At 47.1% G+C, this 246,069-nt stretch overlaps 8 protein-coding genes and 1 long non-coding RNA gene across 17 annotated transcripts; 7 read left to right on the top strand and 2 right to left on the bottom strand.

The window, feature by feature from the left end:
- Positions 1-3,050: 3,050 nt before the first annotated feature.
- On the top strand, positions 3,051-6,127 carry LOC308609267 (melanoma-associated antigen 8-like; the record flags this gene model as incomplete). Its single annotated transcript, XM_081222966.1, has 4 exons — positions 3,051-3,077; positions 4,723-4,820; positions 4,970-5,040; positions 5,115-6,127. The coding sequence occupies 4 exons, from the start codon at positions 3,051-3,053 to the stop codon at positions 6,125-6,127; spliced, it is 1,209 nt and encodes a 402-aa protein (XP_081079092.1).
- A 2,939-nt stretch (positions 6,128-9,066) lies between these two features.
- Positions 9,067-12,143, top strand: LOC308609266 (melanoma-associated antigen 8-like; the record flags this gene model as incomplete). Its single annotated transcript, XM_081222965.1, has 4 exons — positions 9,067-9,093; positions 10,739-10,836; positions 10,986-11,056; positions 11,131-12,143. 4 exons carry the CDS (start codon positions 9,067-9,069, stop codon positions 12,141-12,143), a joined length of 1,209 nt encoding a protein of 402 aa, XP_081079091.1.
- A 3,189-nt stretch (positions 12,144-15,332) lies between these two features.
- LOC308609265 (melanoma-associated antigen 8-like) lies at positions 15,333-18,162 on the top strand (the record flags this gene model as incomplete). Its single annotated transcript, XM_081222964.1, has 3 exons — positions 15,333-15,442; positions 17,005-17,075; positions 17,150-18,162. 3 exons carry the CDS (start codon positions 15,333-15,335, stop codon positions 18,160-18,162), a joined length of 1,194 nt encoding a protein of 397 aa, XP_081079090.1.
- A 2,939-nt stretch (positions 18,163-21,101) lies between these two features.
- On the top strand, positions 21,102-24,178 carry LOC308609264 (melanoma-associated antigen 8-like; the record flags this gene model as incomplete). The annotated part of the gene is made up of 4 exons (XM_081222963.1): positions 21,102-21,128; positions 22,774-22,871; positions 23,021-23,091; positions 23,166-24,178. 4 exons carry the CDS (start codon positions 21,102-21,104, stop codon positions 24,176-24,178), a joined length of 1,209 nt encoding a protein of 402 aa, XP_081079089.1.
- Positions 24,179-34,057: 9,879 nt separating this feature from the next.
- On the top strand, positions 34,058-69,170 carry TMEM185A (transmembrane protein 185A). 2 transcript variants are annotated; one of them, XM_081221247.1, is made up of 8 exons: positions 34,058-34,223; positions 36,974-37,737; positions 54,730-54,906; positions 57,057-57,264; positions 62,339-62,422; positions 65,564-65,740; positions 66,270-66,393; positions 67,579-69,170. In XM_081221247.1, exons 2-8 carry the CDS (start codon positions 37,643-37,645, stop codon positions 67,821-67,823), a joined length of 1,110 nt encoding a protein of 369 aa, XP_081077373.1. In that variant the 5' UTR covers positions 34,058-34,223; positions 36,974-37,642; the 3' UTR covers positions 67,824-69,170. The 2 variants fall into 2 exon arrangements, with proteins under 2 accessions (XP_081077373.1, XP_081077374.1); XM_081221248.1 differs by lacking the exon at positions 36,974-37,737 and having other exon boundaries at positions 34,171-34,223.
- Positions 69,171-80,312: 11,142 nt separating this feature from the next.
- LOC308609263 (melanoma-associated antigen 8-like) lies at positions 80,313-82,059 on the bottom strand (the record flags this gene model as incomplete). The annotated part of the gene is given in 5 exon segments (XM_081222962.1): positions 80,313-80,527; positions 80,530-81,351; positions 81,460-81,604; positions 81,713-81,743; positions 82,031-82,059. Coding segments are annotated over 5 exon segments (1,242 nt in total).
- Positions 82,060-88,448: 6,389 nt separating this feature from the next.
- LOC308609262 (heat shock transcription factor, X-linked member 3-like) lies at positions 88,449-90,318 on the top strand (the record flags this gene model as incomplete). Its single annotated transcript, XM_081222961.1, is given in 3 exon segments — positions 88,449-89,320; positions 89,700-89,973; positions 89,977-90,318. Coding segments are annotated over 3 exon segments (1,095 nt in total). The 5' UTR covers positions 88,449-88,841.
- Positions 90,319-90,398: 80 nt separating this feature from the next.
- EOLA2 (endothelium and lymphocyte associated ASCH domain 2) lies at positions 90,399-95,648 on the bottom strand. 6 transcript variants are annotated; one of them, XM_081221249.1, is made up of 5 exons: positions 95,509-95,648; positions 94,566-94,637; positions 92,912-93,041; positions 92,026-92,306; positions 90,399-91,215 (listed from the first exon to the last, which is right to left on the bottom strand). In XM_081221249.1, the coding sequence occupies exons 3-5, from the start codon at positions 92,977-92,979 to the stop codon at positions 90,992-90,994; spliced, it is 573 nt and encodes a 190-aa protein (XP_081077375.1). In that variant the 5' UTR covers positions 92,980-93,041; positions 94,566-94,637; positions 95,509-95,648; the 3' UTR covers positions 90,399-90,991. The 6 variants fall into 6 exon arrangements, with proteins under 6 accessions (XP_081077375.1, XP_081077376.1, XP_081077378.1 ...); XM_081221250.1 differs by lacking the exon at positions 95,509-95,648 and adding an exon at positions 95,274-95,450; XM_081221252.1 differs by lacking the exon at positions 92,912-93,041.
- Positions 95,649-96,170: 522 nt separating this feature from the next.
- Positions 96,171-189,774, top strand: LOC308608333. Of its 3 annotated transcripts, XR_014014148.1 has the most exons (9): positions 96,171-97,229; positions 97,684-97,757; positions 98,550-101,490; positions 148,444-148,491; positions 174,505-174,631; positions 177,123-177,311; positions 177,503-177,672; positions 186,487-186,683; positions 188,297-189,774. It is a non-coding gene; the product is annotated as an uncharacterized lncRNA (long non-coding RNA). The 3 variants fall into 3 exon arrangements; XR_014014147.1 differs by lacking the exon at positions 177,123-177,311; XR_014014149.1 differs by lacking the exons at positions 177,123-177,311; positions 186,487-186,683; positions 188,297-189,774 and adding an exon at positions 177,787-177,944.
- Positions 189,775-246,069: the final 56,295 nt, after the last annotated feature.

Raw genomic sequence — 246,069 nt, 5'->3', positions numbered from 1 at the left:
AACCAGCAAGTGTCAGGTCCTGGAGCATCTGCTCTGGGTCAATGCATGGGATCCCAGGTTCTTCCCATCCCTGTCTGCAGAGGGTGAGTGCGATGAGGAACAGGGAGCCTGAGCCAGAGCAGCAGCCAGGCTCCCTCCAGGCCCACGTCCAGCAGCTTCTCTCGTGGGGCAGGAAGGGAGGCTGATCCTTCACTCTGAGTTTGAAGGGGGAGCGGTCAGCCTTCTAAGCAGTGAGGGCCCGGGCCAGACGGGGGAACCCGGTGTGCAGCATCTTTGGGTTCCTGTTGTGTCTGATGACGTGGAATGTCATCTTTGTTTTCTTTAGGAATTTGTCAAATATTGTTCCACTTGAAAGAAGGCTTAATGAGCTTCAGTATCTAACTTTGTGAATGACATTAATCACACATGTATTTGCTCTAATTCGGTTCAACGACAAGAGTTGCAATTGTGGTAAAACAAATTGTAAGATTCCCATTATTATTTTGTGATCCTGAACAAGATAACATGGCATTGGAACAGGAATTTACTTGGAAATGTGAAAGTAATTAGCAGTACAACTGAAGGCCACCCCGTTGTTCCTCGGGACACACCATCATCGGCTCAGCGGTGTGTGCCCTGAGGTGGGGCTGTCCTGTGCCCACCATAGGGCAGGGCCATGCCCTGGGCATGTGGGCCAGAGGGTGAGCGGCGGCCCTGGGGGCGCGGGCATTGCTGGCGCCCATCTTCCTGGCGAGAGGCCACTGCAGGGCCCTGAGGAAGGGAGACTGTGGGGGGATAGAGGGCCGCCGGGTGGGGTGTGACGGAGGCACCTTGCTGGGGACCCTGGGGTGGGGCGGTCGGGACCCGTGGGCTCTGGTGGCCGTTAGAAGTTCCTCTCTGTGTTATCATGCCCTCTGTTCAATGGTTTCAGTCAATGTTCCTCTTAATAAATTTCCCTGAAAGTTTCAGCTGAGTGTGGCCTCTGCTGTAGGCAATGGAGGGAAAGGGCTGCTGCGGGTGAGGGTGGGAGTCCACAGTAGGATTCCTGCTCAGCACCCATGGGACACCTCTCCAGTGAGAGGGTAGGGTAGGCACTTTGCAGACCCAGACACGGTGAGGGTTTTTCTTCCATTTCATAGATCAATTGCACAGTTTTAGCGAAAACTGATAATTGCCTGAAAAGGCAGTAGAGAAGTTAAAATGTAAATGATAAACTTGATTATCTCAGCAGGAAAAAGGGAACATCGGAGCAACAATAGTTGGACTGACAGTGCTACGGACTGAATATTTGTAATCCTCTCCCCCTCATTCACCTGTGAAATTCTAACCCCCAAAGGGATGGGATTTGGAGGTGGGGCGCTGGGAAGTGATTAGCCCATGATGGGGGAGCCCTCATGGATGAGATTAGCTCCCTTATAAAAGAGACCCCAGACAGCTGCCTCATCCTCTTGTGCCATGTGAGAAGGTGGCTAGTTGATACAACTAGACAAGAAATCAGTCCATATAAAGAAGAGCTTTATTACTGTTGCTTTATTACTCAGCTGTACAAAGGAACGAAATGGGTCGTTTGTAGAGACGTGGATGGATCCTAGAGACTGTCATACAGAGTGAAGGAAGTCAGAGAGAGAAAAACAAATATCGTATATTAATGCATATGTGTGGACCCTAGAAAAATGGTACAGATGAACCGGTTTGCAGGGCAGAAACAGAGACACAGATGTAGAGCACAGACATGTGGACACCAAGGTGGGAAAATGGTGGGGGCATGGGGGGTGGTGGTGTGATGAGTTGGGAGATTGGGATTCACAAATGTACACTAATATGTACAAAATGGGTAACTAATAAGAACCTGCTGTATAAAAAATTACATAAAATAAAATTCAAAAATTAAAAAAAACAAAAGAAATCAGAATAGGTTTATGACATTATCAATCACAGTAGAAAACCACCTGTAAAGACAAATTGACATATTTGCCACAATGGACTCTGCATCGCCAAGTTTGCTCCCCCAACTCCACAGCCTTGCAGGGAGGCCTTCCTATTGGTGCAAGGCCAATGGGCGTGTCTTTTGCTTCCTGAGGCGCCAAACCTTGGGACCTCAGGCCCTCAGTGCGCATGGCTACAGCTGCTTCCGTAGCAAAGTGCCTCCTCACCTGCTCTTGTCATCCAACCACTTTCTCTGTAAAGAGACGTCTAGAACTTTCTCCCTCATCTTCCTGGAGCTTCCGGGAGCACCCGGAAACCCACGTGGCGTTCGCACAGAGTGCCTGGGACCGTCGGCTGCAGAGTTCCTGGCTGCACTGCTGAGACGAGCTCTTCAGCCCCTTCTGAGCGGGACTCCGGAGTCATCCACAGAGTCAGAGCAAGTCAGGAGACAGGCGGGGGCTTTGCCGGGGGCTGGACTCCGCAGGTACCAGGGGCCCTGGGAAGGAGTGGAGGTGGGGGGAGGGCTACGGGCTGCTCGGTTGGGAGTGGGGGAATGGCGGCAGAGGGCAGCGGGTTGAAGGGGGGCTGAGGGAAGGGTCCCCCTGTGTTCGGTTCCGAGGGGAGGACCGCTGGCTGGTGGGGTGGCTGGTGGGGTGCGTTTTCGAGTCGGAGCGTAGAGGGTGGGGCTAATGTCTAAGCGTGGGGGGGCCGGAGCGGAGGGCTTCCTGCTGGGCGGGTGTGGCCGGCCTTGGGGCCAGAGGAGAGGAGGACTGGCTGAGGGGGTGGGGAGGTCGGGATGGGCTGGCCCCCGCCCCATGGGCCTACAAGGGAGGGGAGGGCTAAAGGCTGCTGCGTGTGGCGGGAGGAAGGGGGAGGTACTCCTGGCTGAGGCGGGGCTCGATGGTGAGGACTCCCGGGCGCAGGTGCGTTAGGTAGGCGTTAGGGGAGGTCCCGCCGGGGTGGGGCGTGGGTTGGGGGGCGACGACGCTCGTGACAGGAAGGGGGCTCAGGCTCCCGTGTGGGCGGGGGCACGAGGGTTGGGCTCTGCGTCTCGGGTGCGAGAACCGAGAGCCCCTGGCGCTGAGGGTGCTCGTGGGAGGACTCTCCCGTGTGGGGAGGTGAGAGAGGCACTCAGATGTCTGTGCATGAGGGGCCGCCAGCGGAGAGTCAAGGTGAGGAGCCGAGGGAGCGCTGAGGGACCCCCGCGGGATCATCTCAGCCCTGAGAAGCCCTGGGCTTGGTGGCCTGATGTTTTGTCCATAGATTTCCCCCTGGGGGTCTCGGGACAGTGAAAGCCTTGGTGTGAGGGTCCGGCCTCGGGTGAACACAGGGGGCGTCCCCGGACCTGCCAGGGCTCAAGCTGAGGACTCTGAAGGAGGACAGAGGGGACCCCACTGATCCCCGCCCCTGCCATCAGCCCTGGGCAGTCCCGGGCCGGAATGAGCACTTGGCAAGGAGATTTGACTTCCGCCTCCAGGTCTCAGAGACACTGGGGACCTGGTGTAAGGGACGGGGCCTAAAGAGGGTGGAGGGAAGAATCCCAGGACCTGCCGGGAGTCGAGGTGAGGAACCTGAGGGAGGAATGAGCGGACCCTGGACCCCAGAAGAGAGGGGGCCCTGGGGAGGCGATAGGGTGGGATGACCCCATGCAGCACTTCCTGACATCCGGGTCTCAGAGACCCTGGTGAGGGGTTAAAAGGGGCGGGGTCTCAGAGAGGCTGGGGAGGGGGTATAAGGGGCGGGGTCTCAGGCGGGCACAGGAGAGAATCCCAGGTCCTGCGTGGAGTCAAGGTGAGGGCCCTGAGGGAGGACTGAGGGCAGCCTGGACCCCAGAACAGAGCTGGCCCTGGGAGGCCATAGGGTGGGATGAGCACAGCAGCACATCCTGACATCCGGGCCTCAGAGAAGCTGGGGACCTGGGATAAGGGGCGGGGTCTCATGAGGGCAGAGGGTAAAATGTCAGGTCCCTGGTGGACTAAAGTTAGAGCCCTTAGGGGACCCTGAGAGAGGACAAAAAGGACCCACCAGGTCCCCGCCCTGGCAGGTGGCCGTGGGAGGCCCTGGGGCGGGATGAGCACAGTAGGCCTGTCCTGACGTCCTGACGTCCGGGTCTCTGAGAGACTGGCGCCCTGGTAGAAGGAGCAGGGACTCACAGTGGCAGACGGGACAATCCCAGGTCCTGCCCAGAGTCCAGCCTGCATGCGAGGAAGCAAGGATTGAGGACGTTAGACGCCAACACAGGGAGGGATCCTTTGCCCTTCCGCGGGGGCCTTGGAGGCGCCAGAGCACGGTCAGCAGATGAAATGTTTCCTGACTTCTGGCTCAGGGTCCTCGGGAGGTCAGGTGTTTGGTGTGAGGTGTGAGGCTTCAGGTCCGCAGAGGGTGGACTCCCAGGACCCCGAGGGCTGACTGAGCAGGCGCCCAGCCTTGGTACAGGGGCCTCCACAGAAACCTGCCCCTGTGGTCAGTGCTGGGAGGCCAGGCAGGATGCGAGAAGGAGGTGAGGACCCAGGATGTCCCCATCCTAGGACCCTTGGGAGGCCCTGGGCAGGTGCGGCCAAATGTGGGGCCCCCTCACTGCTTTCTGTTCAGACTCGGGGTCTTGTTTTGAGTTTCCCCTCAGGCCCACAAAGGGGAATGTCCAGGCCGTTAAGGGGAATGGTGAGCACTACGAGCCAGCCCCGAGGAGACCACCCATCCCAGAACTCAGAACTGGGGGTATCTCACAGAGTCTGGCCCATCCCTCCTACCAGCACCGAGGGGCCCAGGGCTGTGCCACAGTCTACACAAGAGGTGCGCCCTCCATTCCTCTTATAGGGGCACCAGGAGCCGGGAGGCGAAGGCCCAAGACTGAGGATTGTGTCCTCAGGCCACAGAGCAGAGGAGGCCCAGGCAGTGCCAGGAGTCAAGGGGAGGTGCGTGCCCTGAGTGTGTACCCAGGGGCTCCCCCTCCCAGAACAGAGGGGACCCCACAACACCCGAGTCACCCCACCATCCTGTTCAGCCCCAGAACCTGGGGCCGTGCTGGCTGCACCCTGAGGAGCCCCCTCACTTCCTACTTCAGGTTGGCAGGGGACAGGCCGCCCAGGAGGAGCGCCCCTGTGAGGCCCGAGGGCACCCCTGAAGACGAGACCTGTAAGTGACTTTTGTCAGAGCTGCCCAGGGTGCCTTTCTCCACCGAGGCTGCTCACACCCCCTCTCTCCCCCAGGTCCGTGGTCCCTACCTGTCACCCCTGCCCACACTCTCGTCGGCAGCCCGACCCCAGTCATCATGTGCCTGCTCAGGATGTGTGAGCTCTGCCAACGTGAGATAGACCTTCAGGCCCCAGTCCCGGCCCAGGTCCCGGTAGAGGCGCAGCTGTTGGGGGCTGAGGGCGAGGAGGCTGTATCCCCCTCGTCCTTCTCTTCTTACTCTGACGTGTTCCTGGGCAGCTTGGAGGAGGTGGCTGATTCTGGAGAACCCAGTCCCCCCCTGAGCCCCTCCCGCACTGCCATGGCCACCTCTTCATGGAGCCAATCTGAAGACGACGGCCTCAGCCCCCAAGATGAGGAAGGGCCGAGCACCTGGCATGACCAGGAAGATGTGCTCCAACATGCACTACATCAGAAGGTGGATGAACTGGTGGGGTTCCTGCTGTTCAAGTATCACACCAAGGAGTCAACCACAAAGGCAGAAATGCTGAGCATCCTCAAAGATTACCAGGACCACTTCCCCGTGGTCTTCAGCCAAGCTTGCAAGTGCATGCAGCTGGTGTTTGGCGTGGACGTGAAGGAGGTGGACCTCTGCGAGCGCACCTACGTCCTGGGCCCCATCCTGGGCCTCACCTGTGATGCAGTGCTGAGCAATGGGCCGAGCATGCCCAAGGCCGGCCTCCTAGTGCTGCTCCTGGGCCTGATCCTCCTAGAGGGCGACTGCGCCCCTGAGGAGGCTATCTGGGGAGTGCTTGCCAACAAGGATCTGAGTGCTGGCAGGCGGTACTATATCCATGGTGAGGTCAGGGAGCTCCTCACCAAAGTGTGGGTGCAGGAGGGCTACGTGGTGTACCGGCAGGTGCCCCACAGCGACCCCGCCCGCTACGAGTTCCTCTGGGGTCCCCGGGCCCACGCGGAAACCAGCAAGTGTCAGGTCCTGGAGCATCTGCTCTGGGTCAATGCATGGGATCCCAGGTTCTTCCCATCCCTGTCTGCAGAGGGTGAGTGCGATGAGGAACAGGGAGCCTGAGCCAGAGCAGCAGCCAGGCTCCCTCCAGGCCCACGTCCAGCAGCTTCTCTCGTGGGGCAGGAAGGGAGGCTGATCCTTCACTCTGAGTTTGAAGGGGGAGCGGTCAGCCTTCTAAGCAGTGAGGGCCCGGGCCAGACGGGGGAACCCGGTGTGCAGCATCTTTGGGTTCCTGTTGTGTCTGATGACGTGGAATGTCATCTTTGTTTTCTTTAGGAATTTGTCAAATATTGTTCCACTTGAAAGAAGGCTTAATGAGCTTCAGTATCTAACTTTGTGAATGACATTAATCACACATGTATTTGCTCTAATTCGGTTCAACGACAAGAGTTTTGCAATTGTGTAAAACAAATTGTAAGATTCCCATATTATTTTGTGATCCTGAACAAGATAACATGGCATTGGAACAGGAATTTACTTGGAAATGTGAAAGTAATTAGCAGTACAACTGAAGGCCACCCCGTTGTTCCTCGGGACACACCATCATCGGCTCAGCGGTGTGTGCCCTGAGGTGGGGCTGTCCTGTGCCCACCATAGGGCAGGGCCATGCCCTGGGCATGTGGGCCAGAGGGTGAGCGGCGGCCCTGGGGGCGCGGGCATTGCTGGCGCCCATCTTCCTGGCGAGAGGCCACCTGCAGGGCCCTGAGGAAGGGAGACTGTGGGGGGATAGAGGGCCGCCGGGTGGGGTGTGACGGAGGCACCTTGCTGGGGACCCTGGGGTGGGGCGGTCGGGACCCGTGGGCTCTGGTGGCCGTTAGAAGTTCCTCTCTGTGTTATCATGCCCTCTGTTCAATGGTTTCAGTCAATGTTCCTCTTAATAAATTTCCCTGAAAGTTTCAGCTGAGTGTGGCCTCTGCTGTAGGCAATGGAGGGAAAGGGCTGCTGCGGGTGAGGGTGGGAGTCCACAGTAGGATTCCTGCTCAGCACCCATGGGACACCTCTCCAGTGAGAGGGTAGGGTAGGCACTTTGCAGACCCAGACACGGTGAGGGTTTTTCTTCCATTTCATAGATCAATTGCACAGTTTTAGCGAAAACTGATAATTGCCTGAAAAGGCAGTAGAGAAGTTAAAATGTAAATGATAAACTTGATTATCTCAGCAGGAAAAAGGGAACATCGGAGCAACAATAGTTGGACTGACAGTGCTACGGACTGAATATTTGTAATCCTCTCCCCCTCATTCACCTGTGAAATTCTAACCCCCAAAGGGATGGGATTTGGAGGTGGGGCGCTGGGAAGTGATTAGCCCATGATGGGGGAGCCCTCATGGATGAGATTAGCTCCCTTATAAAAGAGACCCCAGACAGCTGCCTCATCCTCTTGTGCCATGTGAGAAGGTGGCTAGTTGATACAACTAGACAAGAAATCAGTCCATATAAAGAAGAGCTTTATTACTGTTGCTTTATTACTCAGCTGTACAAAGGAACGAAATGGGTCGTTTGTAGAGACGTGGATGGATCCTAGAGACTGTCATACAGAGTGAAGGAAGTCAGAGAGAGAAAAACAAATATCGTATATTAATGCATATGTGTGGAACCTAGAAAAATGGTACAGATGAACCGGTTTGCAGGGCAGAAACAGAGACACAGATGTAGAGCACAGACATGTGGACACCAAGGTGGGAAAATGGTGGGGGCATGGGGGGTGGTGGTGTGATGAGTTGGGAGATTGGGATTCACAAATGTACACTAATATGTACAAAATGGGTAACTAATAAGAACCTGCTGTATAAAAAATTACATAAAATAAAATTCAAAAATTAAAAAAAACAAAAGAAATCAGAATAGGTTTATGACATTATCAATCACAGTAGAAAACCACCTGTAAAGACAAATTGACATATTTGCCACAATGGACTCTGCATCGCCAAGTTTGCTCCCCCAACTCCACAGCCTTGCAGGGAGGCCTTCCTATTGGTGCAAGGCCAATGGGCGTGTCTTTTGCTTCCTGAGGCGCCAAACCTTGGGACCTCAGGCCCTCAGTGCGCATGGCTACAGCTGCTTCCGTAGCAAAGTGCCTCCTCACCTGCTCTTGTCATCCAACCACTTTCTCTGTAAAGAGACGTCTAGAACTTTCTCCCTCATCTTCCTGGAGCTTCCGGGAGCACCCGGAAACCCACGTGGCGTTCGCACAGAGTGCCTGGGACCGTCGGCTGCAGAGTTCCTGGCTGCACTGCTGAGACGAGCTCTTCAGCCCCTTCTGAGCGGGACTCCGGAGTCATCCACAGAGTCAGAGCAAGTCAGGAGACAGGCGGGGGCTTTGCCGGGGGCTGGACTCCGCAGGTACCAGGGGCCCTGGGAAGGAGTGGAGGTGGGGGGAGGGCTACGGGCTGCTCGGTTGGGAGTGGGGGAATGGCGGCAGAGGGCAGCGGGTTGAAGGGGGGCTGAGGGAAGGGTCCCCCTGTGTTCGGTTCCGAGGGGAGGACCGCTGGCTGGTGGGGTGGCTGGTGGGGTGCGTTTTCGAGTCGGAGCGTAGAGGGTGGGGCTAATGTCTAAGCGTGGGGGGGCCGGAGCGGAGGGCTTCCTGCTGGGCGGGTGTGGCCGGCCTTGGGGCCAGAGGAGAGGAGGACTGGCTGAGGGGGTGGGGAGGTCGGGATGGGCTGGCCCCCGCCCCATGGGCCTACAAGGGAGGGGAGGGCTAAAGGCTGCTGCGTGTGGCGGGAGGAAGGGGGAGGTACTCCTGGCTGAGGCGGGGCTCGATGGTGAGGACTCCCGGGCGCAGGTGCGTTAGGTAGGCGTTAGGGGAGGTCCCGCCGGGGTGGGGCGTGGGTTGGGGGGCGACGACGCTCGTGACAGGAAGGGGGCTCAGGCTCCCGTGTGGGCGGGGGCACGAGGGTTGGGCTCTGCGTCTCGGGTGCGAGAACCGAGAGCCCCTGGCGCTGAGGGTGCTCGTGGGAGGACTCTCCCGTGTGGGGAGGTGAGAGAGGCACTCAGATGTCTGTGCATGAGGGGCCGCCAGCGGAGAGTCAAGGTGAGGAGCCGAGGGAGCGCTGAGGGACCCCCGCGGGATCATCTCAGCCCTGAGAAGCCCTGGGCTTGGTGGCCTGATGTTTTGTCCATAGATTTCCCCCTGGGGGTCTCGGGACAGTGAAAGCCTTGGTGTGAGGGTCCGGCCTCGGGTGAACACAGGGGGCGTCCCCGGACCTGCCAGGGCTCAAGCTGAGGACTCTGAAGGAGGACAGAGGGGACCCCACTGATCCCCGCCCCTGCCATCAGCCCTGGGCAGTCCCGGGCCGGAATGAGCACTTGGCAAGGAGATTTGACTTCCGCCTCCAGGTCTCAGAGACACTGGGGACCTGGTGTAAGGGACGGGGCCTAAAGAGGGTGGAGGGAAGAATCCCAGGACCTGCCGGGAGTCGAGGTGAGGAACCTGAGGGAGGAATGAGCGGACCCTGGACCCCAGAAGAGAGGGGGCCCTGGGGAGGCGATAGGGTGGGATGACCCCATGCAGCACTTCCTGACATCCGGGTCTCAGAGACCCTGGTGAGGGGTTAAAAGGGGCGGGGTCTCAGAGAGGCTGGGGAGGGGGTATAAGGGGCGGGGTCTCAGGCGGGCACAGGAGAGAATCCCAGGTCCTGCGTGGAGTCAAGGTGAGGGCCCTGAGGGAGGACTGAGGGCAGCCTGGACCCCAGAACAGAGCTGGCCCTGGGAGGCCATAGGGTGGGATGAGCACAGCAGCACATCCTGACATCCGGGCCTCAGAGAAGCTGGGGACCTGGGATAAGGGGCGGGGTCTCATGAGGGCAGAGGGTAAAATGTCAGGTCCCTGGTGGACTAAAGTTAGAGCCCTTAGGGGACCCTGAGAGAGGACAAAAAGGACCCACCAGGTCCCCGCCCTGGCAGGTGGCCGTGGGAGGCCCTGGGGCGGGATGAGCACAGTAGGCCTGTCCTGACGTCCTGACGTCCGGGTCTCTGAGAGACTGGCGCCCTGGTAGAAGGAGCAGGGACTCACAGTGGCAGACGGGACAATCCCAGGTCCTGCCCAGAGTCCAGCCTGCATGCGAGGAAGCAAGGATTGAGGACGTTAGACGCCAACACAGGGAGGGATCCTTTGCCCTTCCGCGGGGGCCTTGGAGGCGCCAGAGCACGGTCAGCAGATGAAATGTTTCCTGACTTCTGGCTCAGGGTCCTCGGGAGGTCAGGTGTTTGGTGTGAGGTGTGAGGCTTCAGGTCCGCAGAGGGTGGACTCCCAGGACCCCGAGGGCTGACTGAGCAGGCGCCCAGCCTTGGTACAGGGGCCTCCACAGAAACCTGCCCCTGTGGTCAGTGCTGGGAGGCCAGGCAGGATGCGAGAAGGAGGTGAGGACCCAGGATGTCCCCATCCTAGGACCCTTGGGAGGCCCTGGGCAGGTGCGGCCAAATGTGGGGCCCCCTCACTGCTTTCTGTTCAGACTCGGGGTCTTGTTTTGAGTTTCCCCTCAGGCCCACAAAGGGGAATGTCCAGGCCGTTAAGGGGAATGGTGAGCACTACGAGCCAGCCCCGAGGAGACCACCCATCCCAGAACTCAGAACTGGGGGTATCTCACAGAGTCTGGCCCATCCCTCCTACCAGCACCGAGGGGCCCAGGGCTGTGCCACAGTCTACACAAGAGGTGCGCCCTCCATTCCTCTTATAGGGGCACCAGGAGCCGGGAGGCGAAGGCCCAAGACTGAGGATTGTGTCCTCAGGCCACAGAGCAGAGGAGGCCCAGGCAGTGCCAGGAGTCAAGGGGAGGTGCGTGCCCTGAGTGTGTACCCAGGGGCTCCCCCTCCCAGAACAGAGGGGACCCCACAACACCCGAGTCACCCCACCATCCTGTTCAGCCCCAGAACCTGGGGCCGTGCTGGCTGCACCCTGAGGAGCCCCCTCACTTCCTACTTCAGGTTGGCAGGGGACAGGCCGCCCAGGAGGAGCGCCCCTGTGAGGCCCGAGGGCACCCCTGAAGACGAGACCTGTAAGTGACTTTTGTCAGAGCTGCCCAGGGTGCCTTTCTCCACCGAAGCTGCTCACACCCCCTCTCTCCCCCAGGTCCGTGGTCCCTACCTGTCACCCCTGCCCACACTCTCGTCGGCAGCCCGACCCCAGTCATCATGTGCCTGCTCAGGATGTGTGAGCTCTGCCAACGTGAGATAGACCTTCAGGCCCCAGTCCCGGCCCAGGTCCCGGTAGAGGCGCAGCTGTTGGGGGCTGAGGGCGAGGAGGCTGTATCCCCCTCGTCCTTCTCTTCTTACTCTGACGTGTTCCTGGGCAGCTTGGAGGAGGTGGCTGATTCTGGAGAACCCAGTCCCCCCCTGAGCCCCTCCCGCACTGCCATGGCCACCTCTTCATGGAGCCAATCTGAAGACGACGGCCTCAGCCCCCAAGATGAGGAAGGGCCGAGCACCTGGCATGACCAGGAAGATGTGCTCCAACATGCACTACATCAGAAGGTGGATGAACTGGTGGGGTTCCTGCTGTTCAAGTATCACACCAAGGAGTCAACCACAAAGGCAGAAATGCTGAGCATCCTCAAAGATTACCAGGACCACTTCCCCGTGGTCTTCAGCCAAGCTTGCAAGTGCATGCAGCTGGTGTTTGGCGTGGACGTGAAGGAGGTGGACCTCTGCGAGCGCACCTACGTCCTGGGCCCCATCCTGGGCCTCACCTGTGATGCAGTGCTGAGCAATGGGCCGAGCATGCCCAAGGCCGGCCTCCTAGTGCTGCTCCTGGGCCTGATCCTCCTAGAGGGCGACTGCGCCCCTGAGGAGGCTATCTGGGGAGTGCTTGCCAACAAGGATCTGAGTGCTGGCAGGCGGTACTATATCCATGGTGAGGTCAGGGAGCTCCTCACCAAAGTGTGGGTGCAGGAGGGCTACGTGGTGTACCGGCAGGTGCCCCACAGCGACCCCGCCCGCTACGAGTTCCTCTGGGGTCCCCGGGCCCACGCGGAAACCAGCAAGTGTCAGGTCCTGGAGCATCTGCTCTGGGTCAATGCATGGGATCCCAGGTTCTTCCCATCCCTGTCTGCAGAGGGTGAGTGCGATGAGGAACAGGGAGCCTGAGCCAGAGCAGCAGCCAGGCTCCCTCCAGGCCCACGTCCAGCAGCTTCTCTCGTGGGGCAGGAAGGGAGGCTGATCCTTCACTCTGAGTTTGAAGGGGGAGCGGTCAGCCTTCTAAGCAGTGAGGGCCCGGGCCAGACGGGGGAACCCGGTGTGCAGCATCTTTGGGTTCCTGTTGTGTCTGATGACGTGGAATGTCATCTTTGTTTTCTTTAGGAATTTGTCAAATATTGTTCCACTTGAAAGAAGGCTTAATGAGCTTCAGTATCTAACTTTGTGAATGACATTAATCACACATGTATTTGCTCTAATTCGGTTCAACGACAAGAGTTTTGCAATTGTGTAAAACAAATTGTAAGATTCCCATATTATTTTGTGATCCTGAACAAGATAACATGGCATTGGAACAGGAATTTACTTGGAAATGTGAAAGTAATTAGCAGTACAACTGAAGGCCACCCCGTTGTTCCTCGGGACACACCATCATCGGCTCAGCGGTGTGTGCCCTGAGGTGGGGCTGTCCTGTGCCCACCATAGGGCAGGGCCATGCCCTGGGCATGTGGGCCAGAGGGTGAGCGGCGGCCCTGGGGGCGCGGGCATTGCTGGCGCCCATCTTCCTGGCGAGAGGCCACCTGCAGGGCCCTGAGGAAGGGAGACTGTGGGGGGATAGAGGGCCGCCGGGTGGGGTGTGACGGAGGCACCTTGCTGGGGACCCTGGGGTGGGGCGGTCGGGACCCGTGGGCTCTGGTGGCCGTTAGAAGTTCCTCTCTGTGTTATCATGCCCTCTGTTCAATGGTTTCAGTCAATGTTCCTCTTAATAAATTTCCCTGAAAGTTTCAGCTGAGTGTGGCCTCTGCTGTAGGCAATGGAGGGAAAGGGCTGCTGCGGGTGAGGGTGGGAGTCCACAGTAGGATTCCTGCTCAGCACCCATGGGACACCTCTCCAGTGAGAGGGTAGGGTAGGCACTTTGCAGACCCAGACACGGTGAGGGTTTTTCTTCCATTTCATAGATCAATTGCACAGTTTTAGCGAAAACTGATAATTGCCTGAAAAGGCAGTAGAGAAGTTAAAATGTAAATGATAAACTTGATTATCTCAGCAGGAAAAAGGGAACATCGGAGCAACAATAGTTGGACTGACAGTGCTACGGACTGAATATTTGTAATCCTCTCCCCCTCATTCACCTGTGAAATTCTAACCCCCAAAGGGATGGGATTTGGAGGTGGGGCGCTGGGAAGTGATTAGCCCATGATGGGGGAGCCCTCATGGATGAGATTAGCTCCCTTATAAAAGAGACCCCAGACAGCTGCCTCATCCTCTTGTGCCATGTGAGAAGGTGGCTAGTTGATACAACTAGACAAGAAATCAGTCCATATAAAGAAGAGCTTTATTACTGTTGCTTTATTACTCAGCTGTACAAAGGAACGAAATGGGTCGTTTGTAGAGACGTGGATGGATCCTAGAGACTGTCATACAGAGTGAAGGAAGTCAGAGAGAGAAAAACAAATATCGTATATTAATGCATATGTGTGGACCCTAGAAAAATGGTACAGATGAACCGGTTTGCAGGGCAGAAACAGAGACACAGATGTAGAGCACAGACATGTGGACACCAAGGTGGGAAAATGGTGGGGGCATGGGGGGTGGTGGTGTGATGAGTTGGGAGATTGGGATTCACAAATGTACACTAATATGTACAAAATGGGTAACTAATAAGAACCTGCTGTATAAAAAATTACATAAAATAAAATTCAAAAATTAAAAAAAACAAAAGAAATCAGAATAGGTTTATGACATTATCAATCACAGTAGAAAACCACCTGTAAAGACAAATTGACATATTTGCCACAATGGACTCTGCATCGCCAAGTTTGCTCCCCCAACTCCACAGCCTTGCAGGGAGGCCTTCCTATTGGTGCAAGGCCAATGGGCGTGTCTTTTGCTTCCTGAGGCGCCAAACCTTGGGACCTCAGGCCCTCAGTGCGCATGGCTACAGCTGCTTCCGTAGCAAAGTGCCTCCTCACCTGCTCTTGTCATCCAACCACTTTCTCTGTAAAGAGACGTCTAGAACTTTCTCCCTCATCTTCCTGGAGCTTCCGGGAGCACCCGGAAACCCACGTGGCGTTCGCACAGAGTGCCTGGGACCGTCGGCTGCAGAGTTCCTGGCTGCACTGCTGAGACGAGCTCTTCAGCCCCTTCTGAGCGGGACTCCGGAGTCATCCACAGAGTCAGAGCAAGTCAGGAGACAGGCGGGGGCTTTGCCGGGGGCTGGACTCCGCAGGTACCAGGGGCCCTGGGAAGGAGTGGAGGTGGGGGGAGGGCTACGGGCTGCTCGGTTGGGAGTGGGGGAATGGCGGCAGAGGGCAGCGGGTTGAAGGGGGGCTGAGGGAAGGGTCCCCCTGTGTTCGGTTCCGAGGGGAGGACCGCTGGCTGGTGGGGTGGCTGGTGGGGTGCGTTTTCGAGTCGGAGCGTAGAGGGTGGGGCTAATGTCTAAGCGTGGGGGGGCCGGAGCGGAGGGCTTCCTGCTGGGCGGGTGTGGCCGGCCTTGGGGCCAGAGGAGAGGAGGACTGGCTGAGGGGGTGGGGAGGTCGGGATGGGCTGGCCCCCGCCCCATGGGCCTACAAGGGAGGGGAGGGCTAAAGGCTGCTGCGTGTGGCGGGAGGAAGGGGGAGGTACTCCTGGCTGAGGCGGGGCTCGATGGTGAGGACTCCCGGGCGCAGGTGCGTTAGGTAGGCGTTAGGGGAGGTCCCGCCGGGGTGGGGCGTGGGTTGGGGGGCGACGACGCTCGTGACAGGAAGGGGGCTCAGGCTCCCGTGTGGGCGGGGGCACGAGGGTTGGGCTCTGCGTCTCGGGTGCGAGAACCGAGAGCCCCTGGCGCTGAGGGTGCTCGTCGTGGGAGGACTCTCCCGTGTGGGGAGGTGAGAGAGGCACTCAGATGTCTGTGCATGAGGGGCCGCCAGCGGAGAGTCAAGGTGAGGAGCCGAGGGAGCGCTGAGGGACCCCCGCGGGATCATCTCAGCCCTGAGAAGCCCTGGGCTTGGTGGCTTGATGTGTTGTGCATAGATTCCCCCTGGGGGTCTCGGGACAGTGAAAGCCTTGGTGTGAGGGTCCGGCCTCGGGTGAACACAGGGGGCGTCCCCGGACCTGCCAGGGCTCGAGCTGAGGACTCTGAAGGAGGACAGAGGGGACGCCATGGATCCCCGCCCCTGCCATCAGCCCTGGGCAGTCCCGGGCCGGAATGAGCACTTGGCAAGGAGTTTTGACTTCCACCTCCAGGTCTCAGAGACACTGGGGAACCTGGTGTAAGGGGCGGGGCCTAAAGAGGGCGGAGGGAAGAATCCCAGGACCTGCCGGGAGTCGAGGTGAGGAACCTGAGGGAGGAATGAGCGGACCCTGGACCCCAGAAGAGAGGGGGCCCTGGGGAGGCGATAGGGTGGGATGACCCCATGCAGCACTTCCTGACATCCGGGTCTCAGAGACCCTGGTGAGGGGTTAAAAGGGGCGGGGTCTCAGAGAGGCTGGGGAGGGGGTATAAGGGGCGGGGTCTCAGGCGGGCACAGGAGAGAATCCCAGGTCCTGCGTGGAGTCAAGGTGAGGGCCCTGAGGGAGGACTGAGGGCAGCCTGGACCCCAGAACAGAGCTGGCCCTGGGAGGCCATAGGGTGGGATGAGCACAGCAGCACATCCTGACATCCGGGCCTCAGAGAAGCTGGGGACCTGGGATAAGGGGCGGGGTCTCATGAGGGCAGAGGGTAAAATGTCAGGTCCCTGGTGGACTAAAGTTAGAGCCCTTAGGGGACCCTGAGAGAGGACAAAAAGGACCCACCAGGTCCCCGCCCTGGCAGGTGGCCGTGGGAGGCCCTGGGGCGGGATGAGCACAGTAGGCCTGTCCTGACGTCCTGACGTCCGGGTCTCTGAGAGACTGGCGCCCTGGTAGAAGGAGCAGGGACTCACAGTGGCAGACGGGACAATCCCAGGTCCTGCCCAGAGTCCAGCCTGCATGCGAGGAAGCAAGGATTGAGGACGTTAGACGCCAACACAGGGAGGGATCCTTTGCCCTTCCGCGGGGGCCTTGGAGGCGCCAGAGCACGGTCAGCAGATGAAATGTTTCCTGACTTCTGGCTCAGGGTCCTCGGGAGGTCAGGTGTTTGGTGTGAGGTGTGAGGCTTCAGGTCCGCAGAGGGTGGACTCCCAGGACCCCGAGGGCTGACTGAGCAGGCGCCCAGCCTTGGTACAGGGGCCTCCACAGAAACCTGCCCCTGTGGTCAGTGCTGGGAGGCCAGGCAGGATGCGAGAAGGAGGTGAGGACCCAGGATGTCCCCATCCTAGGACCCTTGGGAGGCCCTGGGCAGGTGCGGCCAAATGTGGGGCCCCCTCACTGCTTTCTGTTCAGACTCGGGGTCTTGTTTTGAGTTTCCCCTCAGGCCCACAAAGGGGAATGTCCAGGCCGTTAAGGGGAATGGTGAGCACTACGAGCCAGCCCCGAGGAGACCACCCATCCCAGAACTCAGAACTGGGGGTATCTCACAGAGTCTGGCCCATCCCTCCTACCAGCACCGAGGGGCCCAGGGCTGTGCCACAGTCTACACAAGAGGTGCGCCCTCCATTCCTCTTATAGGGGCACCAGGAGCCGGGAGGCGAAGGCCCAAGACTGAGGATTGTGTCCTCAGGCCACAGAGCAGAGGAGGCCCAGGCAGTGCCAGGAGTCAAGGGGAGGTGCGTGCCCTGAGTGTGTACCCAGGGGCTCCCCCTCCCAGAACAGAGGGGACCCCACAACACCCGAGTCACCCCACCATCCTGTTCAGCCCCAGAACCTGGGGCCGTGCTGGCTGCACCCTGAGGAGCCCCCTCACTTCCTACTTCAGGTTGGCAGGGGACAGGCCGCCCAGGAGGAGCGCCCCTGTGAGGCCCGAGGGCACCCCTGAAGACGAGACCTGTAAGTGACTTTTGTCAGAGCTGCCCAGGGTGCCTTTCTCCACTGAGGCTGCTCACACCCCCTCTCTCCCCCAGGTCCGTGGTCCCTACCTGTCACCCCTGCCCACACTCTCGTCGGCAGCCCGACCCCAGTCATCATGTGCCTGCTCAGGATGTGTGAGCTCTGCCAACGTGAGATAGACCTTCAGGCCCCAGTCCCGGCCCAGGTCCCGGTAGAGGCGCAGCTGTTGGGGGCTGAGGGCGAGGAGGCTGTATCCCCCTCGTCCTTCTCTTCTTACTCTGACGTGTTCCTGGGCAGCTTGGAGGAGGTGGCTGATTCTGGAGAACCCAGTCCCCCCCTGAGCCCCTCCCGCACTGCCATGGCCACCTCTTCATGGAGCCAATCTGAAGACGACGGCCTCAGCCCCCAAGATGAGGAAGGGCCGAGCACCTGGCATGACCAGGAAGATGTGCTCCAACATGCACTACATCAGAAGGTGGATGAACTGGTGGGGTTCCTGCTGTTCAAGTATCACACCAAGGAGTCAACCACAAAGGCAGAAATGCTGAGCATCCTCAAAGATTACCAGGACCACTTCCCCGTGGTCTTCAGCCAAGCTTGCAAGTGCATGCAGCTGGTGTTTGGCGTGGACGTGAAGGAGGTGGACCTCTGCGAGCGCACCTACGTCCTGGGCCCCATCCTGGGCCTCACCTGTGATGCAGTGCTGAGCAATGGGCCGAGCATGCCCAAGGCCGGCCTCCTAGTGCTGCTCCTGGGCCTGATCCTCCTAGAGGGCGACTGCGCCCCTGAGGAGGCTATCTGGGGAGTGCTTGCCAACAAGGATCTGAGTGCTGGCAGGCGGTACTATATCCATGGTGAGGTCAGGGAGCTCCTCACCAAAGTGTGGGTGCAGGAGGGCTACGTGGTGTACCGGCAGGTGCCCCACAGCGACCCCGCCCGCTACGAGTTCCTCTGGGGTCCCCGGGCCCACGCGGAAACCAGCAAGTGTCAGGTCCTGGAGCATCTGCTCTGGGTCAATGCATGGGATCCCAGGTTCTTCCCATCCCTGTCTGCAGAGGGTGAGTGCGATGAGGAACAGGGAGCCTGAGCCAGAGCAGCAGCCAGGCTCCCTCCAGGCCCACGTCCAGCAGCTTCTCTCGTGGGGCAGGAAGGGAGGCTGATCCTTCACTCTGAGTTTGAAGGGGGAGCGGTCAGCCTTCTAAGCAGTGAGGGCCCGGGCCAGAGGGGGGAACCCGGTGTGCAGCATCTTTGGGTTCCTGTTGTGTCTGATGACGTGGAATGTCATCTTTGTTTTCTTTAGGAATTTGTCAAATATTGTTCCACTTGAAAGAAGGCTTAATGAGCTTCAGTATCTAACTTTGTGAATGACATTAATCACACATGTATTTGCTCTAATTCGGTTCAACGACAAGAGTTTTGCAATTGTGTAAAACAAATTGTAAGATTCCCATATTATTTTGTGATCCTGAACAAGATAACATGGCATTGGAACAGGAATTTACTTGGAAATGTGAAAGTAATTAGCAGTACAACTGAAGGCCACCCCGTTGTTCCTCGGGACACACCATCATCGGCTCAGCGGTGTGTGCCCTGAGGTGGGGCTGTCCTGTGCCCACCATAGGGCAGGGCCATGCCCAGGGCATGTGGGCCAGAGGGTGAGCGGCGGCCCTGGGGGCGCGGGCATTGCTGGCGCCCATCTTCCTGGCGAGAGGCCACCTGCAGGGCCCTGAGGAAGGGAGACTGTGGGGGGATAGAGGGCCGCCGGGTGGGGTGTGACGGAGGCACCTTGCTGGGGACCCTGGGGTGGGGCGGTCGGGACCCGTGGGCTCTGGTGGCCGTTAGAAGTTCCTCTCTGTGTTATCATGCCCTCTGTTCAATGGTTTCAGTCAATGTTCCTCTTAATAAATTTCCCTGAAAGTTTCAGCTGAGTGTGGCCTCTGCTGTAGGCAATGGAGGGAAAGGGCTGCTGCGGGTGAGGGTGGGAGTCCACAGTAGGATTCCTGCTCAGCACCCATGGGACACCTCTCCAGTGAGAGGGTAGGGTAGGCACTTTGCAGACCCAGACACGGTGAGGGTTCTTCTTCCATTTCATAGATCAATTGCACAGTTTTAGCGAAAACTGATAATTGCCTGAAAAGGCAGTAGAGAAGTTAAAATGTAAATGATAAACTTGATTATCTCAGCAGGAAAAAGGGAACATCGGAGCAACAATAGTTGGACTGACAGTGCTACGGACTGAATATTTGTAATCCTCTCCCCCTCATTCACCTGTGAAATTCTAACCCCCAAAGGGATGGGATTTGGAGGTGGGGCGCTGGGAAGTGATTAGCCCATGATGGGGGAGCCCTCATGGATGAGATTAGCTCCCTTATAAAAGAGACCCCAGACAGCTGCCTCATCCTCTTGTGCCATGTGAGAAGGTGGCTAGTTGATACAACTAGACAAGAAATCAGTCCATATAAAGAAGAGCTTTATTACTGTTGCTTTATTACTCAGCTGTACAAAGGAACGAAATGGGTCGTTTGTAGAGACGTGGATGGATCCTAGAGACTGTCATACAGAGTGAAGGAAGTCAGAGAGAGAAAAACAAATATCGTATATTAATGCATATGTGTGGAACCTAGAAAAATGGTACAGATGAACCGGTTTGCAGGGCAGAAACAGAGACACAGATGTAGAGCACAGACATGTGGACACCAAGGTGGGAAAATGGTGGGGGCATGGGGGGTGGTGGTGTGATGAGTTGGGAGATTGGGATTCACAAATGTACACTAATATGTACAAAATGGGTAACTAATAAGAACCTGCTGTATAAAAAATTACATAAAATAAAATTCAAAAATTAAAAAAAACAAAAGAAATCAGAATAGGTTTATGACATTATCAATCACAGTAGAAAACCACCTGTAAAGACAAATTGACATATTTGCCACAATGGACTCTGCATCGCCAAGTTTGCTCCCCCAACTCCACAGCCTTGCAGGGAGGCCTTCCTATTGGTGCAAGGCCAATGGGCGTGTCTTTTGCTTCCTGAGGCGCCAAACCTTGGGACCTCAGGCCCTCAGTGCGCATGGCTACAGCTGCTTCCGTAGCAAAGTGCCTCCTCACCTGCTCTTGTCATCCAACCACTTTCTCTGTAAAGAGACGTCTAGAACTTTCTCCCTCATCTTCCTGGAGCTTCCGGGAGCACCCGGAAACCCACGTGGCGTTCGCACAGAGTGCCTGGGACCGTCGGCTGCAGAGTTCCTGGCTGCACTGCTGAGACGAGCTCTTCAGCCCCTTCTGAGCGGGACTCCGGAGTCATCCACAGAGTCAGAGCAAGTCAGGAGACAGGCGGGGGCTTTGCCGGGGGCTGGACTCCGCAGGTACCAGGGGCCCTGGGAAGGAGTGGAGGTGGGGGGAGGGCTACGGGCTGCTCGGTTGGGAGTGGGGGAATGGCGGCAGAGGGCAGCGGGTTGAAGGGGGGCTGAGGGAAGGGTCCCCCTGTGTTCGGTTCCGAGGGGAGGACCGCTGGCTGGTGGGGTGGCTGGTGGGGGGCGTTCTCGAGTCGGCGTGCAGAGGGTGGGGCTAATGTCTAAGCGTGGGGGGGCCGGAGCGGAGGGCTTCCTGCTGGGCGGGTGTGGCCGGCCTTGGGGCCAGAGGAGAGGAGGACTGGCTGAGGGGGTGGGGAGGTCGGGATGGGCTGGCCCCCGCCCCATGGGCCTACAAGGGAGGGGAGGGCTAAAGGCTGCTGCGTGTGGCGGGAGGAAGGGGGAGGTACTCCTGGCTGAGGCGGGGCTCGATGGTGAGGACTCCCGGGCGCAGGTGCGTTAGGTAGGCGTTAGGGGAGGTCCCGCCGGGGTGGGGCGTGGGTTGGGGGGCGACGACGCTCGTGACAGGAAGGGGGCTCAGGCTCCCGTGTGGGCGGGGGCACGAGGGTTGGGCTCTGCGTCTCGGGTGCGAGAACCGAGAGCCCCTGGCGCTGAGGGTGCTCGTGGGAGGACTCTCCCGTGTGGGGAGGTGAGAGAGGCACTCAGATGTCTGTGCATGAGGGGCCGCCAGCGGAGAGTCAAGGTGAGGAGCCGAGGGAGCGCTGAGGGACCCCCGCGGGATCATCTCAGCCCTGAGAAGCCCTGGGCTTGGTGGCCTGATGTTTTGTCCATAGATTTCCCCCTGGGGGTCTCGGGACAGTGAAAGCCTTGGTGTGAGGGTCCGGCCTCGGGTGAACACAGGGGGCGTCCCCGGACCTGCCAGGGCTCAAGCTGAGGACTCTGAAGGAGGACAGAGGGGACCCCACTGATCCCCGCCCCTGCCATCAGCCCTGGGCAGTCCCGGGCCGGAATGAGCACTTGGCAAGGAGATTTGACTTCCGCCTCCAGGTCTCAGAGACACTGGGGACCTGGTGTAAGGGACGGGGCCTAAAGAGGGTGGAGGGAAGAATCCCAGGACCTGCCGGGAGTCGAGGTGAGGAACCTGAGGGAGGAATGAGCGGACCCTGGACCCCAGAAGAGAGGGGGCCCTGGGGAGGCGATAGGGTGGGATGACCCCATGCAGCACTTCCTGACATCCGGGTCTCAGAGACCCTGGTGAGGGGTTAAAAGGGGCGGGGTCTCAGAGAGGCTGGGGAGGGGGTATAAGGGGCGGGGTCTCAGGCGGGCACAGGAGAGAATCCCAGGTCCTGCGTGGAGTCAAGGTGAGGGCCCTGAGGGAGGACTGAGGGCAGCCTGGACCCCAGAACAGAGCTGGCCCTGGGAGGCCATAGGGTGGGATGAGCACAGCAGCACATCCTGACATCCGGGCCTCAGAGAAGCTGGGGACCTGGGATAAGGGGCGGGGTCTCATGAGGGCAGAGGGTAAAATGTCAGGTCCCTGGTGGACTAAAGTTAGAGCCCTTAGGGGACCCTGAGAGAGGACAAAAAGGACCCACCAGGTCCCCGCCCTGGCAGGTGGCCGTGGGAGGCCCTGGGGCGGGATGAGCACAGTAGGCCTGTCCTGACGTCCTGACGTCCGGGTCTCTGAGAGACTGGCGCCCTGGTAGAAGGAGCAGGGACTCACAGTGGCAGACGGGACAATCCCAGGTCCTGCCCAGAGTCCAGCCTGCATGCGAGGAAGCAAGGATTGAGGACGTTAGACGCCAACACAGGGAGGGATCCTTTGCCCTTCCGCGGGGGCCTTGGAGGCGCCAGAGCACGGTCAGCAGATGAAATGTTTCCTGACTTCTGGCTCAGGGTCCTCGGGAGGTCAGGTGTTTGGTGTGAGGTGTGAGGCTTCAGGTCCGCAGAGGGTGGACTCCCAGGACCCCGAGGGCTGACTGAGCAGGCGCCCAGCCTTGGTACAGGGGCCTCCACAGAAACCTGCCCCTGTGGTCAGTGCTGGGAGGCCAGGCAGGATGTGAGAAGGAGGTGAGGACCCAGGATGTCCCCATCCTAGGACCCTTGGGAGGCCCTGGACAGGTGCGGCCAAATGTGGGGCCCCCTCACTGCTTTCTGTTCAGACTCGGGGTCTTGTTCTGAGTTTCCCCTCAGGCCCACAAAGGGGAATGTCCAGGCCGTTAAGGGGAATGGTGAGCACTACGAGCCAGCCCCGAGGAGACCACCCATCCCAGAACTCAGAACTGGGGGTATCTCACAGAGTCTGGCCCATCCCTCCTACCAGCACCGAGGGGCCCAGGGCTGTGCCACAGTCTACACAAGAGGTGCGCCCTCCATTCCTCTTATAGGGGCACCAGGAGCCAGGAGGCGAAGGCCCAAGACTGAGGATTGTGTCCTCAGGCCACAGAGCAGAGGAGGCCCAGGCAGTGCCAGGAGTCAAGGGGAGGTGCGTGCCCTGAGTGTGTACCCAGGGGCTCCCCCTCCCAGAACAGAGGGGACCCCACAACACCCGAGTCACCCCACCATCCTGTTCAGCCCCAGAACCTGGGGCCGTGCTGGCTGCACCCTGAGGAGCCCCCTCACTTCCTACTTCAGGTTGGCAGGGGACAGGCCGCCCAGGAGGAGCGCCCCTGTGAGGCCCGAGGGCACCCCTGAAGACGAGACCTGTAAGTGACTTTTGTCAGAGCTGCCCAGGGTGCCTTTCTCCACCGAGGCTGCTCACACCCCCTCTCTCCCCCAGGTCCGTGGTCCCTACCTGTCACCCCTGCCCACACTCTCGTCGGCAGCCCGACCCCAGTCATCATGTGCCTGCTCAGGATGTGTGAGCTCTGCCAACGTGAGATAGACCTTCAGGCCCCAGTCCCGGCCCAGGTCCCGGTAGAGGCGCAGCTGTTGGGGGCTGAGGGCGAGGAGGCTGTATCCCCCTCGTCCTTCTCTTCTTACTCTGACGTGTTCCTGGGCAGCTTGGAGGAGGTGGCTGATTCTGGAGAACCCAGTCCCCCCCTGAGCCCCTCCCGCACTGCCATGGCCACCTCTTCATGGAGCCAATCTGAAGACGACGGCCTCAGCCCCCAAGATGAGGAAGGGCCGAGCACCTGGCATGACCAGGAAGATGTGCTCCAACATGCACTACATCAGAAGGTGGATGAACTGGTGGGGTTCCTGCTGTTCAAGTATCACACCAAGGAGTCAACCACAAAGGCAGAAATGCTGAGCATCCTCAAAGATTACCAGGACCACTTCCCCGTGGTCTTCAGCCAAGCTTGCAAGTGCATGCAGCTGGTGTTTGGCGTGGACGTGAAGGAGGTGGACCTCTGCGAGCGCACCTACGTCCTGGGCCCCATCCTGGGCCTCACCTGTGATGCAGTGCTGAGCAATGGGCCGAGCATGCCCAAGGCCGGCCTCCTAGTGCTGCTCCTGGGCCTGATCCTCCTAGAGGGCGACTGCGCCCCTGAGGAGGCTATCTGGGGAGTGCTTGCCAACAAGGATCTGAGTGCTGGCAGGCGGTACTATATCCATGGTGAGGTCAGGGAGCTCCTCACCAAAGTGTGGGTGCAGGAGGGCTACGTGGTGTACCGGCAGGTGCCCCACAGTGACCCCGCCCGCTACGAGTTCCTCTGGGGTCCCCGGGCCCACGCAGAAACCAGCAAGTGTCAGGTCCTGGAGCATCTGCTCTGGGTCAATGCATGGGATCCCAGGTTCTTCCCATCCCTGTCTGCAGAGGGTGTGTGCGATGAGGAACAGGGAGCCTGAGCCAGAGCAGCAGCCAGGCTCCCTCCAGGCCCACGTCCAGCAGCTTCTCTCGTGGGGCAGGAAGGGAGGCTGATCCTTCACTCTGAGTTTGAAGGGGGAGCGGTCAGCCTTCTAAGCAGTGAGGGTCTGGGCCAGAGGGGGGAACCCGGTGTGCAGCATGTTTGGGTTGCTTTTGTGTCTGATGACATGGAATGTCATCTTTGTTTTCTTTTGGAATTTGTTAAATATTGGTTCTTTGAATAGAAGTCTAAACAAGCTTCAATGTCTAACTTTGTGTTTGTACTAATCCAGTTTGAGAACAAGAGTTTTGCTGTTCTGTAAGAGAGGTTGGGACATATCACAGTACATTTTGTGACCGTACAAGATAACAGGGAATAGGAATTAGAACTATTTTGGAAATGTGGAAGTAGTTAGCAGTTATATAGATAGGGGTAGAATTAGAAAAATAAAAGTAATTGTAGTTCTGATTCTTACTTGTTCCCTGTCTTGTCTGTCATTCTATAAATAAAACTAACTATCTCTGTTTAGTTGGATTTGCCTGGGTATTTTAAGAAAGTAGGAGAAGATTAATCTGCGTCAATAAGCCCCCTGCTCACTGGCTTGTTTACTCCGCCGACCTCCACGGAGCCTCTGCTCTCTGGAAGGGCCTGTGTTAGTAGTGGGGCCACTAGGAAAAGCAGCACACAGCCGCACCTAGAGTGATGGTCTAGGAGCCGCAGTCACATGAGGAACGTGGCGAGACGTCCCCTAACTTCCACAGAACAAGTGAACACGGGACGAGGTGGTGGGGCTCCAGGAGCGGGCCCTGGAGGGTAAGTGCCCCGAGCCAGGGCAGTTTAGGCCTTTGGGAAGTGGGGATTCCTTCTGTGGGAAGTGAGGGTGATGAGGCTGGGTGGTGGCGGCAGCAGGCGTGTAGACGGAGTCTTAGGGGTGAGAAGCAAATCTGAAATGGGACATGCAAATTAGAGGTTTCTCTTCCGTCGTGGATAGATCTTCTGGGGCAGGAAGAGAAGGTGCACTTTGGGCAGAGACCCTCAGAGTCCTGGTTATTCTGCCTGCGCCTAAATACACTCAACATCTTCCAAATGGGGAGGGGTGAGTGGACTTTGGTTTCGCTCACAATTTACTCAGCCCTGAGGCATACAGTTGAAGCAGCTTTGGTAACCACCCCCAGACTGTTGGCAGGATTTTAATGGGGCAACTTCTTTGAAAGTGGCTTCTGGACACTTAAACTGATGGATCAGCTTTCCTAGGTGGTCGGACCCCAAAGCCTTAGGTGAGGAATGGTCATAGAAACCATGGTGGCAAAACCACCGAGTGAAGCTGAATTCCACGCATCTCAGGAGCCTCCTTGGAGGTGAAGGACGGCTCCTTGTGCGTATCCTAGCGGAATGCTAGCAAGAAAACTCACTAGCCCTCCTCCCACAGTCTGGTGTCTGGTCCTTGCCCCACAGGAAGGTCGTGGCTGTCAGGGTGCCCAAGGGCACCTGTGCAGGTGCTCAGGCACGTTCCATCGTGTGGCGGCAGCTGAGACTCCCAGGCTGAGTGAGGTGCGTCCTTGCGTGAGGAGGAAGGGGCACATCCTCAACCTGCTGTGACTACGGGCTTGATTGCAGAGGGAAGGGCAGGAGGTGCTCTGGAGGGAATAGGGGGAACCCTCCCTGTTGACGTTCACAAGAGCCTTGGAAAGTCAACGGGATCTTGTATTAGAAAGTACCCATCACAGAGAAGTGACTAGAAGTAGTTGCAGATTCAAGGCCCATTTGGCTTTGTCGGAAGCTCCTCCACCTAATGAACGGAATTTTTTTCAAGGCAAAGTTATAGCAGCTGCTTTTTGTTGAGCACCTAGTACACAGCATTGCAGGGGAGAGACTCACTCCAAGTCCTGGCCCATATGTTGTCTTCCTCTGCTTCCTGGCAGCTGCCTGCAGGGAATCTGGGATCCTTTATGTAAACCCACAAATATTTAAAAATAAATGGTGGGGCTTCCCTGGTGGCGCAGTGGTTGAGAGTCCGCCTGCCGATGCAGGGGACACGGGTTCGTGCCCCGGTTCGGGAAGATCCCACATGCTGTGGAGCGGCTGGGCCCGTGAGCCATGGCCGCTGAGCCTGGCGTCCGGAGCCTGTGCTCCACAAGGGGAGAGGCCACAACAGTGAGAGGCCCACATACAGCCAAAAAAAAAAATAAATAAATAAATAAATAAATAAATAAATAAATAAATAAATAAATGGTGTTTAAATCACTGTTTTAAATACAAAGACAGAAGAAACTTTCCACTTAAACAAAAATAATACATTGGTGCGGAAACATTGTGGATTCTGGGCAGTGCAGAAGGTGTCCTAGGGGTGGGACATGCAGAGGGACCCAGGAGGGGCCGAGATCCCCGGGAGCAGGGGGCAGGGATGCAGCCTAGGAGCCTGGAGCTGAGCTGCAAGCAAGAACCCCGTGAGGAGCCTGCAGTCCTCTCACCACTAGCCTCATTCTGGGGACAAGCCTTCCGTGCCCTTCCCTTGCCCACGTGGTAGGGCCTGGCCGGGTGGAGAGCAGACTCGGGGATGGGGAACTGGCACCTGAGCCTCTAGGGGGAGGAGCCCACAGTGCCCAGGTGGGAACCGTGGCTTATAGGTCAGTAGGACCCTTATCGTGTCTCCTGGGGGAAGCAGTCTCGCTTTGGGAACCATAGGTCCTGCCAGCCCTGTCAATGGGGCACCAGTAGCCACATGAGGCTGCTATTGAGTACTGACATGTGATTGGTGTGTCCCAGGGCCTGGACTTCTACCTTAAAACGCTTTAAAGTTAAATGTCAATAGCTAGATGTGCCTAATGGCTGGACAGCCCAGGTGTGGAACTACGGACCCTGAACTTGGGGGACAGGGGGAATCTATGGACAACACATCAGGCCCCCAAGCCCAGGGCTTCCCAGGGCTGAGATGGTCCCGCGGGGTTGCCTCAGCCCTCCCTCGGTCCTCACTTTCCCTCCCAGCTGGTCTGGGCCCCTCCCTCTGCCCAACTGCCTTTGGTCCCCTGAGACCCAGGCCCTCCCCTGCCAGGACCCCTGAGAGGGAAGCGGGGGTCGCGGGTGGCGCTTATACCCACAGCCCTGCCGGGGGTCTCTCAGGGCTGACAGCAGGGCCGACCTGGATGCCTTGCGGCCTCCGAGTCCCCCTCACAGTTGTACCTTGACTCCTGGTGGGGCTGGGCTCCTTCCCTCTGCCAACCTGGCCCCGGCCTCCCTGACCCAGGCCCTCGCCTCCCCCTCCCAGGGGGATCAGTGCACGACCCACCTGGACAGCATGCCGGGGGGCTCCCAGGGCTGTCGGGAGGGCCTCAGATGCACCCCCTGGGGGCCCGCAGTCCTCCTCTGGTCCTCACCTCGACTCCAGGCAGCACCTGGGCCCCTCCCTCGGCCCACCTGAGACTGTGCCCCTCAGACCGAGCCTCTGAACCCCCAAGATCCCTGAGGACTTGGGGGCGGTGGGCGGGGATGGGCAGCCTGACAGCCCGGCCCGGTGTGCCCCAGGAGTCCCAGTACGGGTGGAGTTGCATGCTGGGGGACCCTTTGTTGCGGGCCTGCTGGACCCCTCCATCCTCACTCAGGAGGGTCCTCCTCAACCCCTCAGAGAAAGGCTGCAGTCCCAGCACAGATGCTGGATGGGGGGCTGCCGCACCCATGACCGTGGGGGGAGTACAGAGAACCGCACACCTTCCCCTCGGGGCTCCTCACCAGCCACCAGACTTTGGAAAGCTGTTTTAAGAAAGGTTTAGTTTTAGCTGAAGAGGCCTGAGCAGTGGCAGGTGATTTAGGGGAACGCTTGGTTTGATGATTAGATCATGTTACCTGTTGGAGTTACGTGATTGTCACTTTTTCATCGTGATTCATAGTGAGAAATATATTTTACATGTCTGTGTAGTGTAGTGTGTGTCCTATACATATACCTATATATCTATAACGTGTGTGTAGAATATATGTGTTTATATACCCATGCATCGACACACCACCACACGTATGTATAGGGAACGCATCATGTATGTTCCAGTACCCACACTGAGGTCATCCACAGGGCCCTGAAGGGCACAGACACTCAGGCCCCGTGGGGATGCCGAGAGTCCTCCAGCCCGGCCGTCCCCATGCTTTGAATGCAGGCTTGCCGCCTGCCTGACAGCCGGTGTGCCCGGGGAAGTGAGCCTGCAGGAGAACGTGGGGCCACCACGCCTCTGGGAGAGAAGGAAGCAGAGTGGGCAGTGGAAGGAGAGAGCAGGGCCCAAGCCTGAGCACAAGAGCCGCCTTCAGAGGGCCTTGCCTCGGACCCCCACGTCCAGATGGAAACCTTCTCCATCCTCATGCCCTCTGTGCTAGATCTCACCTCTCCTCCAGGGTCTCCTCTTCATTTCAGGGGAGATGGGGTCTTGACAGGGTTTAGGAGAGTCCCTGTGGGCAGGGTCCGGTGTCTGGCTCTCAGTGTCCTCATCTGTAGAATGGAGAGTGTAACAGTTCAACTTCTGAGCCTTGATATGAGATTGTGTTCAGTTCCTGGAGCCGCCCAACAAGGTACCACAAATTGAAGTTGCCAGTGGGGTTTCGACTTCTCTCCCTTTTCTGAAGGCTCAAGTGAAAAACATCACGGTGCTGGCAGGGCCATGCTTCCTCTGATGGCTCTGGAGGAGGGTTTTTCTTCTTTCTTCCATCTTGTGATGTCCCCAAGTGTTCCCTGGTTTATGGCTGGATTACTCCAGTCTCTGCCTTCATTTTCACATGGCTGTCTCCCCTCTGGTCATGCCTACGGCCAATTTGCCCTCTTCTTTTAAGGATACCGGCCATATGGGATTAGGCCCAGTCTAATGACCTCATTTTTTGGTTTTGTTTTGCTTTTAACATCTTTATTGGAGTATAATTGCTTTACAGTGGTGTGTTAGTTTCTGCTGGATGACAAAGTGAATCAGCTATATGTATACATATATCCCCATATCCCCTCCCTCTTGCTTCTCCCTCCCACCCTCCCGAGCCACCCCTCTAGGTGGTCACAAAGCACCGAGCTGATCTCCCTGTGCTATACAGCTGCTTCCCACTAGCTATCTATTTTACATTTGTAGTGTATATAGGTCACTGCTACTCTCTCACTTCATCCCAGCTTACCCTTCCTTCTCCCTGTGTCCTCAAGTCCATTCTCTACATCTGCATCTTTATTCCTGTCCTGCCCCCTAGGTTCTTCAGAACCATTTTTTTTATTCCATATATATGTGTTAGTGTATAGTATTTGTTTTTCTCTTTCTGACTTACTTCACTCTGTTTGACAGTCTCTAGATCCATCCATGTCTCAACAAATGACTCAGTTTCGTTACTTTTTATGGCTGAGTACTATTCCATTGTATATATGTGCCACATCTTCTTTATCCATTCATCTGTTGATGGACACTTAGGTTGCTTCCATGTACTGGCTATTGTAAATAGAGCTGCAAAGAACATTGTGGTACATGTCTCTTTCTGAATTATGGTTTTCTCAGGGTATATGCCCAGTAGTGGGATTGTTGTAATGACCTCATCTTAACTCGACTACATCTGCAAAGGCCCTATTTCCCAATAAGTTCCCCTCGCAGGTACTGGGGATGAGGGTTTCAGCATATGTTTTGGGGGGCATAATTTAACCCCTAACAAGTATGACACAAGGTGTCACCTGCATATGAAGTGCCTGACTCAATGTAGGTGTTCAATGCCAAGGGGCTATTATTACTGTGTATCCAAGATCTACCTTCCCCCACATTTTAATATTCCAGAATCTGTGTATGTCTTATTATCTACTTGTACATTGCTTGACAGATATTTTCTTTTTCTGTTTAAAATATGTTATGAAATGTATGATCTATCTCACATCTGTGCAAACATAGTATAACTTGTTCAAGAAGCCTCAGCGTGTCCATGAGAATGTGGTGCGGCTGCCCACAGATCTTGCCTGCAGCTCCTGGAATCTTAGGAAGCAGAGATCATGATTCCAGCAGAGGTGGTGGACACAGAGTGAGGCTTGGGAGGAGGGGCAACTGCTTGGTAGCGGGGCTCTTGGGTGTGTCAGGCTCCAGAATTCATTTCCTGGGCAGTTGCTGAGCACCTATGGCATACCGCACTGCAGGGGTGCAGGCGGTAGCAGGAAGTCCAAGGGCCTCCTGAGCTAAGCCCGCAGGACACAGAGGCCCGGGAAAGCCCCACTCCTGCTGACTGCAGGGAGGCCAGGGCAGGATGGGGTGCAGTCCATGGGGCTGGAGCAAACATTTTAGGAGGTGGAAGGATCCCAGTGTAGACCGGAGACTGTGACAAAGCAATCTAGCTGTCTGAGCAATGTATGGAGCTGCCTCATTGAGATGTCACTTCACAGAGGCCCAGAGTCTCCCTCTCCACCTGGGAAGACTTCCTGGAGCCCCTGGCGGCAGGAGAGGTTCAGAGTGGAAGCACAGGGACATCCTGGTGGCTCTAGACTCCCAGACACCTCCTACCCATCGGCCTTCCAACAGGAAATGGCCCGTGTTCCCTTCCTCCTGGGAAGCTTGCTCCAGGAGAGGTGCTTATCCACCTGCTCCCAGGTCCAAGTGACAAGATGGCCAGTGGGGCCTTGAGACGCCCCTGACTCCCTCTTGTCTCAGCAGCTGCAGTTTGCAAGTCCCGAGGGAAGCCTCCCCGGTGAGGGGTGGCCCCTTCTGGGCTCTGGAGGAAGACGGGGGCAGCTGCAATCCAAGCAGAACCAAAGATCCTACTGCCTCAGGCCCTTCTACTGCACCCCAGCCCCTCCCCCAGCTCCTTGAGCCCCCAGACACAGCCCCTGTGTTCTGCCACACCCCCTGCCAGGCTCCAACCACCTGCCAGGGAGCTTTCAGGACCACTTAGCAAGTGAAGCTAAAGTAGCCAGAAACAAGGGCCCTCTAAGGAAGCGCTGGGGGAGGCACCTTGTAAGTGGAGTCTTGGGAACTCCAGGGACTCCAGGGATTTTCTCATTGGTGGCATTAAGGGTATTGCCTTTCAGGAGCTCAGAGTGGAGAATTTCAGGTCAAGAGAGGGTCAGCCTGTAGTCACAGGCTCCCAGCTGAAGAAGCTGTCAAGCTGGTCCCTCAGAACCCTGGGGTAGGTCCCCCGGCATGGCCAGGGATTGGCTCCCAGCTGTCCCTCCGTCCAGTGGAGCGGCGGTGAAGCTGGTCTAAGTCCTCTAATTCCATGCCCCCTCCACTCTGCTGCTGCAGTGGCCCAGGGGCAGAGCCCTGGCAGTGCGGAGACCTGGGCTCCAGCCACTTCCTTCCTTGACCCAGTTCCTCCATGACCAGACTGTCTGAAGGCACCAGAATTCTCTCCTTTCAGGGCCCTGCTCTTCAGAAGCCCGCCCTCCACCCCATCACATTGGAGTCAATATGAATGTTGAATTGGACAAGCCACCAACTGCTTTCTGGTTTATCTGGGGCTTGTGCCTTTTCAATCCAGAGCCATTTCATGTCTTTGTATGAAGATTGTTGGGAACCTCTAAGTAAGGTGGCCCTGAAATTTGGTGGCCAGTCCAGGTTAGCTAGAGATGATGATGTTGTCATCCTGTGCATGGCTCAGGGTTTTTCTTCAATGTTCAGGTCCCTCATGGATCTGTCCACACAGGCCAAGGAAGCTTTGGGCCACTGCCCAGGGTGGTACATTGAGCAAGGGGTCTGAGGTGGGCAGCAGATGGGCAGCGGGGTCTTTTGTACTTGTTGGAGAGAGGACAAGAGGGACACCTGGATGTTCTGATTCTTATTTCCATGGGAGCACCAGGAGAGGACATGGCTGGGCCACCAGTAAAGTTGAGGCAGTCTAGGTTCATCCACTTCTCGAAGGTTGAGGATGGGAAGCCTTGGGTAGTCCAATTCTTCCCATATGTCCTCGTGGACAGGCCTCTATGCTCCCTTGGCAATTTGGCTTGTCAGAGCAAAACGATACATTGACAGGTGGCCTGGTCATCGCGGGCTGAGGGGTACTGCGGGCTTGCAGAGCAGTGGGTCAGCTCTGGGACCCCCTGGGACCTCACCAAAGTAATGCCTGCCCTTGAGGCTCTGGACCCTGAGCAGCCCGCCTGGTCTCTGTCTGTGAAGCTCTTGAAAGGGCAACAGTGCCTGTTATTCAAGTGTCTGAACTGACAAACAATCTCACTTTTAATGCCTATTTGGGGTGAGGCCACCAGTAATCAAGGTGGTGCTGGCCAATCTGGTCACTGGCACGTACCTCTTTTTTGTAGAGTATGGGCTGCAGGTTCGGCAGGACCCCAAGTCCTACATCCTTAGTAGCTGGGCAGCTCAGGGCACGTTATACAAGCTTCTCTGTGCCTCAGCTTTCTCTTCTGTATTTGTATGTTCATTGGGAACCTCCTCAGGGGTACATACCAGACTCCACTTGGAGGATGGGCAGGGGAGCTAGACCAAAACTCTGGGACAGGGTTCTGGTGCTTCAGCAGCTAATAAACTTGATTCAGGTTACTCATCCTTAGAAACAGCTCATATAATAATACCCACTCCCCAGTGGGTTTGGGAAACCTAATTACTACTTGTGAAATGTTTGCAAGTTCACAGAAGAAAGGTGATACCATCATGGCAAAGTATGACTACCATAATTGTGATCTTCTCAAGCTGCCCCCAGGGCTAAGTCCTATAAAATTGCCGTTTGTGAAATTCTGCTATTGTTACAAAGTGCAGCTATTATCCATAATGATACAGACTAATGTCTATGGTATTGCTGTGCTCATGGAAAACTCTTAAATCAGCCGAAGTGAAGAAGGTAGACCAGGCCACCTGCCGTGAGCTTGTCCTGCTCTCTAATTCCAAAAGTAAACAGAATCCTTGAGGAGGTAGGCCCCTGAAGAAGCACCAGATAGCAATAGCGTTCTCTGAGCACCTAGCGTGCACCAGGCAGTGTGTTATGCACGCTAGCTCATTGAATCTTCCCAACAAGTTTAGAAAGTAGATTTTATCATCTCCATTTTGCAGAGGAGAAGAAATGAGGCTCAAAGATGTTGACTTGCCCACAGAAAATGAACCTGGCAGTTATAAATAGCATGGCTTAGAGTGGAGAAAGAGCTGGGCTGGGTGGGAGGTGACCAGAGAGTCTGGGCAGGAGGCAAGGAGTCTCTGAACTAGGTTAGCAAAGCGAGGATGACTTCCACATTTCCAGTTTGCGCACCCCAACCCTCACCCCCGCCAACCCAGTGAACAGGTCCGCTGCCAACGGAGAGAGGCAACCGAGGAGGGGAAGGCGGTAGGGACGGCAGATGACTGGTGCAGGGCAGCCTGAGCTTGGGACTGCCAGCATATCTCCACGCGCTGGCCTGGGCCTTGGGAGGGAAGTTGAGACGCAGTCACTGACAGATTTGACAGGTGAAGGCCTGGGAGGAGATGGCCAAAATGCAACGTGTCACCCGGGGCCACTACCCCCAAGGCTCAGTTCTCGCTGGAGGAAACCTCCAGAAGGCAGCGCGGGCCAAGGTGATAGGTGTCCGCGAAGACCTCCCCGCGGGACTCGCCGGCGGCGCGCTCGCTCCCCGCAGGCCTGCGCCGAGTCAGCGATCCCGCTCGGCTCTCTGCGCCCTCCCCCGGGTTCCCGGTCCCTCCAGCCTCTGTCGTCCCCGCCACCTCCTCCGCTGGGCGCGGAGACGAGGGCCAGGGCCTCCGCGCACTGTGAGCCGGGAAAGCTACATCGCGCGCCGCTCGCAGCACTGCTCGGGCCCGTCGGGCGGGGCTCGGGGCGCATGCGCGGCGGCCTACAGAAGCCCGGAAGGAGGGGTGGGAGGTGCGGCTCAGGTTTCTCAGGGCGGCGGCGGCGACGGCGACGGCGACGGCGACGGCGACGGCGACGGCGACGGCGACGGCGACGGCGACGGCGACGGCGACGGCGACGGCGACGACGACTGGGACGCGGCTCGCGCTGGCACCATGAGCCCGCTGTAACGCGCAGGCTGCGCGGCGCGGGGGGCGGGGGGAGGAGGAGGAGGAGGACGGCGCGGTGAAGTTCTCCGCCATGAACCTGAGGGGCCTCTTCCAGGACTTCAACCCGAGGTGAGGCGCCGCCCGCACGGCTCGGGGAGGTACGGCGTCCATGATGCTGTGGCGGGCGGCGGGGCCTACCCGAGCCTCCCTGGAAAACCGATCGGCCTCGGCGCCGGCCCGCTGCCTCCTCCCGCGCCCGCTGCCTTCAGCCCCCGGCCCGCCGTCCCATCTGGAACCTCCGGGCCGCGGTCCCCGCCCTGCGGGAACCCCGCGCCTCTCCGCTTGCCCTCCCTCCCTCGTCGCTGTCCCAACTTCCCTCTCTCCGCTCCATCTTCTGGCACCCGCTGCCTGCCATGCGTTCCCCGCGCCAGGGCCGGTTCACTTGACCCGACACCTCTACCCCCCACCCCAGCTTTTTCCTCCAGTTCCTCCCAGCCCTTGAGGTTTGCCTTGGACGTATGCCCATCCCTCGCTTGTTTGCTTCTTTGTGGAACTGATGTCTGAAACACTGTTGAATCCTTGGAGTCCGTGTCAGGTCCTTACATAACGCTTTTTGGGGGTAAACCTGACAATTTTCTGTACACGTTTTCTAATCAGTCTTGACTATAAGTTTATTTGCAGGAAGCAGATATTGCTGTCCTATTTCCCAGATGGGGACTAGCCAGTGGACTGGAGGGAAGGAACACTGTTTAAGGAATTGAGCGTCTGTCCTTGGACTTGCTCAAGTGTTCTGTAACTCTCTTACCTCCCCAGGCTGTGAACTCCCTAAAGCAGAGACCGTCTCCTGCTCAAATCTCTATTCCCCGCAGCTCCACTGTGTCTGACACATAGTAGGCACTTATCAAATGTTTGTGGAACTAAACTGAACCTGAAGACCTGGATTGGAGAGCAGGCCGTATGTAACTGGGGGATCCTCTGCTCATCTGAAAAATAAGGAGTTGGCCTAGCTGATCTCCAAAGTCCACTGCTCTGTGAAGGGAGTGCCTAGCTCCCTTATTTGGTGGTGGAAGGCATGCACTCAATAAACCTTTCCTATGCCAGGTCCCATGCCGTCTGCTTCAGCTGCTGAGAGGGCCCAGCGTGAGGGTGGAGAAGGGCAGGCCAATAGACAATTGACAGCACAGTGCAGTGTTGTGCTGTGGGAGCCCAGTGGAGACCACCTTCCAGGCTGCTTGTGGGGGGTGTCTTGGGAGAGAGAGAGGATGCCTGTGTGTGTGTGTGTGTGTGTGTGTGTGTGTGTGTTGGGAGTGCAGCCTCCTTAGGGACACTGACATTTTAAGGTACGAGCCATTGTGACTTACTGGGTGCTCTTATTCCTCTTTGAGTGCTACCGAGTTCATGTTCTGTTTACTCTGGAGTGCCAGTGTCCCCATCACCGTGCAGTCATTATCACTGTTGGCCTTGAAGGCGCTCTGCATAGAGAAGCTTGTTGACAGCAGGTAACTGAGAACTGACTGCAGTGCCTTCCTCTGCTGCTCCTAGGTGTTGGGATTGGTCTCCAGGGTAGCACGGCTGGTGCTGGCGTTGGATGGGCCTTGTGTATCTACATTGTTTGGCGATGGTGATAAGAAAGATAAGTAAAAGCTGAACTGTTTTGTGTCCTTGGGCCACTCACTTATCTGTCTGTTTTATAGGCAGAATGAGTATAATCTCTCAGCAGGATAGAGAGGCCAAATTAATGATTGATTGCAAAGTGCTTTACAAATAGAAAGTTCCAGGACAACTTTGCAAGGTGACAGATCATTCCGAAGCCACAAAGAGCTGCCTGGAGTGATGGAACTGGCTAACACTTGCTGAAACAAAATAGTGCTGCCCAGATAACATCCTTAACCATTTTTTCCTGTAGTAGCTTCTTTCTGCCCCCACCCCCCACCGCCCCGCCCCCGGAAATTGGCACAGGAAAATGACAGTTAAATACCAGGTATCCAAACAGGTTTATAGTCAACATCAGAGTACTTATCAACCCTTTAATTCCATTGGGATTGAGATGCACATCTCCCTGAAAAGTTCGAAGGTATTTTATAGGATGCCATTCTCGTTTTCATTTTCCTGATGCCATGCTGAGTCGCTGGGAGAGAGCCGTGTTTCCTCACAGTGGGGACTTCTGAGACGGTGGCCAGCTAATGTTGGCAGGTGCCAGTTCTCAGCTGGTGGTGTGTCATGTCTTGTGGGCACACCTCGTTTTTGACATTGTTCTTTAGTTTTTTGTCTTGTTCCATGCTGAGGAGGACCTTCCAGACAGCTCAAAGAGCAAACCGAGGGCTGTAGACAGGAGGGAACCTTGTGCCAGGGCCTCAAACCTTGGTGCTGCTGCCTCGCTCCCCTCCTGGAATTCAGAGCCAGTTCAACACCTCCCTCCTAGCCCAGCACCTTAGCACATACTGTTCTCTTTGCCAGGAGTGTTTCCCTCTCTCTGCTCCTCTCTTCCTTACCTTGTTAGCTTCTGTTTCTCCTTGAGATCTCAGCTCACTTGTTGCTTGCTGAGGGCAGCTTTTCTGACTTCCCCGCCCAGCACACTGAGCCGTGTTTGTACAGTCTGTGTAGTGTGCTCTGTTCCTCCATCATACACTCATCCGTACCCTTGTATTTGTCTGTGTGCTTGTTTGACTAATGCCTGTCTCCCCTATGAAACTCTAAGCTCCATGGGGGCAGGGCCCTGACTCTGCGTGTTATGGTAGCCTGCATACCTGGAATAGTACCTGCCTCAAAAAGTATTTGTGGGATGGATGGATGAATGAATGAATGAACGAACGACTCACTCTCCAGAGTCATGGTCTGCGGCCTGGTTCTCTTTCCTCTCACCTTCTTCTCTCCTTCAGAATGCAACCATTCCATTGGAGAGCTGGGAACACCATGACACTAAGCAGACCATGGCTGCCTTGACGTTGTGGATTGTGTATGTCACAGGAATAGTCACTGTCATGGTTTGGTGGGCCCCAAGGCGTGGGCCATGGCTCCAGATCTCCTTTCCAACCTTTTGATCTTGGGAGTCTGTATCCGCTACTGTATTGCCAAGGCTCTGGAAAACTACACTGACAGAGAATGATTCACAACTGTCAACACTCAGATGCACAGGACTGCCAGCTGACCCTCTGCCTATTTCCATCTGGCTCAGAACTGGTTGATCATGAGCTTCTTTTTAGTTACATAGGTTAAGGTTTGCTGAAACAGACACCCCAGACCCACCAAGTCCTTCCCTGAATGCCCAAGGCTTCCTAACAGCTAGGGAGCCCTATTTACTGAATAGGCAAACTCTTAGAAGTATATGGAATTGACAAACTTGGATCGTGAGGTGTTCCTGGGAGGTAGAGATCTGGGAGTAGGTGGCATTAAGCCGGCACCCTGTCCCCACCATGGAGCCTTGGGATTTTCTGCTGCCTTGTGCAGTTGCTGGCTCAGAGAAGGCCCTTCAGCCCTGGTAGCCAGGCAGTGCTCGAAGGCTGTGAGAACTGTGCTAGAACTTCTGAGTCAGTCGCAGTGAGCTCCAGATGGAGTGTGGTGCATCCCGCAGGTGTCCTAGACTGGGACAAAGGCTGAGGAACGCTGCTCTGAGCATTCTGTCGTGTGGGGATGAAGTCCTGAGGTCAGTAGCATTTCGAAGCTTCCATATGCTACAACATCTAAAGCCATTCTGGAGTCTGTGTGAGTGATCTTGTCTCTTATTCGAAGTCTGGAAAAATGAATGTGATTGTGGGTAATTAACAACAGGCAGCTACCTGACCTTTAAGAGGCATTTGTAAAGTATATGTAAAGCATTACTTCATCACACATCTCCCTTGTTCCTACTGTGTGCCAGGGATGTGCCGGGCGCCCAAAGTACAAGAGTGAATGGGACGTGGTCCTTCCCCGCTCGAGCCCGGCAGAAGAAGCAGAAATGGAAACAGATTAAAATTCAGCACGGGACAAGGCGTTCCAGACACAAGAACCAAAGAACCAAATGCTGTGGGAACACAAGGGGCAGAGCCACTAATTCTGTCTAGCGTGGACAGGGATGGTTCCACAGCTCGATTCTGAAGGATATAGTTATAGGCTTTTGTCAGACAAGAGGGCAGGAAAGGCATCTTAGAAGGGACAAAGTATGCAGAGGTGCGGGGTCATGGGAGGGCCTGGTGTGTTAAGACAGTGCTGAAAGGTCAGTGTGGTAGGGGTGTTGCGGGCAACGCTTGTCATGTGACTTAAAAATACTACACGTCATGTTAACAATTACTGTAAATGTTTTTGACACATTACTGTTTTTTTTTAAAGCAGGCTCCAGATCCATCAATAGTGGGTGTATGTTGGTTCTGTTAATGAACTCTTCACCACCCAAATGTCTGTTTATCTGTCATTCTGTCATCTCAAACTACCTATAGTAAGAAAAGCTTGTTGATTATACTGAGGTTATTAATAATAGCTATGATTTCTGGGACACCTACCGTGTGCCAGGCACAGTATCAGTCTCTGCACCCATTATCTTGAACTTTTACAACAGCCCTCCGAGTTCGATATCAGCCTTGTTTTGCAGTCTTAGCTTGTGACTTCCCTGAAGTCACACAGGAGGTGAGGGGCCAAGTCAGGAGTCGAACAAGTTGGTTTCCTTCTGAAACCTGTGCTCTTTCCGGTATGCATGCCCCCCTTCTGATTTAGTGACATCCGCCCACCCCAGCCGTGGCACAGGAGGTCCGATATACTAAGGAGCCTTCTATTTATGAGTTGCGAGTAAGCAAAGCAAACCTTATATTCGAGCTTATGCATCTGCATGAGTATTATCTTTCAGAGAAGTTACTTAGGGAAAAGGTAAATATATACCTATTCCATTGCTCATACCCCTTGTTACTCATTTTAAATTTCCTTGGAAGCAAATCCTGTAAGAAAATCCATCTCATTGCTTTATAATCATATATCATTTTTTAACCAAAATAGTGCTGCCTAGTTTGATCACACATCCTATCCACTAAAGTTGGCTCTCACTGATTTTGGCCATTTCCAAAAATCCACTCTCAGTGAAGATTTGGCACCACTGGGGGTATTCAAAAGAACGGACTGCAGGCTCTCAAGGCGATTCCAGGAGGAAAGCTCCAAAGATGGTTTGAGCAAGGAAGTGGAATTAGTGCATTGCCTCCCAGGGGGACTGTTTAAAGGAGACACGTCTCATTTGAATGCAGAAATTCTGGTTTCAAAAATAGCATTCCCATTACTTGCTAATTACACACATATTTTTCTTGGCTGTGGGTTCTTTGAAGGCCAGGATGGTGAGGTGTTCGATAAATGTGCTGAGTGAGTGGATGTTGAGTACAGATAGACGTGAGCCATTGGGGAACTCTGTTGTAGGGGAGAGACAGTGGATTGGAGGCATTTTAGGTAGTTTCCTGGGTCTTTGGGAGTGAAGCTTCCCAGTATTGAGCTTGGGGTTTCTTTTTCGTTCTTTAAAAAATATATTTATTTATTTTATTTTAGCTGTGTTGGGTTTTCGTTTCTGTGCGAGGGTTTTCTCTAGTTGTGGCAAGCGGGGCCCCTCTTCATCGCAGTGCACAGGCCTCTCACTATGGCGGTCTCTCTTGTTGTGGAGCACAGGCTCCAGATGCGCAGGCTCAGTCATTGTGGCACATGGGCCTAGTTGCTCCGTGGCATGTGGGATCCTCCCACACCAGGGCTCGAACCTGTGTCCCCTGCATTAGCAGGCAGATTCTCAACCACTGCACCACCAGGGAAGCCCCCGAGCTTGGGGTTTCTAGTTGCCTTGCCTGATCATAGGCCATGCCTGTACGAGGAGACTAGAATTTAAGATGAAAGCCTTCAACTCTGGAGACAGGCTCTTTCTAATTGACGATTCGTAGTTTGTCACCTATGACCTAATAGTGAGAAAAATGATGGCTAAATGAGATTGTTATAACTTTTTTCTTTTGTAATACTGGTAGCAGCTAAAATGGGTAAAATCCATCATTTACACAGGGCTCTCATATCCCCTTATCTTCATGAGTGGATATAGGAGCAACCCAATGAGGAGAGAGTGACCCACGCACAACCACACAGCTGGGAAACAGTTCCCACAGGCCTGGGCTCTGTCTAGTCCTCCTCAAGAGTGATTTGTTTTTATTTGGCTTTTGTACTTTCTTGTCAGTAAATGACTTTAAATTTTGTTCGTAAGGTTCTGCTCAGTGTAAGAGGTGCAGTTCCTTTAAAACGTTGGGAGAGTGTCAATTAGCAGTTTGTCAGTTGGAGCTATTCTCTAAAGTTGTAGACAGAGAGGCGCTCACAGGGATGTATCACCCAGAGCATGTGTGTGTGCATGTGTGCCTGCTCCAGTTAAAGCCAGTGGCTTTCACTGGAGAAAACTGATGGGTCTAAAAAGAGTCCAGCTGCATTCTTTTGACTTGAAGAAAACAAGATAATAGAACGTTTATACGCACAGTGTCATCTCTTTACTAGGTATATTCCCTCCATCCCTAAATCCTTTTTCCCTTCCCCCCAAGGTGGAGAGAGGGAATTTGAGCCTCAAGCAGAAAGCTCTGTGTACATTTCAGAGAGGATACTAGCTTTGTAGTTTGACCCACGTGACACTACTTAGTGATCTTGTACTGGCATTACAGACTCAGATGAAAGTGGGGTAAATTCACTTTTAAGGTGTAATTGGAAAAGTGAAATTAAGGAAGTAGTGGTTTGATGCCAGAATGTCCATTGGAACCTCCATTTGCTGATTTGTGGAGAATTGAGCAGTCTGTTTTTATACTTGGACTCTGGTCTGAATGTTTCTTGAAAAGTAACTCATAGTAGTTTAGGCTTTTTTATTTTTATTTTTAGTTAATTTTTTTTTATATTTGGAGCTTTTTATCAGTCTTTTTTTTCCTACAGTTATCATGGTTTATTTTATTTTATTTATTTATTTGGGTTACACTGGGTCTTTATTGCTGCGTGCGGGCTTTCTCTAGTTGCGGCGAGCGGGGGCCACTCTTCTTTGCGGTGCGAGGGCTTCTCATTGCGGTGGCTTCTCTTGTTGCGGAGCATGGGCTCTAGGCGTGTGGGCTTCACTAGTTGCAGCATGCGGACTTCAGTACTTGTGGCTCACAGGCTCTAGAGTGCAGGCTCAGTAGTTGCGGCGCACAGGCTTAGTTGCTCCGCGGCATGTGGGATCTTCCCGTATCAGGGCTCGAACCCGTGTCCTCTGCATTGGCAGGCGGGTTCTTAACCACTGCGCCACCGGGGAAGTCCCAGGTTAGGCAATTTTCAGTCTATTTTGTCAGTTTATTATGACTTGTGTAGAATTTCTGCCTCCAGTCTCTACCAACTACAACCTACCTTACACACTCTTCTCTACCTTCTGTCACTCTTTTGCTCAGAAAGTCTTCAGTGGCCCCTTATTGCCTAGTAATAAATTCTAAGGACTTTACCTTGATATTCAAATCCCCCATTCTACCTTTCCCTTGTTTCCTCTGGTGCCTTTTCTCCTGTCTCCCCATCACTCCACACCCCAAGATTTACAGAACGTACTCCACGTGTTCTAGTCTCCTGGGGTACAAAAGACTGTCTCATGCTTTAAAAAATCTTCTTCCCTTTTTCTGGAATTCCCTATCCCCAAACCCCACCTTCTTTCCCAGATCTCCCAGGGAAATGAACCTTCTATGTCCCAGTTTGCCATGGTATATAGTTGCTTGATCTCCCTCTGCTCCTGTTAGTCTTTGAGCATCTTCAGGGCAGAGACTGTTTCTTTCCCACACGCTCAAACAGTTTTTAAAGTTTTAAGATAGATTTGTGTGTATTTTGTATTGGTGCCCCATGATCCTTTTTTTCCCTCTGGAAAAAATCTGTATACATGTAAAGAAAGCATATTTTGTTTGCTTCGATAGAACCATGCTATTTTTATCTACTCTAGCGTTCATTTCCATAATTTCCTTAGGAACTTTGTCTGCTTTATCTGTCATGATTTAATAGTAGCATGTAGAAGCCCACAAAGAAAATATCTCTGTATATTTGTACAAGAAATATTGTCAGATTATTTCCATATTCTATGGTCATGTTGTTAGATTTTCATTATTTAGATTTTCTTTATTAGTCATTTTAATGCTTTTTGTTTTGAAATCTAATTGATCAAATTACTGTCCTAGTAAACTGCTTCTCTTGTCCTTACTCAGTCACAATAAACCTGTGTCATCTCCTTTCTTGTAATTGGTTTGACTTTTTTTTTTTTTTTTTCGGTACGCGGACCTCTCACTGTTGTGGCCTCCCCCATTGCAGAGCACAGGCTCCGGACGCGCAGGCCCAGCAGCCATGGCTCATGGGCCCAGCCGCTCCGCGACATGTGGGATCTTCCCGAACCGGGGCATGAACCCGTGTCCCCTGCATCGGCAGGCAGACTCTCAACCACTGCGCCACCAGGGAAGCCCCTGGTTTGACTTTTGTCATTGGTTGCAACAGTGAGTCTTGACTGCAACAGATTTAGATTTTATTTTTTAATCCAGTAAGTGACCTTTCTTATTTTAGGCCTGTGATAGGCAGAATAATGACACCCCTCCCCCAAATATGCCCACATCCTAATCCTTCGAACCTGGGAATATGTTCCATTACACGGTAAAGGGAAATTAAGGTAGCAGCTGGAATTAAGGTTGTTAATCAGCTGCCCTGAAAACAGGGAGATTATTCTGGATTCTCCGGCTGGGTCCATAATCCCAGGTCTTAAATGTAGAAGAGGGAGGCAGAAGAGGAGGTCAGAGAGAGTCAATGTGGGGAGGAGTGCTGGAGCTTTGAAACTGGAGCAGGGGGTCATGAGGCAAGCTATGAGGCAGCCTCTAGAAGCTGCTGAGACAGGGAAACATTCTCTCTTAGAACCTCCGGAAGGATCACAGCCCTGGTGACACCTTGATTTTCGCCCAGTGAGACCATTTCAGACTTTCGACATTCAGAACTGTAAAGATACTTTGTGCTTTTTAAGCCACTAAGTTGGTGCTAATTTTGTATGGCAGCAGTAGAAAACTAATACCAGGATACTTTATCCTCTTTATATTTTTCCAACACCAGTATTTGAAGGAGTTATATTTTGTACTGTTATTTTTCCTCTTGTAAGTTCATCTTGTTTCCTTTATATTTTTAATTTTTTATGTAATAGACCCAGAGCTCTTAATTTCCCTTTAAATTATGTCAAAAATCATAAAATACTCACTTTTCCAACATTTAAATTTTTATTATTTCCACTACTATTTTCTTCTATTAAATAAGAGAACTCTTTTAGGGAAGATAATGAATTTAGCTTACAGGGTTTACTCTCCCCCCACTTTTTTCTTTTAAAGGTCCTTTCTGTTTTCCAGTCCATTGTTTCTGGTAATGATGTGTGTAGCCGAGGGCTTTGGTTGACAAATTGGTTCTGATTTTCTAGATTTTGTGATATCCCCCTTTGCTATCAGAGAGAAAAAGTCCTCTCGGCTGGTAACTCTCTGTTTGTGGTGATCACTCCATTTCTATTAGCTCGTGAATCCCCCTCAAGCCCTTTTCTTCTCCGAAGTCTAGGAACGAAGTCATTCTTCTCTTGCCATCTTTCAGTGGTAGCTCTCTTTTTCTTTGTGGCAGCTTGTAAAAGCCTCCCCTTGTTTCTGAGCATGAGTAATCATAACTAACATGTATTTAGTGTAGCGGTTGTCAGACTATTTTTCACAGACCCCCTTGCGGCCTTGAGAACTTTTCCAGGGGTCTGCGAGGTCAGAACTATTTTCAAAATAATACTAAGATGTTCTCAGCCTCTTTCTCTGGGTTGACATTTGCACTGTGGCGGGTAAACTGAGCACAAATCAAGCTGGTGCCAGGAAATCGTATTCCGTACTCATTGTCATTGGATGCTTCATAGTGTGCTTGCAGGTTAAAGAAGTCTGCTTCACTTAAGAATCTCCTTAATAAAGCAGAAAAAATACCAGTCTCATTCAGTCTTGACCCTTGCATATACAGCTATTTTAATATTCCGGGTGACGAAATAGGAAGGACGTCTAAAGGCCATCTGCTGTACACTGAAGTGTAGTCCTTGAGTCAAGGGAAAGCACTCATGCACCCGGGTTGTGAGCTGCTTTTTTCACGGAACGCCATTTTTACCTGGAAGGACAGCTAACAGACAAGATTTTGGCTAAGTGTACTAGGGTATTTGACAGACGTTTGCTCAGAAATGCCAGTGAACCTGTTACTTCGAGGAAAACAACTGATGGTGTTTTCTGCTTTGCTTGGTAAAACTTGAGCTTTCAAGGGAAAACCCAAATTTCTGAAAAGTTGTATTCACCACCATGAGCTTGACAGCCTTCCAAAACTTAAAAGATTTCTGATGAAGTGGGTTGTGATATTAACTAATGTGATTTTTTGTTGCTATTGTATAGTGAAGTGTGTCAGCATTTAAAGATCTTCATTACTCAGTGAACCAATATTTTCTGGTCGATGTATTTGGCGTTATAATCATGCAGGGATAAAAGATTCATTCAAAGTGCAAGAGAGACCAGTGGATTTTAAGGTAGCAGACTACAAAAAGTTCATTGAAGGAATTCCCTGGTGGTCCAGTGGTTAGGACTCGGTGCTTTCACTGCCTAGGGTCTGGGTTCATTCCCTAGTCTGGGAACTAAAATCCCGTCAGCCTCAAGGTGTGGCCAAAAAAATTAAAAATAAAAAGGTCCTTGATAGCGTTTCAGATTCCACATCAAGGAACTACCACTTGTTGACTTTTGGTGTCCTGTCGAAGAAAAATATCCAGTTATCTGAAAGAGCAATTAAAATACTCAGTTCTTTTCTGACGACCTACCTCTGTGATGTCAGTTTTTTTCTCCATATGCTTGAACCCAGACAACATACTTCAACAGAATGAATGCAGATATAGATATAATCTAGATGTCTGCTATGAAGCCAGACATTTTTTAAAAATTGCAAAACTCTAAAAACAATTTTGGAAAATAGTTTTTTTTCCTTAAAATTATGTTGTTTATGTTAATATGTAAGGTGTTTATTATTTTTTTTAATGAAGTAATAAATATTTTTTAAATAACAGTTTTAAAATCTGATACAGTAAATAGCAGTAGATATAACCCATATAAACAAAGCTCTTTAGAGTCCTCAGTCATTTTTAAGAATGTAAAGGAGTCCTGACACAAAAATTTTGAGAACCACCAATTTAATGCTTTGCCTAAAGCACTTTTCATATTCATCTTATATTCACGGCCACCTTATGGGGTACATATTACCCTGATTTTGTAGCGGAGAATACTGTGAAAGTATTAGTATGCTAATAAAAGGCTATATAGACACTCTAGTTAGCAATCTCTCCAAATCTGATGGTCCTCCCACCATTGTTTACACTCTTGGAGGTTTGCTTCTGAGTTGAATTTTGTGAGTCCCATCTCCTTAAAACCTCCCTCTTTTTTTCCAGTTGAAGTTTCTTATGTTATTTCTCATAATACAAAAGTAGTATATGTACCTTGCAGAAAAATCAGCAATCATAAGCAAGAGTGTAAAGACTGTCCTTAATCCTCTCCACTGGAGAGCATGGTTAGACCTCAGTGTATATCTATCCAGATGCTTTTCCAGGAATGTTGAGTTATTAGTATAAAGTGAGTATCGTATAGTACTCAATTCAAAGGACTTTGGAGTCAAATAGATCTTAGTTTGAATCTCAGCTCTGTGAGCCTCTAGATGCTTGGACAAGTTATTTAACTTCGAAGCCTTCATTTCACATCTGTAAAATGGGAATAGGGAAAGTGCCTCCTTCATAGGGTTGTTGTGAGGCTTAAGTGACATTACCTGACATTCCATAAATAGCCAGTAAATGTTAGCCATGGAAGTTGTATATGTGTAGGTAGATCAATAGATATGCCAGGTTTATTGAAGTATGTTTTACATGCAGTAAATTTTACCATTTTTTAGTGCACAGTCCTATGAGTTTTGATAAACCCATTCACTTGTGTAAGCACCACCCAAAGACAGAGATACAGAAAAGTTCTGTCACAGCAGAATCTTCCCTCGTGTCCTTTTTCCTTTCCCCCAACACAGCCACGGGTAATCACACTGATCTGTTTTCTGTATCTATACTTTTGCCTTTTCCACAATGTCAAATAAGTGGAGTCATACAGTGTGTTGTGTTTTCAGTCTGAGTTATTTTACTTAGCATAGTGCATTTGAGGTTATCCATGTTGTTGCATGCATCCCTAGTTTGTTCCTTTTTCCTGCTGATTAGTATTCCATTTGAATAGACATACCTCAGTTGGTTTAACCATTCACCAGTTTTGGGACACTTGGGTTGTTTCCAGTGGCTATTATAAATAAAGCTGCTTTGAACATTTGAACACAAGTCTTTGTGTGGACATATGTTTTCCTTTTTCTTAAGTAAATACCTAGGTATGGGATTGCTGGGCTGTAGAGTAAGGGTATACTTAACTTTATGAGAAACTACCAAAGTGCTTTCTAAAGTGGCTACACTGCATTACTATCAGCAATATATGAGGGTTCCATTTGCTCTACCTCCTTAGCAACGATTGTCATATGCTATGAGGTTAAGAGTCTAGGTTCATTTTTCCCATCTATCCAGTTGTTTCAGCACCATTTATAGAAGCCCAATTCTTTCTCTATTGAATTGCCTTGGCACCTTTTACCATGTATGTACAGGTATGTTTTTGGACTCTATTCTGTTCTGTGTCTCTCCTGATGCTAATCGTACATTGTCTTGATTATTGTAGCTCTATAGTAAGCCATGAAAACATGCAGTATAAGCATGTAGTATAGTTTCTCCAACTTTGTTCTTTCTCACAATTGTTCTGCCCCATTTGAGGTCTTTTGCATTTTCATATAATTTTTAGAACGAGTATGTCCATTTCTGCATAAGAGGCTGCTTGGATTTTCATTGGCATTGCACTGAATCTTTTTTTTCTATATATTTATAGCAGCTTTATTCATAGTTGCCAAAACTTGGAAGCAACCAAGATGTCCCTCAGTGGGTGGATGGATAAATAAACTGTGGTTTATTATTTATTCCAGTGGAATCTTGTTTAACACTAAAAGGAAATGAGCTATCAAGCCATGAAAAGACATGGTGGAACCTTAAATGCATACAGGCACACCTCGTTTTATTGCGCTTTACTTTATTGCGCCTTGCTTTATTGTGTGTTTTTTTCTTCCAGTTTTATTGAAATATAGGTGACATACAGCACTGTGTAAGTTTAGATACAGCATAATGAGTTGACTTACATACATCATGAAATTATTATCACAGTAAGTTTAGTGAACATTAATCATCTCATATAGATACAAAATAAAAGAAAAAGAAAAAATATATTTTTCATTGCGGTGAGAACTCTTAGGATGTACTCTCTTAACAACTTTCATGTGTAACATACGGCAGTGTTAATTACATTTATCATATTGTAAAATACTTGTCTAATACTTAATTATTTTATAACAGGAAGTTTCTACCTTTTGACTGCCTTCATCCAATTCCCCCTCCCTTAACCCCGACCTCCAGTAACCACAAATCTAATCTCTTTTTCTATTGGTCTGTTTGTTTTTGAGGTATAATTGACCTACAACATTATGTTAGTTCCTGGTGTACAACATAGTGATTCTATATTTCTATACATTCTTAAATGATCACCACAATAAGTCTAGTTACCATCTGTCACTATTCAAAGATATTATATTATTTTTGACTATATTCCCCACACTACATTTCATACCCATGACTCATTTATTTTGTAGCTGTAAGTTGTACTTCTTAACCTCCCTCACTTATTTCTCTCCTCCCTTCCTCTCCTCCCCTCTGGCAACCACCTGTTTATTCTCTGTATCTATGACTCTGTTTTGTTATGTTTGTTAATTTGCTTTTTTAGAGTCCACATATAAATGCAGTTATACAGTATTTGTCTTTCTCTGTCTGACTTATTTCACTTAGCATAATACCGTGTAGGTTCATCCATGTTGTCATAAATGACAAGATTTCATTCTTTTTTGTGGCTGATTAATATTCCATTACACACACACACACACACACACACACACACACACACTCCACATCTTTTTTAAACATTCATCTATCAATGGGCACTTAGGGTGCCTCTATATCTTAGGTACTGTAAATAAGGCTGCAGTGAACATAGGGGTACATATATCTTTTTGAATTAGTGTTTTTGTTTTCTTCAGATAAGTCCCCAGGAGTGGAATTGCTGGATCACATGATAGTTCTATTTTTCATTTTTTGAGGAACCTCTATACCATTTTCCATAGTGGTTGCACCAATTTATGTTCCTGCCAACAGTGCACAGGGGTTCCCTTTTCTTCACATCCTCACCAACACTTGTTATCTGTTGTCTTTTTTTTTTATAATAGCCATTCTGACAGTGTAAGATGTTATCAAACTAGACTACTTTCTCATACCATATACAGAAATGATTAAAGACTTAAATGGATTAAAGACTTAAATGTAAGACCTGAAACCATAAAAATCCTAGAAGAAGACATAGGCAGCATGCTCTTTGACATCAGTCTTAGCAATATTGTTTTGGATATGTCTCCTCAGGCAGGAGAAACAAAAGCAAAAATGGGACTACATGCATTGAATCTTTTGAATAATCTGATGAGTATGGTAGGCTAAATAATGTCCCTCAAAGATGCCTACTTCCTAATCCATGGAACCTGTGTATATTACCTTCTGTGGCAAAAAGGTGAATATTATCTTATATGGCAAAAGATGTAATTAAGTTAAAGATCTTAAGATGGGGAGAGTATTCTGGATTATCCAGGCAGGCCCTAAATGCATTCAAGGGTTTCCATATAAGAGGGAGGCAGAAGGAGATACTATTAGGAGGAGAAGGCAATGCGATTGAGGCAGAGAAAGAGATTTGAAGATGCTGCCCTTCTGATTTTGATGATGGAGGAAGGGGCCCAAAGTAGTGCAAGGAATGCAGCTCTAGAAACTTGAAAAGGCAAGGAATGGATTCTCTCCTAGTCTCTGGAGACATGGCCCTGCTGACACCTTAGTTTTAATGTAGTGAACCCCATTGTGGACCTTTAGCCTGCAGAACTATAAGAGAATAAATGTGTATTGTTTTAAACCATCAAGTTCGTGGTAATTTGTTATAGCAACCATAGGAAACTAATAGAGGATGTAAATTTTAACAGTATTGAATTTTTTAATCTATAAAAATGGTGTATCTCTCCATTTATTTAGATCTTTAATTTTTTGGAGTATGAAGTATGAAGTATGTTTTACATGCAGTAAATTTTACCATTTTTTAGTGCACAGTCCTATGAGTTTTGATAAACCCATTCACTTGTGTAAGCACCACCCAAAGATAGAGATACAGAAAAGTTCTTTAATTAATTAAATTAATGTTCTTTAATTTAATAATCTTCTTTAATTTTAGGTTTCAGAGTATGTCTTGCACATATTTTGTTAAATTTATCTCTAAGTATTACATATTTTGATACTGTTGTCAATGGTAGTTTTTCATAAACTGTTAATTTTAAATTAAATCAAGAAATTTAATTTTAAATTAAATCAAGAAAGTTGCAGTAAATGATAGTTTTTTTAAAAAAAGTGTCCATTTTCTCATTGCTAGCATATAGAAATGCAGTACATTTTTTGGTATATTTACCTTGTATCCTGCAACTTTTGCTAAATTCACTTATTAGATTTAGTAGCGTCTTTGGTAGAGTACTTAAGATTTTCTACATAGACATCATGTTGTCTGCAAATATCAGATTTACTCCTTCCTTTTGAATCTTTATCCCTTTCACTTCTTTTTCTTGTATTATATTTGTGGCTAGGACCTCCAGTACAATGTTGAATAGATGTATTGAAGTGGACATACTTGCCTGGTTTCCAGCCTTAGGGGGAAGGTATTTAGTCTTTAACCATTAAGCATTTTAACTAGGTTTTTTTCTAGATACCCTTCTAGCCCTAATTAGTTTAGAGCTTTTATCTTGCGTGAGTAGTGAATTATGTCAAATGTTTTTTCTGGAACTATTGAATAATCATATGGCTTCTCTTTTTCATTCTATTAATACAGTGAGTTACATTAATGGATTTCCAATGTTAAGTGAAACTTGCAATCCAGGCTAAAGCACACTTAGTCATAATGTAATATCAAACCACACTTAATCATAATGTAATATCCTTTTTATATATTGCTGGATTCAATATCCTGTTTCTTAGGGGTTTTGCATCTGTCTTCGTGAAGGATACTGGTATGTAGTTTTCTTTCTTGGTCAGGTTTGGGTATCAGGGTAATGCTAGCTTCATAAAACACACTGGGAAATGTTCCCCTCTCATCTTTTTCTGCAAGAGTTTGTGAAAAATTGGTACTATTTCTTCCTTATGTGTTTGGTAGATTTTGTCTGGCCCTAACATTTTCTTTGTGAGAAGGAGCCCAACTGCAATTTCAGTTTTTAAAATAGATATAGGAATATGAATATTTCTTCCTGTGTGAACCTTAATAATGTCTTTATTTCATGAAATTTATGTGCATAAAGTTGTTCATAATATCCACTTCTAATCCCTGTAATGTTTGTAGGATTTGTAGTGATGTCCCTGCTTTCATTCTTTGTATTGGTAATTTGTGTCTACTGTTTTTTTTTCTGATAACTCTAGGTATAGGTTTACCAATTTTCTTGATCTTTTCAGAGAAACAGCTTTTAGTTTCATTGATTTCTTTTTTCTTATGTGGACCATTTTTACAGTCTTAACTGAATTTGTTACAATATTGTTTCTGTTTTATGTTTTGGCTTTCTGGCCGCAAGGCATATGGGATCTTAGCTCCCCGACCAGGGATCGAACCTGCACCCCCTGCACTGGAAGGCGACGTTTTTTTTTGTTTTTTTTTTGTTTGTTTGTTTTTTTGCGGTAGGCGGGCCTCTCACTGTCGTGGCCTCTCCCCCTGCAGAGCACAGGCTCCGGACGCGCAGGCTCAGCAGCCATGGCTCACGGGCCCAGCCGCTCCGCGGCATGCGGGATCCTCCCAGACCGGGGCACGAACCCGTGTCCCCTGCATCGGCAGGCGGACTCCCAACCACTGCGCCACCAGGGAAGCCCCGGAAGGCGACGTTTTAATCACTGGACTGCCAGGGAAGTCCCTAGTTTCATTGATTTTTCTCTAACATGTTTCTTACATAGTTCATTGATATATGTGTGTATATTTATTATTTACTTCCATCCATTTAAAAAAAATTCCTTCTCTTCCTAGTTTTTTAAGGTGAATCATAGATCGTCGACTTGAGAACTTTTCTACTTAGCATTTGATGCTGTAAATTCCTCTTAAGTATTGCTTTAGCTATATCCCACATATTTTGGTATGTTGTGTTTTCACTTTCATTTAGTCCAGAATTTAAAAATTTTTCCTTGCGTTTTTTTCCTTTTATCTATGGATTATTTAGAAGAGTATTGTTTAATTTGTAAGTATTTTGAGAATTTTTCAAATATCTTTATGTTATTGATTTTTAGTTTAATCTCATTGTGCTTAGAGATTTACTTTGTATGATTTCAGTCCTTTTACATTTGTTGAGGCTTGTTTTATGGCCCAGAATTCAGTCTGTCTTGGTGAATGTTCCATGTGCACCCGAATTTGCACTTGAATTTGTATTCTGCTGTTGTTGGGAGGAATGCTTTATCAATATCAATTAGGTCATGTTGGTTGATAGTGTTATTACAAATTTGTATATCCTTAGTAATTCTCTATGTGTTCTATCAGTTACTGAGAGAAAAGTGTTAATTTCCAGTAATAGTTGTGGATTTTTCTGTTTCTCCTTAATGTTTTAATTATTAATGTTTTCTACGTGTATTTTGAAGCTTTGCTATTAGGTACATAAATATTTATAGTTGCTAGATCCTCCTTCAACACAAATCACCTCTTTATCATTATGTATGCTCCTGTTTGTCCCTGGTAATATTCCTTGTTCAAAAATATATCTTAGGGCTTCCCTGGTGGCACAGTGGTTGGGAGTCCACCTGCCGATGCAGGGGGCGTGGGTTCGTGCCCCGTTCCAGGAGGATCCCGCGTGTCATGGAGTGGCTGGGCCCGTGAGCCATGGCCGCTGGGCCTGCGCGTCCAGAGCCTGTGCTACGCAGTGGGAGAGGCCACAGCAGTGAGAGGCCCGTGTACCACAAATATATATATATATATATATATATATATATATATATATATATATATATATATATATACACATCTTAACCTTATATTGTGGTGGGCAGAATGGTTCCCCCAGAGACATCCAGGCCATTAAGCCCTGGAACCTATGAATATGTTATGTTACACGGTGAAGGGGATTTTGCAGATGTCTTTAAGGTTACAGTATTAGTTTTTATTGCATCTGTGACAAATTACCACAGTTTTAGTGTCTTAAAACTACACAAACTTATTATCTCATAGTTCTGTAGGTCAGAAGTACAGGTACAGCATGGCTCAGTTGGATCTTCTGCTTAGAGTCTCACAAGGCTGGAATCAAGGTGTCAGCAGGGCCCTGTTCCTTTCTTGAGGCTCTGGAGATTAATCTGCTTCCAAACTCATTTGGGTTGTTGTCAGAATTTAGTTCCTTGTGGTTGTAGGGCTAATGACCCCATTTCCTTGCTGGCTGTCAGCTAGGAGTTATTCTCAGCTTCTAGAGTTGGCTTGCATTCCTTGGCTCATGACTCCCTTCCTCCGTCTTCAAAGCCAGCAAAGGCAGGTGGAGTCCTTCTCACTTTTGGAATCTCACTGACTTCCGCTTCTGCCTTACCTCTCCTCTTCTGCCACATCTCTGACTTACTTGTATGCCTTCCTCTTCTGCTTTTAAGGGCTCATATGATTACATTGGACACAACTGGATAATCTGGGATAATCTCCATATTTTAAAGTTGGCTGATTAGTACCCTTAATTCCATCTGCAAAGTCCTTTCATGGTAGTATGTAGATTAGTGTTTGACTGAATAACTGAGGACAGGAATCTTGGGGAACATATTTAGAATTCTGCCGACCACAGTTGTGGACTTTAAGATAGGAAGAGTATCCTGGATTATCCAGGTGGACCCAATCTAATCACATGAGCTCTTAAAAGCATAGCACTTTCTCTGGAAGCAGGAGCCATATGGCAAAAGAAGTCAGAAGCATGAGAAAGATTCGATATGCTGCTGCTGGCTTTGAATGTAAAGGCCTATGTTCTTCTCAGAGAGAGAACTCTAGGACCTAAGGGCAGCCCCCAGCTGACAGCCAGCAAAGAAACTAAGATCTTAGCCCTACAACCACCAGAAACAGGATTGCCAACAACCTGAATGAACTTGGAAGCAGATTCTTCCCAGAGTCACCTGAGAAGAGCCCAGCCAACTGACATCTTGATTTCATTTATGAGACTCTGAGCAGAGAAACCAACTAAGCCTGTCTGGACTTCTGACACACACAACTGTGAGATAATAAATTTGCATTCTTTTAAGGTGCTAAGTTTGTGGTAATTTGTTATAGCAGCAATAGAAGACTAAAACAGATATTAATAAAGTCACTCTGACTTTCTTCTGGTTGGTGTTTGCCTGGTATAACTTTTTCTGTCCTTATTATCTATCTGTCACTTTGTAGATAGATAAAGTAGGTTTCTTATAGATAGCATATAGTTATCTTGCTGTTATAAATCCAGCCTGACAATCTTTGTCTTTTAATTGGTATTTAGACCATTTATATTTCATGTAATTGTCAATAGGGTTGGGTTTTAACTGCCTTCTTACTGCAGTCTGGAAATTGCCTCCAGGCAGTAAGCTGGGGCATTGATAGAGTTTATCTCCTTTGTTTTCTTTCTTTCTGCCATCACAGTCCTTCACTGCCTGTTGTTCACTGTCTGAAAACATGTTGTTTCATATATTTTGTCCAGTTTCTTGTTTAAGGTGGGAAGGAAAACTCCATCCCTCTTACTGTATCAAAGCTGGAAGTAGAAGTCCTCAACAGTGTAATTTCTAATTAATATTTTGAAAACATCCTCTTCATGAAGTCCCTTTTATGTGAAATATGAGTGTATGTTTGTATGTATAATTCAGTCACAAAAAGGATAATACATATACTAAAATATTACTATATATAAATATGGCAGATGGCTACCTGTTTAAAAATAGAATCAAATAATTAGTCAGTGACAGAACTTGACCATATCCTGAACCTGTCAACTTTTTTCAGTCTCCATGTCTTGATGGCTAGTTCCTTCTGCTTGGAATGCTTCCTCAGCTCATATCCTTTCCTGCCTGGCAGCTTTCCATGTATCCTCCAGAACCAGCTCCAGGGTCATCACCTCTCTGCTTCCCAGTCCCCCCAGACAGAATCCATATTTCCTCTTCTGGGCTGCCATCACACTGTACCCATAGAACCATTATGGCACATGCCATGCTGTGTTGTAAGTATATGTTTCTGTGTGGACTCCCTCCTACCAGGAAGCCCTGGAAAGCAGGAAACTTATCTTAGTCTTCTTTATATTTGTCTTATCCTCTAACAACAGTATGTCTTCTACATAGAATTTTTGATATATGATTATTGAATTAGTGACTCTTTTCATGTGCTAGAAAGCAATGCTGTTATTACTCCTCATTTTAATATCACATATTTGTAAATGTGAATCCTCTTTAATCATTTTGCTTTTCTCCTAGTAAATTCCTCATCTATGCCTGTCTGCTGCTGTTCTCTGTGTTGCTGGCCCTTCGTCTGGATGGCATCATTCAGTGGAGTTACTGGGCTGTCTTTGCTCCAATATGGCTGTGGAAGTTAATGGTCATTGTTGGAGCCTCAATTGGAACTGGAGTCTGGGCACGAAACCCCCAATATCGGTAATACTGCTTTATAAAACCTTTTGGTCTCTACTCTGAGCGAGGGGGGCAGTATCTTGTTTTTCACTTTATCAAAAGTCAGGACTATTTTCTTTTCTACCTCTCTGAGGTTTTATAAGAACTATAATATAGGCAAGCTGAGTTCTGTTCTAAGTTTTTAAAAATTAAGTGTTTGATATCCACTTTTTAACAAATGCACTGTTATTTTAGGTGCTTAAGTTCCTAGCCAGCCTACAAAAGCTTAAGTAATCTAACATGCATCCAAAATGTAGAGCTGTTATACCATGCTAGACAAGGACGTATAAAACCATCATGTTTGTAGGAACAGTTCTACAAACCACAGTTCTAGCTTTGGCCATCAGGGATATATCCTTCTCCACTCAGTCCTGGAACTGGGTATCCCCTTGTCCCAATCTCCTAGTCCTGGGGTTTTAGGACTGTTAGTGTGGAGGAGTCAGCTTGGCCAGGAAACAGTTAGGTCCTGAGACAGGAAAAGGTGAGATCCAGATGCTGTGAAGGAGAGCAGAGCCTTGGGGGCCGGGCAGAGGCGTACCCTTTACCTTCACCCCCCCTCCCCTCACGCCTTTCTTCTTGGATGGTCTTCTTCTGGTCCAAGTTCCTGTCGTGAGCTCACTCCGGTGTGCAGCCTGGTGCTGCTGGGGCCCACAAGAGTCTCTCTGCTCTCCCTCACAAAGTTTGGAACTTTGGAAAGGAAAAGGGGGGACTTGAGAGTGAGGGACTGTTCTAAACCATCACCAGGAAGATGAGGAGTGAAGAAATGCCGGGTCGGCAGGTGGGGAGAGAAGAGGGGGACACGTGCAGCTGCTCGTGTGAGAAAAGTGTAGAGGTTGGGACCATCTCAACTTGTTTAAATCTTTGTCATGAACTTTAAAAATGAGATTTAGATCGAGTAAAATATGTTACCGCATACATATCTAAGAACTTGAAAATAGCTACACAAAGAGCCCTGGCAGATGGGGGACATTCATGTGTAGCTTAGATTTTTTAAGTTCTTAGATTTTTCTTTTTTAACATTAACTGTGTGGCCATAAATCTTTTATTTTTTATGAGGTATTTTCAGATATCTGATGTTTGCTACTCAAAGAATGAAAAGTTACATAGCTAAACATTTTAAGTTCCACTAGTTATTTAGAAGCTCTCTGAGCTTTTCTCTGTTGGTTAAATTTAAGATTCCTTTCAAGATTCCCTTAAGAAAAGGAATTGTATGTGCATAGTTGAATGTCCTGAATGTACAGACATGGTCATTCTAGTGTCAGTACTGTCCAAAGGAATTGTTGGGTCCTATAGGAATAACCACTGACCTCATTTTCTCTGTGTCCTAAACTTACAAGTATTTATCACCAACATGACACATCACAAATGTTCATCTATATTTTGAATGAAGCACTGTCAGCCTTGCAAATGCATTGTTAAGCATTTTCCTGATTAGTGGCCTTACTATTTTTTAATTGTTAACCTATTAAGTCCAAGCATGATCCTTAAGCAGCTTTAACTGATTTAAAGAACAGTTTTAATGGCTCTTCTTGTATCATCTGCAGGTGTCAATTCATCCTAATGGAATAGAAAGGAAAATAAAAAGGCATTCACAATTTTATTTGCATTTTAAAATAGCACCTAACAGCAGTTACTGTATTTTCTTGAAATATAACACACACTTATTCTTAAAACTAGAGCTATTTTGATAGTATTGCATGAAATGTGATTTACATGGTTTTTAATTCATTGAGAGACCGGGATCAAAATGTCAGTTTTTAGCAGTAGAAGCAATCAGCTTAAATAATCTTGGAAGTAGTTGAATTTAAAGTTATGAACCAAAGTGTTTATGTGCACTGTCAGGAAATAATAACTGTGGCTGTTGCTTCTGAGAATATCTTTATTCAGTTCAAAGTCTAAGTCTGGTTTGGTTGTAAATGTTCATTTCTTGTCCTGTAGTAGTTCTTTGATGTTTGAAAGATTGCCTATTAAGGAGGAATGTTAATTTAGCTCCTACCTGACTTTCCTTTGCCTTTTGTCAAATTTACAAATACAGTCCTTAGTATCCACATAAGTTGGTATTTGCCCTGAGCTGCTTGCTTGTTATGGAGATTCCGAACTGAGGGTGTTTTTCTTCTCCTTCTGTCCCTTTCTAGAGCAGAAGGGGAAACGTGTGTGGAGTTCAAGGCAATGCTGATCGCGGTGGGCATCCACTTGCTCCTGCTGATGTTTGAAGTGCTGGTCTGTGACAGGATCGAGAGAGGCAGCCACTTCTGGCTCCTGGTCTTCATGCCGCTCTTCTTCGTTTCCCCAGTGTCTGTGGCAGCTTGTGTTTGGGGCTTTCGACATGACAGGTCACTGGAGGTGAGCTTTCGTATATTTAAGAAGGTTTTAAAAAGCAAAATCTTTTGGTCAGTTATTGTAATGGAGACTTCTTGTCCTTTGTTAGGAAGAGGTTGATCACTAATGCTAGATCATGGTGTATAAGGAAACGAAAGATGATGGAAATAATCACGTTTCTCTTTCTTGACTTAGAACACTGGTTTTTCACCGAGGCCATCAGGCTTCTTCCAGCTTCACGTCTTTCCCTGCCCACCTGGATCAGCCAGCTTCTCCTGAGAAACAGAACCAGTAGGATAGATGTAGATGTAGATATAGATGTAGATGTGCAGATAGATATACACATGAGGAGGTTTATTTGAAGGAGCTGGCAAGTTTGAAATTGATGGCGCAGGCTGGCGAGCTGCAGACTCAGCAGGATTTCTCCCTCTCCAGGAAACCTCAGTTTTTGCTCTTCAGGCCTTTTAACTGATTGGATGAGACCTACCCACATCATGGAGGAAAATCTCCTTTTCTTAAAGTCAGTACCCTTACAGCAATACCTAGATTATTGTTTGGTTAAATGACCGGGTACTACAGCCCAGCCAAGTTGACGTGCAAAACTAACCTGCACAGCATCTCAGACCCCATGACCAGCACTTTGTCTCCTCCCTGGTTCGCTTATCCTGATGGGCCTATATGTTCATTTAGTGAGCATTTATCAAGTAGTTACTATGCGCCAAGCCCTCTTGGCCTAAACATAAGGGATACATGAATGAAAAAGCAATACTAGCAATGCTAATAATAGTAATGAAAATAATAGCAGATAATATTTATTGACCACTTGCTGTGTACCAGGCCTGGGGCTGGGTGCTTCCATGCAGTAGGATCTCATTGAAGATCTGCAACAACCCCGTGACGTGGCTGCACTTGCCACCCCTGGTTTCCAGAAAGAGTAGGGAATTTTTTCCTGGCCGCTTATCCAGGGGCAGGGCCAGGGTTCCATTGCAGGCAGCCCGACTCCAAAGCCCGTGCGCCAAACTGCCCAGAAGCTGAGGGCCCACAGCCGGGTCCAGAATGGCTCAAGGGGGGAAACTGGACACTGTGGATGCCGTGTTGAGCTGCGTGGGTCGAGAGCAGAGGAAGAAGACCGCAGTTGGTCCGAAGGGAGAGTGGGAGCCGGTGGGTGGCAGCTCAGGGTATGTGAACCTGGCGAGGGAGGTACCCACAGTGGGAGAGTGATGGAGCCAGGCCCTGGGGCACCAGTGGGAACAGGGCCCCGAGCGACAGGAGCGGCTGTGCCTGGCACGGGGAGAGGGACTCCTCAGCCCTGGTCCGGGCAGCCGTGGAGGGAGGGGAGCCCTGGGGGCCTGCTCTCCGCCTCCCTGCACTTGCCCTCCCGCTTCAGAACCTCTGCCCCGCCAGGTCCTCCAAGAATTTGCTCCTGAACTGGCCCACTCTGTCTGGCGACCTCGCTCTCTCATCTGAAAGGGAAGACAGAACAGCAGCAGAAATACCCCCTCAGGCCTCTGTTTGCCTCTCGTGCCTCTTCCTTCCTCACAGAAAGGCTCTGGGAAGCAGTGCGGCAGGGACCCCACATTCCCTGCTCCGGCATGCGCTCCCCGTGGCCTGTGGCCTCATCTGGGGGCCTCTTGAGCCCCCATCTTGTCTGGCCACTGGCCGCTCTGTAGCTCCTGACACCCCTGGTCACTCGACCAGTCTGGCCACCTCTGCCTGCGTTCAGCTCCTTCTCTGAAGCATTCTTCCTGCGTCCTTGCATGTTGCTGTTCCTTAGGGTTCTGGTCCTGGGCATTTTCTGTCCGCACTGTGCACATTTGCTCTGGATGATCTGGTTCATACTTGGCTGCCTCCGCTGCCACGTACGTGCTCCCACTTCCTGAATTCACATTTGTAAACTCCGATTTCTACACGAGCTCCAGACTCCTTATCCAGCTTCCCCTGAATCTGCATTCCCTGTATTGGTCGGAACCACCATTTCCACCCAGTCACACTTACCTGTCTACTTTGTGCCTCTGTTGCTTTGCGTTTTTCTCTATTATCTGAGCAAAATGAAGTGAAACCAAGCTTTAAAAATCATTTATAAAAGCTTACGTTAAACAAAATCACCGAGATCAAAGATTCTCGATTTTAGCTATTTGGGGCTGTGTTTCTCAGTGGGGGCTGGGTATGGTCTTCGCATTTTGGATAGGAAATGTTTTGCTGAACAGGACTGTGCCCTGCATTTCGGGACACTTATCCCTGACCTCTGCCCACTAAACACTAGCAGAGGTGCTCCCTCAAGTCGTTGTGACAGCCACTAGGGCCCTGCACATTTCCTAGCTCTTGTGCAGGTGAGCAACATTACCCAGGTTGAAAAGCACTGAGAAAGTTCTATAAATACTGTCACATGAGGGCTGAGGAGGAGGTTTAAGAAAACTGAAAATTTGGAACTTTGTTTCTTAGAAAGTAAAAGCATATACAAGGGCTAGGACTATACTGGGCCTGAAACCATATTTTCCTAATGCAGTACGGTCACACTCTTGGCAGTCTACCTACGAGAAGAAAGCACATGCCAAGAGTTGAGCTCCCTCTTGGTTCTTGTGTCCCAGGAGGAGTACCTACGTTGGCTAGGGGGTGACTGGGGCGAGGTTCCCCCAGAGCCCTGAAGGAGGAGTCTGGGTGAGCCAGGGTGCCCTGTGCAGGTAGGAAGGGGATGGTATTTTTCAGGCAGAGGAAATAACACATAAGAAGCCATAGATGCAGAAGAAAGTCTGTCATGTTGAGTGGACCAGTGACTCAGATATGACTGGAGCACAGTTTTGCAAGATGCAGAGAGTCCTAGAGGTGGAACATGGTGATGGTGTCACAGCCACAGTCATATGGTGGTAATGTGGATGAAGGTACTCAATACCATTAAACTGTACCCTGAAAGAGGGTCAAGACAAAGAGGGTAAGTTTTACATTATGTGTATTTTTCCACAGTAAAAAGAAAAAAATGCCTGGAGCATGAAGTGTAAAGGAGGGAGCCGGGGAGGAGGGTGTCTGCAGAGAGGGATTAGGCTGAGTAAGGTCCAGTCCTCAGTCCTCAAGGCGTTGCTGAGCTTCCCAGGGCACCATAATGAGCTCACAGGGGCACCGTGGGATACCGGACATTTTTGAGGGAAAAGCAGTGAGCCCTGACATCTGCAGGGGCACCCTACGAACTACTAGCTCCGTGTAGTTTACGGCTTCATTATTAGGTCGCACTACATTCATTTCGATGGTGTCATGGAAGAGTCTAAGTTGTTGGCAGTCGCTGGGATGAGAAGGCAATACTGTGCAAAAATCCATATGGAGAGCAGGTGATGGGGGTGGCGGTGTCTTGAGGAATGGTGCCGAGCCAACAGGTACACACGTGCCACTAGGAATTACGTGTCATTAGGTAAGAATGGCACACACATAATGTTTTTCTTTCAATTAACGTGAGGTATTTTTTTTTAGATGGCTACTTAGGATAAGTACTTAGTTTAGATCTAATGACTTAAATCAGTGGAACCATTAGGTGTTTCTTTTGGCCCAGAGGCCTCAGAAAGAATTGCTGAGTCGCTAAATGCCCTGCGAACTGGGAACTTTGGGGCAGCTCTGGGCCAGGTCACGTGGCGTCCTGTGACTTTCATCCTGTGGGCAGTGATGAGCCCTTGAAGAGCAGTGAGCACTGGAGCCAGAAGGAGGGCCGCCTGTGGGGCATTCGGGAGCACGAGGGCCCGAGGAGGCAGGAGTAGTCGGGACGAGGGGCCGGGCTGTGGATGCTAGAGAAGTCTGCAAGGTGGAGGACAGGGCCAAGCGCCTGAGCCCGAGGGTGTGGGAAACAGAATGCGGGCTGCCCTCCTGTGTCCTGATTTGGGGAGTCAGGCCGTGGCGGTAGCTCCCAGTGAGACAGGGTGAAGGCAGCAAGGTGCAGGGGGTGGGGTAATGAACTCCGTGAGGAGAAGGGCTTCCTCTGAAGTGCCTCAGGGAGAGTTGGCTCTGGGCCACAGCAGGAAGGCCAAGGTGGAGACAGGTTGGAGGAGCGAGCAGCAGGAGGTGGCGCAGGCCAGGGATGTGGAGGCTGGGTCTGCTCCCCACCCAGGGCGGGGTGAGGGAGCAAAAGCACGTGTGTTTGTGTCTGAGTCTCTACAGTGGGCAGAGAGGCTGAGTTTAAGGCTTTGGGGGGCATCACCATTTAAGGAGAGGAAAAGGCACATGAAAGGGAATTGTCAGAGACCAGGAGGATGGCGAGGCTGCACGCTGGGATCCTGGGAGGAGGGAGCAGTGGAGGGCAATCTCCCACGCTGCAGAGATGCCCTGTAGGATGCCAGCTGAAGTGGTCCGACGCCGCAGAGCTGATCAGGTGACCTTGATGAAAGCAGTTTCCGGGTGGTCCTGAGGGTGGAGGCTGGGCCACAGTGGGTGGAGCTTGGAGTGGCAGGGGTGGCCATAGGGGCTCGAGTGTCCACGGTGTCTCAGAAAGCTTGATGGTAACGGAAAGAGAGAGCTAGGGCCGGGAGGGGTACTGGATCAAGGGAAGGGTGGGTTCACTGGGTCTTGGGGTTATTTTGTGTTCAATGGGAATGAGTTGAACATGTTTCTGTGCTTCTGGGAAGGATCGTGGAGTGGCGGGGTTAAAGATGCAATAAAGAATCCATAATTGATGTCTTGATGTGACAGGGTCCTCGAGGAGCCAGAAAGGAAGGGGTGGGATGCAGGCTGAGTGCCAGGTACAAGAAGAAAGCAGTACAGGCATGATTAAGAAGAGAGAGAGATGTTTGTGGGTAGGCGCGGGACGGAAGCTGGGGGAGACCACCGGAGATTGCCTCTCTGCAGATCACGAGCCTGGAAACAGGTCATTGCCTGGATGAGCATAAAGGGCCGAGCAGCCACTGAGCAGAGAGGACGAGGCACAAGGCCAGGGCCAGGTTTCTCCTTGACACAGCACTGCTTTGCTCCTCCTCCGGTGCTGCAAATCAGAAGGTTGCAACTGTGATATAATAAAACTTTTGCTGCATTCTAATCTGCATTGCCTTTTAGTGTGTTAACCAAACAGTTGTAGCACTGAATGCAACCGTTATTTTGTTTAACTGATTCTTCTCTTCATTTTTAGTTAGAAATCCTGTGTTCTGTCAACATTCTCCAGTTCATATTCATTGCCTTAAGACTGGACAAGATCATCCACTGGCCGTGGCTTGTATGTAACTTTTTAAATCCTTAAATAAACTTTTCTTTTTATTATAAAAGTTATTCGTGTTTATTGTAGAAATGTCGGAAAAGACAGGCAAGCGTAGATAATAAGATAATAATCACCCATAATCCACTGGGAGCTAACATGGTTAGTGTTTGTTGTTTCCTTGTTTGGGGGTTTATTGTCTCATAAAGATAATTGAGATCATACTGCATGTATAATTTGGTATCCTGCTTTGTTGTTCTAGTGTTGTATTATAAGCATTTTTATGTGTCAATAAAAGGTTTTTATAAGCATAACTTTTCAAGTTTAATTGATGCAAAATATTCTTCAAATACATTGACGAGACTGGCCCCTCATTTCCGAATACTGAAGTTCTTACTGGTGTTTTACAATTATAAATAATGCTGCAGCGTAGAATTTTGTGCATAAAAATCTTTGCCTGTTGTTTTTTTTTCATTGTTTTCCTAGGAAGGACTACAGAAACAGTATTACTTGGCCAGAGGGTGGGAACTTTTTGAGATTTTGAAATACAAACTGCACTGCCAACTCCCTTTTCAAAAAAGCTGAGCCAGTTTACACTCCTGCCAGGGGTGAAGTGTGAGTCATGCTAGTGACCTCTTGCTTCCATTAATGGGTGTTCGGTTAAAACTGATTGTGCATAGATAGAGAGAAGAATGGATGGAGAGAGATATATATATGGCAAGCTGCAAATTAGAGAAAACAGTACGGTTTCGACTAGTAACGCACAGAAAGAAGATGAGACAAAAGGTAGAAGAATTATCTTGCCTCTGGGAGGCGGGGTCTTGCCAGGGTTTGGGGTTTTCTCCCCGGCCCCACCCTGCTTGATGTGTACTTTTGTACATAAGACATTGTCTTCTGTGATTAACATGGTTTACCTTTAAAAAAAAAAAGGACAAATGTAAAAAAATATAGTAAAAAAAAAAAAGAAAATATTCATTTGGTGACAAGAAAGAAAATAAGGGAACATAAGTTACCTCTCTAGTGAATAAAGACAAGATCCATCCCTTCTGCCTAAAGTCTTTGATAAAACATTCATAATAAAAAATACTGTTCAGGCACCCATCTTACATCTTCAGGGTGCTGTGTCTAGACAACGATAATTGGGTTCAGAGCTTTCTGTTGTGCCATGGAGGAAACAAATCTGGGTAAGACCAAAATTTTAGTGTAAGGTGAAATCAGAAAAAAAAAAAAAAAAAGATTAGGAATTGTGCATGTGTTTCTATAGATGAACAGAGGAATTTTTCCAGCCCCAATCCTGTGCAAGTCCCAACAGATGAGGCAGCCTGATTGCAGGTTTCCCACAGTGTTCAAGAGAAACCAGGTGAGGCTGGTCGCTAACATTCCACCCACGAGGGCCAGGCCTCTAAGTGAGTCTGTTCCCAGACGTGCTTTAGGAGGAGGAACGTAAGGGGAAGCTGTGCACAGCAAACCTCCAGTCAGGAACTCCAAGTTCCTCAGGAGGATTAAAACTCATATACCAACTCAAGTCGTAGGTCTAAAAGGGAAAGGTAAAAACTAAAAAACTGTTAGAAGAAAACATAGGAGAAAAATCTTCGGGATCTGGAGTTAGGTGAAGAGTTCCCGGAAATGGCACCAACAACATGGTCTATAAAAGAAGCTCAAAATTAAAATGAAATTAATGAAAAGACAGGTCACAGGCCAGGAGAAAATATTTGCAAAGCAGATGTCTAACCAAGGACATGTATCCAAAGCATCTAAAGTACTCTCAAAACTCTAAAAGCTCAACAACCTAATTTTAAAATTGACAAGAGACTTGAACCGACTATTCACAAAGAAGATAGACATATGGCGAGTAAGCACATGACAAAGGACATCATTACCCATTAGGCAAAAGCAAATAAAACCCAGGATGAGGTACCACAACACACTCATCAAAATGGCAAAGATAAGAACCACAATACCAAGTGCTGGGGCGGACCCGAGGGACCCGGACCCTCGCCCGTCGCTGGTAAAAATGCCAAACTAGGTAGATAGTCTGGAAAACGGCTTGGCAGTTTCTTATAAATTAAACATGGAGTTACCATGTGACCTAGCAGTGCCGATCCTGGGTGTTTCCCCTGGAGAAATGTACAGCCACACAAAAACCTGGGCACAGATGTTTATAGCTACCTTATTTGCAATAGCCCAAAGCGGGAAAGCACGCACATCTCCTTCCCAGGGTGACTGGATAGCAGGCTGGGGTGCATCCATCCAGTGGAACAGCGCTCAGCCATGAGAAGGAGTGGCGTGTAGATACACGCAACAACCTGCAGGCATCTCAGAGATGTTCTGCTGATTGGGAGAAGGGAGTCCATCTCCATCACGTTCTTGCAGAGACAAAAGTGTCGTGACAGAGGACAGAGCAGTGGCTGTCGGGGGTTATGGGTGGGGCGAGGGGGTGACACAGTGATGGGAGAGCACGAGGGAGTCTGGCAGGGTGAAGGAGCTGTCCCATGTCCCGCCCGAGGCTCCACAGGTCTATACGTGTGTGCGAGAAAAGCCGTAGAACTGGACACCAAAGGATAACAGTCAATTTTACTGTTTTGTAAGAGAAGACAAAGGGACAACAGATGTACCCAAGGGGGCCATGCAGAAGGGAGAAAAGGTCACACGGGAGGAGCCTGCTGAGGCCCCCAGGACTCATCGTGTGGGCTTGTGTGTGAGGGTGAAACAAGCTCTTTTTGGTATGACAGCAACTGACACAGAACCCACCTGGGCGAGGCAGCGGAGACCGAGTGGCGGAAGCCTCCCGGCCTCGACTTGCAAGTTCACGGGGGGCCTGGGCCCCCTGCGCAGCCCGAGTTGCCAAGGAGCCTTTGGCCACAGTGCCTCTGGCAGGATGGGAAATGACTGGGAAGAGGGGATGTCCGGGTGAGCCGGGGCACGGGTGGAGGGGAGGCGGGCAGAGCCCGGGGCCCGCTGAGCGAGCTCACGCCTCAGGGCGGTGGCCGCGAGTCCCGTCACCCTGAGGGCTGCCGGGGCAATGGCAACCCCAACAGTGAGCAGCGGGTCCTCTTCCCACGCTGGCCCCATCCAGGCCTGGCACCATCTTAAGCGCAGAGATCCAGGAAGGAGTTGGCTCTGCCTACCCTAAAGACCTTTCCTCTCTCCTCCTCCCCTTAGGTCGTGTGTGTCCCCCTGTGGATTCTCATGTCTTTTCTGTGCCTGGTGGTCCTCTACTACATCGTGTGGTCCGTCCTGTTCCTGCGCTCCATGGATGTGATCGCGGAGCAGCGGAGGACACACATCACCATGGCGCTGAGCTGGATGACCATCGTCGTGCCCCTCCTCACTTTTGAGGTAACCTTTCGGCAGAACTCTTGAGGCCCAGCAGCCTGCGCTTCCCCAGAACAGCAGCTCCCCGAGCGAGCCTGCCAACAGAGGACCACAGGACAGTCGGAGAGGCCTTTCTTTGGGGGCCTGGGGGCTGGCAGTGAGAAGTGTACCTTTCTAGCCACCCCGCATCTGAATGTATTGATTTGTCGTCTTCCAGAAGGAGAAAGTTGGATGTGGTATTTTTGTATTGGAGCCCTGTGGAGAATTGTAGAGTGGGCACTGTTGACTCCTCCAAGAAAACAGCAGCAAGAGTTTCCCAGAACAATCCTGATGTTGGAAATGTTGTAGGTGGATGGATTTTGCTTAGTCCTGAAGAGCCATATGCAAGCTCATCTTGTCCTTTCCCCCAGAATGGAGGGTTACTGTTGCCTCCTGTGGAGTGAACTTCCCCCTTATGAGACCTGACGAGGGAGGGGCAGTGCAGTCTGGCTTCAGAGAGGGTCTGTTTTCAGATGCTCCATCGGTGGAACCTCAACTGTTTCTCTTTCTTTAGATCCTGCTGGTTCACAAGCTAGACGGCCACAACGCGTTCTCTTGTATCCCGATCTTTGTCCCCCTGTGGCTTTCCTTGATCACTCTGATGGCAACCACTTTTGGACAGAAGGGCGGAAACCACTGTATGTACTCAGGCTTTCCGAAGTGCTTCAACTGTGTGTGTGTGCGTGTGTGTCTGTGTGCCTGTTGCGTGGCTGTGTGTGTGTGTGTGTGTGTATGTGGCCCCGCTTTATGCACAGACGAGCCTAAGGACCCCAATCAGGGAGTTTCCCTGGGAGAAGTAGGACTGAAGAAGGCCTGGAATCTTCCAGGGGAAGGGCGTGCTGTCAGCCTTGCTTTCGTGGCCCTATGACCAGAGGGAGGCCTGAGCGCGGCAGGCAGCCTCTCTGAGCCCACCCCCTCCGCTGCAACACGGGGACCAAGATTCCTTTTTCCCAGGGGCTCCTGAGGATGAGAGGAAAATCCACATCATCGACCGAACCCTGGGCGTCCTCCCGGTGTCTGTTTTGCCCTCGCTCTCGCCAGCGTCTTTCCTGAGGTCTCCAAGTCTTGTCAGTGGTGCCCGGCTTCTCTCTCTCCCTCTCCACCTGTGTACTGTGATAGCCCGTTCTGCAGTGCCCTTTGCTGAGGCCCCTCCTCACTAGACTGTGAGCTCCGTTGCATGCAGCCCCAGAGCACGCCCTTCTGGAAACTAATGCCACAGGGGGTTTTGCCCCCGGAGAGCCAGCCCTAAGCTGACGGTTTAGTGGTGTACCCAGACCGGGAGAGCAGGCCTTGGAGAAGGAGCTTTGAGGCCTGGACCAACACACGCCTGCCATCCTCCCGGACTCCTGAGGGTGATGCAGATCCTTTTCTTGGGTGACATTCTTTGTGGCACGTGTGTTTCTCATGGGCCGGGAAGACTGGAGGATGTTGACATAGTCCAGATACCGCAGATATCTGAGAGTCGTGAGGACAGTAGGTTCGCATACCGGAGGGCCCATCAGAATCCCAGGACCGCCCCCCGCCACCCCACCACAGTTTCTGGTTCAGGAGGTGTGGGCCAGGGCCCGAGATCCCATCCCTGACAGGCCCCCGGGAGACACCTGGTAGCTGCCAGTCCACGACTGCCACCTGCAGAGCCGCAGAGCTGCAGGGCTTCCTTCTTACCCTTAGTTGGTATTGAGGCCTTGCTCAGGCTTCATTATTCCCAAGACATCAGGATAAAGCACTACAGTGTACAAGGAAAAGTTCTCATTCATGAAAGAAAAGTAACCTGAAATTCAGTGGAGACTAGTGTTTGAGAAAGTACATTTCTTCCTTTTCAGGGTGGTTTGGGATTCGCAAGGATTTCTGTCAGTTTCTGCTTGAAATCTGCCCATTTTTGAGGGAATATGGAAACATTTCCTACGACCTCCACCATGAAGGTAATGAGGAAACTGAAGAAACGCCAGTTCCAGAACCTCCTAAGATCGCTCCTATGTTTCGAAAGAAGACCAGGGTGGTTATCACCCAGAGCCCTGGAAAGTATGTCCTCCCACCTCCCAAGTTAAATATCGAAATGCCAGATTAGACAGCCCCTCCCAGGGCAGATCGTGAGTGGACCTGGCCCGCACTCTCTTCCGCCTTCCTCTGCCTCTCCGTTCGCCTCCCCCACCCCCAGAACGGGAGCTGGAGCTGGAGCTGGGTCTCCGGGGACTTCCATCTCATGCCTTGTTTGCACTCAATGCCTACCAATGACTCACCGCGACAGGACACGCAGGTGACAGGTGCCTGGTTCACGCAGCATGGTGTGGGGTGCGTGTCAGTGGCTGTGGATCTGATGGAGGGAGCCTGTGGAGAGGGAAACAGTGATTTCCCCCGGGCAGGTGCCTGCGGAGCTGGCTTGGAGCCAGCCTGGATGGCTGATTAGGCCTAAGCAGGAATGGCTACACAGCTGGTTTTCAAAGTGTGAAAATTCCCATCAAAAGTGTTATTGAAAAATGCATTTTTGAACCAGGCCGGCCTGGCCGCATAGCTCAGATGCCCCTGTTGTGGCATAGTTAGGGGACTGTGAATAGGCCTCAGGCCCCGTGTGCACCCATGCCGCCTCAGCTGGCCATGCTCCTGTCGTTTCTCTCTGGGTTTTTACTGGCCCCATTGGTGAGCCCTTTCTAATGGAGTGACTCCGTGCCTGTATAGTATTTATACAAATATTTTAGCGTTGTAATATACCGTGTGAAATCCTAGTGCTGTACAGTATATTCTGTTAAAGTATTTTTTTACAAGCTTGTACTGAAGACATACGTGCTCTGCTGCAGAAGTAGAGGCCCACTGGGGTGCCACCCCTTCATGGGACATTGCCGTTTCCCCTTCAGTTTCTCCACATGCATAGTAGCTGCTACTGCCAGAATGGCCACAGTAAGCAAGAAGCTGTTTGTGCTTTTTTCTAACATGCTGGGAGTACTGACTTGCAGAAAGCCATAAAGCACGACTGGAAACTGGAACACTGGAGAAGGGTGCCGAGACTAGAAATGGCCATCAGAGTGTGCGCATTGAGGTCTGGGGGTTTTTGTCTGCCCCCAAGCTGGGCCCATGCTTTTAGCTAGGAGGACCACGGCTCCAGGAGCTGGGGGTACAGCCACAGGTCAGAGGGAAGAGGGCAGATGCGATGGGAACAAGCAGGCCGTGAGTAAAAGAAGGTAAAAGGAGCCCTGGCATTGTCACCTGGGAGCAGGGGAGAGGGGGAGAGGGGGCAGCTGCTACTCTGTCTAAACCGGGCTCCGCTGACATCCACCGCGCCCACCGCTCCGCCCTGGCGCCAGCCTGTAGGAAGCCTGTGCTGTCTGAAGCGGGACACTTGGAATGGTGCCACCTTTCCTGCTTGGTGTATAGCAAATGTAGCCCGACCCGCTCTCCTTTCCCCCTTTAGCTGTTCAATAAACCGGTTCATCATTTTCCATGTGCACTGTGCGGGTCTTAATTTGGATATGGTCCAGGATGCTGGAAGTCCTGTCAGCGAGCACAAAAGGGAACCTCGAGCTGCCACCAGCAGCCGAGGGGAGCAGGGGTGGGTGAGCATCTCTCAGGAGTCTCCAGGGGCAGCCGGGATATGCGGTACAGAGAGGAAAGCGGGAGGCCCAGGGATTCGGCTGTTGGCGGGGGAGCACACGGCCACAATGCTGACAGCTGAGGAGGTGCCCGAGAGTGTTTGCGAGTTCCCAGACACTCTGAAGTGGAACTCGGCTTTTCAGTGGTCGTGAGGCATTGCCCAGTCACGTGGGCCCTGAGTACCACTTACATCTATGCAAAATGCACTGTGATTTCTGTGTAGCTCCCCCTAGCCGTCTCTAGAGACAGTTAACTCAGGTGGCGTTTCAGCCCACGGTTTGCAAGAATCGACAAGGAAGGCCACCTTTTGCTGGTGATGGAAGGCTTCCTGCAGGTAGCCAAGGGCCACCGATGGACCATTGCTTAAGCTCCTTAGATTCAAACTTGCTGTGAGACAGCACGCTTCTCCGTAACCACGGTAGCTGTGAGTTAAGTGGCAGGTACCTTGCCTCCTGCTGTACGTCCCCCTGAGTCCTCAGGACCCCATGAAGCATGTGCTCCTACGAGTAGCCTCGTGGGGAAGCAGAGGCTCCGAGGGTGTGAGCCAGGCAGCTGGGGATCAGCAGGTCTGTGGTGCCGGCCTTGGCATCTTGTGGCCGAGCCGTCGCTCTCACCCACTGGGCCGGGCGCCTGGGCTGTGGGCAGGTGACGTATTGGGTTTGGAGGCGTTTCTGGTTCGTGGAAATCTCAGGAAGATCCTCCAGAGTAGGGTGGGGGCCTGCCGTTTATGATGTCACGTCCTGGCTGGGCTGTGATGTCACCCCCGAGCAACCGGAGCACTTCTGTGAGGGGCTGAGCAGGAGTGTGAACCCAGGGTGCTGCCGGCCACGCTGCACTGTCCCGTTCACGTGACAGAGGCACGCGCCGCCCTCCGCATGGCTGCGGACGAGAAGGGCCCCACCGCAGGCAGGGCACCCGGCTTCGGTGAGGCACCTCTTCCTCCCGACGCAGCGGCTCCGGCCCTCGGCTCAGGGAGCTGCACCCCGCAGTCCCTCGCCCTGGCCCAGCCCGTGCCCGCGGGGCACCCCGACCTCAGGCTGCTGCCTGGAGAAGCCGCTTTCCAGGATTTGACCGAAGAGCCTGTGTTGGAAAGGCCTCGTTCCACCTGCGAGGCCATGTGGGAAGGCAGCCTCCTCTCCCTCCCCTTTCCCAGGAAGCTGTGGATACTTGTCAATAGCAGTCGCTTTACATCTATTTCGTGGAATGAAGACGGGACTTGCATAGTCTTCAACACGCAGCTGTTTCAAAAGGAGGTTTTGGACAGGGACGGCCTGGACAAGGTGTTCAAGACAGACTGTATGGAGAGCTTCGTCCACCAGCTCAATATCTATGGATTTAGGAAAGTGCGCCAGGACAAGCACATGTCCATCCGCCTGAACGACCTCTCCATGAACGAGCGGCCCGCCGACGTCCTGAGCAAGGTAAGGAGGGCGGGGGACAGCGGGGAAGGAGCCCTCTCCAGGGGCTGAGCCGCTGGGCCCGGCGGTGGGGGTGGGGTGGGGGGTGGGTGCCAACCCCGGGGCCACCTGGGACGGCAGCAGGCGTGTCGGGAGAGCTTCCTTTAAAGGTGGTACTTGGGAACCGGCGTGATGGCCGGAGCTGGCAGCGCCGCGCGCTGTGTTGGGACGTTGTTACGGGGGGACCCGAAGCGTCTCAGCACAAGGACGTCATTTCTCTTCCTCCTCTTTTTCCCTTTGGTGTGTCTGTGTGAGATGATGCGTGTGAACTGACCCCCCTGTGGTGATCATTTCACAGTACACAGGGGCAAGGCATCATCCTGTCCTCCTGACACGTGGGCAGTGCTGCTCGTCCCTGACATCGCAGTCACACCGGGGGACAAGAGGACACTGCTGAAATGCTGGCCCTTCCCGTCCTCCTGCTCGGGGACAAGTGGCCCGGCGGGGGGAGGGGGGAGGTTTCTGTGCCCCCTTGACTCCCATAGCTCCAGAGCATCACTTAAGTGAGGGCTCAGGTCCTTTCCTGGGAAGCAGTCAGTGTCCCCGGTCTCGCCCCAGGCGATGCTGGCCAGGGGGGTATTCTGACACTTCCTTAGAAAGCTACCGAACCTTCTTGCAGTCTCGTATCTGCAAACACCAAGTCCCCTTTCGTGGGCCTTGTACTCATACTAAGGGGCCATTTTCAGTCATTTTCCAAGGGCGAAAGGGGATGGTGAGTGAGCGAGTCTCGGGGATGTAAAAGCTGGGGCACAGCGTCCTGCTGGGACCGGGTCCCCTTTCTCCAAAGAGGCCTTGGGTCGGCTGGGGGAGGGCGGTCAGGGGCCCAGCCAGGCGGCTGCTGCTTGCGAGCAACTCTTTTGTGACTCGGGGTTTCCTTTTCTCTCTCAACTGCGACCTCAGTTACACTTCTACCGCAGTCCCCTGTTTAAGAGAGACTGCCCGCACCTCCTCGTGAGGATGAAGAGGAGGGAGCACACTAAACCAGCATCCGGGCAGGTGGACGGCAAGCCGGCAGCCCTGGGGTACCTCCCGCCGCCCAGCACCTCGGAGCCACAGGACGGCCTCCCACCCTATGCTGAGGACATCCAGGGGACCCCGAGCGACCCGGAACTCGACCATGCCTCCGCCCTGGCCAGGACTGACTCTGTCCCTCCGGTCCCTCCTCGGACAGCAGCCGAGCCCCCCGCGCCGGATCACAATGCACCGGCTCTGGTCCCTCTAGTCCTTCTAGTTCCTGTCCCGGCAGAGGTGGCCCAGCCCGCCGAGGGCCCCAGGCTCTGCTGCGCCTGGCGTCCCACCCACATGCGTCCTCCCTGGCCCGTGCTGGGCCTGGCCGCTGCGCCCCCCCAGCTCCTCAGCCAGCCCCCCCGCGCGGCTCCCGGTGGCCGCGGCGCTGCCTCTCGCACACGCTTGATGACCGAGGTGGCCGCCAGGCCTGTCGCCTCTCCTGGCCTTGATCCCTCAGCCCCTGAGGGATCCCTCGGCCCCTGTGCTGCTACTACGTGGGCTCCTGCTGTTTTCCCGGAATACCTGGCCCCTCCGGGCGGCCCACAGAAGACCCTGACCAAGCAGACCCTGCAGACACATGGAAGTGGTAATGCGGCCAGAACCTTGCAGGGCAATAAAGAGCGTGGGGACATGAGAGCAATGTTTCGCCCAACACGTGTTTGGCGCCTCCGTCCTGGGCCTGGCTGAGCAGTTGAGTCCCCTCAGCAGGAAACGATGACAGGTGACAGCCCACCCCCGGCACAGTGCGGGCACCTAGCAGACAGCCGGTGAAGCCCCTCAGACGCCCTGCGTCCACTCACTAGAGAGACCCTTCAAGGGCTTGAGAAGCACAAGGAAGGGCCTGGCATCTGCGGCTTCACAGTCGCGGGGACACCGTGTCCAGCAGGGTCTTGATTTGACAGATGAGAAGAGCTCAGGCCTCCCCTGGTCAGAGGCCTGAAAAGAGCCCTTACTGTCCTGAGACGCACAGGTGTGGAGGGGACGGTCCCTGCCAGGGGCCTGCGGGTGTTCAGTTTGGGGGTGCTCTCTGGTGTCTGGACAGCAGGATTGAGGTGTGCTTTTCTCTGCGGGTCCGGCGTCTGGTGACATTTTCCTGGTTCTCTTCTCCGTGCCTTTTCGAGCTAAACATTTCCAGGGCTCCATGCTCCACCACCCTCTGGGCGCTGGGGTGTCGAGCTTATAGCGCGAGTCCTTGTGGACGAGCCCCTCTAAAGAGTGCTTGCCTAAAGGAGCAAAGGAAGTAAAGCTCCAGGGTCATACTGTCGATATGAGAGCCCCGAGCTCAGCGGGAGGAGAGAGCGCACACAGCCGTCCACCAGCACCAAAAGACTGGCGGCTCCCTTGTTTGCACTGTGGCTGCAGGTAGAGCAGGCCCCCTGCGAAGGGCGCACTGGGCGGTGCGGGACAGGAGCGCCGTCACCCCGGGTGCTGACCTGCAGGTGCCACCCAGCCCGGGCTGCTCACGCTTACAGCCTGAGTCCCGCCGATGCGCGTTCAGCCCCTTTGTAGGGTTCCTTGACTGAGGCAGGCCTTAACTTTTAAGGAGCAGGTTGCTTTCCTCTTGGTCCTGGACTTCCGTAGGCCTCCTGACCTGGGACCACAGGGAGATGCTCCTATTTACAAACCACTTTGCAGTTCACCTCAGCCCGTGGGGGGGAACTTGCTTCCGTGTAACTCTACAGAGAAAGGGGAGATTGTGCGGACTGTAATATCAAGCTCTCTGCTTTTCACCAAAGGCGCCTTTTGATTTACGAAGTCTAGGCTGCCTGGCGTCAGTAAGAGACCAGCGGCGTACCTCTCGCCAGCGCTGAGTCCCTCTAGACTTTGCACCGCATGTCTGCGCACTGAGCTCCCGCCCTCCTGGGCTGGGTAGAGGTGGCGGCCCAAGCTCCCGCGGGAGTAAAGGGGGCGCGAGAAGGGGCTTCTCAGTCTGACCTGTGACAGCCACAGAGAGTCGCCGAACCACTCGTGCCCGGGCCACCAGAGGAGAGTCCAGGCTGGTTCCGAGCCCTGGGCTTGACTTCTGTTCCCAGGGCGTCCTAGGCGACAGTGTCTAGGACAGTGGAAAGGCTTCTCAACCAGAAAGGGTGGCTCAGAGAGAGAGAGGGCTGCATCACAAGTGCTCCAGACTCTGCAAGGGTGACCCTGGCGGCCAAAACGGGCAGAGCCAGGTGAGGCTGGCGATCGATGGCGGACTCACTTGCTACCAGCTCTGCCGGAGCCTCCTACAGCCCAGTGGGCAGCCCGGGGCTGCCTGTCCACCAGCCGCGGCCTCGTCGCCCTCGCTGCCGCCTGTGCCAATACCAGCCGCGGCAGGGCCCCGAGGACTCAGCACCATGCGGGCACACACGTGACTGATCCGGCTCGCACTGGTCAACGATGTAAATTCTGGAAATGTGCTGGGTCCCAGCTTCGGGGGTGGGGGTGGGGGCATCCTGAGCCTGCGTCCCCACGAAGACAGTGAGAAGGGTCAGTGCCCAGTGATGTGTACAGAGCACTGAAGGCCACGGCGCACCCCCAGCTCACAGCTGCTGCCTCCACGCGTGGGGGATGGGCCGGGGGACCCGGCCAGGACTCTGTGGCTGGCTATCACAGCGATAGGGTGACATCCCCTCCCAAACACTGCTCGGTGGGGTGGGGGGTGGAGTGGGAATTGCCTGGAGTTCCAGGGGTTAGGACTCGATGCTTTCGCTGTGGTGGCCCGGGTTCAACCCCTGGTCGGGGAACTAAGATCCCCCAAGCCTTGTGGCGTGGCCAAAAAAACAAAAACGAAAAAAATGGAGGGTTGGGGGAGGAGGGGAATTTGACCCAAGGTACCAAGCATGTTCTCTGTCCAAATAGAGTGAAATTAGATATCAATAACAGAAGGAAATGTGAGAAATCTGCAAATAGAGGGAAATTGAGCCGTGCGTCCCCAGATAACCGCGTTAGTTTGGGGCGATACCTAATCCAACAGCACAGGATGAGGGGCTGAAACAGCAGACACAGGTTCTCACAGTGGTGGGGACTGGGAGGCCGAGAGGGAGGGTCCAGCAGGGGTGGCTTGTACTGCGGCCGGTATCCTTGGTTGCAGGTGGCCGTGCTCTTACCGCCCCTCACATGGTCACCCTCTGTGCACACACCCCCAGCCCCTGCCTTCTCTCCTTGCATGTGCTGATCTGCTCTTCCCTCAAGGGCACCAGCCATCTTGCTTTAGACGTCATCCCAGTGGCCTCATTTCAACCTAAGAACCACTAACTCCCGTCACAGTGACATTCTGAGGTTCTAGGGGTTAGGGCTTCAACATGCAAAATTTGGGGGGACGCAGTTCAGTCCATAACAATAGCCCAGGGATCATACAAGACATCACAAGGGAAATTTGGAAATACTTTGAAATGAAGAAAACACATACCAAACCCCCCAGGACTTATGGCACGCGGACAAAGAGGCACTTGGGAGTTAAAGCTGCAAACACCTGTGTTCAAATGGAAGCAACACCTCAAATCAATAGCCTCATCTTGCACAGGGGCAAGCGAGAAAAAGAGTAAGACGAATCCAAGCATTCTGATGACAAATTTTCAGCGAGAAAAGAAAAACTGCACTAATCCACGTATGCAGGGATCACAAGACATGGACTGCTTGGGAATCGTCACAGCATGGGGGAGGGCGCATCTTTCTTACACACTCAGTAACAAGAGCTACATCCACCGACCACTTCATTTGGCCCAGGCTTTTTACAAACAGGTCACATCATGGGGAAACCCACACCAATGCTTTTGCCTTGTACTATTACGAGGCCCATTTTACAGATGGAGAAATCGAGGCATAGGGAGTCTCCATGATTTGATCAGCTTATCACTAGAAGGACTCTTATTGAAGCTGAGCTTCGTGTATGTGCAAAGCCCCGTCCCCGCGCTGGCCTGACCTGTCTCCCCAACAGTCAAGGGGGATTCAGCTGTCCTCAATGGGGTCCTACTACCTGATGCCTCAGGCCACATAATGGAGAAAACACGGGGAAGTCAGGCATTAGTGCCCATGAGCGCCTGACACTGGATTCTGCCCACGTGGCCTCCCAGCCCCATCAGCTCACCATCTCTCGTGAAATGGACACGAGGGCCAGGGAAGAGGGTGAGGGTCTGGGACTGAGGGCGTGAGGATGGAGAAGGGTCCTGGATGTGGGGGTCCGAGGCAAGGCCCTCTGAAGGCGGCTCTTATGCTCAGGCTTGGGCCCTGCTCTCTCCTTCCACTGCCCACTCTGCTTCCTTCTCTCCCAGCGGCGTGGTGGCCCCACGTTCTCCTGCAGGCTCACTTCCCCGGGCACACTGGCTGTCAGGCAGGCGGCAAGCCTGCATTCAAAGCATGGGGACGGCCGGGCTGGAGGACTCTCGGCATCCCCACGGGGCCTGAGTGTCTGTGCCCTTCAGGGCCCTGTGGATGACCTCAGTGTGGGTACTGGAACATACATGATGCGTTCCCTATACATACGTGTGGTGGTGTGTCGATGCATGGGTATATAAACACATATATTCTACACACACGTTATAGATATATAGGTATATGTATAGGACACACACTACACTACACAGACATGTAAAATATATTTCTCACTATGAATCACGATGAAAAAGTGACAATCACGTAACTCCAACAGGTAACATGATCTAATCATCAAACCAAGCGTTCCCCTAAATCACCTGCCACTGCTCAGGCCTCTTCAGCTAAAACTAAACCTTTCTTTTTTTTTTTTTTTTTTTTTTTTTTTTTCTTTTTTTTTCTTTTTGCGGTACGCGGGCCTCTCACTGTTGTGGCCTCTCCCGTTGCGGAGCACAGGCTCCGGATGCGCAGGCCCAGCGGCCATGGCTCACGGGCCCAGCCGCTCCGCGGCATATGGGATCCTCCCAGACCGGGGCACGAACCCGTATCCCCTGCATCGGCAGGCGGACTCTCAACCACTGCGCCACCAGGGAGGCCCAAAACTAAACCTTTCTTAAAACAGCTTTCCAAAGTCTGGTGGCTGGTGAGGAGCCCCGAGGGGAAGGTGTGCGGTTCTCTGTACTCCGCCCACGGTCATGGGTGTGGCAGCCCCCCATCCAGCATCTGTGCTGGGACTGCAGCCTTTCTCTGAGGGGTTGAGGAGGACCCTCCTGAGTGAGGATGGAGGGGTCCAGCAGGCCCGCAACAAAGGGTCCCCCAGCATGCAACTCCACCCGTACTGGGACTCCTGGGGCACACCGGGCCGGGCTGTCCGGCTGCCCATCCCTGCCCACCGCCCCCAAGTCCTCAGGGATCTCGGGGGGTCAGAGGCTCGGTCTGAGGGGCACAGTCTCAGGTGGGCCGAGGGAGGGGCCCAGGTGCTGCCTGGAGTCGAGGTGAGGACCAGAGGAGGACTGCGGGCCCCCAGGGGGTGCATCTGAGGCCCTCCCGACAGCCCTGGGAGCACCCCGGCATGCTATCCAGGTGGGTCGCGCACTGATCCCCCTGGGAGGGGGAGGCGAGGGCCTGGGTCAGGGAGGCCGGGGCCAGGTTGGCAGAGGAAAGGAGCCCAGCCCCACCGGGAGTCAAGGTACAACCGTGAGGGGGACTCGGAGGCCGCAAGGCATCCAGGTCGGCCCTGCTGTCAGCCCTGAGAGACCCCCGGCAGGGCTGTGGGTATAAGCGCCACCCGCGACTCCCGCTTCCCTCTCAGGGGTCCTGGCAGGGGAGGGCCTGGGTCTCAGGGGACCAAAGGCAGTTGGGCAGAGGGAGGGGCCCAGACCAGCTGGGAGGGAAAGTGAGGACCGAGGGAGGGCTGAGGCAACCCCACGGGACGATCTCAGCCCTGGGAAGCCCTGGGCTTGGGGGCCTGATGTGTTGTCCATAGATTCCCCCTGTCCCCCAAGTTCAGGGTCCGTAGTTCCACACCTGGGCTGTCCAGCCATCTAGCTATAGGCACATCTAGCTATTGACATTTAACTTTAAAGCGTTTTAAGGTAGAAGTCCAGGCCCTGGGACACACCAATCACATGTCAGTACTCAATAGCAGCCTCATGTGGCTACTGGTGCCCCATTGACAGGGCTGGCAGGACCTATGGTTCCCAAAGCGAGACTGCTTCCCCCAGGAGACACGATAAGGGTCCTACTGACCTATAAGCCACGGTTCCCACCTGGGCACTGTGGGCTCCTCCCCCTAGAGGCTCAGGTGCCAGTTCCCCATCCCTGAGTCTGCTCTCCACCCGGCCAGGCCCTACCACGTGGGCAAGGGAAGGGCATGGAAGGCTTGTCCCCAGATGAGGCTAGTGGTGAGAGGACTGCAGGCTCCTCATGGGGTTCTTGCTTGCAGCTCAGCTCCAGGCTCCTAGGCTGCATCCCTGCCCCCTGCTCCCGGGGATCTCGGCCCCTCCTGGGTCCCTCTGCATGTCCCACCCCTAGGACACCTTCTGCACTGCCCAGAATCCACAATGTTTCCGCACCAATGTATTATTTTAGTTTAAGTGGAAAGTTTCTTCTGTCTTTGTATTTAAAACAGTGATTTAAACACCATTTATTTTTAAATATTTGTGGGTTTACATAAAGGATCCCAGATTCCCTGCAGGCAGCTGCCAGGAAGCAGAGGAAGACAACATATGGGCCAGGACTTGGAGTGAGTCTCTCCCCTGCAATGCTGTGTACTAGGTGCTCAACAAAAAGCAGCTGCTATAACTTTGCGTTGAAAAAAATTCCGTTCATTAGGTGGAGGAGCTTCCGACAAAGCCAAATGGGCCTTGAATCTGCAACTACTTCTAGTCACTTCTCTGTGATGGGTACTTTCTAATACAAGATCCCATTGACTTTCCAAGGCTCTTGTGAACGTCAACAGGGAGGGTTCCCCCTATTCCCTCCAGAGCACCTCCTGCCCTTCCCTCTGCAATCAAGCCCGTAGTCACAGCAGGTTGAGGATGTGCCCCTTCCTCCTCACGCAAGGACGCACCTCACTCAGCCTGGGAGTCTCAGCTGCCGCCACACGATGGAACGTGCCTGAGCACCTGCACAGGTGCCCTTGGGCACCCTGACAGCCACGACCTTCCTGTGGGGCAAGGACCAGACACCAGACTGTGGGAGGAGGGCTAGTGAGTTTTCTTGCTAGCATTCCGCTAGGATACGCACAAGGAGCCGTCCTTCACCTCCAAGGAGGCTCCTGAGATGTGTGGAATTCAGCTTCACTCGGTGGTTTTGCCACCATGGTTTCTATGACCATTCCTCACCTAAGGCTTTGGGGTCCGACCACCTAGGAAAGCTGATCCATCAGTTTAAGTGTCCAGAAGCCACTTTCAAAGAAGTTGCCCCATTAAAATCCTGCCAACAGTCTGGGGGTGGTTACCAAAGCTGCTTCAACTGTATGCCTCAGGGCTGAGTAAATTGTGAGCGAAACCAAAGTCCACTCACCCCTCCCCATTTGGAAGATGTTGAGTGTATTTAGGCGCAGGCAGAATAACCAGGACTCTGAGGGTCTCTGCCCAAAGTGCACCTTCTCTTCCTGCCCCAGAAGATCTATCCACGACGGAAGAGAAACCTCTAATTTGCATGTCCCATTTCAGATTTGCTTCTCACCCCTAAGACTCCGTCTACACGCCTGCTGCCGCCACCACCCAGCCTCATCACCCTCACTTCCCACAGAAGGAATCCCCACTTCCCAAAGGCCTAAACTGCCCTGGCTCGGGGCACTTACCCTCCAGGGCCCGCTCCTGGAGCCCCACCACCTCGTCCCGTGTTCACTTGTTCTGTGGAAGTTAGGGGACGTCTCACCACGTTCCTCATGTGACTGCGGCTCCTAGACCATCACTCTAGGTGCGGCTGTGTGCTGCTTTTCCTAGTGGCCCCACTACTAACACAGGCCCTTCCAGAGAGCAGAGGCTCCGTGGAGGTCGGCGGAATAAACAAGCCAGTGAGCAGGGGGCTTATTGACTCAGATTAATTTTCAGCTATTTCTTAAGTGAACGATGCTGATCTGATATTTACACATACATATATGTATGCATATTAGTTTTGGAAAATGACAGAAGAGAAGGCACAAGAAGTGAGAATTAACTAACTTGTACTTTTATTCCTCTTTTTCTTGACCTCATCCATTGCATTCTAAAGTTCTTTCTTATTTCCAAGAGATTCATATTCCAATGCCATGTTATCTTGTTCAGGGTCACAAAATAACATGGGAATCTTACGGTTTCCTTTACACAATAGCAAAACTCTTGTCGTTGAACCGAATTAGTGCAAATACATGTGTGATTAAAGTCATTCACACACTTAGATACTGAAGCTCATTAAGCCTTCTTTCAAGTGGAACAATATTTGACAAATTCCTAAAGAAAACAAAGATGACATTCCACGTCATCAGACACAACAGGAACCCAAAGATGCTGCACACCGGGTTCCCCCCTCTGGCCCGGGCCCTCACTGCTTAGAAGGCGGACAGCTCCCCCTTCAAACTCAGAGTGAAGGATCAGCCTCCCTTCCTGCCCCACGGGAGAAGCTGCTGGACGTGGGCCTGGAAGGAGCCTGGCTGCTGCTCTGGCTCAGGGCCCCTGTTCCTCATCGCTCACATCCTCTGCACACAGGGATGGGAAGGACCTGGAATCCCATGCATTGACCCAGAGCAGATGCCCCAGGACTGGACACTTGCTGGTCTCCGCGTGGGCCTGGGGATCCCAGAGGAACTCGTAGCGGGCGGGGTCACTGTGGGGCACCTGCCGGTACTCCTCGTAGCCCTCCTGCACCCACACTTTGGTGAGAGCTCCCTGGGCTGCCCATAGATGCAGTGCTGCTTCCCTGCATACACCCCCATGATGCTCAGCACTTCCCAGACCTTCTCCTCAGGGGCAACAAAGTCGGCCTCCAGGAGGATCAGGCCCAGGAGCAGCACCAGGAAGCCAGCCTTGGGCATGCTCGGCCCATCGCCCAGCACTGCATCACAGGTGAGGCCCAGGGTGGGGACCAGTTCGTACGTGCGCTCGCTGGGGTCCACCCTCTTCACGTCCACGCCAAACACCAGCTGCATGCACTCGCAAGTTTCTCTGAAGACCACAGGGAAGTGGTCCCGATGGTCACAGAGGACATCAAGCATCTCCGCCTTGGGGGTTGTCTCCCTGGTGCGATACTTGAGGAGCAGGAACACCACCAGGTCAGCCACCTTCAGTGGTAGTCGGTCTAGGTGCAAGGGATTAGCATCTTCCTGGTCATGCCAGGTGCTCGGCCCTTCCTCATCTTGGGGGCTGAGGCTGTCGTCTTCAGACTGGCTCCAAGGAGGGGTGGCCATGGCAGTGGGGGAGGGGCTCTGGGGGGGACTTGGTTCTCCAGCATCAGCCACCTCCTCCAGGGTGTCCAGGAACAGGACAGAGTAAGAAGAGGAGGACGAGGAGGAGGAGGACGAGGGGGATGTGGCCTCCTCCCCCTCAGCCCCCAACAGCTGCGCCTCCACCGGGCCCATGGCTGGGACTGGGGTCTGAAGGTCTGCCTCCGGCTGGCGGAGCTCACTCATCTCGACCAGGGGCATGATGACTGGGGTCGGGCCGCCGACGGGAGTGTGGGCAGGGGTGACAGGTAGGGACCACGGACCTGGGGGAGAGAGGGGGTGTGAGCGGCCTCGGCAGAGAAAGGCACCCTGGGCAGCTCTGACAAAAGTCACTTACAGGTCTCATCTTGTGGGGTGCCCTCGGGCCTCACCGGGGCGGTCCTCCTGGGCGGCCTGTCCCCTGCCAACCTGAAGAAGGAAGTGATGGGGCTCCTCAGGGTGCAGCCAGCACGGCCCCAGGTTCTGGGGCTGAACAGGACGGTGGGGTGACTCGGGTGTTGTGGGGTCCCCTCTGTTCTGGGAGGGGGAGCCCCTGGGTACACACTCAGGGCACGCACCTCCCTTTGACTCCTGGCACTGCCTGGACCTCCTCTGCTCTGTGGCCTGAGGACACGGTCCTCAGACCTGGGCCTTCACCTCCCGGTTCTTGGAGCCCCTGTAAGAGGAATGGAGGAGGCACCTCTTGTGTAGATTGTGGCACAGCCCTGGGCCCCTCGGTGCTGGCAGGAGGACTGGGCTGGACTCTGTGAGGTTCCCACTGTCCTGGCGTGGGTGGCCCCCTCTGTGCTCACTCAGGGCAGGGCCACCCCTTCCCCATGGCAGGGCCTGGGCCCTGCTGTCTGCTGTCCTGAGTCAAAATTCTCAAGACAAATTCCCTGCACTGAAAAGAAGTGTGGGGCCCCGAATACTGGCCACACCTGCGCAGGGGCTAACAGGCGTCACAGGGGACAACCAAAGTCCGTGGGGTCCATCTGTGCTGGGACGATGGCGGTCGGCTCAGTCTGCACCTTGACACCCTGCAGGGCCTGGGACAGCCCCCTCTGCTGACTGTGACCAATCTCCTTCAGCCAAGGCCTCACCTCCAGAAGACACCAGGAGAGGACGTGAGGGCCGTCAATGCTCCCACCTATTCTGGGACACCCACGGGTGACAAAAGAGGCAGGGCCGGCTGGGCTCCAAGTCCTCTGTGTGAGGAGGGGTCTCCCCAGTGCTCACCGCGCCCCCTGCCGGAGCCTGAGGCCAGACCCACGGAGCAAGGCCCCCTGGCCGAGACCAGCCGTCTGGATGAGGAGGCTGGCGTACGGGCCCTGCGGGGGTTTCCAGGGCTGGCTGGAGGGATTCCTGTGGGCTCCCTCTTTGTGGTGAGGGTGGGGTCCCCTCACCCCTCACTCAGGGTCTTCACCTTGACTCCTGGCGGCTCTGGGGCTCCTCCCGCTGCTGAGCAGATGTGCTCCCTAGATGCCCCGACGCCATCCTCCCACACCGGGTCCCCCCTCCCCAGCAGGCTGCCCTGACGCCACGCAGGGTGCCCTCTGTTCTGGAAGGCTGCATCCTCAGTCCGGCCCCAGGATCCTCGCCCCTATTCCCGTGGAGCCTGACCTGACCCCTGCTGACCGATTCCCCCTGAAGCCTGAGCTGCTCAGCACCCCCAAGCACGGTGCAGCAGGAAGGCACGTCATCCCAGCCTCCCTGCCTGGGCTCCCGTGGGGGACAAGGGACAGCCGGGCCCCTGGGGTCACTGCTCTCAGGGAGCTGGGGACCTACAGCTCTCCACGAGGGTGAATCAGGCCTTTCCTGCCCTGGCTCATCCTGGGGCGCCTCACACACAGGCCCTCTCCACCCCCCCGGGCCTGAGCCTCCTGACCCCTCAACCCAGACCCTCACCGGGTCCAACCTGCGAGGCTGCCCTTCGGGGGTGGCACCTGGAGCCAAAAGCCCAGGCCCCAGGGGCACAGCAGGGGTGGAGAGAGGCCCCGGGGTTCTGGAGTCCAAGTGCCGACCCTCCCTCAGGGTCTCCAACTAACGTCCCTGCAGGTCCAGGACTGGACCGTCTTCATCCAGACGCCGCTGCTCACACCAGCTCCCCATTCTCTCTAGGTCCCGGATGCAGAAGTTGGGACACACCTCGTGTGCTCATGCCACCCAGGGCCTCCCTGGCCTGGCAGCAGGGGCGGGTTTCAGTGGGGTCCCCTAAGTGCTCCCTCAGGGTGCTCACTCTCACTGTGGGCTCACGTGACTCTCCCCCCTCCCCCCCTGAGACCCCGCCCCTCATACCAGGTGCCCAGTCTCTGTGGGACCCAGATGAGGAAGTCAGGACAGGCTGCCACCTGTTCATCACGCCATGGGGCTTCCACAAGCTGAGGCCAGGGACAGATTTCTCCAGGACACACCACATTCCACCCACGTTCTCAGGTCCAGGATCCCCTCAGTCCTCCCTCAGGGTCCTCACCTTGACTCATGGTAGGACCCGGGATTCTCCACTCTCCCCAGTGGAGGCCCCGCCTCTGATCCCAGGTCCCCAGCTTCTCTGAGGCCCGGATGTCAGGAAGTGCTGCACGTGCTCATCCCCCACTATGGCCTCCCAGGGCCAAATCTGTTCCGGTGTCCAGGTTTCCCGCAGTCCTCCCTCAGTGCTCTCAACTTGACTCCATGCAGGACCTGGGATTCTCTCCTGTGCCCGCCTGAGACCCCGCCCCTTATACCCTTCCCTAGCCTCTTTGAGACCCCGCCCCTTACACCTGCTCCGCAGTCTCTGTGAGACCCTGACCCTTATACCCTTCCCCGCCTTCAGGCCTGGGAGGCCCTGAGGCGGGCTGAGCACTTGGCAGCGAGTGCTGACTTACGTATCCGGGTCTCAGAGAGGCTTAGGAACAGGTATAAGGGGCCGGTCTCAGGTGTGCTATGGCTAGAATCCCAGCTCCTGGGCCTCACCTACGATGGGATGCTGAGTGACAGGCCGAGCGTGCACAAGACCAGCCTCCTGGTGCTGCCCCTGGGCCTGATCCTCCTGGAGGACGACTTTGTTGCCCCTGGGGAGGAGGTCTGGGGAGCACTTAGCAAGATTGGGGTGTGTGCCGGGAGGGAGCACTACATCTACGGGGAGCCCAGGGAGCTCCTCACCAAAGTGTGGGTGCAGGAGGGCTACGTGGAGTACCGGCAGGTGCCCCACAGCGACCCCGCCCGCTACGAGTTCCTCTGGGGTCCCCGGGCCCACGCGGAGACCAGCAAGTGTCAGATCCTGGGGCATCTGCTCTTGGTCAGTAGCTTGGATCCGATCCCAGGTCCTTCCCATCCCTGTGTGCAGAGGGTGTGAGCGATGAGGAACAGGGACCCTGAGCCAGAGCAGCAGCCAGGCTCCTTCCAGGCCCAAGTTCACTGGTAGGAAGTGAGGTTGGTCCTTCACTCTGAGTTTGAAGAGGGAGCGGTCGAGTTTCCAAGTAGTGAGGGCCCCTGCGAGTGGGGGGAACCCGGTGTGCTGCATCTTTGGGTTCCTGTTGTGTCTGATGACATGGAATATCACCCGTGTTTTCTTTAGGAGTTTTTCAAACGTTATTCCTTTTAATGGAAGACTAAACAAGCTTCAGTGTCTAACTTTGTGAATGACATTGATTAGAATGTGTTTATAATTACCCAGTTTAAGAACAAGGGTTTTGCTGTTTTGTAAAAGAGACTGGGAAATCTCCCATTTCGTTTTGTGACCCTGAAGCAGATAACATAGAATTGGAATCAGAACTGCTCTGGAAATGTGAAAGTACTTAGCAGTAATATAGATGGGGGAAGAATTAGAAAAATAAAAGTAATCGTACTGAGTTTTTGCTTCTTATCCTTCTTGTCTGTCATTCTGTAAAACTAAGCTATCTCTGTTTAGTTGGATTTGCACGGTGATTTACGAAAGTATGAAAAAATTGATTTGAGTAAGTAAGCCCCGTTTTCCGGCTTATTTATTCGGCAGACCTCGACGGAGCCTCTGCTCTCCGGAAGGCCCTGTGTTAGTAGCGGGAACGCTAGGAAAAGCAGGACACACCACACGAAGAGTGATGGTCTGGGAGCTGCAGTCACATGAGGAACGTGGTGAGACGTCCCCTAAGTCCCACAGAACAAGTCAACACGGGACGAGGCAGTGAGGCTCCAGGAGCGGGCCCTGGAGGGTAAGTGCCCCAAGCCAGGGCAGTTTGGGGCTTTGGGAAGTGGGGCTTCCTTCTGTGGGAGGTGATGGTGATGAAGCTGGGTGGTGGCAGCAGCCAGACCTGCAGGCGGTGTGACTTGGGTTTGGGGGGAAAGTCTGAAATGCGACATTGCTGTGAGGTGTTCTTCTGGATCACGGATAAACCCGAGAGAAATCTCATACTCGGGCAGGAAGGAAGGGTTCCTGGCTCTTGTCGCATTGCTGTTGACCATAGTGAAGAAGTAGGTGTTATATATGCAACATCTGGAGAAATGCGGTCACACTCCCTTGACGTGATGCCCAGAAGTCCGTGGACAGGCCCTCTTTTCTCTGTTCTGGGGGGGACCAGAACCCAAGGTGTTAATTAGCTTTAATCATTATGGTGACTGTAATTTGGCAATTGTAATCAAGGACTCGATGTCTGGTGGGGCTGAAATGAAGCAAAGGAACGGTTTGGATGGAAGAGCATCTGGGAGGGATGCAAAGCCTTGTTCCTTGATTCTATTTCCTGGAGCTTCGTGTTGTATCCCACTGGGAACACTCCTCCCCACCCGAATTTAACACATCCTCTAACTGGGAAAATTTACTTAGTTTTATTCATGAAACATCTTGTTTGGCTAATTAGCTTTTCCACATCCTATTGAGCTGCATATTCTCTGACATGACCGGGACAAGAAACCTCCCAACCAAATGCCAGAGGAGAGAGGGGAAGGGTCTGAGGCCAAACAACACGAGAAATAACTGCCCATCATCAAAGTTCCAACAGACGCCAGGCCCTGTGAGCTGCTTTACGTAGCTCACACACATCCCTGCAACCCAAGACAGGGCTCATCACACCCATTCGCTTCACAGGTGAAGAACCCGAGGCCACGGGGCTTGAGAATCTTCCCAGGATCACATGCTGGTAAGTGACGGGGTGGGGACCAGAGCCCTGGTCTGAATTCCTCTCGAGCCCATGCTGTTCCCACCCACCCCAGCCCGTGGCTGACCTTCTGACTGGCGATTCATTGCTCTTCTCAGTGTTACACGGTGTCTTTCAGTTGACAAAAAGCAGGCCCAAGAAAGGAAGGTGCCAAGGAGAAGCAGAGACAGTGCGGGGCTCGTCTGTGGTTTGTTGAGATCTGACACTGCCAGGTGCCGGCATTTCTGTCCAGTCCCAGCACCTTCCCGTGTGACGGCGCCCTGTCCCTGCTCCTGCCCTGGGGCCCTCCTGTCCAACGGGAACCCGGCCTGCTGAGCTGCTCATGGCTGAGCCACGGGGAGGGAGGGAATGAGACTGCCTGGGACTGACTGTAAGGCTCCAGTGCCTACTGGGATAAGGCCCCTCCAGGAGCCTCCTCAGATACTGGAGGGAAGTTAACGCTGGCAGACACCCCAAGACCCTGGCGGCAGCGAGGGAGGGGAGCGGCTGGAGGGCCTCTGGGCTGGGGGCATCAGGGTGCAGAAGCCAAGGGCAGGGGCTGGAGGGCAAGGCTGGGAAAGGCAGGCCTTGGACGTCACCAGGGCTTGTGCCTGCCCAAGTGAAAGGTCCCGAGACCCGGCTGAGAAAGACCCCACGGTGCCACACAAACCCACTGCTGGGGCCTGGCTGGCACCTGGGAGGGAGGGGGACCAGGAAGGAGGCAGCTCCTACGGGACGCAGGGGGCGAGGGAGGGCCCGAGGAGGGGGGCAGCAGGCAAGGCCACGCAGGCAGGCTCGCCCAAGGAGGCCCCAGCCTTCGGGCCCCTTCTGAGGAGCCACCGACGGCCTCTACCAAAATTCGCAGCCTCCGAGGTCATGTCCCTACAGGAGGACATGACCTGAAGAATGCTTTGTAAACCAGTTTAGAAGCATAAAGACCAGGGAGCAGGCCCGAATCTAGGCCTGGGAGCTCCATCCAGGATGCCAGTCCTTAGGCTGAAAGGCACCTCGGGAGATCCTCTTCCACACCCTCTTAGCTCTCCCCTTTCAGAAATAGGGCAGTGGCGCCCACAGAGGACAGATGACCCTGCTTAGTGGCAGAGCTGGGACAGGGACCTAGGATCCTCGCAGACGGGCCTTTCCAAGGTGCCACTCTGTCCCCTACACAGTGACTATGAAGGACAAAGTCGCCCACAACGGCCAGAGAACGCGCATCACCAAACCCACCAACCTATCCTCCCACCTACGGTGAAGACGGACGACTCTCATTCGGGTTTCAGCGCGTCCGACACCCAGACCCTCATCTATTTCCAAATGCACGTGGATGGGGGCTTCCTCCGGTCACGTCTAGGTTGGCAAGTAGGAAATTTCCTTGGGACTGAGTCCGTGTCATGTAGGCCCATTCAAAAGTGTCTAAGCTGAAAGCAAACAGAATCATTCTATGTATCCTCAAGGTAACAGTGGGACAGGGCCCCGGGGGTGGAGGTGGAGGGGGGGCAGGGGCGGGCGTGGGGAAGGAGAGCAGGCCTGGCCTGGGAGCGCACCAGTGAAATGCTTGCTTTCAATGGGACAGGCTACACGCTGAAGCCCCAAATCAAGTCCTTCAAAGGGCAAGTACCCACGGAGACCCAAGGTGGACGTGGGAGGCCAGGATCGGGGGGGAGCAGAAGCCAAACCACCCCACTGCGGAAAGGAAACAGGGCTTTCGAGGCAGCCTCCAGGGAGGCTGAATCCGACGGTCTGGGAAGGCGATGGGAAAAGGACACACGCAGGTGTTCCAAAAGTGAGTGCTCTTGGGCCACGAGAAGGGCTTCTACGGGAAGAAATGGACGCTGAAGACAATGCCTCTGTGATCCGCACAGGGATGAGGTCTGGGGGCAGGCAGAGCTCAAAAGGAGGCTCGATGCCCAGCGGAGGGCACGTGGCTATGCCCTCCCACGCGGCATCGTGGGCAGGGCTGTGTCTGAGGTGCTTGGGGAACATTCGAGTTGAATGTGAGGTCGCGCACAGCCCTAGTCGGGGACAGCTTGACCTGGGAGGCAGGAAATCAGGACTCTTTGTTTGGGCCCATCTAAGCAGGGCCGACCAGCTGGCAGGAACAGCTGCAAGCGACCAGAGCTGGAAGGGGGATGGGGGGGTGGGCACCGACTCAGGCTAGGCCAACCAGCCCGCTAGGGAGCCCCATCTTCTGGGAGGGACAGTCGCCAGTGGCCCACGTGATCCCTGTGGTCTCAGTGGCAGCCAAGCTACGCCTCGCCAGGGCCTGGCCCTTGAGCAAATCAGAAGCCAGCATCAAGGGATGGCAGTGGAGACAGGATCACGTTTCTCAACCCATCTGGGGCCTGGCCCCTTGAAACAAGGTGCCTGGCGGCAGACGGGAGTCTTTCCCGGGAACTTGAACCACGCTTTTTGAGACTTTTAGAAAAAAAGACAGACCCCGGGGACCCCGTTCCCATCCCCTCCCACACACTTGGCCAAGGCTCCCTCTCCAGACCGCCTCTGTGACATCATGTGACCAATAAAGAAGACTGCGACCTAAGTGGCTGGTTGCCCCACTAAAGAGATTCTAGAATCTTGCAGACAGTATTTATTTACTGGGCATCCCCGCTCTGGTAAAAGGCATTTCTGCCCTGAGAATTCAGTGATACGGTCTCGGGTGGAGAATGCTCCCAATCTAGACTGGCTCCATGGCTAGTCAGAGTAGCGATGAGCTGTGTACAGCCACGCTGGGCCCATCGGCTGACGCAGAGCCAGCAATGTGGGTCCCCTCTCGTGCGTCCCCGGATCCAAATGTGGATTCAAGGGAGAGTTCGGAGAAGCAGGGTGACCAAGCCGAGAGCCCAGATCCTGGCTCCCAAGACAACCCGCCACCACAGGGCCCAAACAACCGTGTGGCCAACGAGAGTATCCTTGAGCTCTCCTTCCCAAGAAAGCTCTGGAGGATGGTGGAGGATTCCACCTTCACCTCTGAGCGCTGGAATGACGAGGGAGACATGGTGATCATCGAGGAAGACCTCTTCCAGAGGGAGGCTCTTCACCGCAGAGGCGCAGACAGGATTTTCAACACAGACAGCTTGAAGACTTTCATCCGCCAACTGAACCTGTACGGATTCAGCAAAATACGCCTGACCGGCCGCTCTCCAGGGAAGAAGAGGCTGACGGGAAAGTAGAAAGCCCTTCCGTTGCCCATGTTCTCTTGTTATTCGAGCCCCTTCCAGGGAGGCCAGATGGGCCACGTGCTGAACGGGTTTCATTTCCGAGAATAACTTTCTTCAGCCACAGCCCCTGCGAGAGGACCTGCAGGTGTGCCCACAGACCCTCGAGAGAGGCCACGAGATGTCAGGTAGTGACAGTAACACCTCGACCGAGGCTCACCTCGGGGAGCTCTAGGGAGCGCACACTCCAAGGCGGGATAACCTGCCAGGAACTTAAAGAGACCTTTCCTCCATAATCAGATAAGACCATTATGATGGACGGGGGGGTGGGGTGGGGGGGTGGGCGGGGAGGAATGGGTATTTTCTCCCAGAATGGCTCAAGTGATTCGTTTCATTTCAGATCTACCGCAGCTCCAACTTTCAGAGAGACAAGCCTCTGCTCATCGAGAACATTCAGAGAAAAGGCAACCCGGGAGCAACCGCTCAGCCCGGGACCAGCGCAACAGCCCCAAAGAGAAAGAAGCCAGTGGCTGCTACCAGACGCTCCCCACAAATCCATTACAACAATTCCACCACCCAGAAGAAAGCCCCAAGTGCTCAGAGGCCCAGCGGTACCCAGTCTTTCCTGTTCTCTAGCATGTGCTCTATGAGCGGTGGAGCGGGATGAGCCAGGGAAAACCATCGCCCCAGTGAGCGGGGCAGTCCGAGTGGGGAGGGCACTCCCTGGAATGTCACTTCTGTGCCCCCGGCTACCGCCGGAAGGGACGGCGCCAGGGAACTGCCCGCCAGCCCCACGGTTTACCGGGCTTATGGCTCGGAGATGTCTCTGTACAGCTGTTTCTCCCTCCTGCTGGCGGCCCTTTTAGCCACGTCCCCAAACAAGGTCCCTGAGGTGGATGAGGAGCAGGAGGGCTCCACAGATTGCAGGCGTGCACACTGCCGTCTGCCGCAGAAGAGACGGGCCCTTCCAGCCGACACCTGGGGGAAAGCCCAGCACCGTCAGAGGTAACAACCCCTAGAAAGCTTGCTGACAAATGGCCCCAAACCCCACAGAGAAGTAAGAGATTTCCACAAAGTGAGCGACAGCCCTTCTCACTTTGCCGTCAGAGCTGTATTTAGGAGCCTGTCTTCGGACGTGAAGTGGCCGGGCAGCACGTCTAACACACACGCTTCGTGAGCCAAGGGACACTTTACAACAGGGCCAGGGTCACCTGCAAGGACAGACCGCGCCCTGTTTCTGGGCCCGCGGTCCTCTCCCGTGTGCACGAGGCCCGCCACCAGCCTTCCCCCATCGTTCGTTCCCCAGACGCACTCCAAACATCTGGGAGTTCTGACCAGGACAAAGAGGGGAAAACGCTAACCGGTACCCTCAAAACACATTTCTCTCAACCACCCAGAATCAGTAGGGCCAAAACGAGTGGCACTGCCATCTTTTCCTAAAGGTCAAAGTCCTCGAGACTCTATCGCTGAGCCCAGAGCGGCATCGCACGAGGAGAGTCCCAACCCGTCCCCGCACCAGGTGGGCACGTCTGCTTCCGTGAACAGCACGGAGCGGGCAGCGCTCCCCAGGGGAGGGCCTATTCAGACCGAACCAGACGTGCACGTCCAGGGCGTGAAGGTGAGCGGACGGTGGCACGATGAGCTGGTCTCTCCATCACCTTCCTCTCGAGAGCCCAGTCTGGTCAGGCCTCCTGCCCAAAGGGGATCAGGTGCTCGGGGATGTCCACCTGGAAGACGTCCTTCCCGCCTCTCCCGGGGACAGGCTGCAGCAGCCAGCGGGGGTTGGCAAGCGCAGTCAGGTACTTCTGCCGCAGGTTGGGCAGCAGGGCTTGATTCTCCAGCTCCGCAACCTCGTTGGGACCTAAGTTTTCTGGGCACAGCAAAGTGTCCCCAATGTCAACCAGCCCTGTGCACAAAGACAGAAACACACAGATGGAGAACAAGGTGATTCAAAGTCACGACCGCTAGAGACTAAGACCACGTCGTCGAGGGGACCCGGCGAGAACTGGGTCCCTCTGGCTGAGCATTTCCCACCTGCCAACCTCGGTTCAGGGAATTCAGGGCGAGGCCGAGGGAGGGAGGGAGAGCAATGAAAAGGAGAGGTCTGGTCCTCCATGACCCCACCAAGGCCCGGGAAGCCCCCAGCCCGACCGCTGCAGGCAGCAGGTACAGTTCAGGAGGGCCCCCGGCCGCCGCTGCAGGGAGCCTACGGGCAATCAGGTCCCTGAGCGATTCACTGGGGGCCAGCGGTTGATGCGGGACCTCGCCCCCGCCGGGGGGCTTAGGGGACTTCCTCAGGACGCCACGGGCAGCGGGGGTGAGGCAGGCACGTGAAGCCGGGCGGGCAGCCTGAGTTCCCAGGTCCCCTCACACGCAGCTCTGGCTGCCATGCTGCCTCCCGCGGGCTCTGCCAGGGCACACAGACACACGCGTGTACACGTGCGCGTGCACACGTACACACACGGAGACGAGCGCCACGGGCAGAGCCGGAGCCACCTCTGCTTCTCAGAGCACAAAGGGGGACTGAGGCCCAGAGGGGCGGGAGGGGACCTGGGCCCGCCGACCCCCAGCCCAGGGATCTTCCCGGCCCCTCCGAAGGTGAGGTGCCTCAGGAAAACTAACCCTAACCCCACACCGACCGGTTCAAAAGAGAACGAGGCGCCGAAGCCCCGGGTGAGACCCTGGGGGGCAGCCCCGGGGCGCGGTCGCCACTTGCCGGCTATCACTCCACGGCCGAACTTCTCCCCGTCCCGCAGCAAGGCCTGGATCTGCGTGGGGCTCATCCCCAGCCTCTCGGCCAGCAGCTCCCTCCAGGCCGCGTCCTCCCAGTCCCTGTGCGCGATGTGGACGGCCAGGGTGCGGTGCCGCTGGCCGCTCAGCACGGGCCGCCACCGCGTCTCCAGGGTCTTCACCCCATTTAAGATGAAACCCGCATAAGGCTGCCGGAAGGACAGGCAGCCGAACTTCATCTCCCAGAGCTCCCAGGGCCTCACGCAGCTGCGGAAACACAGAACCGTAATGGTCAAGGAGCCTGACGTGCCGGCCTCCGAGCTCGTGACCCGTGGGCCTGACCTCAGCCCCGTGGGCCCCCCGGGCGCCAGCCCCTTCCATATCCGTCTCCGCGCCATCAGCCGACACGGGGTGCCGACCGGGGGGATCCGTCCATCAGATGGAGTCCGCGGGGAGCTCACAAGGGAGGCCGGGACAGCGAGAGACAGGCGTGTGGGCAATTCCACGACAGAGGGCACTGGGCCCCGGGCAGCAGAGAGGACGGAGGGAGGGCCCCTTGGCTTCACAGCCCAGTGGCCGGGCTCTGGCCCTCTCCTGGCACAGACAGGGACAGTCCTGGGCCTGGCTTCTCCCCTGTCCCCGGCCCCGCAGCTCCCTGGCCCTGCCGCTGCCCATGCTCTGCGGATCCCCCACCTTACCCCAGGGCTGCTGAGTGCAAATCCTTGGCAACCAACCTTGGCTCGGCCCTGGGGACGCCCTGGCTCTCACATGGCCCTGCCAGGTGTCTCTTCCCCGTGCCTTGGGAGCCACCCTCCTCCCACCCCTTCCTGCACCACCGCTTCCACCCCGGCCCGGAGCCCAAGAAAGGATACGTGACGGCAGGAACTATTGGCACTGGTGCGCGCTCCGTCTCCACGCCAGGACCTGGGACGGGCACCATCCAGGGATCATAGATTTCAATCCTCAAATAACCCGGGAGGTTACTGTCACCCCGCTCTGCAGCTGAGGAGGCGCCGAAGGATAGAGAGACAGCGCATGGTTCCAGGGGACCTGACTCCACGCACCCCCGTCCTCGCCTGCTTTCCTTGTACCTGGGGTTGGGGGGAAGGGTCCCCGCTCGCTGAGGACAGAGGAGCAGGGGAGCTGCGGGCCTGAATGTCAGCCGGGTCCGGCACCGCACGGAGCCTCCACTTCCACGTGGCTGTGAGGACGGGGGACAGGGCCGCAAAGGCAGCCAGCTCAGGACCTTCCAGGGCTTTCCTGCCCCGAGCAGGGCGGAGCCACATTTCTCTCCAGGGCCCATGAGGCCCCACATGATCTGGCTCCTCCCCCTGGCTGCCTGCTCTCCTCGCCCCTGGATTCATCCCCTGCAGCCATGAAGGCCTTCCTTCCATCCCTGGAACGTTCCACGTGTGCTCCTACCTCAGAGCCTTTGGAGGGTGTTAGGGGTCACACCGTGCCCCTGAAATTCACGTGCTGGAATCTCAACCCCAAGTCCCTCAGGGCGTGACCCTACCTACAAAGCAAAGGTCTTCACAGGGGTGATCAAGGTCAGATGAGCTCATTAGGGTCGACCCTCCTCTAACAGGACTGATGTCCCCATAAAACGGGGCCAGTTAGAGACAGACCGGCACACAGGACAGCCAGCAAAGCCCCGGGAGTGAGGGGGGTGGGACGGGACAGATTCCCTCCGCAGCCCTCACAAGAGCCACCATCAGCGGCACCTAGATCTCGGGCTTCTGGCCTCCAGAACCGCAAGGCAATACATTCTGTAGTTCAAGCCACCCAGACTGTGGGACTCTGACACGACTGCCCGGGCAAGCGATCACAGAGGGTCAGCCCTGTCCTGGATGCCTCTCCACGCGGGGGTGGGGGATGACTTCTCCGCTCACAGCACCTCGGGAACACTGCTTCACGTCTGTACGTCTCCATCTGTCCTATTTTCACCGCCCACACTGTACTGCGTCGTCGGCTGTCCCACAGGTTGCTGACTCTTCCCCCTGCCGATGGGGACTCACAGACTGCTTGGCACATTCTGCCCCTCTAGACACTCAACATGACCACGCACTCACTAACTGAAGCCCCGGGTCGGAGGAGGCCCACGTCACACGGCACACATCCCGAGATGCTGACACACGCCAGCAAACGGCCTTCTGCAAAGGCTCCCCCATGTACACTCTGCCAGCCACGGGCGAGGCTGCCGTGCCCTCACGCACTGGCGGGCCCCCGAGCATCATCATCCCGCTTAACCTCTGCCAACCTGATGGGTGACAAAGGGTCGCCCTCCTCACTGCGTTTGGGTTAGTTACGAGGGAGGCTGGCCAGTCCCTGGGGCCTGGCCGTTTCTCTGGCTCCTACTGGGGTGTGTGACTGGATCCCAGGCTTGCCCGCGGTTTCCGCCACTCAGCTTCTCAGCCAGCCCCTTCCTCACGGGCGCCACCAGATCACAACCATGGGACCCGAACCGTGTGGGTGGAATCCCTGGGGAGAATCCCTCGGGAAGAAGGGGGCTGAGTGCCCTCCTACCTCTCGACGCAGAGGGTGCCTGCTTGGCGGCCAGAGGAGAAAACACTCTTCCACTTGTCTGGGTGTATTCACCTGCACGAGGACCAGAGGGACAAGGAGAAAAGTCATCAGCCACAAGACAGCAATGCTGGCCAAGGAACCACAACGGTCTTCTCCTCGGCAGGGACCGGAGACCACCAGGACCCAGGAGTGCCCAACCGATGAGAAACACACGTGCCGGCTCCCTCAGGGTCGGTCGGTTCTGCTCATCAAGGCAACGGCCCCGTGTCCGCCCGGCTGGGTCGGGAACCCCACGATGCCTCAGCCCGCAGCACAGAAGCCCATCCCACAGGACTGATGGTGATCTTACAGCCCAGCAGCTCCCGCATCCAACAGGAGAAAACGACACTTCTCCTCACAGTGCCACGCGGGAAGGATCTGGAGAGCCCCACAGTCCGTGACCCTCAATGGACTCCTGGGTGGGCCCCACCGGGAGGGGAGCCACGGACAAGCAGCTGAGCCCCGCAGGGCAGGGAGGTGGGCTGGGCGGGGTGGGGGTGGGGCAGCACTGCGGGTGGCAGGTGCGTGTGGACCAGCGCATCGCGGGACACACACGTGGAAGGATGGCGGGCGGGGACGGTGGCGTTGGAGGGGACAGGAAGGTGCGGCCTCGGCCGCCCCGCGCACGCTCCCCAACACAGAGCCCGGGAAGCTCCCGCCCGGAGGTACCGTCCGCGGGCGCGGCGGGTCCCGGCTCCTTGCAGGCGGGGCGAGTCGCGGGCACACTGGGACAGCCCGGCTGCGGCCACCCGGCAGGACGGTCGTCCGCCTCGGGGAACCGGGACCGGTGACAGGTGCTCGCGCCCGCAAGCGCTGACGCCCCTTATTTCCGGGGTGAACGCATGCACGTACACACGTACGCACGCACGTACGCAGGCACGCAGGTACGTAGACACGCCCTTACGAACAATCGCGCATTCGCCGCAGGCTCCGGCCGCTAGGAGACAGAGTAGGAGCCGCCAGGCCGTGCGGCGCACAGAAGGCCAGGCCGCTCAGAGGCTCGAGACCGGCGGCGGGGAGCGGCACCCGGAGGAGGACCAGGAAGTGGGCGGGGGCGCGGGTCGGAAGGGAAGGGGCGGGGCTGTGGCGAATAGCTGGGGAGGAGCTGGGGGAGGGGCAGGGCGGGGGTGGGAGGAACAGGGGGAGGAGTATTTGGGGCTGAGGTGTGGGAAAGAGCTGGGTGAGGAGGAGCTTCTGGAGGAGGAGGCAGAGCTGAGGAGGAGTGGGGCGGAGCTGGGGAAAAGCCGGGCACGTGCGGGGCGGGGGCGGAGCTGACAGGGATGGAGCTTGGACCCCTGGGAACCCATGGAGGGTGGGCGAGGCCAGCTCAGCTGCGGAGGCCAGGCGGTGCCCTTTTGAGTCCCTTGCCTTAGGCGTCCAGTCCGCGCCGCAACAGTCGGCAAGGGTCAAAGTGGCAGCGACCCAGGGTCCTTAGCGACCGAATCCGAGCCTCAGAATGGACCCCAGGGGACAGGGAGGCGGGGTGGGGGGGAAGATGGAGGATGGGGAGGGCCAGGGGGAGGGCGGGGAGGGGAGCGGGAGGGGGACAGGGCGGGGCCTCTGGGCTGAATGCCCAGGCCACCTCCTGTCCAAGCCACCCTGGGACTGCTGGCCGTGTCCTGAGGGACAGTCTTTATCTGGCCTTTTCTGAGGTGAGAAGAAAATTTCTCACTCGGCTTTCTGTTGCCCCTGGGACCTGGCATGTCCCAAACAAAGCCAACTTCCCCTTCAGAGCAGTTTCCTGTCCTCTTCCTCCCAGTGGGGGGGCGGGGGGCGGGGCCTCAGCCCACTCAGTGCCGCCCACCTGGCTCTGCTCCTCCTGGCTTTGCTTACCCGAAGCCCGCCCTCCCTCCCATTTCCTTGGTGACCCAGTCCTGTGTCCCTGCCTCCCAAGTGCCTGATGAGAATAAATGCTCCTCTTTCTGTCCCCACTGCTACTGGCTGACTTCAGGCCTCATGACCTAGGCCCGGCGCTGTCACCTGAGTCTCCCCACCGGCCGGGACGCCTCCTGTCTCTCCTCCCCCAGTGGGTGCCCCACAGGCCATCGGTTCCGTGTCACACCGCACATCTGTCCTCATCAACCCCGGACTGAAAACCCTGCCAAGCACTCTCCTGGTTAAGCTCCAACACCTCCTTGGTGCCCTGGGAGGGCCTTCGAGTGGCCCCAGCTCTCCGTCCTTGTCGCCCAACACCCTGGGTGCCTGTGCTGTCCCTGCACGCTGCGCGCACGCGCTCTGCGGGTCTCTACCCTTCGGCACGCGCGGTTCCCGCTCCTGGACCCCTGGTTCCTCTTGTCCTGGCAAGCTCCTGTCCTCCTCCCAGGCACAAGTGTAACGTCCCCTTCTCCACCTGCCGCGAGCGTCAGGAGCTCCCGTCCGGGGTTCTGGCAGCGCCCTGTGCCTTCCTGCTGCCTTCCTTCGCTGGGCTCTTCTTCCTGCGCTGGAGCTGCTCTCCAGGAGTCCCGGGAAGACAAGGACAGGCTCTTACTCGTTCCTGGAAGCCGGGCGCCTGACACAGCTGCTGCTGAGGGGACGTTGGCTCGACAGCGCACTGCTTTCTCTTGCAGCGAGCTGGCCTCCTGTCTCCTTGCAGAAGCCCAAGGAAACAGGAATGCCGGCCCCGAGGTGAGGAGCGGAGGGTGCCTTCGTGGATTTGAGGCCTCGGGCCTGCGGGGGACCTGAGCGATCAGCAGATCTAGCTCCCTCCATGCCCCTCCTCCCCTCCTCGGCTCCTCGCCCTAAGAGTGGTTACCAGCTGCGTCCAGACACCCCAGAACCTCGTCGGAGTGGTTTCAAATCATGAGGGAGGGTCCCGTGAATGGTGGGTGGGCTGCTGGTGTTCCAGAACTAGAAGAACTAGAACTTGCCCGGTGAGCTAGAGGCACGTGATAGGTGGCTGCTGGTTGGGGGACAGCTGTGATGGCCCTCCCTAAGGACTCCCTTCTCTGACCCTCCCCTGAGTGCTGAGAGGCGGGGAGCCCCAGGGCCCCCGGGGCGGGGGAGGTCTGGGGTAGTGGCTGCCAGGCCAGTTTGCTGCCGGATGGGCGGGCCCAGGAGGAATGGCCTGGCCGTGTTGCAGGTGGGCGTGGGACGGTGTTTGGCTGCCCCTGTGAGACGGACCCCTTTGCAACTCAGCCTTGATCTTCAGTACAGGTAAGTCAGCGCCGAGCCTTAAAACCATCTGATTTCTGACTTCCCGGTGACGGTTTCTCCACCTGCTGCTTCCCACACCCTCCAGGAGCAAGGTCCCGGCAGGAACAGGCCTTCTCTCCCTTCTGTCTGCTCATCAGGGTGTCAGCCGTGGCCTCCAGCCTGGCTGCTCCTGCCTTCCGCTGCTCGGGCTCCTGCTTCCTCCCAGCCCCTGTGACTGGGCCGCAGCCCACATCCCAGAAGGGAGTCTCCTCTTCAAGCTCCGCTTCTTCCCCAGACACACTTCTGTCCCCGTGAGGCACCCCGTCTTCCTTCTAGGAAGTCCTCGTCGTTTGCGCCACTGCTCTTTGGGGGACGGTGCCCCGAGGACATCGCCTCCTCTCAGAGCCCAGGGCACCTGCTCCGAGTCCACTTCCCTTTCTGACCCCCCGCCCGTGGCACCAGCAGACCTCACTGTCCCTGCGACCCATCTGGGCACTTGCCTTTGCGGCTGCATCCCCTTCTGGTCCCCGGTGGCCTGGGTCCCTCCAGCCCCGCACCCCAACTGTGTCTTTGAGGCCCGGAGAGGGTTCCAGTTTGCTCCTGCTGCTCGTTTGGGGGGCACCACCAGTGTGGGACGGGCTCGACCCAGAGTCTCGGTTTCACTAGTGTCCTCCTTGGTAGGGCTGGTTTCCTCTCTGAAACGCCTTTGGCCCATCTTTCCACCGAGCTGCGTGTCTGTCCTTTTTGTGCCGAGTCGTGGGAGCTCCTTTCGGGGTCCGGGTACTAATCCCGCCCTGGTTGTTGGTGTTGCAGATGCCTCCTCTTGCCCCGTGGGGGCTGGTTTCCTCCTCTCTTTGAAGGCCAGCTTTGGACTCCGCATGCACCTACACCTTCTCCGACTTGTAAGTGCCCCACACGTCAGAGCGTGTCCCGCCGGCCCTCCAGCTGGAGGCTGCCGTCCACTCCCAGGCCCGCCCCCTGGGGCTAGTGGTCCCCGCGGAGGCGGTGCCCTGGCGTCCAGCGCTCTGCCCGTGAGAAGGGGCTCCTTCTTGACAGGGTAAGTCACTCGGTCACCGCCTGGCTTTAGTTCCGTGCCCTGGACTCATGCAGGCAGCCGTGCGGCTGCAGGAAGGCGGCCGGCCTTGTTTTCTCTGCCCCAGCTCCCGGTTTACCTCCTGCCGCCCCACATCTGGCCTGTTTCTAAGACGTGCTCCCCTGCCCCCGCCTTCCCCTCTGTCCCCTGGGCAGCTCCTGTTGGCCGTGTCCCTCTCCACACGGCCCAGATCGAGGGGTCCAGCCTGAGAACCGCAGGTGTTTCTGATTCTGTCTTAGTGACTGGCGCTGCAGGACCTCGGGAAGAAGTTGCACACAGGGGCCCCGCAGACGTGAGGAGCCACTTTGCCACCACTGCTCGGGGTGGTGCCTGCGTAGGGAACGTGGCACAGCACAGGGGGACTCCTGTGCACTTCTGGCGATGCCCCCACGTGCATTCACGTTACAGACCATTACATCACCTTTGGCTGGGGGCGGGAGACGCTCGTCTCCACATCTGCGGCTCCTGAGCTCTTGGGGCTACGTGCTCTTGAGCGTCCTCAGTCTCTGGGCCGATCAGCAACGACCCGAGCCCCTGGCCCTCTCCAGCTGGAGGGGGCCTTCCCGACATCAGGCCGTGGCCCAGTGAATGGGTCCAGCTTACTTGTTTGAGAGATTCAGGAGTGGGGCCGGGGTGCAGGGGTGGGGGTCTGGAGCGAGTGTTGCCATCCCGTAACCGTGGTTACAGCGCTTGGATGACAGGACTGATGTGCTCTGCATGTGGGGCCCATTCAGCCGCCTCTTGAGTATCTATGTGCTCTCGGTGGCGACTTTACAAAGTACGGAGAGGATGTGAAGAGGCAGGAGCGAGGGACGCCCATGAGGCGTCACCTGGAGGCAAGACGGTTTGCGGGTTCACGCCTGGGGCGTGTTTCCCCTGCTCCTTTTCTACACGTTTCTCCTTCACTCACTGCAGTGCGTGCAGGGTTACCATGGGGCCTTAACATCTTCTCACTCCCGTTAAGTGTTACCCGGGTTCTGAAGGATTCCTCGGCAGACAGCTCACTAAGCCCTGCACCTGGTTCTGGAGGATATTGGATTGCAGCCTCTCCCTGCTCAAGACCAACTGACAAATCCTCGGGAACGGCCCAGTGACAGCCTCTGCTCAGAAACCCCAGCCCAGGGGTCCTCCTGAAGCGGCTGCAGAGACAGAGTTTATTGCGTCTCCCACATCAGGGTCAAGCTGGGCCCAGTGTCCAACAGCCTCCAACTGTCTGGTTGTCCCGCTTCCCAGTGTTGGGTCACCCAGCACGGAGCCCGAGGTCCCTTTGGGAGGGGCTTGGGGGTCATTCCAGTGCCTGCTTGCCTTGGTGCTGCAGCGTCCTTCCCCCTGGGGACCCGCCAAGTCCCTGGTCTGCGGTTCCACGTCTGAGAACTGGCTCAGGGGCAGAACCTGGGCGAGGGATCATGACCTGTTCACTGGGGCGGCTGCCCTCGGCCTCCTGCCGTCTGTCCTCGCTCTTTTGAGTGTCCGTTTTAGACTGTATCTTGGTTGGTTGCCCATCCATCGAGCCCCCGGGAAGCCGTGTTGTACTGATCACCTGCCCCCCTCGGTGGGTCAGGCCTCCTGGTCAGTGGCGGTCATCGTCATAGCCCCTGGTTTCTGGCTGCTCAGTGGCACCCCACGACCTCTGCTGCAGTCCCTGGGCGGCGGGGGAGGGCAGGGGCTCTTCCGTTTCCTCCCTCACCAGGCCTGGTGCGCCTGGCCTGTGTTGTGCGGTGGCTTCGCTCTGTTTGGGGGCCTGGCAGTGGGCTGCCCACCTCTCCCCATTTTTCCTGCTCTCTCCTGCTTGTAGCGCTTCAGGTCCCACAGCAAATCGGGTTGGGCAGGGGACGTGCTTCCAGGGCGCTGGCTAACTGGCCATCTGTTAGCATCGTCGGTATCAGCGCAGCTTGATGGGAGAGGGCAGATCTGGATACCAGACATCATAAGGCAGAGCCCATTTAAGTCCGCAGACGTCCGTCCTGTGAGAGGGTCCTGGCCTGTGCAGGGACACAGGTGTCCACTCACCCTTGGGTTCCTCAGGGCTGGTGGGGGTGGGGCATCTTCCAGGCAGACATGTAAGGCACAGAGTCTGAAGCGAGGCGGAAGGAGGGGAACGTGAGGAGCGGGGAACCCCTGACTCAGAGCAAGGGCTGCGGAGGGCTTCAGAGAGGAGCGCCGTCTGGGCTGGGTCTTGAAGTGAGAAGGGTCTCCTTAGCTAGGAGATGGGGGACAGGCCCCCTGGAAGGGCCAGGCACATTCAGGGGACTGAGACCAGGTGCTTAGGGAGCCGGTTCATGGGAGAGGAGGTTGGGAAACTAGACTGGGTTCAACTCAGAGGCCACCCTAAAGAGTCAGGCCTGTGCCCTGCGTACAGTCGATCAATGCCCTCACTTGCAGTTTTAAAGGCAAACCACTGTTTCTCTCCCTGAGAAGAATTCATCGATGTACTCATTTGCTTAGTCAGTGATCTGACAAACTTGTGTGTGCCTCCCAGGCCAGGCAGCAGTTAGAGAAGAGGGGCACACGGGTGAGTAATGTGTCGCTCCGTGTGCGGGTGCCTGTCCTTGCGGATCTATACACGTGCGCCTTTCTCTGCAGGCTGCCTCCTTCTCCTGGCTTGTGATGAGGTTTCCAATTCTTGTTTCTGACTTCAGAAAGAAGATTAGAGAGATGACGGTAGGTCTTTATGTTCTGAGGGTTATTGCTTGGGTGGGGGTGCAGGCGTTGGGGCCAGATTCTCCTGGTCCGCACCAGAATGTTGATTTGCCCCGTGTGGCACCCAGAGTTGCCAAGGCTGAGCGGAGTGGCTGCTGCTGCTGACCCAGAGAAAGAAGGTGTGGTGCGGGTTTGCCCAGAGCAGCTCACCGATGGCCTGAGCTGTGGCAGCCTCCAGTGCCAGGAGGAAGTAGCCATGTGGGCCCCTCACTGCCTCTGGACCTACTGCATTTGAAGGAGGAGGGCAGGCGTTGAAGACAAGACGATGTGGGAGGGTGGCCTTGGTGTGTTGCATCACCCAAGTAGAATGTTCCCAGATCATACTCTGAGGAGGCTTTGTGAAAGGGGCCAGCTTTCTGGCTGAAATGACACTAGGGTTTGACGCTAGTAATGTGCTGCTTGCTCATTGTGCCATCTGCTGGCCAGCTCTTCCAACTTCACCTTTTTTTTGAAGTATAGTTGATTTACAATGTGTTGGTTTCTGGTGTACAGCAACTATTCTTTTTCAGAGTCTTTTCCATTGTAGTTTATTACAAGATAATGAACATAATTCCCTGTGCTATACAGTAGGACTTTGTCTACATATTTTATACATAGTAGTGTGTATCTGTTAATCCCAAGCTCCTAATTTATCCCTCCCCTCTCTTTTCCCCTTTGGTAACTTTAAGTTTGTTCTCTATGTCTGTGAGTCTGTTTCTGTTTTGTAAATAATTTCATTTGTATCATCTCTTAAGTGATATCTTAGAATATTTGTCTTTCTCTTTCTGACTTACTTCACTTAGTATGATAATCTCTAGGTCCATCCATGTTGCTGCAAATGGTATTATTTCATTATTTTCTCATGGCTGAGTAGTAGTCCATTGTGTATATATACCACATCTTCTTTATTCATTCATCTGTTGATGGACATTTAGGTTGCTTCCATATCTTCGCTATTGTAAATAGTGCTGCAATGAACGTTGGGGTGCATGTATCTTTTCAAAATAGTTTTTGTCTTTTCCAGATATATAATCAGGAGTGGGATTGCTGGATCATATGGTAGCTCTATTTTTAGTTTTTTTAGAAACCTCCATACTGTTCCTGTTCTCCATAGTGGCTGCAGCAATTTACATTCCCACTAACAGTGTAGGAGGGTTCCCTTTTCTCCACAGCCTCTCCAGCATTTATTGTTTGTAGATTTTTTCATGATGGCCGTTCTGACCTTTTTAAGGTGATACCTCATTGTAGTTTTGATTTGCATTTCTCTAATAATTAGCGACATTGAGCATCTTTTCATGTGCCCGTTGGCCATCTGTATGTCTTCTTTGGAGAAGTGTCTATTCAGGTCTTCTGCCCATTTTTTGATTGGGTTGTTTGGTTTTTTTGCAACTTCAGTTTTAATTTAAGATGGTCGGTAATACGAGCTTCCATGGCAGAAAGCTCTATGCAGTGCTTGGGCGGATGAATGTAAAAACAAGACGAGGTGCTGAAACTAATATGTCAGTACGTTGTAAAGTGTTTCTTCTTCTTTTCCTCCTCTGACCATTTCTACCTTCCCCAAGGCATAGAGATGTTAGATACATAACAATGTATATTAAAACAGATTCTTAATGCTTGTTACCATGAAGATAGAGCAACTGAGTTTGCATTTTCCATGGGTAGGGCTTATGCCGGGAGCACAGGCATTGGCAAGGGAGCCCATCGTTTGTATGCCATGGGTCCTTGAGGATGGATTACCCCCTTTTTTGAGTGGCCATGTAGCTCAGAGGCTGGGCCAGTGCATGGGGCACACAGAGGGGCTGCCAGTGTGCGCTCACAATGTGAATGACGTGATCCAGAGCCTGGGCTTTGGGGCCCGGGGACCTGGGTTTGGATGTCAGCTCTTCTTTTCCTGTGTAGCCTTGGCACTTACTATCTCTGTGTGTCTCTCTCCTCTCCTGAAAACCAGGTGGCACAAAATGCCACTAATGTCACAGGGCTTTTCCAGGGCACAGCCTTGGACGTCACGTCCTCTTCCACCGGGGCTCGGGGTCTGTCTTCGCTTCTACTTTTGCAGATTAGACGTTATTCCGGCAACAATGACTATGAAGATTTTCCTTGATTCCCAGGCTTGGTAAATTTCAGAGTTCTCTAACAGTGTTCAAGGGACTATGATGTGTCTTGGTAAAATTCCCTTATGCTCTTTGGAAGATCTCAGTTGTGCCATGTAGAAAATGAGATGATTGGTCTAGAATAGTGATTCTCCAACCTTTGTGCCCATGGGATATCTTAGTCTGGCTGGGGGTTCAACCTCCCAGAGAGATCAGAGGCAGGCTGCTCAGCTGAAGTACGGCCTGCTCCCCACACCCCTTCTTCTTCCCAGTCTCTTCCTGGCCCGCTCCTCTTAGAGGCCCGTGAAGCATTCCACAGAACCGAGTTTGAAACCCAGTGACCTAGATCTCAAACTCCAGTGTGCTTTCAAATCCCTCAGTGATCTTGTCAAATGTGGCTTCTGATTCAGAAGTTCTAGCGTGGACCTGAGATTTTGCACTTCTCAGCAGATCCCAGTTGATGCCTAAGTGGTTGGTCCATGGATAGCATTTTGAAAAGCAAGGCTCTGATCACAGAATGCCTTTGATCTTTCACATTCTTTGATTCTGGGTTCTTTACTTACTGATACTCTGATTATATTACAGATTGAAAATTTGTGTAGAATGAGTGGTTTCTGTTGAGGGCAAAATTCTCAATTATACAGATGTGGAAACTGACCTGGGATGGAGGAGGAGAAGGATGAAGGAGACAGAATGTATTTGTTTCCCAACTTTGAGTGCCGGAAGCCTCTGTAAAATATTTTGTAAAGAGCACAATTTGGGTTAAGAAGCTGTTGCACTTTGTTAAGAAGAGTTGCACTTTGGTTTGGATGCAGTCTGGATCATAAGGAAGTCTCATTTTGAGAGTTAATGGACACTTGTCTAAGGGAACTTCTGGCAGAAACAAATGACCTGCTTTCAGACCCTGGCCGAGGCCCGTCTCCACGCTCTAGGTCTAAGTGAAGGTTTAGAATTGTGGACAGCTGTCGGTGTGTCTGGCATCCATGTGCTTTCTTGATAATCTTAATGATGTGGCACCTAGAAAGAAGCCTTCATATAAATGGCCTCCATCCTTTCTATCCAGTGCTGTGTCGAGTGCCCCAGGTTCAGTGTTGGTAGAGTGCTCTGTCTTCTGCACTCCTTGCTGGGGCTCCTCCTGTGTGTGTCCAGTAGACCAGCTGCTTTACCAGACTATAGAGCTTTGCTTGTCAGTCTTTGTTTCAGTTCAGTAATGTCATGGCTAAGGTGGGGAACCCACTTTAGCAAGGAGACAAAAGCTCAACTGCTAGAGTAGCCAGTGTGTTTAAATGTCACACGTCCTATGTGGAATATGGCAGAAGACCAGAATGTTCTTTGTGGCTTTGCACGAGCCCTGCATTAAGAAGGATGAAAGCTTTCCCATGGGGGCAGAGGTGGCACGTGCACCATCTGAGGAAGCGAGGGGAGACTGAATGCCAGGGAGGCTGGATCCGAACACAGTTGGTGAGGTGAACAGTCTAGTAGATGTGTGTTCCAAGGGCTTGTCAATGAGCTCCTTTAGCATCAGGCGGGTGGGAAACAAAGAGGGAGTGTGCCCAACTTCCCCTCCTCCAAAAGCTGACCGTCTGGTGACTGGTCCATCAATAGCTCTGTCAGTGGCCATCAGTCACCCTCATTCCTTCCTTCCTTCCTTCCTTCCTTGATCCCCTCACTCTCTGGTGTGTGAGCACCTCCTTGGTGCCAGGCATTGGGTCTACAAAGATGGAGAAGATAGGGAACTTGCTGACAAGCCACAGACGGGTGGAAAGCACAAGAGGCCTTAAGAAAGGTGCATCTCATAGGTTCTGGAATCTCCGAGGAGGGAGGCATAACTTGTGGCCGGGCATGGTGAGGCTGGGGCTGTGGACTCTTCCCCAGAATATTCAGTTCACCACGGTTACCTCTGGACGGTCTGTGCCTGAGCCTTCCTCGGACACCTTTTACAAAGCACAAGAATTTCTTTTCCCCGTCACCCCTCTCCCACTCAGTTTCCCACCCCTACCCCCGTTACAGAAGTAGCAGTGAGGAGTAGAGGAGCCGCAGATAGAATCCTTAAGGAGAAGAAGGTTCTGGAAGAGCATCCTGTTCTTCTGCTGTTTCCTGAGCTCTCTTAAAGCTGGGGCCTTTGCTCACATGACACAAGCAGATTTCTAATCCCTCTCTAGCCCCCTGTCACCCCAGCCTCCCCTGTAGCATAACCAGGCTTCCTAAAACACAGCTTTGCCCGGGGCAACCCCTGGCTCCCAAAGCTTGGCTTTCAAGTGCCTGCACCTATCTGGCCTCATCTTGCCCATCTGTCAAATGAGGACAATAAAAATAGTCCTCAACTCGTGGGGTGACGATGAGCCCTCAGTGGGCCTGGGCTCAGCCTTCGTTCTGTACACTTCACGAGGCTGTGACCCTAATGTGGCCTTCCTCACGGCGGCCCTCTCCTGCATCCTTGGTAGCGGCCGTACTGTCCACTCCCGCAGCCTGACTCTCCCGGTCCCCAGCCCTCCACGCTGCTCACTCACGGCAGATGCCCTCCCTCCTCACTTTCTGTGTCTTCCTGAAGCCTCTTAGGTTGGCTTCAGGACCGTTCCTTCTCTACAACCTTCCAGAACCCTGTCTATTGTACTCTTTTTTTTTTTTTTTTTTTTTTTTTTGCGGTACGCGGGCCTCTCACTGTTGTGGCCTCTCCCATTGCGGAGCACAGGCTCCGGACGCGCAGGCTCAGTGGCCATGGCTCACGGGCCCAGCTGCTCCACGGCACGTGGGATCTTCCCGGACCGGGGCACGAACCCATGTCCCCTGCATCGGCAGGCGGACTCTCAACCACTGCGCCACCAGGGAAGCCCTACTGTACTCTTTTTGTACGAGGTCACCTTGGGTGGTTTCTGTTTTATGTGTGTGTGTGTGCCCTGTTACCCCAGCTAGACTGCAATCCCTTTGAGGATAAGGATCCCACCCAGGTCACCTTGGTACTGTCCCCAGAGCCTGCCTCTGCCCGAGGAGACACTGACTAGATGCTGACAGATGGTGGCAATGAACAGTTCTGTTTATCGCCATGTGGCGCTCATAGGCTAGCTACCACGACACGCTGTTGTGCTGCTCTGGACTCAGCAGGTGATGAGATCGGCCCTGCCCCAGGGGTCAACATGTGCGAGGTGGGTCAGCAAGGCGGGTGTGTCAGTAATCTCATTGCAGGCAGGACCAGACCCTCTCCACAGAACCATCTGAAGTGCTGTGAGGCCTCAGGAGAGTCCTGGATGAATCTCCCTGGCAGATGAGGAAGACTCCAGAGGGAAGCAGGCTCTGAGCTGTGCACCGAGGAGTGGGCAGGGTTTGGAAGGTGGTGATATAGGAGTCCACTCCCGAGAGGCGAGCTTTCGGTTGGGAGGACAGGAGATCAGAGGCGGTGAGGAAGAAGAGCCCAGGCAGAGGAGTTGGGGCCAAGGTGCCCCCCACATCTCATCTCCTTCGGTCCTGGAATCAGCCTGGCAAGACCAGTACTGTTAGACCCACCGGGCAGATGAGGAAACCGAGAGCGCAGACGCTGAGGGACTCGGCTGAGCTCTCCCAGTTGGCCCAGGGAGAGTTGGGATTCAAACACAGGTTCAGCCAACCCAGGGTCTGTGTGGCCACCAAGCAGGGTGGGGACACAGGATAGACACTCCGAGACTGGTGCCCAGGCTATTGGCTGCTGCCCTGAGTTATGCTTCTGAAGTGCAGGGCCATCCCTGGGCCCTGCATGTATTCTTGGCCAAGTCCCTTTGCTACACATCTCCAAGGCAAGGGGCTCAGCCTCACTGCTTTGACCACTTCACCACCTCCCAGCTCCCATGCAGTGTGGCGTAGGAACTTGGAATCGTGTTGTTCGTGAGCAGGTCCACAGCTTCCTTCAGGTTGTGGGGCGGGGAGATGTAGCACGTTAATCAGGAGTATGAATTTCACAGGGTATACTTCCTGATGGCACCCAAAGGGTCAGCTCCGCTCACTCACCTGTGGCTGGTGCTCTCTTGAATGTAAGGGGAGGCCGAATCAGAAGGGAGGTTAAGGGCCTGCTGTGTGCCACAGCTGTCCAAAAGCACCATCCTTAGATTTTAATCCCTGGTACTGCAGTTGAATACTGCAAAATCCAGCAGCTATATTTGTCCTCACACTTGAGAGTCCCACTGATGGATTCTCCAGAATAACCAGGGTACCAGAGTTTTCATCAAGTCTGTCACTTGTTCCTGTGTGTAGTCCAAAGCCATGTGACTTCGAAAAAGGCATACTTAACTTTGCTGCCAGTCCCTTCCATATATGTCTTCCTGCCAGGATAGAGTAGGGCTTGGACCAAGGTTGGTGGGGACATAAGGGAGTGAAAGTGTCATCTGCCATCACAGAAAATCTGCCCTTGCTTTCCTCCCTCTCTTTCAGACATTTCGATCTTTCTCCCTCCTTCCTTCTCCCTTCTTAGCAAAACTACTTCTCAGAATACATCCTATTTGGAAGATGACTGTTACTCATATCAAATTAATCCCAAAGAAGTACTGTCAATTTCCCACTAAATAGCACCAAGATCGCAGTTTTAAATTGCTTATCCATTCAGGAGAGGGAAGGGTCAGCAAGAGTCGGCGTGTTCTGAGCCACCCAACTGTCTGCAGAGAGGTGGGCAGGCACAGCTCCTGTGCTGCTGTCTGCACTGGGGTAATGGCGAAGCTAACAGTCCTGCAAAGCTCTGCACTTCACAGCAGGCTTGCCTGCCAGTCCTTGTGTTCCAGTTCAGGAAAATGCCTCTCTGAATCCTTTTCCTCATCCTAGTATCACACTGGGTTCTCCCTGGGCTCCTGGGAAGGCGTTATCATTCTCTTCGTTTTAGAGATGAGGCAGCTGAAAATCAGAGAGGGGAAGTGACTTACCTCAGCTGGCACAGTAAGCGACCAAAGCAGGACTCAACCAGTCCTTCTGACTCCCACACCGCTGACCTGCTCCCTGTCCCCACAGAGGGCGGGGGGTGGAACATGGGACTTAGAAGGCCCTTTCAAGCTCGGCAAACATTGGATGCTGTGACTGTTCCATCTGGGAATTCAGTCTTGACCTATTCACAAGGTTGTCTTTCTCAGCCGTCTTGTTGGTTTCCGTGTTGCTCAATTCGATTGTGTGCTGACCCAGCACAGTTCTTCTCTGATGGTGGTTCAAGAAGCCTGCCTCCCCTGAACTGCTTCCTCATCCTGCCCACTCAGTGTCTACCAAACCTCATGCTAGATTTCTTGCCTCAGCCGTGGAGGAAAGACAGCTCTGTAGTTTGGGTCCTTGTGTTGTGTCCCAGTTCAGGCTGTCTTTCCATCCCTTAGGTCACATGCTAATCACTCGTTCCCAGGTGCTTTTGCACTCTGGTTATCTGGAATTCTTCCTGATTGCCTTATCTTTGCTTCTGGTTAGGTACCCTCCTCCCTTCTGCCTTGTTATCTGGGTCCCAAGCCTTTTCTCAGTGTTGGTTCCCCTTCTGTAACTCTCGGGACCAGAGATGCACACCGAAGCTAATGAAGTTCAAGGTCAAGCTTCAGAGTCACTGGCATTGACAGACCTGGAAGGGGCCTTAGCATTGTGGTATATGCACTAGTCGTATGGTTTGTAAAATCTACAAAAGGTATTTTAGCCACAGTTGGTTCAGAGCATCTCTGTTTCCATTCTGCTGTCTCCATCACTCCTGCTCTTATGTTGGGTGACAATACAATGGCCATGGGCATATTGGGAATCTGGCTAAGGGGACATTAAATTGGGCTACACTTAGTTTGGATTTGGAGAGACATATTTAAGGGGCTCCCAACCAATTCTGTACATGTTCCAAGTTATTGCTAGCCATCTTGTATTGAAATTGCTTCCAGGAATACTCCTGCTTACCGTGTCAATGCGCACGGTACCAGGACAAGAGGTGTGAGGCTGGAGGGAACGTTGTGATATCACTGTGCTTTACAGCACTAGGTACCAGAAGTATGTCGACAGTGGAGGAGCATCAGGGTTCACAATATATGGAGCTAGAAGCTAGTCTGTGGGAAAGTCTTCCAGTCATGAATCAGATACGTAAACTCAACGAACACAAGTTCTGTCCTGTCAAGAGTATACTTAGTGTGCGGTGTATGCAGTTATAAACACAAGATATGTTTATATTCCTGTTTGGATGGGGGTTGTGTGAAATGGCATCCTTCAGAATTCCTGAGATTGTGAGCACCGACACGAAACAAGACTCCAAACACTGAGTGGTGTGCAGAAGTTAATGTAGCAGGCCTGAGACTGCTGTCCTTAGAAAGACCTGCTTGTAAGGGTGGCCTTCTGCTGGCATCTGGCATCATGGCTCTCAGAGTGTCCCCAGTTAATAGAAAACTGATGAGAATGGCTCACTGTGCTTAGACTGTTTATACATACAGTGTGCTTTAGGCTGGACCCCTGCTTTCCTTCCGGCAGTCTGGAATTCTCCCAGAAGGGGCATGCTAGGCAGACGCTGCCTATGTGAACAGCCGTGAAGAAAAGCCGTGGGCACTGAATCTGGGCTGCCCTGGGCAGCAACATCACACACATGTCGCTGCATTTTCTCTGCTGAGGGAAGAGTGTCCTCTGTGTGGCTCCACGTGGGAAGGAGAGAGCATAAGGAAGTCTGCACGTGGATTCTTCCAGGCTCTGCCTGTGTCTTTCCCCCTTGTGATCCACCTTTGTGTCCTTGCTACATTGCTGTACTAAATCTTAGCTGTGAGGACAACTATATGCTGAGTCCTGTGAGTCTCCGACTATAACAGAAAAGTGGGAATAATATATTACAGAGGTTTATCAGGCAACTAATAAAAATATGCTTTAATTTATTGTCATTTTTCCTGAATTTTGTGATATGTCTAGCATTCGTCGACTTTTTCAAATGTGTACTCTATTGTATTTATTTTCTCATTTTAAATTTTTACTTTTGTTCCTGATTTTGTATTGGTAATTTTGTATTCTTATCCTTAACGAGGGCCTCAAGTGTTATGAAGCTTCAGGTCCCATAAAACCTGGATCTACCTCTGTCATGGATCCAAGACTTGCTATCTCTTGTTGATTTTGTATTGTCACCTCGTATTTCACAGGTGGGGAAATTAAAACCCAAAGGGGGAAGTCAAGCTTACTTGGCAAAACTGGGATAGGATCCAGACCTTTCAACTCCCAATTTAATGCTTTTTTCCCTCCATTCCTTAAAGGGTTTTGATGATTTGTCTGTAAACGATGGCCATGATGCATTGGACATACACTGGATGGCACTTAGGAGACTGAAGCTCTAGTCCCTTCTCTTTCAGTAGATGGATAATCTTGAATGACCCCTTTCTCTTCTGGAGCACATTTTCTCCTTTTGTAAAATAAAGAGGCTGGGCTAGATGCTCTTTAGAGGCCTTTCTCTCTCTGATGTTCCCAAAGGTCATCTTTCTAGAAATGCTGAATCACAAATCATAGTTGAAACCACTCATCTTCTTGCCCTTGGGTCTCCTCCATCTCTAAAAATGGAAATAAAATTCCCACCTCTACTGGTTGTCGTGAAGCCCCTGGCACCATTCATGATAGAGCAAGTAATCAAAAGTTGCTTCCATCCTTCTATCCAACCAGGAACAAAGGTTTTCTTGTTTGATTCTTGGTCCTTGCCTTTGGAATCAAAGAATCTTTTTTTTTTTTTTTGCGGTACACGGGCCTCTCACTGCTGTGGCCTCGCCCGTTGCGGAGCACAGGCTCCGGACGCACAGGCTCAGCGGCCATGGTTCACGGGCCCAGCCGCTCCGCGGCATGTGGGATCTTCCCGGACCAGGGCACGAACCCGCGTCCCCTGCATCGGCAGGCAGACTCTCAAACACTGCGCCACCAGGAAAGCACATGGAATCAAAGAATCTTTGATCAGCAAACCTAAATTTTAAAAAGGAAAGAAAATGAAATATACATACTCTGCTTTTAAAACTTTTAAAATGGAAGTATAGTATACTTTGCAAACAGGGAAAATGCACAAATATTAAGTGAACAGATTAATGAATATTCACAAAGTTAACACACCAATAAGCAGCAGTTTATATTAAGTAATAGAACATTGCTAGAACTCCTTTGTGATCCCATCCAAGTCACTACTTCTGCCCAAGGGTAACCACTATTCTGACTTGTAACATCTTTGATTACATAAATGGAATCCTACATTATGTACTCTTACTATTGTCTGGATTCTCATACTTAATATTGTTTGAGATTCATTCAGGTTGTCATGTGAGCAGCATTTCCTTTATTCTCATTGCCATACAGTATTCCGTTTTATGACTGTACTATGATTGATTTATCTATTCCACTGTTTGCGGATATTGGCATAGTGTCCAGGTTTTTGCTAATACAGATAAAGCTGCTATGAATAGCCTGGTATTTAATTTCTTTGGTAAATATATGCTTCTGTTGCATATATGTTTAGAGGTGGAATTGATTTGTAGGATGTACATGTTTAATTTTAGCAGATGGTGCCAAGTAGCTTTCCGTAGTGGCTGTAACAATTTACACTACCACCAGCAGTGTGTGAGTTCTAGTTACTGTCCATCCTTGGTAGCACATGCTCTCACTTAGGTGCGTGTGCAGGGGGGTCTTATTTTGGTTTATTTAGTTACATAGAGCAAACTTCTATGGTATGCTTTTTCATGACTTCAGACTGAAGCACAGAGCTGTGTATCCATCACCACAATCAAGGTACAGAAAGTTCCATCACCCCCCCCCAAATTGCCTGGTGCTGCCTCTTTGTATTCCACCCCTCCCTCATTCCTAAACCCTGGCAGCCACTGGTCTGATATCTATCTCTATAGTTTTACCTTTTCCAGATTGTCAAGTAAATGGAATCATATGGTACGTAGTCCTTTGGGTCTGGCTTCTGTCACTTAGCAAAATGCCTTTGAGATTCATCCATGTGGTTGTGCGTATCAGCAGGTCACTCCTTTTTATTGTTGGATAGTAGTCCACTGTATAGATGTACCACATTTTGTTTATCCATTCACCAGTTGAGGGGCATTTGGTTTGTTTCCAGTTTTTGTCTCTTATGAATTAAGTTGTTATACATATTTGTATACAGGTTTTTTTGTTTTCATTTCTCTTGAGTAACTATCCAGGAGCAGGATTGCTGGGTTACATGGTAAATGAATGTTTACCTTTATAAGAACCTGCCAAACTCTTGCAGAGTGGCTATACCATTTTGCATTCCCAGCAGCAGGTTGTGAGAGTGCCAGTTGTTCCACATCCTGCTGATGCCAGTTGCTCCAGCAGTTGGTATTGCTAATTTTTTTTCTTAGCCATTGAGGTGTGTAGTGGTATCTCATTGTGTTTTTTTGTTTGTTTGTTTGTTTGTTTTTTTGTGGTACGCGGGCCTCTCACTGTTGTGGCCTCTCCCGTTGTGGAGTACAGGCTCCGGACGTGCAGGCTCAGCGGCCATGGCTCACGGGCCCAGCCGCTCCACGGCATGTGGGATCTTCCCGGACCGGGGCACGAACCCGTGTCCCCTGCATCGGCAGGCGGACTCCCAACCACTGCGCCACCAGGGAAGCCCTGAATTTTATTTACTTTTTATACATCAGGTTCTTATTAGTTATCTACTTTATACATATTAGTGTATATATGTCAATCCCAATCTCCCAATTCATCCCACCACCACCACCCACACCCCTGCTTTCCCTCCTTTGGTGTCCATACATTTGTTCTCTACATCTGTGTCTCTATTTCTGCCTTGCAAACCTGTTCATCTGTACCATTTTTCTAGGTTCCACATATGTGCATTAATATACAATATTTGTTTCTCTCTTTCTGACTTACTTCACTCTGTATGACATTCTCTAGATCCGCCCACGTCTCTACAAATGACCCAATTTTGTTCCTTTCTATGGCTGAGTAATATTCCATTGTACATATGTGCTACATCTTCTTTACCCATTCATCTGTCGAAGGACATTTAGGTTGCTTCCATGTCCTGGCTATTGTAAATAGTGCTGCAGTGAACATTGTGGTGCATTTATCTTTTTTAAAAAAAATAATTAATTAATTTATTTTTGGCTGCGTTGGGTCTTCGTTGCTGTGCGCAGGCTTTCTCTAGTTGCGGCGAGCGGGGACTACTCTTCGTTGCCGTGCATGGGCTTCTTATTGCGGTGGCTTCTCTTGTTGCGGAGCACAAGCTCTAGGCATGTGGATTTCAGTAGTTGTGGCACACAGGCTCAGTAGTTGTGGCTCACGGGCTCTAGGGCGCAGGCCCAGTAGTTGTGGCACATGGGCTTAGTTGCTCCACGGCATGTGGGATCTTCCCAGACCGGGGCTCAAACCCATGTCCCCTGCATTGGCAGGTGGATTCTTAATCACTGTGCCACCAGGGAAGCCCACATGTATCTTTTTGAATTATGGTTTTCTCAGGGTATATGCCCAGTAGTGGGATTGCTGGGTCATATGGTAGTTCTATTTTTAGCAGTATCCTTTATAGATATCTTTCTTTTATTGATTTCCAGTATGTTCTGAAAACATATTCTTTAAAATTCATTGAGGTTTTTTTCTTTTAGTGGCCCATAATATGACTGATCTTTATGAATGTTCCATGTGCAATTGAGAATAATGTGTTGAGTGGTGTTTATACACACACACACACACACACACACACACACATACACATATCAATTAAGTCAGATTGGTTGATAGTGCTGTTCAGGTAACCTATAGCTTTACTAATCTTCTGCCTACATGTTCTGTCAGTTGCCGAGAGAGGAGTGTTAAAGTCTCTGATTGTAATTGTGTATTTGTCCTTTTCTCCTTTCAGTAGTATCAGTTTTTGTCCAATTTTTTTTTTTGGCTGCGCTGGGTCTTCATTGCTGCACACAGGCTTCCTGTAGTTGCAGCGAGCGGGGGCTGCTCTTTGCTGAGGTGTGCAGGCTTCTCATTGTGGTGGGTTCTCTTGTTGCAGAGCACAGACTCTAGGCACATGGGCTTCAGTAGTTGCAGCATGCGGGCTTCAGTAGTTGTGGTGTGCAGGCTCAGTAGTTGTGGCGCATGGGCTTAGTTGCCCCACAGTATGTGGGATCTTCCTGGACCAGGGATTGAATCCATGTCCCCTGCATTGGCAGGCACGCCACCAGGGAAGTACCTGTCCAATGTATTTTTAAGCTCTGTTATATATCTTATTTGAGAATTGACCTCTTTATTATGTAATGATCCTCTTTATTTCTAATAGTGTTCTTTGTCCTGAAGTTTTTGCTGGTGTTATTATAGCTACTCTGGCACAATACTTTACTACTATTTTTTCTTTAAACACCCAGTTATCTTTATTTATTTATTTATTTATTTATTTATTTATTTATTTAATTTATTTTTCGCTGCATTTGGTCTTCATTGCTGTGCATGGGCTTTCTCCATTTGCGGTGAGCGGGGGCTACTCTTTGTTGTGGTGCACGGGCTTCTCATTGCGGTGACTTCTCTTTTTGTGGAGCACACGCTCTAGGTGTACGAGCTTCAGTGGTTGTGGCACACAGGCTCTAGAGCGCAGACTCAGTAGTTGTGATGCACCGGCTTAGTTGCTCCGTGGCATGTGGGATCTTCCTGGACCAGGGCTCGAACCCATGTCCCCTGCATTGGCAGGCTCATTCTTAACCACTGTGCTGCCAGGGAAGCCCCCCAGTTATCTTTTAGGTCAATTAAATATAGGAAAAATCAATGTATTTTACCTTCATTTATTTCTTTTTAGCATTCTTGATTTATTTGTGGAGATCCATGTTTCAGCCTAATATATTTCTTCAGCCTGAAGAACTTCTTTAAGATTTCTTGTAGAGTAAGACTTCTGGCTATGATTTCCATAATTATTTTTGTTTTTCTGAGAAAGTCTTTATTTCTTTTTCATTTTAAAAGTTAGCCTTTTGGAGATAAAATTTACATACTGTAAAATTAACCTTTTTTAAGTGTACACTTCAGTGATTTTTAGTGAATTTACAGAATCATACGACCATCACCCAAATCCACTTTTAGAATTCTGTCATCACCCCCAAAGATCCCCATACCGTAAGTCAATCACCTTTCCACCCCCAACCCCAGGCAACCAGTAATCTTCTTTCTATACCAATAGGTTTGCCGTCTTTGGAATTTCATATAAATTGAATTATACAATATTGAGTGTTTTGCATCTGGCTTCTTTCACTTAGAATAATGTTTTTGAGGTTCATCCATTTTGTAGCATGTATCGGTATTTTGTTCCAGTATTCCACTGCATGGATATAGCATATTTTATTTATCTGTTTACTAGTTGATGAACACTTGAATTGTTTTCACTTTTTGGCTTTTATGAGTAATGCTTTTATGAACATTTGCTTACAAGTCTTTGTGTGGACGTATGTTTTCATTTTACTTCATAACTAGGAGTAAAATTTCTGGTTTGCATGGTAAACTTATATTTAACATTTAAAAATGTTTCTTTCAGTAAATTAAACTATTTTTTGAAGAGACTGAATAAACTATTTAAGATACAATATTTATATAATACTATTCATTCTCTATTTTGTTCAAGGTGATGATTTTTTAAAATGTGAAACTACTCCTGTGTCATCAGACTATTATACCTTTTACAGCAGAAGTAGAGTGCACTATGTTTTACATTTTAAGGAACTAACTGCCAAGCTGTCTTCCAAAGTGGCTGTACCAGTTTACATTGGCACCAGCAATGGCACCTTACATTTTTTTAAAGATATTTTCTGGGTATAGACTTCTGAGTTGCATGGTTTCTGATGAGAAATTTGATGTAATTCTTATTTTTTTCTCTCTATGTAAAGTTTCTTTTTTCTCTGGCTGCTTTCAAGATTTTCTCTTTTGTTTTCAGTAGTTTGAATATATGCCAAGAGGTGGTTTACTGGGGGCTCTGAACCTCTTGCATTTGTGGTTTGGTGTGTGTCATTTAATTTTGGGAAATTCTCACCCATTATGTTGTCATAAAATAAAAAATAAAAATAAAATAATCTCTCATCCCTCTGGCTTCTGGGATTCCAATTAGACTCATACTAGACTGTTTTATATTATCTTGGATATTCTTCTAAATTTTCTTTGTGTTTCAATTTGGGTAATTTTTGTTGACTGATCTTCAAGTTCACTGATTCTTTCTTTGGCTGTGTTGAGATTACTGGTGAGCCCACTGAAGGTATTCTTTATCTCTGCTACTGTGCTTTTCATTTCTAGCATTTCTATTTTGTTCTTTCTTAGTGTGTGTTTTTCTATTGCAATTACCTGCTTATCTTGCATAATGTCCACCATTTCCATTTGAGCCTTTAACATGTTAACGATAATTATTTAAAATTCCTTGTCTGATAGTTCCAGTGTCTGTGTCATACCAGATTCTGGTTCTGATAATCACTTTGTTTCTTGGGAATGTGATTTTTCTTACTTTTTTGTGTGTTTTTATTTGTTTGTTTGAAGCCAAACATATTGTGTAGGCCAGTAGAGAATGAGGTATGAAATTTTTATGCCTGGAAATGGGCACATGTTTCCTTCTGCTGGGTCTTTAGAACAGAGTTTTGAGTTAACCTGGTTAGGAGTTGGATTGGGTTTGAGGTTGTTGCTGCTATGTCCACCCTCAGTGTATGACAGACTTCAAATTCCTATAGTGATTCCTTGTGCTTAACATGAAAGTTGGTTTTCCAGAGCAATGTCTTTTCGACACTGAACTTTAGGTCTTCCCTTTACACTGTGCCTCAGATGGCATCTTTGCATACTCTGTTTCCGCTTCTGTCCCTTACCCAGTACTATTATGCTGTTACTAGTTACTTGAATTTATTTAGTTAGTGATGTGGGGAACTGGGAGGTGGGCATTTTCTGTTGTTCTGCCCAAGTCTCAGTCTTAGGTACTAAGTCCACGGTATGGCCTCAGGAGTATGTGGTCCTGTGCCCAGTGTATATTTCTGCCCTTCCCCCAGGAGTAGTTCTTTTTCCCCATTTCCTTCTCCCAGCTGCAATGAATTTCCACCATTGCCCTAGAGTGTGTTGTCCTTTCCCCACAGAGAAAGGCACTGTTTTCCCTGGGGGAGATAGGGGAAATGCATGGGGTTGAGATTCGTATTCCTCCTGCATGGCTAATGCTCCTCTCTTCAAGGACTGCATCGCAATGGTCCGTTCTTAGGGCTCTTTCTGAGCCTTTCTGAAAGCCCCCAGCAGGATTCGTGGAGAAAGCGCTTGCAACAGAGTGCAGACCCCCAAGTCTCTGAGGCCCTCAGAGCCTTCCTACTATCCTGCCAGTCCATAATCTGCCTTCACCAGTTCATTAGTGTTTGTTTCTAGTGGAACTCTTCTTACTGGTTTTTGGTAAGCTTACCCCAGGTAAGTGAGTGCTCATGTCTCCTCTCCTCCGGTAGGGACCGTATCTCCTCAGACTTTGGGCAAGTGTGCTGCTCTGCAAACTCAGCTCTCCAATGCAATAGAAAAATTCATGAATTTGAAGTTAATCTGGCTTATTTTTTGTCTTAACTATGGGAGTGATGTTTCTTCCACCTTACTTCATCCCAGAGTAGAAGATGAAGTTTTAGATTTTCTCAAGCCCACATTGCTCAGCCTCTCAAATGCCTTGTAGTTACTCATCCATTGGCGTGTACAGAACTCTTCTTTCCTGTGACTTTTGTTCCTAAAATGTTCTGCTGTGCTTTGCAGTAAGTACATGTTGACTATTTTGGGGTATTCCTATTTTCAGGTATTTCAGATGCCATTTTTATCCCTTCCTCCTCTCAGCAGATGCTGATACTTTACTGTTTCGTGGCTATTAGTGGATTATCTCTACCTGGTCATATTTTGGGTTTCATTGGGGTATGTTTTACCTAGCTTTGTTGTAGATGTTGTTTATGGGCTTTTGTTCTATTATTCTAGCACTTTATCTGTTTTATGTGAGAGATTCAAATTTAGGGAGATTCAAAACTATGATGCCACGCTGCTTAAAATCTTGACTTCCTTTTTGGAAAGACACTTTTCCTGGGTTTAAAATTCTAGTTTGACAGTCTCTTTTTTTTTCTTTAGGTTTTCAGTTAATGCAGTTTCAGAGTTTGGTAAATATCTTGAGGGGAAAACTGGCAGAATATTGGGCTCAGTTTCCCCTCTTTCTTTCTACCCAGTGCTCTGCTGGTTTCTCTCCTCTTAGTAGAGGCCCTCAGTTCATGTTCTTACTCATATCCCCACCCATTTACCTCATGCCCAGAATCAGCAAACATTCTGAGGAAAAAAATGGCTGCAGAGTGTCATTGCCTCTCTTTTCCAAAGTCCTGGCTGCCTCGTCATGCTCTAGTTCCTTCAAACAGACATTTAAAAATTTTATCTGGATTTCTTAGCTATTCTCGGTGGAAGTATTAGTCTACTACAAGTTACTCCATCACATTCATAATCAGAAGTCCACCTGTTCCCTAAGTATTTGCAAACTAAATTTCTTCATGAACTGCAGTAATTGCTGAAGGAAGACATTTTAGGAGATTCCTTTTCAGATAGATTCATCACTGCTTTTCAAGAAGAAAGACTCTTAAAGATGAACAACTATGACTGAGGCTGAGGGAGACTGTTACATTAGTACATCATTTCCCTGACCTCTGTTTTAGCATGAAAAAGGTAAGGAGTTATTTAAGTTAGTACCAGATTAATTAGGTTAGAAACTAGTTTTTCATAGATACTGCAAAGACAGAAATCAATCCGAACTTCTGTACTTTTGAGGTCTGAATGAATGAGGCAGTGCTACTTTCTGGTCATTAGAAGCCCACAGTAGTGCTGCTACTCAAAATTCTTTCCCCTTGGTGTATTAATTCTTCTAGTAAAACACAAATAATACTCGGTTTTCTTCTCAAGGACTCAGACATAGGCACCCTCAATAAATCACAGGGGCCATGTCCTTCTTTGGAGATGGAGGGCTTCATGCTGAGGAATCTACCAGGGAAGAGGAGCTCCCTCAAGAATAGAATTTACTCTGCTGATTATTATGCTTTCTGCCACAGTGCCACAGATACCCTTGACTGTATGTTCCACAGCTGTGAAGAATGTTTCAAGAGAAAATTAGATTGTGTCTTCTGCAAGGTCTTCATCCTGGAGGCTCTCCAGAAAGGGTGATAGGGCTTCAGAAAAACAGAAAAAATATCTTCTGTTCACAGGTGTTGTATTTCCATAAAAGGACTGTTTGGATCTTAGCTCTACTATTCACCAGCTGCGTGACCTTGGGCCACTGACTCACCTCTGCATAAATTTCCTCATCTCTAAAGTCATTCTAACTACATTGGCTTCATAAAGCTGTTGTGAAGATCAACTGTAATAGTGGGAGGGAAAGTCATCTGTAAATTTCAAAGTGCAGCATACCAGAGATTGGAGTGAGCCCTATTGTTTCACCCCCCCTTTAGTATTCCTCAAGTCCTGGGGCTGGAGGAGATCAATCCCACATTTCATCTTAATACAGTAATCTTCTTTGCAATGTCCCAGACAGATAGCCTTTTAGCTTCTGTATTCAGAGCTCTTTCAGAGGTGGGATAGCTTTCCCTTATGCTTGTCTGCTAGCCCATACACTGAGTCCCGGGATACCTGGAACTTCTGATCTCCTGTGACTGAGGAGGGAAGAGCAATGAAGACTTCAGAAGCCCAGAGCTATGCTGTGTGTTTAGTTTTGCCCTGCTTCTGATCTGGGAAACTTGCAGCTTCCTGTTGGGATGTCTAGTCAGCTCTGAAAATGGGTTTGGTTTAATCTAGACTCCCTTCTCTAAACACATGGAAATTCCTAAGGGGAGGCAAGTGCTTGTCCACCCCTCCACGGCTTCTGTGGGTCTTTGGGATGGTTCTTCCCCTGAAAGGTTAAAATCACTTGTGTTTCTGGTAAGAACTGGAAGCATCTATTGACCTAAGCAGTCACTCTACAGGATAGGGAAGAAGAACTACTTAAGAAGCAGGAGGAACTGTTTAGCACCTATCAGATGAGCTAACTGACTAATTTATGTTGGCCTTTTTTTTAAATGAAAAAAATTGTCATAGAACCTTAAAAAGTTATTCTTATTGAGAGTGTACACGTGTATTATTTCACATTAGTTATTTTCATCTGAGGCTAAGTGATTTCTTCTTAACATTTGGCCTACATAAAAGTAGCATAAACTTCTGCTCTCTGCAAAAAGCCTACAGCAGATGATATCTAAAGGTCTTTTCTGGCTGTAAGATAGGTCTACAATTCTTGGATTCCTTCCTGTAACCCTTTTAGAATGACTTGGACTCTTCCAATGTACTTGGGATGGGCTTCTTGTACAGCCTGGAGGCAGGGCAGTAGCCTGCATGGTCTGTCACCTTCCTTTTGGTCTGAGACTCTCTGGTGACTTGTAGGGCTCTTATTTATAGTCACAGTATTAAGTCTACTATTGGAATTCTCCACAGACTGCTACTTGCAGAAGTTCAACTTCTTCGAGACAGTTGCAATAAAAGAATTCTATCAAAAAGAATTTACTGAATTGTGACTTCAAACAAAACTAGCTTTGTGGGGACAAAATGTACTCCTGACAAGGGAGCCTTAAGTTTGCTTTCCAGCCTCTTCTCCCAGCACTTCACTTCTAATCTCTCTGCAGAAAGAAACATTTCAACAGGGAACCAAGTTGAAATTGAGACATCTTCTCGGAGTCCTGAAACTCCCACCCTTACCTCAGAAGGAACTCCTCTGTTCACAAGCTAAAGCCAGCCTTAAGTCTGCTTCCTTCCCCGGGCAGTTCTTTTTGGATGTTAGATGCACCACCTTCCCAAGCATTGTGGTCTCTTAATTAAGTTCAATAACATAAATGTCTTTCTGCAGCCTGAAAGAATTTTATATTTTTGTGTTATCAAATAATGTGATAGTGTCTCATATTTTATTGGTAACATTTAGAATGTTTACTATCATAAGGGGATTTTGGGGTTATGGTCAAATTGTTTTATTTGGGTTATATATGACTCCTTCATTCCGGGAAAACAAAGTTCTTTATATACAGCATGTGTTCTCATAATATACAGGCTGAGGGACTTGGGAGAGGGTAGGAGCATCATTACTTCTCATTCTGTAGGTGGAAATAATAAAGCATGGAGAGGCAAACATATTTGCTGAGACAGTGATTCTATACTCCATTTTGGGGGCATTCCAGGGTGTCTCATAGGATCTCACAAAATTGCTCTAAAATTCTCAAAACCAAATTCATCTTAATTGGCTTTAAAATTTTAGAAAAAAATTCCAGCATTAGGGTAGGGTCAGTGAGTTTTACAAAAAAAAAAAATTTAAGTAGGACCAATGAAACGTCAAAATTACAAAAACGTTTGGAAAGCAGTGGACTAGTGAGTACCAGAACAAGCATTAAAATAATCCAGGTCAGGTACTGAGATGTATAAACTCTTGACTCATCCTCCATGGATCTGTATTTCCAAAGGCAATGCGTTATTTGATGGCGCATCTAAAGACGCTTCTCTTCTGGGCAAGCTTTGCACAGCACTTGGGAAGGATCCTAATGGCCTTTTGTGGTGACCTGAATTTTTTCACTGCTAGAGAGGTGAGAAAATATATGTACACTTGAACAGTGAGAATTTTAATCTGGCTGGACCACAGGCTCATTATGGGGGAATTATGTCAAATATGCTTGGAAAGGTAGGTTGGGGCCACATTTTGAGGGACATTGAATACTAAACTGAGGTGTTTCAACATTTTTGATAGGCACTTTGGAAGCAGTGAAGATTTTTAAGCACGGGTTGGAGGAGAAAAGGCCGTATGAAGTGGCCAGAGTTAGACTCCAAGACTATTAATATGGCTAGAATGTGTAGGTTTCTCCAAGTTGGGACAGTGAAGATGGAGAGATCCATCAGAAACTGCAGTGATCTGGATGAAAGGTGTTATGGAGGTTGTCCACCTTTATTATGAGCTTTGTCACTGTGCTGGTGTTTAAAAGCACGTGATGGGAATTCCATGGTGGTCCAGTGGTTAGGACTCCGCACTTTCACTGCTGGGCCCAGGTTCAATCCCTGGTCAGGGAACTAAGATCCTGCAAGCCGTGTGGCACGGCCTAAATAAATAAATAAATAAATAAAAACGGGTGAGGTGTCACCTCTTGAATTCCACAGACTTTCTTCTTATGCTGGCTAAGATTTTGCCTAAAATCTTAAAAAAAAAAAAAAGCTTTGCCTTGCCTTTCAGAGGTTCAAAGGCACTTACTTGTTCAGAATGTGCTTCTCAAGCTGTGTATAGTACTCTTGGCATCATGAAGTGTATGTAGTTCCGTGGAGCTCCACATCCAGTTTGACCATCTCCAGTTTACTGCATTGGAAGAGAGGGCATCACTTCACACAGACCAACTCTGATCAGTTTCACCCATGCATGCTCTCACATGTGCTGTGTGTGAGCTTGAACAGCGGGGCCTCAGTCCATTCTGATGCTGAGGGAAATGGAGCATTTCCCTGTGATGTTTGACAGCCACTATTTGGCTTATATTTGAAGAGGAAAATATAATAATTTTTTTTGGAAAATATAATAATTTTGACCTCAGTTTTTCTACCCCTGAAAGCTTTTTTCTAGGAACACTAGTCAGTGGCTTGGTATACCCAGCAAATATTTACAGGATTAATTTGTTTCAATGAAAAAAAGTTATTTTTCCATACCTTTCATTATATGAACTTTTGGCAAAGGAAATTTCTCACTTTACATACTTCTTATAATAGACAAATTCCATTATCTCTCCACTAAGAGAAACAAGGCTGAAAATGGTAGAATAATTCTAAAGTTATGGGAGTAACATAGTATCCACAGAAACCTTGAGTAAGTACCATGAACCTTGACCCTTATGATTAATTTGTAAGCCCTTGGCAGTAAGATGAGATGTGTTTTTTCACTGTGAAACAAAGGAAACCTATCATGTAACAGGTAAGTTTGTATATTGATGCTATATTGACTTTGTTGCTACCATGTCCTTACACAGACAGTTCATCTGGTCCCCACTACTCCAGTTATTGTGATGAGTTTTGTATTTTTATTTCAAAGAAGATCTGTTTGAATTATTTTATTTCTATTTTGACCTACTTTAATCACTGCCCACGTCTGCCCCATTCCACTAGGTGGCACTCTTACCCATGAAACTATTTTAGTCATATCATCACCAGTAGTGGGCTGGGTTGTGCTTTTCTGTGAGGATGAAACACTTCTGGGTTGCTGGTATCCTTGCTCTCTACTCCCAAACTAGGCATCAAGATTCTGTTTCATACCTGCCTGCAAAGTCTCATAAATGTTAATTGGTGCTGTGGTAGGCACAGGGGCAAGATTTGAGCTAAACCACGGTCCCAGCCCTCCAGAAGCTCGCAGTGTAGTGGCAGGGGGCAGATTGCAGAAGAGCTAGAGAAGGGGGCCATGGCAGGAAAGGAAATGCTTCTGACTGGAAGCTCTGCATGACTAGAGGTTGTGAAGGCCTGGAGGTCCGAGACTCTGAATTGGGCGGCTGTTGGCATAGGGTGAGGGGCTCCCTGGCATGCAATGGAAGGGAGAGACTAGCATCATTGCATTATTTCACTGGTAGTGCCCCTGGGTTCAACCCTGGAGGCCATAGAGGAAAGCAATGGCTGTGGATGCTTCCTCCCATCCCAGAACTAACTAGGCTCTCCCACAGTCTCAGAGACAGAAGATCAGAGGTTTCCCCACTGTTCCTGAACCAATGACTGGAAATATCTATAGCTCTCTCACTTGGTTTTATTTATCTTATTTTTTATTTTTGGAAAATTTAAAAAAAATATAGAAAATCACACCCATGAAAGTAACCACCACCTATGTTCCTACCAACAAGAATTAATCATTCTTATCATCTTGATATATTGGTTTCCGAAGTTTTCTGTGTTTATACGTGATATTAATATATTGCCCCTATTCTCACTTATTTTAATCTATATTCTTCCCATTCATAACAGGACCAGTTCTTGGATTCAGTTATGGAATGCCAACATGCTTAGATATAAATGCCTCACAGCATGATGGCAGCAGAGAGTTGTTATGTTGTTCTACATTTTCTTTCCTTGCTCCTCAAATGCAAACTTAAATTTTTTCTGGAGTTTAAAATTACATTGTAGAAAAAGTGCAAAATGCAGAAAGATGAAAATAAATTACCTGTAGTCCTACCACTTGGAGAGAACCAGAGTTGATGTTCATTTTGGTATATTTCCTTCCATTCTTTTTTCTATTTATACATAGTTTTTTAAAAATTAGCTTTGCATTGTATTTAATGTTTTATAATCTGCCTTTTCACTGAATGTTTTATGATTTAAATGTTCTTCTACCTCATGATTTTTAATAGTTGCCCAGTATTCCATCCTATAGCTATAGCTAGAGTTATGTCATACTTTATAATTACTATTGCTAGACATTAAATTGGTCTCCCTTTTTGGTTATTATAGTAATGTATGTTCTTGTGTGAATGTATGACTATCAGAATAAATTTCTAGAGGTAGAACTTCTCAAAGAGGATGAACATTAAAAGGCACTCTTTTATTGAATTTTTCTTTATCAAAGTAATACATGTTTATTATAGACCATGTAGAAATCACAGATATACAAAAAAGAATGAAAAAGGATGTAAACATCACCCATATTTTTACCACTCAGAGGTAATCACTATTAACATTTTATTATAATCCTTCAGTCTTCTTTTCTCTATATTCTACGTCCTCTTTCATGAGCTTTTTACTTAATATATTCTGAACATTCTTTCAAGTTCATTATTCTACACTTTCAGTGGTTAACTAGCATTTCATTGTATGAAAGTACAATTTATTTGACCAACTCGCTACTGTTAGACATTTAGGTTATATTTTTTCCCTACTGTAAACAATGCAGAGATGAGTATTCTGTGGCTAAGTCTTTGCAAAAACCCCGATTGCTTCTTTTAAATAAATTCTTAGATGTGCAATTATTGGTTCCACATGTAGGCACATTTTTCAGGCTTTCGATGAGTATTGCTAAACTACCCTATAATAATTGTCATGTTAGAGGTAGAGTACGGGCATGCCCTTTTTGTCTGAATTCTTGAAATCACTGAATTTTTTGCCTATTTGACTGTGAAGAATTAATATACTATTTTTTTACTTTATTTTATTTTTTTAACATCTTCATTGGAGTATAATTGCTTCACCATGGTGTGTTAGTTTCTGCTGTATAACAAAGTGAATCAGCTATATGTATACATATATCCCCATATCCCTTCCCTTTTGCACCTCCCTCCCACCCTCCCTATCCCACCCCTCTAGGTGGTCACAAAGCACCGAGCTGATCTCCCTGTGCTATGCGGCTGCTTCCTACTAGCTAGCTATTTTATATTTGGTAGTGTATATATGTCCATGCCACTCTCTCACTTTGTCACAGCTTACCCTTCCCCCTCCGCATATCCTCAAGTCCATTCTCTACGTCTGCCTCTTTATTCCTGTCCTGCCCCCTAGGTTCTTCAGAACCTTTTTTTTTTTTACATCCCATATATATGTGTTAGCGTACAGTATTTGTTTTTCTCTTTCTGACTTACTTCACTCTGTATGGCAAACTCTATGTCCATCCACCTCACTACAAGTAACTCAATTTCGTTTCTTTTTATGGCTGAGTAATATTCCATTGTATATATGTGCCACATCTTCTTTATCCATTCATCTGTTGATGGACACTTAGGTTGCTTCCATGTCCTGACTCTTGTAAATACAGCTGCAGTGAACATTGTGGTACATGACTCTTTTTGAATTATGGTTTTCTCAGTGTATATGCCCAATAGTGGGATTGCTGGGTCATAGGGTAGTTGTATTTTTAGTTTTTTAAGGAACCTCCATACTGTTCTCCATAGTGGCTGTATCAATTTACATTCCCACCAACAGTACAAGAGGGTTCCCTTTTCTCCACATCCTCTCCAGCATTTATTGTTTGTAGATTTTTTGATGATGGCCATGCTGACGGTGTGAGGTGATACCTCATTGTAGTTTTGATTCGCATTTTTCTAATTGTTAGCGATGTTGAGCATCCTTTCATGTGTTTGTTGAAAATCTGTATATTTTCATTCGAGAAATGTCTATTTAGGGCTTCTGCCCATTTTTTGATTGGGTTGTTTGTTATTTTGATATTGAGCTGCATGAGCTGCTTGTATATTTTGGAGATCAGTCCTTTGTTGCTTCATTTGCAAATATTTTCTCCCATTCTGAGGGTCGTCTTTTCATCTTCTTTATGGTTTCCTTTGCTGTGCAAAAGCTTTGAAGTTTCATTAGGTCCCATTTGTTTATTTTTGTTTTTATTTCTATTTCTCTAGGAGGTGGGTCAAAAAGGATCTTGCTGTGATTTACATCATAGAGTGTTCTGCGTATGTTTTCCTCTGAGAGTTTGATAGTGTTTGGCCTTACATTTAGGTCTCTAATCCATTTTGAGTTTATTTTTGTATATGCTGTTAGGGAGTGTTCTAATTTCATTCTTTTACATGTAGCTGTCCAGTTTTCCCAGCATCACTTATGGAAGAGGCTGTCTTTTCTCCATTGTATATTCTTGCCTCCTTTATCAAGGATAAGGTGACCATACGTGCGTGGGTTTATCTCTGGGCTTTCTATCCTGTTCCATTGATCTATATTTCTGTTTTTATGCCAGGACCATACTGTCTTGATTACTGTAGCTTTGTAGTATAGTCTGAAGTCAGGGAGCCTGATTCCTCCAGCTCCATTTTTCTTTCTCAAGACTGCTTTGGCTATTCGTGATCTTTTGTGTTTCCATACAAATTGTGAAATATTTTGTTCTAGTTCTATGAAAAATTCCATTGGTAGTCTGATAGGGATTGCGTTGAATCTATATATTGTTTGGGGTAGTATAGTCATTTTCACAATGTTGATTCTTCCAATCCAAGAACATGGTATATCTCTCCATCTGTTTGTATCAACTTTAATTTCTTTCATCAGTGTCTTAGAGTTTTCTGCATACAGATCTTTTGTCTCCTTGGGTAGGTTTATTCCTAGGTATTTTATTCTTTTTGTTGCAGTGGTTAATGTGAGTGTTTTCTTAATTTCTCTTTCAGATTTTTCATCATTAGTGTATAGGAATGTGAGAGATTTCTGTGCATTAATTTTGTATCCTGCTACTTTACCAAATTCATGGGTTAGCTCTAGTAGTTTTCTGGTGGCATCTTTAGGATTCTCTGTGTATCGTATCATGTCATCTGCAAACAGTGACAGCTTTATTTCTTCTTTTCCAATTTGGATTCCTTTTATTATTTTTTCTTCTCTGATTGCTGTGGCTAAAACTTCCGAAAGTATGTTGAATAATAGTGGTGAGAGTGGGCAACCTTGTCTTGTTCCTGATCTTAGTGGAAATGGTTTCAGTTTTTCACCATTGAGAACGATGTTGGCTGTGGGTTTGTCATATATGGCCTTTATTATGTTGAGGTAAGTTCCCTCTGTGCCTACTTTCTGTAGGGTTTTTATCATAAGTGGGTGTTGAATTTTGTGAAAAGCTTTTTCTGCATCCATTAAGATGATCATATGGTTTTTATCCTTCAATTTGTTAATGTGGTGTGTCACATTGATTGATTTGCATATATTGAAGAATCCCTGCATTTCTGGGATGAAACCCACTTGATCATGGTGTATGATCCTTTTAATGTGCTGTTGGATTCTGTTTACTAGTATTTTGTAGAGGATTTTTGCATCTATTTCATCAGTGATATTGGCCTGTAGTTTTCTTTCTTTGTGACATCTTTGTCTGGTTTTGGTATCAGGGTGACGGTGGCCTCGTAGAATGAGTTTGGGGGTGTTCCTCCCTCTGCTATATTTTGGAAGAGTTTGAGAAGGATAGGTGTTAGCTCTTCTCTAAATGTTTGATACAATTCACCTGTGAAGCCATCTGGTCCTGGGCTTTTGTTTGTTGGAAGATTTTTAATCAGAGTTTCAATTTCAGTGCTTGTGATTGTTCTGTTTATATTTTCTATTTCTTCCTGGTTCAGTCTCGGAAGGTTGTGCTTTTCTAAGAATTTGTCCACTTCTTCCAGGTTGTCAATTTTATTGGCATAGCGTTGCTTGTAGTAATCTCTCATGATCCTTTGTATTTCTGCAGTGTCAGTTGTTACTTCTTCTTTTTCATTTCTAATTCTATTGATTTGAGTCTTCTCCCTTTTTTTCTTGATGAGTCTGGCTAATGGTTTATCAATTTTGTTTATCTTCTCAAAGAACCAGTTTCTAGTTTTATTGATCTTTGCTATTGTTTCCTTCATTTCCTTTTCATTTATTTCTGATCTGATCTTTATGATTTCTCTCCTGCTAACTTTGGGGTATTTTTGTTTTGTTTTGTTCTTCTTTTTCTAATTGCTTTAGGTGTAAAGTTAGGTTGTTTATTTGAGGTTTTTTTTGTTTCTTGAGGTAGGATTGTATTGCTATAACCTTCCCTCTTAGAACTGCTTTTGCTGCATCCCATAGGTTTTGGGTCATTGTGTTTTCATTGTCATTTTTTTCTAGGTATTTTTTGATTTCCACTTTGATTTCTTCAGTGATCTCTTTGTTATTTAGTAGTGTATTGTTTAGCCTCCATGTGTTTGTATTTTTTACAGATTTTTTCTTGTAAATGATATCTAGTCTCATAGGGTTGTGATTGGAAAAGATACATGATATGATTTCAGTTTTCTTAAATTTACTAAGGCTTGATTTGTGACCCAAGATATGATCTATCCTGGAGAATGTTTCATGAGCACCTGAGAAGAAAGTGTATTCTGTAGATTTTGTCCTTTCTTCTGCCTCAGTTATTCTGCTATTGATTCCTACTAGAGAATTTTTAATTTCATTTATTGTGTTGTTCATCATTGTTTGTTTGCTCTTTAGCTCTTCTAGGTCCTTGTTAAACCTTTCTTGTGTTTTCTCCATTGTATTTCCAAGATTTTGGATCATCTTTACTATCATTACTCTGAATTCTTTTTCAGGTAGACTGCCTGTTTCTTCCTCATTTGTTTGGTCTGATGGGTTTTTACCTTGCTCCTTTATCTGCTGTGTCTTTCTCTGCCTTCTCATTTTGCTTAACTTATTGTGTTTGGTGTCTCCTTTTCACAGACTGCAGGTTCATCGTTCCTGTTGTTATTGGCGTCTGCCCCCCGTGGGTAAGCTTGTTTCAGTGGGTTGTGTCGGCTTCCTGGTGGAGGGGACTGGTACCTGTGTTCTGGTAGATGAGGCTGGATCTTGTCTTTCTGGTGAGTAGGACCATGTCTGGTGGTGTGTTTTGGGGTGTCTTGAACTTATTAGGATTGTATGCAGCCTCTCTGCAAATGAGTGGGGTTGTGTTCCTGTCTTGATAGTTGTTTGGCATGGAGTGTCCAGCACTGTAGCTTGCTGGTCATTGTGTGGAGCTGGGTCTTCGCGTTGAGATGGAGATCTCTGGAAGAGCTTTCGCTGATTGATATTACATGGTGCCGGGAGGTCTCTGGTGGACCAGTGTCCTGAACTCGGCTCTCCCACCTCATAAGTTCAGGCCTGACACCCGGCCGGAGCTCCAAGACCCTGTAAGCCACACTGCTCAGAAGAAAAGGGAGAAAAAGAAGAAATGAAATAAAGTAAAATAGAAGTTATTAAAATAAAAAATTTAAATAATTATTAAAATAAAAAATAATTTAAAAAAGAAAGAAGACAGCAGCCAAACCAATAAACAACTCCACCAATGATAACATGCGCTAAAAAGTATACTAAAAAAAAACAAAAAAACGAACAGACAGAACCCTAGGACAAATGATAAAAGCAAACCTATACAGACAAAATCACACAAAGAAGCATATACATACACACTCACAAAGAGAGAAAAAGGAAAATATATATATATATATATATATATATATATATATATAAAGGAAGAGCAACCAAATCAATAAACAAATCTACCAATGATAATAAGCTCTAAATACTAAACTAAGCTAAACATAAAACCAGAAACAAATTTGATCCAGAAAGTAAACCCCAAGTCTACAGTTGCTCCCAAAGTCCACCGCCTCAAGTTTGGGATGATTTATTGTCTATTCAGGTATTCCACAGATGCAGGGTACATCAAGTTGATTGTGGAGATTTAATCCGCTGCTCCTGAGGCCGCACGGAGGAATTTCCCTTTCTCTTCTTTATTCGCACAGCTCCTGGGGTTCAGCTTTGGATTTGGCCTGGCCTCTGCGTGTAGGTCGCCCTCTGGTGTCTGTTCTTCGCCCAGACAGGAGGGGGTTAATGGAGCAGCTGATTAGGGGGCTCTGGCTCGCTCAGGCCGGGGGGGGGGGGGGGGGAGGGGGGGAGGGAGGGAGGGGTGCGGAAAGTGGAGCGAGCCTGCGGTGGCAGACACTGGCATGACGTTGCAGTAGCCGGAGGGGCACCATGTGTTCTCCTGGGGAAGTTGTCCCTGGATCATGGGACCCTGGCAGTGGCGGGCTGCACAGGCTCCCTGGAGGGGAGGTGTAGATAGTGACCTATGCTTGCACACAGGCTTCTTGGTGGCTACAGAAGCATTTCATGCCCGTCTCTGGTGTATGCACTGATAGCTGCGGCTTGTGCCCATCTCTGGAGCTTGTTTAGGCGGCGCTCTTAATCCCCTCTCCTTGCGCACCCCGAAACAATGGTCTCTTGCCTCTTAGGCAGGTCCAGACTTTTTCCTGGACTCCCTCCCGGCTAGCCGTGGTGCACTAGCCCCCTTCAGGCTGTGTTCACGCTGCCAGCCCCAGTCCTCTCCCTGGGCTCTCATCTCAGAAGCCCGAGCCTCAGCTCCCAGCCCCGCCCACCCCGGCGCGTGAGCAGACAAGCCTCTCGGGCTGGTGAGTGCCAGTCGGCACCGATCCTCTGTGCAGGAATCTCTCCGCTTTGCCCTCCGCACCTCTGTGGCTGTGCTCTCCTCTGCAGCTCCGAAGCTGCCCCCCTCCGCCACCTGCAGTCTTCGCCAGTGAAGGGCCTTCCTAGTGTGTGGAAACCTTTCCTCCTTCACGGCTCCCTCCCACTGGCGCAGGTCCCGTTCCTATTCTTTTGTCTCTGTTTATTCTGTTTTCTTTTGCCCTACCCAGCTACATGGGGAGTTTCTTGCCTTTTGGGAGGTCTGAGGTCTTCTGCCAGCGTTCAGTAGATGTTCTATAAGAGTTGTTCCACATGTAGATGTATTTTTGAGTATCTGTGGGGTGAAGGTGATCTCCGTGTCTTACTCCTCCGCCATCTTGAAGGTCCCCTAATATCCTATTTTAAAATTTACATTTATTTGGTTACCAGTGAAGCTGCTTTTTTAATTTTTTCTATTCTTTACTCTTTTGTCCAATTTTCTGTTCTGCTGTAGATATTTTTTCTTATTTTCTTAAGAAATTTAAAAAGTAAATTTAAGAACTTCTTTGTCATTCATGCAGGTTTTCTCCTTTGGCTAGTTATTGTGATATACTGTGTGTCTACATTTACTGATATTAAATTGTACTCCTGAAATAATTCCTCTTTCCTTATGGTGTAGTATTCCTTTTTTTTAAATTAATTAATTAATTAATTTTATTTATTTATTTTCGGCTGCATTGGGTCTTCATTGCTGCACGCAGGCTTTCTCTAGCTGTGGCGAGCAGGGGCTGCTCTTCGTTGTGGTGCGCGGGCTTCTCATTATGGTGGCTTCTCTTGTTGCAGAGCACGGGCTCTAGGCACGCAGGCTTCAGTAGTTGTGGCACAGGGACTCAGTAGTTGTGGCTTGCTGGCTCTAGAGTGCAGGCTCAGTAGTTGTGGCGAACGGGCTCAGTTGCTCCACGGCATGTGGGATCTTCCCAGACCAGGGTTCGAACCTGTGTCTCCTGCATTTGCAAGCGGACTCCTAACCACTGTGCCACCAGGGAAGTCCTGGTGTAGTATTCTTTTTGTCTTGCTGAGTTTGGTTTGCTGGTATTTTATTTAGGATTTTTACATCTATGTTCGTAAGTGACATTAATCTTCAGTATTCTTTCTCTCTGTGTTTTGCACATGTGTTCACTAGGTTTTGTGGGTAGGATAACTTCAGTTTTATAAAATAATGGGGCTTAGTTCCTTCTTTTCCTCTATACTGGAAGCTATATTTAGAGGATGGAAATTATCTGTTCCTTGTAAATTATAAAGAACTTACTCATAGAATGATCTGGACACTATTATATTCATTGGAGGAAATGTTTTTAAACAGCATAGGTTTTTTCCCCCATATTTTGTACATCTTTGTGATTCTAATTGGATAAGTTGCCTAGAAAATCATCCATTTTTGAGATTTTCAAATTCATTAGCAATATCAAGATTTATTGAGATATAATACACATACCATACAATTCATCCATTTAAAGTGGTTTTTAGGGGCTTCCCTGGTGGCGCAGTGGTTGAGAATCTGCCTGCTAATGCAGGGGACACGGGTTCGAGCCCTGGTCTGGGAAGATCCCACATGCCACGGAGCAACTGGGCCCGTGAGCCACAACTACTGAGCCTGCGCGTCTAGAGCCTGTGCTCCGCAACAAGAGAGGCCGCGATGGTGAGAGGCCCATGCACCGCGATGAAGAGTGGCCCCCACTTGCCACAACTGGAGAAAGCCCTTTGCACAGAGGCGAAGACCCAATACAGCAAAAATAAATTAATTAATAAAGTGGTTTTTAGTATATTCACAGAGCTGTATATTCACAACCATCACACGATCATCACAAGAAATTTTACAACAGTTTCAAAACCCCCGAAAGAAACCCTATAGCCATTAGCAAACACTCTCTGTTTCCCCTTAATTCTCCCTAGCCCTAGGCAACTACTAATCTGCTTTCTGTCTCCATAGATTTGCCTCCTCTAGACCTTTCATATAAATGGAATCATATATTATAATATGTAGTCTTTTGTGTGACTGGATTCTCTCACTTAAGGTAATGTTTCCAAGGCTCACCCATGTATTAACATGGACTAGTACTTCGTTCTTTCTTTAATTTTTTTAAAGTAATAGACTTTTATTTTTAGAAGTTTTAGTTTTACAGACAGTGAGCAGATATTACAGAGTTCCCACATACTCCCCTCTTCCCACTCCTCTGACCATAGTTTTTCCCACCAACATCTTGCATTGGTGTGGTTCATTTGTTACAAGTGATGAACCAATATTGAAACATTATTATTAACTAAAGTTCATAATTTACATTAGAGTTCGCTCTTTGTGTTCTACAGTTCTGTGGGTTTTGACAAGTGCATAATGTCATGTATCCACCATTGCAGTATCATATAGAATAGTTTTGATGAATAGTTGGAGCACAGGGGATTTTTGGTGCAGTGCAGTCCTTCCCTACCCCAGAACCTCTAGCAAACCACTGCTTCCATGGCTTTATCTTTTCCAGAATGTCATGTAGTTGGAATCATAGAGTATGTAGCCTTTTCAGATTGTCTTCTCTTAGTAATATGCATTTGAGGTTCCTCCATGTCTTTTCAAGGTTTGATAGTTCATTTCTTTTTAGTACTGAATAATATTCCTTTGTCTGGATGGACAACAGTTTATTTATCCATACACTAACCAAAGGACATTTTGCTTGCTTCCAAGTGTTGGCAATTATGAATAAAGCTGCTATACATGTCTGTATAGAGGTTTTTGTGTGGACATAAGTTTTCAACATGTTTGGGTAAATACCAAGGAGCATGATTGCTGGATCATATAGTAAGAGTATGATTGGTTTTGTAAGAAAGTGCCAAACTGTCCTCCAAATTGGCTGTATTCCCATCAGTGATGAACAAGAGCTCTAGTTGCTCTCCAGCCTTCCTAACATTTGGTGTTGTCAGTTGTTTAGATTTTAGCCATCCTAGTAGTACATGGTAATATTTCATTATTGTTTTAATTTGTAATTCCTTAATTATATTTGATGTGGAGCATCTTTTCATATGCTTATTTGCCATCCATATGTCTTTTTTTGTGAAGTGTCCAGATCCTTTGCCCATTTTTAAATTGGATTGTTTGTTTTCTTACTGTTGAGTTTTAAGGATTCTTTGTATATTTTAGGTACAAGTCTTTTATCCTACATATTTTGCAAATATTTCCCCAAATCTGTGATTTCTCTTTTCATTCTTTTAACAATGTCCTTCACAAAGCTTTTTTTGTGTGTGTGTGTGGTACGCGGGCCTCTCACCATTGTGGCCTCTCCCGTTGTGGAGCACAGGCTCCGGACGTGCAGGCTCAGCGGCCATGGCTCACGGGCCCAGCTGTTCCACGGCACGTGGGATCTTCCTGGACCGGGGCACGAACCCGTGTCCCCTGCATCGGCAGGCGGACTCTCAACCACTGCGCCACCAGGGAAGCTCCCAAAGCATAATTTTTTAAAATAAAGTATAATTCTTTTTTTACAGCTAAATAATATTCCATTGTATGGATATACTAGATTTTCTTTATGTATTTACTAGTTGATGGACACTTGGGTTGTTCCCTTTTGGCTATTATAAATAGTGCTACTATGAATATTTGTGTACAAAATTTTGTTTGGACATAACATTTTTCATTTCTCTTGGATAGATATCTAGGAGTGGAATTGCTGGATCATATGGCTACTCTATGTTTAGCTTTTTGAGGAACTGCCAAACTGTTTTCCATAGAAACTGCCTGACTTCTCCAAAGCAACTGCACCACTTTACATTCCCACTAGCAATGCAGGAGGGGTTCCATTTTCTCCATATCCTCGCCAACACTTGTTATTGTCAGTCTTTTTGATTACAGCCATAGTAGTGGGTATGAAGTAGTATCTCTTTGTGTTTTGATTTGCATTTCCCTAATGACTCGATGCTGAGCATATTTTCATGTACTTCTTGGCCATTTGCATACCTTCTTTTCCTCTTCACTTTGATATTCTCTTCCATGAGAATTTCACTGATTCCACTGATACCTTCATACGGGTGATTTTCAAATATTAACTTTCACATCTGAGCTTTCTCCTGAGATTGTCTCGGATTCCCATCTGCTTACTAGAGATTAATGTCCTGATTGAATCTCAGAATTAGTATATCCCAACTGAAACTCATCAGCTTTCCTCCCAAGCTATTTATTCTTTCTGTGTTTCTAATTCTGTTATTTATACCATTATTCTTCTAATCACCCGAACTTGAAACTTGTCATCATATCTGGATGTAAGAGAAATGGGATAGGGAAGAGTCAATTCATTACCAAGTTCTATGTTACTTTCATAATGTTTTGCATCTGTTTTCTCTTTATTCTCTCCTTCTTGATCTCTAACCTCTTTTGACTTTCTCAGTCTCTTATTCTCCTGGTTCTCTTACATCTGATTATTTTATCTCAGGTTATTTTTACCTTAAATGACCTTAATTTTTACCTTAAATGTTATTTTTACCTTAAATGATCTGCCCGTTTCTTGACCATCTTCTGTGATCATTATAAATCTTCTGCCTTGGTTATTTTTATGTAATCCCAAGATGTGAACTATCATTTACACGCTTATAACTAACTCCCAAATATATATTTCTAGCTCTGAAATATCTTGAGAACTTCAGACACATGTATCCAACCATCTGCAGGACATCTCTATTTCACGGACTTCTCAAACTCAGAATAGTAATCCTTTGGTATCCACGGGGGATTGGTTCCTGCACTCCCGTGGATACCAAAATCTGAGGATGCTGAAGTACCTTATATAAAATGACACAGTATTTGCGTATAACCTACGCACATCCTCCTGTGTACTTTAAGTAATCTCTAGATTACTTATAATACCTAATACATTGTAAACGCTATGTAAATACTTGTAAATACCATGTAAATGCTATGTAAATGTTTACCGAAGCATGGAAAATTCAAGTTTTGCTTTGGGGAACTTTCTGAAATTTATTTTTCAAATATTGTTGACACGTACTTTGTTGAATCCATGGATGTGGAACCTGTGGCTCTGCCAGCTGTCTGGTTAAACTGAACTAGTCCCATCCCAGCTGCCCCCAAACTTGCTCTGCCTCTCAGTCGATGGCAATGCCATTGATCTGGGTTCCTTAGGATAGAAATCTGGCCATCATTCCTTTTCTCCCCCTCTCCCCAAAAGCCACACATTTACCAAATCTATTCTATTGGAAAATTGCCCTGAATCCGCTGTTTGTACCCCAATGCTGCTTCTTCGTTCTAGCTTTTATCGGCTCTCATGTAGACGGTTTCAGTGACCTGTAATCTGATCTCTCACCATGCTCCACAACTCCTTCCACCAACGCGAAGTTATTTTCCAAACTGAAAATTTAGTCATGGCCATTTCACTGCAAAGAACAAACAGAAACAAGAACACCAATAGTAACAACAAAATAAAAACATGAAAATATTTAGAGTCGCCCTGGTGGCTCCTCACTCTCCTAAAGCAGATAGTTCAAGCTCCTCAGCCTGGCATATTGATGTGCTTCCTGCCTACTTCTTTAGCTTCATTTCTCATGATGCCCCACCCCCATCTTATCTCAGGCTCCAGCAATATTCTTCTGGGATGTTTAACAAGTTCCCTCTGCTCAGACTCTTCTTCCTGCCTTGTCTGCCTTCTTCATCCTTCAAAAGCCCTGTCTGGGTGTCCCCTCTTCTGGAGAGCCTTTTCTGAGGCTTCCAGCTCTGGGATTCTTCTGGATTTCATACAATGTCATATTGCAACTCTTTTGTTTATATGTCTGTCTTCCCTACTAGGCTGTGAGCTCTGCAGGGACAGATTTTGGCTGATTTTCCAGCTATGGAGTAGGTGCTCAGTAAATATTTATTGAATGAGTGATTGAGAAGGTCCATGGGCCGAATGTGATCCTGGAAGTCTAACTCCATATGTCGAGTGTGCAATAACATGATAGCACAGGTCTCATCTTTTATTTTCTCTTAGTCAAAGAGCTCAAACCTTGCAATTTCTTGGAGGTAGGCATGATCACCTGGCTGGTATCCAGAGGGAATGCTTGATAAGAACCTGCTTCAGTGAAAGTGGACTTATGCTTTCCGGGGGTGTGTACATAAAGGAAATGCTTCTGTCTCCTCTTTGCCTGGCTCTTGGCATAACTTCTGATAGCTCCCCCATGCTAGGTGTTACTTCTGAGCCAATGAGAGATCAGATTGCATTAAGGGATTGGGCATTATATCACATGCTGTCATTGCTAGATGCCTGCAGAGTTTTGGGTTCTAAGAAGCAATTGTTGACTAGAATTTCCCCATAGAGGATGAACAACTATATGGGAGAGAGTGGGAGATTAGAACAGGTCCAAGAATCTTTAGTCCAAGGATTTTAGTGAGTTTGTGATCCCCTCTGTGCCTGCAGGATACAAGCCCTCAAGAACAGCAGTGTAATTTGCTAGAGAATAGCCCAGAGCTGCTCTAGGATCAAATTCTTCAGGTCCAGCAAATCAATTTGGTTTCCCTGGGCTTTGTGGGACTGAACTTTAAGACTGTTGCCTCTGGCAGTGACATCGCCAGAAATATCTCAGGGGACCCAGTACTCATCTGAGTAGACAAGCTTCAGGAAGTCCTGGATAAGCCTCAGGAAGTCAGGTTGAGCTCAGTGTAAACTGCTGCATCAGGCTCCACACCCTTTCCCATGGAAACCTGTTCACAGGTCAGGCAGAGGTCAGTAGGGAGAAGGATTGGGGCTCAGTGACCTTTCTTCAGTGGTGCTCAGCTGTGACTCCTGTGTCCCTGGAGGATTAGCACTGCTCCTGCCAGAGCAGGTTCTCTGTATGTTATGCTTTCCCGGGCTGCACCTTCAATCCCAGTTAGGCCAGTGCCCTTCCCTCTGGGCTGAGTGACTTTACCCTGACACCTTGGTGAGCCTAATGGAAACTACAGCTTAGTAGACTTTGGTTTTATGGAATGAAATTGTTATTTCTGGTCCAGAGAGACTAAGCAAAAGCTAGAATTGCAGAAATATTTTTGCAATATTGTGTAACAGTTTACAAAAATCTAACTGATTGGTTCAACCTTCACATAACCCAGTACCTGGCACTTAGTGGACATTCACATGTTTGGCATATGAATGAAACTGGGGGTTTATTATCCTATTTTATGGATGTGGGAACTGAGACCCAAGCAGGTGAACTGAGTTTCCTAAAATCCAAATCTCCAGTTAGTCAGTGTAGAGCCTCGCTTGAAATCAAGTTCATTTCAGGTTGACATTTACTGAGCACGTGTCACATTACAGGCATTTGCCAGTGATGGATAAACATGGTCCTTGGTTTGAGGAGCTTTTAGGCTTGCCAGGGAGTCAGACACATAGGAAATAATTTCAACACAATGTGCTAAGTGCTATGATAGAGAACTCTGTGCAGTGTGATGGGGGTTACAGAGGAGGCACGGCTAATCCACTCTGATGAGGTCACGAAAGACTTCTTGAAGAATTGACACCTCAGTTCAGTTTTGAAGGTTCAGTAGAGGTTGGCCAAAGGTAGAAAGAACATTGTAGGCTGAGAGATCAGTTTAATGGGGGACAGAGGTGTGAGCCAGCATGGTATGTTTCTGAGATCACTGGAATGTCCATTGCTGAGGGTAAAGTGGTAGGAATGTTGACTAGAGAGGTAGGCAGGAATCAGATCATTGAGGGTGTCAACTTTGCCTCTCACGCTATTACTTCCCAACTTTGCTGACTCATTCAAATCACCTGGGGAATTTAAAAAATATAAAGATGTCCCATCTACATTCCCAGTGATCTTCTTGATCAGCTGGGTTTGACAGTCCCTTCTGGAGGCAACAGGAAGCCATTGGCTGGTTGGTAGCAGGGGAGGGATGTAGATTGTCATATTGGATCCCTCTGGTGGTGATCTACCTGGAGGCGGGAGGATTTGAGAGGGCTGCTACTGGAAGCACAGAGACCATTAGGAGTCTGTTGAATTTGTCGAAGTGAAATTTCATAGTGAATGGAATAGGGCAGTAGCAGTGGGGATAGAGAGGAAGAGGCAGATCAAATGAGATTACAAAGTCTTGGAATCCTTATGATGTTAGGGCAAGGGTGCTGGCGAGGGAGAAAGAAGTGTCTAGTATAATTCTCCAGGTTTCTGGCATGGCTGCCTGGGTAGAGTGTGCTATTTCTGACCAAGATCAGGAGTGGAGGGTGGAGAGACAATAAGAAGCAATTGATCAGTTCAGCCTGGAACCTACTGAATTTGAGGTACTGTGAGATATCCAGATGGGAGGGCCGCTACTGTGTCCTGGAACTCAGGGCTAGAAACAGATCCGGGCCCCTCTGTATGGGGGATTTAAAACCACGTGAGTAGCAGAGATCTCTCAGGGAGACTGCATGGAGAGCACACCTTCAATTATTCTACCCCTTTCTGCCTTCAACGGTTGTTCTCATGGGAAAGCAGAAGCTTTTTTTTTTTTAACTGTTTCAGCAAGACAAGGCAGAGTAATGAAAATGGCATAAAAGGTAGATTTAGGGAAGCTGAGTTGAAGCCCTGCCCCTGCCACTTCACCACTCTGTGCAGAATTGAGTCTCTCTCAGCCTCTAGGTCTTCACCTATAAGACAAGAGTCGTAGGGACTTCCCTGATGGTCCAGTGGTTAAGACTCCATGCTCCCAATGCAGGGGGCCCAGGTTCGATCCCTGGTTGGGGAACTAGATCCCGCATGCCACAACGAAGATCCCGCATGCCACAATGAAGACCCAGTGCAGCCAAAAAAATAAATGAATAAATAGTTTTTTAAAAAACACAAAAACCAAACAAAAAACCCCAAAACACTGCTATGCATCACATAGTTTAAAAAAAAGATAAAAGTCATAGGAATGTCTGCCGTACAGGATTATTGAGAAGGTCAACTGAGAACATGTATGTGAAAAATGCCATGTAAAGAACCATAGAGAACATTAGTCGTCCCCCCCCCAAGATATTTGGACCAACGTGTAGGAATTACAGGGAGGCAGGTTTTGGCCCAATGTAAAGAAAGGAGGTCTAATGCCTTGAGCCTTTGGATGATGGGAAGAGCTTTGGGAGGTGGGAAGCTCTGAGGCTCTGGAGGTCGTTAAAGAGAAGCTGGGTTCCTAGGGCTTCCACTGAGAGTTTTGTCGCCAGGGGTGCTGTTGCTCAGATAATGTTTGAGTTACGAATATACTTCTTTACCCTTCCTCTGAAAACTTTTACACGACTTAGATTGTTTTCTAATTGTAGGAGTAACACAGGTACATGGTTGTTTATATATTTTTTTAAATCTCTTAAAGCCCTGGGTGTTTTGGCTCCTAAGTGGAGTCTTGGTTTATATACCCCTAATAACCAGGTAAACTGCTTTAGGTCTTATCGCATGGGGGCGTTTATAGGCATTTTTATTCTAATGCTCTTTAATGAGGGTTTGGTGGACGCGGAAGTGTGTCTGTGTACTGTAGTTGGGCCTCCCTAACATAGACAGGGCGGGGCGAGGGGCAGAGGGAGGAGGGGGGAGGGGTGGGCATTCTGATGTCGAGACAATTCTGAATTATACGTTCCTTTAAAATGATTGATCTTTATTACTTGCAAGCAGAAATGATATTATAAGCAGCAAGCAAAATATTGCCAAGTAGAGGTCTTGATGGAGTATGCTCCAATGAATAGGTAAAGATCATTTGAAATCAGCACACTAATTATTTATATCAAATGAATGTTGTCAGAGAGCTTGGAAACAAGTTGTTCTCTGAACTGGGTTAAACATCCTCTAAGAGCTCATGTTTATACTCTTAACTTACTCAGAAACCCATTGTTGCTGTTTTTTTTAATAGATAGAGGAAAGGTAAAATATGCCAACCCATGATTAAATTATCACAAATTTAGCAGTAGTTTGACTTGAATTATAGTTTTATGTATTTATTTTATTGCCAGTCACTAGTGTAACACACATTTGCTAATGAGGCCGAATTTTCTTGGTAACTTTCTCTACACAGAGATTATTTCTCTAAATGAAAGGTCTCCACCCAAGCTGTTTGATGAGAAGTTATCTTTCTGATAGTTTAGGTGACTTCCTGGCTCTTTTAAAAACATCACCAAAGCAATTGTCCCAAATAATAGTAATTTCATACCTAGCAAATATTCTAGCTAGGAAAGTGCTACTATAAACCATATAGAGGTGAACAATTTTAAAAAGCCAAGAATGTAAGAAAATGCATTCAGTCCTAATTGTGGGTGGATCCTAATTTCATCTTTTCATTCGGCGGGGCCTTCATGATCTTTGCAAGGCCCTGGGTCAGCTTTCGATTATCCTTTTTCGTTGCACTGTAGCTATGCCAAGGGGTGGTGGATAGAAGCTTCTAGTTGATCTTTTGAAAAAGCAAGTGTTCAAATAACCCTTGCCTCCGCCACCTCACTCCCTGCCCCCAGTGCTCATCCATGGGGACTGGTGGGCCAAGAGAGAGGGAGGAATCTGTCTATGATGGCCTGGACTTCAAATCCTGAGATGACAGGGCCAGGTGGGGCAGCAGTAGGGGTGGAAGATTGAAGAACGGAATATGGTGGGATGGAAGCTGGGAGGAAGGGAGAAAGAGAGAAAATCTATGAACAAGCCAAAGTGGGGAGCCAAGGAGTATTAGGTCACAAGCCAAACCACAAGAAGATGGGTCAGAGTTAGGGGTAACAGATACGAGGAACAGTGGAGCATAGTTCAAGTCTAAGCCAGTCAAACCCTGCTTTGGCCATGGTGACCCAGCAAGGTGTTAAGCTTTGGTCGGACCACAGATGGAAGCTGAGCAGCTCAATAACCAGGCTGTTCTGTAGGAGCCTTAGAGTTTACGTTCACTTACCCCTCATAGATACCCCTCTATACCAGTAAATTACTCCACATGACACACTGCCTGGACATTTTCTAGCAGGCTGGCTTTAGGGGGTGATGAAGTGTGTTGGAAAGAGGCCCGCTGGGAGAGGACAAAACTCAGGTTTTAGCCAGTCCTCTGCCACTAATTGGCCAGGAGACCTTAGGCGAGTCATCTAAACTTTCAGAGCCTCAGTTTCCCTGTATATAAAGTGAGGCGCGAGGAGGTTGAGATGTACAGTTCATCCATCACTTGTGAGTTCTAAAGCACGGAAAACAACTCTGTGGCCTTTGGCATTCAGCTTGTTTGACTTGAGGGAAAGAAACACACCCTCAGCACTACATTTGAGCTGAACCTCTGGAAACCCCAAGAGTCAAAGTTGAACTCTATATAGTCAAATCCTTTCCCCAGCTTGTTTGCCAGAGCCAGGAGTGTTGAAGAAAGTCTGTGTTCTGTTGGGCTATTTAGCATTTGTGGAAATAGCACAAAGCAAGCTGCACAGAGTTCTGCAGATGCAATAGCTTATGTACTGTGTTACAGCAGAGGGCCGCTGTTTTCCAGGGACTCCGATGGGGCTGATAGCCCCCTAGTGATGCAAACACCACCAGCAAGCTGGAGCCCTTTAGTCCTTTGCCAGAATCGCACATGGCTCCTTTGCTGAGGGCTGGGGTTAGATTGAGGGCCCTTTCTGAATGGCCCACCCTGTCGGTTCCACCCTTGTGAGACAAAAGACATAAGGGCTGCCAGTGGACTTTAAAATGTAAATTTAAAAATAGCCCTTAATTACAAAGAATAGCTTTAGTTATAGCTTGCTGCAGGCAGACCACACATTTCTGAATGGTTTTACAAACGAGGGAATGGTGAGTAGTTGATAAGCACCTGTGAGTTCTTCACTGGCATGCTGTCCCGCACCTAAATTGTAATACTGAAGCACCACAGTTTTCAGCCAAATCACAAGCAAAACACATTAACACAATTTGTTTCCCTTTTAATTGCACTACAAAGAGGAGTCTGTCTTTTGCCTTTTTTGACATCTCATCTTAAAAGCAAAAAGACTTGAGCTAAATCTATGTCTATACCCAATAAAGCTTGTTTTCATTTTGTTACCCAGCCAGCTAAGATTTATACATTAATTATTCAACTGATGCATCTTAAACATCCTAGTTAAAACACACACTGCTGGCCAGGCACTGTTCACCCCCCAGCACACTTTTGCTTGCCTGCAAGGAATGAATACTTGAACTGTAAATGGGTAAACTCAGACTTTCCATGTGGCGAGGTCAACAGAACTCATGGTGAACATACAAAGGATAGAAAACTAATTATTACTGAGGTTCAGGTAAGCGATTTCTTAGGCATTTTAGCTGTCATGCTGTGGAATAATTGTAAACCCACCAGGAAGGAATTGCAAACACAACCTACTTATCCCTTCCCCAGTGGCTATATCAAATCTTTTTTTTTCTGTTCTGTAGTTTGTGCCAACCCTCTATTTAATCATTAAAAGGAACGTTATTTTAAGTATTGCTTCCTCAATAACAGTGTTTGACTGAAATCGTACAGAATGGTGACTTTGCCCAGAGTGCGACTTCCACATTCTGGCATGATTTGAGGCAATCAGAGCTATTAGTAATGGAATACAGAGTTCCGTGGCAATTTTATTTAAAGTTTTGTTTAAGTTAATATTACATCTGACTAATGTAACCATCTGTATCCAGCCAATCCCATCAGTGACAACATAAAATCGTTAAACACCATGTCACAGGCATCAAGTGCTTTGGCTTTGGTATAATTTTATGAGCATCCCTTCTTGTACTACTTTATTACTATCACTGAGACATCAGTAACAGCAGCAAATTTTCCAGGCATACCACAGAACCCACGCTAGGTGGGTGTCCTAGCTTTGCAACTAAATTCTTGCTGCTTCTAGGTCTTGGCATGTGCTATTACCTTGTCTAGGAATGTCCTTCAAGTGTTGGGTTAAAGGCCTTCTCGAGAGGTCTCCCCTCTTCCCTCTGGTATTCTTGATCACTGTACCCATTTGTTTCCTTCATAATATTTATCACAACTTAAAATGATAACTATATATTTTTTCTTGTTAATTGTCTCTACTGCGAGACTACAAGCTAGATGAGAGCAGAGACCATGTCTATTTTTATTCACCCATATATCCCCTTGCATAACAAAGTAAGTAGGGACTGGATATTTGGGGGAGTGGACTCAACATTTTAATGAATAAACGAGACAATGTGGCAAAATTACAAGGAGGCAGGGACCCCGTACACTGAGGACTTCCAGAATAATCTCGTGGTTGCATTCGATCCTGCGGAGACCTGTAGGACTTTACAACAGTACACTCACGGGCATACTGGACATTTCCACGTGATGATCCACAGTCATTTCACAGTCAACGTTCCAACCTTTAACTCATCAGCTTGCGTCTCAAATCTCTTTTTCCTTCTCAGCGTCATAGCTTGGATAATGGCACTGTCATGCATGTCATCACCCAAGTAAAATGCTTGGCATTCATTCTCCCTCTCTCCCCTCAACCCCAGCATCCAGTCCTGTGAGTGTATCCTCCTGAATGCCACTTGGACCTGTCCTGTCCTTTCCACCTCCACTGACATGACTTTGGTTCAGGTCCTCTCTATCACTTATTTAGATGACTGCAAATGCTTCCTGGTGGGCTCGCTGCCTCCTGGTCTTATACCCTAAAGACCACCTCCCTCCCTGCAAAGACTCAAACACTATCTTCTGTCCCTCTTTCCAGAATTCAGTAAGGACTGGCAATGTGCAGAAGTAGCTGGAGGCTTACTAAGAGATAGTAAAAGATTGCAGATATATGATTTCTTCAAGATTAATTTCCTTTTTGTTTTTCTGCTATGGTTCCAACAGAATAAGCTATTAAAATGCTTTGAGCTTCTGAACGAAAGCACAGAACTGTGCCAGCAGAACACCATAAAGGTTTCCTTTATTTTCTGCTAGCATCTATCTGTGATGGATGATATGACCGTGAATCTTCACTTAAATGTGGAATGCTGAAATAATCATAAAATCCCAGAGTGTCAGAGCTGGACAAAGGCCATCTGGGTCCTATGTCTTGAGGCTCAGAGAAGGGAAGGGCCTTATTTAAGGTCACAAAGTGAGTTAACTGCAGAATTAGGACTCAAACCCAGCTCTCTGTATTCCTCAAGTGAGCATGAGGCTTCATTTGGATGTATTATCAAAACATTTCTCAGCTCTGTGATCCACTCTCCAGACCACTGTACTGTGCTGTAACTTCTTTCATCTGAACTTTTTTTTTTTTTGCTTCTCTTGTGCCTGAGTGCTAATTGGTGAGATTAGAAAGTCTGATCTGATCTTAATAAAGTGACTTATGCTTCAGTGATCATTTCCAAAGGGAATACTTGGGAGCACTAGAGGATTCTAGGAGCTTCCCTGGGTGCCTCCATGTGTATCAGTCAATGGGTCCCAAGTAAACAGGGCTCTGGGCTGCCCATCCCCATTTCATACTCCATATGAAGTTTTGTTTTCATCTGTTTTATATGGGCTACCACTACCATTGGATTGAAGTGAGTTCGCATTGAAAAAGTTTCGAAAACTGTGCCTCAGGAATGCATTGGTGGTTTGCTCCCCCATTTGCATATTCCAATTAAGCAATATTTCTGTGGTTTTGTGTTTATTTTTGTTTTTACCTATCTCTTTACAATGATAAAGGACAGGAAAAACTCGAGGCTTGCTCATGTGGGTGTGGTAATGTGAGTATAGATTGTCTGTAACTTGTTGGTGGACCAGTGCCTGAGGCTGGGGTTTTATGATTTCTTGGCTACGTGTTAGTGTGGATGGGTCAGGTCTACCTAAAGGGTCCTGCCCTCCCTCTCAGGCCAGGGAGTACGTGGGACTCCTTGGTAGAAGATGTGTTGTCTTTAAGAATCTAGTGTTTTTTTTCCAGCTTACTTGAATTCCACATCTTCAGTCTTTGTCACTGACCACTGGTAAGGCAAAGTGGAAGGTCGGACTTCTGAGAGCCAGACATTATGGTGGCATAGTAAAACACTACGTGACCATCCATAGAAGGGGGCGGTTGGTATTGAAAATTGATGACATGTATCACTGTGACAGGTCCCAGTTTGGGAGATGGCCTCCCAGTTTCTGGCATGGGAGGGGATGGTGGGAAGGATGTAGGGGCTTCGGAGGAGGGACAAATGGTATGTCTCACTTAACTGCTTTCCTTTGGTGCTCAGAGATGTTGACATACTCTTGATACTTCTTGACATGATGAAAGGCAAGGTCACCCCTAACTTTGGTGGGCCTGGGGCAAGGGTGCAAAATACAGGCTCACTGCAAACTCCCCTTACTCTCCAACCTCTTGGCTCTGTCTCTTACCCTGAGGGGCCCTCCACACAGGCCTATAAACACCAACCTTGCTCCTCAAAGTGTGGACCCCAGCCCAGAGCATTAGCATTACCCAAGCACTCATTGGAACTGTCAACTCTCAGGGCCTACTCTAGGCCTACTGAACCAAGGTGTGGACTTTAATAAGATCCCAGATGATTCACAAGCACATTAAAGTTTGAGAAGTACTGAGTACTGTTGTAGCCCACATGGTCAAGCTTCATCATCACCGGGTAGAAGAGTAACAGCTGCTCAGTGGACACCCGTCGTTCACCACTCAGGCCTAGGGTTGTGTCCATCTGTGGTTTGGTCCATCCTCAGGAAAGCAAAACTAGGGCAGAGGATTGCCAGGCCATGAACACAGGCTTGGGGCACATGGGCAGGGAATTTCAAGGTCTTGGGTAGTTTGAGAGTGGCATAGAAGAGGAAAGCATAGACGTTGGGTGGGCAAGTCCCCTTGGCCCCATAGATTCCTTGCTCTATGGGCAGTGGTGAGGCTGGAGTGGGGCCAGAGCAAGGCCCTGTAAAGTGTGAGGCCTCTGGCAGGGACCTTGTTGCCCCAGTGTAAGAGCGATGCTGTTGAAGGTTTTCCTAAATGTCCATGTGGATGGGGGTAGGGTGGGAGTGGTTCATGAGTCCTCAGGGTACTAAGCCGCTGCCATGCATTGCTGGCTCTTTGTGGTGTGGGGGAGTAGTAGTGTTGGGGCCATTATTGCTTTAAAAGGGAATCAAAGCGAACTGTTCCAAGCACACTCTTGAGTAGCTAGGGAGACACATCTGTTGACTTCTCTGTCGAAGGTGTACGGTGGAGGTGCTGCCTCTAGTGCCTAATGACAATTCAGTTAGACCAGCTGTCGGCCTCCAGTGGGAGCCAGTTGGATGTGGGTGTAAAGGGCTTTGAACAGCTGCCTCCACACCTATGATACAAGCAGTTTCCTCAGTGAATTAAGAGCAGTAGCTGGTGTGGTTGGGGTGAGGTGGCCAGTGGAGGGATGAGGATGCCATTTTGTATCCACTGCCACCTAGGTGATGCCACGGTTGTGGGACAGAAGCAGGTCTGAAGTGAAGTCCATTAAATTGCTATCACACCTCAGCTTCTTCATCTGTAAAATGGGTCTAACAGTCCTTTCCCTGCCTGCCTTGCAGAGATGTTGGGTGCCTCTAGTGAGATAATGAACGCGGAAGTGATCTGTTGTCTGTCAAGTGGAGTCCACATGAAAAAATGATGGTCATCCTGGGGGCTTCCCTGGTGGCGCAGTGGTTGAGAGTCCGCCTGCCGATGCAGGGGACACGGGTTCGTGCCCCGGCTTGGGAGGGTCCCACATGCCGCGGAGTGGCTGGGCCCGTGAGCCATGGCCACTGAGCCTGCGCGTCTGGAACCTGTGCTCCTCAATGAGAGAGGCCGCAACAGTGAGAGGCCCGCGTACTGCAAAGAAAAAAAAAAAAAAAGAATGATGGTCATCCTACCATTTGCTATCTTTCCTTTGTGAGTGTGCTCTCCATTGCATATGAGTTTTAGATTTAAGTTGTGTTCCCCTTAGCAATGCACAAGGCCATCTCTGCCCCTCTGCCCAGTGCCTTCCAGCCCCTTCCAGTGGTGAAGATGCCCTGCTGTGGTTCTTGTCTTTGGAGTTCCACAGGCGGGGGAGGAGGGTTTTGTATTGGCAAACATTTCTGAAAAGACAAATAATTGCCTCTGGAAAGAGAATTCTTTTCCCTTCCAAAAATTCATATTTACTGGTTTAAATTGATGTGACTTTATTTTTTGGCTAGCGCTGTACAGTATTCCACTGAGCAGTAATTATTCCTTTGCTGTTGCAGGAGTTTGCCGAGAGAAGGGAACTAAATCTAAAAGAGTGAATCCATCTGGTACATATGTTGAAGCTCTCTCTGAGGCCACTGACACTGAAATGTTAATGCTAGATTTTTATCTACTGGTATCACTTAGACATTGATATAATGGGAGCTAGTGCCCTGGATTGCTGAATCAAAGGCTGAATTCCATTCCCTTACATGGCACTGGATGCCCTGTACAGTGGATTGATGACCTTGGCAGAGCACAGTGGTGAAATAGACCTTGCATTCCAGACCTGCCATCTGATTGTCAGACTCTAGTTGCCCCGGCCCCAATGGGTAGGTGCTAAAGGTCTCAGCCAGAAGACTCAGTGACGTTCAGTGCCTGAAGCATTAAGGACTGACCTTGGCAGGTGAGTAGTAATCCACCACCACTGCTGCCCAATAGATAACATCTGGAAGTAGTCTGATGACTCAATACTAAGTGTCCCTGGGAAGAGCCCCTGAGGCCCGTGGGCGCTAATTAGTCTGCAGTCACCCTTTTTACAGTAGGGTGTGGGTGAAGTGGGGACAAGCTCCAGGAACCCACTGAAGGCTGTCCTGCTTCGTTGGGGCTCTGACATCCAGCCTAGGCTTTGCTAGACCTTTTTCTGGGGTGCTGGGCTCTGTCTCGCTACCTGGCTGCCAGCTAGGATCCAGTTCAAGTAAACTCTTGTGGGAGCACAGTGCTTCTACCTGCCTGATGACTAGTACTGCCACTGCTGCCCAGTCTTTCCTAACCAGATTGCCATCTGAAATAGCCAGCTTGCATTTGTCGTAGTTTTTTGATCTTTGTAAGTTGGAGCGCCGGTCAGCCCCCTTGGGGACAACTCTGTGGCTCTCCCAAGTTCTGCCTCCATTTGAACTGTGCTCATTCTCCTTTTCCTGCTCTCCTGGCATTGAAATCTTTGGAGTCCCCACTATTGCTATAAAAGTTTTGCTGCAAAATATGGGCAATAGTCTATCTTATCCCATAGTCCGGTTATACATCCATGGGACACTCTGGGCATCTCACAGTTCACTTGGGGTGAACCCACTCACAGTCCTTGCCTCTTCTCTCCAGGAAGCATTAACCAAAGAAGCCACAAGGGGATCTGCCAGCCTCCTATGAAATAAAACGCTATGCGATACCAAACAGCTAACTGTCCAGATTTATTAGCAAAATCTGGCTGCCCTAGCTTTTTGACAATTTTCTCTTTCCTCTGTGCTCCAGCGTGAAATAGACTCTCCAGGGTGAATTGTCATTGGGAGGAATTTGAAACTGCCGTATGTCACTGGTGCATGGCTGAAGAGAAGGCAACAAAAGGTTTACCACCATTTCCCCCCGAAAAAACTATTAGGGAAGGTTACTGATTATTTTCCAAATACCTTCCACCTTCATCAGAGGACATTATGATCATTAAAGGGGTACTGTCATGTATCTTTTTGAAAATCGTTTTCTCTTTTTTGTTTTCTTAATAGTGACTGTGCCCGAGTCCCTCTTTACAGCCCAAAGGTGATGTTTTCTCTTTGCCCATAGAATTTCTGGCAAATGGACTCGAATTGCTATTGCTTCTGTCAGCTGGTGCCTGGGTTTATGTCAAGGTCTTTAGGAAGGCCAGACAAGTTCAGTTACACAAATCGTTGTTGACTGCTACCAACACGCTGCCCCTCTCTCCTGTACTTCTTTTTCTACCCCTGCCTCCCGCCGCTTTCCATATAGGCTTGGAGGTGTCATTTTTCTTTCACAACTCCAGGTTTTTGGTTCAAAATTATGCTACATGTACATGTTAGCAAACTTTTTGGTGACATCTGAAATCGAGTGGCATTTGATCTATACAGTAACCAGATCTCCATCATATGTAGATTATCCACAGCATATCTACTTTAAAAGTCCTTAATGACATGTATTGTGCTTAAGCCCTCAAACCAATTCATGGGGTTAAGACGGAACCGTTGTAGCATTTCTGCCTTGTGCATGTAGTGAATGTTGGTGTTTGGTCATTTAGTTGACTCGTGGACTATCCTTTGCTGTTGTCATGGACCACCTGGACTTCTGGGCCACTCTTTTGTGTTGAAGGGAGAGGGGATGTTTTGTTTCCTCTTGTTCTGCATTTGTTTCAACACCATGAGCATCAGAGATCTATTAATTAAGAAAACTATGGCTCTGTTCTCCTGCCAGACTTCTGATTTCTCAGTGCCCAGGTGAGAAACAGAATCCTATCTGGAGTAGTCATTTGCTGCAAGCTCGGAACACATGGAGGGCCCAGGAACATACACTGCACCTCTTTTTTTTTTTTTTTTTTTTTTTTTTGGAGTTGTTAGGCTTCCGTGAGGCTCCTCCTGCCTTCTGGCCACACTGAAGTAGTATTTTGAGAAGTGAGGTTTTCCTTTTTTTTTTTCCTCTGGAGATCTGAGATCACTGTTTGTTAGTCTGTTTAGGCTCTTTAGCTCATATATGGGGTACGTAAGCCTTGATATCGGCTGTTCTGAATAATCATGTGGAGTAGTATGCTTCAGTTGGTACATTTGTTACTTTAAGAAATCAGCGAATGGTTTGTGGTGCCTTTTAAGATTTGTTTAACACATATTTATTGAGTACCTCTTATGGGCTATGTGCTATGCTGGGTGCCAGGAATGCACAGATGAGAAGGGCGCAGTCCCTACTCTCAGGTTGTCTCATAGTCTAGTGGGAGAGAAAGACATACATCAACAAATGGCTGTAGCACCCTGAGTGGGGTAGAAAATTCCCGGTCAAGGCACTGGCACGAGCAGAGGTCGACAGCAGGGAAATACATGGGTTGTTCACCGAGCCACAAGTAATCTAGCGTAGTGGAATGAGGTGTGGATGTTGGCAGGGAGCTACTGGAGAAAAGACTGGAAGGTAAGGTAGATTTGGGTCAGATTTTGAACAGTTGAGATTTTTAGCGTTCAGAACATGTTAGAATCCCTTGAACTCAAGATGTTGGATCAAAGTGACAATTTGGTCGACATTCTTAGAACTTTTGTTTAGTTTAGCAGGAGGTGGAAGAGAAAGCTATTAATGCTGAAAAACTGGTCCTAGGCCCTAGGGACCATGTGAGTCAGAGGTTAGAGCATCCAGTATGGCTTAGAGCTACAGCTCTGCATCAGTCAGAGATGTATGTGATGTATCTTTAGTTTAGGGAGGGGAGAGAAGATTTGGTCTTGGAAGAAGGATTGGGAAGGAAGGATAGTAGAGCTGGATACTTTTGCACCTACTCCCCAGTCAGAAATTTATAGTTTGATTTCATTATCATCTTGAAATATTGTCATGTCCCAGAACATATGGAAGTCCATCCTTAAAAGTCAGTGTGAACACCTCACATCCAATTCAGATATAAAGGACCAGTTTGGTTGATTTATGTGATTCCAGTTCACAAGCAGCCATGACATGATCAAATGACTAGGCTTGCAAGAGCAGCCAAAGATGGAGCCATTTAGGAATGCATTGGGCGTGATAGGAGCTGTTGTTGACAGTACACCCTGATCCAGGCATATATAACTCACTCTCTGGTCCAAAGCTACAAGTACTATCCCTGTTCCCAACACACCATCTTCCAAATGGGTGCCATGTTATAACAGGCAGTATGGTTGGATTGATGTGACAGTACACATAGAAACACAGCTTTCACTAGAGTTTTCTCTCTCCTGATGTTTTGGATGAGTTGGATATTTTGGGTGAGTCTCCTGACTCTTCTGGATGATGAAATGGGCTTCACCATGAGCCATCATTCATCTTGCTTCATCTCTGTGTTACTTTGCTGTGAGATGCACGGGTCTTTCCTAGGCTGCTCTGCCTTATTCGCTATTGGAGTGTAAGAGGTATTGCTCCTTTACAGAAGCACAGTACAAATTCCTCTAAACATGAGCAGAGAAACTCTCTGAGGAAGAAATATCTCTAGAACGAGGTATCAGGGTGCACTTGGGCAGGTATCCTATTGTGACAGAGATGCTCCTAGGGAGCCCTTTTCTCCTCAGCCCTTGGAGAAACATGTACTTTCATGATGATTTTATAATACAATCTCCAAGTCCTTCTGACGACTTATTCTAAGTATCCCTGATTACTTAGAATCAAAACTCTTCATTCATCCATATCTACTGTTTTTATCATTGCTTCTTTTGGAATTATGATCCTGGAGATAAAAGTCCTACAAAATATCTGGCGTCAGTGTTCAATCTAGAGGGACCTGTCTTAAGGGTCTCATGGTAATTGAGTTTCTCTATTAAAAACAGTGTAGGCTAGACCCTCTTTTCTTCGTTAGGAATTCTAAGCACTGGAGAGGAAATTCACATACAACCCTGCTGCTACCAGTATCTTGTTCCTTATACTGGATCCCCACTAGAATATGCATATATAGAATGGTTTTAAACTATTTTTATCAAGGTAATAGTACAAATATTTTTTTCAAACATCAGGCTTGTAACAACACAGACAACAAAAACAACCAGGCCAGCACTGCTCCCTCTTAAGCCTGCTCCTTTGGAGCAACCACCTTTTAACCGTTTTAATTATTGCCTGTAGTATTTACCTTCATATTTTATATGTTTTTACTGTGGTTCCTTGATTCATTATTTTAGATGTTGTTTGTTGACTTCCTGTAATGGTAGGTGAGAATCTAGCTGTCTCGTAGTCATGCTTGGCTAGTTTATGCTGCAGACAAACCACTCCTAATTACTGGTGGCTTTATACAACAAAAGTGTATTTCTTGCTCCTGCTACATGTTCACCCTAGGTGGTTAGGGAACCTCTGGCTTACGCTGGTCCTCTAGGCTGATGGAGTCTCCATCACAACACCTGATTCCATGATCTCTGCAAATAACAGAGTGACTACATACCGGCTCTCAAAGCTTCTGCCCAGTTATGTCACAAGTCAGTTTCCCTCATGTTTTATTGATTGAAGGAGACCATAGGGCCACAGTTAATTTTAAAGAAGGCCAGAAAGGACTGTCCTACCACATGCCTGGAAGGAGATGCCCTGGAATATTTGTGAACAGCCCTAATGACTGCTCCAGAATCCCTCCATCTTCCCTCCCCTATTGCCCTAATATAAGTAAATTGCATATTTCTTCAAAATCAGTATTCAATGTTTATATTATTATAGCTTTGTAAATATTGGCCACTGGTAAGCCAATGCATTAAGCTTACATGTCCTTTTTTAAATAATATTTTATTTTCCCTAGGGTCAATAATTGCTTAATTTTTATTTGCCTAGTTTTCTTTGTATTTATGTATTCCTTAGTTTCTCTACAACATCCATCAGATTTGTCAAATAGCTCTCAGTATTATTTTCTAAATACTAAAAACTATCAGATAATATATCAATTTTATTTTTTCCTGGAGTGTTCCAGCCTCCTGCTTCAGTCTGGGCTAGTTGCTCTCTAGGCTTGCTGCACAGGTATTATCCTAGGACTTTTCTGTCACCAGTTTCATGTGTTAGAGTCCTAGTTTTCTGGGTCCAAAGTCTCCCTCTGTTTTGGTTTACTCACTTGCTTTGTTGAGGCACATGCTCTAGTAGATTCCTAAGTAAAGGCGTATGGGAAGTGTATTAGTCAGCTTTTTACTGACTAATGGTTATGCTGTGGTGGTAAATTATTCTAAAACCTCAATGGTTTACACAACAAGTTCTTTCTTACTCATGTCTTCTGTTCTTCATGGGTCAGCCACAGCTCTCTCTTGGTATTTTTCATTCTTGGACCCAGGCTGAGGAAGAAGCCCCTTTCTGGGAAAAGCAGTTCTCACAGCAGAAGAAAAAGAGCACTGACAAAACCAGTGATGACTCTCAGTGCTGCTGCTCAGAATTGGCACATGTCACTTCTGTTCACATTTCATTGGCCAAAGCAAATCTTATGGCCAAGCCAGGTGTCAATGAGCATGGAAATATAGTTCTCCTAAAGGCAAAATTATATAATTCATCATATGAAGTAGATAGTTTAGCTACATATAAAATTATAGGTTGATTTTTTCCCCAGAATTTTAAAGACATTGTCTCCTAGTTTTCAATGTTGCTATTTAAAAGTCTGCTGCCAGTCTGCCTCCTAATCTTCTGTATAGGATTTTTTTTTTCTTATACAGCTCTAGAAGCTTTTAGGATTTTCTTTTAACCCATATTATTCAGAAATTTTATGATGATGTGAGTTCGTATAGATCTTTATGCATTCATCTTTTCTGGCCCTTTCTTTTGCCCTTTCAATGTGGAAATTCATGTCCTTAGTATCTGAGAAATTTTCCTGTATTATTACTTTAATAATTTTCTCCCCTCTTTCTTCTTTCTGAAATTTCAATTATTTGGATGTTAGACCTCCGTGATTATTCCTCTACTTTCCTTATCTTTTTCTCTCTTGGTCTTTATTATGTTCTACTTTTGGAGAGATTTCCCTATTTTAATCTTCCTACTCTTTTTTTCATTTTGATTATCATATTTTCAATATCCATCAATGCCTTGTTTTCTATCTCTTTCTCATAGCGTCCTTTCATGCTTTATATATATATATATATATATATATATATATATATATATATGAAATACATAAAAACACACATTTATATATATATAAATATATATATAAATACACATAAACTTTTCTTCTATTCTCTCATTTTAGAGGCTCTCCTCAAATGTCTTGTGATCCTTGGCTGTCAATTCGTATTTAAGAGTTGAGCCCTCAAAAGCTGAGTGGAAGTGTTGGATGGAAAGGCAGAGCTTGCCAGCTAGTGGCTTCACTGTAGAGTGATTGGGCAGCGACTGCCTTTTTGTGGGAGGACATCCAAATGTCAGTATACAGGGGAATTTCCTCTAGTGACCTTTACTTATTCAAGGATAGAATCCTTTAGCCTGCCTGCACGTATTTTGGGATTGGGGGTAGGCTGGCTGGGTTCCTGCCATTCCATATATATACTTTCACTTAATCCCTCCATTTTCTGTCATGTGCCTCATCCCACCCTCTACTACACCCAGTGTTCCAATGCCCCAAGTGTGTCTGATCCAGTGTCTTCAGAGACTACAGCTTTTGTTTCCCAGGCACAAAAAGGGTGGATGGAACAGTTGCCTGGCTAGCTGCATGGGATGAAGGAAATGTGGGAACCTACTGCTCCACGTACATACTTTCAATTCCTGTTTTCCTGTATTTTACCCCTAATGTCTGTGGTACCTGGTATTTTTAAGTCCTAAGCCTTCCCAGAATTCTCTTGGGGCTAACTGGCTCACTTTTCTTTGGCATTTCCTTCACTCTTCTAAATTGATACACACTCCTCCACTGACTTTCCATCTTCAAAAAATGTGCTGACAGGGCTTCCCTGGTGGCGCAGTGGTTGAGAGTCTGCCTGCCGATGCAGGAGACGCGGGTTCGTGCCCTGGTCTGGCAGGATCCCACATGCCGCGGAGTGGCTGGGCCTGTGGGCCATGGCCGCTGAGCCTGCGCGTCTGGAGCCTGTGCTCCGCAATGGGAGGGGCCGCAGCAGTGGGAGGCCCGCTTACCGCAAAAAAAAAAAAAATGTGTCGACAGTTCTCATCCACTAAGGTCTCCTTTCCTATTTTCTTAGTTTGTGTGGACTTGTACACCTCTCTCTCTTCTCTTTTCTCTCTCTCTCATTGTTTTGTTTTAATTTCTTTACTGTTGTTTTAATGGGACTTCAAGAGAGAGAGAGAGAGAGAGAGAGAGAGAGAATCACATGTGGTCAATCTGCCATGTTTAACGAGAAGTCAAGCTGTGGTTAAAATGTAGTTTTCTTTACCTCATGCTGAACTAAACATGGCCTTAAAATATACCCTTGATCTTCTAAATAAAAATAGCATTATACTTGGATAGGTGACATGCTTTCAGTACCAGATTTCAAAGACAAACTTGAATTTTGATGGGAATTAAAATGTATTTAGCACTTTCTGACACTGAACATGGTAAATAAGTAAACAAATGAATCGATAAATAACAAGAAAAGTTGCTATAATGTATAGTCTCAGTTTAACACTTCAGATCCCCCTTTTACCCTTATCTCCCCTGCTCTGGGCCCCTGGAAATGAACTTCTATGGGCTGTATCACCCAGGCTTCCTTGACCCTTGGCTTCCAGTGGATTTGGCCAACGGGAGGTATCAGTGGGGGAGGGAGGAGGATTAGAGAGTTGGGAGGAAAGGGAGGTCTGGATATTTATTTCTCCAGCTCCCTCTCCGCTAGGTCACATTTGGCAATGATGGTGTTCCTCTGTTTTGTGCCACACCTTCTGTTGGGTTGTCCCTTTCCAACAGCCTCAGTTTTTACCAGATTCTGTTCTCCTTCCCACTTCAGGACTAGGATGGTAACAGCTTTTCCTTGCTGCTGGTTCGGGCCTGCTGCACAATCCCCTGGTCCCCTTTACCCTGCCCACACCTTCAGTTATACTTTTGGAATGTATCCTCTGATTGCTGCCAGGACCCTGGCTGACACAAATGCTATAGTAGAGCTATCTCATCATAGTCCAGGTACTTTTGGACAAAGTACTTCACTTGATGGGTCACAGTTTCTGTATCTGAAAAGGTGCTGATGTGGCGAAAGGTGGTCTGGTCTCTTGCCTGAGAGCCCCTTCCAGTGCTGACATCTGCACTTCTGTATGATGCAGTGGTGGTCCATAGCCAGCTTGAGCTCCAGTTCTCTCTTCTGACTTTGTGGACCACTGTGGATAACCCTGAGTGGTAGATGATCACGAAACATTTTCTTTTTCCTTTGTGAGGCAGTTTGCTGGAGTAAAAACAATACAGACGTTTGGAGTCAAACCAGGGTTCAAATTCAGGCTGTTACTTTCTTGTTGAATGACTTTGTGTACATTACTAAACGTCTCTAAGTCTCGGGTTCTTCATCTTAAGATGAGGGTGTATGATGAACGCTGTTGGTTACCTGTCCAATAGCCATTTTCTTCTCTGTTATAAGAATGCTGGTTTCCATAAGGTATGGAGTGGAACTTTTAGTCGAGTGTTCTGATACTTGCAGCTTGTGGTAGACACTACTAGTGTTTACTAACATCTGTTTCTTCCCTTCTGGGAGTGTGAAAGACTAACTTCCAAGTCCTCTTGTAGTTAGGTGGGACTGTGTGAGTACCTTCCTGGCTTAATTAAGGCTTTGCTGCCATTTCAATATCTTCTTTACCTTGTATTCAGAAATGTCCTTTGAAATCCACGTACTTAATGACTATGAGGGAAAAAGACCTGTGTCGCTTCTCGGCTGAAGCAGAGAAGAGCACGTGTGCCATCTCTGTGTGCTCTCTTCTCCCTGCTGTGGCAGCTGGCGGCACTACTAGTGGTAGAGCCTTCATCTGTCAGAGTCCCTAAGTGACCATGAAGAGCATAGAGCCTCGTCAACTTGCAATGAACATGTAGCATTAGTGAGAACGAACTGTTGTAATGTTAAGCCAGTGGAGTTTTGAGGTTAATTTGTCAGTTAATGGACAGCTGAAAGACTCCCTATGGGCATAGGACATTATCTTCCTTGAAGGGTTGTATGAATTAGACTTTCTGGATTTGGTTCCTAGCTCTGTTATTTATTAACTCCTGTGACCTTGGTCAAGTTACTTAAACTTTCTGTGCCTTGGTTTCCTCATCTGTAGCACAAGGTTAAGAATACCTCCTCCCATGTGGAGTTGGTGTGAGTACTGAAGAAATTAATATACATGGAGCACTTAGAACAGAGCCTGGCAGGCACTACGTGCTATGTAGTGTTTGCTGTCAGAAAGTATATATTTCACAGTGTCCAGCACAGCATGTGGTCCTCATCAACAACTGTCGCTGGTACATTTATTGCTGTTGTAAGCATTAGAAGGATCCATGTGAAGTCTTGGCACATAGTGGCCATTTTAATATGCAGTCCCTATTATTTGGTGATTGTGCTTTTGTGCTTACATTTGAATATATGCTCCTCACCTGTTAGGTCTCTTAGAATGAGATAAGCATTGCTCTCTAAGACTTCCTTTACAACATAGGAGTCATTAAGTGTGTGGATTTCAAAGGACATTTCCAAATACAAAGTAAAGAAGATATTGAAATGGCAGCAGAGCCTTAATTATGCAGGGAAGGTACTCATCAGAAGTGGCGCTATCCATAAGGTTGAAGGCAAAGCGACCCACAGAGAATCTACACTCATGAGAATCTGCTCTTGGATAATGAACATTTGACTGCATTTGTCACTTCCAGTCCTTAAACACTGTCTGTCCATGCTCTTTGTTTTGCAGACGAGGGAACTTACGCCCTGGAGAGGGGAAGGGGCTGGTCTGGAAAAACAGAGTCTGTCAATAGCATAAGCAGGACTGTAGCCCAGGTTTCTTAACTCCCAGTTCACTGGTAGGTAGAAAACGCCAGGTTTGATCTTTTTTTTTTTTTTTTTTTCGGTATGCGGGCCTCTCACTGTTGTGGCCTTTCCCGTTGCGGAGCACAGGCTTCGGGCGCTCAGGCTCAGCAGCCATGGCTCACGGGCCCAGCCGCTCCGCGGCATGTGGGATCTTCCTGGGCCGGGGCACGAACCCGCGTCCCCTGCATCGGCAGGCGGACTCTCAACCACTGCGCCACCAGGGAAGCCCCCAGGTTTGATCTTTTAACATGTGTGCCATTTGGAAACTAACGCTGAGCAGGCAAAGCTCTGGACTTGATGAGGCTGCTTTCTAGTCTGCCCTTTGCACAGCTCCTCATCTGTTTTGTTGGTGCTGGATAGCTCATGCCTTTGACTACATCAGAAGAAGCTTAATATTCTCTCTTAATGTGTCGTCATTGGCTGTAAGAGTGTCCTGTCCATTCTGGCTTTTGGGGGGCCTGCCCAGAATCACCACAGGCTTTGCTTCTTAGCCAACTAGAGGAAGGCAGAAATGAAAGCGGCCTGCCAGTGTGTTTTCTTTGTGAGCCTCTCCTTGGACACAAACACAGGAGGGGGGTTTCTGTGGAGCAGCTAGTCTCCCCCCCATTTCGGATTTTGCTGAAGCAGGTAGTTGAACTCTTTGAGGAAGTCTGGGTTTTCTCTGTCTCGGGAAATTACTGATAACATCAGAGCCAGAAAGAGGTGAGTAAAATGGGCAAGAAAATTCATAAAAGTCACGCCAAGATTCAGATTTATAACCCCACCCAGTTCTCCCCCAGCAGTCCTTTCAGCTGTGACTTGCTTCCCAGGAAGCAGAAAACAATAGTCTACTGATTGAATTTCAGGCTAAACTTCGGGCAATTAAAAGTAAGGGAAGTAAAACCTAGTTACATTTAGAATCAAAGCCCAGATATCTCCATTGGGAGGCATAGTCTGTGTGTATGCTTTGCAAGGTGGGCCTAGTTCTGAAGCCAAACTTGGAAATGCATTCGTTTTGGTAATTAATCTCTTGCTCCAAGTTTCTAGCTTGTCTTTTTGGAGTTAATCACTTCCAGGAAAGTGCAAAGGTCTTATAAGTGAAGAGAAGGAAAAGCATATTAATTGTAACTGGACTAGGTCCATATCATGAGAAATGGAAAGACCTGAGATCTTGGGATAAAGGGAAAGCCACTGGACAGCTGGATTTTAAGGTAGGGAACATGGGGTAAAGACTCCGTTGTTACTTCCTGATCCCCCCTGCCACCCCAGGAGAATTTAACTGTCTATTTTGCTTAGCTTCCCAGAGTAGGTGCCATATTATTTAGAAAAGTATACTCATTTATCTGAAGTTCTCTAAACGCATAACAACTGCCACTTGTAAGTCATTTTTATCTTTCTCTGGTAGCCGTTTCTCTTATTCTTCTCTCTAGCACTCATTCCTTTGGTCAGCGAATATGTACCAGAGGGCTAGAGGTCGACTATGTGCCAGACACAGTGCCAGCACCATGGATATCATGGTGACTGAGACAGTGTCCCTCTTGCTATGCAGTAAACCAACCTCAGAACTTAGGGGCTCGATGCATATTGTAAAACAGCCATTTTACAATATTCCATAATTCAGGAATTCATTCAGGGCTCAGCTGGGTGATTCTTGTCACTGACAGAGATCACTCAACGGTATTTAGCTGGAAGATGGGCTGGTCTTGTGAGCCCATCACCATAGCTTTACTCATGTCTGGTGCCTTGGTGGATGGCTGGAAGGCTAGGCTCAGCTGGCCCTGTCAGCCAGAGCATCTACACCCAGCATGGTGTGTCAGTGTGATTGGTGTTCTTTTTTTTTAAGTACTAAATTCATTAACTTGAGATGTCTGGCTTTCTTTAATTAATAGTAATCTTTTATTCATTTATTTATTTTTATATTTATTTTTGGCCGTGTTGGGTCTTCGTTTCTGTGCGAGGGCTTTCTCTAGTTGCGGCAATCGGGGGCCACTCTTCATCACGGTGCACGGGCCTCTTCACTATCGCGGCCTCTCTTGTTGCGGAGCACAGGCTCCAGACGCGCAGGCTCAGTAGTTGTAGCGCACGGGCCTAGTTGCTCTGCAGCATGTGGGATGTTCCCAGACCAGGGCTCAAACCCGTGTCCCCTGCATTAGCAGGCAGATTCTCAACCACTGTGCCACCAGGGAAACCCAACGATTGGTGTTCTTATGTGGAAGCTCTGGGCTCTAAGAGCTAGTGTTCTAGTGATGCAGGTGGAAGATTCATGGCTTTTTATTACCCAGCCTCTGATGTCCAAGAAGGTCATTTCCACTGCATTCTCTTGGTGAAGTAAGACACTGAGGGCCAACCCAGATTCAAAGGGAGGTGATTACATTCCACTTCTCAATGAAAGAAATAGCAATGACTTGGCAGATATCTTTAACACCACAGACAGAGCTGCTCTCCTTGAGAAGATTATATGCCATTGGAGCAGGAGGCAAACTGGTCAACAAACAATCCAGGCCACCTTGAAGAAATGACTAGAAAGCCTGTTGAGTTGTATAGGACTGCCGTTTCATGACTAAGCGGCAGAGAGCCTAGGGTTGTTCCCCTGTGTTCTCCTGGAGAGTTCCTGTGATGCCCCCTACCCCTTGCTCAGTGTTCCATATTGCACCAGAAAAACCAGCCAACTCTGCTGGCTAGCACATGCTCACAGGGCATGGTGCACAGCCTCGTGTCCACCACAGTGGCCTCCATCATTCTGATTGGCTAAAATCCAATTGTTTGACTGAGATGAGGGTTTGCTAAGTGATTACTAATTATTAGGCTTGTTCAGTCAGAGTACTGGCATTGCTGTTCCATCCACTGGGACAGTTCCCCCTCTTCTTTATTTTGCTAACTTCTACTTATTCTTCAGAATTCAGTGTGAGGAGCCCCTCCTTCCTGGAAAAGTTTTCTTGACCGTCCTTATCCCAGTTGGATTTAGATGTCTTCCTCTGAACTCCCTTAGCCACCCCTACCCCTGGCTTATCTTCATCATTATTATACTTACCATATTTTACTGTAATCTTTGATTTTCCAACTGCCTTCCCGCTCCCAGATACATGTCTCTCCCGACATACATGGCTCTCCCTGGTGAAGGCAGATATTGGAAGAATCATTCCAAATGCACTGAGTGTTCCAAAAATGCCCAACCCTGAGCCACACAGGTGGTGATAGGGACTGTGCCATTGTCCCTGTTGTTGCCATGGTGCCTAGTATATAATAGCACCTCCATAAATGTTTATTAAGTACATGAATGAATGGTGGTGGTGTATTAGTTGAACATGTGGGTAAACTTATGTCACCAGAATGTCATTTTTTTAATTGTTAGAGCCCTCCCTAAGACTTTACCAAGCCGGGCCATGATTCTGTTCCATAAGGAACAGTGGGGGCAGAGCCAACATCTGGGCCCAGTCCACCCCCTTTCTTGCCAGCCAGATTCTGCTTGCCTCTGTTTATCCATGGGTCATTCTGATGTCTGGAGCTGCAAGGTGGTACCTCTCACATCAAGGTTTGGTCTTCTCCCTTGTTAACCTTTGACTTCAGCTATCATGACCCTGTTGATGGATGAACTTCAGTATCCTGCTGCCCACGTCCTGTCCTTCGGAATAATTTTTGGCAGCCCTTGACTGGGGACCATGTCCTAGACCTGTGCTGAGCAGACACACCTTGCCCTCTACCACCTTCTGGTGGACCTAGCTGACAGCTCTATTGATCGGTTCTGGTAGATTCTCCTTCCAGTATTGGCTTTTCCTGCACAGAATGTGATTTCTAGATCCTAGTTTCTTAGAACAAAAAAGGCATAGTCTTTGGAATCAGACATAATTGGCTTTGAAGGGACTCTTCTACTTGCTAGTTTTCTCTCTCTGAGCCTAATTTTCTCAGCTGTAAAAATGGGGGTAATAATCACAACTTGGTAGAGTGTTTTAACTGTTGTGCCTGCCATGTAATTGCTAAGAAAAAGGCAGTTCCCTCACATGTTCCATAATGGGGTATTGACTTTTGTATTCAAAGCAGACATTGATGCCTTTCCCTTCGGCACGTCATTTTCTTTCAGGGTGTTTTCGTAGATGGTGATGGTGATTTCCTTCTAGGGCTGGCCTTGACCACACCATTACCAGAGCTCTGGACTCTGGTCACAAGGCCTGCCTTGTTTGCTTAGGTAGGACAGCCTTGCTGGTTTATCTGGCCTGTGAGTATCTTGTGCTGTTCCTTCAACATTTTCACTCTTCACAGTCGCTGACGTCTATCCTTATTATATGCTTTTTTGTTGTAAAAGAAAACACGTGATAACAATGCAAATAAAATAAGCATATTAAGTGAAATGTAAGTCCCCTTCTCCTAGTGATCCTATGTCCCCTAGTTCCCTCCTCCAGAGGCAACTGGTACAGCCACCTTCTTGGGGTTCCCTCCAGAATGAGTCTTACACACATAAGCATAAATGTAGATATTTGCAAGGTCTTGGGGCTTATCATCTGACTCTGCTCACCAGTTTGCATCCTTTTCCTTTCTGTTCATTTCTCTGGAATCATCTCTCTCTGCTACCCTGGTGTGGCTTCATCATTCTCTACTTCTCACCTGCTCTCAACCTGCTGCCCTGACCTAGTAAGACCCTTATCTGGAACAGGAAGAAGTATAATTCATCGTTTAGAAAGAAAAAAGCATTTCTAGTTTCTATTTCCATTCTGTGTTGTCTAACCCTGCAAAATTAAATTACGCCTGTTCATCTGCCACTGACTCACTGCATTCCATGAGCAAGCCATTTGCATTTTTCTTCACAACAACATCTTTCTCCTCAGGATGCTCTGGCAACTAATGTTTTAAAATTCTCAGAAAAAGTCATAATAATAAAGCCTTTCCATCCTCAGCGTCTAGAAATTGAATTGAAACCAAAGCATAAAGAAGTATTATTGAAGAAGCTAAATAGTTTACAAACTCAGCAATGCCACATAGAAGATTAAATCCAGTCGATTGGGAATTCATTTAGGGCACATCTGCATTCTCTGTTTCTAGACGTGGCCACATACACAGTTCACCAAATGCATCTTCAGAGAGTAAGATGTGTTGAGGTATTTAGAAAATGGTAGCATCATACCAATAAAGGAGCAATTAGTTCTATCTGGGGAGGTGATAAATCCCTACAGAACACTGGGCTAGACTTTGAAGGTTGTATGGGAGTTTCTCAGATAGGCAAGAGAGGGAAGGGCATTCAAAGCAGAGGGAAAAAATATCGGAAGAGTGCAGAATTGCAAAAGTGCCCTGGCATATTCTGACAAAGGTGAAGAGTCCATTTTGACTAAGGCATGAAGTGTGTGGCTGGAAAAGTAGGCGAAAGACAGGCTTTGAAAGACACATTCTGTGCTAAGAAATTTGGATTTTTTTCCTGTAAGATAACAGGAGGGCCCTGGTGAGCTTTAAGTATGGAAGTGATGTTGCCAATTTAAAAAATTTTAGATTATCATGGCAGCAGTGTGGAAATCCGACGGAGGGAGAGGGACTGCAAGCTGGGGTACCAGTTACCAGCTGTTTCTTTTGTTAGTCCCAAGTGAGAAAGGATGGGGGCTTGAGCCTGGGCAGGGACAGTGGGGATAGAGAGGAGGAGTGCATTTAATGACCTGATGGACTACTTGTGGTGGCTGGGGAGGGAAGTGGAGGAAATGAGAGGATGGAAGATGGAGGAGGGGAGTGAGGGTGGAAATGAGCCCACAGAATTTCAGAGTTGGAAGGGGCTGCAAAGATCAGCTATCCTAGGCTAACTAAGTACTTTCGGTTTCATCCCTACATGTGATGGTCTGGCTCTTCTTTGAATATGTCCAGTGACAGGGTGCCCATTATTTCTCATGGCAGCTTACTTCATCTACAGGTTGTTCTATTAAAAGTTCTTCTTTAGGCTGCACCAAAATGCATCAACTAGTATCTTCTACTACTTGGTCCTAGATTAAATTCCTTGGGGCCACACGGGCCAAGGCTAATCCTTTGCCAATGTGAAAGCTCTTCACGTACTTAAAAACAGCTTTCATATACTTCTATGTCTTCTCTTGTCTAGAGTAAACATTTAAAGTTCCTTCAGCTGGTCATCAAATGACATTGTTTTCTACCCACCTATCATCCGAGAGGGCACAAAAGGCTTCCTGTGGAGTAAAGGGTGTCAGTTTCTTCCCTTGTGATTTTTTATTGGTCCAGATAAGCTCAATGAAAGGAACCTCATATTAAAGTCAACTTGGAAAGGAATAATATGGAAGTATTTGTGAAAGAGGTAATAAAGGCCAGTCTGATAACACGATTTCAGAAGCTTAAGCCTTGAATTGGTTAGGGTTGGTAGTGATACCATTAACATGGATATCAGAAAACAGGAGATGACTCTCACTATGACTTGCAGAATGAAAATGTTAGGAAACCACAGACTCTGGAGTAGGAAAGGCCTTTAGAGATGAGCCGTTCCAAGTCCATCATTTTACAGATGGGAATGGTGGGGTTTGAAGGGGCAAGAGACATGCCCAATGTCCCACAGCTGGTCATTGGCAGAGCAAAGACTAACCTAGGACTTCTGATTTCTAATTCAGTGCTTTTCTCCTATACCATGTGTTCCCTTAATTTGGAAGGCAAGCAAGGGCCAGCTAATAAAGGATACTTTTTTACTATCTTCTCTCTAATCACTGTCAACAAATTATATTTCACTCTGAAATATATTTCAAAGGGTATGTAATTATATGAGAAAGTTTTTTGAGATTCTTGTATTGCTCTCCAGAGCACCCCTGCCACATTCACCAAAGACTTAGCAGTTCATGTCACTTTGAGTTTTGAATTGATGTGAACATCAGTGAGGATAAGTCCCCATTAGGGCAAGAATTTGTACACTGAATGTTTTAATAACATGGGAATGTTGGTAAGTCATTTAGAAATAGGAATGGAAAAATTGGCCAATAATGCATATTATTGTGTGATGAAACTACTGATGCCCTGTAATCATACTGTTGCAATATCAGTATAAATAGGGATTCAAAATGGTAGAATGCCTCCTGACATGTGAGCAGTGTACATGAATTTTCAAGTGTTGAAAATTGGGAGCTATTGCTAAGATTCTGGGGTATTAGAGACATGGCACACACTCTGAAGGCATTCTGTGGATATTTTTTATTTGGAAAAAAAGGGTGCCAATCTCCAGATTTCATATTTATGTAGACCCCCAAAAGTTCACAGTAGCAGACCTCCCATGAATCTAGGTCCCTCTCAAGCTGAGGGCTTCCAGGTGGAAACTACAGTAACTGAGACGAGCCACTGGCCTTGTGTGAAGATGTCCTGCCCCTGGTTCTGTCTCTGTGGTGGACTTTCAGAGCCAAGTGAGGACTTAGCAGCATGACCAGATGATAATCTTCAATCTCAAAGGCAGAGTCATTTATCATAGTTGTGTCTGCCAGCCCAGACGAAATGAATGTAGCACAGTACATAAGCTCTATAGGCATTTTACCAGAAACCAGTGCATGTTGGTCCATCAAGAGGGCATCCCACTCCAAGATAGTCAGAGAAAGGAGGGACCATTTTGAAAACATGCTTCTGTAGGGTTATTCAAGAGTCTGCTATCAGAACTTCTTCACAAGTATCCATCACCAATATGTTTAGACATGCACAGAATAATCTCAGTGTCTGTGTATGAATGATTTTTTGAAAAGTCCATTTAAACTCAGATATGGATTATAGCTTCCAGAAAATGTGTACCTATGAAACATTCGCGGGAAAATTAACATCTGATAGAAAGGATTATAAAAAAACCTGCTAAATGCCCTTTTTTTTTTTTTTTTTCGGTACGCGGGCCTCTCACTGTTGTGGCCTCTCCCGTTGCGGAGCACAGGCTACGGACGCGCAGTCTCAGCGGCCATGGCTCACGGGCCCAGCCGCTCCGCGGCATGTGGGATCTTCCCGGACCGGGGCACGAACCCGTGTCCCCTGCATCGGCAGGCGGACTCTCAACCACTGCGCCACCAGGGAAGCCCTAAATGCCCTTTTAAAAAATGGGCCTAACTCTGTTTCAATCCTAAAGGATGGCCTGCCATTTCAAATCCATGCCATAATTTATATGATATTGATTTTATTGTCACACTTTGAAAATACTCTGTCATGTGTGTTTGTGATGGCCGTAAATGTTCAGAATAACATTTGGAGACCAAGTCACTATTCAGAGTAAGGGAAATTGAGGCCTATGTAGAGAGGTTAGAGCCCATTAATGGGCCCAGTGTTTAGAACTAAGAAACCTACGTAAGACAACTTGTCTTGAAAAGCAAGCAAAAGAAGCTCTCAAATAATAGGACTTCAAAATGAAAATTCAAAAATGGAAGGCTGTGTAGCTCAAAGTGATGACTCTATTTAAAAGCCCGCATTTTGTCCTGTCCAGGAATCCTTAAATGACATATGTTTGTAAAAGGAATTGACACTCCAACATCCAGCCACAGTCAGCCCTCCGTGTATGCTGAGGATGTGGAACCCATGGATACAAGTGGCAGACTGTACTTTGCCATTTTATATAAGGGACTTGAGCATCCACGGATTTGGGTATCTGTGGGTGGGGGTGGATACCGGGGGACAACTGTATACTAGGCATCAAAATTCTCTGGGTGAGCAGATTATAGCTTTGGCATATTAGCACGTCCAGAGCACAGTAACTCCCCACTATAGACCTGGAGCTGCTTGCATCATCAAATCAGTGCCTGGGGACTCACTGCTTCCAGTTGTATTGGTGCTAGCTGGGGAGTCAATATGTTGCTTAACCCAGACTAGCTAAGGGGCTTTGCTCCTGGGAAGGGGTAGGAGAGAAAGTGAGTGTTTTGCTCCCATTTTCCTCGTAGTACATTAGAAACAAAGCACAAAGTTGGCTGGAATCAGTGTTAGCATTGCCCAAAGCAGCTGAACTCTGATTTAACCAGATGCCATAACTATAGCAACAGGGAAACACTGGAATTTTGAGATTAACATGCTACTGAAATTTACTAAATATAGCACACTTTGTGGTGAGGTGCATATTATAGGTATTTCCTTTATTTTTCAAATGACAGTGTAGGTCAGGCTATGGAAAGAAAGTTAATTTATTATATATAATGGCTGCTGAAGTCTCCCTACTCCCTATTGATCTACATCTATAAATGTGTGTTTTGAAACCAAATGAGATAAATCAGCTTGATTGTCCAAGGCATGGATGGAAATTGGGCTACCATAAAGCTATCTTCAGATTTGTACTGGTGTTGGAATATTCATCTTTGGGATTTAATGGAAATAACTTCGGGCCGAGTTAGGAGACCTGAGTCCCAGCCTCTGTTATATAATCACTATGCGATCTGGGCAGGTCTCTAAAGGGATTCTGGGTCTCAGGTTCCGCATATTTTTAGTGCTGGAGGCTGAACTGTTCCAGCTCTCCCATTCTAGGCTTCTGGAATATTTAGGGTTAAGTTTCTCCCTGCTTTGGCTCTGGAGGGTACTTACTGGAATGAGAAAGAGAGATTCACATCATGAGATCCGTGGATCAGGGAGGTGGTGACATGTATGACTGGGGGTTTTCTTACAGGTTTTCCTCTGGTCAGGGAAGTGCTGTCTCCACTCCACAAGCCCTATAAGGAGATTGGTTATTGGCTTCATGCTCCTTCAGTTCTCCTTTACCTCCTTTACCCACAGCTGGGCCTATGTGGCCTCCAGAGGTAGGCCATCGCCGCACTCAGCAAGGCTCTGAGCCCCATCCTGTCTGTATTCAAGGGAGACGTAAAGGGTCTAGGGTCATTGAGGCAGCGTAGCTGTAAGTTCTTCTCAGACTCTGTGCCTCAGTCCTAATAAATCGATTCTTGATATCTTTCCGTGACCAACCCCTTGCCTTCTCCTCCACGCCAGGAGCTCATTGCTTGTCTGTTACCCACTCTTCTTTTACCAGAGAGCCTAGGTCCCTGCCTTAGCTTCATACTAGGTGTCCTTGTCCTTTGAAAACTGGAATTCTGCTGCTCTTTTCAGTCTTCAGGTCTGAGCCTGGCCACTGCCAGACCTCTCTGGATTTACCCATCAGCCTGCAGAGATCTTTGTCTATAGCTTGTGTCTGAGACTCCACAATGCCTCTTCCTTACTGTCCAGCACAGCCCCTTGTTGCTTGATACTGGCTCTCACTGAAGCTGCTGCCTGCCTTGCCTGGACCTCTGTCTACTGCTTATTACAAGACCCTCTTAAGGTGTCTCCATCTGCTCTGTGGGGACATTGCCCTGTTACTCCCAGGCCTTCCTGATGCTGCCTATTAGCCTCTACTTCTCGTATGTCATTGGAGATCCTACCCTTAGAGCCTTCCTGGGCCTATCTGGTCTCTGGGTCCTGGATCTCCCCAGGTTGGTCTATCCCAACCCCAGCCAATTTCCAGTTAGAGCCTACAAAGTCTTTGTGGACACTTCTTGGGCCAGGTTTTCGTACCTGGGCCCATCCCTCAGGATGGAAACTACTGTGTCCAGACTCACCCACTGTGTGCCAGTTAGCAAACAGCCTTATAAAACTTTGCAGTCAATGACTTTGTAGGATAAATTCAAGTTAAAATTATGAGATGGACAGTGAGGGAGAATTTCTGTATCTCTGTAGCCTATGGTAGGGAGAAGAGGTGCTGTTGTGAATTTTTGAGCCAGAAAGAGATAATTAGGTGAAAGGTGAAAAATGTCCTTGAGATCTTTTGAGAAGCAAAGTTGCATGTGAATCTAAGGTGAGATTGTTATTGTTATTAGTAGTCAGCCTAGTAGTATTCAGTTCCTTGCAAAGGTGCATCTGGCTTAATGAAATAACCCAGGATCCCAGCCCCCATAGCAGGGGCATGCGTAGCGGCTAGCTATATGCCGTTGTGCTGAGGACTTATTCTTTCTGAACCTCAGTTTCCTCATCTGCCAAATGAGGCTTTGTGGAGATAATATCTTTGCTCATTTATAAGCTCTCAGGGTGGTGTCAAGAATGCCAGTTAGTGGACAGTGGACATGAAAGCGTTTTAAGAACTGTAATGCATCATACAGATAATTCGGTCTTCTTTGCCAGTTGGGTGGGAGCCATGGACATGGAACCTCTTGCCCAGTGTTGGTGGACAGCAAAGATTGGGATCAGTGAGGGAATAGCAGGTCAGAAATAAGGCAAGTGGCGTGACACGGAGCCAGAGAAGACTGGAGAGATAGAATACAAAGCCAAGTGCTTTAGGGAGCCAGCAGAGCCGACGCACAGGGAAGTTTGAAGGAGAGGAATTTCCTGAGTGGAGAGGAATTTCCTGAGCTAGAGTACAGGGGCTACTGCCTTCTTTTTGTTTGGCACTTGCTGTTGCTGCTCTAGCAGCTCAGACTGAAGCTATTTGGAAGCAGTTAATAGCAGTTAAAAGAAGAGTGGAATGAATGTGAGGGATTATTCTTATAAGGTCTGGCAGGATTTAGGGACCAGGGAAAGGGTACAAGGCCAGTATCAGCTAGCCCAAGGTAAACCCAATTCAAAGGAGAGTGGTAAGTGGCCTAGGTAAGCAGCAAAGGCAGGCTGCATTTGGACACTGTGATGATTAACTTTATGTGTCAACTTGGCTAGGCTATGGTGCCCAGTTGTTTGGTCAAACACTAGTCTGGATGTTGCTGTGAAAATATTTTTTTATATGTGATTAACATTTAAATCAGTTGACTTTGAGTAAAGCAAATTGCCCTCCATGATGTGGGTGGGCCTCATCCAATCAGTTGAAGGCCTTAGGATGAAAGACCGAGGTTTCCCAAAGAAGGAGGAATTTGGCTTCAAGATTGTACCATAGACACCCTTCCTGAGTTTCCAACCTGCCTGGCCTGCCCCTGCAGATTTTGAACTCAAGACTGCGGCATGAATTCTTATCTGAATTTCTTACCTGTCAGCCTGTACTACGAACTTCAGGCTTGTTAGCCCCTACAGCTATGTGAAACAAGTCCTTCAAATACTGCCCTGCTCTCCCTCTCTCCATATATATATGTGTGTGTGTATGTGTATTTATATATACACGTATATGTGTATATATGTATTTATATGTGTATATTTATATATTATCGGTATGTGTATATACACATCTGTATCTATCTATCCTGTTGGTCTGTTTCTCTGGAGAACCCTGACTGAGACAGACACATAAAGATGGCAGTGTAGCTTAGGGCAGAGACAGTTGCAGGATCACTGAGAGCCTTAGGTGTGTGGTCATTGTGAGTTCTTTTACTGACGTTGTCGGTCAGTCACAAATTATTAATTGAGTTTCTGCTCTGTCTACCAAGTGAGTGTCTATTGTGCCACGGAAGCTGGTTGGTACAACCTCTATCGACGCAGATCCCTGAGAGGTCAACCCAGAGCCTCAGTGGAAGGCTCTCACTTTTACACCAAAGAAGTTTTACTCCCCTGGGAGAACATTGAAGGCTGGATGTCCTCCACCATGGGTTGGGGATCTGACTAGAGAGGGCTTCCAGCTCTTTCCGGCTGATAATGGGGTCAAGAAGGACTTCTGAGAGTCTTCTCACTCAGACTTAACAGAGTCAACGCCATGGAAAGTGACTGCTCGTTTGGTCTAGCTCTTCGTTGTACAGATAAGCCCTAAAGAGGAGAAGCCGCTTCTCCAGGCCACACAGCAAGTTGGTGGTGCAGCCAGGCTGATCGTTCAGATGGCCAGACAATAAGTAAGGAAGAAAAGAAAGGAGAAGGAAATAGAAGTCTGTATTCCTCTTGTGGTTTTACTATAGGTCATTTGTTGAGTAATTGTCCTAAAGTTAGGAAATGTTCCTATTTTTCCCAGCTGGATCACAAGGAAGGAAAAGAGAAGAGTCTGAAAAGTAAAGTAAAAGAAAATTTAAAAACATTTATAAGGGCCCTCACTGCTAAATCACAGAGTTGAAGATGATCAGTGTAAGTGAGTTTCATTGGAGAGCTAATTAGCTTTCCTAGGGAATTCTCTAATGGCAAGAAAGCCACAGCACTGTCCAGCCACCTTACCACCTTGACCAAAGAGTATTTGCCCTTGTTAAAATAAAGGCACACTTGGATTGCTGTTCACCAGATCTCCCTATTTCTCCCTATATTTGCTGAGGAATTTAGTTGTCTCCCATGAGCATACTAAATTGAATTGATCAATGAAAATGCCATATGTGTTCATTTGTTTTAGCTTGACTGATAGCTCCATCCATTAAACCTACAATGAAGTTGTAATTCTTTGAAAAAATATAAATTAAAAAACATCCTGGCAGTTCAGAGTTCAGGATGAATCAGTAAAGGTAACTCTCTTTCCTTTGCAGTCAGTATTGCCACTTTGTGCCTGTGTTTTCCATTTTGGATTTGTTAGTGTAAATCCTCCTCATACATCATTGAAAGTGTCAAGATTTATATGACAGAATGTAGTCTGCATTAGGCCTTTAGGAGAAAGTGGGTGACCTAATAGGGTTTTCTACCTTTAATTTGTACTGTTCTTTGTGGGAGGACATTTTAAAATAAACTCTCATATTTGGGAACGTAGTGTTCTGCAAATGGCATATATCATTACCAATATGGGATGTTTTACTGCACTTTCCATGGAGTCCCTGGGCTCCTTACTGAGATGCATCCTCATGGCAAAGCATCTTTTGTGGCCAGGAGGAGGACATTAACTTCTGATCCGCTCCTTCCCTGTTTGGAGCACAGCCCAGCTTTGATCAGCTCCTTAAAGGGCCTTCTGTTTACACCCTCTCATAGGTCTGAGGACAGTATTTGCCAAGTACATTGGAATCTTGGCCAACAGGTGCCACTGGGGCAGGGAAGGTATTCATCAGCTCCTTCCTTTGGTAGCTTTCCTTCTAGTTTTCCTCTTTTGAGGTAGTGAAAACTGCTTCAGGCTGCTTCTGTGATCTCTATATTCTCCCCCTTTTATTTCTTTTCTTTTTATATCCTTTTCTCCTTTCTCATATACCAACTGATGGGACAACTGAGTGACTTTCATCCATTCATTCAAGCATTTACTGGGTTCTACTTCATGCAAAGCACCGTACAATAGTCTGAGGTTTTAGTTATTCTCTTCTGTCTTTTTCCTTCTTAAATTATAAATGTAATACATATTCATAGTAAAAATGCAAACAGTACAAAAGGATATGAAATGAAGAGCCCCTTCACGCCCCTAGTCTCACTCCTTAGGCATAATCATCAGTAACAATTTCTTGTGTATCCTTCCAGAACTTTTCTATGCATACAAAAGTGTATGTATGTTTACATTTATGCAACTATATACATACAGGTTCATACATACACATATATGCTTTTTCAGGAAACACTGGCTAGAGCTAGAAACAGTTTTGTAAATTCACTTCTACGTATATATATCTTGGCACGCTTTCCACGTCAGTACATGCAGTCCTGCTGATTCCCTTTAAGGCTGCATGGTTAAACGTGACTTTAGGAAAGCGCTGAGGTTTTGATGAGTTTTCTATAGAGGGCACTAAAGATGGCCAATTTTTTGAATGTATAAACTCAATTTTCATTCACTGTCCTCAGGTTTCTTTTACTTTTTCTATATATTGAGGGTGTTAGCCAGTTATGCATTCCAACACTTGAAGGATTCCAGTGGCTTGCGGATGCTTCAGGGAAATCAAAATTAGCTTGATCGGTTTCCCTGCCTGCACACCATTTATCCACTCTGGCCTTGGACCACTCTCAAGGGAGCTGCCAATCCAGCCTCCAGGGCTTGTCTCAACCTTTGATGACAGTTTTTTTCCTCCTTTTCATAAGAGTTTCTCCTTCAGCTTCAGCCTATATTTTCTGGTCTAGCCTCATTGACTATAAAGTTCTTGCTTATTTGGACATGTTCTGTCCTTACTAGTTTTCATTTGGCCATGTACAATTTGAGTCCTCCCTCAAAGAACTGCTAATTCTAGCACACCCTTATTTGAACACTTATTGTACATCAGACTTGTATGTGTCATTTCCTTTAATCCTCACAACAAACTCATGAGGGATGTGCAATAATTATTCCCAAATGATAGATGAGGCACAGAAAAGTTAAGGACATTGTCCAAGGTCACACAGCTAGTAGGTGTAAGAGCTGGTATTTGAACCCAGGTTCATCTGACCCTAGAAGGTGTGCTTTTAACCAGCACATGTACTGTCTCCCTAAGTCAGCAAGTACTTCTTGGCTAGCCAGTCATTACAGAGCAACCCTAGTTTATCTGTGAGCCTGTGCTTCACTAAGGACAGGCCACAACATCCACTTCCTGAGTATGTGCTGCATGCCAGGCTCTGTGCAATAGGGTGGCACTGAATTCTCGCATGTTGGAATAGCATATTCTTAGGAGCTAAACCATGGAGGGGATCTTGGGTGGGAGGAAGCACTTCCTGCTTACAATTCAAGCTGAAAAGGGATTCCCGCATTATGAAGCCCCACAGTCCTTCCTGTGTAATACTGTTAGAAGACCTCAGGCAGAATCAGCAGCTATTGGGCATTTTTGTTTAATCTCTTCATGCTCCACCTCAGTTAAAGACACAGGCTTACAATGCCTACTTTGACCAAAAACACCAATTTACAAGAGGGAAGTGGTCTTTAATTTTATTTTCCAGATCAGAGTTCTCCACTTTCCCTACCAATGCTGCCTTCCCTGGGTGTTGCCTCTTGGAATTCAGATTGATCTGAATGAGGTGTCCAAGATAAAGTACATGGTAACTAGGAGATGATGATTTCTATTCTGGTCTCTCTCTCTCTCTCTCTCTCTCTCTCTCTCTCTTTTTTTTTTTTTTGTTGATCTCCAGTCCTGATTCTCCAACTGCCTTGCCTTCTTGTTTTGGGGATTCAGAATCTGGACGTCATGGCCCAGTCACTGAATCGGGAATTTCTAAGTCCCTTGGAGTCCAAAAGAAAGACCATTCCAGATGTCAGGTAAATGCCTTTCATTTCTTAACTGTCTGATAGAAATTGAATAGTTGGAAGAGTATTTATTTATTTACTTACTTATTTTCAGGTTTTCAGTTTTATTTTATTCCAAGCATGGGAAAATAAACCTGAAAATCTAGAAAGGGAAAGGTCAAACCAATAGCAGTTGTCCTGGAATTATGGGACTTTCTCAATAATAAATGTCTAGATGATGTGCTTATTCCAGTCCCAATCCAATTCAATTCAACAAATACTTGTTGAATACCTGCTGTGAAAAAGATAACGAATGACTAAGATATGGCTCTCACCCTCCAGGAGTTCACAGTCTAACAGGGAAGTCAACATGTACACTGTTCATTCTCATACAAGGAAGATAATAATAAAGGTATAAACAGAAGTTTAAACAAGGTGCTGTGGGAGTATTGGAGGAGTGAAAAATTAAATTTAATTAGGGAATCTGGAAATATTATGTTTGAAAGAAGATTTTTGAGCTTGGTTTTAAAGGGTTGATGAGACTATTACAGGAAGACATTTTAATGGCACTTTAAAAAAGATAGTTTAGGCTGAGGAACCACGCAGCCTTCAGGTGTGAAAACCTAGGGGAATGGCGATTGGTCCAGAAATACAACTGGAGAGGTAAGTCTGACCATTTATGGACTTGCTCTGCAGACAAAAGAAGTGTTGGATTACTACCCTCCCCTAAACAAAGAGGAATCTCTTCCGTATCATCACAGTCTCTGTGTGCTTCTCAGTGGCCTCTTTGTACAGACAGATACCTTCCAGTTACATTCGTATTCATTTGATGAAGATTCTCTATATGGGAAATACTTGACTTTATAATACAGAACACATGCAATTGATTTAAACAGCTCCAATGTATCAATAATGCATTTAATTTATTTCTCTCCCCGACAGTGTATGTAGCTATATGTACTTTGATTATATTGACTAAGATTACAATCCATGTTGATATAACCCAAGAGTAGTTATTCATGATCTGGGTGGTATTGCGTTTGAAATTTATCCTGCCCTGTCATTGGTTCCACTCACTTTGAGTTTATACTAAACCAGTTCTAGCTGTTACATCAGGTTCCTCTTTTACTAGCTCTATTTATTGTCTTTCTCTGGCATTCCTATAAGAATGTCAGATGAAATTACATCAGATGCTTCTCTCTCTAAGATATGTTAACTTTGTTCCATCCTCTTTCACCATTCAGCTTGTCATCCTATCATGAACAGGAATAAGCTTTGTTTGGTATGATTTGTGTTTGAAGAATCCATATTGACTACTGTTTATCACTTGGGTTTCCCCTAGGTACTCATAAATGACTGCCTTAATAATTGTCCCCACAGCTTACCAGATATTGAAATTAAATTTATGAGTTTAATTCCCTGAGTTCCCTGGGGATTTTTTTTTTAAAGAAAAATGGAACAAGGCAGTTTCATGACTCACAGCAACTCTTCCATAATAAACCGGTGTGATAAAGAAAAACATTTTGCAGGAAAACAAATTTTAGTTTTAGCCTTCCAAATGATTATTATAAAAACTAACGAATACGACTTTTTGGAAATACTAAAAGACATCCTGTATCCTTTAAAACTATTTATTTATTGTGCTCACACATATTTTTAAGGGCCATAACAGATGCCTAGAAAATGTTAATCCACTAGTTTATAGACTTTACTTTGTGCTGGCAATTGGAAATTTGGTCTTTTTATATTCAAATTGTTGTATGCTTGAAAAATAGCCCAATAATGGCACTTTTTAAAAGGTTATTTTGCAAGTACTGTCGGTCAGACATATGCTAAAGTAGTTTCAGGTTGCTGAGGCAACCTGCCTGCCACAATTGTGGTTACTATTTATGATTTAATGATAATGCATTGACCTGAAACCCTGAGTCTTACCTTCACTGAATGCAGTGCAGGCACACTGTAGGTAGGCTGTAGGTAGACCATAGCTACCTCTAAATCTCAGTGAATGACTAGCAAGGGATTGATGCACATGTGTTAGCAAACAGTAGGATCCCTTGAAAGGGATGGATGTGTAGAACATTGAACAACACCAAGAGCTCTGGTAGAGTTTAGATTTCTATACTTCCCCAGCGAAGACTCTGTTAACTGAAGCTAGGATTATGTGGAATGACTAGTTTACATGAGTCTTGGTAGAGAAGTAATCAATTTTCCCGACGAAAGCAGTTTGGACCCAGTAAATGAACAACATGCTGATGCTATAGTCCCTTTCCTTAATGTTCCATTGAAAAGTGGTAAGGCACATTTCTTTTCTGAGCCAGTACCAGCCCCTTTCCAATGGCTTGGTCTAGAGGCAAATGATGTTCAAGAGCACTTTTTTGTATAATCTTTTTCAATAGGTATGACAGGTATTCCGAAATTTGTATCATAGTGCCTTATGCTTTGGTGCCTGTTAAAACTATAATGCATAGGTTTTTGTTCTTGTTGTTGTTGTTTACTTGTTTGTGTGAATGTTTTTATTTCAAAGACTGCCATCCAGGGCTGTGCAGCAACTGAGCAATGAGAAAATACCCCACTATGCGATCCTGGTGTGGGATAATATTTAGGGTGAGAGAACATGCATAAATCGTCTTACCAATTTGACAGGAATGGTTTCAAATCTGGCACACTGTGGCCTCACTCCTCACCAGTGTGCCCCTGGAAGAGCAAGCCCATGGTGAGCTCCTCAGAGTTTGTTAATGGGAGGAAAGCCTTGGGTTTAGGGAGAAAGTATTTGGATAGCATTTTAAGAAGCCTTTCCATTTTTAGTAGAGTAGAAAAATCTGCCTCTGAGTCTGCACTACGGGCTTTTCTCTGGATGAGTAAAATGACTGTCTCTCTCATATTTTTCTGATATTTATTCTGCAGATCAGCTGCATGAGTCCCTGTCACTCTCCTGAATAAGCTTCCAGGCATTACCTACATGTTGTGTTCCTGTGGAGGGATGGCAGTAATCTCTGCTAAGATAAACCGGAGCTTCTGTGGATAAAGCGTAAATGCAGTGAAGTGTGTGGCCGTAAGATTTAATGCCTCTACAGGTAATTTTTTTTGGAGGGGGGGGATCTGGCATTTAATCAAATCCAAAGTCATTATGTAAATTTAATCACCTTGTAACACACTAGTAATTTTATTATCTCCTTTTCATTTGACAGTGGTTAGATGCAATTTGAGCTTGGAATTCCAGAGGTAGAGCATTGCTGATTGGAGGCATATTAAGAAAAAAGTACTGTGGAAATGAGATAAAACCTTTATTCTTGCTATTGACTGTTGTCTTTGTATGTGTACAGGTATCCAACAAAGGGTTTTTAGAATAAAGTGTGCCTGTTTAAAGTTTTCCACCTTTCTTAAAGCCCCCAATGAATTGCAATGAGACTGTTTTGAATGGACTGTGTTAAATCTATTTCTGTCAAATGGAAAACCTTCACGCAAATGCTATGTGATTCAAACTCTCCCTAATACAGGGGCCACCTTTATACTTGTGTAGCCCATTTGGCTTGGCCTCTGCTTACTAGAATCATGTCTAGTGTTAGATTATTTATGCCATAAGGTCTATTTGAAATTGAAAACAGTATTTGCATTCGTCAACACCAGTTTTAATAGGTGTTTAAAAGGTGCAATGGGGTCGATGATCTTGGATAGACAAATTATCCATCACCACATCACTGTTCATATTATGAGACTGAGGAAGAAAAAATCTGGTTAAGTTGAATTTCCCAAAAGGCACTTGGACTTTTTGATCCTATGATTCACACTAATGGTTGTGTCTAATGAAAGTAATGAAGCTAAATACTTTATCTGTGATTTAAAGAATGAAATTAGAAAGGAGGCAAGAGGGAAGGCATGATAACCTGTTGAACTGACCTTGCTAAGGCAGAAGAATTGGATACATTTTCTTTCTTTGACTTCTCTGTTTTACTTTCCCCATTCTCCTTCATCTCTTAATCTGAAAGAAACTCTTGAGAACATCTCTTCTCCTGAAGACAAAGATTCTATGAGCTCACCCATCCATATATTGGAACACGGAAGCCCCTGGTCAGCCAGGAAGTCTTTCCTTTAATCACCTGATGTCTCTCCTGCTGTATCTTGCAGGCATGAAAGCCAACAACTTGGGCAAATGCCCCTAATTTGGGCTCAGTTTAGATGACTGGGTTTCTCCTACCTAGAGTGCTACTTATTTCAGTGAAAACTCTTCTTCTTTCTAAAAACCCTTACTAACTCTATGAATCATAACATGGCCTCAGTATGGGAAATCAAAGTGGTATAATCTGGGATTAAGATTGAAGTGCCTTACTATCCAGTTTCCCATCAATCTTATTATTTTTTCTCTGTTTATCACTGATGCCTCAGTTTTCTCATCCTAAAATGGCGATAATAATCACTACCTAAATTGTGGTTGGCATAAGGAATCATTGAGACACTGGATGTGAAAGTATCCAGCACTAAGTCTGGCCTAGAGCACATGCTCAGTGAGGGCAGGTTGAATTAGAATGATCTTATGGTTAGGAGGATAAAGAGTTGACTTTTGAAAGATCTTTATATATTAAATACAAGTCCTTTGTCAGATATGTGGTTGGAAAATATTTCCTCCCAGCCTGTGGCTTGTCTTTTCATTCTCTTAACAGTGTCTTTCACACAGAGCAAAACTTTAAAATTTTGAAGTCCAGTTTATCATGTTTTTGGTATCATATCTAAGAATTCTTTACCTAACCCAAGGTCATGAAGAGTTTCTTCTATGTTCTTTTTTTCTAAAAGTTTTATAGCTTTATGTTTTACATTTGGATCAATTATCCACCTTGAGTTAATTTTTGTGTAAAGTGTGAGGTTTAGGTCAAGGTTATATTTTTGCATATGGGTGTAAAATTGTTTCAGCACCATTTGTTGAAAATACCTTTTTCCCATTGAACTGCTTTTGCAACTTTGTCAAAAATCAATTGGCCATATTCATGTGGGTCTATTTCTGGACTCTGTCTGTTCCATTGATCTATGGCTCCTTCCCTTTGCCAGTACCACACTGTCTTGATCAGTGTGGATTTACAGTAAGTCTTGAGGTCAGATAGTGTTATTCTTTAAATTTATTCTTCTTTTTCAAAATTATTTTAGCTCTTTTAGTTCCTTTGCCTTTCAAATAAATTCTACTTATCTAAAAAAAAGTTATGTTGGAATATTGACTGGAATTGCATTAAATTTATAGATCAGTTTGGCATGAATTAACATTTTTACTATGTTGTTTCTTTAAATCCATTAACACAGTATATCTATCTGTATATTTAGATCTTTTAAAAATTTCTTCTATCAGTGTTTTATGGTTTTTAGCATACAGAGTCTGTGCATATTCTGTTAGATTTACACATAAGTATATTTCATTTTGTTTGAGCTACCATAAATGGTGTGTGTGTGTATGTATATAATTTTAAATTTTAGTTTCCAGTGGTAACATTGGGAGTATATAGAAATATGATTGATTTTTGTATGTTGACCTTGTATCCTACCACCTTAGTAAACTCACTTATTATTTCTAGAAAATTTTTTGGTCAATTCCTTGGGATTTTCTGTCTAGACAGTTATGTTGCCTGCAAATAGAATTGCATTTATTTCCAATATTTATGCTTCTTGTTTATTTTTCTTGCTTTGTTGCATTGGCTAAGACTTCCAGTGTGATGTTGAATTGGTGGCAAGAGGCAATGTTTTGCACTGTTCCCGATCATAAGGAGAAAACATTCAGTCTTTTTACCATGAAGTATGATGTTATCTGTAGATTTTTTGGAGACACTTTATTAGGTTGAGGAACTTTTCTTCTATGCCTATTTGCTGAGAATTTATATTACTAATATATATTGACTTTTTTCCAAATGCTTTTGCTGCATTGATCGATATACAGGCATATCTCATTTTATTGCTCTTTGCTTTACTGTGCTTTGCAGATATTGCATTTTTTCACAAATTGAAGATTTGTGGCAATCCTGCATTGAGCATGTCTATCAGTGCCATTTTTCCAACAGCATTTGGGACGCTTGTGTCTCTGTGTCACATTTTGGCAATTTTTGCAATATTTCAATCTTTTTCTTTATTATTATATTTGTCATGATGATCTGTGATCAGTGATTGATGTTATTATTACAAAAAGATTACAACTCGCTGAAGGTTCAGATGACGGTTAGTATTTTTTAGCAATAAAGTATTTTTAAATTAAAGTATATACATTTTTTTTAACATAATGCTATTGCACACTTAATAGACTACAGTATAGTATAAATACAACTTTTATATGCACTGGGAAACCAAACAAATCATGTGACTTGCTTTATTGTGATATTTGCTTTATTGTAGTGGTCTGGAACCAAACCCACAATATCTCCAAGGTGGGCCTCTAATCATGTAGTTTTTCTTCTTTAGACTGCTAATATGGTGGATTACATTGACTGATTTTTCTGTTATTGAACCAACCTTGTAATTTTGTGATAAACCCCACTTGATTGTGGTGTATTATTTCTTTATATATTGCTAGGTTTGATATGATAATATTTGTTGAGGGTGTCTATGTCTATATTCATGAGGGATACTGGTCTGTAGCTTGCTTTTTTGGAACTGTTTTTGTCTGATTTTGGTATCAGTATTAGGCTTGCTTCATTAAATCAGTTGGGAAACATTTCCTCCTTTTCTATTTTTTGGAATATTGTATAGAACTGGTGTTATTTCTGCTTTAAGTTTTGTATAGAATTTGCTAGTGAAATCATCTGAGCCTGAAGATTTCCTTTTCAGAAGGTTTCAACTACAGATTCAATTTCTTTAATGATAATAGGACTGTTTATCTATTTCATCTTGGGTGAGTTTTGGAAGTTTGTGGTATTTAAGGACTCATTGCTCTTTTGATCTTTACAATAATTCTGTGACATAGGCAAGACGGATAGTCTTAAATCACTGCTCAGAACAGTTCCTGGTACATAGTAGAAGCTTTGTTAATTTTGGTAGGATGAATTTGTTAAATGAACTCCATTTTACAAATGTGGAAACTAAGGTTCAGATTGGTGAAAGCACTTGTTGAAAATTATTTAGCTCATAAGTCACAATGTTAGGACTCAAACCCAAAAATAAAAAAATAGCTTTTGAAGAAGAAAGAAAAAATGAGGAGGGAGCTAATTCAGCATCTGTTTTGTGCCAGACATTGCTGGATACTTTTATTTGACTTGTCTCATTTAAATTCTGACAGCAATCCTGTGATATAGGTGTTGCTATCTCCATTTTAAAGGCAATGGAAATAAGGCTCTGCATTAGTCAGGGTCCTAACAGGAAATATGGCACACTTCAGTCAGGAGAGTTTGAGAAGGGTTTACTAAAGCGACTATTTACAAGACATAGGCAGGGTGTAGGGAAGCCATAAGGGCTAGCGAAATACCCTATGGCCAGTATAGTGGGGCTGTTACTCCACCACTATCACCCAGGCCCAAAGGAATGAAGGAAAAGAGAGTCTAGTAAGAGTGTCTGGAAGGAGAGACCTCTAGAGCAGGTAGCCTTCAGATGAGCAGTGGTATTTGGTCAAGGGACATAGCTAACTCCCCACAGGGTGACTTCAGAGGCAGGAAGTTAGGAGGAAACTGCACTCTTCTCCCAATCTTTGATCAATGGCCAGAGTTCCTTTCTGACCAAATCCAACCAGAAGCCAGGGACCAGTCAAGCCTGTTGATATAACCCATACCAGTTTCCTGGGGAGGAAAGCAGGACAGAGAGTGAATCCAGAGGACAAAGATGTTAAGTAACTTGTCCAGGGTCACACGGCAACCTGGTAAGAGGCAGATTTAGGATTCAAATTCCAGAGCTCTGGTTCTTGACATTGCGCTTGTCCATCTTCCCCAGGGGACTGACTTTCAGGACCAAAGTGGCAGAAAGGGCCTGTGATTAGTCCCCCAGTATGTATATTTTCTCATTTTGTTTCTCTTTGCCCTGTAATGTAAATACAGATACTTTGGTATTATAAAGCACCATTAGGGTACCAGAGAGAGGTTAGAAAGAGAACACTAGGCGGTGGAAGGAGCTTTGCCTGAGTGAGGAACCAAGAAAGGCGATGGAAGTTAAGGAAAAGACTCTAAGAACTGGACTATGAGCAGGCCAGAAGCAAGCAAATTAGGCTACAAATATTAAGTGAGTGCTTGCTATGCGAACTACGGAAGGTGACAGAGGCTAAAATGTTCTAAAAAGAATCAAGGTTGAGCAGACTTCCCTGTGCTCTACAGTAGGTCCTTGTTGGTTATCTATTTTAAATATAGCAATAGATACATGTATACGTATAACTGAATCACTTTGCTGTACACCTGAAACTAACACAATGTTGTTCATCAACTATACTCCAATATAAATAAAAATTAAAAACTAATATTTTTAATTTAAAAAAAGGATCAAGGTTGAATAAAAAGGAAAGAAACCCCTTGAGGAGCTTATGTCATGCTAGGGGCTAGAGGTGAGAGGATTTGTATATTCTGACTCTGGAATTCAGCTGATAAGCTGTGGACCCAGGCTAAGATGGCTGCCTGGAGCAGCCTCAGGGTTCCTTGCTAAGAGCCTAACCTGCTGGTGGGTAAAATAGGTAAGAAAATAAGTTGCTGAGAAAGGTGGCCTCCATGACTTAGCTGGCACCTGCACTTTGCTTAGATGTATATAACCTGTACCTTAAAACCCCTCACATTGGGCAAGGCAGGCCTACATGCAACCAGCAGGTACTGAGGTAAGGCTGTGGGCTCTGAGAGAGAGAGAGGAATGAGAGCCTCTCTTTAAAACTGAGTGTTTGATCTCCCTGCTTCCTTACTGTGATCTCTGTAATGACAGCCTCAGGCAGTGATACACAGTCTGGTCTCCTCCTCTCAGCTACTGTTGGGTCAGTCTCTCCATCCATGGTTTTCTGAGGGGCTCTGGTAGCCTGGGAACTGGTTTGAGCAAGACCATCTTGACCACCAACCCTTGCAGTATCTGGCTCAGTAGTTCTCAACCTTGACTGAACATTAGAATCACAGCAGGTGGAGGGGGAGAGGGGACATGGACATCTTCAGAGTCATATGACCAGCACAGTTATACAGGGCCCCATGCTCAGAAGGGGGCTCCATGCTTTGGGTTTAATGCCTTGCGGTTGCCATTTGAAATTCTTAATAATTTTATTTTTGAACCTGTGTTTTGAAAGTAAAGTCCAGTGGGACAGTAGAGAATGTACTGGGGGCCTAGAAGCTCAATTCACATATGGTTCCACCCCCCATTACCTCCCCATATCTTCAAGATAGGTTCTTGACTGCCACTCCCCACGTTCCAGGTGCCTGAGTCTCCCTTACCCTCCCCCACCCGCATCCATGTCCATCCATCTCCAGCGGGAGCCTTGATGTGGGGAGGGTCAAGTCAGGTGCATGCACCCTGCAGCCCCTCAAGGTGGGGCATGGCAGTGGCCATCCTTGCACTTGGTTCACAGCACCACGCACATTCAGTGGGGGTGAATCTCTTGCCCATCCCTGATCCAGGTACCTAGTACATCCTTGTGAGGAGGTGGTAATACCCTTGAGAGGTGCCTATATGCTGTTGGATGGGGTGGCAGGCATCTGCCTCGGGAAGGAAGATGCCTGGGTCAACTTCCCTGCTCTCTGATAAGGCACATCATGTCAGGCCAGCAGCTAGAAGAAGGATGAAACCAAACAGTTGTCAGGCCTGAGCACACACACGTGACACAAGTCATGGGGTAGGGTTCCCAGGTGCCTGTAAGGGCCTACACTTGCCTCATGAGTGCCTTCCCATGCCCTAGAGAGTGTCCTTTGGCCCTACTCCACATCTAGGTGACCCTCTCTTCCTCCTTATAACTAACTTTCTTGAGTCTGACTTTGTGTTCATCTCTTCTGGCCAGCTCAAGGCACCTTCCAGGGCTGGGGCATGCAATACAAGTTGTGCAATTTTGGTGATTCTGCATATGAATTAAATGCCCTGGTATTTTTATTTAAAACTGCTATTGTCCAATGTAAAGATGAATGGTAAGATACATGTTAATAATTGAAATTTTTACTTTTTCTTGACTTAGAATAATATTGAGTAGCAAATAGAAAATACCATGACAAGTTGAATGAAAAGCTTCAGAAGAAAGGAAAAATCTGTACATTGTAGTACCTTAGTGACACTTTTACCCCGCTTTTTGAACAAGGAGCCCCACGTTTGCATTTTTCACTGGGCTTCACAAATGACGTATTTGGTCTTGCCTGGGTGTATATTTAAAACATACAGATGCATCCAACTTAATTGATACTGGATGGGGCTCCAGGCATCTATTTTTTTTCAGGCATCTGTATTTTTAAAGGTACCTCAGAGAGTCTGTTATAGAAAGAAATTACAAATAAGCAAGGAGGGAAAGCTAGAATAAACTCTGTGGTACTGGATTAGAATCAGAGATATCCATATAAAAATGTAAGCTTATCTATATCCATATATAAATATATACATGTAAAGGTAAGTAGATACAGGCATTAATATTTATGTGTGTGTATACACGGATTATTTTACATGCCTGTGTTCCCTCGCTCTCTCTACTGGCAGGGCCTAAAAGCAGCAACATTCAAATAGAATTGAGCTTACCTAGAACCACATCTTGTTTTCTAAATACCATTCTCAAAAAAAAGAACTAGGCCTAGTAATAATTTTGGAGGGCAAGATATTTGCATAGCTTCAAATTGTCACCCCCAAAATATTTATTAATTGCTCTGGTGGTTTCAACATGTGTCCACAAACTCTTTGATACTCCTCCTTACAGGTGGTGGAGATTAATTCCCTTCCATTGAGTGTGGGCTGGACTTGGTAATTCAGTTCTAATAAAGTATGGAAAGGGACAGATAGTAGTTTTACTATTTACTATTTATATTTTTCTCGTTAATATATAAGTAAGTTGAAAGTGAAAGCAGAAAAAGATATGCTATGCAAATCTTATTCAAAGGAAAGTGGGAATGGCTATATTACTATCAGATAAAGTAGACTTCAGAGCAAAGAAAATTACTCCCTTGCTCTTTTTCCCACCTTCTCTGGTTTTAACTGAGATTTTCTGTGATTCCATTTCATCTCTTCTCTTAGAATATCAATTATACTTCTTTAAAACCTTTTAGTGGTTGCCCTAGAGTTTGCAATATACATTTTTAACTGAGTTCATCTTCAAATAACACTTTAAATGTAGTTCAGGTACCTTATAACAGAGTATTATTAAATCTTCCTTTCCATCTCTTGTGACATTGTTGTAATTTACTTCACTTATTCATATGCTATAATCAATCAGTATATTGTTACTATTTTTACTTTAAAGAGTTATCTTTAGACCAATTCAGAATCAGAAAAATAAAAGATTTTACCGTACCTTTATTTATTCCTTCTCTGACACTCTTCCTTTCTTTACGAAGGTCCAAGTTTCTGACCTCTATCAGCATTTTCCTTCCCCCTGAAGAACTTCTTTTAACATTTTGTGCAGGACAAGTCTTCTTTTATTTCCCTCCATTTTTGTTTTTTCTGAGAAAGACTTCGTTTCATTTCTATAGGATAATTTTGCCAGATATAGAATCTGGATTGGTGTTTTTATTCTTTCAACACTTTAAATATTTCATTCCACTCTCTTCTTGTTTGCATGGTTTCTGACAAGAAGTGTGATATAATTCTTACGCCTGTTCCCTTGTAAAGTCTTCCTTAAAGATGTTGTCTTTGTATGTGCTTTTCTAAAGATGGCTAGAGGGAGGCTGGAGCGGGAGGAATGCCGTTCCCCAGTTAGGATAAGGTGTGGCAAAGTCTTTTTCCTTGTAGAGTTATGGAGAAGGCTCTAGGCATATTTCACAATGATTCTTCTTTCCCTCCCCTGCCAGATTCACAAGAGGATCTTATTGACATCCTTATTGTGAGAATTTGGTGGATTTCCTGAAATTTGGGGGGTGCCCCTGTGCCTTCAGTCCTCAGAAGTTTCTCACTCTTACAGTAGTCCACATTCTTCCTCCAGCAATTTGTCAAAATAACCAGTTTTGGTGTTCCTACCAGTTTATGATTCCAGAGCCTTCTTTTCCAGGTAAGTAAATTACAGCTGTATCTCTCTGGATGTTCCTAAGTCTTTAGATTTTGGGGTGGTGGTTTGCCCTGCAACCTCGGTTCTCTGATGGGTCCAAGAAAAGTCATTGATTTTTTTGGTTTGCCCAGTTTTCTTGAAAGGATGGGAGTGATCACTCCCAAGTTCTTATCAGAAGACTATTTCAAAATGTATATGAAAAGGCACAGGTCCTAGAATAGCTAAACAATTTTGAGAAAGAAAAAGGAAGTGGAAGGAATCAGTCCACCTGGTTTCAAGACATTATATGGTTACATTAATCAAGACAGTGGGGTTTTGCAGAGGGATAAACACACACATCAGTGGAACAGAATAGAGAACCCAGAAATAAACCCACACAAATATGTTCAACTGATTTTTGACAACGTTGCAAAAACAAGTCAATAGAGGAAGGATAGCCTTTTTAATAAATGGTATGGGAGCAACTGAATATCCATAGGCAAAAAAAAAAAAGAACCTTAACCTAAACTTCACACCTTATGCAGACACTATCCAAAAATGGATCATGTAAGTTTGCAAAATGTAAACTATAAATCTTTCAGAAAACAGACATAGGAGAAAATCTTTTGGATCTAGGGCCAGGCAAAGGGTTCTTAGACTTGACACCAAAAGCATGATCCATATAAAGAAAAAAAAAAGGTAAATTGGAACTCACCAAAGTTAAACACTTTTGCTCTGTGAAAGACCCTCTTAAAGAGGATGAAAATACAAGATATAGACTGGGACAGAATATCAGTAATCCACATATTCAACAAAGAATAAAGAACTCTCAAAACTAAACAGAATAAAGAACAATCCAATTAGAAAATAAGCAAAAAATGGCAATGGGCATTTTACTGAAGAAGATATGTAGATGACAGACACTTGAAAAGATGTTTAAAACATCACTAGCCATTACAGAAATGCAAATTAATACCATTATTTGATATCACTATATGTCTATTCAAACAGCTAAAATTAAAATAGCGATAATACCAAATGCTGGTGAGGATATGAAGAAACTAGATCTCTTATACATTGCTGGTGGGAAAGTAAAAATAATACAGCCACTCTGGAAAATAGTTTAGTGGTTTCTTACAAGACTAAGCATAAACTTACCATACAATTCAGCAGTCGCACTCCTGGGCAGGTATCCCAGAGAAATGAAAACTTCCATTCATACAAAAACCTGTACATGAATGTTCATAGCAGAGATATTTGCAATAATGACAAGGTGAAAATAACCCAAATGTCCCTCAATATGTGAGTGGTTAAACAAACTATGGTACATCCATTCCATGGAATACTACTCAGCAATAAAAAGAGTAAACTTCAGATACACACAACAGCTTGGATGGATATCATAGGCATTATGCTGAGTAGGAAAATGTCAGTCTCAAAAGGTCACATACTGATTGATTACATTTATATAATATTCTCTAAAATGATAAAATTTAAAAACTGGAGAACAGATCGCTGGTGTCCAGGAGTTAGGTATGTTGGGAGGAGGGTTGTGACTATAAAGAGGTAGCATGAGGAAGATCTCTGTGGTAATAGAATTGTTCTGTTTCTGACTGTAGAAATTGTTCTGATTGTAGTGGTATTTACAAGAATATACACATGTACCATTGAAGGAAACTGGGTAAAGGGTACACAGAACTTCTCTGTATCACCTTTTCAACTTCATGTGAATCTACAACTATATCAACATAATAGTTTTTTAAAATAGTAGCTTTACAGTGGAGAAAACTGGAAGAAATCTCCTTAACCAAGTCATCAAGGCTGACATCACCAGTATGTCATATTGATACCATGTACTTCCTGATACTATGTGATGAGAAAGGCACTTCACTTCTGTGCTATCCTTTCCCAAGATACATAATCCCAATTTAATCATGAGAAAACATCAGACAAACCTGAACTGGGGGACATTCTACAAAGTACGTGACAATCTTTAAAATTGTCAAGGTCGTTAAACACAAGAAAACATTGAGAAATTGCCATAAATTGGAGACAACTAGGAAGATAGGATGACTAAATGCAGCATAATATTCTGGATTCAATCCTGGAACAGAAAAAGGACATTCGTGGAAAGATTTGTGAGGCACATTATACAAAATAACTGCTCAGTGCTCTTCAAGATCATGAAAGATGTGGAAGGACTGATAAACTGTCATACATTGGAGGAAACTAAAGAGATATGACAAGTAAATGCAACATGGTATCCTGAATTTGATCCTGGAACAGAAAGTGGACATTACTGGAGAAACTAGTGAAATCCAAATAAAATCTATAGTTTAGTTAATAGTATTGTACGTAGGTTAATTTCTTAGTTTTGATAACTGCACTATGGTTATGTAAAATTTTGACCTGAGAAATGCTAAATGAAATGTGTGTGGCAGCTGTCTGTGCTGTTTTTACAACTTGTCTGTAATTTTAAAATTATTTCAAGATAAACTTAAAAACTAACACCTCCCCCCCCCAGAGATTCTAATGTGTAGTCAGGGCTGAGAACTGCTGCTATCTCATCCATTAGGTCCTGCCTCATGGGTTTCCACTGTGTTCTCCTACTCTCCTCCATCAAACTTGCCCTGCTGTGGAGGGATTTGTTCTCAACTGGCTGCTGGTCTAAATAGAATGAGGGAAAAATATTTCTACCACTATCCCGGTGGGAAACTCATTTCAAAGTTACTAGTATGGGTACTATCCTATCTGCTCTAGCCAGGTGCCATTGTATAGTAAGAATTTCCACCTCAGAGATTCATTCCTTTGTGTAAAGCATCATTACATCATTTTTCATGCAGCACTTATGGATACTGGAATATAAATTCAATAAGAATTACAAGTCATGTGAATTGGTATATCAGGGCATTTTCTACAACGCCACAAAACACTGGGCATCTGTGGGGGAGAGAGCTAAATTTGTCTAGAGTTCCCCACAATCCATTTTAACTCTCTAAACAGAGAAGGCCAGTCCTTGGTGGGAGGCAGGAGGCTGGCACTGTGGGTAGTTAGAGCCAGGTTATTCAAGACAGCGCTCAGAGCATGATGCTCAGGTCTTAGAGAACTGCCTAAGGTAGAGAGATGGTCGGCATCTTGGATAGTGAACTCCTGTTGCTATGACAGCTTCCAGGAGCACACTTGTCTCATCGGAGTCTGGGGCTTATTCAGTTGGCTCCGCCTTCTCCTGGAGTGCTCTGTTTCTTAAAAGGGCCCTGCCCTTTATTTTGCTAGGATTAGTCATTATGGGTTGGTGAATTGCCCTTTCCCCGCCTCCACCCCAGCTTTTCATCTGCACCCTAGAAGGGAGGGCTTGTGTCTTTGGGCCTGCTGAGAGTCCTCCAAGAGAGCTGAGCTGAGAGAAAATTAAGAACAGCTGGGGGTAGACACAATGACATCATGTGCCTCTAGCATAAAAAGCAGCTCACAAACTCTGATTCAAGGAGAGAAAAATAATGGGAACTGGAGGAAGGGGCTGAGACTTGGGAACTATGCAAAGGCTGATTACTGGGGAAGACAAGAGAGATTAAGCTGGGAGCACAAGAGCTAGCTGAGCTATTGGAACTCTTAGTAAGGACCTATTAATCTAGTATTTAGCACTTGGAGTCTATAGATTTAGCAGCTAAAACTAAATGGGAACAGATTGGTGAAAGCTGTGAAAATGCCCTGAGGTAGTCTATAGCTAGGAGTAAGATTAATAAAGGAAATAGTTAGAAACTGAGCTTTATTGCAGAGTAAGTTGCAAATTGGACTCTCTGCATATAGACTTTCCTCTTTTCTCAATTATTCTATAGGAGGTTGCATGGTTTACACATAAAAGTAAATTTATTGGTGTGCATGTATCTTTTCAAATTAGTGTTTTTGTTTTGTTCGAATAAATACCCAGGAGTGGAATTGCTGAGTCATATGGTAACTCTATTTTTAGTTTTTTTGAGAAACTTCCATACTGTTTTCCACAGTGGCTGCACCAATTTACAGTCCCACCAACAGCATACAAGGGCTCCGTTTTCTCCATATCCTCGCCAACATTTGTTATTTGTGTTCATTTTGATAATAGCCATTCTGACAGGTGTGAGGTGATATCTCGTCATGGTTTTGATTTGCATTTCCCTGATGATTAACGATGTTGAGCATCTTTTTTATGTGACTGTTGGCCATCTGCATATAGCGGTATTATTTACAATAGCCAGGACATGGAAGCAACCTAAGTGTCCATCAACAGATGAATGGATAAAGAGGATGTGGCACATATATACAATGGAATATTACTCAGCCGTAAAAAGAGTGGAATTTTGCCATTTGCAACAACATGGATGGACTTGGAGGGTATTATGGTGAGTGAAATAAGTTAGAGAAAGACAAATACTGTATGGTATCTTTTATATGTGGAATCTAAAAAATACAACAAACTAGTGAATATAACAAAAATGAAGCAGAGTCACAGATATAGAGAGCAAACTACTAGTTACCAGTGGGGAGGGGAGACAGGCAATGGATGGGGGAGTGAGAGGTACAAACTATTAGGTGTAAGATGGGCTCAAGGATGTACACCACGGGGAATATAGCCAATATTTTGTAATAACTGTAAATGGAAAGTAACCTGTAAAATTGTATAAAAAGTAAAAAAAATTCTTTTAAATAGCTTCACAACTGATTATTATAGTGTTTCTAATTCTCATATTTACATGATTCAGACATTTCCAAACACAGATTTAAGGGCACAAGGTAGGTGTGGAGTGTTGGATCAATAGTTTGGAATAAAAAGAACTGTTGTTTGGTTGTCTTTTTACAAAAGTAAATGTATGTACTTTTTTTTTCTAAAGCAGTAGATTCCTCTATGTAAAATACTGATGTTTCTTTGGAATGGTATAACAGTATGAAAGTGAATGATAGACTTGTACAGCTTGAAGGGACCTTAGAGATGATGTAGTTCAACCCTAATTTTACAAATGAAGAAATTGAAGCCTAGAGAGTTAGGTGATGTGTCCAAGATCACACAGCTATTATGTGACAGAATTGTGGTTGGAGCTTAGGTCTACTAATTCCCAGGAAAGTGCTATTTTCACCCCACTTTTTTTACTTAGTGTAGCCATGCCCAAAGAGAGTCCAAACTTCTGTCAGTGGTTATCATAGGTGAAAAGCGGAGCCCCTCAGATGAATTCTGCCTCTACTGAATTTTCTCAGAAACCTTAATGTATTAAGCATGATGTGGAAAAGTTTGTTTCTTTGGAAGGGTGAATAAATCCCTGGAAGGATGAATGTATAACCTAAACCTAACAGAATGAGAGTGGAGTCACAACATTAATCTGAGAAATCTGACTGAAACTTATAACAAAGGTGGTCTGCCCAATCAAAAAAAAACTGCTGTGGTAACCTTAGGAGTTACTGAGCATTGATCCTCTTAAGTAACATAACCTATGAGTGCAACTATTCCAAAAGAAATACAACAAACTTAACAGACCTTACCAGACAAAGCAAACTTAATAAACTAGTCAAAACAATAATTGAAAACAAACTAGTATATCATTGAAGAGCTAAGGGAGCATATTGGTAACATGAAGCAAAAATAAACAGTTACAAAGAAGAATCATCTAGAAATATCAGATATGAAAAATATGAGTTGAAATAAAGAACTTGATGGTGGGGGGAGGTTAATAACAAGATGAGTACAAATGAAGAATACATTAATGAGCTAAAATAATAATTGAAAAATACGAAAAAAAATCCTTCAGAAACACGGAAGATGTAGACGATGGAAAGAGAAGTGTCACGTCAGTTTAATAAGAACCAAGAATGAGAGAAAAAAGAACTGGAGAGGAGTTAAGCATTTGAAGAAATAAAGACCAAGAATGCCCCAGTCTTAGTGGAATATGGATGACTTCAGTTTGAAAAGATCCAGAGTTTGCTAAACAGGATATATAAGGTAAACTTATATCTAGATACCTACTAGTAAATTTTTTTAAATATCAAAGACAGAGAGAAGGGACTTCCCTGGTGGTTCAGTGGTTGAGAATCCACCTGCCAGTGCAGGGGACATGGGTTCAATCCCTGGTCTAGGAAGATCCCACACGCTGCAGAGCAACTAAGCCTGAGCACCACAACTACTGAGCCTGCACTCTAGAGCCCATGGGCCACAACTGCTGAGCCCACGTACCACAACTACTGAAGCCTGTGTGCCTAGAGTCCTTGCTCCACAACAAGAGAAGCCACTGCAATAAGCCTGTACACCGCAACTAGAGAAAGCCCGCACACAGCAACAAAGACCCAACACAGCCAAAAATAAATAAATAAGTAAATTTATTTAAAAAAAAAAAGACAAAGAGAAGACTTCCTAGCAAGAAAAAGCAGATCATCTACAAAGGAACAAAATCATACTGATGTCTCAGTACTCAAAATACAAGAAGACAGGGGAATGTTAATTTTCAAAGTATCGAGGGGAAAGAACTTGGAACCTAGAATTTTATACCCAGCTAAATATTATTTAAATGTAAGAATGAAATATTGTCAGGCATTCAGGGCCTCAGAAAGTTTACCCCACAAAGACTCTCTTTGAAATAAATCCAATAAGACAGTACCTATAATAAATATAAATGGGCAGACTTCCCCAGAACCCTCTCACAAACTTCCCTTTAATTTCTCAGATCCATCAACACTCCTCTTACTTTGGTCACATCTCCAGGATTGAGTTTATTTGGAGGCAGCCAGTGTCTGAGGTTTGCGGGCTATTTTGTAGGATCCTCAAGTGGCTCATTTCTGCTTTTGTTACAGTCTTTTCTTCCCTGTTAAACTTGCAAATTACCGAGGACACAACATTATTCATTTCTGTATTTCCAGTAGTACTTGTCACAGGGCTCTGTATATGGTAGGTATTCATTAAATGTCTATGCCAGGAAGGAAGGGAGAAGAGAGGGAGGGAGAGAATTTTGAGGCTGGAACATGAAGCTAGGGTTGTTTCTCTTCAAGAGAATAGCTGTTCTGTCCCATTTTTGTGACATCCTAATGTGTGTCAATATATTGCACTGCTTGTGGACCATGTTTCCCGTGTTAAGTCTGACTGTGAAAGACTCAAAGATAATTGAGCATTATTCATTTCACTAACATAATATTAAAGGCAACCTGCTTACTTTGACTCCACTTGAATTGACCATTTACCTGGTTTTCCATGGCCATCAAACTCCCTCTGAGTCATTAACGATGGAGAGTGATATACTCGCACACCAGTAAACATTCCCAAGTCAGGAATAAGAAGGGAAAATAACCCACAAAGCTTTGTTTGGTCTGGAATCTGTCAGTGCATCTCCAAAGAGCTGGTGGAGATCTCTCTTCCTCCCTCTTCAGGGAGGCAGTTCTTTTTGCTCATCTGTGACTGTATGACGAGTGCCCACTGAGGCCATATGGGTAATGCACACCTGTTGGCATCCAAACCCTAAGAAATCAGCATTGACTCAGATACCTTTAGCTTTCAGGGAAGAGTTGGGTGAGTGTCTTTTACACTTTTCTTTCCCTTGGCATTACTTGCTGGTGTTTCGAGGCAGGCAGAGCAAGAGATACCAGGGCTGAGAGGGGCATCAGAGTTATTCCTTTATTCCTTCCAATAGGCAAATGTCATCTTTCCCACCTACCTAAAAAGCATTTGCATGTGTTTGCTTGTGAACTGTTTTTCAAGCTCTCTGTAGTTAACAAACCCCAAAGAAAGTGATCTGGACAAACAGAAAATGACAGTAGCAGGCCCCCAAAACACATACATGACACATGCACATCTTGGAGGCCAACACTGTCATTGGCAGCAAATGTCAGCAGAGTTCTTCCCCACAATCCTCTGCTCTGTGCTTTCTTACCCCTGATTCAGTTCTTGGTCATGTTGAGTTGAGGTTGTTAGCAGAAACTTGGCACCTGGAATTAATCGAGTTGTTGCTCAGATACTTGGAATTCTTACTAAAAATTCTAGAGAATCATGTAACATTTGGGCATTACGTGTATTTATTTCAGTAAATAGTCATGGAGCACCTGCTCAGTTCAGGCTCAGGCTTGAGCAGTGCCCAGGTACACTTACCAGTGTGAAGGAGGTGCCAGGGGAGGAGTGCAAATGAACTGGACATTCAAAGCAGGGATAGAATATGTCCTGGTGGAACAGAAGGAAAGAGTTCCTGAGAAGGTGGCTTTGGGGACTGGCCTTAAAGAACAGATAGAATTTCTACAGGCGGAGGCATTCCAGGAGGCAAGAACAGCTTGAGTAAAAGTAACAAGGTGAGAATCATAGGATCCATTTAGGACTTGTAGTAGTCTCCATGTATTGAGTCGTTACTTTTGTGCCATGCGTAACGTTAAGTGCTTTGTATGCATTCTCTTATTTAATTGCCACTCACGGCAATCACATTAGTTACAGACAGTATCATCCCTACTGTACAAATCAGGAGACTTAGGCTCACAGCAATTAAGTAACTTGGTCACCAGCTAAGAGATGGCAGAACAGGAATTCAGACCAGGTCTGTTGGGCTCCAAAGCCTAAGTTCTTTTTTCCTTTCCTCCCTCCCTCCCTCCTTTCCTTCCTTCCTTCCTTTTTCAAGTTTTATTCAGATATAATTGGTATATAACATTGTATTGATTTAAGGTGTACAACATGGTGATTCAATATATGTATATACTGCAAAATGATTACCAGAATAAGTTTAGTTAACATCCATCACTTCACTACTAAGCTCTATGCCTCAGAAATAAACACGTGACTGGAGAGAAAGGTTAGGGCCATGCTGTGGAGAGCTTTAGATGTTAAGTGAAGGATCCTGAACTTAAGATGGCAGATAGTAAAGTTAAAGGGAAAGGGATTTTTCGGTGACAAGAAATGAATGGTCAGTAAGGGATCAACAGATAAGAGACCAATGAACAGCTTCACAACCTCACTTCTTTCCTCATTTGCTCTTTCCCTTCCTGGGAGGGGAATGGGCTAAGTAGGAAAGGAACCTCTCTGTTCCTCTTAGGGCTCTTGTGTAGAATTTCCTTTTTTTAAAACTTTTTATTTTTGGTCCTTTTCGTTCTGCCCAAATTTTTGCCACTGTATATAGTCTTACCACTGAGAAAGGAGGGTCAGAATTTGAACTTCTTTGTCTAACTGGAAAATTGGACTGCTTAAATTTCATTTTTTTTTGTTTTTCTGGCTGCACCACGTGGCTTGTGGGATCTTAGTTCCCCGACCAGGGATCAAACCTGGGCCCTTGGCAGTGAAAGCGTGGAGTCCTAACCACTGGACCACCAAGGAATTCCTTGGAGTGCTTAAATTTCAGTTCCAATTGTGTTACATTGGATAACTGAAGCCCCTCTTATCTTTTTTAAATTAATTCTTAAGATTAGTTTGGGCGTTTTATGTAATTTATCCTCAGTCATAAAAAGAGGATTCATTAATTGCCCATGGATATAATCTTCCTTTTCATTCTCATCCAGAAACTAGAAGGGCCTCCTGCCCTCACTTGGTTATTAGTTACCTCTTTTACCCACCTTGCTTTGGGATCCTAAAGGAGCAAGGTCTTGAGGTCTTTAGACCTTCCAAGCTGCAGTCCAATTATTGACCTTCCACATGAAAGGTAACCTGAGGAACCCTGAATGAATTTGGTGCTGGTTCAGGCAGAAACTTAAAGATTTTATTTTGAAATAATTTTAGACTTCCAAAAACTTCCAAAAATAGTACATAGAGTTCACTTCATCCAGCTTCACCAAATGTTAACACCTTATATAATCATAGTAAAACTTCAAAACCAGGAAATTAACATTAATAAAATATTATTAACTAATTTACAGACCTTATTCAAATTTCACCAGTCCCTTTTCTGTTTGGGGATCTAATCCATGATCCCACTCTAATCTGGGAAGAGTTCCTCAGTCTTTCTTTGTCTTTCATGCCCTTGACACTTTTGAAAAGTACTCATCAGTTATTTCATAGATTGCTCTTCAATTTGGGTTTGTCTTATGTTATGTTATGATTATATTGAGTTTATTCTTTTCTGGCCAGAATACCACAGAAGTACGTGTGCCCTTCTCAGTGCATCGTATCTGGAGGTTCACGATATCTATGGTATTGGTGATATTAACTTTGATCATTTGGTTAAGGGAGTGTCTGCCTGGTTTCTCCACGCTAAAGTTACTGTTTTTCCCTTTGTAACTAATAAGAATCTTGTGGAGAGATACTTTGAGACTATGAAGATATCCTATTTATCATTATGCTTTTGCCCACTAATTTTTGCATCTCTCCTCTTTCTTAAACACCATGAGTTCACACTGATATCTCTAATTCCAACCTAACAGCACAGGGCTCATCCTAACCTCCCTCCTTCCCTTATTTTTTAAAAAAATTTTATTGGAGTATAATTGCTTTACAATGTTGTGTTAGTTTCTGCTGTACAGCAAAGTGAATCAGTTATACGTATACATATATCCCCTCTTTTTTAGATTCTTTTCCCATGTAGGTCACCACAGAGTACTGAGTAGAGTTCCCTGTGCTATACAGTAGGTTCTCATTAGTTATCTATTTTATACATAGTAGTGTATATATATCAATCCCAATCTCCCAATTCATCCCACCCCACCCTTCCCCCTTGGTATCCATACGTTTGTTCTCTAGATCTGTGTCTCTATTTCTACTTTGCAAATAAGTTCATCTGTACCATTTTTCTAGATTCCACATATAAGCCATATTATACAATATTTATTTTTCTCTTTCTGAGTTACTTCACTCTGTATGACAGTCTCTAGGTCCATCCAGGCCTCTGCAAATGGCACTATTTCGTTCCTTTTTATGGCTGAGTAGTATTCCATTGTATATATGTACCACATCTTCTTTATGCATTCCTCTGTCAATGGACATTTAGGTTGCTTCCATGACCTGGCTATTGTAAATAGTGCTGCAATCAACACTGGGGTGCATGTATCTTTGTGAATTATGGTTTTCTCCGGGTATGTGCCCAGGAGTGGGATTGCTGGGTCATATGGTAGTTCTATTTTTAGTTTTTTGAGGAACCTCCATACTGTTCTCCATAGTGACTGCACCAATTTACATTCCCACCGACAGTGTAGGAGGGTTCTCTTTTCTCCACATCCTCTCGAGCATTTATTGTCTGTAGATTTTTTGATGATAGCCATTCTGACCGGTGTGAGGTGATACCTCACTGTAGTTTTGATTTGCATTTCTCTAATAATTAGCAGTGTTGAACATCTTTTCATGTGTTTGTTGGTCATCTGTATGTCTTCTTTGGAGAAATGTCTATTTAGGTCATCCACCCATTTGTTCATTGGGTTATTTATAATACAAAGCTACAGTAATCAAGACAGTATGGTACTGGCACAAAAACAGAAATACAGATCAGTGGAACAGGATAGAAAGCCCAGGGATAAACTGACACACCTATGGTCACCTAATCTATGACAGAGGAGGCAAGAATATACAGTGGAGAAAAGACAGCCTCTTCAGTAACTGGTGCTGGGAAAACTGGACAGCTACATGTAAAAGAATGAAATTAGAACACTCCCTAACACCATGCACAGAAATAAGCTCAAAATGGATTAAAGACCTAAATGTAAGTCCAGACACTATAAAACTCTTAGAGGAAAACATAGGCAGAACACTCTATGACATAAATCACAGCAAGATCCTTTTTGACCCATCTCCTAGAGTAATGAAAATAAAAATAAAAATAAACGGGACCTAATTAAACCTAAAAGCTTTTGCACAGCAAAGGAAACCATAAACAAAATGAAAAGACAACCCTCAGAATGGGAGAAAATATTTGCAAACGAAGCAACCGACAAGGGATTAATCTCCAAAATATACAAACAGCTCATGCAGCTCAATATCCTTCCCTTATTTTTTAACTCCTCTCTCCAACAGTGAGAAAGCTGACACTCATTATCTAAAATACATTCACATATTTGATCAACCCTAATATATAGTGTTCTCACCTCCCTTCTTTTCACCCTGTTCCTGCCTACCCCCCATAGGTAAGCAAGCTCATTCACTTCTGGTTTACCATTTCTGTATTTCTTTTTGTGCAAATGAGCAGATACCTGTAAACTTTCTTATATCCCATACTTTCCTACATGAAAGATAACATACTATAGAAACTCTTTTACAATTTGCTTTTTCTCACTTATCCTGGAAATTACTCCATTTCAGTTCATAGAAATCCTTCTTATTCTTTTATTACAGCTGCATTGGAACTCCATTGTGTGTATATAGCATAGCTTATTCAAACATTCTTCTATGTATGGGCATTAGGGTTTTTTCAACATTTTGAAATAACAAACAATGCTGCAATAAAATACCTGGTATGTATGTATTTTTGTATTGTCAGAGGTGTAGCTTCATGGATAATTCTTAGAAGTAGGATTGCTGGGTCAAAAGGTAGATGCATGTTAGTTTTGTTTGTTAGCTATTGGCAAATTCTTCTCCATAAGAATTGTACCAATGCGCATTCCCATCAGCAATGGTTGAAAGTGCCTGTTTCTCTGCAGTCTCACAAATAAAATTGTTCTCATACTTTTAAATTTTCATCAATCTGATAGGTGAGAAATGGTACCTTGGTGTTGTTTTAATTTGCATTTCTCTAATTTTGAGTGAGTTGAAACATCTTTTCATATGTTAAGGGATATATATTTGTGAATTATCTGTTCATGCCACACCCCATTTTACTGCCAGGTTTTTGGTCCTTTGTCCCTCAATTGTTGAATACTTTTCATATTTTAGGAAACTAGCCTTTTGTGATATATGCTACAAATATTTTCTCCCAGTTTATCAATTTTCCTTTTACTTCATTTTTAGTGCTTTCTGTTGTGCAAAGATTATTTGCTTTTATGCAGTCCAATTTGTCAGTCTTTTGTTTTCACTGGATTTTTAGTCATAGTTATAAAGCCTTTCCCTGCATCATAGATAAAGAGGAATTTACACATGTTTTCTTCTAGTACTTGTATGGTTTCATTTTTTACATTTAGATCCCCCCCTTTTTTTTTAGTTTATTCTCATGTATGGCTTTTATTTTATAGTTTTCCAATTGTCCCTGCACCGTTTATTTAAAAAGTGACTTGAAATGCCATCTTCATCACTGAGATTGATGATTTGAGATGCCAGTTTCATACTAAATTTCCATATATGCTTGAGTCTATTTCTCAATATCTCTTAAATAAGGTGATGTTTATACCCGGCCTCTCTCATTGCCTGGCATGTAGCAAGTGTCCTGCAACTAGGAATTTCCATAAGAAGCAGAATATGTAAGAACTGGAAAGCCAGAATACGGGGAAGTGACAGTCATTGTTAAGTCTGATAGTCTGATGGTGGGAGCTTCAATACCATGCAGTTCAGTGCTTAATCCAGAATCTCTCTAGTCAGGAGACTGGGCCAGAAGCAGATGGTACTTTGGAGACTTTTGGGAAATTGAGGAAAGCTCACTTTTGGTATGCTTAGCCTGAGATTCCTGTAGTCTGCCCAACTACTGTTGTTGGTTGGCTTTCTTTTCCTTTAAAAACACTGTCTTTTGTGCAAGAGGGAGGAGATATGGGAACATATGTATATGTATAACTGATTCACTTTGTTATAAACAGAAACTAACACACCATTATAAAGCAATTATACTCCAATAAAGATGTAAAAACAAACAAACAAACAAAAAAACACACTGTCTTTTAGTACATTGGGATCAGTAAATCCTACAAATGGACCACTATGGGAGGATATTCAGTTCTGTATTTATTGTCTTTGGGAAAACTCATGATGCAGTAACTGCAAAGACATATACTAGTCACTCCATTACCAAAACTCCCACCTCCACAACACCATGTGTATCTCATGTTTTTTTATTTTCTATATTTATGATGCTTTGATATTGTGGACCCTTGTGGACCCAGGGCAGGACTGACCCTACCAGGTTTAGCTAATCTGGGATAAACAACTTACCTACAGCACATCTTTGATATGCAAACCAACTAATCTTGAGTCCATACCCCATCCTCCTCCTTTTATCAGGCTTCCACAGACCAGGACATTAATTATCTCTCTGCCCTAAATCATCCCAGAGCCAGGTGCTAGACAACTAAGGACCACCCCTATAGCCCAGAGCCTGCCAAAATTACTCAAACTATCCAATCCTAAAGCTGCCCTTCTTGCTTGACCTGTTTCTCCCATCCATCTCTTGGAAAACCACAGTAAAGGCTTTTGCCCATACTTTCCCCTCACTTCTTTTGCCTGCTGGCTGACCTTGGTGGTTCCCTGTGTGGCCCTGTGTGGTGTGCCATGTCCCCTTCTTGGGAGCTGTGAGTAACAAACTATCTTTTCAATGGCAGTTGTCTCCTGATCTGTTGGCCTAGCTATACCTGAATAATAATAAAACCTACATTTTAAAACACCATAACAATGTAATCAACCAAACCCAGAGTGTGGGGAATTCTACAGAACAAATTGCTTAAATTTTTACTTATTTAATTAGTTTAAAATATGGTTTGTTATTGTTGCAATTTTGCATTCTTTGGTTACTAGTGAGACTGAATTTCCCATACTTGTTTAGTAGTTCTAGTTCTTCCTGTGAAGAAGTAAATTGTCTCTTCTTGTCCTTTGACCATTTTATTCAGAATGTGTTTTAAAGCAAACTGGATCAAAATGATTCATAGATTTAAACGTAAAATATTAAACTTTTAGAGGAAAAAAATGTACAGATCTGGGATTTGGTGAAAAATTCTGAGACTTGATACCAAAACCATGATCCATAAAATGAAATATTTATAAATTGTAACCCATCAAAATTAAACTTAAAAAATTAAAACAAAACATAATTTAAAACTTTTGCTCTGTGAAAAACAGCGCTAAGAAAACAAAAGGCAAGCTACAGACTGGGAAAAAATATTTGCAAACTACATATCCAACAGAGGACTAGAATGTAGGATATATAAAGACCTCTCAGAACTCAACAGGAATAAAACAAATAATCCAATTAGAAAATGGGCAAAATATATGAAGAGACATTTCACTGAAGAGGATCCACAGATGGCAGATAAGCATCACATTAAACATCATTAGGTATCAGGGAATGCAAATTAAAACCATAATGAGATAACACACTCTTACCATTTGCTCATGCCAGGTTCCTATTATATTATATTATGTTATATTACATTATATTATATCATATCATATTATATATTCACTCGTAGAAAAACATAATGAGATATCACAACCTACCTATTAGTATGACTATAATAAAAATAGTGATAACACCAAATGCTGATGAGGATATAGAGAAACTAGAATTCTCATACATTGCTTGTGGGAATGTAAAATGATAGTCACTCTAGAAAAAATGTATGACAATTTCTTATAAAACTAAATATGTAAATACTATATAACCTGGCAATTGTACTTGAGTATTTATCTCAGATAAATGAAAACTCGTGCTCATGTAAAAATGTGTACACAAATATTCATAGTAGCTTTATTCGTAATAACCCCAAACTGGAAACAACCCAAATGCCCTTCAGTGGGTGATAAATAAACAAACCATGGTACATCCATACCATGGGATACTACTCAGCAATAAAAGAAAATGATTTACTGATATACACAAAATCCTTGATTGATACTGAGGACTTGATGGTTAGTGAAGAAACCCAAGCTCAGAAGGTCAATACTGTATGATTCCAATTATGTAAGCTTCTTGAAATGACAGAATATACAGATGGAGGATAGATTAGTGGTTGCCAAGGGACAGGGTCAGGGATGAGGGGTATAAAGGAGTAGCATCAATGAGTACCTCTGTGGTGATGCAACCATCTTTTATCTTAATTATGATTATGATTGCATGAGTCTGCACATGCGATTATATTACATAGAACCTCTCACACATGTGAGCACATATGAAAACTGGTAACAACTGAATAGCTCTGTGGTCTAGTTAACTGTATTTTACTACAGTCATACAAGGTGTCACTACTGAGGTAAACTGGGGGAAGCAGTCAGTGGACTCTATGAACTATATTGCAGCCTCCTGCAAGTCTATAATTATTTCAAAAAAAAATTAAAAAGCCACGCTAGGTTTTTAATTGGAATAACATTGAATTACACATTAATCTGGGGGTCACTGACACCTTTACAATATTAAGTATTCCCATGTTCACTTATTCATTGCCTTTAAAAACTGTTTAAGTCATTTATCACTTTTATCAACCAAAATAGGACAAGGGAGTTTAATGTTAGCTTATTTCAAGTATAGGGCAAACAAACTTACTTTATTTTTAAGCATTTTACTCCAAATATTCTGCATGACATAAGAGTTTCTGGCTTTTTACAATCTTGAGAAAGAAAAATGGAGTTGGAGGAATCAGGCTTCCTGACTTCAGACTATACTGCAAAGCTACAGTCATCAAAACTGTGTGGTACTGGCACAAAAACAGAAATATAGATCAATGGAACAGCATAGAAAGCCCAGAAATAAACTCACACACCTATGGTCAATTAATCTATGACAAAGGAGGCAAGAATATACAGTGGAGAAAAGACGGTCTCTTCAGTAAGTGGTGCTGGGAAAACTGAACAGCTACATGTAAAAAAATGAAATTAGAACAGTCTTAAACACCATGCACAAAAGTAAACTCAAAATGGATTAAAGACCTAAATGTAAGACTGGATACTGTACAACTCTTAGAGGAAAACATAGGCAGGACACTTTTTGACATAAGTTGCAGCAAAATCTTTTTTGATCTGTCCCCTAGAGTGTTGGAAATAAAACAAAAATAAACAAATGGGACCTAATTAAGCTCAAAAGCTTTTGCACAGCAAAGGAAACCATAACCAAAATGAAAAGACAACCCATAGAATTATTTACAAATGATGTGACCAACAAGGGATTAATCTCTGAAATTTACAAACAGCTCATGCAGCTCAATATCAGAAGAACAAACAACCCAATCAAAAAAATGGGCAGAAGACCTAAATAGACATTTCTCCAAAAAAGACCTACAGATGGCCAACAGGTGCATGGAAAAATGCTCAACATCTCTAATTATTAGAGAAATGCAAATCTAAACTACAATGAGGTATCACCTCACACTGGTCAGAATGGCCATCATTAAAAAGTCTACAAGTAACAAATGCTGGCGAGGGTGTGGAGAAAAGGGAACCCTCCTGCACTGTTGGTGGGAATGTAAATTGGTGCAGCCACTATGGAGAACAGTGTGTGGAGGTTCCTTAAAAAACTAAAGGTAGAGCTACCATATGATCCTGCAATCCCACTCCTGGGTATATATCTGGAGAAAAGCGTAATTTGAAAAGATACATGTACCCCTATGTTCATTGCAGCACTATTTACAATAGACAAGACATGGAAGCAACCTAAATGTCCATGGACAGATGAATGGATAAAGAAGATGTGGTACATGTATACAATGGACTATTACTCAGCCATTAAGAAGAATGAAATAATGCCATTTGCAGCAACATGGATGTACCTGGAGATTATCATACTAAGTGAAGTAAGTCAGACAGAGAAAGGCAAATATCATATGATATCACTTACATGTGGAATCTTTTAAAAAAATGATACAAATGAACTTAGTTACAAAACGGAAACAGACTCACTGACTTAGAGAATGAACTTATGGTTACCAGGCAGGGAGGGGTTTGGGGGAAGGATAGATTGGGAGTTTGGAATTAACATGTACACACTGCTATATTTAAAATAGATAACCAACAAGGACCTACTGTATAGCACAGGGAACTCTGCTCAATATTCTGTAATAACCTAAATGGGAAAAGAACTTGAAAAAGAATAGATACATGTATATGTATAACTGAATCACTTTGCAGTACACCTGAAACTAACACAGCGTTGTAAATCAACTATACTCCAATATAAAATAAAAATAAATAAATAAATAGAAGGAAAAACTTACTGGCTTTTTAGATATTCCTCTTTACAGTAATTTTTAGAGTGTGCACTCCAGATTACTACATATATCTCTAACTTTACACAGTCTAAGCAAAGATAATATTATAATACTTTATATAAAATATAGAAACCTTCCAACATTAGAGGTCAATTTAGCCCTTCTCTGTCCTTTATTCTGTAGTTGTCATATGTATTACATCTGCATATAGAGCCTACGAGACAACATCATCATTTTTGCTTTAAATAGTCATATGTATTTTAAGAAATTAAGAGGAACACAAATAGCTTTCAGTATTTAGCAAGATATTTGTCACTTCCATTTTTTAAAGGAGTAACTCATTTCCATCTGGTTAATTTCCCTTCAGTCTGATAAAGAACTTCCTCTTGTCAAGAGGTCAAGTAGTATCTAGGCAGCTGCTCAGTTGGCTTGTCACACTTACATAGATTCAGCTGGTAAAGAGACAACAAGTCCAAATGGATTCAGTTTATTACTTAGGCAACAAGAGCAAGATCAGTATGGCACTAGTACCCCATATCTCTAGTCCCACAGGATGATACTGAGCCAGAGGGGCCAGGTGACAGGTGGCATGAACAATGGATTGCTCTGCCATTGAGGAGTCAACTTTAAACAACAGCAGATATTTTTATAGCATGCAGCTAGCTGTACCCTGAGGAGGGGGTGGGGCATGGTGGAAAGTCCTGTGGTCAACTGACATTAGGGAGATGGATGAGAACAGCCCTGTGATAGACCCTCACCAGGCTGCTTATTTCCTTTGCTCCAGGAGGAATTGCAGAGTGTTCTTCCAAGACCCAGGTTAGACTGTGGTCACGCCTTGACTAAGTGGTCCATATAGAGCCAAAAATGTCATTGGGGCACTGTATTGTGGAGCTGTTCTCCTACACCTTTAGTGCTTCTTGTAGTTCAGGTCTGCTGGCAAAGATTTTTTTTTTTTACTTTTGTTTTATCTGAAAATGTCTTTGTCTTGCCTTTATTCTTGAAGAATATATTTGTTGAGTATAGAATTCTGAATTGGCTTTTTTTCCATTGCTTTAAAGACGTTGCTCTTTTCTGGCCTCCATTGTTTCGGATGTCATCCATATTTGAAACTTTTCCCCCTCTGTATATAAAGCATTGTTTTTCTCTGGCTGCTTTTATGATTTTCTAATTATGTTTGGTTTTCAGTGGTTTGACTGTGATATTCCCAGAGTTTCTTTTCTACCTTCTTGGGGTTTGCTGAGCTTCTTGAATCTTTAAAGTTATGTCTTTCTCTAAATTGGGGGAAACAAGCCATTACACATTCATTATTTTTTTCTACCTCATTCTCCCCCACCTCTCCCTCTAGAACTGTAATTTCATGTATGTTAGACCTTTGGATATTGTTCCATATGTACTAGAGGCTCTGTTCGTGTTTTTGTTGCCTAAAATATTTTTCTCTCTGTTCTTAAAATTGGATATTTCTATTGTTCTATCTTAAGATTACTGAAACTTTGCCTCTTCCATTTCCATTCTGTTGTTAAGCCCATCCTGTGATGTTTTAAAAATTTTTTTCAGGTATTATATTTTTCCAATTTTGGAACTTTTATTTGGTTCTTTTTTTTTTAATGGTTCCTATTTCTCTGATGTGATTTTCTATCTTTTCATTCATTGTGAGCGTATTTTCTCTTACTCCCTTGAGCATAGTCATAATAATCACTTTAAAATTCTTTTTTGCTGATTCCAGCATCTCGGTCATTTCAGGTTTGTTTTCTGTTGATTGTTTTAGCACTTGCAAATGGATCACAATTTCCTGGTTCTTTATATGTTGAATAACTTTGGATTGTAGCCTGGATATTTTCAGTGTTATCTTATGGGTACTCTGGATTCTGATTTATTCCTTCAAAAAATATTGATTTTATTGTTTTGGTGGGCAGTTGATGTGGTTAGATTTTAAACTCTAAACTTTGCTTCTTGGTGGTAGTTGAAATCTTAGTTCAGGGCTTTGATCTTTAGCTAAATCCTTTCCCACTTATGTGTGGTTCAGGAGTCAGCTGCGTTTGGGAGGGTCTATAGACAGAAATTGGAGCTCCCTCTGTCTCTGGCTCTCTTCTTTCCAGGATTCGCCCCTTACTTTCCAATGGTTGTGGTCCTGAACTATGTCCTATAGTTCTTCATACCAGCAAGATTGTTAATTTACTGTTGGCGTCTTATTCTTGGTGTCCTAGCCACTTAGCAGTTTTAGTTTGCCCTCAGTCTAAAAGCTGTAAAAATGAGTAACTCACCTTGTGTCAACTCCCCTTCAGAATATACCTGCTTCTGTTCATCCTCCAGTCTCTTCATATTGTGGTTTCTTTATATTTTTCCCAGAGTATATAGTTGCTCTCTACAGGAGGATCAGGATCAAGAGGAGTTTACTCAGCCATGTCAGGAGAAGAAACTATGCTGCTCCATTTTGATTTCACTCTCGCCAATTTGTCCTTAATGTGGGATTCTGTCACAGAACGGAGTCTTGGCAGGTCAGCTTTGAGAATGCATAGGGGCTAGATTCCTTCAGCTGCTTCAGTCCTTTTTGCCACAGGCCCCTTGCACTCACTTGGTATTAGAGAATGTACAACCCATCCCAGTTTCACCTGCTAGTCTCAATTGTCCCACCATACTTTCCAGGGAATACCCATTGGCTATTTTTCCTAGTGAGATTCTATTCCACTAGAGTTGTTGGCTATCTTGGGTTGTAATATGTAACTCTGAGGAGAAACTAAACCTTAAGCCTTGGCTGGTGCCCCTCAGTGAGTTTGATAGGGAAGACATGCCTCCGGGGAGAAAACCTCTAGTGTTACAAATGGTGACTGGGCGTCGGGCATTCCTTTCTTTCAAGAGAAGCCTCTCCCAGTTGTAGTCCTGGAGCTTTCAGGGTTACTGTTGTGTGGATGCAGGTAGGGAAGAACTCTTAAGGGACAGCCAATCTATATGCACATGTTACTTAGGACACATCATTCCAGCCAGCCCTGAATTCCACCCCGAAGTTACTCTGCCACCCCTGGTGGGTACAGGCCTACGGCTAACATGCCTTCCGGTGGCAAAGGGGCAGAAAATGGTCTTCTCAGGGCAAAGATAAGGAGAGAAAAAGGAGCACATTAAAAAAAAGTTTCCCACCTTAACCTCTGTCCATTGTTCCTGCCCTTCTTTTGCAGCCTGCCTTCCCACCCTCTACCCCCCGCTCCAAGTCCTACGCAACTCAGCTCCCTGACCCATCCACCCTTTGTTTTCCTAGAGGTTTCCTCCCTGCTTTTATGCTACTTTTATAGAACCATTCATCTCTGGATTCTGTGATGTGTCCTGGGTTGGGTTCTGGACAGTTTGTAATTTTGCAAGTTTAATAAGAACTGGGATAAATACCTCTTTTTATTTAAAACAGTGAAAATATCTAGAATTCTTTAGGTATATATTTCAGGACATTGGAACTTAACAATGAGAGATTCCTTCTGAACCCTAGAAGACCTTCGAGAATTTCAAACAATGAAGAATAATTGATCCTCAGCTTTGGGTGCTTCCCCAGTTAATGACATAGACATAATATTACCATCCATGGTATACATGTTAAATGTACCTTTACAGATGTATGTTCTAACAGTATAGGAGACGATTTTTATTTTCATAAAATGTCTCAGCAATAGGCTAGAAAGTAATGAATGACTTTTCCTCTGGCATTATTGACCAGACATAGGACTGTGGTTGCAATATTTGTTATCTAGTCAAACTAACAATATCTGATTAATTTTTTTCCTGTACTTATGGGCTTTGTTTATAATCTTATGAGGGTAAGTTATAATTTATAGCTTCTAAAGAGATGAGGATTATAGAAAGTTTGAATGAAAAACAAGCCATATAAAATTCCTCTAGCTCTTAATTTTGTCTGAACTATTAAAACCCAATTAGACAAGACCAAATTCCTATTTATTAGAAGCTTCAGAAATCTTATAAATGAATACTAACATAGTTATGGGAGTCCATTGCTTTCTACTCCATGTAGTCTTTTGCAAAAAGGCATTGTGTCCTATTAATAACAAGTGTGTGTTCCATGAATATACTCATTCACTTTGAGAAGACAGCCCCAACCATTTACAATCCAGTGATTCCAACTGTTTAAGCAAATGAGTGCATGAGCCATTAGCCAGCTTCTTTCCTTCTTACATCTTCTCTCATTAGTACTCCATCCCCATCCCCATGTCTGTCAAAGCTCTGTTCATGTCCTACATGACCAGCTCAAAAAATATCAAGCCCAATCCCTCCTCCATAAGACAGAATTGATTGCTTCCTCCTTTATTCTTCTCTTCTTCTCCAATACCTAGCCCAGAACCTGGCCTGCAGTAAGTGGTAGGTGAATGCAGTAAGAGTAAAACCAACTGCAAAATGTTATCATTTTTAGATTGTCCACAAAGGTGGTGCTTTCCAAAGGCCTTTCTCCTTTACTGCCAAGACCCAAGCAAGTGTGCTAACTAAGACAGGCCACTTGTCTAAGATTTGCTATGGCTACTTATATCGGAAGCAGAGGGAACCAAGAAGCATAGTATTTACTGAGCCTCTGGATGCCTGCATTAGCTTGCCTGTGCTTGAGGATGTAGGGCAAGGTACTCCTGATTTGTGTGCTTGGCCGGGGCATGCCGTGAGCACGGAGACAGGCCTCTTCCATCAATCACAGGCTTCTGCACTCACCGTTGCCCAACTACAAGGAAGTGTGTAACAGATGTGTTTGGTGATATTTTCAAGGGGAAAAAAGTGCTATTAGAATACAAGGTGTTGACTTTCTTCTACAGAAAACATCCCCTCGTGTTTCAGCTGAAACCCTTCGAATTTTGAAACCTTTCAAAGAGTAGTGGATATTACTTTTTTGTTACATTGATGAATGAGTTATTCACCTCTGCCCCCTCCTCATGTGTTCTTCATTTGAGGCAAACGTGATGCTCGTTTGACTTTGGCATCCTCAGATTAATTCCAAGTGGAACAACCTAATACATCTCCCCAGGGTTGGAGCTTAAATTCTGAGGACATCATTTTTTGTTTTCAAATGAAGCTGACTTCAAGAAAGAACAGCAGACCAAGAAGCATTGCTGGCCTTCTCTGTTTTGCCAAGCATCTCTCGCGAGAAAAGAGCTTGTGGAATTTGGCTCCATTTCCCACAGCCCTGGGATAAGGGTCGCATGTAAACAATAATATCCTGTGCTACTTGGGCCTCATTTAACTGCCTTTGTTGCTTTAGAGGACCTGCCAAGTAGGGTGTTTCTCAGAGCTCATGCTTGACATTCCAGAAATGCTGTAGGGTCCACTTCAAACATAGTACTCCATACCACCGAGCTTGTGACTGTTGGTGCACTCTTGATTGCCACTGAGCTTCGCATTGACACGTTTTTTCAAATCACATGGGAAGTGTTCCCTCTGTGAAGAATGAATCTGGTCCTCTGAGGGCGGACCTGTCATTGCAGGAGGCCTCTGCACTTACCACTTGGGTGTTTCCTTAGAAAGCTGCAGTAGCCTGGAGCCTAGGATGACCATGTTTGCTGAACTAGGAACAGTGAGGTGATTTTTGCAAGGTAAGCTGTTGTGTTGGTAGATCAGTAAGCTGGCAGTCAGGAGACCTGGGCTCTACTCCCCGGCTGACTAGCTCTTTGGTCTTGTGAAACGTCCTTGGTCTCTCTGGCCTCAATTTTCACATTCTCAGATGATAGGATATGCTATGTAATCTCTACATTCCTTTCTGGCCCTAAATTTGATCAGGTGACATAAAATAGTAAACACCGAGTTGGGAGTCAGGAAACGGAAGCTCCCCGTCCAGGCTCTCCTGCTTACTAACTCTGACTTGGGACAAGTCACTTAGCCGCCCAGCCTCAGCTCTCCATCCCTGGAGAGGCCAGGGTCTCCTCTACCTGCCTCACCTGGTGGTTGGGCTGATCACGTCAGGAAACATCTTTCACTCAGCACTTACTGAGCAACTGCCCTGGGGCACCAGCTTGATGGATGGCGAAGATGTAAAGGTTGTTACATCATCTGTTACTACTCCTAATGTTAGTTAGAATTTAGTGAGCTCTTCCTACTGCCAGGCACTTAGGTACGATATCCCATTTAGTTTCCATTTTATGGATAAAGGAACTGATGTTCGAAGAGGTTGAATAACTTGCTCAGGATCGTGTAGCTAGGCAGAGCTGAAACTGAGATTTGTACTAGTATTCTGTTCTTTATTTTAAAAGTTAAAAACATCTCACCTGCTGCCAAGGAGCTTGTGTTGCTATTATTATTGCTTTTCTGGGCCACAGTGCCCGAATCCCATGACCTGGAAGCTGCATGCATGTGAGGAGAAGCAAAGGAAGGGACCAGTCTGCCTGGGGCTGAAGGAGAGGTTCTCTGTGCAGACACTGCCTGGAGCAGCACAGTCAGTGAAAAGCCCTGAGGTGCAGCCCAAGTCCATAAAGTGGATTGCTCAGGCTGAGGAACCAAATGGACCAGGCATTAAGGTGGTAGATGGGGAAGATGTGGAACACAGCAGTGAGGATAAGAGCGACGCTGTGGGTCATAGGCTAGCAAGAAGTGCTTGGGTCCAGTTGCCAAGACAAGCCATTCTTTGAGGCTAGTTTTGAAGCTGCTCATGGGATGGCATGTGAATAGGCCAACTGCATCTAAAGAGCCAGGCAGAGGGCAAAACAAGCCCTCAGTGTCCTTACCTGTAGGAGAAAGGCAAGGGGCTAAACGAGTTCTAAGGGTACCCCCGTGTCAGACGTTCCCCACATCAGCAGGTCTGTAGAGCCTCCAGGGCTCTGAGCAGCAAAGAAGTGATCTTTCTGGGCCACTGTCCTCTCTCAGAGTGTGACCCTGAGTCCCTGAGATGCTAGGATTCTCTTTTGATTATGTCAGGAGCTGCACTGGCCGGACCCCTACCCCCCACGAAGCAAATAGCCCAGCTGCCTTCCTGCTTTTTGACAAACTCTTCCCAGGGTGGCTCTACCATCAGGGGAAGTGGTCTTTCTGGCTTGCAGAGGGTTGTCCAGCCACACCTAATTCCCAGGGACGTGGCCCAGATTTTTGTGCTGCTGCTTTACCCCTCTAACCCCACTGCTTCTCCAGACCACGCTGGTGCTTTCTCCCACCTCTGCTCACCCTAGGGATGGCCTGGTCCCGAGAGAACAGTCTGCTTACCCAAACTTCGGTTGTTAGAAGGATGGTGTTCATCCTGCTAAGGCTTGTGCATCTGGAATGATGGGCTTAATGGCAGAAACAGGCCAGGCAGTGGGGGAGAGGCAATCGAGCCCTGGTGCTGGATACAGACACTGGGCCAGAATACATGCTTGGGGAAGTGGCCTTGGTACAGACAGAGGCAGGCAAGTGGGTGCGAAGCAAGGTAGCAGGCCCAGGGGCCACAGTGACATTCTGGGAAATGGTCAACATTGAAGGGTCCACAGTAACTAACTCAACAGTAATAGCAATGGCAGGAGCTGATACTTATATGGATGGACGCTGTACCAAGCACTTAACATAGCTTTACTCTTCTGATCTTCACACCAATCCCATTAGGTAGCAATGCTCTCTCCCCACTTTACGAATGAGGAAACCGAGACACCAAGAGGTTCAGTAACCTGCTCAAAATCACACAGCTAAAAAGTGGGTATGTGAGTATTGCTTGGATCTTCAGCCAATTGGGGAATCATCATCTAGAAGGCCCCTCCTTAGTGGCCAGACACATCAGTGGGCCAAGGTGCCAGCTCCAGAGAAAAGGGTGGGCAAGACCAAGGCAGGGCGGAAGGGCTCATCCACCCAGCAGGTATGCATTGAGGACCATCCTCTGTGCCACGTGTTGGGGGAAGAGACAAGTAAGATATTCTCATCTGCCAGGGTGCTAGTTCTAAAGGGGGCTGAGATAGTTGGTAGGACAACACGTAGGACTTAGGGATAGGAATCGAGGCAAGAGGCTAGTTGTTAAGACTGTGTCAGTGTAAGAGGCGGGCTTGGGGAGAGTTCTGGTCTGGGAGCATCATGGCCTCTCAGGCAGCTGTTCTGGGGGTACCAGATCCAGGAAAGCAGCCTATTCCTAATCCCCCAGCCTCAGGGCTAAGGCCAGGCATTGGCTCCTATGCCTGTGAATCGGTTGGTCTGGGAACTGGGTTGGGCTTGAGCCTCTAGGTGTAAGGATAAGTGGGTCTAGCTGTGGGGATCTGAGTAGAGTGGGGGAATTGAACTGGGGGCTAATGGAACAGAAACCAGGAATGACACCTCAGCTCCTGTGGAGCCTGTTTCCCCTCTACTATTCCTGTGGAGGCATTGGCTCCAGCTGGGGTAGAAAGCGAAATTAATTTGACACCAGGAGATCTGGGCTCCATATGTTAGTAGAAACTGTGATGTCTGAACATTCTTGTTGGGATTGCTGAAATTCTTAATAGAAATTCCAGGAAGACCAGAGACATCTGGGAAATATATGTGGATTGAAATGGAGAGGAATACACAATCTTTTGGGGAAAGTTTCCAGGATCAAGAACCAGCTTTTTTTTTTTTTTTCCAATTGTTTTCTCCAAAGTGACACGTTAAGTAACGTATGTGAAAGGCTTTGTAAACTACAGGGCAGGACCCCGGCGCAAGGCCTTGTTAACATCTTCATTGTTACAGATCAAGGGATTAGCAGCCTCAGGAGTTCACAGGAGGAGATGGAAGCATTTCCGCTCCCCGCCTGCCCCAGCACCTTCTCTCTGCAATTCAAAAGAAATACTTGGAGCAGATTCTTAATTCTCTGCTGTGCTGACTAGTCACATGCACATCATCAGCCAGGGCCACTGCTACCTGCCCCCAGGGCTCGGATAGGTGCAGGAAGAGGCGGGCAGAGCCCCTGGCCCCTAGCAAGCTTAGCCCATCTCAGTAAGACCGTGAGATCCAGGAAAGTTCAGTGGATTAGAACCCTGCCTGGGGGTCAGGCTGCCGGAGTTCAAATCCTGGCTTTGTAATGTCAAGTAGGTTACTTAATGCCTCGTCTGTAAAATGGAGAGTTAAATGTTAGTTTCTGCCTCACGGGATGCTTGGGTTACCTGACTGCCTGTAAAGCACTCAGCCCAGCACCTGGCCCACCCTCAGCATTGGGTAAACGTCAGCTGCCATTATTCTCCTTTCCCTCTCCTCCACCCTCCTCTTCTTCGTCTTTCTCTGCCTCCTCCCCATTCTATTTCCCCTCTTTTTCCTCCTCCTTCACCATCAGAGGGCTTTCTAGTGGCTTGGTGGACTAGGGACCAGGTCAGCCTGGCAGGCTGTCGCCTCTCTGTGCTGCTGGCCTAGTTTGGGTAACTAGATCTGGGTCCCTGAGCCCCTGCATTCAGAGCATGAGCCCTCCAGGGCTGTGACTGTGCCTAGCCCTTGCCCCTTCCCGTCCCAGTCCCTGTGACTGAGGTCCTGCCCCCCAGTCTCAAAGCTCCCCGATGCCTATCACTAGCTGTCCAGACACACTGGTTACCTGGCTGCTCTTTTCGGTAATAGTGGCCCACCCAGCAGAGATCCTCTGGGTGTGGGGTCTTTATATTCTCACCTGCCACCCTACACTGTGACCTCAGATGACCTAGTACTTATCTCAGTGAACCTTTCCAACAGCCCTGTGAGGTTGCACAGTTCACTTATTCATTCAGCAGACCCTCATTGATCACCTGCTCTGTGCCCTTGGAGGTGTGACCAGCGTGGCACAGTGGAAAGGGAATGGGAGTATTGGAAGATGCCCTCAGGCAGGATGACAGAGTGGGTAACCTGAACTCCTGAGTCTCACAGACCCACACTTGAACCCTGGCTCTGCCACTTACAGCTGTAACCCCACTTCCCTGTACCTCAGTTTCCTTGTGTGTGAAATGGACATATGAATAGTCCCTATTTCACAGACTTCCTCACAAGCTTCATCTTCTGCTCTGCGTTCTCACATAATTTGTACATTCCTCATATTTCTAGTCTGTATTGCAGCATATTCTAATTCCATCTGCCTTCCCAGCTGTTTTTCTGAGCCCCGGAGGCAGGAACCTCTTGTTTGTGTTTGTATATCTAGTGCCCCCCTGGCCCAGAATATACATTCAATAAGTCGATGCTGAAATGTTAGCACTATGTGGTCATTATTTTTCCAAGTCTGTCTTCCTCGTTAAGCTGGAGGGCAGATACTGTATTTGTTTCAGTATCTGCAGAACACGGCAGGGGTTTGGCTTGGAGCAGGAACTCAGTAATGCTGATTAAATGAGTGGCTGGACGAGTGGGTGCATGAGGGAAGGAATGAATGAAGGAACAGATGGAGGCTGATGATTAAGACGGTTTCTTAGAGGCTCACTGTTACTAGCGAGGTCACTGTCAGCTTGAAATTAATTTGGATGGATAGTAGGAATGTAAGGTAAGGGATACTCTACTTTCTGAGGCCTGATCCTCCTCAGTCTTGTTCGAGGATTCAACACTGTTGACCACCATTTCCTTGAAATCCTTTCCTTGTTTAGTGTCCATGAGATTGAACTATTTGGGGTTTTCTCCCACTTTTCTGACCCCTTCCTCATTCCTCGTTTCGTTTTGTTGGTGTTGAGTCTTCCATTTGCTCTTCCACTTCCACTACCCACCTCACTGTGATCTAAGTATTCTCTAGGGTTTCAATTGGGCCCTTTCTTCTTTCCCAGTGAAATTAACCGAATCCCAAGGTTTCACTCCTTAGAGGCATCTATATGAACGACTCCCAAATCTCTCTCCAGCTCTGACATTTCTTCTGAGCTTCAAGTGTGCATTTTTAAGCTCCTGCTGCACATCTATACCTGGTTCTTTGGCTGTCTTCCTGAACTTCATGTTTAAAATTCTCATCCCGGGACTTCCCTGGTGGCGCAGTGGTTAAGAATCCGCCTGCCAATGCAGGGGACACGGGTTCGAGCCCTGGTCTGGGAAGATCCCACATGCCGTGGAGCAACTAAGCCCGCGTGCCACAACTACTGAGCCCACATGCTGCAACTACTGAAGCCCGTGCGCCTAGAGCCCATGCTCCATGGCACTGCAATGAGAAGCCCGCGCACCACAACAAAGAGCAGCCCCGCTCACTGCAACTAGAGAAAACCCGCGCGCTGCAATGAAGACCCCACACAGCCAAAAATAAATAAAATTTTTAAAAAAGCATCAAAAAAAAGTGTTATAAAAAAAGTGAAGCACAGAGAGGTTAAGTAACTTGCCCAGAGTCACACAGCTAGCAACTGGCAGAGAAAGGACTTAAAAAATATAAATAAATAAAAATAAAAATAAAATTCTCATCCCTTTTTCCCTAAACTAACCTCTTTCCCCATCTTCTCTTTTCTCATTTCCTCCATCTTCTCTTTTCTCATTAGCAGTAGTGCCTTTCAATTTTTTTTAGCTCATACACATAATATATATATACATATATATGGCATAGTCGTTATAATACATCGTCATATATATTATATGTAGTTATAATACATTACATATGTTATATGTAATGTAATAACTACTATGCTATTATTACATCTAACAAAATTAGCAATAATTCATTAATATCATGTAATTCCCAATCCATATTCAAATTTCCCTGATTTTCCCAAGGATATCATTTTATAGTTAATTTGTTGGAGTTAGCATCCAAACAAAGCCCACGCATTGCACTTGGTTATGTCTCGTTAAGTCTTATATTGCTTTTGAGTTGTTGGAGAAACCAGGTCATTTGCCCTGAAGAATGTCTCACATTCTCAATTTGCTTGATTGTTTCCTCATATTGTCCCTTGAACTTGTTTCTCTATCCCCTGTAAACTGGTAGTTATGTCTAGAGGCTTTGATTAGATCCAGGTTGAAATTCTGGGGAAAGAATACTTCACAGTCAGGACTGTGTACCTTCTATCCCGTTACTTCACGAGGCAAATAATGTCTGATTGCCCCCACTTTTTAGCTATACTAACATTGATCAGTGGGCTCAGATAGTATCACCTAGAGTCCTCCATTATAAAGATCCCATCACCCCTTCCCCTAATGGCTTTAACAACCAGTGATGATTACTGCTTAGGTCCATTATTTCATTAAGAGTTGCAAAATGGCATTTTTCTAATTGTTATTCCTTCTTCATTTATTAGTTGGGGCTTTTCTATAAAGAAGAATTTTACTTATCAGCCATTTAGTTACCTCGAATTACAGTGTAAACAAAAAAAGAAAGGCAGGATAAATGTTTGATACCTTCCTTTTAAAAACATCAATTTTCAGAATGAGTTGGTATCCTAGCAACCTCCAATGGTGACCAACCAAGTCTTTTAGGTATTGCTATGAACCAATGGATTTTTAATGTGTTTTGATCCCTTTTAGTCATTCATTTGGTTGCTAAAGTTGTCTCATCTTAGGTCAGTGAGGGTCCTTTCAAGTTGGCTTCTGTTTCCTTTTGTCATGATAGATTTCTTGATTTTTGGTTTGATGAGATGTTTCAGGCTCATCTTGTACAATCCCAAACCCAGTCCTGGAGTCAGCCATTTCTCCAAGGACCTCTAGTTCCTCTTGATGTAAAATGGTATTAAGAAAGCACAGCCTGGGAATTCCCTGGTGGTCCAGTGGTTAAGACTTGGAAGTTTCACTGTGGTGTGCAGGTTAAATCCCTTCTGAGGGCTGGGTTTCCTCAACGCTGCTAGGTTGTCAGGTCTTTTCTTTTTAGTTAAAAGAGTTTAGAAAATGCGTATTTTTTAAAAGGGGGAAGTGATGAGTTCCTACTGATAGTTCAAAGTTGAATTTAAGAGTATAGGCTTTTACTTAACATCTTTGATTTTGTAACTGTCTCTTCTCTCCCACTCTGAAAGTCTTGGTTCCTAATGATATTAATATAATTACTTGCATTCCACTATATTATATCTGTAACAATTTCAAAGGAACAATTCCAGTGTTACTACCAAGACTACCGAATGCAATTTAAGATGTCTTTGCTCTTCCTTTTGCCTTTAGAATAAATCCTGCTAGGGAGGTAGTCAAAGTACTGTGTTTTAAAGTCACTTGAAGTAATTTTTCTCTGTGTGGTTATGTTACCAAGTTGATCCACAGTTTGATTCATTTGCTTCATTTTTTTCTGGGTTTTGGGGATTGTTTTTCCTTCCCCTGTTAAATTTAATTTGTATAAAACATTTACATAGTTCCAAAGTCAAAACCATATAACAGGAGATATTCTAAAAGTCCTGCTTCCATCCTGCCTCCATTCTTTATCCTCCCTCCCTCTACAGCAATCATGTTTATTAGGTTTTGGTTTATGCATCCGTTGTATCTTTGAATATTAAACAAGTGAGAATAAGTAGTTTTCCACCCCCTATTTCTTACACAAATGTAGCATGTACTACAAACATTGCTCTGCTCCCCCTTTTCCACTTAACATGTCCTAGAGATTGTTCCATGTCACTGTATGGGGATCTTCCTTGCTCCTATTTTTTTTTAAACTGTATAGCATGCCATCCCAAAGAGGAACCATAGTTTGTTCAACCAGTCAGTCCATATTGACAGATATTTGGGTTGGTTCTAGTCTTTTGTTATTACAAAGGATGCCACCACATGTGGTAGAGGTGTCTGTCCCATGGTTCTCCTGGCTTCAAGCCTCAGTGGCATTCTCAACTCTCCCTTCTGTCTCCTTCTGTACATGTAATCACTTCTGAACCCTGGTGATTATTCCTTTGTACTCTTCTTGTTTCTGCCTTTCTGCCTCTGTTGGTCTCTCCCAACTTCAGGCACTAGTTGTCTTTGCCTGGATAATAGCAATAGCAGTAGAATCTCTACTTATTTTCTTCCCCAAGCCAGTCTATGCTGCACACCACAGCCAGATTCATCTCCTGAAATAGTTCTTTTCTTGTGATCTCTTCTCAGCCTACTCAAAAATCTTCAATAATCACATAAAATCTAAATTCCTTTGTTTGGCATTCAAGGCCTTGTGAGCTGACCCAAATTTCCTTTCCTGATATTCATTCCCTCTACTTTGGTCTGTAGGCATATTGCTCTGCATATGTGATTTACCAAATATCAGGTTTATTATTACCTTTATACCTTATCTATTTTTCAAAATTCCATTCAAATTCCAGATCTTTGGAAACCCTACTGGACCCTCAGCCCAGGCTCTCTTTCTCCCTTGAGCTGCTATTCTTTGTGATATCCATTTGAAACTGAGCATAGACTTAGCCCCAAGCCAAATGGAAAGCTCTTATTAGGACCATCTGGTCACTAATGTGAGATCTAAGGAATTCATTCATACATTCATGAAGCATTAACTGAATATCAGAGCAGCATCCAAAGGTGACGAAAGTGGACCTCTGGATTGGCTAGGGTTCATTCTAGCCATTCACAGTGACCAAGAAGGATGTGGGATTCTATCTGCCTGGAAGCACAGCTAGGAAGATGTTCCAAGGGGGCAATACTTGACTGAGAAATGTGGTAGTAGATTGTGTGTCCCTTCCAAATGTGGATTTAATTCCAGTTCAAGGAGAAGAAATTGGACTTTTGTCTGGGGAGAGGGTCTTGTCCAAAGGCTATTGAGTCAAAAATTCCCAAATCCTGGGAGAGCACTGCTTTTGCCACCTTTCTCCCATCAAGATAAAACACGGCATTTTGTTTGGTGAGAACCTAGGACTCATAGAAGCCTGACATTGCCTAGGCCGCCAGCCATGTGACAGGGTGATTGGCCAATCACAAATTACAGAACACTGCATTCTATACTGCTTCTTTTCTGTACTTTTCTTGTTGGGGTTGCATTAGCCTTAGTTTCCTAAATTTTGTTTTAAAACTTCACCATCTGGGACTAGAACTATTTTTGCTTTATTTATTTACAAGTTAGCCTTTCCCCTTTATTTCCAAAAGGATTTGCAGAAGCTCACCAGTTTACGCATAATGCAAAGTAAGACATAGAACAGAATTGTCTATTTGCAAAAGAAAGAGTCGATATCACCAAATACTTTGGATGAGTGGAATGCTATAGCTGTTGGAACACTGGCATTAACTCCGGATTTCTTGGCAGTCAGGGTTAAGGGTTACAGTGGTATGTATTATCTGAGAACCAGAAAGCAGCTATATTCCTCTTTTACGAACATCTTCTCCCTGACATGAAACTCAAATGAGGATTTGTCACAAGAACCTTGCATAAGCACATGTGGTAACATAGTGACCCATGTCTTTAACTTTTACAAGTGAAATGCAGAATATAACACAGAAATACCAATCAAATCAACAATGCTTATATGAATTGAATTAGGGTTTTGTTTTTTTTTTCTTGTTCTTGTTTGTTTGAAAAGTTAATTCAACTTGCATACACTGCTAGCTGAAGGCTGAACTGATACAACCACTTTGGAAAGCTGTTTGGCAGTATCTACTAAAGTTAAACAAACATCGACCCTATGACCCAGCAATCTACCCCATAATTCCACTGCATGTATTCACCAAAAGACATATGCGAGGATGTCCATTAGAGCATTATTTAGTACCAGCCAAATAACAGAAACATCCTAAATGTCCATCAGCAGTGAATATATAAATAAATTATGGTGCATGTATACAATGGAATACTGTACAAATTAACAAGAACATGGAGAACTCTTACAAACATCACGTTGATCAAAATAAGTCAGACCCTAAAGAATGCATGCACTGTGTGACTCAATTTCTATAAAATTCAGAAAGAGACAAAATTAAACGATTGTATTAGAAATCAGGAATAGTGCTAACTTTCAGGAGGAAGGGGAGGAAGATGATGGGCCTGAATGGGCTTCTGGAGACTGGTAACGTTCTGTCTGGGGGCCCGGGTAGTGGTTACTTGGGTGTGTTCACTTTATGCTCATTCATTGAGCTGTACAGGTATGAACTATGCACTTTTCTATACGTGTGTTATACTTCAGCAAAAGTTTCAGTATTGATACATGAACATGATAAGATTTCAAACTATATAGAAGAGTGTACAGTGCAGGGGAAGTAACTCTCCCACTCTAAATTCCCATCCCCTCTCATCAGAGTCTATTACTATTGCCAGCTTCCTGTGTATTCTTGAAATGTCCTGTAATAAACAATGGTGTGTACGTATCCATAGGTATATCTTTATTCCTTTTGTTACTTACAAAAATGGAAGCACACCATATGCATTGTCCTGCCACATGCTTTTTCCATGTAACACTATGTCTTGGACATCTTTTCCTATCAGTGGTTGGGAAATATCTACCTTCTTCTCTGTAAAGACTCCATAAAGTATTCCATTGTGGGGATGCGCTGTGTTTAACCAATCCTCTATTAGTGAACATTTGGGATTTCTCCAGTTTTTAAAATATGACAATGATATATTAAATATTAAAAATATTTTACACATATACTTGCACACTCGTGTGGGGTACAGTGGACTTCGGCATCTTTTGTTAGATTATTGAACTACCACATACAGTGAAAATCCCATATAGTCAAAAACACCCTTAAAATTCCCTTAGGAAGGCTAACATACCATATCTTTATCATTCCAGCAGAGTCTGTTTGCCTGTTTGTCCTCCAGTATTGAAGTAGATCTCTGAGTCTTTGGCTCAGCACCTGATGAGGAGATGAGCTTGTAGTTATGAGCCATGTTGAATGACGTGTATGCATCTTTAAATACCAGCATCACAATGAGATGCTCACTCTGTGAGAGGCACATGGGGATTGAGACTTACTGAGGGATTAACAGAATCACAGCATCTACTTTACGTTCTCTCTAGGGCAGAGCAGGGTCATTGAGAAGAATGGTAGGCACAACTTGCTACACCATTTCAATTGTTGTCTTCTGTCTCTCTCAACTCTCCTCTATCTTTCTGTCTCTGTCTCTTTCTGTCTCTCTCACACCTTTCTCCCCTCTCCCTCTCTGTATGCTGAGTGCCTACTTTTGAATCTGTATGACTCGCATATGCATATGGTGTGATTCCACTGTATATCTGTAGGATCAATTCCAAGATGTGGGATTTTGTATGTATGTCTCTTCAAATCTTATGTATGTTTTATATCATTTCATTATGAAAAAGACATACAAAAGCAGATAGAATTATATAAGGACACCCTTAATCCCATCACCAAACCTCAAAAATGATCAACCCATGGCCACTCTTTCATCTATACCACATTCACTTTCCGTCTTTCTGTAATATCTTGAAGTAAATTGCAGACCTCAGCTGTAAATAGTTCAGTATGTATTTCTAAAGTGTTAGGACTCTTAAAAAAATATTCACTATGCAATTATCACAGCTCAAAATGAACAAAACTTCATTAAAATCAACAAATATCCAGCCAGTGTTCCAATTTCCAATTATCTTACAATTGGGGTAAAAGGATTCTTGTTTGTTTGAATAAAGCTCTAAATAAGAATAGATACTGTAATTGATTGATATAGCCTTTTAGTCTCTTTTAACCTACAGGTTCCCCCTTGATCTTTCTTCATCTTGCAATTTATTTTTTGAAGAAAATGTATTCTTTTCCCTGTAGCATTTCCCACACGCTGAATTTTGCTGATTGCATCCCCATCGTTACATTGAATAGGTATGCTAAGTATCCTCAGACTACGTGTTTTCTCTAAATTAGTAGTTGATTTTAGAGGCTTAATCAGATTCATGTTTAAGCTTTTTGCTTTTTGGTTTGTTTTTGGTGAGACTATGTCAGACGTGGTTTTGTGCTCTCCATTAAGAGACACATATTATCTGGTTGTCTCTTTTTATGTCAGCCACTGGTGATCAAGTCTAGATTCATTCATTCATGAAGGATTGCAAAATTGTTATATTCTTATTTTATATTTCCTTCTTTATTTGTTAGCTGGAATATGTCTGTTTATCTACTACTTGGTTATCTGAAGGCACAGCTTATATAAGAAGGTAAGATAAATGCCTGATTCAAAATACTGAGCTAGTTCGCCAGCATCTGCAAGTAAAGTCAGTGAGTGATTTTTTTTAAAGTATAATGATAAATTTATGGATTTAAACATATTTGATGTGTTTTAATCCATTGTTCTTATGCGTATTGAGGCTTGCATTGGCCATTGGGAGCCTCTTTAAACTGGCTCCTTAAGTCCTTTTTACATGACTTTAGTAGTCTTTGCTTCCTTGCTAGGTATGGTAAGATAATCCAGGATCATCATGGACATTTCCTGCCCCAGATCTGAAGAACCATATTTTTAGATATCAACGCAGTATAGTAAAAAGAACACAGTCATTGGAGTCAGATAGACTGGGATGGAATTCTACCTGTATCTCATACTGCTTGTATGGCCATGTATAACCTGCTTAATATCTACCCACTTCAACTTTCTTCATTATTAAAAGGAGCTAATAACACCTATTTTCTATGGTTCTTAAGAAAATTAAAATTATAGACATGTAACTATAAATATATGTGTGTGTGTGTGTGTGTGTGTGTGTGTGTATATATATATATATATATATATATAGAGAGAGAGAGAGAGAGAGAGAGAGAGAGAGAACCTAGCATAGAGCTTGGCACATAGTAGGTACACAGAAATTCAAGTTCCTTCTCCATTTCTTGTACTCTTCTTACTCAAGTGACAGCATCACGTCTTCTAGGATTACTTAAACTTCTGTGTTTAAAGTATGGAATGTTCTCTTTCACATATGGCAGATACTCAATACATACTTACAAATTGATTTTAAGGATAGATGCCATCAAATAGATGATGGCAACATGTGTTAAGCTCTGTGAAAGTAGGCATTGTCTCAATGCAGTTGTTTTTTTAAAAAGCATTTCCTTTATTTTTAGAGTACCCATTCACAGATATTAATAAAAATTCCTTCTATCTCTGCCCAACTCCCCAGAATGAGGTGTGATGGTGATGCCAGCCTTCCATTGTGTTAAAGGAAGGAGCATGGATAATTCAAAAGGGTAATCCAAGACAGTGTCACTCCAAAGACACTCATTTCAGTTTGAAAGACATCATTTAATATATGTATAGCAGATCCCCCTTCTTAAGTGAGCTATACTTACACTACAATTCAGATGGCTTTTCCTCAAGGTCACAGCAGCTAAAGAGGTTAATAAATCCAGAATGTACTGAACAAGCCACAGAAGTTAACGTGGCATGACACTGTTACCCTAGATATTCTGCCACTCATGTGTTGCTCTGGCAGTGTTCTCAACTTAGGATCAGAATTAGGAAATTGTCAGGCAGCCTCAACGTCCCAGCTGTAGCAGCCACAGGAACAGCAGGTGCTGCAAAGAGCACAACCTTTTGACAATTAACTAAAAGATACCGGATGAAGGTGGAAAGAGTGGTGAGGAAAAGAGTCCCCTCAGTTAAGCAGTATCCTGCAGTGGCCTTGCATAGCATCTATTCTAGGTTGAATTGGGATTTTGAGAGGACTTGCTGGACGATTCTTTTGCCCGGTGGCTGCTTCCCCCAAAGTACCCAGTGAACATGTTGTCATATGGTCCTGTGCACTGAGAAGATGCTGACTTTCAACTAGGGCAAGCTGTGTGACCACCCGCCCATGAGGCCCGTTCTCCAAGCTGTCGTCCTGTGTGGGGTGGAGGAAGCTGTGCTGACTGAGGACTCAGCTCTGGAGCTATTTCCCATCTTGGGCTGGCTACCCAGGATCCCCTTCCCATAAGCCCCAGGGGTCGACTCTTAATCAACATAAGGGCTGCCTCTGTGCCAGAGCTTTTAGGGGCTCTTTCTATGCATTCTGACACTGAATCCTCATATCCGGTGTGGCAGGGTGGGTATGAGATGCTCATTTGATAGACGAGGAATTGAAGGTCCAGAGAGACTCAGTGCCATGTCACAGATGCTTGTCCTCCCCGGCTTTGTCCTGGCTACTCTTACCCCAGACTCCACTTCCTAGCTGACTTTTCTTTCATCTTAGGGACTTCACTGCCAATCAGCCCCTAATGGGAAATAGGCAGGGGAGGGCAAGTATACCAAATAGGGAAAGGTGATTCTGGCTGGATCTGAGATCTCCTAGCCCTGAAGTTAAAATTCTAGACCATAGTCTGATAAGAACAAATGTATTTAGAGCCGGGTCAATGAAGCCAACTATTGGAAGTGCTCCTGTCCTGGGAAATCTGGTGTTCTTGGTTAACATAGCTTTGAGTCCTCACTGACTCCTTTCCTGCCATCTTGTCATTTACTCCAGTGGCCTTCCAGGAATGGTGCGGTGACCCCCGGGACTGACAGGTACAGTGTGGTTGGTCTGCTAGCTGAGCCCTGGACAGACTGCATCTGCAGTCCACATTGCTCTAACCAAATGGGCCACCGTATTTTTCAGGATTGATGCTGGAACAAAAAGCTGTGTCACCATGTAAGGCTGTGATCAAATAGAGAAGGAAGCCAAATTGGGGTATGAAATATTTAATCTGAGCCAATCAGACCCATGGAAGCATCATGTCAATGCCAAGTGACTGTCAGGAGTAGAAATTATTTGAACACGTGCTCAGTATATTTAGTATTTTTCTTGTTTGTTTTACTTTGTGATTAAGGATTGCAGATAAATGAGGAAAAAAATGAGAAGGAGAGATACTATTGAGGTTTTTACCTCATCTCAAAAGATTATTTTTGTCACAGGGCATCTGTATAATAGGTGATAACCATTATTAAATAGAACACATTTTTTTGATAGGAGAGTTCAGTTGGGTAACATTTTCTTTGGGAATAACATTAAACATTGTATTTTTTAAATTGTATAGTTAATTTACAATGTGTTAGTTTCAAGTGTACAGCAAAGTGATTCGGTTATATATATATATATATATATATATATATATATATATATATATATACACACACATACATATATACACACACATATATATATACATATATATATACGTATATATATGTATATATATATATATTCTTTTTCAGATTCTTTTCCATTATAGGTTATTACAGGATATTGAGTAGAGTTCCCTGTGCTACCTACCTAACAAGTAGGTCCTTGTTGGTTATCTATTTTATATATAGTAGTGTGTATCTGTTAATACCAAGCTCCTAATTTATCTCTCCCCCACCCCCTGCTGTCCCCTTTGGTAACTGTAAGTTTGTTTTCTATGTCTGTGAGTCTATTTCTGTTTCGTAAATAAGTCCATTTGTGTCATATTTTAGATTCCACATATAAGTGATATCATATGATATTTGTCTTTCTCTGTCTGACTTCACTTAATATGGTAATCTCTAGGTCCATCCATGTTGCTGCAAATGGCATTATTTCATTCTTTTTTATGGCTGAGTAATATTCCATTGTATATATAGGCCACATCTTCTTTATCTACTCATCTGTCAATGGACACTTAGGTTGCTTCCATGTCTTGGCTCTTGTAAATAGTGCTGCTATGAACATTGGGGTGCATGTATCTTTTCGAATTAGAGTTTTCTCCTAAACATTGTATTTTTTAAAATACTCTTTCTCTTGCTTTCAGGCTGCTCCTGCATGCCTGCTTTCTGTCAATACTAAACAGATTTATAATAAATCATGCTCTCTTAATGTAATTATTCTCTTTATTCTGTCATTTTTTCTAACCATTTTAGATTACAACACTTTGTTCCTCTACGTGTGTGTGTATGTTTTAGCATAAAGACCAACTGTTTTGAAATTACATTTAATTCATTGTCTTTGAAAGCTCCACAGCTCTAGGTGGTTCTATAGCAACCCACCCCCCCGACTTTGCCAGAAGGACATAATGAAATGTCAAAGGGATAACTGTTCATCTTTCCATTTATGGGTTATTGTCTTTGACATTCTTTTTTTTTTTTTTTTTTGCCATACGCGGGCCTCTCACTGTTGTGGCCTCTCCCGTTGCAGAGCCCAGGCTCCAGACGCGCAGGCTCGCGGCCATAGCTCACGGGCCCAGCCACTCTGTGGCACGTGGGATCTTCCCAAACTGGGGCACGAACCCGTGTCCCCTGCACTGGCAGGTGGACTCTCAACCACTGTGCCACCAGGGAAGCCCTTTGACATTCTTTATACTACTTGATCATCCTCTGCTTGGGCCAATGTAACACAAAGAGACAAAGAGACCTTATCACTATTGTGATTCTTTCTTCATTTTAGGAGATCTCACCATCACGACCTCCACTCCAATACTGTTGCCCAGGTGAGAATACTAACATATCTCCTATTCACTGTACTACACAAGATGCATCTTGGGTGCATGTCCCTAAGCTAACAAAGATCATCTTTCTTAGCAAAGATCCAGTGCAGAGGTTGGCAAACAATGGCCCCCAGGTCAAATGTGGCCCACCGCCTGCTTTTGTAAAGTTTTGTTAGCACATGTCCACACCCATTTGTTTCCATACTGCCTGTGACTGCTTTTGTGCTACAACAGCAGAGTTGAGCAGTTGTCACAGAAACCAAATGTCTTGCAAAAACTAAAATATTTACTATGTGGCTCTTTACAGAAAATGTTTACTGACCCCTGCTCTAGAGAACAGATGTCCAGCATAAGCATCACACAATTATAGAACATTTTTATCACCTCAAGAAAAAGCTTTGTATCCTTTAGCTATCACCCCTCTCTCTCCCCACCCCACCCAGGCCTAAGCAAGAACTAATCTAATTTCTGTCTCTATAGATTTCTCTATTCTGGACTTTCATATAAATAAAATTATATAGTATGTAGTTTTTCGTGACTGGTTTCTTTCACTTAGCATAATGTTTTCAGGGTTCATCTGTATTGTAGGATGTATCAGTGCTTTATTCCTTTTTTATGGCCAAATAATATTTGTTATATAGATATACTATGTTTTGTTTATCCATTCATCCATTGATGGTCATTTGAATTGTTTTTACCTTTTGGCTAATGAATAATGCTGCTATGATCATTCATGTACAAATCTCTGTGTGGACATATATTCTAATTTTTCTTGAGTATATACATAAGAGTGGAATTAACTGGGTCTTATTGTAACTCTTTGTTTAGTTGTTTTTCCAAAGCAGCTGCACCATTTCACATTCACACCAACAGTGTATGAGGGTTCTGATTTGTCTACATCCTCTCTAACACATGTTGTTGCCTGACTTTTTGATTCTAGCCATCCTTGTGGGTATGAAGTGATATCTTGTTATGGTTTTGATTTACATTTTCCTGATAACTAATGATATTGAACATCATTTCATGTGCTCTTGGCCATTTGCATATCTTCATTGGAGCAATGTCTGTTCAGATCCTTTGTCCATTTTTAATATGGTTGTTTGTCTTTTTATTGTTGAGTTGTAAGAGTTCTTTATGAGAAGATGTGGTATATGTGTACAATGGAATATTACTCAGCCATTAGAAGAAGGAAATAATGCCTTTTGCAGCAACATGGATGGACCTAGAGATTATCATACTAAGTGAAGTAAGTCAGACAGAGAAAGACAAATACCATATGATATCACTTAAATGTGGAATCTAAAATACAGCACAAGTGAACCTATCTACGAAACAAAAACAGACTCACAGATATAGAGAGCAGACTTGTGGTTGCCAAGAGGGAGGGAGGGTGGGGGAGGGACATAGTGGGAGTTTGGGATTAGCAGATGCAAACTATTATATATAGAAGGGATAACCAACAAGGTCCTACTGTATAGCACAGGAAACTCTATTCAATATCCTGTGATAAACCATAATGGAAAAGAATATGAATGGAATATATATATATATATATATATATATATATATATATATATGTGTATGTATGTATAACTGAGTCACTTTGCTGTACAGCAGAAATTAGATACAACATTGTAAATCGACTATACTTCGATAACATTTTTTTAAAAAGAGTTCTTTATATATATCTAGATACAAGTCCCTTATCAGGTGTATGGTTTGCAAATATTGTCTCCCATTCTGTGGGTCATCTTCTCACTTTCTTGATTATTTCAATATATGGTTATTAAATGACACATTTCTAAATAACCCATTTCAAGATAAATTAGAAAATGTTTTGAACTAAATGGAAATGAAGACACAACATTACAAAATTTGTGGGGTGCAGCTAAAACAGTGCTTATAGAGAAATGTTTAGTGTTCAGTACTTAATTTAGAAAAGAGCAAAGGTCTAAAGTGAGCTATCTGAGCTCCACTGTAAGTAGTCGTTTAAGCAACTGCCTACGAAGCATCATCAGAGTGGTCTCCAAAGCAGTCAGGCCAAGCTTGTGCTTGCAGCAACAGTGTATGTCCACATCGTCAACAACATTCCTGATACTGTTAGACTTTACTATTTTGCCAAATAGATGGGCATGAAAGGTGTCTTCTTGCTTTAGTTTGTATTTCCCTGATAGGTAGGGAGTTGACTAGCTTTTCATATCTTGAATGGTCTTTCAGGTCTTATCCTCTATGCAGTGCCTGATCATGGTTTTTTTGTTTGTTTGTTTTGTTTTTCTCCCTTTTAGTTGGGTTGTTTGTCTTTTACTTTTTGACCTGAGAATGTTTTATGATGTTATAAATGCGAATATTTGCCACTTATATCTGTTGAAAATATCTTCTCGCAGTCTGTAGGTATCTTTGAACTTCATGTTGTCTTTGTTCTATAAATGTTTTAATTAGAAGAAGTCAAATTTGCTATTATTTTATGGTATGGCTTGTGTTTTTCTCTTAAGGAGTCCTACCTTATCATAAATATAGTCTTCTTTATTTTCTTTTAGTGTTTTAATGTTTTATTTTTCCATATTGCTTTATAATTCACCTGGAACTTATTTTTGTATAGGGATTTCCTTTTTTTTTCACATGGCTATCCAATCATCTAAGCACTATTTATTAAATAGTCTATCCATTCCCTGCCTCTCTGCTGTTCTATCATTGTCGTATTCGAAGGTTCCCTACATCTGAGCTTTCTGTTCTGTTTCAATGGTCTGACTTACTTTGCCCCTATGCTCATACCACATAGTTTTATTACTGTAGGCTCATAAGAAGTGTTGCTCTCTGATAGCGGAATCCCCTGCTCATTCTTTTCTTCTTCTTCGTGAGTGTTTTTTTTTTCATATCCTTGCCCCTTTGCTCTTCCATGTAAATTTTATTGTCAGCTTGTCAAGTTTGATGAAAAAATCTATTTGAATTTTTATTGAAATTGAAATGAATTTATGGATCAATTTTGGAAGAATTGCCGTCTCTGTAATACCAAGTCTTCTCTCTTGTGAAAAGAATGTGTTTTAGAGGGATCTCTTGAACTATCTGAAAGTGGTCCCACCTCCAGGGATCTCACTCAACAAAAGCCAGAGCTAATGATACTTATGCTGAAGTACCTTGAACTGTGTGTAGAATTTAGTCTAAGTGCTATGTTCCATAATTGTCAATTGTACATATAAGGTCAACCCAGTAGTGTTTGTCTCCTGTGTTCTTTTATGTTTTTATTGCCATATCTGTTTATTTGCTCCAGGTCTTAGGCACTCAAGGACTTAGCACAAAAACCAAGGCTGGAGAAGAACAATGAGAGGCTAAAGAGTTCCACTTCTTGGTATATACCCACATTCTCTGCCTTCAGTGAGAAAATCATAGGGTGTAATGCAGTTGGTCTAGACTGAAAGGGAAAATTTTTAAGTCTTTTGATATAAAAGCTGACAACTCTCCTCTAAGTTCCTAGCTTGTTTTGCTTTTTCCATTTTCATATGCTCTGGGGCTATTGTTCAGCTACATACAGCGTATCACCAAAGACCATGACTACATAATGCCTATATAAAGTTATTCCTAAGTACTTAGATACAGGACCAAATTGTCCAGTGTTTACCCTCATGTGTTGGTGAAGACTTTTAGCCACGGTTTCAGAGTCTACCAGGCATTTGCCTATTGGTCTGCTATGGAACAGAAGCTTTCCAGCCCTGCACTGCTTCCTCCCATATCTGGACACTTAGGCCTATTCTATCAATGTTTATTTTTTTTAATTAATAGACTTTTTGGGGAGTTTTAGGTTTACAGAGAAATGGAGCAGAAAATACAGAGAGTTCCCATATACACCCTCAGTTTCCCCTATTATTAACATCTTGCATCGGTGTGGTGCATTTGTTACAATTGATGAACCAATATTGATATGGTATCATTAACTCAAATCCATAGTTTACATTTGGGTCACCGTTTGTGTTGTACAATTTTATGGTTTTCAGTAAATGCATAATGTCATGCATCCACCATGACAGTACCACATGGAGTAGTTTCTCTGCCCTAAATGTCCCCTGTGTTCCACCCCCGTCACTCCCCATTTACCCTCAAATTCCTGGCAACCGTGGACGTTTCTTTTTTTTTTTTTTTTTGTCTTCATAGTTTTACCTTTTCCAGAATGTCATATATATTGAACCATACAACATGTAGCCTTTTCAGACTGGCTTCTTTCACTTAGCAATATGCATTTAAAGTTCCTCCGTGTCTTTCCATGGCTTGATAGCTCATTTCTTTTTATTCCTGAATAGTATTCCGTTGTCTGGATGGACCAGTTAGGCCTATTCTTAATCTGTTGCTCTTTGATGTACCGTTAACCGTGACAGACAACCCTGGATTCTAAATTACAAAGCCCTCTATGCCCAACCGTAGTCAAGGACCTATTTGGACAACCAGTCCATTTAAACTCATTTCCTGGCCAATGCAAACAACTGATCATTGGGATCAGAAAAGAAATTAGCCAAATTAATTGTCATTGACTTGACCAGACAATTCTATCAAGATGGTCAGACTGATGGGACTTGTGGGTCTAGCCTGAGAAGTAGGCCGGATGGTCCAGTGCGAGGAGCCTGGGCCCAGGAGTCAAGCTCTCTGCATTGTACTCGCAGCCCTACCACCAACCTGTGCTAACCACTCCCCCTGTGGACCCCAGTCTTTGAAGGTCTTGCCAGCTTTACTGAGGACAAATTCCAGAAGAGCTGCAAGTCCTCTCTTACTGATCAGCCATCTCACCTGTGGCATGGGATGTCATTTGTATGTCAGAGTATGTATACCCAGGCAGCAGGACCAAGGACTCACAGACAAGCCCTTTGCTCTTCCCAGGGGATGGGGCTCGTCTTGCATGCCCCTGAGGGCTTTGCAGAACTTTCACAGAAAGGAGCTCGGAGATAAACAAAGGGTGACACTGAACACAGCATTTTCTTTGACCCCGGAAAGGCCTTTTCTTCCTGTATTGCTAGACCTAAACAGATGCAAAGGCATCATCGATGATTAATGCTGCTGGCTGGAGCTTGTTCACTGTAGATCTGGACTCTCCTCTTCTACATGTCTGTAGAAATCACAGAGGGCTACTGCCCTTTGGAAGTTGCAGCTCCTCTTTGCTCTCAGGAACTGACTTCCATGAGTGCCTCTGAAGTTTTGAGTTTAAATATTAGCTGGTTTTCACAATGAAGTCTCCCCACTTTTCATTCCCTGCATCTTTTGGGGGGCAGAAGGTCATTCTACAGGGTTAAAACAGAAACTTAGCATTCGTTCCTTCTTCTGCAAATTAATTTGGTCCACAAACCTCTCCTGAGAGACTCTTGATTCTATGCTGGGCCCTCGGATTGAGCTTGGCAGTGGACTCTGTGGAGACAATGGAAGTTCCTCTGACCTTGGGGAGCACACAGGGCTGGACGGTTTCAGTTCATGGCCAGGAAGCCTACCATAGCCCCAGCTGCCCAGTTAGAAATGCCTCACTCCCTCAGCCATCACTCACCATTTGGCTTCTGGGGTTCAGACTAGTTACATCGCACATGGGTGCTGGCAAAGGCCACTCTCTTGTCTCCCTTGCTCCAGGCTGTCCCCATTGTGAAGGACATTCCTCGCACTGTGAAGTCATGCCTCCCACTCCGAAGGCCTGGCTCTCCCCTGGCTTCAGAACGAAGTCCCAGCCGAGGCCTGGCGTTCAGCGCCCTCCTCACCCCAACATTCTACTTCGTACTTAACTTCCAAGATCTCGACCACCCCTTTCCCCAAATCGTCATGCTTCAGACATCCCAGACTTACGGGTACACGGGATGCTCAGGTACCAGAGCCTGATTGTCAAGGCCCTTGCCCCACACTGTATGGAGAAGCGAACCGGCACAGAGTATTTCCCGGAGCAACCTGGAGTCTCCAGGGACACGGGCTACCAGGCTTCTTGCTGCAGCTGCTCACACCCTCTTCCATGAAGGAGAACCCCTCTGACTGCAAAAGATCAAGGGAGGGAGGGGCCAGCAGGCAGGCACCCCCAGACCTGTCCTGAGAGGAATGGGGAGCCTGCCTCCCAGTCTGATATCCTCCCGCCCACCCCAGGCAAGGTTGCCTTCAGCGACTCTTTTTTTTTTAAATTAATTAATTAATTTATTATTTATTTTTGGCTGCGTGGGTCATTGTTGCTGTGCGTGGGCTTCCTTTAGCTGCGGTGAGCAGGGGCCACTCTTCGTTGCAGTGCGCGGGCTTCTCATTATGGTGGCTTCTCTTGCTGTGGAGCATGAGCTCTAGGTGCACGGGCTCAGTAGTTGTGGCTTGCGGGTTCTAGAGTGCAGGCTCAGTAGTTGTGGCGCACGGGCTTAGTTGCTCCGTGGCATGTGGGATCCTCCCAGACCAGGGCTCGAACCCATGTCCCCTGCATTGGCAGGCGGGTTCTTAAGCACTGCGCCACCAGGGAAGCCTCTTCAGTGACTCTTAACTGACCATCCACTGGGCACCAGGCACTGGGCTGGTGCTGGGCTGCTGCCTTCAAGGAGCTCATGAACCAGCAGGGAGGATAGATCTGTATAAGTGGGTACATTCATTTGGTAGGATTGCCGTAATAAGGTACCACAGACTGGCTGGCTTGAACAACAGAAATTTATTGTCTCCTACTTCTGGAGGCTGGAAGTCCAAAATCAAGGTGCTTGCAGAGTTGGTTCCTTCTGAGGTCTGTCAGGAAAAGATCTGTTCCAGCCCTCTCTCCTTGGCTGATAGATGGCCTTCTCCCCATGTCTTCACATGATCTTTCCTCTACACGTCTGTGTCTTAATCTCTTCTTTTTATAAGGACACCAGTCATATTGGATTAGGGCGCCCCCTAATGACTTCATTTTGACCTAATTGCCCTTTTCAACACCCTATCTCCAAATCCAGTCACATTCTGAGGTATTGGACTTCAACGTAGGAAAAGTGGGGGACACAGTTCAGCCCATAACAGTGGGTAATGGGAGTTTAGGATAGTAAGGGCCATAAGGGGATGGAGGTTCTGGGGCATGCTCTCTTGACCACACTGCACACTGCCAGCCAGGACTACCACTGCCAAGGCCTACCTTGAATTGAGCAGACTGCTAGTAAGAGGCAGTCATGGATTGAACCTCACAGCCATGTGGTTGCATGTAGCTCTTTTGTCAGCTCAGCCACAGAGGCTTCCAGTTGAGAAGCCCAGGCCCCTTGCTTCCTCTGGTCTGGCCCAGAACCCCTTTGGGAGAAAAAGAGTTCATTATAAACGTCTTCTTCTGTCTCTCTGTCTCTCTCTCTGTCTCCCTCTGTCTCTCTCTGTCTCTCTGTCTCTCTGTCTCTGTCTCTCTCCCTCTCTCTCTCTCTCTCTCTCTCACACACACACACACACACACACACACACACACACCGGGATGATAGGCCCAGTTTGTCAGTCACTCACTCAAAAACCACGTTCTAAGTGCAACTCGTCTGCCCCGTCCTCTAGAAGGTTGCTGCCTTCTATGTCCATCAGACCCACAGGAAACCCTGGCTGAGCTGGGCCCCAGGAGTCACGTGCAGAGTTGGTGAACTTTGAACGGAGCATATCTGAGAAGGAAGGTCCAGTCCAGTGGGAAAGGGCTTGTCGGGAGGTGGCGCTTCTCCTGTTTCTATTGCAAACAGGTCCTAGATCTACTCAGAGCTCCTCTTTGCTGGGGACATTGTCATCCGTGCCATCACTTTCTTCCTCCTAAGCCCTGGGAGGGGGCTCCCCTCGGGACAAGCAGCAAGAGAGAAAGAAGGTAGCTTGTCCACCCCTGAGCTCTGTGGCCCACATGGTGGGAGGTGGCCTGGAGCATGAGAAGCACCGTGGCCCCGGGTCTGGAAGCCTGAGCGCTGGCCCCAGCTTTGCTCTTGGTTTTGCACAAGTCCCCTCCCCTCTCTGGCCTCAGATTGAGGGCGTTGACTCATCCCATCCCTGAGCTCCCTTCTCACGCAAAACCTCCCTGCCTCCAGGCCTGTGATCCAGCTCTGTGATCAGGGAGCTGACAGGCCTTCTGGTCAGGGTACGAAGTGGCCTCCTGCCAGCCCAGTTGAGGGTTTCATGTGGGTCCTGCCCACACCTGCCTCACGCATACTGCTGGTCAGCCTTTTCACAAGTCCTAAGCAGACACCCGTTCACTGTCCTTCGAGACAAATTCCACGTAGGAAAAGTAACACGCTTTTAAGCAGCCAAGCAGCAACTAGGCACAAACCTATTTCTTCATAAAGCGTGTCCACCTCTTGGCCCATCTGCCTCTGAGTAGCCTGAAGCACAACAAAGATGGTATGTGTCCCAGCCGTGGATTTGGGACTAAGCCTGCCTTAAAAATCGCGCCTACATTTCCCCTCCAGTGATACGTCGATCCTGAACGACCCCAACTCCTTCCCACAGATACTTGGCCCAATGAAAGCAAATATTTCAACAGTTAACTCTCTGACTCCAGTCCTTCTCTCTTCATGCTAAATGCCAGTTTAGGAAGGAAAAAATATTTATCACATTCTTGCATGGCTGTTTTACACCAGATTGAATGGGTGACAGGCAGGAAAACTGGAAAGGAAATGCCTGGAATATTTAGTGGATGTGGTCATCATGTTTGATTTGGCTGCATCTCCCCCAGTGCAAATACGAATGTCCCACTTCATTTGCATGTGAGCCTTTTCTGCCACAGAGGGAGGGGTGGAAGAGCCAGCTCAAGTCCCCAGGTGATCTTGGATCAGGGTAAGGCCTTAGCTGGGACTTAGAGCGGTTGTGCTGGGCTCCAGGTGGCTGGGGGTGTGATCTCTAGGGGCTGCTGAGGGGACAAGGTCACATGCAAATACTTTATCTCAACTGAGCGCAGCTTGGGAAAGACCATGATTTGCTTTTGCAGAAAACCGCTTCACTGGTACCGCTCCTGGAGAAGGCCGTGGGAGGGGAAAGAGTACTGGGCTTGGAATAGAATTACTCGATTCAAGTTTCAGCTCTACCACTTGACTTGGATGAGTTTCTTAACTCCTTGGAACCTCAGTTTTCTCCTTGGTATAAACGGGCTTAAAAATCTCCGCTCTATCAACCTCATAGGGCTGTTGTGAAGAGTCCAGGGGAAAATGCATATGCAAGTTGCTGTCAACTGTCTTACTGTTATTGTTTATGTTATTAGGTGAGGAAGCCAAAGAAAGTCAAAAGAGCAAATAGGCAGCAGTTCTGTTTTGAGGTGATTTGAACTCAAAACAACTCATCCGAAAGAAGTCTTTTGGAACTTGTCAAATTGTTCTTAAGAACTTCTGAGCCCGGGGCTTTAGGCCAGAGAGCAGCTTGAACACACTCTGTGGCCTGTGGGAGCCTGCTGCCCTGCCCAGATGCTCTCACTTTCCGCATCTGTACCATGTGGCCTAGACACCCTCTGCAGCCCCTTCTAGTGTGAGGCAGCCTGCTGTCTGGTGCACATTGGTCACGCTTTCCAGAGGTTTCTCACACGGCACTGGGCCTTTGCCAGTAGGAACTTCCACGTTGCTGTAGGCCCAGCCTTTTGAACAGCAGGCCCGTCTGCACCTCAGGTCTACTCTAGCCTAGCCTTTGCTAGAGAAAAGGCCAGTGTTGTGGTCAAATAGCATGAGTTCTGGAGGGAGAGCCACGGGCTCCTATGCAACAGTCGTCTAGGCCTCGATGGAGACAATTCTAGGGGCAGCCTCCCCAGCCCAGCCAGCCCAGAGATCAAATAAACAGAAGGCCACAGACTCAGGACAGTTTCTCAAAGAACCTCCCAATCGGAAGGATCAAAGTATTTAGATGAAAATTTACATACTTGCAATGGGCCTGATTTAAATATACAGGAAACTCATTGTTGACCATTGCAAACCATTTATGAAGGGCTTATGTTTTTTCCTCCATTTGGCTGCTACCAGACCATGAAAGAAACAGGTCTACAGAAACTTCACCTTGACTCCTGTTAGCCTTGCTGTGGGGTTTGACTTCCTAGAAGGCTTCCTCACATCCTCTTCATCCTCATGAAACCCAGGATCCAAGATGCTGCCCCAGTGGAAGCCATTTTGATAGAGCAGTTAGAATAGTTGCTACCACGAAAAGCCGAGAGTCTTCCCCTCCTCAGATTCCACTCTTTCAACCTACTGTCCTGCCTTCCATCACCTCCCAGGAGCAGGCCCTCCTCCACCTGACATTCAAAGCCTTCCCTAGTTCATCTGTTCAGTGGAGAACAGGGGAGAAGATGCTGGGCTTTAGATCTAAGCAGATCTGACTTCAAATGCCAGCCCTATCTTATACGTGACCTTACTATACTTTTCCTTCTGAGCCTCTGTTTTTTCATATGTCAAAGGGAGATAATAATGCATCATGGAGCTGTTGTAAGGATCGAAGAGAATCTAAAACAGAGTGGATATATGTGCACGTATAACTGATACACTTTGCTGTACAGCAGAAAGTAACTCAACATTGTAGATCAACTGTTCTCTAATTAAAATATAAATAATAATAATAATAAATGCAGAGCATCTGGCCCAGCACTTGACCCATCACAGCTGCTCCGTCGTCAGTGGCTGTGAACAACACTGTGACTCTCTCGTGCACAGTTTGGCCCCAACCCGCCTGCCAGCTTTTCATCTCACCCCTTCCACACTCCCTGTGCTCCAGCCAGATTTAGTCTCTGGTGTTACCCTAAGACTCTCTGAGCCTCTGCTTTGACTTCATGCCTTAGCTTATGCCCATCCCTTTACCTGGCACATCTTGCCCCTTAGATTCACCTGTCTAAAATCAAACATTTATTTCAATAGACTCACCGACCATAGAAAACAAACTTATGGTTACCAAAGGGGAAAGGGGGGAGGGATAAATTAGGAGTTAGGGATTAACAGATACACACTCCTATATATTAAATAGATAAATGACAAGGTCCTACTGTATAGCACAGGACTATATTCAGTATCTTGTAATAACCTATAAGGGAAAAGAATCTGGAAAAGAATCTATATCTGTATCTATCAATATATCTGAATCTATCTATAGATAGATTACATAGATTCAGATACAGATATAGATACCTGAATCACTTTGCTCTACACCTGAAACTATCACAATATTGTAAATAAACTATACCTCAATTTAAAACCAACCAACCAACCAACCTATATTTCAAGTCCCAGGTCAGAGCAGATCGATCTGGACCCTCACCTTGATATGATCATTTTACCTCTGTGTCCCTGTAGCCCTTCAGCCCTCTCGTGGTGCCGATCATGCATCCTGCCCAAAACACCACTCTATCTCAAGCCTCGTACTCAGTGCTACAGTGTATCGCGGCTCAGACTCTCTAGCTACCTTCAAGGAGCTCAGTCTGTTGAGGAAGCAGAGAAACGGGGCCCCTGCTAGCAGCGTATCTAGGTTTGGATCCTAAGTAGCTGCCTCATGCTCACCTACCTACAGAGAGACCCACAGGTTGCTCATCAAGGACCCCACCTTCCCGTGTTGCTTTGAAGCTTCTGATTCAGACAGGTCGAGCCGGGCCAAGGACGGGGAGATAATCGAGGTGGCAATGAGAGCTAAGACTTCCGAGTGAGAGAGACCTGGGTCATAACCCTGATTCTTTCCCCCTTACTAGTGACTTGTGACCCTGGGCCAATCACTTCACCCCTCCGTGGAGTGTTTCCAGGGAGTGAGTGGGAAGGGCCAGGCCCAGGGTGGTACACATGGTGGGTACTCCATAAAGGCTCATTAGTGGGCTAGTGGTATTTGTCCTACCACCATCGAAAGTACTGTGGCACAGATGGGCTTTTCTTGGGTCCCATTCAAGGGAACTTGTATCTAGAAGTGCCAAAGTACACTTTTGCAGTGAGGCCTTGCCCACGAGGCTACCCTGAGACATGGGCCCTGAGGAAAGCAGTTCAGAGAGGCCCCAGTGGCTAGACGTAGAGGCTGTTTCTAAGGATGTGTTGACATGAGGTCAGTTTGTGATGATCTCACTTAGTGCTGTGGTGAGAGCTGGCCACTGGGATGTCATTGGTGTGTAAGGAAAACTGTGTCTCTTCCAGAAAGAGCTGCCTGTGACCGATGTGATTGGGTGGTGATGGGGACCAGTGAGGAAGGTTTGGTGACAGGTGCCCCGTTGCATCTGACACAAGGATGAAATCGGCACAGCTCCCATTTAACACCTAGTGCTTTGTCCTCTGTGGGTCTGGGGGACCAGTTTCCAGTCCCTGGGAAGAATCCTGGGTGGGGCTCAGTGGCGGGCTAGGCCGTGTCCTTAGCAGGGTAGCCTGCTGGAGACAAGGAGACAGCTGGGACTGAGAAGGCCCGGTAGTCAGAGTGGTGAGGCAATGTGGGTATGGCTTCCGCAGGTACTGGCCTCTGAGGCAGGGCTCATCTTGCGGGTCAGCATGGCAGTGGGAGCCTGGTGACCCTGAAAGTCTGGGTTTGGAGGTATATTGCCAGACGTGGAAACTTTTGCAGCAAAAGTCGGCCGGCAGCTGGTGGGGAGAGGGGCTCTCTGTCACCTCTGTGGAGGGACCAGACAGAAGCCAGGCAGGGAGGCAGGACCTGATCCCAGCACACTGGGGCTCAGTGCAGGGCTCCAGGTCCAGCGAGGGCTGATGTACTCAGCAGGGAACCTGAGGCAGAAGCTCATCTGTGTGGACTGGGCCAGTGTGGTTGGGATGGGGACAGGCTGGGGTTGTGCGGAGAGGCCCAGAGCCTGGCTGTGAGGGCCACGTGCTGGCAGAGACTGATAGATCAGCTGACCCAATTCCCTCTTAGCTCTTTGTTTATTTTCACTTGGACACCCTTTTAAATGTTACTTGGCTACATTTTTCCTCATTCGTTCAACCATTATTTACTTACTGGGCAGCCGCTCCCATGAGGCCCTCTCCTGTATTCTGAGCTGACTAGTGACACTGAGACCGTGGCTCTCTCCTCAGAGGCCTCCCTCTGTCCACCGGGGTTGGCAAGGACGATGAGAGTCTGCACAGGGCAACACGGGAGTCCAGCAGTCTTCTCAAATACAAAGTGTAGGAAATTCTAGACTCCTCACAAGGACCGGTTTCATTTGATTCTCACAGCTGAGACCAGAGCCTCGGGGGAAAAAGAGCAGAAATGGCCAAGTTAGCAGCAAAGTGTCATGGGAAAATGAAGCTCCCAGGGAGGCTTAGGCACCTTCTCCCTCTGGGATGAGTTGGAGTTTTCCTGCAGAGAAGGATATGCGAAGGCCCTAGATCCTCCTGGGACCAAAGATTTCCCTTCTGATGATCCAGGGACTTGGATTTTATTTTGAAATGGGATGAACAATGGCAAGCATGGCTTGCCGGGGAGTGAGAACTTCAGCCCCTGGAAATGCAGGAGAGGACAGTAATGCCCTGCGGCTGAGGCCCCGTGAAGGAACAGCATCCAGGGAAAGGCACCACCATCCCCTCCCAGAGAGGATGGTTCCAGCGCAGGAAATTCACCAAAGGCAATAATAGGAGTCACTAGTGGGAACGGCTGTTTTGCTTTTAAAAATGTTTCGACAGGTGTCGGGAGGAAAATTACACTGTGCCAGAACTCAGGGCTCAGAAAAGAGGAGGCAGCTCTCAGTGCACTTTCTGGCCTCCTTCCATCCTAAAATGTCCTATTTTTCTACATAGAATAAGAAAATACCCTTGTCCCCCACTTGCCTCCCTCCCTCTCTCATTTTGTTCCAGTTTCATACAGCCATTGTGACAAGCAACCTTGGTGCAGCCTCAGGAATCACATGTCCACCTCTACAGCCACCTGCTCTTAGCACCTTCTGCTAGTGACCCATCCAGGCCCAGTTACTTGGCTGGAAGGACTCTGAGTGCCACCTCACTCCTGGGCCAGTGCTGTTATTTGTAGGACAGCTCAAAGGTACCCCTGCATACCCCCAGTGGAGAACACTTCCAATCACTAATTCTAAGAAAGACTGGGATTCACAAAATCCCTCTGAGGCCAACGTTCTCTCGTCTGTTATCACTATGGGGATTTTTGGGTTTTGTTTTTTTTTTTTTGGCAAAACGTATTTTTTTTTCCAAAATGTAACAGTAATTCGTTAATACTAAGTTTTTTTGTTTGGTTTCTTCTTTTTTATTTACACATGAACAGAGGGGCACCTGGGACTGCAAAGACTAGGACGTCTTAAAGGCCAGTGGCACCAGACTGCACCAGCATCTTGATATGTGCACACTCGGTTGTTGATTGCAAAGCAAAGTGCCAGGCTCAGCCCGCACCACAGAGCAGACCGATCCCCGTTTTCCCCAAATTCAGACTGGGAATAAGGACAAAGTAGACAATCTGAAAATTATTTTAAACATGTAAGAAATGCCTCTAAAGTAATGTGACTCATTTGTGTTCATCCTGGGGTGATGGAAACATTGATAAGTTTGGAGGCAGAAAGTCTATGTTCAAGTCTCCCCTTTGCCATGGACTAGCTGTGTGACCTTGGGAAAGCTGGTCACCCTCTCCAGTCCTCCATTACGTCATTAGTAAAGGGATGGTAAAGCATCTAGCCACAGGCTTGTTCAGGATAAAATGAGGTAAGGGATGTGGCAATACTAGAAAGTGGCCACAGGCTCACCATCATCAAAACCCCCATGAGGAGCTGTAAGTAGGCACTCCGTGCTCATAGCATCTGTGGGACTTGTCTTGAGAGTCTGCCTTTAGAGCTGACCAGCCAGTCCTAGAACACCTCTGTATCACTGGAGGGTAGGTTCAATTATCAGTAACCCAAAAGGCTTTCTGAGAGAATATGGAGAAAGGTGGATGGTTAAACCAGGAAAGGCTGGATTGGGCTACAAAGGGTGGTATAATTCACAGTCTCCAAGGGCCACCTCTACTCTCCAAGGGCCACCTCTACAGCCCCACAGGGTTTGAACAACAGCAGCTGTGAGAAAACGTGTAGAGCCTCTCAAGGGACAACTTTGAAGGGAGACATTTCCTTGATGGCATAAATTCTGGCTCCTTTGCTTTAAAAAAAAAAGTATCATTATCATGATTTCCAGTATAAAAGAGCATCCATGTAAATGTCTAGTCAGTTGCATCCTGTGAGCCTCCATTTTTCAACTGACTGAGGCTACTGGAGAATCGATAGTCTGTAGGTCTGTAGGACTGCTTCCGGTTCTATGTTCCAGTTATGATTCTGCTTCTGGGAACATGGGCGTGATGATAGGAGCTTGCCTCGGTAGTGCTCACAGCAGGATAGTGGGAATAAGAGCAAACACTTATAGAGCCTTACTCTTCCCACGAGGTAGGCACTGTCAATCATCCTTATTTTACAGATGAGGAAACTAAGGAACAGAGAGGTAAAGTGATTTGCCTAGGGTCACACAGCAGCTAGTAAGTGGTAGAGCCAGGATGCAAACTCAGGGAGACTGACGCTAGAGTCCATGCTTTACTCTATTGGAAGGAGTCTTGTGAGCTGAGTCTTCCAGAATGTTCTTATCCAACAGAACTGATGAGAGCACCAGTTGCCCAGGGCAGAATCTCTCTTTGTCTCAGTGCTGCCACTTGGCTCTCAAAAACACAAGAGCTCTGGAGGGGGGTATAGTGCATTGAGTGCTGTCCCCCCACAAAAAGATATGTCTGCCCAGAACCTGTGGCTGTGATCTCATTTGCAAAAAGTGTCTTTGCAGATGTAATTAGTTTAAGGATCTCAACATGAGACCATCCTGGATTCAGGATGGGGCCTACGTCCAATGACAAGGGTCTTTATGAGACAGCAGAGGAGAGACACACGGAGAAGAAGGCAATGTGAAAACGGAGGCAGAAATTGGAGCAATGCGACTGCAGCCAAGGAAAGCCAAGGACTGCTGACAGCTGCCCAAAGCTAGGAGAGTGCCATGGGGCATATTCTATCCCAGAGCCTTTGGAAGGAGTGTGGTCCCTCTGATTTGGGACTTTTGCCTCCAAAACATGAGAGAATACATTTCTGTCGCTTTAAGGCACCTAGTTTGCAGCAATTTGTATGGCAGCCCTAGGAAATGAATACAGGGAGTAAGCCCCCAGGAGGAGTCTCGATGCACCATTGCTCCTCAAATTGATTTGAGGGTCAAGGTCAGTATGGGGGCGGGTAGCAATACTACCGACCATTTGGAAGTGTCCACAAGAGTGGTAGAAGGTGAAATCGGCTCCTTCCGGGTCCACAGCCCTCTCCATTCAGAGGCTTCCAGCCCAGTGCTCAGAGCTGCTCAAGAGGGGCCTTGGTTCCCAGTGGTATCCAGGAAACCCCAAGAGTGGCCAGTCATAATGGCCCTCAAGAGGGCTCCTGCATTCTGCTTAATTTACCTTTCCGCTCGCTTGAGCCGTATTTCATCCCTTCTGGCGTATTTTGTTTTGTACCTTGTAAAGGGGATGGGAAGGGAGAGAGGACAGAAGAGAAGTGTATTTGTTTGTTTGCTGGACATTTTGACATTATTGGCATTGGTATCGCTCTTGCCTGGAGACATTTTGGGAACACGGGTCTTCTATTAATATTCTCAGGATCTGAGGGCCACAGAAAGTAGAATGGCCATCTACTAAGTTCAGCCATCCTTCCCAGGCTCCATGGTTCCCACTCAAAGACTGAGCAGATGGGAGCTGCTGGGTGGTTGGAAATAACAAAAAGATGGCGGAAGGGCCAGGGATTGAATCCCAGACGTCTGGGACTCAGCTCGGGCTCCTCAGCCTGGACGCGCGTATAGGTTCTTTCGAGGTCCAAAGCTCTTAGGTCACACTTGAGAAAACCGGCCCAGAGGGAAGCAGGGACTCGCCCCAGGCTGTACACCCTGCTGTCTGCCAAGCTGAAACTGAGAAGCAGGCTCTTTCCGGCCTGTGTTGCCAGGCAGGCTTAGATCCACTTCCTGGTCATCCTAGAATCCAACAGTGCAGCAAACCTCCTAAGTTATTTTTCTAGCTGTAAGTTCTCTGCCCCTCTCCAGATCCTCCGGCCTAGTGCCCTGCTGTTCCCGGGGCACTGTGACCACATTCCACTTAATTGTTTAGGTCCCTGCCTTGTCTCCTCTGCTAGACCACAAGGCTCAAGGTCAAGTCCTGAGCCTGATGTGTGTCTGTTTTCTTCCTGCTCCTTTGGGGGCCCAGCCAGGGCCTGGCATAGAATAGGAGTTCAGTGCATGTTTATTGAATGAATGAAAGAATGAATGAATGAATGAAAATGGATATGGTAACAGTAAAAAGTCTTCTGTGCTAAACTACATACTAAGAGTGAATTAGAATGGATTCATTTTTATATTAAATTACATTAGCATTTCAGATTTTAGCAGAGAAGAAATTGTAGACAAATTCATGCATTCTCATTCCTCAGTGATGGCTAACCCCCGAAGATTTAAAGGAGAAACAGTAACCTAATGTCATTCTCTTTTTCTCTCCTTCTCCTTCGCTGCTTAACGGAGCTGTGATACTACACATGCTATGAAATGCATTTTCTATCATTTCAAACCTCATACACGAATCCATAAAATTAACTGCTAACCTTCTCCCCTTCTTTTTTCCTTGCTCTGGCATCGTGTGGTTAGCACCCTTTACCATATTTGAAAAGCAAAGTGAACTCAGTGGCATGAACCCACCTGGGGCTACCTAGCTGGCTTCATGGATGTGTGTGCTTAGGCAGCTCTACTGCAGGCAGGGTGCACAGGGCCCGGGGCAGACCTGGGCTCCAGGCCTGGCAGCTGTGGGTGTGGCAGGCTGGACATGGAAGGCCCTCAGTGAGGCCTCAGAGCAGGAACAGGTGGTGACCGTGGGGCAGTGGCTTGCCTCATGAAAAGGCCTCTCTCAGGGAGGCCAGGCAGGAGAGAGGCCCCCGTCCCGGAATCTCCACTGGGGCCGGGCCAGTGGGGGCCACGTACGGGGACTCATCCCTGGGTTTCTGCGTGACCGTGGTCTTTGGTGAAGCAGGTTCAAGGCAAGCCTGCCATTCGAGAGGCGGTAGTGGGGAGCCCTGGGCTCCCCCATTGCATAGCTCTGAGATCTTGGGCAGGTTACTCCATGTCTCTGAGCTCAGTTGCCTCTTCTGTAAATGCGGGCAGTAGCATCCCGTCCCACAGGAGGCTGATCTCTGTGTACTTGCCACAGGCCGTGGCCCATGCGAGGCACCCTACATGTGAGTCCTCGGGTGTGGACAGTGGAAGACGGTGGAGGTGTCGTCGTAGTGTGTTGACCACAGCTTCGTGTGGATGACTGCCCTTCTCTCAGCCTGGAAACGGGCTCTGAGACGTGAGGGGCCTTGCTCAGGGTCCAGTGAAGTGACAGAGGCCGTGGAAGCCAGGTCCCCAACGCTTCCTCACTTGTCCCTGCCTCGTCCAGGCCATTGAGAAGAGCAGAACTGAAGTCAAGCCAGGGCTCCAGCCCGCTGTGGAGGGCAGGTTTTCCTCAGAAGGGGCTCTCTGCAGGCTGTCAGTGAACTACGTGCACCGTCAGCCAGCAAGATGTCATGGCTGGGACTGTAAATCGTGTTTGCTCGAAGAAGGGGATAAAAGAAAGGGAAAATTATACCTCGCAGACCTTTGATGTCAGATTGACTTAAACCAGCCAAGCAGCTGGCTTATCACGTTTTATGGCCATGCTGGCCTTCCTAGGGAAGGGGGTTTGGAAGCGTTTTCTAGGTGAGAAGAAATCAGGAGGGGGGTCTAGAGAGGGGAGGGGAGGCATGCAGCCCTGGGGCGAGGAGACACGGGGTTTTGTGACTTCCAAATCTCCAGAAGCATCTTCCAGAAGCACGCCAGGCTTTGTCTGGTATTTAAGGTGGGGTTATTTTAAGGAGATCAGTCAGGGCAGGTTGAAAGTGGGGGAGGGAAAGACCAAGCAGGAGGGAGGCCATGCTGTCAGCCTGGTGAGAGAGATTTAGCCTGTGCACCCAGAGGGCAAGGGCTGGCCCCTCCCAGGCCCCTCCTCTCTCAGGAGGCGTGATTTAGTGGGCTGTTCAAGGAACCAAGGCAAGTCATGGTCTGAGCAGCCTAGTCGCCTCCTCTTGACTCTGGTATGTTCTCTAGCCTCCCTGCCTCAGTTTCCTCATCTGCACAGGCGTCTAAATCAAGTGCCTGTGGTTCTCAGTAAGGCAACTAGACAGAGGTGTGGGAACACAAGGAAGGCCCTGGCCTCAGGCTGACCCTCTCGGCTGTGAACTTAACTTGGGGAAAAGGAGGTGACCCTGGCTGGTGACCCAAATATGTTGAAATGAGGGGGAAGCCGGCCCAGGGCTGGCATCTGGCTCGTCCCACTGGCACAGCAGCCTTGAAGTTCCCTGGTCCTCCATCCTCACCACAGGGAAGCTCCTCTGGCCTTGGCGTTCACCTGCCCTCCCAGAATGCGGTGGCCAACCCATTTGTCATGGTGCCACAGCCTGTAAGGCACATGGTTAACTTTTGCTTTTAATTCCCCTGAGCGCCGAGGAATGGGTTGGGAGTGAGACCCATGGACACATTTCAGGCTTTGT

The sequence above is a fragment of the Mesoplodon bidens genome (genome assembly GCF_964165515.1).
Source record: "Mesoplodon bidens genome assembly, chromosome: X".
Lineage (NCBI taxonomy): Eukaryota > Metazoa > Chordata > Mammalia > Artiodactyla > Ziphiidae > Mesoplodon > Mesoplodon bidens.
The sequence above is the reverse complement of the archived record's forward strand: the minus strand, read 5'-3'. Positions and strand labels throughout refer to the sequence as shown.

What these genes read in the sequence shown, in the direction of transcription:
- EOLA2 (XM_081221249.1), bottom strand. Translation starts at nt 92,979, where the DNA reads ATGGTGCCCGTCCCAGGTCCTGGCGTGGAGACGGAGCGCGCACCAGTG. An exon ending in CCAATAGTTCCTGCCGTCAC is followed by an intron (nt 92,307 to 92,911) that starts GTATCCTTTCTT and finishes GTGTTTCCGCAG; the next exon opens with CTGCGTGAGGCCCTGGGAGC. An exon ending in CGGCCGTGGAGTGATAGCCG is followed by an intron (nt 91,216 to 92,025) that starts GCAAGTGGCGAC and finishes CTTTGTGCACAG; the next exon opens with GGCTGGTTGACATTGGGGAC.
- TMEM185A (XM_081221247.1), top strand. Translation starts at nt 37,643, where the DNA reads ATGGAGTGTGGTGCATCCCGCAGGTGTCCTAGACTGGGACAAAGGCTG. An exon ending in TGTGGGGATGAAGTCCTGAG is followed by an intron (nt 37,738 to 54,729) that starts GTCAGTAGCATT and finishes CTTTTCTCCTAG; the next exon opens with TAAATTCCTCATCTATGCCT. An exon ending in GCACGAAACCCCCAATATCG is followed by an intron (nt 54,907 to 57,056) that starts GTAATACTGCTT and finishes GTCCCTTTCTAG; the next exon opens with AGCAGAAGGGGAAACGTGTG.